The 244,475-nt window shown below is 43.8% G+C and overlaps 5 protein-coding genes across 10 annotated transcripts in view; 4 read left to right on the top strand and 1 right to left on the bottom strand.

Moving 5' to 3' along the window:
• The first annotated feature begins 4,121 nt into the window (after positions 1 to 4,121).
• Positions 4,122 to 11,048, top strand: LOC132591266 (uncharacterized). The gene is made up of 5 exons (XM_060269090.1): positions 4,122 to 4,202; positions 6,339 to 6,407; positions 6,938 to 7,006; positions 7,727 to 7,795; positions 10,433 to 11,048. The coding sequence occupies exons 1-5, from the start codon at positions 4,122 to 4,124 to the stop codon at positions 10,856 to 10,858; spliced, it is 714 nt and encodes a 237-aa protein (XP_060125073.1). The 3' UTR covers positions 10,859 to 11,048.
• Positions 11,049 to 18,264: 7,216 nt separating this feature from the next.
• On the top strand, positions 18,265 to 36,102 carry LOC118075409 (S-adenosylmethionine synthase-like). Of its 2 annotated transcripts, none has more exons than XM_035097368.2 (9): positions 18,265 to 18,468; positions 19,762 to 19,839; positions 21,192 to 21,314; positions 27,627 to 27,739; positions 28,146 to 28,289; positions 29,823 to 30,041; positions 32,221 to 32,403; positions 33,482 to 33,615; positions 35,825 to 36,102. In XM_035097368.2, exons 1-9 carry the CDS (start codon positions 18,396 to 18,398, stop codon positions 35,925 to 35,927), a joined length of 1,170 nt encoding a protein of 389 aa, XP_034953259.2. In that variant the 5' UTR covers positions 18,265 to 18,395; the 3' UTR covers positions 35,928 to 36,102. The 2 variants fall into 2 exon arrangements, with proteins under 2 accessions (XP_034953259.2, XP_034953260.2); XM_035097369.2 differs by lacking the exon at positions 18,265 to 18,468 and adding an exon at positions 18,722 to 19,310.
• A 3,629-nt stretch (positions 36,103 to 39,731) lies between these two features.
• GAK (cyclin G associated kinase) lies at positions 39,732 to 121,838 on the top strand. Of its 3 annotated transcripts, none has more exons than XM_035097131.2 (28): positions 39,732 to 40,004; positions 58,329 to 58,390; positions 62,188 to 62,247; positions 62,734 to 62,848; positions 65,813 to 65,955; positions 66,976 to 67,101; positions 69,159 to 69,248; positions 71,880 to 72,015; positions 73,330 to 73,442; positions 74,948 to 75,053; positions 75,461 to 75,584; positions 85,967 to 86,016; positions 86,119 to 86,267; positions 87,484 to 87,606; positions 88,183 to 88,316; positions 90,061 to 90,255; positions 90,962 to 91,079; positions 91,603 to 91,682; positions 93,419 to 93,612; positions 93,805 to 93,960; positions 95,103 to 95,594; positions 99,216 to 99,386; positions 107,513 to 107,650; positions 109,310 to 109,429; positions 110,177 to 110,416; positions 110,981 to 111,129; positions 112,564 to 112,740; positions 116,449 to 121,838. In XM_035097131.2, the coding sequence occupies exons 1-28, from the start codon at positions 39,863 to 39,865 to the stop codon at positions 116,548 to 116,550; spliced, it is 4,005 nt and encodes a 1,334-aa protein (XP_034953022.1). In that variant the 5' UTR covers positions 39,732 to 39,862; the 3' UTR covers positions 116,551 to 121,838. The 3 variants fall into 3 exon arrangements, with proteins under 3 accessions (XP_034953022.1, XP_060124660.1, XP_060124659.1); XM_060268677.1 differs by lacking the exon at positions 39,732 to 40,004 and adding an exon at positions 40,046 to 40,256 and having other exon boundaries at positions 62,188 to 62,280; positions 62,720 to 62,848; XM_060268676.1 differs by lacking the exon at positions 39,732 to 40,004 and adding an exon at positions 40,047 to 40,256.
• Positions 121,839 to 138,272: 16,434 nt separating this feature from the next.
• On the top strand, positions 138,273 to 197,951 carry PIGG (phosphatidylinositol glycan anchor biosynthesis class G). Of its 3 annotated transcripts, XM_035097127.2 has the most exons (13): positions 138,274 to 138,543; positions 139,894 to 140,099; positions 144,257 to 144,466; positions 146,140 to 146,328; positions 147,605 to 147,749; positions 148,785 to 148,997; positions 149,551 to 149,768; positions 151,144 to 151,422; positions 157,601 to 158,055; positions 161,205 to 161,396; positions 167,973 to 168,282; positions 177,041 to 177,204; positions 189,591 to 197,951. In XM_035097127.2, exons 1-13 carry the CDS (start codon positions 138,390 to 138,392, stop codon positions 189,814 to 189,816), a joined length of 2,961 nt encoding a protein of 986 aa, XP_034953018.2. In that variant the 5' UTR covers positions 138,274 to 138,389; the 3' UTR covers positions 189,817 to 197,951. The 3 variants fall into 3 exon arrangements, with proteins under 3 accessions (XP_060124658.1, XP_034953018.2, XP_034953019.2); XM_060268675.1 differs by lacking the exon at positions 161,205 to 161,396 and having other exon boundaries at positions 138,273 to 138,543; XM_035097128.2 differs by lacking the exons at positions 151,144 to 151,422; positions 157,601 to 158,055; positions 161,205 to 161,396; ... (1 more) ...; positions 177,041 to 177,204; positions 189,591 to 197,951 and having other exon boundaries at positions 138,275 to 138,543; positions 148,785 to 149,001; positions 149,551 to 149,713.
• A 41,911-nt stretch (positions 197,952 to 239,862) lies between these two features.
• The window catches only part of TMEM271 (transmembrane protein 271), a 5,169-nt gene continuing 556 nt past the window's right edge, over positions 239,863 to 244,475 (bottom strand). The window contains exon 1 of the mRNA XM_035141231.2: positions 239,863 to 244,475. This exon is cut by the window's right edge and continues 556 nt beyond it. Coding sequence (XP_034997122.1) covers positions 243,910 to 244,475 — 566 coding nt within the window. The 3' untranslated portion in view covers positions 239,863 to 243,909.

Raw genomic sequence — 244,475 nt, 5'->3', positions numbered from 1 at the left:
TTTACAATTGAAAGCACTCAATTTTACATCCTTAAGATATCTATGACTTCCTTTCTTCTCTTTCCATGCTTCACTTTACATCAGATATCCCTGCATATTTTACTAAAACCATACCATTCGGCATTCCATAAAACAACAGTATAAAAATATGTAACAGCAAATAAAAATGGAAGAGATTCAAGCCCAAAAGAACTAGGTCCAATCTAAAGGGTCAAGGAAAGGGAAAGTCTTTACAAGCTGTCCAAAGAAACTGATGTTATTCCATAGCATAGGGGGAACAGCAGAAAATGCCCATTTTTTGGTGATTGCCTTATGATGCTCTGTAGAGTGAAGGGCCATTACTGTAGTAGAATTTCCCCAGATGATGTGAGTGTTAACATGTTCTGAAATACATTCAGAATATGAGTTGTGTTACTCAGCAGCATTCCAGGCATAGCAGTGCAGGACCTGTTTACTCTGTCTAGTCTGTTATTTCATTATCTGATTGGCATTTGCTAACATAGCTGATACTGCAATGGCAATGTAGTTTGAAATTTCAGTTCCAGCCTAACATACATCATATAATGGACTATTATCTTCCAACAGAGCTTGCAGGCACAGTTATATTTTAAGGGCACAGCCAGCCATGAAGTTCTCTTGTGGCAAGCTTCTGCTGGGCAGTGGGGATGAATGGGCACCTGTACAAAGAAGGAAATCATATGCTCATTCACACATCAGCTGATGCTTTGATTTCCCTACCTGAGGACAAAAGGCTACATAGCTCGTAGGTTATGGGACTGACCCTGAAACTGACCCCAGAAACCCTTAACAAACTGCCGTGTTCAGAATTGATTGAGGGAAATAACATGTTTCGAATGTCCTGTAAAGGTATAGTGTGGGAGTCACCTAATGAGTTCTTTCAGCAGAAACGCTGCATATGGAGATTTGCTTGTGAAATTGAGTGTCCTCCCTTCTCTTCCCCGCTGCCCCCTGCCTGTGTGTTCCCCCAAAATGGCTCTGGGAGGGTCAGGAGAACCCCCGTAAAAGCATGCTGGGATGGAGTCTCAGAGAGGAGGAGGGACTGTTCCATCTGGCAAGTTGAACCACTTGCACTGAGAGAACATTCAATAATAACACAACAGTGAATTGCTCACAATCTCAAGAAGCACTTTTCAGACAAAAAATGTGCAATAGCTCTAGACCGTGTCAATTACAGGCAACTGCCCATTTGCATGGGGGTTGTGTTCCGGGTCTTCACGCGTGTTGCTGGACCGCACGTAAGCCCACCTTGTTCCGCTCCACCCCCTCCCCTCCTCTGCCCTGCCCTGCCCTGCCCCAGTCTCGTTCCACCCACTTTTCGAGCCACTTCCAGGTCTACAGATATGAATGTCTGATGGTCACACCTCAATTGGATGCACGTAAAATAGTCGCTGCATGTATGACTTTTTCATTTTTTTTCTCAAAAATTATTTCCTGTAGCACAAATGAATGAACTTTTGCTTCTTAATGACTAAAATGAGGTATATTCCATTGAAATATTTAAAAAGGTTACGCACAAACCATTTTTAATTTTTTTGTATGCCGTTTTACCATTTCATAAAATTGTACCGGTATTAACAATTCTATATATATATATATATATATATATATATATATATATATATATATATATCGTATCAAATTTGGACACAACACCACATTCCACAATGGGGAGTGTTCTTAGCAACATAGGGTAAACAAATGTCACACCTGCGCAAGGTAAAAGCCCCTTTTTGGGACCTCAAAGCTCAGCCAGCAGACCCTGCCAGGCATGCTGGGAAAAGAACCTACAGGAGAGGTAGCAAAACATCGTCCTCTAGCGGCGACTATACTGTTACTGCAGCTTTAAAAAGCTTCCTTGTGTGTTTGATGACCCTATATAATGTTGTATATATGTGACTCTAAAGCTTGGGTTCAATTTTATATCTGCTTATAGTGACTTCAAAAATGGTCAAAAAACTGATAAATTTTTAAAAATCATTTTGTGCGTGAGGTTTTTTTTAAATCAAATCTCTTTGAAAGTAAGATTTTATCTAATCTTTAATGAAAGCTCATCAAATCATTATACAGGGAAATGAGGTTGTAAAAAAGTCATCACCCTAGATTTAAAAACACACACCAGCACTCAGGCTCCATTGATTTGAGACTAAAATGTGTGAATGCAGTATCAAGTGTCTGGAGTGAGAAGCAACTGCTGTCCTTTTCAGCTGTGCCCAGATTGCAGCCTGTTTATTTTGTTCCATAGAATTCAATGGGGGCCACTGAGTGCCAAGCATGGGCGTAGCCAGAATTTTTGCTGGGGGGGGGCAGGCTTTTGTTAGGGAGGGCAGAACCTTAGTTAGTTAAGTAGTTTTGTTGATTGAGGGGGGCACCTGCCCCCCTGGCTAAGCCCATGGTCTAAAGCCAGCCCCTCTTCCCATAGCTTATCCCTCAGCCCTTTTTCACAGCGGTCACTCGAGAGTGCGATGGGTTAATAAATGCCAAGAAGTGATGAGGATGCCCTCCCCAATCCAACATCTTCAGCTGTAATCCTAAAAACACGAAGGGGTAAGGTCCATAGAATATACCAGGACTAATTTCTGAGTAAACACACCTGTTTGCGCAGGTTTATTCAAGTGTGGGTCAAGATGAAATGGCGAGGGAGTCACCTTAATACTGTAATGAGATGATGAAAGGAACAGTGTGAAACACACTTATTTATTTCCGGAATGTATGAATGTGGGAAGAGAATACTAATTCCTCACCAAAGCCCTGCAATCATTGCTTGCTGAAAATGAAGACATTTACACCCACTGTATTAATGCTGAAAGGGACTTTTTATGTGTCAATTATGACAGGTGCTGGAGGGAGGGAGTCACATGCCAGTGAGTGAGCCTGTCCCTGGCTATAGTACAGTACTGGTGTTAGCCCTCTCACTGGTCAAAGCTGAAGAAGTTAAAGGGGCAGAGGGATTAGGAAAGAGACCCGGCTGGGGAAGATGAAACAGGTTTGGACTGAAACCAGTTTAGGTTAGATTTTTTAAGAAAACAAAGGGATTTTACTCTACTGAAACATTACTGTTTACAACTTCAAAAAGAGGTACAGTACAAGTAATTTTCACCTGTGAGCTGATATATATGTATTAGGTATCTGTCTAAAAAGTGTTAGGAGAGGCAATAATTTTAAATGGGAATAGAAAGAAAATAGAAGATCAAAGAAGAATTAATCCTAATCAAAGAGGGACAGTCAATTGTGGACAAAAGATGGACTTTGAGAAAGTCCCCAAAAGAAAGATTAGCCAAGCAAAATCTAAACTGAAAACTCAGAAAAATACCAAGATGAAGATTTTAAGGATAATCACCAAAACAAACAAACAAACAAACAAACACCATGTGACAACTGGAGATGTCAAGAGAAAATGAAGGAACATGAAGGGGATAAATCAAGTTTTGCTTACTTTTCAAACTAACTAGTCTTTGGATGTAAAAAGGAGCACATGAAAGCACATAGATGGATATGAAGTTGGCTTAAAGCACAGTGAAAAATGGGTAGGGGAAATGGAAAGTTTTTTCTTTTAAAAGGCAACTAGAGAAGCCATCTGGTGTTAGGAAAAGTGTGAGGTTTTCATTGCTAAAACTAGAAAAGCCAAGATTGGGAAGACTTTAGCACAGGAAAGACTTGGAAGCAAGAAGTGTTGGTGGATCCAGGCTGATGAAGTGTAACTAGTAACACCAGGCATCCCCAAACTTCGGCCCTCCAGATGTTTTGGACTACAATTCCCATCTTCCCCGACCACTGGTCCTGTTAGCTAGGGATCATGGGAGTTGTAGGCCAAAACATCTGGAGGGCCGCAGTTTGGGGATGCCTGGGTAACACAATAACTAAAAGCCCTCTGCAATGTTCTTAGTAATACTTTGATAAGAAGTTTTTTTTTTTTACTGAAGCCAGGAATAGGAGAGATGAGAAGGGAGGGATTTTGGGAGCATTGCAGGCATACTTACTTTTTGTCTCTTGCTAGAAAGTCTGGAAAGTCCTTGTGTACACCACCTCCTTTAAGTTCTTTGTTTTTCATCTAGCCCTGAGAGTGGCATCTAGCATCTGTAAAACCCCCCCCCCCCCTTAGAATGAGTGTGCCAAGATTTTGGACGATAGCAAGTGCCACAGGTAGCAGCAGCAGCAGCAGCAGCAAAATGCACCTGTCACAGGTCAGAATATTTTACCTAATTTAAAGCTATGAAGGAATTGCAGAAGATGGGCACCAAAATATTGAGGGGTTTTTTTGTTTTGCTCCTTGAGATGTTTCTAAATCCAGAAGGTCCCAAACATGCCAGCATCTGAGGAAGATAAAAACCACAAGCAAACTGAAGGCGGCTTGCAGATTCCAGTGTGGAAAAGCAAAGAAGGCATTTTGAGGGTGAAGCCGCTGACGGCAATGATAAGAAAGAGGTGGCTCGTCCTTGGCTCCTGTGGAGGAGGAGATGCAGAGCAACTGCTTAGGGACGTAGCAACTCCAGGACCCTGCATGAAAGTGTCTTATTTCTCTTAGGAAAGTTCTTCCTGGTTGACCTTGGGCCATCCACTGTCTCTTAGCCTAACCTACCTCACAGGGAGTATATGAGGGGGACAATTGTACCACCTGTGCAAAAAAAAATATGTAAGATATGGGAAATGGACCTCAACAGGTAATGATGCAACAGGGCAGGCAAAACTATTAACTGTACATAATGTGGATGTGATTGCAATAACTCTCTTATTACAGTCTACAGTTTCACTGAGAAATTCATCTGCTGCAACCATGTTTTTGGATTTCTAAAATTGTTTTATTTTTGCTAAGCTAGGAACAGCTATTTAGTTCATAGCTCACACAGCACAAAGCATTGACTCTATAATATTAAAACTTGAATCATCTCCAGTACAGTACTTCAGTTTTCAATGTGATACTTTTAAAATACAGATTTAAAAACTAGATCTAACCAATTGCTTGTTTTGCCTTTAACCTCTCACTTGTTGCAGTTGAAGGAAGGTAACTATCAAATACTCTGGACTTTTCAGAGGCGGCAACACACACAAATGCTGAACAAGTGATGTTTAAATGCTATATCATAATGATAGTAACAAGACAGATGTATGCATTCTGACTTAATGGCACCTAGGTGAACATCTCTTGCTTTGCTGGAAAGAAAATTTATATTGTGTTCTGTCCGCAGCTCTTTCTGCTAAGGTTCTTTTTGGTTGTGATACAACCATCACACCACCTTCAGCTCATTGGACGAAAGGTAGGATATAAATGTAATTACACATAAAGTACAAACTAAAGTTTCTAAGGGGCCTGTATTGAGCAATCCTGTTCATTCAATCTTTTTTTTTTCAGGAGAGAACTTGAAAAATCAATGTGGTCACCAGCTGTGCTTCCAATCAGAGGAACTTCTGCCATCAGGATGCCACTGCAGAGGAGGCCATATTCTGTGTTACCACAATTCGGTTTACCTGCTGGTAGGACAAACTAGTGATTATAGATCGCAGGCTAGGGAGGAAATCTCTATTGTGTTCAGTCTACAACTCATTGTGCTAAGATTCTTTCAGGTTGCAGCGACAGAGTTGTCAGAAGAGGCCCTATTCCGTGTCACCACAATGAGGCTCACCTGCAGGTAGAATACTTCTTTTCTTCCAGCCCTTCTTTCCTTTTGTTCCAGCTCTTCTTTCCTTCAAGCTACTCAGAGTATCCCTTGCTTGGCTAGGGAGGAAATCCTTATTGTATTCCGTCTACAACTCATTGTGCTAAGACTGTTTCAGGTTGCGGTGACATTGTCAGAAGAGGCCCTATTCTGCGTCACCACAATGAGGCTCAGCTGCAGGTAGGAAAACACTTTTCTGTAGGATTGGTGGAAGGTGATTGGAGACAAACTAGTGATTCTAGATCTCTCCATTCTGCCCCTCTAGATTAATGGCTCATCCAGCTTCAAATAAAATGGCAGTCAAAATGGTATTCCACAATTGAAGGACATTTAGGTGAGTATCCCTTGGTTGACTAGGGAGGAAATCTCTATTGTGTTCTGTCTGCAACTCATTGTGCTAAGAATCTTTCAGGTTGCGGTGACAAGAGTTGTCAGAAGAGGCCCTATTCTGCGTCACCACAATGAGGCTCAGCTGCAGGTAGGAGAACACTTCTTTCCTTCAGGCTTCGCAGAGTTCAATGTACCTGAAGTGAGAGTCACCTGCATTTGGACTGTGCTGCTTTAGGTAAGTTCACATTCCACCACTCAGTCATCTTTTTTCAAGACAATGTTTTTTGTATTGGTCTCTCCTTTTTCCCATTTTCTTTTCTGCTAGTCTCTTCACAGGTCTCTCCAAAGATCCTGCAACACTCAAATGAAGCCAGCTCTTCCAGCAGAGTTACAGAAGTCATGGTGGTAAGAAAAGCTGTTTTGTTTTTTTTATAAAAACTCATTTTCTGTAGAATTGGTGGAAGGTGACTGGGGACAAACAAGTGACTCTAGATCTCTCTGTTCTGCCCCTCTAGATTAATGGCTCATCCAGCTTCAAATAAAATGGCAGTCAAAATGGTATTCCATGACTGAAGGACATTTAGGTGAGTATCCCTTGGTTGGCTAGGGAGGAAATCTCTATTGTGTTCTGTCTGCAACTCATTGTGCAAAGATTCTTTCAGGTTGCGGTGACAGAGTTGTCAGAAGAGGCCCTATTCCGTGTCACCACAATGAGGCTCAGCTACAGGTAGGAGAACACTTCTTCTTTTCTTCCAGCTATTCTTTCCTTCAGGCTTCGCAGAGTTCAGTGTACCTGAAGTGAGAGTCACCTGCATTTGGAGTGTGCTGCTTTAGGTAAGTTCACATTCCACCACTCAGTTGTCTTTTTTCAAGACAATGTTTTTTGTATTGGTCTCTCCTTTTTCCCATTTTCTTTTCTGCTGGTCTCTTCACAGGTCTCTCCAAAGATCCTGCAACACTCAATTGAAGCCAGCTCTTCCAGCAGAGTCACAGAAGTAATGGTGGTAAGGAGAGCTGTTTTGTTTTTTTAAGAAACTCACTTTTCTGTATAATTGGTGGAAGGTGACTGTAGACAAACTAGTGATTCTAGATCTCTCCGTTCTGCCCCTCTAGATTAATGGCTCATCCAGCTTCAAATAAAATGGCAGTCAAAATGGTATTCCACGATTGAAGGACATTTAGGTGAGTATCCCTTGGTTAGCTAGGGAGGAAATCTCTATTGTGTTCTGTCTGCAACTCATTGTGCTAAGACTCTTTCAAGTTGCTGTGACTGAGTTGTTGGAAGAGGCCCTATTCCGTGTCACCACAATGAGGCTCAGCTGCAGGTAGGTGAACACTTATTCTTTTCTTCCAGCTCCTCTTTCCTTCAGACTTCCCGAATATGCCTTGCTTGGGTAGGGAGGAAATCTCTATTGTGTTCCGTCTGCAACTCATTGTGCTAAGAATCTTTCAGGTAGCAGTGACAGAGTTGTCAGAAGAGGCCCTAGTCTGCGTCACCACAATGAGGCTCAGCTGCAGCTAGGAGAACACTTCTTCTTTTCTTCCAGCTATTCTTTCCTTCATTCTTCGCAGAGTTCACTGTACCTGAAGTGAGAGTCACCTGCATTTGGACTGTGCTGCTTTAGGTAAGTTCACATTCCACCACTCAGCGTTTTGCCCCAAGCCAATGTTTGTTGTATTGGCCACTTTTTTTCCCGTTTTCTTTTCTGCTGGTCTCTTCACAGGTCTCTCTAAAGAGCTCCCAACCCTCATATGAAGCCAACTCTTCCTGGAGAGTCCCAGAAGTCATGGCGGTAAGAAAACCTGGGTTTTTTAATTATTATTTAAAACTCATTATCTGTAGGATTGGTGGAAGGTGGCTGGGGGCAAACTAGTGACTCTAGATAGCAGACCAACAAAGGGAACTGCAAGACACAAAGTTGCCCTCAAATGGACAAACAAAAGGATGAACAATCTTCCTTCTTTCCACACCAATCTTAATGGCAGAGGTTTAAGTCTGAATCTCATCTCTCTGTTGTACCCCTCTAGATCAATGGATCATCCAGCTTCAAACAAAAATTGGTGGTCAAAATGGTATTCCACAATTGAAGGACATTTGGGTGAGTATCCCTTTCTTGGCTAGGGAGAAAATCTATTGTGTTCCGTCTGCAACTCAATGTGTTAAGACTCTTTCAGGATGCAGTGACTGAGTTGTCAGAAGAGGCCCTATTCTGCGTCACCACAATGAGGCTCATTGTAGGTAGGAGAACACGTCTTCTTTTGTTGCAGCTCTTCTTTCCTTCAGGCTTTGCAGAGTTCACTGTACCTGAAATGAGAGTCACCTGCATTTGGACTGTGCTGCTTTAGATAAGTTCACATTCCATCACTCTGTGGTCTTTCTTCAAGACAATATTTTTTTTATTGGTCACTTCTTTTCCCATTTTCTTTTCTGCTTTTCTCTTCACAGGTCTCTCCAAAGATCTCTTCTTAACATCTTAAGGTTTCCTCTTCCCTGAAAGAACATTCACAGAATGTTCTCTCAGGTTTTGCTTTTCCCCTTGTTGCATTGCTCAAAAAAAAAATCAAGAGACACTGGTGTTCGGCGCTCCTGGTTCCCAGGACGGGATTCAAATCCCTGCGGTGTCCCTGCTTACTTCCAGTGCAACTGCTATCTCTCTCTATTCCTCTCTATCTCTGTCTCTCTATCCCTCTCTATCCCACACTGCCCAAATAACGATTGGCTCCCTTTTTCTTAAGCCAAAGTATGGGAGGGTGGTGACTTCAGTGACTGAGCTTGATTCTTAATTCCACCATTGCACCAAAGGACCATTTCAAGCACCACCTTCCCTCCAATGTGCTGTTGCTGGGAAGATGCTCGCTTGATGTATCACTGGTTGTGTGTCTAGTTGGCTGGATCAGGTGGCTGCTTCCCCTCCTAGCGTTCCCAGTCATTGGTGTGATAAGTCTCTCTATGGATTTGGTCTGTCTGCATTCCGGACTCTACTGGAGGAGCAATTCTTCCTGCAAAAGTAACAGACAAGGTGACCTTATTTTTTTGGGGGGGGGGAATGCTGTGGAGCTTGCTATGTAGGGTGGTGTCTTTTGTTTTTTCGTTTTTTAACAATTCATGATCAATAGCTTACCAATCTTCTGTCAGTAAATGGCGAATCATGAAGCAAGGAGAATTGGGAGGAGACCTGGGCAAGGTGTGATGCAGGTGCAGATGCAACTTTGATTACAGGTGTTCTGGCAACTTTGAAAGTTCAGTGTCTATGTCCGCTTGCTTTCAAACTGGCAGGTACAACCAAACTATTGTGCAAGGAGGCCTCTGTTTGATGTGCTTTCTCATAACTGTGGGTCTGTTATTGGAGGTCACATGGCAGGCCTGTAAGTCAAAGAGATATTTTTGAAATAAAAAGTGTCAACAGAAATATTTCCAGTGTAACCCTACCTATGCATTTCTACTCAGGAGTAAACCCACCTGGGTTCAAAGGACTTATTCCTAGCTAAGTGTGTGTAGGATTGTAGTCGTTATGATGCACCAGACTTTTGGAGAAGTGGGTTGTTGCGCAAGACCTACTGATCAACTACAATTGTGCTGCTTGAATTTGCCAATAGGTGTTTGCTGCTATTTTTGGGTGGGATTCTATCTGGAAGCACCCTAAAAATCTATCAAATTCTACAGTAGGTTTAATAGTCACTCCTTCTCTGCAGCAAACTTTGGGAACTGTAGCTCCAGTGAAAGGAGTAGGAGTCCCCTAACAACTCTCGGCTCTCTTGGCAAGCTACAGTTCCCACAATTCTTTTGGGGGATGCCCTCACTGTTTAATAATAATACTAATTTTATTATTTATACCACACACATCTGGTATCATTGTGCTGTCCTCACTACCGTGCCTGGTGACCTAGGTAGTTCGACATACAGCTAAACCTTCTTGTCTTTGACGGAAAATAGACTTTTTTTTTACTTCAATCCTATTACTTTATTAACAGTCAAGAACGAGGTAAAACAAATCGAATAAGACAAATAATAAGTGTGAAGACAAGTATTAAATGGTAAAACAATACAATCTTGCAGGTGGAGAACATGTAACAGCACTCCCTCTGGTACCCTCACACCCACTGAACTCCTCCTCTCTAACCTCAGCCACCAACTGTCCCAACTGTCAGCAACTGTCGTTCTTGCAATATTCTTTTTGGCCAGTACCCAGTACAATAACAGCCCATGCAAACTAAATACATTTATGAACTTTGCCCGTGCCAAAGGCACGACAATCATAGTGTTTTAAATGCATGGTGCAGAGGAGGCCTGTGATTGTGGGGGCCAGAATGCACTTGATGATCCCATTGCCTGACTATGGTAGATATTATGCCTTGTTGAGAGCACAGATAATCCTCCTTTGTGGGAAGTATGGAGGTATTATAATTATTTGAGTTTTTAACTACTTCCCCTCTCTTTTACCAGCACAGACAATGAGGCCTATGAGGCACCGGCATTTGAGGAGGTGGTGACTACTGGCTACATATCGGGACCAACCATCTGGACCATCACATCCAGTCCAGGGACAATGCCAGTGGAGCCCCCTCCGTACAGCGTGGTCATTGAGCCTCCTGCCCACGGAGAGACTGTGGTCGAGGCGTTCAGTGTCTCGGTGGCACCAGGCCCACGGCGTGCCTCGGAGGCAGATCTGCAGTCCAGGTTCCGCCTCAGGTTGCTCAGGCCGCCGAAACTGCAGCGATTTGTCTCGGATACCCATGAACTCAAAGGTGTTGAAGAGCGGGCAGAACGCCCGGAGCCCCTCACCCCCCCTCCTGCCTATGAGAACGCAACGGTGGAGGAGATCTTTGAAGAAGAATTTGAGCCCTCCAGGCTATGAGAACGGGGCACCGTGGACACTTTTTCGTCAGACTTTTTTCAGTGGCTGTCCTGTTGCAATCCATAGGGTATGAGAAACATGGCCTGTGTGCAGGATGTTAGCTGCTGTACCTGCTTTTTAAGAACTCTCCTGAGAAATGTGCACATACAGGTCTGAATTTCTCATGGAAAATACAAATATACAGTATATAAAAAAACGAACTTGTGTTTTCTGACCTTTCCAGAATGTTCTTGGACTTACAGTGTAGGTTGCCTGGAAGCTGGCTTTGAAGAAAGCTGAACTTGTTGGTGTAATGATTGCTGCTCCTTTAAAAATAAATAAATAAATAACCACACCTGAAACCAAATAGGAAGTAGGCTCATTCTATCATATGTGGTGGACATGCCCTAAGATAAAAGGCTTCTGGGAAATGATTTATAACGAAATGAAAAGGATATACAAAAATACATTTTTGAAAAAACCAGAGGCCTTTTTACTTGGAATAGTGGGGGAAGAAATCCCCAAAAAAGATGTAAACTTGTTTATGTATGCCACCACAGCTGCGAGGATTTTAATTGCGAAATATTGGAAAAAAGAGGAACTGCCCTCTCTACAGGAATGGCAAATGAAAATGTTGGACTTTATGGAACTGGCAGAATTGACAGGAAGACTCCGAGATCAAGCAGATGAAAGAATAGAGGAAGACTGGAGAAAATTCAAATTATATTTAGGAAATTATTTTTAAGAGTTGAAAGTCTGAACATCTAGGGAAACACAGAAGTTAAGGCAATAGGGAGAAAAGTGGAGACTATAAAGCAGGAAAACTGAGTTATAAATAAAAAGATGGGATTAAGAAGAATTAAGAAAAATATAGGATGATGAAAATTAAAAGTAATGAAATAGAAACCGTTATGGATGAATCTAGAATGAAAATCAGATAGACAGGAGTTGGGGAAGCAAAAGGGACAATGAGTTAAAAAGATGAGGTAAGATGATGTTGTGTTTTTTATTTGTATTGTTGTGTGTTTGTTTTCTTTGTGGTTTATGTTTTGTTGAGCTAAAATTGTTATGTTTCTATGTTATAAAAATTCTTAATAAAAATTATTTTAAAAAAAAGAAACCAAATAAACTGAGATGGCAAATCTGGGATCAAAACTACAAACCACATCTTAATGATTTCCATAACCTGTTTAAAAGCTTTTGAATCTGAGAGTTAGGAAGCTGAGATTAATAAGGAATTCAGCTTCTGAAAATAGCACTTACTCAATCCATATTTCTTTACTGTATTGTGGAACAAACTGCATATTATGGTGCAGAACAGTGATTTTGTAAACATGTAAAATCATAAACATTGATTGTTTACAATTAAATAATGTTGCTGAGACATGCAATTGCTTCCTGCCCTTTTAAGAAACCTACTAGCTGATTATCAAGGAATGCTGTAATGAAAGAATTTATTAAATAATTTGATCACAGAAAATCTGTCTGTAAATCTATTGCAGCCAGGATACAAACTGATGGAATATATCCGTTGACCAAGTCTTTTCCTCAACATTGCAAACAGTATAACTTTAATAAAAATAAAAATAAAATAATAAATTGTCTGCTAGCACCTTATAGACCAACTAAGTTTGTTCTTGCAGACTACTAGACATTTATTTATTTTGACTGCGTCAGACCAACACGCCTACCTACCTGAGTCTAATATAATTTTAATAAACTTGAAAACAGGGCAATCTGTTTAACAACTGTGTTTATTGTCCAACCTATCGTGTATGCTACTGGGTGTCAAAAACAGATGACAAGCCAAGGGACAGGAGAGTATGGAAACCTGGAAATGGAATGGCCAATGGGTAAAGATGAGCGTGTTGCTGTATTTAGTCATCTGAAACTGGGTCCAGAATAGACGGACATAAGGCCGACCCAATCAGTCTTTTTTGCTGCTGCAACACACGGTTGATGCATATTAAGCTTGTGGTCAACTAAGACCCCTAGATCCTTTTCACATGTACTACTGGCAATCCAGGTGCCCCCATCTTATATTTGTGCAGCTGGTTCTTCCTGCCTAAACACAGAACCTTGCATTTGTCCCTATTGAAATTAATTTTCTTGGTTTCGGCCCAGTTCTCCAATCTGCAAAAGTCCCAAAGCAGTCACCTCGCACCTTAAGGCAGCTCTCACTTGTTGCTGACTTTAATAATAATAATAATAATAATAATAATAATAATAATAATTTAGACCCTGCCCTCCCCAGTCAAAACCAGGCTCAGGGCGGCTAACACCAATAAAATTTCAATAAGACATAAAAGAGGAAAAAAATTAATTAAACAAAAAAACCAACAACAATTAATTAATTAAATAAAAGGCACAGCACAGTTTTTGTCTGTCCTACTGGTATTTAGCTTTGTTCCTTCCCTGCAGTGTATTATGAGGGCCTGGAAAAAGAGGCAAAAAAATCCCTTCAGAATCATAGCTCTGCAGAGTTGGAAGGGGACCACGGGAGTCACCTAATCCAAGCCCCTGCAATGCAGGAAGCTTTTGCCCAAAGCGGGGCTCGAACCCACGACTCTGAGATTAACAGTTTTTCATGTTCTGTCAACTGAGCTGCCCCACTTGTAATGGGACGAAAGAACCAGCAACGAAGTGGGGAAAAACGCACCTGTCCAAACACCGAGGAGGCGGGTCTTATAGCGTCAGGCTTAAAAGAGTTTCTAAATGAGGTTTTTCTCTCTCTCTCCAGACGTCCGGTTCCCAATTAACAGAACTTAGCGTCCTCCATTATGCGGGACAGGAGGGCTAGAAGCACCTTTTGCCAGCCTAGTGAATAAACAGTGGAGTCCTTTCAAATCCTGTCGGTTAAATAACTGCCCATCGTGTCGCGAGGCTTTTAAATGCACAGCAGGTCGGTTGGGTGGGGGTGGGGTAGTCCTAGGAAAAGCCTTAGGCTCGCTTTCCCCTTACTCTCTGAAGTATCTGAAGAAGTGTGCATGCACACGAAAGCCCATACCAAAATAGAAACTTAGTTGGTCTTTAAGGTGCTACTGAAGGATTTTTTATATTTTACTTCGACCCAGACCAACACGGCTACCTACCTGTAACCCTTACTCTCCGTTTACATGTGTGAGTGGAGATTTGTCAGGTCCCTTCCAGCTCCACAATACAGTACAGTACTAAGAATCCATCGCCAGCATAATTTCAAAGCCTGAAAAGGAACTTCTCTTCATCTGCTCGTCCCTCACGAGCTTCTCCCCCTTTCCCCTCACGCAACGGTGCCCAGAGGCGAAAAGAAGACAGGGCTACGTCGTATGGATATCGATAATCCTTCCGCAAAATGAGCTTGGCTTCTGCCTTCCCCTTCGACAGAGTATGTGTCGACAGGCTTACACATATTATAAGAAAAGGACGGATATGGGTGCATGTGGTAGGATCCTTCTTCATGGTGACCACTTTTAAGGCTGGAGCCTTGTGATTGGCTAAGCGTAATACTTGCCAGCAGATGGTGATCTAGCCAAATAAATTCAAGATCTTCCTCCTCCTGCCCTTGACTTTGCGAGCCCTGACACTCTCATCCAGGCATCCCCAAACTGCGGCCCTCCAAATGTTTTGGCCTACAACTCCTATGATCCCTAGCTAACAGAGGACCAGGGGTCAGGGATGATGGGAATTGTAGTCCAAAACATCTGGAGGGCCGAAGTTTGGGGATGCCTGCTCATCCATAGCTCAGCATGATCATTTTTCAGTTTATTATGCCTACACAAGAGTAAGCCTTTTCCTTGCACACACAAAGCCATTTTGCTCTATCTGCCAGGTGCAGTTCCCACAGAATTTTAACATGACGTACAACAACACAAGGAGATCAATCTTCATTTTTTAATAATGTGTGTTATTTTTACTTAGTAAAATACGTGTTCGACTTTCCCATACGCTGCTCAAGACTTTGATGGCCATGTGTATTTATTTATTTCAGTTATTTAAATATTTGTCAACCACACTTTCATGGAAAAATAACAAGGTGGTCTGTTCTCGTGCACCCTGCCTTGATCATTGCCTTCAAAGAAATACACCGTGCACAAGGCGTTTAATGCAAATATATATTACACACATATAGGAATATGTTTGTTTGTTATTTATTTATATAAAATATATAAAATAGAGTTATATTGTAGCAACCCATAAAAGCAAAAAGCAAATGCACAGCAACCTGGAATGACTGTGACATTTTAAAGTGCTTAAATTACTTTGAAAAATATCCAAGGCATTGGTCTTTTCAGGAAATATAACCTTCCTACCGGTAGTTCGTTTTAGAATGGGACACAGGCTTTTTATTGGAAGAATCTTATGATCTGAAGTGCAGCTGTGTGGAAGTAAGTCACTCAAATCAGAAGTTTTTCTCTCTTTTTTGTTCGACCCTACTCAACTACAGAGCTTCTCAAGGCAGCACACATATGTGGTGATATTATTCCATTTGACCTCACAAGAACTCAGTGGACTAGGTTAGGCTGAAAGCATCTGGGCAGACTGAAGCTACTCACTGAGATCATGGCTGAACACAGATCTCCTTCTTTTAGCCTGTTTAGAATTGAATGTGATTTTGTTTTGACTAAGATACTGCAGCTTAGTGGGGTCGTTGTGGATCTGATGTCTTTTTATAGAATGCTGTTTGTACGGTATGTGGGTTAAAACATGAACAAATGTACTAGAAACTTTCTTTTAAAAATAACAATTTCCCCCCATGCCTAGGAAAGGCAAGAACACATTCAGAAGGCTGCCCTGGAGGGCACAGAGAGAATGGAAGACCAGGTAAAAATGATGCAAGCGGCGAGACTCTGTGTACATTTCAATATTGACACTTCATATCCCATCAATTTCAAGTGGAAGGATTAAAAGTATTCTTGCTCATTTCCCATTCAACCACATCTATCTGTAGAAGCTGCTACCGTGGGTTCCTCTGGGTATCAGGAATGTTTTCTATAAGAGAATGATTTCCATGAAGATGGAATAGAAATGCTGAGCAAACTGAATATATATATATATATATATATGCCAACTCCATGCCATTGTGGAGTGAAGCAGAGTGGTGTTTTATTCTCTTTGTACACAGGCCATCTAAACGAAGAGTGTTTTTTAAAAAACTGGTGGCTTCTTCAGTTTACTGTACTATCAACCTCCTGTCATAACAGAAGATCTTACTACAACATTAGTTTATCAGGCAAAAGAACTGGCAGTGCATGTGTTTTGGGCTACAGCTGGCTGGGAAAGGATTTATTATACTGCAGGGTTGGGAAACATCAAGCCCAGAGACCAAATGTGGTCCTGCAGGCATATTTGTCTAGTCTTTGGGACTCTCTCCAACCACCACCCCTCTCCTAAAATGCTTTTGCCTGGTTGGAACATTTCCTTGAATTCTGATGGCACCTTTCCGTTGCCTGCATGCAGGATCGAAGGGTATGTGTGAATGTGTACAGAAATGAGCTTGAACAAAGGTAACATTTACTGTCACTGTTCCACCCATTTTTGCCTCTGGCTGCACCCACCACCCATCCCCATTCTGGGGATATGGCCCCCAGAAAGTTGCCCAGAAGGGAATGTGGCCCTCAAGCTGAAAAAGGTTTCCCATCCCTGCATTATTGCATCCATCAAAACTTACAGGTGAAACTCGGAAAATTAGAATATCGTCGAAAAGTGCATTTATTTCAGTAATACAACTTAAAAGGTGAAACCAATATATGAGATAGATGCATGACATGCAAAGCAAGATATGTCAAGCCTTTATTTGTTGTAATTGTAATTATTTGTCATTAGGCGGGTCAATTATAAATGGAATGTAATTAATGAAATGTAATAGCAATGTTTATTTTTGTTTAACTATTTGTTTTTTTACTGTGGAATTTCCAAAAGAAAGCATTTTTTCAAAATTAAAATAAAAAATAATAATAATAAGTTGCATTACTGAAATAAAAGCACTTTTCGATGATATTCTAATTTTCCGAGTTTCACCTGTATTTACACTGTTGAATTCGTCTTAATGCTGCCAGCATTTTCAGCTGTACACTATTATTTCCCATATATTCAATAAACGTTTTCTCATCTTCTCTAAACGTATGTTCAGAATTCTTGTTCTCTTATTTTATATGTTAAGTCTGCAAGCTGTGCATATTCTGTCAACTTAAGTTGCTATTCTTCTTTGGTTGGGACATCACTTGTTTCCCAGTTTTGGGCTAACAAAACATGGGCCGCAGTAGTGGCATACATAAATAACCTTTAAAAATTGGTTTTTAAACAAATGCAAACAATATTCCTGTGTCATTTGCACACCACAGAAAATAGCATAATGAATCTGCAGTAATGGCTACAACCTAGGGGTAACGCCAAGGCTGCAGGTGCAATCCCCCTGGGCAGCCGCATATTTATTATCATTATTATTATTATTGATTTTATATACCACCCTATGCCTGGAGGTCTCAGGACGGTTCACAGAACAAAATCAAAACATAAAAACAAAAAATATATATAATCAAAATAAAAACAACAACCCAATAACCTCCGCCTCTCAAAAAAAAAAAACCCCATTCCTGCATTGCCAGGGGTTGACTACATGATCCTCAGGGTCCCTTCTAACAATACAATTCTATGCTTCTATATAATATACGGTTCCATAGTTCACGGTCAGTGTATAGGTTATTGGCTTGTGAATTGGTTTAAAGAAAAACAAAGAGGAAACAGGATAGAACAGAAAAAAACCCCTTCATTTTAACTCATTTTCCGATGGCTGCTCTGCCTCCCGTTCTGCTGCTTTGCCAGCATTACATGGCGATGCCGGTTTTGCAGGAACAGCATTTGCTTTCAGTTCCTTAGATATTGGCTGCATATGCATCAAATTTTTAAAGGCCCCAGGAACTGTAGTTTGTTAAGGGTGCTGGGAATTGTAGCTGTGTGAGGGGTAAACTACAGTTTCCAGGATTTGCGGTGTGTGTGTGGGGGGGGGGGGTACTGCTTCATATTCATGGTACGTGTGCAGCCATAGACAAACCTCAGAATGCTAAGAAGGGGAAAATCATATAAATATAAAAGGAAAATCCCCTTTGGCTCAGCTCCACTTCCTAGGCTGACATTGTCTAAAATGCATTGAAACCTATTGACCACTTTTCTCCCATTCAATGGAATTTCTGTGCTTGGGGGACATGGGATTTCTGGAAGGCATATGTCAGTATGGTGTAGCAATTTAATGTAGAAGGTGTGTAAGTATCATTTACAAGGGCTGGAAACTTACAGCCAAGGGGGCATATTAAAACATGGCAGGCGATATTGACCACAGTCTATTAGCTATGGACTATTAATTGGCTTGGAGCCAGATGGGCAAGGATCACAGAGTACTGATTACAAAGAGTTTATTAAAAGCCGTTATAACCCTTTGGACTTTGAGTTATTATGAGAAATGGTTATTAAGGCAGCAGTTCAGGTACAGAGTCACCCTTCCATGCATGCTAAGTGAAAACCAGCCCTTGCCGATTTCTTCCTAAGTTATTCTCTTGCTGAAAACAACTTTTTGTCAGGTAACATGTCACGTAACGTCGCCCTGAAAGAGAAGAGATTCCTCTTCACGTCTGAGTCTGTTGCCGAAGGACATTCAGGTGAGTGAATGTGGGTTTCCTGTCCAGCAGTTTGGTGAATGCAAAATATAATTTCTAATAGCCTCTTCTGAGGCCTCCAATTTCCGAAGGAATGGAAGAGAGTAAGCTTCCAACCATGAATATGGAAGAGAAGCCCCGACGCAACCGAGGCTGCCTCACTCCGCGGGGTTTGCCGCGTTGCATGCCTCCTGTGCGCGCATGCGCCGTGCATGTCGTGTCATGTGTCAAGATGCATGCGTCATGACACGCGACGCATGCGTCGTGACGGACACCCCGCCCCCTGGCGGGGTGCCTTCGCGTTTGCCGCCCCGGGCAGCCAGACAGCTAGCTACGCCGCTGGCTGGATGCATAATGGCCTAACAGTCAATTCAGCAAACCAGTGAATGCCTGAACTTCTCAGGAACACCAGAAGCTGCCCTATACAGTGGTACCTCGGAAGTTGAACAGAATCTGTTCCCGAAGTCCGTTCGACTTCCAAAATGTTCAGGAACCAAGGTGCGGCTTCCGATTGGCTGCAGGAAGCTCCTGTAGCCAATTGGAAGCCGCGTAAGCCACATCAGACGTTTGGGTTTCAAAGAATGTTCGCAAACTGGAACACTCACTTCCGGGTTTGCAGCGTTCGGGAGCCAAAACGTTAGAATCGCAAGGCGTTCGGGATCCAAGGTACGCCTGTACTGAGTCAGACAATTGGTCCATCTAGCTCAGTGTTGTCTACATTGACTGGCAGCAACTTCCCCACCCCACCCCCAGATTTCAGGCACAGGTCTGCCACAACCTACCTGGAGATGCTGGGGATTGAATCTGAAGCATTATGCATGCAAAGCAAGTGCTCTGCTACTGAGGTATGTTCGTTCTCAAATGTCATCCCAGTGGTTTCTTTATATAACTGCTTTCTAGTAAACCCCAGTGGATGTTTGATGTACTTGTGGGGGTATTGTGACCTCTGAAAAACTCAGAAAAAATATTTCTTTTAAAATAATAATAATAATACAATGGTGACTCAGCTATACAGCTGCAAATAAAAGGTTTTAAGTGTGTTTTAAATGTAGTATACAATGTGATACTAGATGGCGATGGTGAGCCTTATGGAAAATTCAATGTAGTTTTAAAAGCACTTTTTAATATATATTAACAAAGCATTTTCAGGACATTTTTTATATGTGCGTAGATTCCACCTGGATTGGCTTCCAGGCCAACTAGTGCAGCCTAGACAGCCGGTTCTTATACAGTTGACAACTAAATGAATGATAGAAACCTAGCTTATTTTTGTTTTCCCCCTTTCCACCCTTGTAGATAAACTGTGTGACCAGATCAGTGATGCTGTTCTTGATGCTCATATTAAGGTTGATCCAGATGCTAAGGTTGCTTGTGGTAAGTCTCATCCATGGCCTAGCAGAGCAAATTACAGAGGGTTTTTGTTTTGTGCAGTAAAAATGCAGGTGTTCGTTACTGAGGAAGAAATGGCCTTCCCCCAATGATAAGCTTTATTACTGGGAAAATAAATATTCCCTTTCCCCCTCCCAAGGTGATGCGTACACTGCAGCTGGGCAACTAATATTGGCATATATTGGCCACTTCCTGTGTCAGCACAACTCCTCTGTCCACTTCTGCACTATTTTGAACACCTGTAACATCTATTTTTCTGACTATTTTAGTAGATGAACAGCCAAAATGCTTATATTTATTTTTTAAACAATAAGGCAGGGGGAAGCAACTGAATATGGAGAAATCAGCAAGACTCCTCACTTCTGTACAGCAGACTACCACTATTATATGTGTGTCCATTTGTGCAACCTTCATTCTATGGACTATTAATTGGCTTGGAGCCAGATGGGCAAGGATCACAGAGGACTGATTACAAAGAGCTTATTAAGAGCCGTTTTAACCCTTTGGACTTTGAATTATTATGAGAAATGCTTATTAAGGCAGCAGTTCAGGTACATTTTCCTTCCATGCATGCTAAGTGAAAACCAGCCCTTGCCGATTTCTTCCTAAGTTATTCTGTTCCTGAAAACAACTTTTTGTCAGGTAACATGTCATGTAATGTTCCACCTTTGAAATCCCATTAATGTCCTGGGAAATCAGGATGCATGACAGCCCTATGAGATTAGAAGGGCAGCTGAAACTGTTTAATTTGAACCAATAAAAATTTGCAGAACCTACACCCTTCAAAATGCAAATGCCCCCCAAAATGGAAAGGTCTTTACTTGCAAGTCATCACCATTACAAAGGAGAATGTTCCATTTGGAGAAGGCCCTGCTCTGAGTGGAATACCGTGTTTCTCAAAAAATAAGACACTGTTTTATATTTATTTTTCCACAAAAAACAACAACACGGTGGCTTATTTTCAGGGGATGTCTTATTTTTTAATTACGTGTCCAGCCTAGCCTCTTCCTTGGCACCCTCCAGAACTGCGCCTGTCACGATGTCTTATTTTCGGGGTATGGCTTATATTGCGCAAATGCTTAGAAATCCTGCTACGGCTTATTTTATGGGTATGTCTTATTTTTTGAGAAACAGGGTATGTCCCTAATTTCAGGTATCCAGGGCAACGCCTTAACTAGATGCCTTAAAGATAGAAGCAGGGACATAAGTACACACTGTCTATATTGGGGAAAATAAATATTTGGTGTGTGTATATCTATATCTATATCTATCTATCTATCGATCGATCTATCTATCTATCATCTATCTACTAGCTTTCTTGAATTATGTTTCTGCAGAATGTGTGGCCAAAACTGGGATGATCTTGCTATGTGGTGAAATTACCTCAAAAGCTATCATTGATTACCAGCAAGTAGTGAGAGACACCCTCCAGAAGATTGGTTATGATGACTCTTCCAAAGGTGGGTTGTGGTACTTGAATAAGCCACTAGAGATAGACCAAATAGGGATTCTGTGCAAGAGGAAACAAGTAGGCGCTCATCAGAGCCTCTTGGTGACTATAATATTATTTTACCTAGAACCTTCTCGTTTAACAAGCTTCACTAACTGCTGTAAAAGGTGTTGTGACGTGGGGTTTGTGATTTCAGCTCTCTTGACATAACATGCTGGAGACAGTTCTCTAGTAACAGCTCTTTATTAAAGTGAACAAGACTGAAGACTGAGGAGAGGAAAGCTACATTTATAGGGACAGGGGACTAGCTAGGAAGGGATACATTTTGGAGGGAACAATATCAGGCAATCACAGTGCTGCCTTTTGGAGGAAACCAATAAGACAGAGGATCCAAATACAGCAGCTTAAATGAACCAATAGTAGCTGTACCCTCTGGAACCAAAAGGCAGTTACTTTATCCTAATGCAAATACAGACAATAATAATACAGATATAAAATCCTTTGACTCAATACACAACACCCCTCCCCCCCTAGTGAGCACAGCAGACGTAATCCCTCAGGTACTGTGGGGTCCTACAACTTCTACCTGATCTCCTGACAACAGGTGTTGCAGGTTCTGGATTGGGTGTTACCTGTGGTGGAGGGGCTGCTATAGGGGTTTCATCAGGAACAGATGGAGTCCCAGACATCTCAGGGTCCCCGACCTGTACCTCGTCATCATGAGGACTAGCAGACCCTGGTTCATTTGCTGAAGCCCCTGGTGACTGCACCTCTGGGCCATCTTCACTCTGGTCTCGCAGCTGTGCGTCATTAGCCAGTGATGAATTATCTGACTCCTCCCTGCTGAGCGCCCGGCGCCTCAGCTGATCTATATGTCTCTTCCAAACTTGCCCATTTTCCAAGGTCACATAATAGGACACAGGTCCACTAGCCCGGGTGATCACACCAGCCACCCACCGCGGACCTCGTGAATAGTTCCTCACCCAGACCAGATCTTCAGGGGCGAGATACCTTGTTGTGTCAGTCTCAGCCTGGGGGGTTGCTCTTGAATTACGGTTTGGCATTTTATCTGGGTGGACATAATCCAGCACCGTTACCAGTCTTCTACCTAAGAGCAGCTCGGCTGGCGACTTGCCCGTCGCAGTACACGGTGTCGCATGCTGCAAAAATAACATTCGCGCAATGCGAGCCGACCAGTTACCCTCCATTAAGCGCGCAATGGATTCTTTGGCTGTTCTTACCATGCGCTCAGCCTGCCCATTGGAGGATGGGTGAAAGGGCGCGGATGTGACCCCTCTTATAAAGTTATCAGCCAAGAATGCCCTGAATTCTTGGGATACAAAAGCTGCCCCATTATCTGATACAATGGTCTCAGGTAACCCGTGGGTAGCAAACAGCTGCCTCAACACCTTGATTACGGCAGCTGATGCCATGCTAGGGACCATCGCCACTTCTAACCATTTGGAATATGCATCAACGATAACCAAAAAGACCTTCCCTTGGAATGGCCCAGCAAAATCTATGTGCAGCCGGCTCCAGGGAGTCCTGGACTGCTCCCACCAGTGGACTGGTGCTCTGGCCACTTCTGGCCGCACCTCTTGGCATGCCTTGCATGTTCGTACCCATTGTTCTATGTTCTGGTCCATTCCAGGCCACCACACATAACATCGGGCTAGTGACTTCATTCTGACCATTCCCGGGTGTCCCATGTGAAGCGTCTCAAGAACCCTGTTTCTCAGTGGTGCTGGGATGATCACCCTATCTCCCCATAGGAGACAACCCTTATGCATGGACAATTCGTGCTGCCTTGTCGCATAAGGCCTGAATTTTTCTTCATGCGGACCACCTGGCCACCCCCTCCCCACCCAAGTGAGCACACGGGAGAGAACAGCATCTTTCCTAGTTTTCTCAGCTATATCCGTAGCTGTTACAGGAGCCCCCGGAAGTGTTTCTAGCATCATAATGTGCTCCGCCGGAGCAGGATCCTCATTGCTCCCGCCAGGAAGGGGCAATCGACTCAGCGCATCAGCATGGCACAACTGTTTCCCTGGCACATGGGTCAAGGTGTACTGGAACCCATTCAGGAATATTGACCAACGCAACATTCTGGGGGAGAGAATTTGTGGCGTTTGTTTGTTTGGGTTGAACAACCCTAACAGTGGTTTGTGGTCCATTTCAATGGAGAAATGGCGACCGTACAAATAATCATAGAACCTTTTGATTCCGGACACAATAGCCAGTGCCTCTTTATCAATTTGAGCATAGTTGCGCTCTGTGGGCGACAACGTACGGGAGTAGAAAGAGATGGGCTTTTCCGACCCATCCGGTTCCCTATGACTCAGCACAGCCCCCAGACCGTATTGAGAGGCATCACATGCCAGGACCAGCGGCTTTGACTCATCATAATGAGCAAGGACGCTCCTGCTACTCAGCATTCCTCGCAAGGAGTCAAAAGCCTTCTGCTGCTCCCGCCCCCATCGCCACACATTCTTTTTCTGCAATAGTCTATGTAATGGTTCAGCTACCGAAGCTTTCTGGGGTAAGAACGAATGATAAAAGTTAAGAAGTCCCAGGAATGACTGCAACTCCGTCTTGTTCTGTGGTCGTGGTGCCTCGATGATGGCCTTAATCTTAGCATCTGTGGGGTGGATGCCTGATGCATCAATTTTAAACCCCAAGAAATCCACAGTTGGCACCCCAAAACTGCATTTTTCTTTTTTCAGTTGCAACCCCACCTCCTTGAACTTGAGCAACACTGCACGGACACGCGCAACCAGTTCCTGTGGGTCTTTTCCAGCAATCAAAACGTCATCAAAAAATGGCAAGACCCCCGGCAGACCTCTTAACAGGCGTTCCATGAGCCCTTGAAAAATCCCTGGGGCCACACAAACTCCGAACTGTAATCTGTTGACTCTGAACGCCCCTTTATGTGTGACAATAGTCTGTGCTTCCGCTGATTGTGGGGTTACTGGCAGCTGTTGGTAAGCTTGTGCCAGGTCAATTTTGGCGAACACCTTGCCCCCAGCCAGTTTAGCCAACAGATGTGATACGACTGGAATGGGGTATGAGTTTCCCCTGAGTGCCTTATTGATAGTACATTTGTAATCTGCACATATCCTGACTTCCCCATTTGCTTTAAGGGGCGTGACGATTGGAGTCTCCCACTTAGCAGAGTCCACGGGTGAGAGAACTCCCTGCTTGACCAATTTATCCAGCTCTGCCTCGATCTTGGGTTGTAGTGCAAATGGCACTCGCCTTGGTTTGAGTCGGATTGGGGCCACCCCGGGGTCCAACTCGAAGTCAACTGGGGGCCCTTTGTAACAACCCAGTTTTCCATTAAAGAGACCAGCAAATTCCTTGCATAATGCCTCGCTCATCTCAGGGCAGGTTTGGATTGAATTAAGCCCTGAGATACTCAGTCCCAGGGCGGGGAACCAGTCAGTGCCCAGGAGACTGGGGCGACTGCCCTTCGCAATCACCAGTTTGAGTACAGCCTGTTTGTCCCGGAACTGTACTCTCACGGCACACATTCCCATAACATGGATGCGGCCTGCTGAGTACGACTGCAAGGTTGCCGGGAAGGGCTCCAGAGGGGGCAACTTACCCCTGAGGAAGAATGTCTTCGCGGTCTGGTCCGACACGATGGTGAATGCAGATCCGGAGTCCACCTCCATGTCGCACTGCTGACCCTCAATCTTCACCTTGACGTGTGCCTTGCCTTGCGCTGGAAACTGCACGGCCCTCCCGTTGATCTCTGTTACGTAGTGGCAGTCCTTTAGAAAACTAGTTGCTGTGGGCGGTCTGCGATGCTCCAGTCTAGGTGCTCCTGTTGCTCCCGACGCCGCCGATCTACAGACCCTGGCGATGTGACCCGTCTTTCCGCACGTCCGGCACATAGCATCCCTGAAACGACAACTCTTCCGCTCATGGTTTCCGCCACAACCTGGGCAACTGCCTCGGCGATCTTTGTGCACTGTGCAGGCCTGACGCACCAACTCGACCCCACGGACTGGGCTCTGGCTCGGAGTAGCCTCTAGCTCGTCCATGGCATGCGCAACTTCTATCTGTGGCTTAGTGGCCTTGCGACTGGCATCAAGCTCCTCTCTTTCATAATTCTCCGTGGCGGTGGCCTCCTTCAAGGCTGAAGCAAGGGTAACCTCTTCTTTAGCCACGATGCGTCTTCTGGCTTTCTTGCTGCTCAGACCACCAATAAACCGATCCAGGAGAGTCTCTTCCAGATTTTGGAAGCCGCAATGCTGAGCGAGCTTCCGGAGCTCAGCCAGAAATGTGGATACAGACTCCCCAGCACGCTGCTGCCTCTTATGGAACTCCATCCGCCGGGCCATCTTGGTCTCAGTAGGCGCCAAGTGGCTTGTTAGGCAGGCAAGAATATCTTTGAGAGATGTCTCACTCAGCTTCGCTGGAGCAAGTAATGCCTTGGCCAGCTTGAAGGTCTCGGGCCCACAGTAGCTCAGGAATGTGGCCCTTCTTTTGCTGGCATCGGTGATCCCTTGAGCCACTGCAAAGAACTCGAAGCGTTCGACGTAGTCTTCCCATGTGTGGGGCTCTGATGGCTGGAAGGGCTCCAATACCCTTGGACTCTCCATTGTCCTAGCGGGCAGGGTCGTCTTCTCAGCTGGCCAGTGAGTCTTGTTCTCAGCTGCAATCCGGACTCTGAGGCAGGGCTGTGTTTAACCGCTCCTCAGCATTCCGGATCCCATCCTCGTCGCCAGTTGTTGTGACGTGGGGTTTGTGATTTCAGCTCTCTTGACATAACATGCTGGAGACAGTTCTCTAGTAACAGCTCTTTATTAAAGTGAACAAGACTGAAGACTGAGGAGAGGAAAGCTACATTTATAGGGACAGGGGACTAGCTAGGAAGGGATACATTTTGGAGGGAACAATATCAGGCAATCACAGTGCTGCCTTTTGGAGGAAACCAATAAGACAGAGGATCCAAATACAGCAGCTTAAATGAACCAATAGTAGCTGTACCCTCTGGAACCAAAAGGCAGTTACTTTATCCTAATGCAAATACAGACAATAATAATACAGATATAAAATCCTTTGACTCAATACACAACAAAAGGTATTGTGTGAAATGAGAACTTTGAAGCAGCTCCAACATGTTATAAGGAGTATCATCTCTTTGGAACAGGCATGCATTGGCTTGTTCCTCAAACCTTTTTAAAAAAAATTGCATTCAGCGATGTGAAAATAGTGGATGCAGTCTAGAGGAAGGTATGCATGTCTGCCATTTAAGATAGCAATAAAAAGGTACTGTCTTGTCCAGCAGAAACTTTGGAGAAAACTGAGGACTGTTGAGATGCTTATGCTTTCTGATGTTTTAATGTGCTGTTGTAAGATAATAATAATAATAATAATAATAATAATAATAATAAATTTATTTATTTATACCCTGCCCATCTGGCTGGGTTTCCCCAGCCACTCTGGGCGGCTTCCAACAGAAAAATGAAATAAAATAATCTATTAAACATTATTAGTATTAGTAATAGTTGTTTGGAGTCCTGCTTTCGGTTTAGAAATAAAGGGCGCTTCCGGATGTCCTGTTTATTGAGCATTCAATTTGATTTTTTTGTACCTAGCTTGGATGACACTGGCTGTCTAATGAGCATTCATTCTGAATTGTTTCTGGGAAGATTCAACGATGCTGTGTCGAAACAAGTGTTAGCCCACAGCTTCCAGTACATTTGGTCATCATTTCCCTTTCCGTTTTTTTTTGCAAAAAGTAAAAAGATATTTTATGGTAGCAGGTTTGTTGCGCAAGACCTCACCATCAATTTAAATTACACAACCTGAATATATTGGAATGTGATTGAATCCCACTCAAAATTAGTGACAGCCTGTGCAGCACAATGTGTCTAAATGGTTAAAAGGAGTTTGATTGCAACAATTGCTCCTCCTATGACTCAGTGAGTTTTATTTATTTTCCCAGCAATTATGATGTTTAAGCTTAAACAGCAGCAGCACTTTCCAGATAGGTGAAAATGGTAAATGCATTGGCCGCCATCAAACACTGAGTTAAGGGTAATGAAATCCAGAAGTAAAAGATACAGAGATGCCGAATTAGAATTAAAATTGAGTTGAAAATCATGCAAAACTCCACCACAAAAGGAATTTAATGTTCAGTTCACCTGGAAATCATACAAACTACTTGCAGGTGTCATTCAGAGATTTTCAGAATTAATTCAGTGAGTAGTTAGTTTGAAGTAATTCATTCCAAGCACTGGTGGGAAGTGCCAACCAGGCCATTGCGTCCAAGCCAGTTGCCCGTTATTGCGGCTTGCTATTCACTTCACAGGGTTGGATTACAAGACTTGCACTGTGCTGGTAGCCCTGGAGCAGCAGTGCCAAGAGATCAAACAAGCCATCACCGAGGGAAAGACTGGGGATGATATTGGAGCTGGAGACCAGGTAAAATGCTTTTGTTTGGGTTCCCACCCTCTTCTATGAATCACTTCAGGCCCCTACAATTTCTGTCTGTGACCCCATCTGCATTATACATCATACTACTTTAAGAAGTCATGGCTTTCCCCAAAGAATCCTGGGAACTGTCTTTTGTTAAGGGTGCTGAAAGTTGTTAGGAGAACTCTCTATCCTCCTCACTGGCCTCAAATTTCCAGAGTTCCCTGGAAGGGGGATTGTTTCTTAAAGCATTCTGGGAATTGTAGCTGTCTCTTGGAAATTGTAGCTCAATTTTAGAGGGGGAAAAGCTGCCTCACTTCTACCTGCGCATGCATTGCTTTATTGCCAATCTGCAGTCGAAGCTGTAGAAGAAGCCAATATGCTTATGGTAACAGCCATGTGATCTCTAACGCAGGGCTTGATGTTTGGTTATGCCACCGATGAAACTGAGGAATGCATGCCCCTAACTATCCTGCTTGCGCACAAACTTAACATGAAGATTAAATCCCTGGAGAGAAATGGAGTTCTGCCCTGGCTTCGACCCGATGGGAAAACACAGGTTGGTATATACCGAGGACTATCAAATATGATGAGCAGAGCTGAAGTCTGAAATAAGTGAGGCGTGCTTATGTCCCATTGAAACTATCCATTCAATTGCTCATGTGAACATGGCCAAAGCTATGTTGAAGCTAGAATATTGTAAACCATCAACATATGGATACAGTTCATCCCTTGCCTGGTGTAGACAACTGGCAGAGCCAAGTGGTATAAAGCTTTTAAAAGCTGGGTTCTACAGCTTCACCCAACAAACTGTTAGTCTGTTTGAATCATACTCTAGGAACATAAATCAAGCCCTGGGATCAGGCCAGAGGCCCACCCAGTTCAGCGTCCTGTTCTCAAAGGGCCCAAGGCAACTTCCTGTGTCCCAGTCCAGCTAAATTCGCAGTGATCTGTGTGACTGCTGTTTTCTTTTCTGCCGGGTAGATTGCTGATCCGATATCCTATCCTGTAGATTGGGTTGAATAAACATTGCTTATACTTTAGCTTCCACAGTCCATCAGTCCTGACTATTACGGTAGTAAGCTAGCTGGTTAGGTAAAGGTAAAAGTAAAGGACCCCTGGATGGTTAAGTCCAGTCAAAGGCAACTATGGGGTTGCAGCGCTCATCTCGCTTTCAGGCCAAGGGAGCCAGCATTTGTCCACAGACAGCTTCCCGGGTCATGTGGCCAGCATGACTAAACCGCATCTGGCGCAACAGAACACTGTGACGGAAACCAGAGCACACAGAAACACTGTTTACCTTCCCGCCACAGTGGTACCTATTTATCTACTTGCACTGGCGTGCTTTTGAACTGCTAAGTTGGCTAGGACACGGGTGGTGCTGTGGTCTAAACCACTGAGCCTCTTGGGCTTGCCAACAAGAAGGTCGATGGTTCAAATCCCAGCAACAGGAGCTGGGACAGAGCAACAGGAGCTCACGCCATCACAGGGATTTGAACCGCTGACCTTCCAATCGGCAAGCCCAAGAGGCTCAGTGGTTTAGACCACAGCGCTACCTGCATCCCCTTTGCTATCTGGTTAGCAGCAGGTGGATGAATCTTTCTTGATATATCAGGGTAGCATTCTCTGCACAATATTCCAAGTAGTCGGTGGCTACTGACCCTGATGGCTGTGTTCTTCCTTCACTGCTGGAGGCAGTATTCTGAATACCAGTTTCTGGAAGAGTGTTCTTGGTGCTCAGATACTACTTGCAGGCTTCCCGCAAGAATTTGGTTAGCGATTGTAAGAACAGGATGCTGGACCAGATGGGTCATTGGCTTGATTCAGAAACTCTTATCATGTTCTTATTGTCTATACTGATTCATGTCTGCATTGCAGTAAAAGGAAAATTAAAGTGACTAATGGAAAGGTTCTATTGGGAGTTCGGTGGAACTTACTTTTTAGGATCAAGATGCAAGAAAATAATGTAACCTAAGATAGCTTATGGAAGATAAATGAAAAAGAAAACAGTTGCTCAGACTTGTTCAGCAGAGTTGTATAAAGTGGCGGAAGCAAGAAATATAACTGTTTAAACCTACGGCCAATCTTGCAGGTCACGATGGAATACCGAGATGTCGGCGGTGCACTGGAGCCAATCCGGGTGCACACCTTGGTCATTTCTGTACAACACGCTCCTGGCGTGCCATTGCAGCAAATACAGAAAGAGCTAATGGACAAAGTTGTGAAAGAAGTGGTTCCAGCAAAATATCTGGATGAGAACACAGTCTATCACCTCCTGCCGAGTAAGGCCTTTCTAGCTGGTGGTCCTAAGGTATTGTACCCCTAACTTCCAAACCTCTAGATATACAATAACAAGAGAAAGAAAATGCTAAGACTGAGGCATTGTGGGTAAGGGCTTATGCACACTTCTACTTGTCCTGTGCCTGGAAAGCATGAATCTGACTGGTTTTTCATTTGGTCTGCCTCTTTCTCTGGGGAAACCGATGTTCACCACTGAATCAGAACAAATGTCAATCTGCGGGGTGGGGTGGGGTGGGGTGATGGTGGGGACATTTGCCAAAGCCAGTAAATGAGATAGAAAACAACCCTGATGCAACAAACAAAGTACCGCAAGGGTACCAGGCTATTGTTTGATTTAAATCTTAAATTTCTACCCTTGTTTGTAGTTTCCTTTTAACCTGAGACTGCTTAAAAAAGACATTTGTGCTCCAAACAGTTTGTGCGCGTGTGATACATGTATGCTCTTCAGAAAACTCCTGATTGACCATTGTTCCTTGAACTATATAACACTTATAGGAATAGGTATATGTCACCATTAAAACAGGATACTGAATAATAATAATAATAATAATAATAATAATAATAATAATTATACCCCACCTATCTGGCTTGGCCAAATATTATATATTTGTAATATGTCAAGCTGGTATAATGGAACAGGCAGCAGCCATCTCTGATTCAAGTAGGTTTTTTTTTAAAAAAAATATTGTTACTATGGTTGAAGATGACCACCAGGCAGTAGCACTTTAAAAACATTACTTTGGGATTCTTACCAAATTTGCCCAACCCCCAAATTTCTTCCTAGATTTTGAGGTTCTGGATTATTGGAATGTTTTACTGGAGTGGCACAGTAATATCTGAACCTTTTATTTTTCTGGAATTCATGCTGTGTAAGTAGTGTGGGATGGACTCCAAACAGGAACGAATGAAGTCATTGCATTAAGCTGAATTCTAGACTGGTGCAGAAATGCAGTGTTAAAAACACTTAAATGTAGGAAAAGTGGTGTGTGTGTGTGACACACACACACACACTGTATATATATATATATATCTGCTTCCTTTGAGGACAAAAATGTTCTTCCTTGATAAATAGATTTAATTTGCCTTTGTGCAATGTGACAGCAGGGGGCAAAAATAATTAAAACAAATAAAACAAATGGCCCACCCCTCCCAGCATCCTGTTCTCACAGTGGGCAGCCAGGTGCCTGTGGGAAATCAACAACAAGCAGGACCTGAGCGCTAGAACTCTCTCCCCTCCTGTTGGTTCCAGGAACTGGTATTCAGAAATAGCTTCTGCTTTCCTGGAAGATGAAACAATGTTCTTCTCCCATGTCATATCTGTATATTGCATAGCTGCCAAGTTTTCCCTTTTCTCGCGAGGAAGCCTATTCAGCATAAGGGAAAATCCCTTTAAAAAAGGGATAACTTGGCAGCTATGGTATATTGTAGTTCCTAGGGCAAATAACAGCATTGGTGGTGGGATTTTTAGAGAGAGAAAGGACCATGAGAAGAAAACAGATCCACCCAGTACTGGGCTTTCAATGCATCGCTGGCATCTGCGTTTGCCACCATGTAAAAACCACACCATAATATGCTGGACTCTGACTCCCACCAGCCCCAGCCAGCATGGTCAGGGATGATGGGATTTGTAGCCCAGTAACATCTGGAGTCCAGATGGGATGATGGGATTTGTAGTCCAGTAACATCCTGCCAACCTAGCAGTTCGAAAGCACTAAGAGTGCAAGTAGATAAATAGGTACCGCGCCAAGCGGGAAAGTAAACGGCGTTTCTGTGTGCTGCTCTGTTTCGCCAGAAATGGATTAGTCATGCTGGCCACATGACCCGGAAGCTATACGCCTGCTCCCTCGGCCAATAATGCGAGATGAGCGCCGCAACCCCAGAGTCAGTCACAACTGGACCTAATGGTCAGGGGTCCCTTTACCTTTACCTAACATCTGGAGAGGCACAGGCTCCCCATCCCTGTTGTAGTGGAATCCTATACATGCCTCCTCAAAATAATGTCCTGTTGATTTATGTTTACATCCAGATAAGTGGAGATGGGATTGCAGTCCCGGTGCCAGCTTTTTTACACTGCAATGGCATGTTGAAGTGGTTATGATCTTGAGAGATGAATTTGACACTCTTATTGTTAGCAAAGTAAACATCCTGGTGTTTTTTTTAATTAAAAAATGTATTTCTTTTCTTTTTAGGCTGATGCTGGCCTGACTGGCAGAAAGATCATTGTGGATACCTATGGAGGCTGGGGAGCTCATGGAGGGGGTGCTTTTTCGGGGAAAGATCCCTCCAAAGTTGATCGTTCAGCAGCCTATGCTGCTCGTTGGGTGGCAAAGTCCTTGGTGAAAGCAGGCCTTTGCAGGAGAGTATTGGTGCAGGTAAGAGGGGGCCAGTGGAGCCTTGGATCAAATGTGGGGGAATTGCACAATAGAGATGAAAGCCAATATGTTTTGAAGAAAGCCTTTATGCTGAGTCTGCTTGATTAAAAACTGTTTGAGACAACTTTGCACCATAGGTAACCTTAGGTGGTGTACACACTGCTGTTTACTCTGCATCCAGTAAGCTCTCGCCAGTCGTTTGGGAAGCAGTACGGCCATTCATATCTATCCTTTTGTTTCTTACTAAGTGCTGCTTTTCTGATCTGTTGTTCCCAAACCCAAGTTTGATCTGAGCTGAGAAAAAGCATGACCTAATGGTTTTTTAAGCCAGCAATGTGTGCACAGCCTAAGTCTCATTAGGGGAGATAGTTAAAAACCGTCCTAGGCTGTCTTTATTGAGTAGCACCAAATATTTCCCTTGATAGAGTTTGCTTGAAACATTCTAAGAACTCTGTTTGCAACTTTCCCCCTTTGGATTTTCTATAGCTGTTACTGGTTCTCTATTTGCGAATCAAGGTTATCTTCCAGGCATAGCTGCCAAGTTTTCCCTTTTCTCACGAGGAAGCCTATTCAGCATAAGGGAATTTCCCTTTAAAAAAGGGATAACTTGGCAGCTATGCTTCCAGGCAGCATCCTTAGTCAAAGGGAGCCATTGCAATCTTACAAATGGTGCATTTATTGTGGAAATCTTTCCAACTGGGTGATAAACAACAGGGGTTAATCACAATCATAAAATGTATTAATTTTATGGGGGTGTGGGTACCTAAGTACATAACTGCTGTGCCTCATGTTGGTATTATGGATAGCACAGGTTATACCAGTGTTTCCTCAAATCCCCTAATTACCAAGGGGCCCCTTTTCTGAATGAAACTTGGAGAGACGCTTCACACTTGCATCCAAAGTGGTTTAAAAAGATTCAGTGTGGTGTGGTGGAGAGAAAGTGTTGGACTTAGACAAGGGCGACCCTGGTTCAGGTATCCACTGATAAAGTAACCAGGAACAGATCCCAAGCTGCAATGCTATCAGTTCATATGAACTCAAATACTCTTCAGCTACAGTGAACTTACATATCCTTCAGCTGTCTTATGCCATTGGACTGAGTCACCCCCTGGCCATCTCAGTGTTCCATTACGGTACTGCGGACAGATCAGAAGATGAGCTGCTTGATATCATTCAGAAGAACTTTGACCTTCGCCTTGGGCCAATCATAAGGTTTGTCCTTTTAAAAATGGATCTTTGGATGCCTACGGTAAAGTTTTTCCTTCAAATGAGAGAACAAGAATGTGTCCTTGCCTTAAGAGTGCACCCAGTGGATTTCTCACTTTGAAGATAGGTCAGGAGTCAAACCGTCACAAGAATTTGCTTGTGGACTCTTTAGATAGCATTTGTTAGTCCCGTGCTACACCTGGTGGGCTCAGCCCAACTGCACAGGTAGTTGCTTAGGAGAGAGGACTCCTAAGAGCTCTAAACTAATCAGGAAAACCTTCTAGAGAATTTAAGTTCCATTCTTATCTCAGATGGTTGGAATAAAATGATCTGAAATGATGGAGCATTTGTCCATTGATCTGAATGGAACGAAACTCCTTTCTATTTATTCTAGTCATATGTGAGGAAAAGGTAAAAGAGCCCGCCACCTGAAAAACCCTTAAGGAAGAAGGTTAAAAGTAAAACAAACAAACAAAACAAAACAAAACTACTTGACCCATTCAAGATGTGGAGTTGTCTGCCTTCATTCATCCCATCTCACCCCAATCAGGACTTCTGAAGCTTCAGCAATGAAACAGTTCAGACAGAGCTTGCATAGAAGCTGTGGGTTCTAACCATCCTTACCTCTCAGGCAGGCCCTGATCTGAGCAGGTGCTTCCACAATGTTCCCCTTACTTCTGAGTAGCCTCATGTGAATTGTGGTGGCTCTAAAGCTCCTGTCTGGCTCACCATCTCCTCTGCCCCTGGGGGAGAAGGGAAGGGGTGTTTAGGAGCCATTCCTTGGGCAGGGAACACACAATACATTCAGTGTTACTTGCAGTGCAGTCCAGAGATCTGTTGGAGTGTCCTGCTCTACTTACTCCTCCTCAGAGAAGACCTCTGCTTCAAGGTCTGGGTAGGCTGAACCTTTATCAGTGGGGTGAGAGCAACAAAATAAATTTTGGACTTAGGGCAGCAAAATACCTTAAGCCATCCCTGGAAAGTTGGCGGGGAAAGAAAATAAAAATAAATGGGGAAATACAAACACATTTGGGCTGACTCTTGGACCATTTTGTCCTATAGGTTTTTGGGGGGATTGTAGGGCTGAATGACTGGATCTTAATTTTTGTCAGCAACTTTTCTTCCTCTACTTATTTTAAGGGGGCTTTAGGGAGTGTTGTGTCCCCAAGGTTGTGTGTCTTTAATTTTTCCTCCCCTTTAGTGAGTGAATGTTTCTCACCAGCCACTTCATTACATATTTCTGTAAGAGCAGCTGAGGGCCTCTTTTGTTAACACTGCTGCATTTCAGGCACTGTAGATGGCTCTTAAATCTGCATTTGTTTCCTGTTGCTCAGTGTCTTCTAGTTTGTGATTTTATGTTCTGGGTGTGTGTATGTGCAGTGGTGCAATTAAGTAATTTTAGACTCTGGACTTGATAGTCTAGTCTCTCCCCTGTCCCCCAACTCATTTTAGATGATAATTTGTATTACTTCACTTATTTCAAAATGTGGTAAGCTTGCCTCTATGCCCCTCCTGCTCATTCTGCTGTGCCCCCAGTAATAATAATAATAATAATAATAATAATAATAGTAATAATAAAAACTTACACACCATACCTTCTAAAGCACATTTCCACACACACACACACACCCCAAATACTGGGAACGATAGTTTATTAAGGGTGCTGTTGCTCTGTGAAGGGACTACATTTCCCATGATTCATTTTTGCAGGGGGGGGTGCTTTGAAGGTGTTTTAAACATATGGTGTGTATGCACCTGAACTAGATGGAAGTTGTTTGTATCACTCTGAAGAGTTTATGCCCATAATTTTGGCTTTAAGGATTCTGAAATGTAATGGGGGTTACATTGTAATAACTTTATAATTGTGTCATTACAATTCTAAACACTCTTACTCGTGAGTAGGTGCCATTGAACTTGGGATGATTCTAGACCAGAGTTTGTTTTGGGATTGGTCCTCCTCATGCATGTCTTCCCCAGCCCATATCTGCTCACCCTCCCAAAATAATTCGGATGTACACTTTCTGTGGATAATTCCAAAAGTTACAAAAAGCCATTGCCACCTGCCCATTGGGGATATCTGAATGGCCTGCTTGCAATATTAAGCCCTCTACCTGGGAGCATCCTCAGAGAGCCTTACTAAAAAGTAAGCACACTTAGGATTTCTCTGCTACCGTAGTCTTGTGAGATAACAGAAATGTGTTTTCTTTGCCTACAGAGAACTGAACTTGAAGAGTCCCATTTATCAACAGACTGCATGTTACGGGCATTTTGGAAGAGAGGAATTTACATGGGAACAACCTAAAAAGCTGGTTTACTAGTTATGGGTTGCTTGCAGATTGCCATTTATTGTGGAATACAACAAATTACTCACAGTATCCACACAACATTGTTGGCATCAAAATGCAGTCTGTATTCATCCCCGCATTGAATCTGGGTTTACCCTTTTCAGAAAAACCTGAATAAGGTTTTTAAAAATGTTGCACATGACTCTCAAAAAGAGTTTGAAAGGTTTGAAAGAAAGCAATCAAATCTAAACTGTCTGGAGGAATAAAATGTGAAGTTACTGCAAATAAGACATTTTATAAGCTTTTAAATACAACTTCATTACTTTTCTGTGCCTCATTGATTTTGATTAGGGTAATGGTTTGAAAGTAGAACAGGTCCCAGGGTGCAGTATGAAAGAACAAGAGTTCACCACCTTACTGAAGCTAAGCAGGTCTGGGGGTGGTTTGTGTCTGGATGGGCAACTGTCTGGGAAGTACATGTACATTGCCATGGGTTCCATGATGGAAGAAAGGTAGAATGGGAATGTAAGAAAATAAAATTGTGTGTGTGTAGGTAGGTACAATGAGGCAAAGCAGTATGGGAGAGGGCAAGTTAAATCAGGAAAATTTTCATATACCCACTCTTTCACCACTAGTTCTCCAGGCAAATCAACAGGCTTATGAAGAATGGGCAAACACAGTCCCTGCATCCCCTCTTTTCTGCAGCTGTAACTAGCAGAAGTATTTTGTCCGGAAATTTTAAAAGATAAGCCAAATCGTTTTTCCAATTTAGCTAATGGGGATAGTTGTAGAACAGGACTAACACAAAGTAGTCCTCTCTTTGGCTTGGTTCAGGAATCACAGATCCCCTGTTTGTTTTACACCTGCCTTGGAACACAGAATCATAGAACTGTAGAGTTGGGAGGGACCACAAGAGTCATCTACTCCAACCCCCTGCAACGCAGGAATCTTTTGCCCAATGTGGGGCTCGAACCCATGACCCTGGCATTAAGAGTCTTGTATGCATTTATTTTCCCAAGATGGGTGAAGTTTTTGTTTTGTTTAATAACTATGGGTGGAATGGTTTTTGGCCTCTGATCATGTGCAAAATGATTTTCTTTTGCAAAAGGAATTATTCCCTGTTCAAAGGGGAATTTGGGCAAGTCTTATAACCTGTTTTCTTGCACTAGGAGCAGTGGAAGAACTCACCTAGGAAACTACCCTACAACAGGTTGAATTATTTGGCCATCAAACCCCATATTGCTTACCCTGATTGACAGCAGCTCTTTGGGGTCTCATCCAGTGTTGTTTACATTGCCTACTATGTGATCCTTTTAACAGCAGGGGCCAGGGACTGGGCCTGAGAGCTTTTTGCTTGCAAATCATATGCTCTACTAGTATTAGGTTATACTGTAATCCCTCCTCTCTCTTACCTGTAGTCTGCTGCAGTTAAAGATATTGCAGTGGCTGAAAGATTGCCTGAGGCAGGATGTTAAGTGGTAACTCTTTGGAAAGAAAGAAACTACATTGCACTCAAAATGTTTGATCAGGACCGCAGTCATGATATGGGAGCACAAAACATCGCTGAAGTGCACTGTTTGAGTTTATTGGTATTTTATATTAATTTGGAATCACAAGATAGCACTAGGTTAGCTGGCCTTTTGGAAGAATTAGAGCAATTAATAAAGGAGAATAGGTCTGGCAACGCTTGTTGGCATGATACCCAAATGGATACCCTTTGTTCAGGGGCAGTGAACCTCAGAATACCCCATACCCTATACAGGATGTTGTCATGACAGTTTTGTCCTGCTTGTGAACATGCAGGGATATCTAGCTGGCGGCTGGAACCAGAAAGATGAAATAGACGGGGCAATTCATCCGAACCAGCGAAGCTAATCTTAGGGCTGCTATCCTATGCATGCTTACTGGGGGGGGGGGGCTGTTAACCTATTGAAATCAATAGGACTTCCTTCTGCGAAAAGTAAGTATCGTAGTGAGCTGCAGGTAAGGAAACTTATTAGTTTTTAGTTTTTAGACGGGTTCCTTGGATATTAGAGAAGCCCTCTGAAGGGTATCTGCGATTGCATCATCAGAATTGCAGCAGCCCGTCATCGGTTGCAGCAACAGTTACAGGATACACTAAGCGTGGGCGCGGCGAATACCAGAGCAAGCCGGCAGCACAGACAGAAAGCTAATTCGAACTCTGGAAGGAGGCGGGGCGATGGGCGTGGCTAGGACGCAAGAAGTCGGCTTGCGTTCTGGCGGAAGAGGCGCTTTCATCATTTCGTGGCATAGGGACCATAGACTCGAAAATTAAGAATGACAATTCCTTCGTGTGTAGACGGGCCGACTTTTATTGAAATGCAACCCCGTAATATAACACCTGGCTTGCCAATAGTACATACGCAAGTGATTTAGCCTCTAGTGCTGGAGTCTTAGTTAATAGATCACAAGCTTTGCGTGAGTCCACAGTGTGATGCAGCAGCAGCAGCAGCAAAAAAAAAGAAGGAAAAAAAAGCTAATGCTGTTTTAGGCTGCATCAATAGAAGTAGTGTTCAGATCAAGGGAATAAACAGTCCTGCTCTATTTCACCTTAGACCACACCTGGATTACTGTGTCCAGTTCTGGGCACCACAATTTAAGAAGGATATTGACAAGATGGAACTTGGAACTTGTGCAGATGAGGGTGACCAAGATGATCAAGGGTCTGGAAACCAAGCCTTACCGAGAAATGGTTGAGGGAGTTGGGTATGTTTAGCCTGGATAAGAGGAGATTGAGAGGAAATATGATAGCCATCTTCAAATATCTAAAGGGCTGTCACATAGAAGAAACTTTTTTTATTATGCTCCAGAGCAGGCACCCCCAAACTGCGACCCTCCAGATGTTTTGGCCTACAACTCCCATGATCCCTAGCTAACAAGACCAGTTGTTGGGGAAGATGGAATTGTAGTCCAAAACATCTGGAGGGCCGAAGTTTGGGGATGCCTGCTCCAGAGCTTAGGACCTGAACCAAGGGCTTCAAGTAACAATAAAGGAGTCTCAAACATCAGGAAGAACTTCCTGACAGTAAGATCTGTTCAGCAGTGTGGCATATTCTCTTTCCTTGGACGTTTCAAAACAGAAGTTGGATCCCTGTCAGGGATGCTTTAATAGAGATTCCTGCATTGCATGAGATTAGACTAGATGACCCTCGGGGTCACAGCCAACTCTCCAATTCTATGATCATTGGGATTGCAGTGTTCCTCTCTGGTCAGTGTCAAACTGGGGGTCCCAAGTCAAACCAGTGGCATATCTGCTATTCTTTTCCACTATCAATTTCCAATGCAAAATTATATATAGGGCACAGGGCCGTCCCACCCAGGAGTCAAGGCGAGGCGACCGCCTCAGGCAGCAGGTTCCATAGTGCTGGCAGATCCCAATGGAGAGCTTATATCCCTGCCCGCCCCCTTCCTGTTGTAGATCTTCGCTCCCCTCCCCTTCTTCCCTTGCGGGGAGGGCAGGGCCTCATGTTGCGGGTCGCCTCAGCTGCCGAAAAGTCTTGGGCCGGCCCTGTGTGGGGCTTGCTTGGCACCTACGGCGCCCTGGCAAACGACGACGCGGCCCCCGTTGCCGGTGCTGCTTTCAACTCAGTGCCCGGAATCAGGTAGCGCGCCGACCCCTCTTCAATTTTCTCTCTCTACAACCTCTGCCCACGAGCGGAGGCGGGGAAATCGCTCCTCGAGCTGCGGGGCGGAGCTAGGAGGCGATGGTAGGCGGGGCGAGCGCGTTGCCCCCTCCTCCTCCTCCTCCGAGCGTCGTTGGCGGAAACGGGTTTCGGCGATGGGCTGAGGGAGAGGAGGGAGGAAGCGGGTGTGTGGGGGTGGTGGGGAGTACGGTGGCCGCGGAGGGTCAGAATTGGTGCTTGTGAAGCGGCAGGAGCGGGAGCGGCCGAAGGGACCGGCCTGGCGATCTGCTTCGTCCCCGGCTGCTGCGCCTGGCGGAGTTGGCCATGTCGCTGCTGCAGTCGGCGCTGGAGTTCCTGGCTGGGCCCGGCTCCTTGGGGGCCGCCAGCCGGGACCAGAACGACTTCGTGGGGCAGGTGGTGGAGATGGGCGAGATGAAGCTGCGGATCAAGAAGGTCATCGCCGAAGGTGGGCGGGCGAGGCGGTGCGGGGGAGCCCTTCGGGGGCTCAGGGAGGCGATCTTGGGGGCTGGGGGGCAGAGTGAAGCGCTGACCCCCCAGGTGCTTTCTCGGGATCCCCTTCCCCTCTTCAACAGCCTCTTCCTCTTCTCTCTCTTCCCCTCTCATTTTATTCATTGCAGTGAACGCCTTAGAAATTCCCAACCTAAGGCAGGAAATCGGTGAAAAACAAGCAAGCCCATAAAATCAATAGTTTTAAGAAGTAAGGCAACTACCACACCTGCTTTGTTACCTTTCTCTTCCTGTTTTTTCTTAGTAAATTAGTAATAATAACAATAATAATGATAATATCAGGCACTGCACAGCAGTGGAGAACAAAACAGGCCCTCCCAGCAGGCTGCGAATCGAAAGTTTGGCAGGAATGGAAAATAAAAGGGAAGGAGGGTCTTGCAGGTGCGGGAAGGTAGGGCTGGTAATCGCCACTCACAAAAGCTCCAACATTCAGTGGCCGAAACTCTTCCTAGCAGGGACATAAAATGGTGGGCACAGAGTCTCATCCGGCTAGGATCAGGGCCGAGTAAAGAAGGTAGCAATTTTCTATCAGTTGTTTGGTGTCAACATATAACAACTTAATTCCTTTACAACGTAATTATAACAGCTTAATTCCCTTCTGGAATTCGACTTCCCATTTCCATTATTAAGGAGCTGTTACTGTTTTACAGAGCTCAGTAAAGGTTTGCTAACTTTTTTTTTCTGGCCCGCTGTCTCAAGGAGCTGTTTAAGGAGATCTGTACCTGGTGAAGCTTTTGCTGTATGGAGCTAAGCACTGGGGGAAATTTGGCTATTTGTGTGCTTCATGTTGCTGTTGAAGACAGACTGAATCATACCAACCAGGATAGTTATGCGGTAGATCCCCCACCCCCGTTGAACGGTTGTGGGTAAAGTGAAGAGAGGGCCCTAGACAACAACAACAACAATTTTTTTTATTTGTACCTCGCCCATCCGGCTGGGTTTCCCCAGTCACTTTGGCCGGCTTCCAACAAAGATTAAAATACATTAAAATGTCACACATTAAAAACTTCCCTAAACAGGGCTGCTTTCAAATGTTTTCTAAATGTCAGGTAGTTGTTTATCTCTTTGACATCTGATGGGAGGGCATTCCACAGGGTGGGTGCCACTACCGAGAAGGCCCTCCCTCTGCCTGGTTCCCTGTAGCTTTGCTTCTTGCAGTGAGGGAACTGCCAGACGGCCCTCGCCGCTGGACCGCAGTGTCCGGGCTGAACGATGGGGGTGGAGACGCTCCTTCAGGTATACTGGGCCGAGGCCGTTTAGGGCTTTAAAGGTCAGCACCAACACTTTGAATTGTGCTCGGAAACGTATTGGAAGCCAATGTAGGTCTTTCAGGACCAGTGTTATATGGTCTCGGCGGCCGCTCCCCGTCACCAGTCTAGCTGCCGCATTCTGGATTAGTTGTAGTTTCCGGGTCACCTTCAAAAGTAGCCCCACGTAGAGTGCATTGCAGTAGTCCAAGCGGGAGATAACTAGAGCATGTACCACTCTGGTGAGACAGTCCGCCGGCAGGTAGGGTCTCAGCCTGCGTACCAGATGGAGCTGGTAGACAGCTGCCCTGGATACAGAACTGACCTGCATCTCCATGGACAGCTGTGAGTCCAAAATGACTCCCAGGCTGCGCACCTGGTCCTTCAGGGGCACAGTTACCCCATTCAGGACCAGGGAGATAGTGACTGGGTTTGGTTTAGCTTAGCTAACATAGAACATCACTGGTGCAATTTGGAGCTACCTTTATTTACAAGTCTCCATGTACAAGTGATGTCTTTGGGTTTGGAAGATACGACATTCAGAAGCTTTCGTGCAATATGCACACATGACAAGTGTCATGTCTACACGCCTGGAAGCTTCTGCATGCTGGGACTTCCAAACCCCAAAACATATAGCACACAAAGCATATGAGTAACTTTGACACGTATGTCAGATGCATGTGTTTCCCTACACCTATAGAGGGGCAAAAGCCGCCTCCTATGTTTGTGGTGACATAGAGAACATTATATCTGTGTCACCCCGTAGGTAGGATTGCTGTTTCTGTTTCAGCATTTGGTAGTAGCAACTGTGAACCTAGCTCTCTCTGAATCAGAGGTCTCCTGAATAATTAACTCAGTTTTGTGTTTGTCCCTGTGTAAATGTATATACAAGTTGGTTAGCTGTGGACTTCTTACCTGGAGGTAGTGGTTAGGTTGCAGAGTTGTCATAGTTTCCCGAAGTGCTTTTATTAATGTTGGGAAAAACTGGGTGTTTTGTTTCTTCCCACAAGCATGTTGGTTTTGATAGCGAATGCTGTGCAGCATGTTTGCATTGCAATTTCCTTCTGGATGACTGTGACATCATAAGTGACTCATGATACAACTCTTCTACCTGCCGTGCCATGTTCTGCCAGTTTTGAAGTTATAATTTTGCATTTTAAAGGCTTGGCTCTCGCTACTTAAATATGGCAGTGGTTACCCTCTACTAAAAAGTACGCAAGGAAGGTTGGCATCTTTCCCTGGTTCACGAATGCTTCTTTTTTTTTATTAAGTTTTCCAGAAACTCTCTGCTCTTTCTTCCCATTTGTGACACATCTGCCTCTTTCCTCCTGTCCTCTCCCGCTGCTTTTTTGCAAATAAAAAATAAAAAATGGCAAAGGTGATCCTCACCTCCATTATACCTGGAAGAGAACCTGTACTGTTACCTTTCTGCCAGCTTGAACAGAACAACCCGGCAAAGGATAATATGTGGTTGGAGCAAGCTTTAAATATCTGGGTAAACTCTATGGCGTAATCTGCGCTGCTGGTCAGGTTGCCTGCTTGTGCGTTTGGGCATAGATTTGTGAAGACAGCCCTGTAAAAGTGAACTGAGCCAAGTGTCTCGGACGGTTAAGCAGGAGAAATATCAGTTAACTATTAATGATGTTGAAGACGGCTGGTGCCACTTTGCAAGCATTATGGCGCAAACCATATATTGTGGCCTTCGCACAGCAGAAGCATTGCTCCTGGTCGAGTTGTAGGCATAGGCAACATGGGGTCTCTCTAGCTACATGTGACTAGATGCAGGTTCTCATTCTCATTTGTGTCAAAATATATCAAACCTGTTCAACAAGGATCCAGTGAGCATTCCAGTGCAGTCAGGGATATGCCTCCAGAAGTGCTTTTGAACACACATCTGCAGTGCCTGTAGAAGACGGTTCATTCATGTGACTATCTCTCACTCTGCTGGGGGTGATTTATGTTTCATAAGTTTGGCAGTTTGCAGTTTTGAAAGTCAGTTTTGCTTTTGTTGATAATAGGTATGTTTCCCGCTCCGAATTAGACTGGACTAAAGCAGAAGTGAACAAATAAAGAGTGGTGTCAGATTTCTAATCTGACATTGAAGTTCTTGATCTCTTGCCTTTGATTTTTAACTAGGACACTAAAAACTGAGATGCCCTTCTAATGTATATTTAAAGACATAACTGTATATGCCTTTATGATTCACAGAAAGGAAAGCGTGCCTTTATACTGCAGTCAGGCTAGTTCACATGATAGTCATATGTTAAGACATGCGCCTTTAGAATATTTTAGACTTTTTTTTGTAGGTATTTGTCCAGCTTTTGGGTCCCTTTTCCCTTTTCTTTTGCTTTTCTTGGAAAAGTTGCATAGCAATTCTATTAGAAGCTTTAGTCCTGTCCTGAGAAACCAGGCTTTACTACAGAAACAAACATAAATGGGAAATGTCAGTTTCATGATTCAGTGGCTTTTAGATTTCTGTTCCAGGGAACTCAGGGGTTATCTGGAAGTGTATGAGGGATTCATTGATGTGAAGATTCATAATGGTGAACAGTCTCTCCCTCCACTACTCATAGAATCATACGGTAGAATCATAGAATCATAGAGTTGGAAGAGACCACAAGGGCCATCCAGTCCAACCCCCTGCCAAGCAGGAAACATCATCAAAGCATTCCTGACACATGGCTGTCAAGCCTCTGCTAAAGACCTCCAAAGAAGGAGATTCCACTACACTCCTTGGCAGCAAATTCCACTGTCGAACAGCTCTTACTGTCAGGAAGTTCTTCCTAATGTTTAGGTGGAGTCTTCTTTCTTGTAGTTTGAATCCATTGCTCCGTGTCCACTTCTCTGGAACAGCAGAAAACAACCTTTCTCCCTCCTCTATATGGCATCCTTTAATATATTTGAACATGGCTGTCATATCACCCCTTAACCTTCTCTTCTCCAGGCTAAACATGCCCAGCTCCCTAAGCCATTCCTCATAAGGCATCGTTTCTAGGCCTTTGACCATTTTGGTTGCCCTCCTCTGGACACGTTCCAGCTTGTCAGTACCCTTCTTGAACTGTGGTGCCCAGAACTGGACACAGTCCTCCAGGTGAGGTCTGACCAGAGCAGAATACAGTGGTACTATTACTTCCCTTGATCTAGATGCTATACTCCTATTGATGCAGCCCAGAATTGCATTGGCTTTTTTAGCTGCTGCATCACACTGTTGACTCATGTCAAGACTCATGTCAAGACTCCTAGATCCTTTTCACATGTACTGCTGTCAAGCCAGGTGTCACCCATCCTGTATTTGTGCCTTTCATTTTTTTTTTTTTTGCCCAAGTGTAGTACTTTACATTTCTCCCTGTTAAAATTCATCTTGTTTGCTTTGGCCCAGTTGTCTAATCTGTTAAGGTCATTTTGAAGTGTGATCCTATCCTCTGGGGTATTAGCCACCCCTCCCAATTTGGTGTCATCTGCAAACTTGATCATGATGCCCTCAAGTCCATCATCCAAGTCGTTTATAAATACGTTGAATAAGACTGGGCCCAAGACAAGATCTTACAGTGCAAAGCCACAGGTGTGTGTTGGGTGTAGCTTGTGGATGCCCTTTCAATTCATGCAGGTTTTTTATTGAAGTTCCATATGCTTGGCTGATTGCCCCACCAGAGCTGTGTATATGCCCCTTGGAACAAGAACAGACAGATGGCACCCTGGGGATTACCTGTTTACTTGCTCCGATTTCCACCCAAATTATGATAAAATGTTCGTTTACTGTTTCATTCATAACTTCTTTTCAGATTGTAAGAGATAAAGACACAAAAACACAGACTCGGTTTCGCAAAAGGCATCAGTCACACAAGATCGCTGCACAAGTTAGTGCGATTCCCAGGGTGTTTAGAAAACTCTTTTTATAATGGAAGGAAATGCCTAAATTTCTTAATAAAAAACGGCTTGGAACAAAGTGTTGTGTTGTGGCACCCAAAGCAAATGCAAAAATGTTATTTCAGGATCACCTTGCATTAAGCAGTGTAGACGCTTTCCCTGTGATAAAGCATTTTTGGGGGAATGTGTTGGGAATCATGCCACTTTGCACAGTTCTCTTTGTATTTTGTACAGCAGGTAAAGTCTGCATTTAACAATAGCATCACTTTAGGGATTGTAGGCAATTATGCAGATATGTCTGAGCACGTGCAACAGGTTGGGTGGCAGGTAGATGAGTGAAAAATAGACAATGGAGTGAAATGGTACTATCATCCTATAATACAGCTTATTCATTGTAAAAGTGGGCAGTTACCACCCTTTCTATAAGTGAAAAAGAAGGGTGTTACTGTGGGGAGGAACCGGGTTAGCTGAGAGCTCACTGATTTTCTTTAATAAAGGATTGAATGCAAAATACGGTATGGCTGGTGCAGCACCACATTTCTTGCAGTGTTTCGGTCTGTCTTAGTTTTTTGACAGGCTGTTTGAATGATCTCCCACATAGAAACTGCTTGCATCTGATAAGCTAGCACACGAGGGAGAGAGGTTTATGGTAGCTCTATCTCTGATATAATAATTTATTGAATGTAGGAAGCTTCACCTGTGTATTTAGATTCCTCTACCCGCGGAATAAAGTGAAAACGCCCAGGATTCTATGATTTTGTTGTGTGTCAGGTGTAGAGCCGTGCTAAAGTTATCGAAATACTGGTGAGTCATGAGCATAAAGGTTGGGTGTGAGTGTCGGCTTGTCAGTGTCACTCTTCCAGATGTGACGTGACAAGATAAGAAGATTGAAAGACATTACTTCTCCTGGCAGAGCTGTTTCGCAGCCAGAGGAATAACCATGCTTGCCATTTGGAAAATGGCTTATTTAGAGAAGTAGCCGACACGATCCTCTTAACATTGCAGTTAGGAAATCTTTAAAAAGTAGAATGCAAAATAATGGAGTGGGTTTTTTTTTAAAAAAATCCCTCCACAAACTTCTGTAATTCATGCAAGAGCTAGCACTCCAACTGAGTTGTCTCTGCAAAATAAAAAAATTCCTTCAGTAGCACCTTAAAGATCAACTAAGTTTTTATTTTGGTATGAGTTTTCGTGTGCATGCAATTTTTTTTTTTGCTTCGACTCAGACCAACACAGCTACCTACCTGTAACTAGAACTATGAGTTGTTTCTGGTTTGATATGTTGTTGTTGCTGGTTGTTTGTTTGTTGTTGTTAATTGAATTTATATACCGCTCTATACCCAGGGGTCTCAGGGCAGTTCACAGAATAAAATCAAGACATAAAACCACAAAATACTTAATAAAAACAAAACAGCAGCCCAATAGCCCCACAAAAAAACAAAACACATTTTAAAAGGGCATAAGATGTAAATCGGATCAACCAAAAGGAACCTTTTTGCCTGGTGCCTAAAGATGTATAATGAAGGCGCCAGGCAAATTTCCCTGGGGATAACATATGTTAAAATATTCCTTGGAAATAGGGGCTTGCCCGTTTTATAAAAGGGTGACATTTTAAAAATCGGCGATGGAGAATATAAAAATGTCTCACCCCTGCTAACTTTATGGTGAGTTGCTGTGGTAGTTATCATTGGGTTCCATTTTGGAAACTTCAGTTAGGCACAGCGCATATGTCTCCAACTTTTGAGCTAGCCACAGGTTTTGTCTCTTTACTTCCCAGGCTGCTCTTATGTTTTCAGATTCCGCCTCTCCACTTTCTCCACGACAACCATGGCCAGATTCCCTCTTAGCCATGGTTCTCATTAACCAGGGTTTGCAAACCACCTTCAAACTGTGCTCACCATGGAATGCTGGTTAATGTTAGTTAACCATTGGTAAGGTTGAGGCAGATGTAACTATTTAACCACAATGAATACTGTCACAGAAAGGAGAGGAATCAGGAGCGAGAAGGGTGCTTGTGTTCATTTGTCTCTAGATACATCTGCATTGTGGACAGGGTGGTGTTTTAAAACATTCCCTCAGGCTATGTGGGTTCACTGATACCAATGTGTTGGGGTTCCTGAGAAGCGTCTGTGGTCTGCTATGTCTCTGACTGGCAATTTGTGTCAAGCTGTTTGACTAGCTATCTTACTGATGACTTCTGAAAAGTCATTGCCGCTTTCCATCTCCAGATCTTTTAGAGGATGCGGGTAGCGCTGTGGGTTTAACCACAGAGCCTAGGGCTTGCCGATCAGAAGGTTGGCGATTCGAATCCCCGCGACGGGGTGAGCTCCCGTTCTTCGGTCCCAGCTCCTGCCAACCTAGCAGTTTGAAAGCACGTCAAAGTGCTTTCAGTGGGAAGGTAAACGGCATTTCAGCGGGAAGGTAAACGGCATTTCAGCGGGAAGGTAAACGGCATTTCCGTGTGCTGCTCTGGTTCGCCAGAAGCGTCTTTGTCATACTGGCCACATGACCTGGAAGCTGTACGCCAGCTCCCTCGGCCAATAACATGAGATGAGCGCCGCAACCCCAGAGTCGGTCACAACTGGACCTAATGGTCAGGGGTCCCTTTATGAAATGTTGATTCTTTCATGTAGCTGTAATTGCCTTCCACTAAGTCTTGGAAAGCTCTGGACAAAAATTTAGAGGAGGAAATTGGTAGGAAAGGGCATTGAACTGAGTAGGAAGCAAAGGCTACAACAGAGGTTGGAGACCTGTGGCTTTTCAGATGTTCCTGAACTACAAATCTCAACTCCCACCATTCCTGACCATTGGCCATGTTGTCTGGGACTGATAGGAGTTTGTTGACACTATTATTATTATTATTATTATTATTATTATTATTATTATTATTATTATTATTATTCCATTCTTTGTTGACACTATTATTATTATTATTATTATTATTATTATTATTATTATTATTCCATTCTTCATCTGAAGATCATAGGACCAAAAGTTTTCCCTACTTTAACTTTAAACATATCTCTTCTTTGAGTCCTCCTTCAAGCATTTCCATCACAAATTCCCAAGATTCTTTGGAGAAAATATATTATTATTAAAGTGTTGTAACACTCCCCATATACACAGATGAGTTGTTAACCTGGTTATACTCTTAGAAACTTAGATCTGACTGCTGCTGTGAGAATCTAGTAATTTTTCAAAGTTCTAAGAACTTTTGTTGCACCTTATCTCAGAAATCCTGAAGCTTTACCAAGTACCTGGTGTTTACATTGCAAGTGGATATTTTTCCAATCTTAAAAGAGAAAAGGCAGGAAGTTGACTGGTAGAGAATTTTTTAAGGCGCTGTTCAGGAGGAGGGAATTGATTCTTGATATGCAAATGCCCTAGTGGGCCAGGCTGCAAAAGGATGTGACTCGGACAGTAAGGTGTGTCAGGAACACAGCAATTAGTGAAGTATGCCTAAATGATAGTGAATTTCATCCTTCCGGTGATGTATAAGATGTCAAGGAACTACAATGGGAGACACAGCAAAGTGGATTACAATAGCAAGCCAGTGTGCCATAGAAATCTAGACCTTAATATGCTCTCTGGAATCTTTGGTTTGTTAGCAAGTGCTGGAGAATCCTCCTTTTCTGCCTGTCAAAGTCCGTTGAAGCATCAAGTTTGCAGTGGTATGCAGCCAGATGCTTTTGGAAAGCTCACAAATGGGGCAATTGCTATCCACTGTTGCTTTTTTTAAACTGCCTCTAATGTCCAGAGCTACACATTTCTCATCCTATAGCCTCCAATTAACAGTCATGGTGGATATGTCTGTCAAAGGCTTGTCTTTGTGAATTTGTATAATTTTTTAAACTTTTTTTTTTTTTGAAAATTTAATTCTATGCTAATGGTAGTTAGCAAATATTGTGGCTATAATTTCCACAAGCTAGTTACGAGTTGTGTAAAATAGATTTTAGGATCAACAAATATTCACAACTTTCTTTTTTAAAAAATTCTAGCATTATATGAAGTAGAGAATTCAGATTGCGCTAACCATTTAGGAGCAGTTAAACTTGACAAAAAGCCCACAGTCTCTGCAGAATGTGTCTTTTTTTTATTTGTGTATGTCTGGGACTTTTTGAAATTTGTACACTATTATGGCTTCTTTTACGGTACCCTAGAATCTTTGAGCTGTGATGCCCTCTCTACAATAGAGAATCTTTACAATAGCAGTATGAATCTTTCTGTATCTGCATCCTAGCCCAATAGATACTTGGGAAAGGAATTGGAATAATTCATTGGGGAGGAAGTTGCTGGCACAATAATTTAAATAGCATAGACCCCACATTGCAGTGTTATTGGTGTTGGCTTGTTGCATTAAACCGAACTTGAATGCTTGCTTGAATAAGAAGTATTAGTTTAAACTGTTTTACCTAAGCCTCTTTATATCTCCACATTCTTCAGTTTTAAGCTTCTTGGCATACTAAAAAATTGTTGGAATCTGAAGTGCCTTTGAATAACAGTGAGGAATAATGTAGTTTCTACATTATGAATTTCTAACACTGTCCTCTGTTTACGTGAATGTTAGGGGGACCAGAAAATTTGTCTTGCGGTGACGGCATAAAATGCAGAGGAGAAGCCATTAAAACAATGCTGTTCAGCAAGTGGATTTAAGGATATGTATGAAGTAACCTCCGAGCTGTTCTGAGCCCTGTTCAAGTAGCTTCTTTTTTCCGTGAGAATAATTCGTATTGTTTTGGAAAAAATAAATAAATTCTCCCACCCACCCACTTCCCAAAATTCCTGGGAAGATACACAATAGTAGTTTTAAGTAGCTTCTGATCTAACTGATTCTTAGCTGCCTGCTTTCCTTTTTGCGTGGCAGGTAGTGAAATGGAAAATAAACAAAAACTATTAAACTGTTCAGCCATTCGCAAGGGTGGTTTTTATGGAGGGCGTATAAAAATACCAAGCGGCAAGACAGTCTTAAGCAGAGGAGTCAATTATAAAGCTCACTGCAGTCTTGTCAAATTGGCCGGCTTCAAGCTGTAGAGCTTTTGTATGGAATGAAACAGTAGTGATTCTGAACACAAGACAACTTTCAGTATCCTTTGGCACGAATTGTTTAAGGGCTTTGTATGAGAAGAGGAAGGACACTTGCATGCGGTTAACATTCCCACTTAATGATTAGCAGCCTTGGAAGTTCCATGGTAGTAAATAATCCTGTGTTCATTCTCAGGATTTTGGCATTTTATTTTAAGGTGTTTCAAGGAGTGAAATTATAATTTCTCTGATACAAGGGGGGAAATGCCAACAGTGGGTGTTTAGATTTAGATGCTTAGAGAGGTTTTGTTCCCTGAGAAATAATTTATGCCCAGATCATAAACGTCTCTGGATTCTAGCTAGACACAAGGGGACACTTTTAAACTAGACAGAGCTTCTTTCTCACATCTGTTTTCAAGTCTTAAGATGGGTAACAGTTTCATCTCATTCATTTTTATAACACTTCTGAGAGAGAGAGAGAGAGAGAGAGAGAGAGAGCTTACATATGGAAATGGTGTTGAATTGATTATTGTGACTACATTTTCCTTGCTTCTGTAACCTTGCAACAATCTAGTTTTCTGTGTTTTTGGCTTGGTGCCTGGATGCTAAACCATAAATGCATACAAATGTACTCATTTTTTTCTAGGTTCTTGCCCCTGTCCATTGCATTAATAGCTATGTAAAGGTCTTAAGTTTATTCTCACTTCCAGTTTCCTGTGAATGCCAGGATCGCCCCTGCTTTTTAACTCCTTCCTGTTAACCAATGGGAGCAACAAATTAGGGGTTGCATCCAAACTGGAGAGCATGGTTTGTTTTACTCCAAACAAACCATGATTAGCTTGAGAACAAACCCTTAATTTAACACAGGGGTCGGCAACCCAAGGCCCATGGGCCACAAGCAGCCCATGTGGGATCACACTTCAAAATGACTTTAACAGATTAGAGAACTGGGCCAAAGCAAACAAGATGAATTTTAACAGGGAGAAATGTAAAGTACTACCCTTGGACAAAAATAAAAAATAAATAAAATGAAAGGCACAAATACAGGATGGGTGACACCTGGCTTGAGAGCAGTACATGTGAAAAGGATCTAGGAGTCTTGGTAGACCACAAACTTGACATGAGTCAACAGTGTGATGTAGCAGCTAAAAAAGCCCATGCAGTTCTGGGCTGCATCAATAGGAGTATAGCATCTAGATCAGGCACCCCCAAACTTCGGCCCTCCAGATGTTTTGGGCTACAATTCCCATAATCCCTGACCACTGGTCCTGTTAGCTAGGGATCATGGGAGTTGTAGGCCAAAACATCTGGAGGGCTGCAGTTTGGGGGTGCCTGATCTAGATCAAGGGAAGTAATAGTACCACTGTATTTTGCTCTGGTCAGACCTCACCTGGAGGACTGTGTCCAGTTCTGGGCACCACAGTTCAAGAAGGATACTGACAAGCTGGAACGTGTCCAGAGGAGGGCAACCAAAATGGTCAAAGGCCTGGAAACGATGCCTTATGAGGAATGGCTTAGGGAGCTGGGCATGTTTAGCCTGGAGAAGAGAAGGTTAAGGGGTGATATGATAGCCATGTTCAAATATATAAAAGGATGCCATATAGAGGAGGGAGAAAGATTGTTTTCTGCTGCTCCAGAGAAGCGGACACGGAGCAATGGATTCAAGCTACAAGAAAGAAGATTCCACCTAAACATTAGGAAGAACTTCCTTGACAGTAAGAGCTGTTCGGCAGTGGAATTTGCTGCCAAGGAGTGTGGTGGAGTCTCCTTCTTTGGAGGTCTTTAAGCAGAGGCTTGACAGGCATATGTCAAGAATACTTTGATGGTGTTTCCTGCTTGGCAGGGGGTTGGACTGGATGGCCCTTGTGGTCTCTTCCAACTCTATGATTCTATGATTCTATGCTAGTCCTGTATCAGACTGCAAGCTGCCTTAACTCCTTGAGCCAAAATTACAGTATGTGTGTATAAAACCTGAAAACCATCTCACTAGAACACCTCATATAAACTAAATCCAAAGGTAGTTTGGATTCTTTAGTTTTAAATCTAGAGTTGTTATATTAGCCTGATTAAGGCACAACATTGCTATAGACTTTCTGTCCTGGTTTGTTTACCGTATTTATTTGACGGCTTTAAAACCCCGGCTGTTCAGTACAATTCCCAGACTGGCTTTGTATGAGAGAGTGATACGGGCTCCTCCTCGGTTTTGGGTAGGTGTTAGAATGTCACAGAGCTACATTTTTTGAGGCTATTTGTGCCAGGTTTGTGCACTCTCTTAAATGCAAGTTTTGGCATCGTCTTTGTAAAGCTGTGGTTTAGCTGGTTTACGCCGAATGGCATGGTTTTATCAAGGCCAGAGGGCTGAAGCACTGTACAGTGGAACATCGGTTTATGAACACCTCGGTTTATGAATTTTCGGTTTACGAACGCTGCGGACCCATCTGGAACGGATTAATTCACTTTCCATTACTTTCAATGGGAAAGTTCGCTTCAGTTTATGAACGCTTCAGTTTATGAACAGACTTCCAGAACCAATTACACCCATGCTTCGGGTTAAGTACGCTTCAGGTTGAGTACTCCGCGGACCCGTCTGGAACGGATTAATCCATTTTCCATTACTTTCAATGGGAAAGTTCGCTTCAGTTTATGAACAGATTTCCGGAACCAATTGTGTTCATAAACCGAGGTACCACTGTATTGGTTGGTGATGTTTGTTCTTCTCCTGTCTGCTCAGGAAGCCCAGAAGCATTATGAAAATTACTAAGGCTGTATAAGCCCTATACCCTTCAAAGCACATTCTTTCCCTCAAAGAATTCTGGGAACTGTAGTTTACATCTCACAGAGTTAGAATTCCCAGCATCCCTTTAACTCCAGTGCCCAGAATTCTTTGAGGGCGAAATTGTGCTTTGAAGGTGTATTGTGGGCACAGCCTAAGGACAGGGGTGCCCAAACTTTTTTCAAAGAGGGCCAGATTTGATGAAGTGAACATGTGTGAGGGCCGACCAAAGTTGCTTAGCTTTTTTTAGGATTGAAGTTGTTGATTTCGGACGGTGGGTGTAAGATGCTCACATTAGTAGTCATAGGACCTTTGTTTTGTGATGCGTCCTCTGGAGGATGTTCTCTCTGGTTGAAACCTAGTTCCTCCTCATCTAGATATCTCATTTTAGTCCAAAAGCAACCTCTTGGCCAACCTTCCTTCAAATGTACAAAGGCGGTGATAGTGCTCAACTCGCAGGATTGTGGGGGGTAGGGCTGAGCAATACCTGGCTTTCAACATTGCATTATATCACCAGCTAAACATCGCAATGTTTGAAATAAGGATGGAACTATGTAGAGGCATTGGCTTGCTTCATGGTTTTCCCCACATTGTGATTTTTGCTTAGCCCCAGGGTGGGGGGAAAATCAGTAATTAAAAAAAAATCCAAAAAAAATTCGGATTATTATTTATTTAAATCAGATTTTTTAAAATTAAAATCAGATTTTTTATTTATTTAAATTGGATTAGTAAAATAAAATGCTTTTGGAGGAGAAAATCTTCCTACAGATCTATTTAAGTTACATTAGAGTCCAAAGGATTTGTTTTATGTTTTTCATGTGTGCTGAAGTTTCTTTAAAAATTTTTTTAACCACATCAGTTAACAAACATGGATACATATGCTATAATGTTTTTGTTTTTGTGAAATAAATTGTTTAAATTGTTGTTAAGGAAATGATTATTTTTTCCCCTTCCAATATGGTAAAGCAGAAAAGTTGTCCGAATATAAACAGTTAACTTATTAAAACCTCTCAATGATTTCATAATCATCTGTCTATGTATTTCTAATAGCATAATCAAATCAGCAATTTTTGATATAACTGTAAAAACTACTCTGAAAATTTATTATTCCAGAAATGAAACCTTCATCTGGTTGAAAATGTTAAGATTATACCAGCAAGAATGAGTCTTTCTGTAAAAAAATGATTTAAATCAAGTCATACTGCCTAGTGATTTAAATCAATTTGATAAACCCACCCTGCTTAGCCCACAAACACAGATCATGATTCGCGATATATTGCCAGGTCAGAAATTATGAAACTGAGATCACGATATGGATTTCAAACTGGTTTTGCGTGGTGGGCAGGGAAAGCCTGTTTAACTTTTGTGCCAACCTCTGAACTATTGTTTCTAGAAGGTTGAAGCAGGGCATGTTTTAGCTAAAATGGTGTTGGTGGGGAGTTGAAGTCAGGTGGACCTTGTAAGATTTCAGTCAGTAATAACCCCCCGCACATTTTCACTAATAATTCAAGCCTTCTTTGACAATTAATTCAACATAGTTCTTCTATTCCATTTATGGGAATTTAATGCTTAGCAAAACCCCACTCCCCCTTATATATACACACACAGAGTATGGCGGTTATATTTCTTAAGGCAGTGGAAGTATCAAGAGAACAGATCTTTCTTCCTTCTTCCAGCCTTAAGTTATTTATTGTTGTGATGTGGCAGGTTTTTGATTTATTTCCAGGCCCGGACTTCCTGTGCTCCTGAGGCATTAGGGACTTCATGCCGTGAATTTTTTTGTAGGGTTTTTGCCCATGATCTGTTGAAACACCAGCCAAACTGCGAGCAAGCTTTAACAAACAGAGGACATAGATCGTGAGAGGACATATATTCTACATAATATCTGGGTTTCGTCCTAGCCAGGGCTGGTATCACCATGAAGCACACATTTCTACAAAATGAATAAATAAACATTGAGGGACCCTGAGACAGAAACTAGAGAAAAGCAAAATAAATAATATCTAAATATCTAACCTGACATTTAGAAAATACCTAAAGGCAGCCCTGTTTAGGGAAGTTTTTAGTCTGTGATATTTTAATGTATTTTGATGTGTATTGGAAGCCGCCCAGAGTGGCGGAGGAGACCCGGCCAGATGGGCGGGGTATAAATAATAAATTATTATTATTATTATTATTAAATTATTATTATTACTAAAAATCTTAAGTTATAGAAGATAAAAGAATCTTAAAAGAATGTGTTAAGCCAGGCATAGCCAAACGTGGTCCTCCAGCTGTTTTGGGACTACAATTCCAATCATCCCGGACCACTGGTCCTGTTAGCTAGGGATGATGGGAGTTGTAGTCCCAAAACAGCTGGAGGGCCAAGTTTGGCCATGCCTGTGTTAAGCAAATGTTAAGACAACAGTAAACTAAAAAAAATTGGCCACCACAGTTTAGGTTGACTGCAGCATCTTCAGTAATTGCCTAAAAACAATTAACAAAATCTATTCTAGTTGAAGACTGTGCCATCTGTGAGAGTTTGAAGCTTCCTTTATTTGTGTTTGGGGTTGGTGCACAATAAACCAGCCTAAAACACATCAGGATTCCAGGAAGAGACAGCTGGAGATGCAAATGAAGCAGGGATAAGATGCAATTTTGCAAATAAACTTTTGACTGTGACTTAGTTGAACCTATGACTCAGCCAGGGAGTGTTTCCTGTTAACAGGGAACGTATTTTTGTTCAGAGCTCGTGTTGTGCAATCACCCACTCAACAGTCTGAGAGTACAAATCATGTGCTTATGATAGCAAATTACAAGACCTGGGCCCAGTTAATCATGTTCTTGAATCCTTTCTCAAATCATAGCCTCCTAGGTCAGTGAGTGATGTGCTTTTAAAGGGCAGGTTGTCAGCATTCAGTTGTAAAATAGTCCCACTTAAGGTTTTTGTCAAGCGTGCCACAAATCAAGCTCTAGCTAGAAGAGAAGCTTGGCTCTCTAGTGTGTGCTGCAGTATGCATTCCCAGGGACCGTTTAGTATTGCCCAGTGGCATAGCGTGGGTTTCCAGCGTCCGGGGTCATGCGGAGTGGGGTGGGAGGGAAACGGACAGAGTACACATACACATTCAGTTGCCTAACGGCGTCTGCGTCACCCAGGAGATCCCAGCCGTAGAGATAAGAAATGAAGAGCCGTTCCGTTGTCTGGAGAGGTCACTTCCTGGTTCACATGGAGAAGCCGTTGTCAGTGGAACCCAGTGATGGAAGCACACAGCTGTATTGCGGCAGCACTGGGTGTTGAAATTTTGCACCCCTAAGAATATTGTGCTTCTCCACTGGTATTGCCTGCATTGCAAGAGGGAGATGCAGGCAGGAGGACTTTCTGGTTACCATCTAGGAGTGTCTTGCACACTTGCTGAATGTGGCAGCTTAGCCGCTGGCTGATTACTGTATTCATGCTTCAAAGCAGGGGCAAAGAATCATGGCTCAGCAGTAACTTGTGTGTTCTTCTTCTTCTTCTTCTTCTTCTTCTTCTTCTTCTTCTTCTTCTTCTTCTTCTTCTTCTTCTTCTTGTTGTTGTTGTTGTTGTTGTTGTTGTTGTTGTTGTTGTTGTTAGAAATGTTCCAAGACTATAACATATAGTGTAAAAGAAGAGCAGAGCAATACAAGTACCGTCGTATCTTGGAAGTCAAACAGAATCCGTTCTGGAAGTCAGTTCGACTTCCAGAACGTTTGGAAACCAAAGCGCGGCTTCTGATTGTCTGCAGGAAGCTCCTGCAGCCAATCGGAAGCCCCATCGGCTTCCAAAAGAAACCATTTGAAAACCGCAACACTCACTTCCAGGTTTCAATCGTTCGGGAGCCGAAATGTTCGGCAGCTAAGCCGTTTGAGATCCAAAGTACGACTGTATATTACAGTGGACGCTCGGGTTGCGAACCTGATCCGTGTGGGAGGCGCATTCGCAACCCACAGTGTTTGCAACCTGTGTTTGTGCATCCGCGGGTCGTGATTTGATGCTTCTGTGCATGCGCAAAGCATGATTTAGTGTTTTTGCGCATGCGCGCGCACCGAAACCCGGAAGTAACCCGTTCTGGTACTTCCGGGTTCAGCGTGTCCATAACCCGAAAAGACGCAACCTGAAGTGGCTGTAACCCGAGATATGACTGTATATCTAATCTGTAAGCGAATTTGGATCGCATACTTAAACATCAGCCTTAATAAACCACAATTAATATCTCTCTTGGTACAGTTATGAGCCTAAATGAATTCATATTAATTCTGATTTGCCTACTTTCTTGGTCTATAAACTCTGAGATACATACTCACTCTCGTTATATCTATCTATCTATCTATCTATCTCCACAGCTTCTATCTTTATTTTTTGAAATATATGACATTTCTTCAGCTCTTTATAATCTTTTGATTCAGGAGGTATCCTGCAGTGTTAATACAAGAAATGCAGCGTTTAGGCTGTTCTTCCTTTCTGACATCCAGTGTGGTGCTGGGGTCGGCAACCTTTTTCAGCCGTGGGCCGGCCCACCGTCCCTCAGATCATGTGGTGGGCCGGATATATTTTGAAAAATAAAATTGAACAAATTCCTATGCCCCACAAATAACCCAGAGATGCATTTTAAATAGAAGGACACATTCTACATATGTAAAAATACGCTGATTCCCGGACCGTCCGTGGGCCGGATTTAGGAGGTGTTTGGGCCGGATCCGGCCCCCGGGCCGTAGGTTGCCTACCCCTGGGTTAGAGTGTTGTACTAGCAAAGGCATCCCCAAACTTCTGCCCTCCAGATGTTTTGGACTACAATTCCCATCATCCCTGACCACTGGTCCTGTTAGCTAGGGATCGTGGGAGTTGTAGGCCGAAGCATGTGGAGGGCCGCAGTTTGGGGATGCCTGGACTAGCACCTTGGGAGACCAGAGTTCAAATCCCCAGTTGCCTATGAAGCTAACTGCCTCTCAGCCTAGCCTACCTTGTAGGGTTGTTGTGGGGATTAAATGAGGAGGGGGGAAGCGAACCATATACGCTTCCTTGAGCTCCTTAAAGAAAAAGATGGAATGTAAATGCAAAAAACAACAAATGAATAGAAAAGAATTTGTACTCCTGCTGAATCTGTACTCTCCTGCTGGTTCCTCTTTAATTCAATTCCTAGGTATGAACAATGCAAGCTTTAATGCTGGTGTGTTTGTTTGTTTGTATTGCTTGTCTTGAATTAAAGGTGTTGTCTTGCACGTGTTCCAGCCCCTTCTGGCACAATGTACCCTGCTTCCTCACCTGGGTGATCACTCCGTGTTTGTGTTAGATTGCCTTAATTTACTAGAAACATTTAAATTTCACCACCATCTCTCGATTTTTCTCTCTCCTTAGGTGGCTTTGCTTTTGTATATGAAGCTCAGGATGTTGGAAGTGGCAAAGATTATGCTTTAAAGGTAAATATCCTCAGTTTCTTGGGACTCAACGCATGTCTTTACATTGTTGACATGGTTAACAGTAAGGCAGCAAACGTGAAAATATCCGTAGCTTATAATGAATCCATTCGGAAGCCATGTACAGTGGTATCTTGGTTCTCAAACTTAATCCGTTCCGGAAGTCCGTTCCAAAACCAAAGTGTTTCGAAACCAAGGCAGGCTTTCCCATAGAAAGTAATGCAATAGGGATTAATCCGTTCCAGACTATTAAAAATAACCCCTAAAACAGCAATTTGACATCAGTTTTACTGTCTAATGAGACCATTGATCCATAAAATGAGAGCAATAAACAATGTACTGCAGTCACACAATCAATCAATCAGTAGCTGAAGTGGGTTCCATACAGTCACAAAAACAAAACAAAAAGAGCCGCAAAAACACAAAATAAATAGCAAAAACACAGACCTCAGCGAAACACTCAAAACGGAAGCGTGGCACTCAAATTGGAAACGTAACACTCAAATTGGAAGGATAACACTCAAAACGGAGCATGTTCGGCTTCCGAAAAGAGTTCGCAAACTGGAACACTTCCGGGTTTGCAGTGTTTGGGTTCCAAGTTGTTTGACTTCCAAGGCCTTTGAGAACCAAGGTACCACGGTATGTCCTAGTTGAAAGGAAGCATCTCTCTGTATGTGTGGTTTTTTTTAATTCTAAGGGCATGTGGTCTAAACCACTGAGCCTCTTGGGCTTGCCGATCAGAAGGCCGGCAGTTCGAATCCCCGCGACAGGGTGAGCTCCCCTTCGGTCGGTCCCAGCTCCTGCCAACCTAGCAGTTCAAAAGCACGCCAAAAAGTGCAAGTAGATAAATAGGTACTGCTCCAGTGGGAAGGTAAACGGCATTTCGGTGCGCTGCTCTGGTTTCAGTGTTCCGTTGCACCAGAAACGGCTTAGTCATGCTGGCCACATGAAACGGAAAAATTATCTGTGGAGAAATGCCGGCTCCCTCGGCCTGTAAAGCAAGATAGGTGCCGCAACCTTTACCTTTTAAGGACATGTATGGAGACAATGTTTATGGTGATGATTTGTACAATTAGTAAAGTAGGAGGCTAACAGTAAAGGTAAAGGTAAAGGGACCCCTAACCATTAGGTCTAGTCACAGACGACTCTGAGGTTGCGACGCTAATCTTGCTTTATTGGCCGAGGGAGCTGGCGTTTGTCCGCAGATAGCTTCCTGGTCATGTGGCCATTATGACAAAGCCACTTCTGGCGAACCAGAGTAGCGCACGGAAACGCCGTTTACCTTCCCGTCAGAGCGGTACCTATTTATCTATTTGCACTTGACGTGCTTTCGAACTGCTAGGTTGGCAGGATCAGGGACCAAGCAACGGGAGCTCACCCCATCGCGGGGATTCAAACCGCCAACCTTCTGATCGGCAAGCCCTAGTCTATGTGGTTTAGACCACAGCGCCACCCTCATCCCTTAGGAGGCTAACAGTAGGTGGTACCAAAGCCAGTGATGGGCAGGACCAATTAATTCTAGTTTGTTCCTCATCCTTCTCCTTGTTAAGTTACACAAGGGCAACACTGAGACTAAGGAAGAGGAAGAAGACAGTCATTGCCACCGGCTGGACTGTTCATAACTATTAAGGCAGACAGTGGGGGCTAGCTGAAGTTTGGGGGCAGTGCATCATTCGCCCTAAGTGGCTGACCTTTGCTGCGATTTAGTAGTTCATATACTTTCTTGCTGCACCTGAGAAGTAAACTATTGCTATTCCAAATGCCGGCATTCCTGCTTCACGGTGTGTCTGTAGGGCACCTTCCTTTCTAGTGCATTGCTGCTGTAGAGAATCATTGGGGTCTTGCCAGTCGAGGTTTGAATGGTTTTGCAAACTCATCTGAAACAATAGCAGGAGGCTAATGGTGCCCCCTTTTTCCCCCCAATTGGCTTTTGTTTCAGAACAACCTAGAATAGCTTTCAGTGTTAAACCTTTGTTTCAGGCGTTTTGCTTATTGCTTTTTAAATTGCAAGCCCTTAAACTTGCACCAGATGCTTCCAGAGCGTTGAACAATGAAATACTTGAGGTGTGCATTTGGATAGTTCTGGGGTATAGTGCCATCGATGCTATGCAGACACTTAAACAATAAATAAGCCATGAAACCTTAGCTTGCACCCTCCCCGGGACTAAAGTTGTCATTAGTGAATGAGTCAGAGCAACTTACGAGTTAGCTATTACTGGTTAACAGTAAGGCGTGTTCCTTCTGCCTGGGATACTTCTGCCCAAGAGTAGACTTGTTGAAAACATAATACAGTATTTGTCACATTTCTTAAAACATGCAAGCCTTTCTTCCTCTAAGGCGGGCATCCCCAAACTTCGGCCCTCCAGATGTTTTGGACTACAATTCCCATCATCCCTGACCACTGGTCCTGTTAGCTAGGGATCATGGGAGTTGTAGGCCAAAACATCTGGAGGGCCGCAGTTTGGGGATGCCTGCTCTAGAAGGATCTCTAAGACCTTCTCATCATGGTGCTGCACCAGAGGGAGAGAAATGGGTGTAAATGTGTGAAGCCTCCAGCCCACGTGTGCTCATGTGTATGCACAGCACTGGGTGCTTAAGCTTCGCCTTCTGAAACAGTGTGCATATAGAGGTTACTTGCATGTGTTCAACAGTTGGTCGTTAACCCTAACAATCTGCAACTTTCCAAGTGAATATTAAGATTCCCGGCAATTTGCACTAGGCACTAAGCTTGCACATGGTTTTAGGGCACAAGCAAAACCACATGCATGTGGAATTGCGGACGTCTGAAAGGTGTTTCCATGCAAAATGACATTCCTCAACCGGATGCCCTTGGTATATTGTTGGACCACAACTCCCATTGGCCATGCAGCTGGTGTCTGATGGGAGTCGTGATCCGACAAAATCCCCCCAAAATGTTGGAACTATTAGAATCATAGAATCATAGAGTTGGAAGAGACCACAAGGGCCATCCAGTCCAACCCCCTGCCAAGTAGGAAACACCATTTGTCATATGCCTGTCAAGCCTCTGCTTAAAGACCTCCAAAGAAGGAGACTCCACCACACTCCTTGGTAACAAATTCCACTGCCGAACAGCTCTCACTGTCAGGAAGTTCTTCCTAATGTTTAGGTGGAATCTTCTTTCTTGTAGTTTGAATCCAGTGCTCCGTGTCCACTTCTCTGGAGCAGCAGAAAACAACCTTTCTCCCTCCTCTATATGGCATCCTTTAATATATTTGAACATGGCTATCATATCACCCCTTAACCTTGCAGGTGACTTCATAATGGTAACATAATTTGAACTCTTTAAGCCAGGCACCCCCAAACTTCGGCCCTCCAGATGTTTTGGACTACAATTCCCATCTTCTCCGACCACTGGTCCTGTTAGCTAGGGATCATGGGAGTTGTAGGCCAAAACATCTGGAGGGCCGCAGTATGGGGATGCCTGCTTTAAGTGATGGGTCTCTGGTGCTGTCTTGCCTTTTGTCACCAGTGCTTCACAGTGGATGTTGAAGATGGCAAGGCAGGCTGTCCCTGATATTCACGTGCGGGCTGTGAAATGTCTCATATAAAGAACATATGCTGTCATAAAAATGACTGATACTATTTTATTGGAAAGATAATGCCATGTCTCTCTATGATCAATGGATAGAAGATATGGCAACTCTAGCAACACATGAACAGATCGCTTTTCGACGCAAATTGTGTATGGATAAATGCAACAATATTTGGAATCCATTCATAAAAAGCATAATGCCTTGTTAACAATTTTACATTTCTATAACATTTTTATTTCCTGACAGAGATTATTATCAAATGAAGAAGAAAAGAACAAAGCCATCATTCAAGAAGTTTGTTTTATGGTATCCTTTTAGAGACAACCTGAAACGCTTTGGGTAAAGCAATCCTTAATTATACAGTTATGCATATCCGTCTTTGGTTGTCACAGGTTGTCTAAGGGATCATATCAGTGGTAGTTCAGAAATTCCATAGTTTGGTACAAAAGACCCTTCTTTCTGTTTGTGGCACCAGGATTTTTTTCTGACACATTAAGTGAAGGCACGCAGATTAAAATTTTGGCTTGTCTTAATTTTTCCAATTCACATAGGCACTATAAAAATAAATGTGCTGTGTGACCTCTTCTTATTTCTTAAAACATTATTGGAAATGTTTCTGTAGCGGTAGAGTTGCCCGCACGCTCCCTGCCTCCAGAGAAAGCTGGGAATTACAATGGATTTGGGACTGTAATCTCTCAAGGAAACGAGCTGTTCCTTATTGTATAACCTGGCTGCAAAAGATGTGTTCCAAATCTAGCAATCTTTGAAACTTTAACAGATGAAATCCTCCAGAAAAAGCTATCTGGTCACCCGAACGTTGTCCAGTTCTGTTCTGCTGCATCGATTGGAAAAGAGGAATCTGATACTGGGCAAGGGGAGTTTCTTCTGCTAACCGAGCTTTGCAGAGGTAAAATGATGACTTATATGGGCTCTTTATTGTTTGGTGGACTAATGTAGCAGTTCAGCCAAGCCGGTCCTTCCTTCAGAGATGACTGTGGCGAGGCTGGTCGAAACAGCCTTCCAGCTTTGTAGATAAGCTGACCAAGTTTACTTAGTCAGCAAAAACTTCTAGTGGCCAGCTGGGGTCTTGGCAGAGGAGGAACAAGAGACCTCTGGTACAGTGGTACCTCTACTTACGAATTTAATGCGTTCCGATCGCACATTCGTAAGTCAAAAAAAATTGTAAGTCGAATGCCATAGGAATGCATTGGGAGAAAAAATTAAGTAAGTAGAAAAAATCCTATCTAAACCACATCCAAGATGGCGGATGGAGCTCCATTCATAAGTAGAGTTATTCGTAAGTAGAGGTACCACTGTACTACATTTCTATACCAGACACATTTTTATGCCTCCTGGCAGCCTACTTTGGTTTTGATGCTGGATGCTGAGAAGGGATGGAGTACTCCATTCCTTCATGGAACTCCTGGCTATGGCTACTGGGCTCATGCCCAGTAAGATAAGGCTGTTTTCTTTTTCAACTATATTTTACCAAGTTTCAACATTTTTAGCATACACAATCAAAAATACAATTTTGTCTTTTCTCTTGATTTCGGCGACTTCCCACCTTGCTTTCCATGGAGTTGTTGCTTCTCCCCTTCTGCTGCACCCTATCTTCTATCTATTAAATCAGATTAAGGCTGTTTTCTTGTCACAAAGGGGTTGCCACTTATAGCCAGTGTCACAGATCTTGTCCACCAGGTAGGGCGGAGACGCTACGCTAGCTTCCTGGAAGCTGGACCTTCCCGTTGTTGCTTCCTGGGAGGGAGAGGGGCAGGACAGTTGGTGCGGTGCAGATGCACGGGCAGAGCCAATCCAGCACTCTTTCTGGTGCGTTCACACTGCACTGACGTCTGGGCCGCATCACCTCTTGGTAAAGCAACTGTGATGCACCTGCCTGGAAGCTAGCACAGCGGCTCTTCCCAACCCGGCAAGCTACTTTGCAAGTCACTCTCGCATCTATGGATATGTTGTTCTATGCTGGGGGTTCTTAGAGTACAGCCTCAGCCCCCCCAGCTCTGCATTTGCCCTGCACCTGATGTCAGGTCGTCTTTTTTAACAACCATGTGTTGCATGTGTTTGTCTAAAGCCAACTTGTGAGCTCCCCCTCATTTACAGGTGCTCCTTCCGAGCCAGGCACCCACACAACCAGGAGTCCGGATTATGCAGAGCCCCTATACCAGTGTTTCCTAATGTTGGGTCTCCAGCTGCTCACTGCCCTATATACAAAGTGAAGCTTGCTCATTGGCCGCCTTATACAGACGCTAGCACGCAATACAATGTGGTTTGGATGTGGGTGGCTCTGTGGTCTAAACCATTGAGCCTCTTGGGCTTGCTGAGCAGAAGGTCAGCGGTTCAAATCCCCGCGATGGAGTAAGCTCCCGTTGCCCTGTCCCAGCTCCTGCCAACCTAGCCAGGCCCGGCTCTAGGTGTAGTCCCGGTGGCGCGGGGCCGGCGGGGGGGGTGCTGTGCGGCAAAGCCGAGCTGTGCGCTGCGAGGGAAGGTAAACTGTGTTTCCGTGAGCTCTGGCACTCGTCACAGTATCCCGTTGTGCCAGAAGTGGTTTAGTCCTGCTGACCACATGACCTGGAAAGCTGTCTGTGGACAAACGCCGGCTCCCTCGGCCTAAAAGCGGGATGATCGCCGCAACGCCATAGTCGCCTTTGACTGGTCCTTTACCCTTTACCTTTACAAGATGGTTGTCTCCCCCCCTTTTTTTAAAAATAAAAAAGGAATATCCAATGTTCGGTTGTGTGCCTTACACATAAGCAATCCATGCATCGGTCTCCCCTGATCCCTCCCTCATAACCTTCTCGTTTATCGGAAACCACATTGGGAAAGGCATTTTAAATTGACGTAGAAATGACTGGCTCTTCTTTCCTCCCACACAGTTGTTCTTTTTTCTTTCTCTCTCCCCCCCCCCCCCCACTGGAGACGGATATTAATTAGGACTGTGAGCTTTAATCACAGCTTTAATTGCCGGTTAAAATTTGCTCTCTAATTAATTGGTGTGACCGAGACTGAAGGGCACCCTGCCGTGCAGATCACACAGACACGATGGCTCCTTTGTCCTTGTGCCAAGTTGGAAGAGAAGAAACACTTGGAAGAGTTTTTTTTTAATGGCTTTCCCCTTTGGTCTGTATCCAGAGCTAGTAGATGTTTTGCTTTTGAAGTTAGTCGGCCTTTTCTTCTTGCAGTGAGAACTGCAGGCAGCTGAGACTGACAGGGCTCAGTATTTGCTTTTGCTCCCTGCTTCACCCTCCCTCCTGCTGCCCTTGGATCTTGGCCATGATTTGAGAATTGAGGGCTGGGGAATTAACATTTCACATGCGCTGGAGTTCCTTGTTTTCTATGTGCAGGAGCTACTGCTTAGGAACAGGACAGGAAGATTTGCTTAGCAATGTAATATTGTGTAGGAGGGCATGAGAGGTTTGCTGTTTGTGGGCTAATAACAGGGCAAGATGGCCGCCCATCTCATCCTGGTTTGAGGTGGGAGACTTCTGAGGGTGGAGACTTGGACCCCCCCATTTCGTGGTGTGTTCACTCCCAAGAAGGGAAGAACTAAGGAAGGAAATTGATTGGCAAGTAGGGTGGGCTCTACCCTTTCTGGTCTGGGGTGGGGGCCAAGGATTGGGCCAAATTCTCACTCCAGTATAGAAGAAGCCATGTTGTTTGCTTCCTTGCTTGGTTGGTTTGTTGTGTGGCGCCACACCTGCATGATTAAAGTGTTGTTATCCCACTTTAAACAGCCATGGCTTCCCTAAATTGGTAGCGTACAACTCCCCTGGGAATTGTAGTTTGTTAAAGGGCGCTGAGAGTTGTTAGGGGGTCCTCGTATTCCCCTCACAGAGTTTTATGCATTTTTTGTCCACAGGGCAAGTGGTGGAATTTTTGAAGAAAGCTGAATCCAAAGGGCCCCTCTCGTGCGATACGGTGTTGAAGATCTTTTATCAGACCTGCCGTGCAGTGCAACACATGCATAAGCAGAAACCTCCTATTATTCATAGAGATTTAAAGGTACAAAATCCGAAAAAAAGCTGAACGGCTCATTTATGCAAAGGAGGAGTTTTGTTATGAATCTGGAGCAGCAGCCAGTAGCTAGTTATTTAATCTTTTCATAAAAATTTATATACTGCTTGAGGGTAGAAAACGAATGAATCTAAAAGCAGTTTATAATATTTAGACTGAGTGTGTTTTGAGTTTGTCATTTAGTAAATGGAAAAGCATTGTATCGGTTAATAATAATAATAATAATAATAATAATAATAATAATAATAATACTATTATTTATACTCCACGCCCCTGGGTGGGTTTCCCCAGCCACTCTTGGGGGCTTACAGCATATAAAAACATAATAAAACCTCAAACATTAAAAACCTCCCGATAAAGGGTTGTCTTCAGATGTTTTCTAAAAGTCAGAGAGTTGTCCATTTCCTTAGCATCTGATGGGAGGGCGTTCCACAGGGAGGGTGCCACTACCGAGAAGGCCCTCTGCCTGGTTGGCAAAAACTGCTACTAAAATATATTGGCTGAGAATAAAGAGGTAGGAGGATGTTAAGGATTGGTCGTACATGTATGCAGCCCACACAGAAGCTAGGTGCAAGCTTAGCAGTGGGCAGATACGGAAGTCCATACCAAATAGTGCTCAGAATGCTTTTATAACAGTCACTACATTTTAGATCTCTTGGGGCCGGTTCATACAGCCAGCCATATGGAAACATTCTTGTAGTGCAATCCCTAATTAAAAGTACTCTGCAACGTATTGATAGCTACATGCTGTTTATCGCATCTTTCGCTGTACTTTATTCCATTAGGCTAATCTAAGAAGCAGCGTTCGCTGTTCTCAAGAGGGAAGGCCTCTTCTAAAATAAACACACGTATTAGGGAAGTGTGATTAGTGCAGAATTGATAAATCTTGTGTGCTTTGAGGCCGTGAACTTGGAGGATATATGTGTGAAAAGCTGCCTTTTTTAAAATAAATGTAAGCATGTCTGCTGAATGTGCACCCTTAAACTCCTCACTTGATTGTCCGTACAGATAGAAAATATGCTGATGAGTAACCAAGGAACAATTAAATTGTGTGACTTTGGCAGTGCAACAACCATAGCACATTACCCTGACTACAACTGGTCCGCACAGAAAAGAGCAGCAGTTGAAGAGGAGGTGAGAAACCTGATACTCTGATTTATTTTCAACCTTTTTGTAACTCTAGGCGTTCTGGGATCCCTTAAATACATTAGACCAAATTCTGTCGCAGTGGAAATGTGGTGGTGGTGGTGAGGTATTCTTTTCCTGGTCCTACACAAGACATTCTTAAACTACTGCTGTAACAAAATAGTAGCCTTCAGCTGTGTATAGCTGCAAGCCTGTACACATTTAACCTGGGTCAAGCCACAGAGCCTAGGGCTTGCCTAGGGCTTGCCGATCAGAAGTTCGGCGGTTCGAATCCCCACGATGGGGTGAGCTCCCGTTACTCGGTCCCTGCTCCTGCCAACCTAGCAGTTCGAAAGCACGTCAAAGTGCAAGTAGATAAATAGGTACTGCTACAGCGGGAAGGTAAATGGCATTTCCGTGTGCTGCTCTGGTTCGCCAGAAGCGGCTTTGTCATGCTGGCCACATGACCTGGAAGCTGTACGCCGGTTCCCTTGGCCAATAACGCGAGATGAGCGCCGCAACCCCAGAGTCGGTCACGACTGGACCTAATGGTCAGGGGTCCCTTTACCTTTACCCCACTGTACTCGGTCGGACTTACCTCTGAATAGTCATGCATTAGATTGTGCTGTCTGCTAAGAATCACCACATAAAGTGTCCTTTTCTCTCTGAACCACAGCACAAATACTACATCTCTTGGGTACTTCGGTCTTCTCTGTTGGTTAAAGAGCTGAATGTATTTTGTGCAAATAACGTAAAAGTCACATCCAAAAGTTCTGCATTCGGTTTCCAAAATGAATTGTGAGCTGCCTGTGTCGCCCTGTTTTGTGTTACATTACTTCTGGGAGCTGCTTTTCAGAGAACCTGGAACGCTTTTGGCAAGGGCTGGTACAATAGCAACAGGAACCTGAATTTAGGGAGCAGCAGTCTTAGAAGAAAACCAAGGAGCCATGATCTAGGGTGCTGCAGTGCCCTCTCCTAGTCACCAGGGGCCACTATATTTTGCTGCTTTTAAGGCAGTGCTGCATGAAGGAGTTTGCAGTGGTCAGTCGACTGGCCCTGTGGGAACAGGAGGATTGCAAATTTACTGGTCATAGCGTCATCAGGTTGTAAACCATGAGTGGTGGTGGGGAACTCTCAAAAGGGTGGCCCATTTGCTACAGGCATCTGAAATCATTCCCGGAATACCATTATGCTGCTTACAGATTTTTAAAATATTGAGTGGCATATAAATGCTTTTAATAAATGAATAAATAACCAAGAAACCAATTAAAGAAGATCCGCCTTCTTTGAGAGTTCCCTGCAGCATCCCATGGCTTATAAGAGGAGGATATTGCTATATACATAGATATCCAGTCTAACAGATTAAGTTGGCAGGAGATGGGACAGAGCAATGGGAGCTCACCCTGTTGTGGGAATTTGAACCATCAACCTTCTGATTGGCAAGCTCAAGAGGCTCAGTGGTTTAGACCACAGCACCACCCATGTCCTAGCCAACCTAGCAGTTCGAAAGCACGCCAGTGCAAGTAGATAAATAGGTACCGCTGTGGTGGGAAGGTAAACGGTGTTTCAGTGCACTCTAGTTTCCGTTACGGTGTTCCGTTGCGCCAGAAGCGGTTTAGTCATGCTGGCCACATGACCTGGAGAGCTGTCTGTGGACAAACGCCAGCTCCCTCGGCCTGAAAGCCAGATGAGCGTCGCAACCCCATAGTCACCTTTGACTGGACTTAACCATCCAGGGATCCCTTACTTTTACACCTAACAGACTACTAACAGACTACTGTACTGAACTTAGAAACAAGAATTGACCTTCACATTGATTTCCTGAGTGTTAATCTTGATTTGCATGCCACAAAGGCAAAAAATCATTTTGTTTCTTTTTATTGGTTGATGCTGCAGGAGTTACAGAAACCTAAATTTGGAATACAGGTTGTTTTGATGAAAACCAAAGCATTTTGTGCTTGGGGTGTTCTAGGTTCCTTTTAAATTTTATTTTGTGTCTGACCCTCTGCTAAGTGCATAGAAGAAGAAAAATGCTGAGGCGGTCTTTTTATTTTGTGTGCCTACAGATCACTAGGAACACAACACCAATGTATAGGACTCCTGAAATAATAGATCTATATTCAAACTTTCCAATTGATGAAAAACAGGATATTTGGGTAAGCATTTTCTTTATACATAGATTAGACCTTGTGTGATACCTTGTTTCTGAATATTTTCTGGATTTGTATTTGTTTAGGGAATTTCTACCCCTCCATTTCACCCCAAGGTGATTCACAGTAAACCAATAAAACATACACAATAACACCACTGCAATAAAGACATTAAAACTTCAAAAATGTGGCAGCGACTTAACACATATAATAAATAAAATAAAATAACTTTTGCTCCTGATACTCTTTCCTTTGGTTAAATATTATCAGTTATAAAGCACCTAACATTTCACTAAGCACCATACAGATTTAAAAACAAGGCAGTCCTTGCCCACAGGTTTTCAATCTAATAAAGCACATAGCACACAAGGAAAAGGGATAGAGAAGGAAGAGGAAAACAGGCAAGCTTACATAGTTCTTAAAATGTGACCACCTTAAACAAACAATTCAGGAAAAGGAGGAGCCAAAGGCATCTAGAATTTCTCAGGTGAGCCAATGGAGTATGTGCCGTTATCTCTTTCTCTGTTGCCTAGTGTCGTAGTCGTGAAAACCTCTCACTCCTTTATTAGGAATGGGTGAGTTCACTGTTTAACACTTTCACCAGATCAGACCCAATAGGTTAAAGCCCTTGGAATCAATGGACCTAGGTTAGCCCTGTCCATTTAATTTCTTCGGTTGGACTGCCCTGACATTGGAAGCAACCTGAAGTGCTTTAAGCTACCAAACACTGTACATTGAATTAAAAATAGACAAGCCTGTGCCAAATCGTCTGGAAATTTACAAGGACAACACAACACAAGGAACTGGAAGAAAACAGACAGATAAGCAAGCATGCAGATTTCAAGAACATTGGGAATGTTAAAGCCAAACAAGGGATAGGAGGCTTGCATTTTTATGTAAGTGGTTGGTGGGAGTGGGGGCAGCCAGTTCTAAGGAAGTACAGCTAAAATAAAAGAGGTATTTGGAAGTCATTGCTGGCTATACTCTCAGTTTTTCTAATTGAAGCTGGGAAGGAAGAGGGAGAGGCGGGAGAGAGAATAATTCTCTTGTTGACGGATTTGATAGAATGTACTGATAGGAATGCCTTAAGCACAATGCAGTGAACAGCAGACAATGTTCCAGTCTGACTGGTGAATACATTGTGAATACATTGTAGGGACACAGGTGGCGCTGTGGTCTAAACCACTGAGCCTCTTGGGCTTGCCGATCAGAAGGTCGGCGGTTCGAATCCCCGCGACAGAGTGAGCTCCCATTGCTCTGTCCCAGCTGCTGCCAATGTAGCAGTTCGAAAGCACGCCAGTGCGAGTAGATAAATGGTAGGAAGGTAAATGGCGTTTCCATGCGCTGCTCTGGTGTCGGTGTTCCGTTGCGCCAGAAGCGGCTTAGTCATGCTGGCCACACCTGGAGAGCTGTCTGCGGACAAACGCCGGCTCCCTCGGCCTGAAAGCGAGATGAGCGCCGCAACCCCATAGTCACCTTTGACTGGACTTAACCGTCCAGGGGTCCTTTACCTTTACCTTTTACACTATGAACACGTGGGAGCATGAGCAGTACAGATCTTGTCCTGAGGCACTCGGGATCAGTTTGTGGGGAAGGACACTAGTTCAGTTTGTACAGCATCTGCCGTGAATGCAATAAATTCCCAGGTTCAGTACCTAGTGGCTCCCAAGTAGGGCTGGGGAAAGGTACTGTCTGAGAGCCTGGGGAGCCGCTGTCACTCAGTGTAGATGATACTGAGCTAGATGGACCAATGGTTTGACTCTGTATAGGGTGGTGAAAGCAGCATGAGAACTGATGGGCAGGCAGATTGTTCTGTATTGCTCTGCTGGGTGTCAAGCTTACCAAACTTCTGTACTTGATGAGAAATCGATTCAGTGCTTACATGCACATCTTGCTCAGTTTTGACATGATCGCCTGCGTTTCTTGTCCTCATCTCTGACAGAGCAGATTCATGGGTTGGAGAGCAGGATATGGGAACTGCTGCAGTGTTACGATTATTTATTAAATTTATTAGTTGCTTTTTTGCCGTGGCAGCTCAAAGCGACATTCAGTATTTTAAGCAAAAAAAACAAACACATACGCACATCATAACTGGTATATTTTTTTTAAAAAAGAATGAATTGCATTAAAACATCTCAGCCACACAAATAGGCCATAGATAGTGAAAGGCCTGATTGAAAAAAGGCATGTTTTTGCCTGGCGCCTAAAGATAAGTAAATGGCACCAGGTGTGCCTCCCCAAGAGAGCGTGAGCCACCATTGGAAAGGTCCGTTCTCATGTTGCCACCCTCTGTTGTGTTGTGGTTGAGATACAAACTTGGGGTGGCAGCCAAGGCTCATTGGTATCCTCTTTCATTGGCAGGGCTCAATCTGGGAAGCCAAGCCATGGTTTCATGTGGGATTTTAACCAGGATTAAGGCAACAAACTGTGGTTGGCACTCATTATGGCTGCATGCTTGCAGCAGATCATCCAATGCTGTAGTCTGCTCTGAAGTAATTGAATACTATAGGTTATTGGATGAAACGAAATAATAGCTCCCATAGCTGATTTGATTTAAGCTTGAACAACTTAACTATTTAGGAATTTGGGGAGGGTTTTCTTTTTTCTTTTGGTAACCTCTGCATTTTTTCGCTGCAGGCATTGGGTTGCATCCTCTATCTGTTGTGCTTCAGGCAACATCCATTTGAAGATGGAGCTAAGCTTCGAATAGTCAATGGAAAATATGCAATTCCACAGAATGACACAAGATACACAGTGTTTCACGATCTCATTCGTAAGTTTAAGACTGTAATGCTAAATGCACTTGGGGCAAATAAAAGGGGAATGAATTGATAGTTTTGTATGGATTTAAGGTTCTTTTTGTTTGTTTCCTTTGCAAAAATGCACCTTTATTTTTGTTTTTAAAAAACAGTTTCTGTTCATGTAATTAATGGGAAATGACAGTATATATGCAGGTTGAAGAGAAAACCCTTGAATATAAGAAATTAGAAGTGGCAGTGAAGTTAACCGTTGCATCTTTTTATTATTTGAGTGTACAGTGGTACCTCTGGTTAAGAACTTAATTCGTTCTGGAGGCCCGTTCTTAACCTGAAACTGTTAAGGTTAAGGGGGATGTGATAGCCATGTTCAAATATATTAAAAGATGCCATATAGAGGAGGGAGAAAGGTTGTTTTCTGCTGCTCCAGAGAAGCGGACATGGAGCAATGGATTCAAACTACAAGAAAGAAGATTCCACCTAAACATTAGGAAGAACTTCCTGACAGTGAGAGCTGTTCGGCAGTGGAATTTGTTACCAAGGAGTGTGGTGGAGTCTCCTTCTTTGGAGGTCTTTAAGCAGAGGCTTGACAGGCATGTGTCAGGAATGCTTTGATGGTGTTTCCTGCTTGGCAGGGGGTTGGACTGGATGGCCCTTGTGGTCTCTTCCAACTCTATGATTCTATGTTCCTAACCTGAGGTACCACTTTAGCTAATGGGGCCGCCGCGCTGCCGCCGCGTGATTTCTGTCCTCATCCTGAGATAAAGTTCTTAATCTGAGGTACTACGTCCAGGTTAGCAGAGTCTGTAACCTGAAGTGTCTGTAACCCAGGTATCACTGTAGTGTTGACTTTATTCCAGTGCACAGGTAGGGGATCTATGGCCCACCAGATGATGTGTACTACAACTTCCATCCGCTCAAGCCAGCATGGCCAGTGATCAGAGATGATGGGAGTTGGGAGTCCTAAACATTTGGAAAGCACCAGCTCAGGGAAGCCTTGTTCTAGCATATGTGGAAGGGATTCACCACTCCTGGGTGACTAAAAGCATTTTACAGCCCAGCATGTTCTGAGCTTTCCCCTTTTCTTAGAGAATTCTCGGCTATTCACAGTTCGAAGCCCTTGATCACTGAAACAATTAAAGCCACATCTTGTGGTATAACTGAAGTTAATGCAAATATTTGTTAGCCAGATATCTTTTACCCATGTTGAAAGTCTCTTTGGATGACTGGCAGGATAGAAATCTTAGGGCAGGGGAAATCAGAAATTTGCCTTTGAGATCTGCAGATTAAACCTCTGTTTTAATAATCTATTGTGTCTAAAATTTTATTAGAATGGAGTCTGAAAGTGAATCCGGAAGAGAGGCTGTCCATCACGGAGATTGTGAATCAATTGCAGGAGATCGCAGCTGCTAGAAATGTGAACCCCAAGTCCCCCATCACAGAGGTAACTGGAGCTATTGAGCAAAGCCTTATGGTTTGGGGTTCTCTGCACTGAAACTCCAAGTTGCCCATTGAAGATGCGCCAATGTTGGAACAAGGCAAATAGATTGGCGTGTTTCATACAATTCTCCCAAAAGCAATGTTGTCAAATAAATTCTGTTCTGTTTCCCATCCTCAGGACTCTGATCTCAGAAGTCAGGGAATAAGGGAAATGAGTAGCAGGTATAGAGGAACCCCAACCTGGTGCCCCTCAGCATTTTGGACTACAATTCCCATCATCCACGGCCATTGGCTATGGAGACTGAGGCTAATGGAGACTGTAGTACACAACAGTTGGTGGGCATGAGTTTGGGGGAGGCTGGTAGGGAGCATTCATTTCTGCTTCATTTCTAGTCACCTTGCCATTTGCACGTGAATAATCTTTTTTATTATTTCTGAACTGCTTGAAATGTAAGTGCTGATCAGACTTTGCAACATTCCCTTACCACAATCTACCAAACACATTTGGTGCTTCACATGCAATGTGATGTTTGCGTCCCTCTTGTAAAGTAGATCAGTACTACCTCTGTGTTGCAGAAGAAGCAATATGAGGTTGGGCCGATAGGAAATTGAGAGGGTGATAGTTTGCCTAAAGCTACCTAGCGAGATTGCTTTTGGAGGGCAGAGTTGAAACAAGGACTTTGCTGGTGTAGAGGCTAAGAGCTTGAGCTTCAGTCTTCAGCCTTTTTGGACCTGGGCTCTTCTCCTCTAACCTCTGTGCTGTGTTATGGGACCATACACACACACACACACACACACACACACACACACACACACACACACACACACACATACTGTATACAGTGGTCTCTCGAGGGACTTACAAAGTACTCGACTTACGAAATTTCAAGTTACGAATGAAAAAAAAATGGCCACACGCCTACGGTTTTTTTGACATCTGAAAGGAAAACCAGTTGCGGTTTTCTCGACTTACGAATTTTAGATGCGGTTTACTCGACTTATGAATTTTTCTGTTTCCAAATTTTTCTGTTTGCATTCCTATGGGAAACCGCTTTTTCCGACTTACAAACATTTTGACCTACGAATGTGCATTCGGAACGGATTAAATTCGTAAGTCGAGGGACCACTGTTTGTTGATTTCCCTCCAGCTTTGATGAGTTATCTTGGCAAGTATAGCTTGTCATGCAGGGCTGCGGGAAGTGGTATGTGCTGACATTTCCTCTTCCGGAGTAAAGGAGCATTATCCTCCTTTGTCCTTAATTGACCTCCATATAAAGATTTCTGGGTTTTCCCCCACCTCAATTAATTTTTCTGCCAACTTCATTAGATGAAAACCCCAAATGAATAAAATAGAGAATAGTGGCGGAACCCATTTTATGGCCAGGATACAATTGATTTCTGGATCCTGCCTGACAAAGGGCTTTAAGATGCCCTGTATTGTTTGTACCCTTTGTGTGTTTGAAAGAGATAGAAGTGCTAATTCTGGAAATTGCTGGTTTTTCTTTCCAGCTCCTTGAACAAAATGGAGGCTATGGAAATAATGCTCCGCCCAGGACATCTTCAGCTGTAGTAACACAGAAGCCAGCAGGACAGCTCAACAACATGTACAATGCAGGTATATTCCCGAATTATTTCCCCCCCCCCTATTTTATTTTTTTAATCAGAACTTCAAAATATGTGAGATCTCCCAGTACCATATCTGGTTGTACTTCTTGGCAATTGGTTTTCCGACCATTTGTTTTTAATAATGGGACTAAGCCTTTCTAAAGAAATGCAAAAAATATAGGATAGAGCAGGCACCCCCAAACTTTGGCCCTCCAGATGTTTTGGACTACAATTCCCATCATCCCTGACTACTGGTCCTGTTAGCTAGGGATCATGGGAGTTGTAGGCCAAAACATCTGGAGGGCCGCAGTTTGGGGATGCCTGGGATAGAGTATAAGTACATCACCAAATTGTTTGACACTGAAGCTAATGGACTGAAATTGTGCTCAGTTACTTTTCTGTGCCCTTGGCTCTTAGGTCTGACAGTAGCCGAATGTGACCAGACTTACAGCGGATTCTTTGATATTCTTAGGGGCGGGACGGAGAGGTTTCTCACAAATATCAAGGACACATCTTCGAAAGTTATTCAGTCTGTGGCCAAGTAAGTAGAACCGTAACTGTGCTGATAAAGGGAATGCAGATCCACAAACATAATTCACCTCTCCCTCACTGCATTGGGTATTTTATGTACTGTGTCTTTCCCGCCCCCACATGTGTTTTTTAAAAAGAGATGGCCTTCTCCAAAACTTGTGAAAAAGCAGAAAGGGGTGGGTTATGATAGGATCAGCTGGTGAATCTGTGCTTTGGGCACTATCCTGTTTCAAGATATTGTGGTTTATGTGGTTTTGGAACTTCCAAAATGTTCGGAAACCAAGGCGTGGCTTCCGATTGGCTGCAGGAAGCTCCTGCAGCCAATCAGAAGCCATGCCGGATGTTCAGGCTCCAAAGAACGTTCGCAAACCAGAACACTCACTTCCGGGTTTGTGGCGTTCGGGAGCCAAAAAGTTGGACTCACAAAGTGTTCGGGATCCAAGGTAAGGCTGTAAGAAGCATTATATGTGAGCATCACTAGAAAAAGCTGCTTTAAAATAATAATCCCTAACCTGGTTTATACTGTACTGCAAATGTTACATTATTGGAGAGGTTCGAGCTCTCACACTGAGAATGTTGTACTGACACAATCACACAAGTTCAGGACAGAACTAGATGCAATAGTGGGCATAAGGTCTTCTGCCCCACTCAGCAGCCAGGTTTGTGGCTTCACTCCTACCCTTCTGTTTCATGCAGTGCAATTTGGCAATGTGATATCCTGCAATTCCATGCCATCTGGTTTACAGACCACCTGCTAAAAGCAAGTGGCAAACGTGGGATCCTAGCCAGGATAGGTTAAGAAATATGTAATAACCCAGTAGCTGAATGTTTAGACGGAACGTTTGAAGCATAGCAGTTTCTGATTGGCTTGATTCCCCCACCTGTAAAAATAAACTTGTGAAAGGCACAGAAATCCCCATCTGCCGAGCCTGGCAAGCTCCAAATATTACTGGGTGTTCCAAATTAACTTGTTTATTTAGCTGTTCTTATATTGCCTTTCAGGGCCAAAAAGGGGTGCCTCACAATTAAAAATGTAACTATTTAAAGCCTAAAACAGGAACTGCAAAATGCAGCACATAAATAAAGTGCAGTAATTAGAATCAGTAAGTTCATTCATTTTAAAAGCAGATTGGAATAGTGAAGTCTTTAAAGACTCACGTTCACAGCCAGACACACAGCTAGATAGAATGTCCCAGGGACAGGGCTACCACTGAAAAGGCCTTGTCTCTTGTGACTGCCATACTTCAGTTTGTGGTGTAAAAGAAGGGAAAAGATGGTGCTTAACATATGTATGGTTTGTTTGTTTCTTTAAGTAAAACATGAGCATATTATAAATACAAAGAATAGTACAGCTCTAAACCCATAAGGATCAACAGTAAACCTGGGGGTGGGGGAAAGGTAGGAACCGGTTCCTACAAACTAAAATTGTGGAACAGATTGGCTACTTTTTGGGGGGTGTGGGGAGAGAGGGAACACACAAGCTTGGGGCTACCATAGGAAAATACTTGCTACTGGAAGCTGCCAGTCTAGCTTCGAGACAGCTGAGGCACTCAAGAGCCCCCCCCTCCCCGAATATAAGCCAGCCTAACCCATCCTCTGGTGCCGTCCTGGTGATGCCAGACTAAAGCTACCCTCAACCTCAGCCAGCATGGCCCATGTTCAGGGATGCTGAGAGTTGTGGTTCCCAATATCTGAAGAGCCTCGAGGTTAGTAGAAGGGATTCTCCAACACCCTGCTTCCCAGCACCCAGTGGAACTCTTTCAAGATGGGTGTGTCTATAATCGCAGTGCAGTTCTGCAGTGTGCTTGTGTTCTGGGTTCGCCAGCCTTTATTTACCTTTCCTATTCAGATAACCGGCAGCCACTGCAGCTGAAAGCATCAGCGGGCTTTGGGGGCACAGTTTCCTAGCTCAATGCAGAGGCTCATAGCCTAGCTCATAGCATAGGGGGGAATGTGGGGAGCACATTGCCCCAGGCACTGTTGTTGGAGGGGCGCATGAGCTGTTGCGTCCTTCTCATGCCACTCTCAGCCTCGCGACCTGCCAGCCCTGCACCGCTTTGGCGAGTCTCAGAAGGTCGACCGCATCGGCCGGCTGGGCTCCGCGCTGCACAGCTGGGTAGGTGGTGCAGCACAGCCCTGCTTAGCTCCAGTGGGTGGGTGGGGTCACTCCTGTGGCATGCCCCACCCCACCCCAGGCTCTACCGAAAAACGCTCCACCACGGCTGAATGGTTATTTGTAGCATGGCTTCCCCTTAGTACTGTGCCTACATGTACTTCTATGGGAGAAGGCAACTTGGGAGTGCTGGCAGAAAATGTTGATTTTGGGGGTAGGCCATTCCTCTTGCCCCTGGCACCCATCAGCCTAGCCTCTATGGACAGAGACTATGGAGAGGGAAAGCCCTTGTCATAAGGCACTTAGCTAATAAGTACCACATTTTTCTGTGTATAAGTTACAGGTAGGTAGCCGTGTTGGTCAGACGTAGTCGAAACAAAAAATAAAATAAATTCCTTCCAGTAGCACCCTAGAGACCAACTAAGTTTGTCATAGGTATGAGCTTTCGTGTGCATGCACACTTCTTCAGATACACTGAAACAGAAGTCACCAGACCCTTATGTATAGTCAAAAGGTGGGGAGGGGTATTACTCAGAAGGGTGGTGGGAATGGGTGAGTGGCTGATAGGAGTGGTAAACCTGTTGACGACTGTTAAATGCCAACAGTGCCCTTCAGCTCTCTATATTGGACAAACAGGCCAAACCCTACGCCAAAGGATAAATGGACATAAATCTGACATCAGGAATCACAAGACAGAGAAACCAGTAGGAGAACACTTCAATCTCCCAGGACATTCTATACAAGATCTCAAAGTACCGTGTTTCCCCTTTTTTAAAGACGTAGCCATAAGTAAGCCATGGCAGGATTTTTAAACATTTGCGAAATATAAGACATACCCCCAAAATAAGACATACCTCCATGCCATGTGGAGCGAGACCGCTGAGCGCCCCAGCCAGCCAGCGGGACTCATAACGCCGGCTGCAGCAGCAGGAGGCCTACCGGCTCGGTGCCAGGAGCCAGCTGCTGCTGCAGCGGCGAGCGTGCAGAGCGCCCGAGCCAGCGGTCTTGCCTCCGCCTGGCCCGGCCAAGGAGACCTGCCTCCCCGGTGCCCAGATCTGGCGGCTGCAGCATGGAGCACGCTGAGCGCTCCACAGCACCGAGCATGTCGAGCGCCCTGCCGGGCAGAGCACCTCAGCCGGGTGGAGCACCTGAGCCAGCGGCCTCTGCTTGGCCTGGCCGAGGAGACCTGCCTCCCCGCCGCCCAGAACCGGCGGCTGCAGTGGCAAGCGCTTAGAGCGCCCTGCCGGGACGGGCGGAGTGCCTGAGCCAGCGGCCTCCGGATCGGCAGAAATCAGGGGACTGGGTGGGAGGGCGACTGGGGTGTGCCTTTTGGATTCTTGCATTTTCTTTCTTGTTTTCTTCCCTTTTTGTAATGTACAGAAATGCAAACTATATCTTATCATCATCATCATTATTATTACAATTTCCCCCCTCCATTTCGTTTCTGTGTGTGCGTGTAATTGTGGAACCCTCCCGGCCAATTGAGAAATGCACAGACGTCTTTCTTTAGTTCTTTACAACCATTGAACTCTGTTGTCTGTTTAAATTTCACATTTAAAAGGGAATATAACTGGGTAGTTTCCTTTTCCTTTTAAAAAGTTATCTGCAGCAAAGCAGAAATGGGCACAAGAAACAGGAGGTATGGACCTTTTTGGGTTTGCTTTTCTCAGGGTTCAATCCAACCCCACCTTTCCTCCCCATCGTCACGTTGCTCTTAGGCGTTTTGCTCAAAGCGTAGCGGATGGGGAGGGGTAACGAGAAGATGTTAATCCAAGCCAGGCTTTCAGGTGCTGCTGGACTCCAACTCCCAATAGCCAGCATGGCCAATGGTTGGGGATGATGGGACCTGCAGCCCCACAGCATCCGGAGGGCTAGGGGGTTGCTCTGGAACTTCTCTCCCTCCCTCCTTTTCCGTCTCTTTCCCCTCTCATCAGACACTCATGTGCTGCATCTGCATTGGGGTAACCTGATAGTAGAATTTGGGCTAGATGACAGGTAATAAAAAAATAAGACACCCCACCGAAAATAAGACAACCTGTGTTTTTTTTTGAGAAAAAAAAGTTATAAGACGGTGTCTTAAAAAAGGGGAAACACGGTAGTTGTCTTATTACAGAAAAATTTCAGAAACAGACTGGAAAGAGAAGTTGCTGAATTGCAACTCATTACCAAGCTTAAAACCATGGAGAGACCTGGCCTGAATAAGGACATTGGATTCTTATCTCATTATACATAATAAAGTTTTCTGTGTATAAGACGTCCCCATGTATAAGATGCCCCCTTGGGGACTCCAAATTAAGAAAAGACCCCCTCACCACTACCGTGTATAAGACGAGCCCCAATTTTAAACCTAATTTTTGGGTTAAAAAACCCCTAGTCTTATACAGGGGAAAATAAGAGAGGCTTGAGGCTTATTACTGAGGAGTGATTATGACCTCAAGGTTAAGCTAACCAATGGTAAGCCATCTTTCATTCACCTTTTTCATGATGCAGTTTTTGTTGGTTACCCAAGGGCAGAGGCCTCATAGGCCCAAGGGTAGATCAGCCAGCCCTCCTCCCATCTTTCTGCTCTCTCCCAAGTGTGGTGCTTGAATGCTAGCCGCCGTCTTCTGCCAGAGAGAAACCCCTCTGGGATGGACTGGAACCGTCTCTTTCAAGCAGGGCCTTTCCTGGGCAAGGTGAAAAAGCTGACCCTTCAGTAAAGATCTTTTGAGGGCCCAGGTGTGGATGGACTTGACCATGGGGAATTGGTTAGTGACGGTAGGGAGAACTGTATAGCAACCGAGTCAAAAAAAACCCCAAACCGAAAGCAAAACCCCACTACAGAATTTGTGCTTAGTTCTTAATGAGCCAAGCCATATTGCTGGCATCCTCCGTGCTGAAATCATTAATGTGCAATAAATCAAAGTCTCTTGTATGTACATGTTATGAATGTAAATAGTAAAAAAAACCCTACATTTTCCCACTGCAAACTGGTGAGCTATTGTGGTAAAACCAAAGCAAAGGGTTTGGCATGAATTCTGTGTTCTCGCTGTTAGCTGATGCCATATTTAACTTATAGATAGATACCTGCTTGCTCCCCAAAAGAAATAATTTGCATGAGCAGTGTAAAGGTTTATTTATGCTATTATATTGGCTTTCTTAACACACACCCCTTCACCACAAGGCTCCTGGGCAGATTACAACAACATAGCACATTGCAGCTCATACCTTTTTGCACAAAATATATATTTCATCTCTACTGAGGCCTAGATCCGAAGAACTATGCATGAGCTCCACACTTCGGAAGGGGTCTTGTAGCTGGTGTTTGCTTCTTGCTCTTTCGTTGTAACATGGCGCTGAAAGGAGTTTTGAATAGCAGACTTGCTCCCACCCTCACTCCAGTCTTGCTCTAACGAGCAGGCAGAATGCTTTCCGAGGGAAAACAGAAATGAATAGAAATCCCAATGCCTTTTGGGTTTGCTAACAATAATTTTTGGATCCCATCTTAAGTAATCTGGGGGCCCCGTGGATGATGAAAGGTCTTATGTCTTGAGGTTTGTAATTCTGAAACTGCAGTTTCCATAATGTTAGCATGAGGTGATTTCCAAACTGTGAGATTGCCACTTGCACCGTAACCATATGCATGTTTACTTGGAAGCAAACAGGTTTGAGACTGATGGTGTGCCAAGTAAACATGATACTGGGGGTAGGTAGGTGGGGAGATCCATTGTCTCTGTGCAACTGGCACATATCGCTGAAGTGCAACATGACTAACAGTGGGGTATTAGGAACATTCATGCAAATTGCTTTTGGGCTAAATGAAATGCCATTCCCTTGACTCCTGATGAGGTTTCTATGTTCTATGTCAATGTTGCACTTGCTTAACGTTCTTTTCAGTTCTGATATGAATTGGTTGGATGTATACTATCACTTGAAGCTCAAACCTTAAATTGCTTCTTATTTTCTTTATACAGTGGTGCCTCGCTTAACGAATGCCCTGCTTAACGAAATTTCCGCTTAATGAAAGGTTTTTTCTAGTGAAGGTTGCCTCGCTAGACGAATTCGTTTTACGAAAAATTCGTCTAGCGAATCGCGGTTTCCCATAGGAATACATTGAAATTCAATTAATGCGTTCCTATGGGGGGGAAATTCAAAAATTTTTTTCAATGCATTCCTATGGGATTCGCTAGACGAATTTTTCGTTATAAGAAAAGACCCGTGGAATGAATTAAATTTGTCTAGCGAGGCACCACTGTATATCTTGCCATTAAATGCTTTTCAAAGCAATGCAAACAAATAAAACTGCAATGGCTGGCGCTCTTATTTATTTTTAGATTCCTAGCATTAATGGTTTTCATTACCTATAGTAGTGTTTTCCTAATGTGACTTAAGGCATTCGTTAAGGAGGGGAAGCAAGTTTTGTTTTTCAGAGGGTTATGAGATGGTTGTTTTGGAGAGGGCTTTCTCTCATTCTCTTTTTATTTTGCATCTTGATTTTGCGTGTGATGCTTATTTCCTTGCCCATTTTTTCCCCTCCCTTCAACTTTCATCAATCCATGCCCACGTTCTTAGCAGTCCAAGGTAAATATGCCTCAGTTGTCTGTGTTCTCTGTGTTGCATGCTAACAGGATTGTTCTGGTCTTAACCTGCTAACGTTAACTATGTCATACAGAGAAGTTTCTGAACTCTCAAGTTATACATAAGAGATGGCACGCTAATCGTGTTCAATGCACTGAACACGATTGATAGACCTACAGCAATATGAATAAAGGGATTGTCCTGTAGATGCCGAATTTCATTCTACTTAAGTATCTTTTGATAGTCTTAATACATGTATAACTTCAGAGCTTCTGTTTTTGTTTTAAACAAATCTGCCAAATCTCTACATCTTTTTTTCCTCTTGATGCTCTAGGAGGCTTAGTTTGGTCAGAATTGAGTATGCACTTCCAGAGTTAACGCTGGATGTATTACTTCTGGTAAATGAGTCACCATAAGCACTAGAGAGCTGTGAAATTTTGCGTCCCGGGCTTTTTAGACTCGTCTATGGGTGGCACTGTGGGTTAAACCACAGAGCCTAGGGCTTGCCAATCAGAAGGTTGGCGGTTTGAATCCCTGCGACGGGGTGAGCTCCCATTGCTCGGTCCCAGCTCCTGCCAACCTAGCAGTTCGAAAGCACGTCAAAGTGCAAGTAGATAAATAGGTACCGCTACAGCGGGAAGGTAAACGGCGTTTCCGTGTGCTGCTCTTGTTCGCCAGAAGCAGCTTAGTCATGCTTGCCACATGACCCGGAAGCTGTATGCCGGCTCCCTCAGCCAGTAAAGCAAGATGAGCGCCACAACCCCAGAGTTGTCCATGACTGGACTTAACTGTCAGGGGTCCCTTTACCTTTTACCCATCTGAAACCAAAGGGGCACATTGGTTGCCAGATGTGAAATGCATAGGCATTATTTTCAGCTGTCGTGCCCCACTACAGAACCAGTTTAGTAGGGGATGCTCTGGGGGAAGGAGGAAAGTCCCATTGCGCTAGCAGACGTCTTTCCGCAACTGCAGCAACTTAGCTGAATCCTGCCCTACATCTCTTATTCCAGTTCAGTGCCGGATTTACGTATAAGCTAAACAAGCTATAGCTTGGGGCCCCACTCTCTTGGGAGGGCCCCCAAAAAAATTAAAGGAAAAAAAACCTGGATGTACATTCCAAAATATAAGATAAAAAACAAATAAAACAAAACAAAACCTACATACAGCAACAGTGTTTGGTATTGTGTAGGCTCCTATGATGTAAGTAATGGGCCGTGTATATAGCATATATTCAACAGAAAAAAACAGTGACAATATGTCAAAGGAGAGCTAGACATATAAAGGGCCCCATTACCTTCAGTAGCTTAGGGCCTCATCAAACCTAAATCTGGCCCTGGTCCAGATAGTAACTAAGGAATGATTGGGAGACAAGTTTTAGCTGGTTTTAATATGCAAGGCAGGTAGCACATTGAAGAAATAGAAGCAACATGTTGCATGGCGGGGCACACAGGGTGGTGGAACTAAAGAGAATAAAACGAAGCGTTTCATATGCACTTGGACCCCAAGGGTGAATGCTTAAAAGAAAGTCGGTGACCTTTTCTAAAAGCACCTGTGTGATTGACTGACAAGTATAGTCAAACCTCTGTTGTCAAACATAATCCGTTCCGGAAGACCGTTTGACTTCTGAAACGTTCAGCAACCGATTGGTTGCAAGAGCTTCTTTCACTCAAGCGGAAGCCACATTGGACATTAGGGTTCTGAGAAACGTTAGAAAACCAGAGCATTTACTTCCGGGTTTTTGGCATTCGGGAGCCGAAACGTACAAAATAACGGAGGCATTTGGGAACTGAGGTTTGACTGTACCTAGCTGGCAACACATAAACCTATTCTAGTTTAGGAATATTCTTTCATGTTGAGTGGAGACACACACATCTCATAAAAAGTAGTGAAATAGAAGACTGGACTGACCAGCTGACCTAAACATTCAGCAAAATGGACTCCATCCAGGGACTGCATCACACTGGACTGTAAATGAAGGGGTGGAAAATAATTGTGCTTTTTAAAGTGCTCTCTCTGTGTGCACACATATGTGCAAACACAACTTTCTATACACCGTGGAAAGGACTAGACTACAACTGCCATCCCCAATGTGCAAATTTTCTACTTGGTGGGAGTTTTCCTAACATAAACATAGATATTTAAAAAATGAAACTCTTTCCCCCAAGCCCCTACCCTCCAGTAATCTTCAATGGCTTTTGTTAGAAGAAGGAAACTTGTGCCTTACTGGAATGTGTGGGGGAAGTTTGTGTATCTTAAGGTTATCTTTTTGGAGGGTGAGTATGGGTTGTGCTTGCTCTGTAATATTTTGCCTCCACAACATTTCTTTAACAGTGCCAATCCTCTATTTCAAATTATAAACACACTTATCTCTGCTAGAACATACCTGTGGTGCTGACCTAGGTTAACCTGCTTCTGTTCAATTCTTCTCATTTCTGTTCACTTGTTTGCTTGCAACTGATATACCTTTATGCTGGTTTATTGATAGTATTTTGTGTATTTGCACTTAAAGTGCTAATCCATCTCTCTTAATTCAGTTCTCTTTTAAGCTAGGCTCTTTCTGTGCGCTCATGAATTAGGAACGTCTCTGTTTTTTGTTTAACCATAGAGCAGGGCAAGGGAATCTGGTGCCCTCCAGATGTTGTTGGACTCCAAATCCCAGCAGCCTCAGCCAGACAGGCCAGTGGTGAGGAAGGATTGGAGTTGTAGTCCAATATTTTGAGGGCCACAGATTCTAAAGCTCTGCTTTAGAGACATTCCTAAACCTTTTCCCCTCTGTGTAAAACCACAGACTAAACTATTTACTAGTGGCCAAGTGAAGCATAAACCGGGTTAGGTGAGTCAGCGTTGTGGGAACCTAGAAAAGCCCCAGAAATCATATTTTGTTTGAACCCTCTCCAAAAGCGGTAGAAGATGAGAGAAGTCATTGAAATTGTATTGCTTTGTATAGTCCTGATTTTATTTTATTTTAATAAGGAGTGTACACACTCCTACTCTAACCCCATCAGCTCATTGCCAGATCCTCAAGGTGCTACTCAGCAGATCTGAGAGGTGGGAAGCAGCTTGTCAATTTCATATTGGTGGCGAATCTTGGCCTCAGTGTTGGGACACCTGTAGCTGTTGGTCAAGGAAGCTTCTACAGCCCCTGTGGCTTGAAGTTAGTGCTGCAGTAGCCATGAGAATAATGGGATATTAATCTCACAAACCTCAGTCTTCCCCATCCGAGTGCCCTCCAGGCTTGGGGACTACAACTTCCATCATTTTTGACTTGGCCGTGTTGACTGGTAGCTGAATTGACCCATACATCTTGAGGGTATGAAGTTGGGGAAAGCTGATGTAGATCACTGAGAATAGTCTTATCTCTCTCCCCCTGCCCGCCATAAGAATTTTCTTTGTTGCTTTAAGTATTCAAAACATTCAGTTTCAGGGTGTCACATATTCTGCCCTGGAGACAGAGAGCTTCATGAATGGGACGGTGCCATCTGCTTGCTAACTTACACTGCTGTGCTAGATTCTTTAGATACCTTCTATAATTCGGAAATTTGAGACAGATGTAGGACAGACTCTCCAAAGGTGGGTGGGAGGTGTTGGTATTCCAGCTTGAAGGGAAGCTGGCATAGAGAAGCTAGCAAGGTACTTCCCATCCTGAAAACTCTGTCTCCATTTTCGAACTAGCCTAGAAGTTCTGTAATGTTAACTTGAGTATTCCTCTCTTTATATTTCAGTTATGCCAAGGGGGATCTGGATTTATCATACATCACTTCCAGAATTGCTGGTATGATAAGATCATCCTTTATCAAATTGCATATTCTAGCTGCTTTTATGAAAACAAAGGCCTGAGCCTCTGCTATCGTTTCCCCCCCCCCTTCCTCCCCAGTGATGTCCTTTCCAGCAGAAGGTGTGGAGTCTGCAATAAAAAATAACATAGAAGACGTGCGCTTGTTCTTAGACTCGAAACATCCCGGACGCTATGCTGTCTACAATCTGTCTCCGAGAACGTACAGACCCTCCAGATTTCACAATAGGGTTTGTAAGCCAGTGGTGCTTTGCCACTGTTCCTGTTGCCATTGCAATGTCTTCTTCTTTTCCAGTAGAAACTTGTAACCTGGTGCTTCCTTGACATGTGGGAAGCTGTGAGACTTGCTAGGATGTAGGGAGAGGAGTGATATGTCATTTATTTTTCTTCTCCTCTACCTGCTTGGCTTCCCTGTACAAATGAGAGAATTTTTTTTGGAATGGTTTGGACTGTTTCCAGAATGCTTTTTAAATGTTTTTGGTATTGATGTGTTTAGTGCCTTGGGCCCCTTCAGAAGGAAGGGCAGGATATAATAATAATAATAATAATAATAATAATAATAATAATAATAATAATAATAATATTTCCGGCCTTTGGCCATGTTGGCTGGAGGCTGGCTCAGACTGATGTAAGTTCTAGTCCAAAACATCTGGAAGCCACCAGGTTAGCGCAATTGTGTGTTTATATTTCACTTCTTTGGGGTTGATTGGTCGCTTCTGGATTTAGATGGGAAAACCTAGGTAGAAAGCGCTGCTGTGATAGTTCCTCAGTGGCCTTAGGCAAGTCACAAATCCCTCACCCTTCTTGCAGCATTGTAGTAAAATGAAACATTCTGCTTATATCCTGAGCTGCTTGGCTGAAATAAGTGATAAAACATGTGAGAGAGACGTATTTTATCACACCCTGCTTTCTTATAACAGGGATGTTAACTCCTTTCAGAAAATTGGGAAAGGGCCATGTGCAGGTTCTGGTTTCCAAAAAAGTGTGGAAATTGGTTTAGAGCAGCAGTATAAACAGATGCCGTGAGACCAAGATGAGACCCCTCCCTTTTTTTAAAGCCTATACCTATATCAGTGCTGCACTTTAATCTAAATTGTGTTATGTTGCTAAATCATGAGGATGGTTGGAAATGCGCAGAAATTCAGCAAGGTTAGCCTAGCATTTTTCTTAACATCACGAAACAGATGGCAGGTCGTCACTTGCCTGCTAAGCTGCTGAGCTTCCTTTTATGAAATTTGCAAAATATAAACGAGGGTTCAGAGTCTGAAATAGCACGTCTTGGCTTTGGTCACCTTGTCTGTTTCTGGGGATCTTTTTTTTTTTAGGGGGGAGGGAAGTTGAACAAATTTCATTTGTTATATAGCAGACTTGAAAGCTACACACAAGTTTCTGATTAAAATGAGTTAAATTCATGCACACCCCCACCCTGTACTGTCTCTGAAACAGGTGTCCGAATGTGGCTGGCCAGCAAGGCGTTCGCCAAATCTTCAAAACCTTTATAGCATTTGCAAGAACATGCATTTGTGGCTGAAGCAAGACCCAAAGAACGTTTGCATAGTGCACTGCCTTGTAAGTAGCAATAGGTCTTGAAATGCTCCTCTAGCTCCAACAATACAAGAAACTTGGAAAGAAATGTTGACTCTCTCCAAACCCTCCACGAATGGATAGGTTGAGTGGGTTGGGCGGGGGGGGGGGGAGCAAATAGAATGGTTTTAAAAACTAAGCATTGTAGATTGCAAAGAGAAGAGAGATACCATAACTTAGAATCAACATTTGAAAGGTGATAGGATAGGATTGGAGGAGGAACCACTGAGCAGCTGATCCACTTAGAATTTCAACTCCCTCCCACCCCCGTTAAAAGTATACAGAAAAGGGGGAATTTGAAGTAATATGGAAGTTGGGACTTAACCAAAACTGTATCAAAATGTCCAAGGAGTATCTGTTCTCTGTTCCTGTCGCTGGAACAAAGATATCTTTCTTCCTCCCTCTGAGCTTGTGCCTAATTGCTCGTGAATTCGGTAGTGGACTTGTGACATTCCTTTGATTGAAAACATTATCCAAGAGCTGGTATATAATAAATGACATTTTCCCATCAATAGCTACTGTTCCTACCCTTGTATTTTTCTTTTCTTTTCCTTTTGGTAGGATGGAAGAGCAGCGTCAGCTGTTGTTGTGTGTTCTTTCTTATGTTTCTGCCGTCTGTTCACTACGGCTGAAGCTGCTGTTTATATGTTTAGCATGAAGCGCTGCCCGCCAGGCATTTGGCCATCCCATAAGAGGTGAGCAATTGTTCAGTTGTTCAATGAAGCTGTTCTTTCCTCTCTCTCTCTCTCTCTTGCAGAAGCCTTGATATATGTTATGAAGATTGAGATAGATGGAAGATTTAAAAAATCTCATGCAGACATTACACACTACTGTACATTGCTTTTTTTGAATTGCATCAAGGGGCTACCTCTCCCGCCTCCGGCTAAGCCTAAACATGTTGGGGGCCTTATATACAGATGTGAATGGCAGCTGGGGCTCTGTGAGGATCAGAGTCCAGCTAGCATGGCCCTCATTTCCCCTTTCATTGATAGGATTTGAATATCTGTTTGGTGCTTACTTGAAAGCACTTCACAGACTAGCTATATGGTCTGGTGTGGTTTATTCATTCTTTATTGAGCAGGAAACAAGTGACATCTGCCACTCACAGGTTTGGCTGGAATAATGGCTGTTTGCCCTAAGCAAGTAGCAAACTTTGCAGAAGTTGCAGAATATTGCCCTTTTCTGTAAAGATCCATAATCATTTATGTGAGCTTTAACTATGCCCTATTAGGTATGCATTCAGTAAGATACACTTGTAAATAGCCGCTTGTTTGACTAACCGTGACATGTAAAATCTCAGCAAATCATTTTATTTGTTTGCTGCTTTCCCAAAGTTAAAACCATGCTCAAGGCAGCTTAAAAGGTAAAGCGACCCCTGATGATTAGATCCAGTCGCGGATGACTCTGGGGTTGCGGCGCTCATCTCGCTTTACTGGCCAAGGGAGCTGGCGTACAGCTTTCGAACTGCTACCGTGTTTCTCCGAAAATAAGCCATACCCCGAAAATAAATCATAGTGATAGGCAGTTTAACCTTGGAGGTTAAACTGTACCATACTTAATAAAAAAATAAGACATCCCCTGAAAATAAGCCACCGTGTTTTGTTTTGTTTTAAAGGAAAAATAAATATAAGACGGTGTCTTATTTTTGGAGAAACACAGTAGGTTGGCAGGAGCAGGGACTGAGCAACGGGAGCTCACCCCGTCGCGGGGATTTGAACCGCCGACCTTCTGATCGGCAAGCCCTCGGCCAAGCATCCCCAAACTGCGGCCCTCCAGATGTTTTGGGCTACAACTCCCATGATCCCTAGCTAACAGGACCAGTGGCCAGGGATGATGGGAATTGTAGGCCAAAACATCTGGAGGGCCGAAGTTTGGGGATGCCTGCCTTAGGCTCTGTGGTTTAACTCACAGCGCCACAATATATTAAAAAATTACATAACTGCAAACGTAACAGAATCAGTCATAAACAAAACGTTGAAAAGCACACAGACAAAGTGAACGATTTCCACATAAATCGTAAGAGTAAAAATATAAAGATACACAAAATTAAAATCAGCAACAGTACCTCAGCCCAAGAGTTTGTTCAGCTTCTTCAGTTTTTGTGGCTGGAGTTAGCCAAGGCCCCACCCTTCCAGGCCAGGTGGGAAAAGGCCTGCAAGGCAGAGAACTGGTCTTCTAGGACTCATTTCCCTGGACAGGGAAGTGTTAACAATGGAAGAGAACTGCCCATTTATTCTTTTCGGATAATCTGTGGGCCTCAAATGTTGGCATGTAACACATGTGGCTAGAGGGAGCGGGGAAATATTCCTATGGACTAGAAACTTTTTGTGGACTTACAAGGCTGTGAACGACCAGCCAGGGTGTGCAGCGTTGAGTTCACAGTTTCACTGACTCGAAGCATTACGTTGTTTGACTTCTGCTGCGTCCTTGTTTCCACAGGTATATAGAGTACATGTGCGACATGATGGCTGAAGAGCCCATCATCCCTCACAGCAAGCTAATCCTCATCAAGTCTATTGTCATGACTCCAGTCCCTCAGTTCAACAAGCAGCGCAATGGCTGCAGGCCTTTCTGTGAAGTTTATGTCGGGGACGAAAGAGTAGCCACTACCTCACAAGAATATGATAAAATGAAGTAAGTGGGTAGCGAGGCCTGAGTTTCTCAGGGATCCGTGTTAATGTCATCTACAGCCCAGGCAGAAACTTCCCACTTAGCTTTTTCATCCTTAGCTTTCTTGTGTAGCAACTTGTGAGTAGCCCAGCTTCCTTTAAAACACTCCTGTGAGAAGGAATAGGAGCCCCGTGTGCGTAGTTTGATGCAGGTTGGGCATGGCCTCGCTGCCGCAACCCACCACCTCACACCCTCTGGGCTCCTTGGGGGTTGAAGAAATCAAATTGTAACCAGTTACAGTGGTACTTTGGTTCTCGAATGTAATCCATTCCATAAGACCATTCGACTTCCAAAACGTTCGAAAACAGAGGTGCAAAGAGCAGTCTGCAAATTGCATTGAGAAAATTGAAAAACACGCAGCGGAAGCCATTCGACTTCTGAGGCGCATTTGAAAATGAAAGCATTTACTCCTGGCTTTTCGGCGTTCAGGTTTCAAAACGTTTGTCAATGGAGACGTTCGAGAACCGAGCCTGGCACCCTCCAGATATTGCTGGACTACAGTTTCCATCATCCTTGACCTCAGGCCATGGTGGCAGGGGATGATCGAAGTTGGAGACCGACAACATCTGAGGGAGCGGGTCTGTGCATTCCCCCACCTGGGCCGTAATGTTTCTAAATTGCTCTGCTGCATATTGACGTGCGATGCCTGGTTCTTCTCCCTCTCGCTTAGGGATTTTAAGATGGAAGATGGCAAAGCTTTGATCCCGTTAGGCATAACAGTCCAAGGAGATGTTCTCATTGTTATCTATCATGCCAGGTCCACGTTGGGTGGCAGACTCCAAGCCAAGGTAAGCTGAAAAGATAGAACTATATTTTGTTTTGTTTTGTTTTGTTTTGTTTTGTATGGAACTCCACTGGGGTTCTTGAGGGATATTTTTACTTGCCGTAGCAATACATTTCGGGCAATACATTTGCCCACAGGGCTGGACAAGACTGATTATAGTTGCCCTACATCTGTAGAAGCAGAAGAGGAGACAACGCTTCACGTGCTTTTAATAAATTATAGAAGTAACAAAGTGATTTCCCTGACCAAAGTCACTAATAACATCTCTGATGCAGTGCACGATATTGCCTGGCATTAATTCCTTCGTTTCACATTATTTCTCTTATATCTTATTTGTTTAATTAATTTTAGATATTTAGATACCACTCAATGCTCAGAATTTGTATGTGGTGTTCATAAAACGTGGTGTTGGTTTTTTGTTTTTTTTTAAAACCAAACATACAGAGAATGAGAATAACTTAAAATTCATCACAAAGATAGAAATCATGTCCTGTCCTTTTCTTTCTTTGTTTGTATTGCTTTGCAAGATGGCATCAATGAAGATGTTCCAGATCCAGTTTCATACAGGATTTGTCCCACGGAATGCCACTACTGTGAAATTTGCGAAGTACGTTGATAACCTGTTTGGTGATAACTTTCCCCAGCATAATGGCAAAAAGTACTCCCATTTTAACTGCAGAAGTAGTTTTGCAGTTGTGTGTGTGTGTGTTTAAACTGTAGCTTTCTCTTTAACACACTTCCTTAGCTGTGTACAGTAGTACCTCAGGTTAAGAACTTAATTCGTTCCGGAGGTCCGTTCTTAACCTGAGGTACCACTTTAGCTAATGGGGCCTCCCACTGCTGCTGTGTGCAATTTCTGTTCTCATCCGGAGGTAAAGTTCTTAACCTGAGGTACTACTTCCGGATTAGTGGAGTCTGTAACCCGAAGTGTTTGTAACCCGAGGTACCACTGTACTTTGTCTCTGAGCTATCACAGCATTGTAACGTGAACTGGAATTAAGGGTTCAGCCTCAGGCTGAAGATTGCATGGCTCAGCCCCTTTCCATCCTGCGTGCAGAGTCTCCCCACCAGAGCTGTTTGTTGCTTCTGACAACACCAAACATGGGTTAAGCGGGTAAACCTGTGGGCACTCTGCATTTGGGGCTCTAAAAATTATTCCTGAGCTGCTCCAAGTTGGCATTGACCCACGTTGATGATTGTCAATCATAATAACCAAACACATGGGTGGGTAAGGCGAGTTTGTATCAGTCTATATGACCTAAGAAATTGGATCTTTGATCAGGACAACCAAGATAGAGCATCCATTATGGCTGCCTGTTATTCTATTTGGTACCCCCAAATCAAGATCAACCACTCAAGGCCCCATTACCTTGAGACACTGACTTCCCCGCAGCTGCGTAGGGCGTTTGTTGGACTAAGGTTCCAACAGGTACCCTCAGCATATTTAGAGCGGAGATACTTGGGAATTCCCCCTGTGGAACGCAGGTGCATTTATGGATGCAATCAGGTTGAGGATGTCAGGTATAACCTTCTGCTTTGTCCCTTATATTCAATGCCCGGAGAATTTTTTTTATCATCTGTTCTTGACTGTCTCTCAGGCCAGTCCCTCCAGGAGGTGACAGTTGAGTTCCTAGCCGATAAAGACCTCCAGATGACAAATCTGGTAGCCAAGTTAGTTCTGGCAGATAAGAAGCTCCATTCTAGATATGTTTAAAAAAAGGTAAAGGACCCCTGACAGTTAAGTCCAGTCGCGAACGACTCTGGGGTTGCAGCGCTTATCTCACTTTACTGGCTGAAGGAGCTGACGTTTGTCCGCAGACAGTTTTTCCAGGTCATGTGGCCAGCATGACTAAGCTGCTTCTGAAACCAGAGCAGTACACGGAAACACCGTTTACCTTTCTGCTGAAGCAGTACCTATTTATTTACTTGCACATTGACTTTTTTTGAACTGCTAGGTTGACAGGAGCTGGGACCGAGCAACAGGAGCTCACCCCGTCACGGGGATTTGAACCACTAACCTTCTGATCGACAAGCCTTAGGCTCAGTGGTTTAGACTACAGCACCACCCGAGTCCCCTAGATATGTTAATGCTTCCTAATTTTAAAACCTCATGCTGTAAATTTTTATGTTTTTAGCTTTTTTAGGTCATGTTGTGTGATTTCAGCTTTGTTCTTATCATCTGCTGTACATTGTAAAGACCTTTGGCTATATACAATTGATGGATGGATGGATGGTTGATTGAATTTGTATCCCACTGGCTTCACTGTGGCTTGCACAGAATACCTTCCCTGTGCATTGTGGTCTAATTCGTTGCCATCGTCAACTTGTGTAAAATTGTTGCAGGTACGATCTGGATGCATGTGACATTCAAGAGAAATATCCGGACTTATTCCAAGTGAATCTGGAAGTTGAAGTAGAGCCTCGGGACAGGCCCAGCACTGAGCGAGCCCCCTGGGATAACTTGAACACCAAGGGTCTAAATCCCAAGATCCTTTTCTCCAGCCGAGAAGAGCAGCAAGAAATATTAACAAAATTTGGTAATGAGAAAAATGTGTCCAGTTTTGTGTTTTAGTGTTTTCAAAGGCTTCCGTTTCATATTGTGGGGGGAGTTATCTCCTGTCCCCACCCCACCCCGTTGCTTTGTTTTTACCACGAGCTCTCATTTCTTCCTTCTCCCTAACAGGTGGCAGGTTCCTAAATTTCTCGCATTTGAACTTTTTGCCTGTTAGGTAAGCCCGAGCTACCTAGACAACCGGGGTCAACTGCCCAGTATGAAGCAGAAGCCTCCAAGTCAGAATCATCTCCAGAAGGTGATCCCATGGAGTCGGACTCCCCACCGAGCGGCAGTGCGGAGGCAGATTTCTTCCACACACTGGACTGGCAAGGTAGGGCAAACCAATGGCTTCATAGCACTTCTCTGGTTGCTTGACACCAGCCTTGCTCTAGCCCTGCTTGCTACAGTAGTCATCTTGACATCAGTGTGTTCATCCTCTGTGTACTCAAGTCCTACAAAAGTAAAATAAAAATTCTGGGCTGAGAAAAGCTGGAGTCTGCAATGCTGTCTCTGACTAGGCACCAAGTAAGAGGTTGTCCCCAAGGACCCTATGTTGATAGAGGGGTCTCAGGGTGGTGGTGTTGTCCACCTCTATTCCTTTCTCATTTCTGGCCAGAGCTCAATTCCTTCCCCCCCTCCCCCCCAGCGGAAGGATCCTTCTGTGTGAAATTGTCCAAATCCCACAAAAAAAGCCCTGCTCCTTCAGAATTGCAGCATTCAGGCAGCCCAATTTGTGGGCAGCTGAGTCTTCAATCATTTCTCTGCAAAGGATCTGGAACGATAGTGCTTAAAATCCCTCCATCCCACCGTGAAGTTTGAGTGTTCATAGGAGGCCTGTTTGGGGGGGGGAGAGTTTCAAAGGAATATTCCCCAGCACATAAAAGTCAGGATTTCTCTTAAGTTTCCTTCACTAGAGAGTAGCAATTTCGCTTCCTGGGGTTCCTGTGGGTTTCGGTGGATACGGGCTTCCAGAGCTGCTGTCTTGCCATTAGGCCCGTGTCCTGAATGTGCTCCTGTGCCATAAATGCCAGTGATTAGAGGCCCTGTGCGATAGCCGGCCTCCTCTCCCTATCATGGTTGCCAATGCAGAAGCAAAAGGAGAGCTATGGAGCGACTGAGGTCCACAGCACTAGGTCTTGGCAGCAGGCTGATTTGAGGAATGGGGGTTGGGACCTTGGCTGCCCATGCCTTTGGCCCTTGGCTCAATTTTACATGGTCCTTGGCTTTGTGGCACTTTTATGGCAAGGAAGGGGAAAGGGCGGTTGCCTTACCAGATTTTGACTCTTGCTCCTCCCACCACCAGCATGTAGCCTTGGTTGGGTTCCCAAAGGAGCATGTCCATTGATGGAGCAAAGGTTTCCCATCCCTGTCTTGCTCCACTAATCCAATAAAAGTTGTTGCAGACTGGTGGAATAGCACCATGACAGTAAACCTGTTGCAAGAAGGTGTCATGTCCTTCTCTTCACCCAACAGAAGGCAAAAGTTCCGAAGCGGCGCCTGAGGGACCCTTTCCCAAAGAGAGACCTCGGTTGATGGAGGAAAGGGATGACAGCGAACCTTCCGACGAGGAATTTGCTGCCTTTCCCAGTGAGGCCAGATCAGTTGAGGAAACGGTGAAACACATCCTGGAAAAAGAGGATGGTGAGCCGCTATTTGAAGCTGATTTTGACACTCCCCCCGGTCAGCCGGAAGAGACTCCCACAGAAGACAGCGTTGACTTGCTTGGGCTGGGTTCAGAAGCTCCCCCCGAGCTGCTGCAGCCTCCTTCGGAGATGAAGAGCTCCTCCAGCAACGCAGACTTGCTGAGCGAACTGTTTGTTGGCGGTGCCCCAGAGAGTTCGGAAGACTCTGCCGCGGACCTTCTAGGAGGAGGAGCAGAATTCTTCTTTGGTGGCCAAGCACAGCCCTCTACGCATCCCCACCAGAGCAGTGCCCCCTCGACGGGAGCCACCTCTTCTTCTGCAGGTACGTAACTGGGGCTTTCCTTTCATTGGAATTCTGAGGAGCAGTTGGGTCCACTGCCATCCTAGAAGTGTACACAATTAGTCCACAGGCACGGACTGTTGAGAACTGTAGTGCACTTCTACTTTAATTTTTAGATAGTTTTCCAGATGGCTCTGGCACGTTTCCGGCTGGCACTCTTGTCAAAGCCCTGGCTGAGCTCTGGAACATTTGAATGGCTCGGGCTTCCACCAACTCCGGCCAGCGACCCAGCTGCGCCTCTGCCTCATCAGGGATAGCTTAGCTTGTGTCGCCTATGCTCTGGTTATCTCTAGGTTGGATTACTACAATGCATTCATTATACGTGGGGTTGCCTCTGAAGACGGTTTGGAAACTTCAGGTGGTGCAAAATTCTGTGGCCGGGTTGCTCTATGGGGGCAAGACAGTTTGGGCATATTACACTGATCTTGGCCCGACTGCAGTGGCTGCCAGTTAGTTTCCAGGCACAATTCAAAGTGCTGGTTTTGACCTGTAAAGCCTTAAACAGCTCAGAACTGCAAACCACTTCTCTCCATATGAACCTGCCTGGACCCTGAGATCATCCTCTGAGGCCCTTCTTCATGTGTCTCCTCTGCAAGGAGGTCCAGAGGGTGGCAGCCTGAGAATGGGCCTTTTCTGTGGTGGCTCCCCGTTTGTGAAATGCTTTCCTAGGGGAGATTCTCCTGGCACCTTCATTATCTATTTTTAGGTGCCAGACAAAAACATTCCTCTTCAACCAGGCCTTTGGCTGACTAAAATCTTATACAGTGGTGCCTCGCTTAACGAATGCCCTGCTTAACGAAATTTTCGCTTAACGAAAAGGATTTTTCGAGCGGAGCTTGCCTTGCTAGACGAATGCGTTTTACGAAAAATTCGTCTAGCGAATCGCGGTTTCCCATAGAAATGCATTGAAATTCAATTAATGCGTTCCTATGGGCAAAAAAAAAAAATCCAATGCATTCCTATGGGAATCGCTAGACGAATTTTTCGCTATAAGAAAAGACCCGTGGAACGAATTAATTTCGTCTAGCGAGGCACCACTGTACCCCTTTTCAATATATTTGTGGGAGGGGGGGGGAAGAGGATTATTGGTTGGTTTGTGGGGTTTTTTTGTTCTTGTTTTTATCATGTCCTTTGTGGTTTTTTATATTGTATTTTTATGTTGTCAACTGCCCTGAGATCTATGGATAAAGGGCAGTATACACCTTTAATTAATAAAGATAATAATCTTGCAGATGCCATGATCTGTCTCCAAAGGAGAAGGGCGAATTACAGGATCGAGGCAATCTCACGTGCCAATAAACCACATTGCAGTCTGCTTCAGCTGTTGCCTTCTTCACAGAGTAATGGGCATTGGGGAGGGTGCTTGTGAGCCTCAAAAGTTACTCCCGTAGGAAACATAGAAAGAGCCTTCTGGATCAGGCCAGTCAGAGCCCGCCTGCCCATGAGGCAGAGTGAGGCGGTCATCTCAAGCAGTACCCCAAAGGATGCTGGTCTCCCTGGCCTTATGGAGTTTGGCCCCCACAATGGGGAGCAGCAGAATGTTTTGCTCAGGTGCCAAAAAACCCCAGGAAGCCCCTGAGGCAAGTGGTCAAGTCTCATCCAGCATCCTCTTCTCAAAGTGGCCAACCAGGTGCCTCTGGGAAGCCCACAAAGGAAGACTTGAGAGCAAAAGCAATTTCCAGCGACTAGTATTTAGAAGCAGATTGCATCAGACAGCAGAGCATACCAATTGTGGGGGGGCATTAGCCCCACTGATAGTCTTTTCCTCTCATTTCTTCAATGAAGATTAAAAAGTTACAAATCAGAACTTTGCAGCAGAATGTCTCTTAGCTTAGCTAGTGTAAAATGAGTACAAAATCAGCATATACACTTTTGGCTAGCCAGTCTCTCCTAGCAGTTAAATAATTTGTTTGGGACTGGCCACACTTCCAGAGGCTCCCAAAACTCACCAGTGAGCTGTGACTTGCAGTTTGGCTGTTGGTCATCTAATAAGTCAGTCCGCTTTCTGGATTCTGAATGATTCCTTGTAACAAGAAGCATCCACTTGGATTAAATGCCTTGGATTAAATGGACCTCCTAGTTTAGAATGGTTTATCTTCATGCGGAATTTAATATGTGGTGTATTCTGTTCCAGAGGCCATTTACTTTTTAAAAAAGTTTAAGCACATTTGGTGGGGCATGAAATTCTTAATCTCAGAGTCATGGGTTCGAGCCCCATGTTGGGCAAAAAGATTCCTGCTTTGCAGGTGGGTGGACTAGACGACCCTCATGGTCCCTTCCAGCTCTGTGTTTCTGTGATCATCATAAACGTTAATTATTGGGTCTTCCGATGGCTGGAAATGCAGTTTCAACATTGAAATATTTCCTTAACACTGGGGCATGGGGGCAGTTTGTGGAAGGCAAGAGCAGCATGGTTGTGTCATATGACCACTCCCAGAGGAGGAGGGGGAAAAGGCTTTGGGGAGAAGTGTCTTGTTCCATCGCTTGTCAATATACATCTTGACATCGCAGGAGAGAGCAACAGTGCCGTGATTGTTTCGAGTGCTTCCAGATAGGAGATTGCACGTGGAGCCTCAGCTGGCTCTGAGAATTTATTTGCTCATTATTGAATTCCTGTTAAAGCGTGATGAAAACTAGCGGTGCCCGGGGTGGTAGCTTTAACAACCAACCTTCTTGCAACGGAAATAAAGAGCCGGTGGGATGGGCAGGTGTTCCCTAAAACGGGCAGATTCCTTTTCCGTGGTTGCATTCAAAATGGGACTCAGTTCAGCTTTAGCTTTGACGGGTGGGTGTGTCAGAACCGGCCGGACTCTAAAAGCATCTTGGCCTGTGAATACAGCCCTGTGGCAAGGTAAGAGTGTCAGCCCGGCTCCCTGCTGGCCATTGCTTGCCACTCCCTGCTAACTATAAATACTGTCCTCTGAGCAGCTCCAATTAGCTGCTGCTTGACAGTGCTCAGTGAAAGACCTTCCGGCTGGAGGCTGCCTTCTTGGCATCCTTCCGTTTATTTATTTCACAGCCTTTGCAGTCACTGCTCTAAATTTTTTTTAAAAAAAAAATTAAAAGGAAAGGGAAAAAAAGATCAGCAATGCCTTCCATTGTGCAGACTGGTACAGTATGGCTTTTTAAATATTCCTATTAGGGGTAGCAAGTCCACTTGGGTAACTGTTTCTGCTAGGGGAATCTGCCAGCTTGAAAAACTTTCCACTAACTTCAGTTTGCAACTTGATTTGCTTGGGTGGAATTGTTACTGGGCTTACGTGGTTGACTTGACGTCGTAGGGTTTTCCAGGTTTTGTTTTTTCTTTATAGGGAGAAGGGGTGGGGGGGGACTTTACAGGCGAATGTCTCAGCAGATCGTCGTTCTTCCTGTTGGTGATTGGCAGAAATCCTTGTGTTGTGCAATAGCGTCTAAACCCCAGTGACATGGGTGGGTGGCAGAGGGCAGAGTTGTGCTAGTGTGCTTGGAAGCAAGATACCCTAAAAAGTTTGGTGTGCCATGTTCTCATTTTGCCCATCCTCACGAGAGAATCACTTCTTCTTTTTTCATCGGATGTCTTGAAGCATCTCAAGTTACACCAATAATGCTGTGTTTTGTCTCTAGCTGACCCGTTTGACCCATTCACAGTGCCCTCGGGTTCCGACAATCCGACTCTTACTGGTCCCGATCTATTTGGTGACTTCCTTAGTCCGAATGAGCCAACCGCACCTGGTACATTTCCTTCCACACACAGCGCACCACCACCTTCCTCTAGCACAGACTTCCTTAATTTAGGTAAGTGCATGTTTGATGTGCCTTCCTCACTCCCCCTCTTCCCCCGACAGTCACATAGCCTGTTGAGTGACATGCTCCACTCAGATTAGTCAAGGTGGATTAATGTCTAACGGATCAACTTGGTGGTGTTGCTATTTTAACAAGCTTTGTGTCGCAGGTGTATGTTTATCTTTCCCTCTGTAACATAGCTAAAGTTTTGCTAATTTACCTTTTTACAAGCTCCTTTTCGGTGAAGATAATTGAAATTGGGTTCCCAGCACATTGTATTTCAAAATTATTAAACTTTGTAAGTATTCCCCCTTCCACTGTTCTCCAGACAATATTCTGGGAGTTAACAGTGTATGTTGCCAATATAAACTGTCACACAACAGTGAAATTATGGAGAAATTTATACCATGCTTTGGGTTAACATTAAGGCATGAAATTGGTCACTAGCTACAGTTTATTTCAGCTTCTAGAATGATAGAACAAATCAGCTTGTTGACTTTCAAAACTTTCTGTGTGCTGGCATCCTTAACCACTTGTGTCTTGTAACAACATTTTGTACCGCCTGGCACTTATAGATTGCATATCCTTTTAACTAGGAGATATTAATTTCAGTACTATCTTCTGTATGGTGTAGGAAGTCTGATATCACTTTTTCCAGTTAAAAAAAAGCAAGCTAGACAAAGATTTAACTGATAATGGTTGGGTCCCGACTAACAGCACAGCCCCAACCATATCTACTCAGAAGTAAGGCCTATTGAATTCAGCAAGATTTACTCCGAGGAATTGGGATTACAGCCTAAATTAGTTGACTTCAATGGAACTTAAGTTCAAGCTTATTTACCGTAGATTTGAAATCAAATACTTGAGAACTAGTGGTGGTAACTATTAATTGTTTGGCAAAAGAAGTTCCTTTAGGCTGGAAAAGGTAAGGGAGGTGGAGATGCATAAATGCAGAGTTTTAGATCTCTGAAATCATAAAGGCAAACATAAATAACTATGCCATAATATTAAAAAGCAAATTGTCTGCAGATTTGTACCTGTGCATTTTGAATTCCTCTGACAGTCTTCTTTTCATTCTGATTGAAAAAGAAACAAACCTGAAGAATTGAATGCAGACACCTGTGGCAATTATGGCATAGGCACTTGGCTTTAATCAAATCAGTAAGAATGCTATGAATTCAGTGTGCTGTACACAGATCCGATCAAATGCCCACTGCACACAGGAGGACTCTCATTTTCTTCTGTGCTAAGAAAATGCATTTCTCCCCGGCTCATTTAAGGAGAGTGGAGAAAACTGCAAGTTTGCAATTGCTTTTTACTATACGTGTGTGTGTTTCCACCATAGGCACAGGGAAATGAGAGATCAAGTCGCAGCTATTTCCTCCCTTTTCCTTACTGATTTCTTAGAATCCTGTTGGGTGCGAAAATGATGTGGGATAGTGTCTCTATGTTGGAGCACAACATTAATGCCGCTCAACACAAAAAAAGCTCTTGCTGAAGGCTTGCATGTGTGGGTATTAACAGGATGTGTAAAATAACCCTGATCTCCTACTTGTAACAACTCTGAACTCTTAGAAGAAGTACGCACACATTTGTTGTTTAGGCTTCTCTCCTGATTAAACCTAAAAATAGCTGCTTGTGGAATCAGGAAGAGATCTCTCTGCTGACTTAATGGCACACAAATAGCACCCGCTTTGTGCCTTAGATAAAGATGCACAGTCTTTCTAAAATTATCAGCTGTGGGTCACTGAATGAGATTTGCGGGCACGTTGGGCAGTGACCTCTGTGGTTGTCATGAGCATCGTTGGGATCGTGCTTAGACACAGGAAGAGGAAGAAATTGGGGAGGGGGAGGGGTGGGAAACCTGGCTTGGAGGAGGAGAGGGTCTCCTCCTTCCTCCTTCTGCCACTTTGGAAGCAGGAGCAGGGGTGCCAGCTCTACTCCCCCCGACCTCCTTGTGGAGACTTGAGGCTGGGGAGCTTTGATCAACCGAATGAGGAAGCTGGAGGCCGCTTTGGTCGAGGGCAGTGCCGGATTTACGTATAAGCTAAACAAGCTATAGCTTAGAGCCCCACTCTCTTGGGGGGGGGGCAAAAAATTTTAAGGGAAAAAAACTGGACGTACATTTCCAAAATATAAGATTAAAAAACCTACATACAGCAACAGTGTTTTGTGTTGTGTAGGCTCCCATTTGTTATGCGCAAATGGCTTTAGATACCTATTAGGTCCATAACTTACCATATAGCATATATTCAACACACACACACACACAAATCAGCGACCATTTGTTGTTGACAAAGGACAGCTGGACATATAAAGGGCCCCATTACCTTCAGTAGCTTAGGGCCTCATCAAAGCTAAATCCAGCCCTGATCCAGGGTGTAGCCTTGTTGCGTAAAACCAAATGTCACCTTTGCAGAGGGGAGTAGACCCACTCGTTGCAAAGGAGTGCACACTTGCGTGATAAACTTTAGAGGGGGCGCACGCCTTTACAACTTTGAAAGCTTGGAGCGGGGACTTGTTGGGACATAGGTTGCTTCTGTCTGGTTCTGAGCTCAACAACAACAGCAAAGACAACAACAAATTATTATTTGTACCCTGCCCATCTGACTGGGTTGCCCTCCACTCTGGGCAGCTTCCAACATATATAAAAACATAGTAAAACATTAAACATTAAAAAGCTTCCTTATACAGGGCTGCCTTCAGGTGTCTTACCAGCGAGAAGGCCTCAAGGCCCTGAGCTAGATGGGCAAGTTGTTCAATTTGACGTAAGCCGGGTTTCTGTTTCATGGGCCATTCTGACAGAACCAAGGCAATGCATGAATTAAGCAAACTTACAAAGCAATCACTGAAGCGGTCATCTATTCATACCTCAGTGTACCATCCCAGCACAAGTTATTTGCTTGGCTGATTGTGAAACCAAGGTTTTCAGAAGTGAATTTACATTGTCAAGTTGCTCTTATGATCCTGTTTCAAGACTTACATGTTTTCCATTACCAGCTTCTGAAAAGAACACTGTGGTTTTCTGTGAAATGGTTCTGGCGACTGTTTGTTTGGTGTTATTGTATTATGATTCACTAGTACTGTTGCCCTTTTTAATCACAAAAGATGTGATTGATAGGAGTTGCAATGTGAAGTGTGGACATTATAATGGAAATTCTCATTGACTGGGCAATGCATGAAATCCCTAAATTGAATTAGCATTTCTTTGATATCATTTGGAGACTTATACAGATTGCCTAATCTACAAGATTCTCTGCATATGCTGTCAAGTGCATGCACATTCTCCGTTGTGTTGGCCTACATGCATACTGAATGGGTCATGTACAGAATTCTGCTTATCCACATTTCCCATTCATATCTTATTAACTCATATATCTACAGTTGCCTTATGTTGAGACAGACCCTTATTCCATCTACCTCAATACAGTGGTACCTTGGTTTAAGTACACAATTAGTTCCGGAAGTCTGTACTTAACCTGAAGCGTACTTAACCTGAAGTGAACTTTCCCATTGAAAGTAATGAAAAGTGAATTAATCCTTTCCAGATGGGTCCGCAGAGTACTCAACCTGAAGCATACTTAACCCGAAGTATGAGTGTAATTGGTTCTGGAAGTCCGTACTTAATCTGAAGCGTACTTAACCTGAACTATGAGTGTAATTGGTTCTGGAAGTCCGTACTTAACCTGAAGCGTACTTAACCTGAAGCAAACTTTCCCATTGAAAGTAATGGAAAGTAGATTAACCCGTTCTAGACAGGTCCGCGGTAGTACTTAAACTGAAAATACTCAAACCGAAGCGTACTTAAACTGTATTGTCTTTTCCAAAGTTGGAACAGTTCCAAGCTTCTCAGTGTTGCGTTCTCTAGAAAGACTGGCCACCAAATTTGTGGTCCTGCATAAGAGGTCCTAAGGTGGTGAGTGCAAGGAGACAAATCTTAAATGGAATCATCTTGCCTTTTCTAGATGGCAGTGGCTGGATTGCGAAGTGATAGTATGTGTATCAGTCTTAGACAGGCTTAAATCTTATGTCATGCTGAACCTGTGTCTTCCTCCTCAGGACGTCCTGGTTGTCATCTTTAATTAGAGAATTAAAAGATCTTCTGAGCACAGTTGCCTTAAGGCTTTGCTGGAGATCTGTTAGTATAGCAGCAACGGAGATTTCTGTTATTGGGGCTTATAGCATAAATGTAATGCTTAGTGCAGGCATCCCCAAACTTCAGCCCTCCAGATGTTTTGGACTACAATTCCCATCATCCCTGACCACTGGTCCTGTTAGCTAGGGATCATGGGAATTGTAGGCCAAAACATCTGGAGGGCCGCAGTTTGGGGATGCCTGGCTTAGTGTTATCATCTGAACTAGCCAGATGTTTAACTGAGAATAAATCACAGTCCGCCCATCATTTGAAAAATAAGATCTTACTCAAAATGGCCACTAGACATTCCATTTTGGTGACTCCAACCTTGGTTTAAGGAGCCATTTGGCCCTTAGCTTATATACAGTGGTACCTCGACTTACGAATGCCTCGACTTCCAAAGTCCGCTAACCTGGAAGCATTTTCGCCGTGCGCGTGTTCTGCGCATGTGCAGAAGTGGTGTGTGCGGCATGCGCAAAGCGCAAAAACGCGCTTTGCGCATGCGCAAAATGGACGCTTTGACTTCCAAAGAGCGCTGCGGAACGGATCGCCTTCGTAAGTCGAGGTACCACTGTACCAGAGTTTCTATAACTGCCTCTGCTATAAAGCAGGTTAAAACTGCTTGAAAGCCTTCTGCTTGAGATGCCTCCCTCCTTGGCTTCAGACAGCTCTAACTTTTAATGGCTAAGTGCTACTCTTGTGATCACTTTAGGACTCAATGTAATCTTTAGTCGCCAGCAGAGAAGGGACCGCAGCATATTGATGGAGCATCTGCCTTGCATGCTGAAGTTTCTAGGTTCAATCTCTGGTGTCTCCAGTTCCTGCCTGAAACTAAAGCCACCGCCAGTCAGTGTAGACAGTACTGAGCTTCATGGATCAAAGCTCTTGACTACCGTAGGTGGTTGTCTAGGTGTATGGTAAGCACAGTCTCCTGTAGTGGCATGGAGATAAGCTCCTTGCTTATCAGAGCTGTGACACTTTAGCCTGTGCCTTGGTTGTCCAGAGAGAACTTTTAGCTGGACACACAGAGCAACAAGGCCCCTGGGACACCTGCTTAGCTACACTAATGTCCTGTGTTAATAGCTTTCTTGGAATGATAGAGATGAGCAGGGAAGGGGAAGTTTGTTAGTTACGGGATCTAGATCTATAGCCCTGTAGGCTATGGTTTAGTGCTTCTGTATCAGATGACTGTCCGGTAAATAATTTTAGAACGGAGCCACAATCAACGTACAGATTTGGCTCATACTATTTTGAGTGCAGTTTTAGACCCAGCTGCAGCTGCAATTTAATTATTTGAAAAGTGCAACGGATTATTTTGATTAGGTGATCACAGCTGGTAGCTGAAATTTGGATAAATATTTCACATTGCAAAGCAAATCTTCTGTTGAGACTTTTTTTAAATTAAAAAAGTAAGCCTATGTGAACATTAACGGCTAGTCTATTTGCAACTGGGTGCCAGCTACAATAGCTTATAGTTCTGTTTCCATACTATCAGATTTCGAAGAAGAATCGATATCTTGGTTGTGTGTAATCTCCTTGAGCTATATGACATAATGTTTGTGCTAGGATGGCTGGTTTACAGTCCGTGTTGCATTTCAGAGTGCAATGTAAGACCCTTTTGAGCTGGATCAGCTCAAACCTTCATCTAGACCAGAGTTCTAGATGACCAACCTCTGGTCTCCAGCTGTTTTTGGACTACAAGTCCCACCATCCCTAGCTAGCAGGACCAGTAGCCAGGGATAATGGGAACTGTAGTCCAAAAACAGCAGGAGACCCAAATTTGGGAAACCCTGGTCTAGGAAAACCAAATTTCTTCCAGGTAGGGAGGGCATGATTATTCAGTGGCATATTGCTTCTCTGCAGACAAGGTCTCTTTGGGTTCTATGGCCAATTAGCTGTTCACAGACAAATTGATGAAGGAGAAGTTTGTTTTCCGTCATCTAAGCTAGCGGTGGGGTTCTTCACCTTGAGGTGCTGAATTCCATGTTATGTTACACATGAGAAGAAGAGCTGTATTTTGTCTGCTCTGAAGCTGTTGCCAGTCCATTTGGGTGACCCCAAGTTATTGTTTATAATGTCATAAAAAGAGCTCTGCTGGAACAGAATGAAACAAAAGCTGGCATGAAAAATACAATGTGGGTTTGAGCTGCTTTATTAAGCATGTTGTCCCACCATCATTTCATGTTTGAAAAGGGGACATTGCTCCCTGGCAGGAAAGGGAATACTCCCTAGGACCTTGAGAAATTCTCAAGGAAAGCCTATTACTTTTTGGTGTGACGTTTTCAAGACAATTTCCTTTTCCACCCAAGGGGGAGCAAATGACCCATTTTACTAGGCTGCCACTTCCTGCTACAGCTCAGAAATGCCTTAGCTGACTTGAAGGGGTGCTGTCCACTTTCACTTTAGCTTTGTGAATCTAGGGCTGTTTTGTGGCACTGGGTTAAGTTATCTCTATGACCTTACACTAGTTTGGGTCTCTCAGTCTCAATTATCAAGATAGTAACATCGAAAACTTTTCATCCTGCTTCAGGCTGACAGAGCTTGCAAGAAATGCCTGGCAAGTTCTTATATATTTGACATAGTTGGCCACGTTCAAAAGAGTAGTCGGCATTGAGCCTGGAAGATAGGCTGTGTGGGGTTTCGTATGAGGGAAACCGGAAATTCATGTTCCAACTTGGTCATGAAATTCACAGTGTGACCTTTGGAAAATCATGTCTCTTAGCTTACACCTTCCTTCATGTATCCCTTGAACTTCTTCAAGGAAAGGCAGGACACAGACACCATAATAAGAATATTACCATATACTGGTTTTTTTATGGTTAGTGGAAAGACCCGCCACTTTTAGACCATAGTTTACTAGCAGCCTCGGGCCCAGCAGCATTGCTTGAGAATTCTAAGAAATCCATAACTTTTTTGGAAGTTTTGAAAGGTTCAGCTCAGCATCTTGATTCAAAGTGCCCTACTGTTGTATCCAAACACACGGGGCGACTTTCCGAAATAAACAGTAGATGAACCAGGCTTGTTTTAAGAGTAATGAAAGTTTAGGGTTTGGGTGATGCAACAAGCTGTGGTTTGATCCGAAAAAGAAACAGAAGCTTCCAACCACACGGCCATGCCAAACCAGAGGAAAAGGCGTGTGTGTACTTTGGAGAAGGTCAGGCTCAGCCTTACAACACTAAACCATAGATGGGAAATCTGTTGCCTTGCAGGTGTTGTTTTACTCCTGCAACATCAGCAGCAGTCAGGTATGAGGGGAGTTGTAGTTCAGCAGCATCTAGACTACAGGTTCTCCATCGCTGCACTAAACTATGGTGTACTATTGTGAATGAAAGCACCACAGAACCTTCTAGAGTTCCCTAAACGGCCTTGGCCCAGTATACCTGAAGGAGCGTCTTCACCCCCATCGTTCTGCCTGGACACTGAGGTCCAGCTCTCGGGGCCTTCTGGTGGTTCCCTCAATGCGAGAAGGAAAGCTACAGGGAACCAGGCAGAGGGCCTTCTCGGTAGTGGCGCCCGCCCTGTGGAATGCCCTCCCATCAGATGTCAAAGAGATAAACAACTACCTGACATTTAGAAAACATCTGAAAGCAGCCCTGTTTAGGGAAGTTTTTAATGGGTGACATTTAAATGTATTTTAATCTTTGTTGGAAGCCGCCCAGAGTGGCTGGGGAAACCCAGCCAGATGGGCAGGGTACAAATAAATTATTATTATTATTATTATTATTATTATTATTATTATTATTATTATTACTATTACTATTACTATTTCTCAATATGGGGGTTCATGTTTCTCAGTATGTGTGGAAACAGATTTAGAGTGATTGTTTATTTACCACTTGGTGTGTGTGTGTGTAACAAACTAATTGATTTCTAAGAGATAACCTTTTTTTAAAAAAAAAATCCAGTATAATTGCTGCATTTGAATCATATTCCTTGCTAAGATTATGCAGCGTTACCTGCTTGCTTTTACCTTATCCATGAATTTTGATTTGCATCCCTCTAGGGAATTTGGCACCAGACCCACCTAAAATGGCTTCCTCCGCAAGCCAGCCTGACCTCCTAGGTGGCTGGGATTCCTGGGCAGATGCCCCGGCAATTAGCACTGCGGCGCCCGCACCACCAAAGAAGTCCACTTTGGAAGGTATCGTGCAAGGGAGTCGCTTACTTTTATTTGGCAGCTGACGGTATACGCAGAGCTACCAAACCATTGTGTGTATGTGAAACACTTGGTCACGTAATAGTCTTGGATTTTTATCAAATAACATAGGAAGCTGCCTTATACCAAGCCCATGACATAGAGTAGCAGCGGCTGTCAGATAGGAGTCTCTCCCAGCTCAGCCTGGAGATGCCGGGGATTGAACCTGAGTGAGGCCTTCTGCATGCAAGGCAGTTTATTATTATTATTATTATTATTATTACTCTTATTTATTCAATTTATATCCCCCCCTTTATCAAAAGTTCCCAGGGCAGTGTACAACGTTAAAAACACATTGCAGAACATCAATGTAATATAAGCATAATAAAAAGCATACTGACAGATAGCCTAATAACTGTGTCGAAACCAAATATTAAAAAAAATTCCTTCCAGTAGCACCTTAGAGACCAACTAAGTTTGTCATAGGTATGAGCTTTCGTGTGCATGCACACTTCTTTAGGATAGTAGTTTACCACTCCTATCAGCCACTCACCCATTCCCACCACCCTTCTGAGTAATACCCCTCCCCACCTTTTGACTATACATAAGGGTCTGGTGACTTCTGTTTCAGTGTATCTGAAGAAGTGTGCATGCACACGAAAGCTCATACCAATGACAAACTTAGTTGGTCTCTAAGGTGCTGCTGGAAGGAATTATTTATTTATTTTTTTGTTTCGACTACGGCAGACCAACACGGCTACCTACCTGTAACTAATAACTGTGGTTAGCAATGCAGCTGTCCCTGCCATATTCTTTCTAAAGCAGGCATCCCCAAACTTCGGCCCGCCAGATGTTTTGGACTACAATTCCCATCATCCCTGACCACTGGTCTTGTTAGCTAGGGATCATGGGAGTTGTAGGCCAAAACATCTGGAGGGCCGCAGTTTGGGGATGCCTGTTCTAAAGCATTAACTGAATGTTGACAGCATACACAAGGCACAGCCTAGCATGCTTTTTTAGCAGTCATGTTCACCTGGAACAATATAAACTGATATTGTTTTAGGTGAGTGCGTGGTTCGATGTAAAAAGCACACAGATAAAAATTAACACCAAAATGTAAACATCCTTAATTCAATACGGATTAGAGCAGGAAAGATAAAAATTCCCAAGTGCCGCTCATCGTTAAACAAAAAGCCATATATACATGTGAAACTTGGAAAATTAGAATATCATCGAAAAGTGCATTTATTTCAGTAATGCAACTTAAAAGGTGAAACCAATATATGAGATAGATGCATGACATGCAAAGCAAGATATGTCAAGCCTTTATTTGTTGTAATTGTAATTATTTGTCGTTAGGTGGGTCAGTTATAAATTTGTTTTATTACTGTAGAATTTCCAAAAGAAAGCATTTGTATAAATAAATAAATAAATAAATTGCATTAAATAAATGCAGTTTTTGATGATATTCTAATTTTCCGAGTTTTGTGTGTGTACACATATATACATATACAGATCATAGCATGCGAAAGTGTCAATCGTAAGGAATGAACAGAAGCATATTTCATCCATTGATTGAAGAATGCTGAATAGTGTGGCATAGCAGTATTTGCAGCCACCCATGTGATATTTTGTAGAGCGTAATAATTGTGTCTTATTACATAGGCCCAGCTTTTACGACAGGAGGACCCACAAATGCCACTTCAGGCCTTTCATTCAGTCAAGCAAAATCACAGAACTTTGACCCTTTTGCTGACCTTGCTAACCTGAGAACCGGCCTCCCAGGTAAGTGTTTAAGTGCATTTAGGGTGGATAATGTAGGGTAGTTAAAATGCTGGAGCGGGTCTGTATAAGAAAAATGTGGTCATTTCGATACAAGAGTCCTTGCTTACTTTGTTTGGTGTTTGCTTTTTGTTCAGCTTACTGGGGCACCTCTGCAGGAAACCCCTCTGTGCTGTGGGGCTTTCCCTCTCATCACTCCTCAAACCAGCCATGCAGAGAACGTGTTCAGATCTGAGTGTTAGCTGTCATGTTTGGTGCTTGTAGGCTTTTTGTACAAGGCCACCAAAGGCTTTTAAACTTGTGAAGGAAGACGTGCCGTAGTCTTCTACATTTTGGGTTCTGCACAAAAAGCCAGATTTACAGAAAGGGTGAATCTGAGAGATCTAGGCAGAAAGTTGAAACCAAGCAGCATCATGCCATAAGATTTGCATCCTGGAGTCTGAATTTGGTTGCTTGTCAAGTTATGACCATCTTTGGGAAGTAATGCTGAGGAGCGGGGGATGCATTCAGGAACCACTACATGACTCGCTACAAGCCAAGGTTGCGGAACTTGTGGCCTTCCAAATATTGTTGGGCTTCAGTTCCCACAGTCAATGCTGAGGGATGATGGGAGTTGTAGTCCAACGTTGCGAGGACTACAGGCTCCCCATCCTTGCCACAGAAGATGCTGGCATGCTTGTTTTCATAGGTTTAAACCAAATGGAATGTCTTTTTAAATTAAAAAACAAAACCCTGATCCTTGCTTTCCAGGGGCTTCTAGCGGCGGATTCTCAACCGGTAGTTTTGCTCCAAAGTCCACTCCCTCTCAGAAAGCAGGGAACCAATGGCAGGCAAGCAAAACACAATCTGCTAGCACATCGTGGCAACCCCAGGCACAGCCAAAGGCGCCAGAACAAGCTAAGCCGAGTGCGCAGCCGAAAGCCAACTACAGTGTGAATTTCAGTGTCATTGGAGGACGAGAGGAGAGAGGCATCAGGGCACCTGGCTTTGGTATGTTCCTCTACCTGATGATTATTATTATTTGCATATATTGCCAGATGAGCGGGGTATAAATAAAAATTTTATTATTATTATTATTATTATTATTATTATTATTATTATTATACTGTATTACGGTAGTTGCTTGGCATACAAGAGTCTCCAAACGACATAACAAAATCTGAAACCCTAAAGAGTGGCATGAATCAGAAAAAAGAACAGCGCATTACAACAGAAGCCATACAATAGCCTAGGTAGCAAACCCAAATTAAACAGCAGCAAAAATATACCAGCAAAAAAAAAAGTACAGCAAAATCATCATAATCCATGATATACCTTGGAGAAAAGATTTTTTTTTTATCTAGTCGTTGCATTGGTCTGTAAAGCCCCTTTGCAGAAGATTACATTTGCTTCTGATGTGCGATCCCATGCCACTCCTCCCCAGGTGATAGGGTTTGGATGAAATGTAAGCATGATGCATGTGGCTTCTTGTACATATGTATGATTTAAGGCTTTTCACTTCTGTGTCACTTACTAGTGAACTAGGAGCTTCATCTTCTTTATCTCATTTGCTAGGACAAAAACCCAAAGTTTCAGAAAGCCATTTTGAGGATCTTTTGTCGAATCAAGGGTTTGCAGCTAAAACCGACAGAAAAGGACCAAAGACAATTGCTGAGATGAGAAAGCAAGAAATGTCTAAAGATATGGACCCTCTGAAACTAAAGGTTGGCTGATGTTAAACCAAATAGTTCTCATCCTGCAACGTCTGGTGTTTGGAAAAGCAGCGGCGTGCCATCTAAGTGGGGGAAGTGGAAGCATAAAAGTGGAGGAGGGCGGTCACTGGATGATGCATGGCTGTTGGTTGAGAGGGGAAAGTGGGGGGCCAGGCCCTCTCAGAAGCCCCTAGCCCATGATAATAATAATAAAAATGAGGATCTGTGAAAACAAAATAAGGCACCAAACAAAAGTGGGGTTGTTTATATAATTAGCTGACCAGAGAGGTCATGGTCTAACCTTGTGCCATCAGAACTGGCAGACTTTTTATTAATATTTGTGAAAATTTTAAACACTGCAACAAAATTCATTAACATGTAATAAAAAAAGTGTGCCTTTTGCCAAGTCATGCATTTGACTTGCCTAATTTTGCAGCTGTAAGCCGAGTGTGCGTGTCACGTTTCGGTCTGGTGCGCATAAAAACGAGTTTCAAAGTTTATCAAACGCCAAGTGGCTAAAACCTGAGGCCTCTTTTGAGCTTGGGGTGCAAGCCAAATGAGCCTCCTAGATTTGGCCCTAAGTGGGGCTGTAGCTCAGTGGCAGAGCACATGCTTGGCTTTCAGAAGGTCCTTGGCATCCCCTGTTAAAAGGAGCTCTTAAAAAGGTAATTAAAAGACCTTAAGGTGTGAAAGACATATCATATCACTCGGCTTCAGAAGTTCACAGTTTTCTACAGCTTGGGTTTGAGTTTGAGGCAACAAGCAAGATAATACAGAGGGGGAATGTACAAGACCTCCTGTGCTTTAGGGAGTAGCAGGACTGATAGAAGATGCATGCATGCATACATGTGTACAGTACATACATACTGTACACACATAATTTCACCCCCCCCCCTACACACACATCCAGAACTGCTGCTAGAGAGGGCTTCTTCATTTGAGGGTTTTCTTTTAGGGGGAGGGACAGAAAGTTCTGCGGCTGCATTCCTTTGCATGAATAGACCTCTCTCTTCTGTTGGAAGTGAACAGGTGGAGGAGTTTGGGATTGCCTGCTTGAGCCAAAAACCTAGACTTCTTTTTCATTTCACTTTGAATTTGTGCACTGCCTTTCTATTTTACAATACACAAGGCAGTTTACAAGCTGAAGAAACAACAACGATCACACACCTTATAACAATCTTGATGCAATACAGAAATGTCATACTAAAAACATAACTTTAAACAATTTATATCAAATAAAGTAGTATTCACTAATCCATTAGAATATCGTAGTACACAATAAAAATAAATATCATCAAATAATACTTAAACTGAAATTCACTCTTAACAGTTACAATACAAAATTTCTAAACTAGAATCAATCAAAATAACAGCAAGTCAACTGTGCATAAAATAACACAATACTTGCGTTTGAACTTCTCTCTCTCTCTCTCTCTCTCTCTCTAGATTCTAGATTGGATTGATGGAAAAGAGAGGAATATAAGAGCTTTATTATCTACTCTTCACACTGTGCTTTGGGAAGGAGAGACCAAATGGAAGCAGGTCGGCATGGCTGACTTGGTTACCCCAGATCAAGTCAAGAAGTACTATAGGAAGGCAGTGCTTGTCGTTCATCCAGATAAGGTACGTGCTTCTGGCAGATTTCACAAACTGCTAGTGCCAAATTACTGCTGTATTCCTAAGGGTAGATTCAAGGTGCTGAGCTCTCCCTGCTTAAGCTGGGTAGCTCAGTTGGCTAAAGCGTGGTGCTGATAATGCCAAGGTCACAGGTTCGATCCCCATAAGGGACAGCTGCATATTCCTCCAGTGCAGGGGGTTGGACGAGATGATCCTCAGGGTCCCTTCCAACTCTGATTCTGTGATCCACCCGGTAGGTACTTCTGAAGGACAGCTCAACCAGAGCCTGTAGGAGGCATTGCAGAGGTCCAAATTAATGCACAATGGAACATACAGCACAACAAACGTGTCAGGACTTGAGCCAGCCATGGGTCTTAAAACTGATGACCAGAGGGATGCTAAATGTGTTGCTACTGCCATCTCTTAGCCAGAGCAGGGAACTGCGGGGAGATGGGCCATAACAGCAAGGAAGGCTCTAAGCCTGAGTAAGTTAGGTGCTTCCCTCCAAATCCTATAAAGGTATCCGGGTTACTTGCTTTCCGCTTGTGGAATGTTACCCTTATTGAGCCTCATCTGGCATCATAATTGTTGTTGTTGTTGTTGTTGTTGTTGTTGTTGTTGTTGTTGTTTAGTCGTTTAGTCGTGTCCGACTCTTCATGACCCCATGCACCATAATTACAGGCATGAATAGACCTCTCTCTTCTAATTACAGGCACCATAATTACTTGCCTGTAGATGCCAGACAAAAACATTTCTTTTCTGCCAGGCAGGTGACTGCCTTCAGTGGGTGGGATGTTTTGATCCTGCTTTTTTAAAAATATGAATGATTCTTAGGTTTTTCTGTGTTTTGATTTATACCAGTTTTAACATGTATTGTTTTAAGTCATTTTGAGGGACTTGGTGCTTATAAGTTTAATAAATAGCAGCAACAATAGCTTCCTTAAATGCAGTGATCTAATAATGAGCATCTAACGAGTGGATTCTTTGCAGAAATTGCTTTTACCTTCTATTTTATTTTTTATTTTGCATTGTCCATATCCATTTCCTGTTCTCTGTAAACTGCACAGAGATTTCATTTACCTCTCTGCAGTTTTCGAAAAGCGGTATATAACATTTTAAAAAATAAATAAACTCAGAAATAGGAATTGGCCTCCGTGTGTGTAGCTTGTAACACCCGTGAGGCAGCCTTTGCACAGTGTCCATTACAGCTGGGCACAATTCCTGAATCCGCTCTGTGGCAGCACACCCGGCAGCTTACAGAAGCTTTGTAGATAAGCCCCTAACTTGGTTCCCCAGCTGTTGTTGGACTACAAATCGCATTATCCTTAGCTAGCAGGACCAGTGATCCCGAGGATGTTGGGAGTTGCACAACAGCTGGGATGTCACGGAATTCCGCTCAGTATTGAACCAGAGCAGATTCCAATGTATTGTTAGCAGAGTAAAAACGTAATCATGTTGCAGGATTCCCCCAAAAATAGACCAGAGACAACTGTATTTCATCCAGCAAAGCTTTACTGGTACTGAAGGCAAATGAGCATAATGGTCACAAATCCAATACAGTCAGGATTGGCACAGTTCATAAGAAATCCAGTTGCAGCAGACTTAACTTACAATAACGTACAGTGGTACCTCGCAAGACGAATGCCTCACGCAACGAAAAACTCGCAAGATGAAAGCGTTTTGCGATGTGTTTGGTGACTCGCAAGACAAAGTTTTCTATGGCCGTGCTTCGCAGGATGTTTTTTTTTTTTGCCGCGGCAAATTTCATCGCAAGGCAAAGCGACTCGTGGAACAAATTAATTTCGTCTTGCGAGGCACCACTGTATAAGACTAAACCTTAACACTAAGCATGCTATGTACAGAACACCACACCAGAAGGAAAAGAGATGGAAAGAGAAACTAAAACCCAGGCTCCTTCTGGCCTTACTTTTATAATCAGTGTGACCTTGTCAGAAGAGATAAGAGAACCAGTTTAAGCCAGCTGTTCTCAGCTTCTCTGAAGGAATAACCCAAACATCGTGAACCATCTGCTTGTTTCTTTCACACAGAGAAGCTTCCAGAACCCTCTTGGATTAAGTAGAATAGGAAAGAACTCTACACATCAGATCAATACTTTCTACACTAAGAAATGCAAACTGACACGGGTAGCCAAGTTTGAGAAACACTGCCCTAAACATTACCAGCCTGCAAATAAATAAATATAAGCCTGCAAGGGGGCTTGCAGCAGCAGCTAGCTACATTCCTGTGCTGGATTTAAGGATTGGAGAGCTCTGTTCCTCCTCCACCAGCCTGCTCACTCACTCCTGCCTTGGAACCGCACGGCATTTCTGGTTGCCTATGGCAACAGTGCAAGTGCTTAAACGTGAGGCTGGCATATTGTCCCCACAGCATCTCTACCTCATAGTAAGCGACAGCTTGAGCTGCTTAGATAAGGTGTGTTACTGTTTCCCTCTGTAATGTTGTTGTTGTTTATTGTTATTATTTATTGAGTTTTTATACCGCCCTATACCCAGAGGTCTCAGGGCGGTTCGCAGAAAATTTCACAACATATATAATGAGAATAAAAACAACAACCCAATAACGATCCCCCCCCCCAAAAAAGGAGCCACATTTTGAAAGGGCGTAGGATGTCAAAGAGATCAACCAAAGGCCTGGTTTAAAAGGAATGTTTTTGCCTGGCGCGGAAAGGTGCATAATGAAGGCGCTAGGCGAACTTCGCTGGGGAAAGCATTGCACAGGCAGGGGGCCACTGCAGAGAAGGCCCCTTCTCGTGTTGCCACTCTCCGGACCTCTTGAGGAGGGAGGCACATGGAGGAGGGCCTCAGAAGATGATCTTAGGGCAGGCACCCCCAAACTGCGGCCCTCCAGATGTTTTGGCCTACAACTCCCATGATCCCTAGCTAACAGGACCAGTGGTCAGGGATGTTGGGAATTGTAGTCCAAAACATCTGGAGGGCCGAAGTTTGGGGGTGCCTGTCTTTGGGTCTAGGTAGGTTCATATGGGAAGAGGCGGTCCTTGGGGTATTGCAGTCCTGAGCCCGTTTAAGGCTTTATAGGTCAAAACCAACACTTCGAATTGGGCCCGGAAACTAATTGGTAGCCAGTGCAGTTGGACCAGGATTGGTGTAATATGCTCAAACTGTCTTGCTCCGATGAGCAACCTGGCCACTGAATTCTGCACCAGCTGAAGTTTCTGAACTGTCTTCAGAGGCAGCCCTTTTCCGGTGGGGGTGGGGGGAGGTCTGCTTTCCTTTAATGGAGCTGTTACAGGCAACTGTCACTTGACTCGACTCTCGAGAATGTTCAGTTGGAGGTGGAAGGATTACGTGGAGACTTCCTGTTGGGATAGCTCATTCTTGGGATCGCGGGTTCGAGCCCCATGTTGGGCAACAGATTCCTGCATTGCAGGGGGTTCGACTAGATGACCCCCGCGGTCCCTTTCTTACTCTACAATGTCATGACTCTATGATTCTAAGCCTAGCCAATGATGCAGAAGAGGCAGGCAAGGTGTTTTGATATCTTCCATGATTCCAAGATTTCTGACCAGACACTCCCAAGTCAGGGAAGGGGCGGACTGTTTGTACATTTGTATCATGGCTGCAGAATTGCTGTGTTGGCAGCACACCTGCACTCGGAGGATTCTTGCTTGGTTCACGTTTGGAGTGAAAACACCCACGTTTCCTGTAACTCCTGCTCTGTTTTGCTTCCTTACAGGCCACGGGGCAACCTTACGAACAATACGCCAAAATGATCTTCATGGAACTGAGCGACGCGTGGTCAGAATTTGAAAACCAAGGATCAAAATCACTTTTCTAAGATGCTCCCTTTTTGAAAGCGGGGGTGGATTTCAAAATGTATTTGCAGCAAAAACCGAATCTTCTGAGTGCTGTTATAGTGTCACCTCCTTAGGTTGAGGAGGGGAGGGGGGGCAGGGAACGTTTTCCCGGTTCTTGCACACTTTGAATCTATACACTCTCACAAACGGGGTGTGTCTTGTAGGACACAGTGCACAAATGGCACTTTGGGGCCATCGACACTCGGAAGGTGGTGCCCTGAGAGTGGAAAGTTCCAAGCCATCTGAGAGAGGGTTTGAACACACATGTAATTTTAATGATGGCGGCTAGCGTGGGCAAGATTTTCTATGGGAAGCATCATCCATTTCAAATCCCTTTTGTGTGTGTGTGTGTGTTTTGTGTTCCCTTTGTTTGAGGAAACACCCAGCCTCAATTTGCATTTCTATTCCCCCCCTCTATGTAGTCTTTATGATTTGTCTTGGTTGTTTTTTTGTTTTCGTTTTCCTCTTTTTAAATTTACATGTTTGCCTTATTCAAAGTGCTTTAGTTTACCTTATCAGCTGTGAGTTTGCTCAGCATCTCTTTTTCTGGTTTCTGTGCGAGGTGTACATTTTTCTTTGGTATTTCATGTAATCATTCCGGTAATCATTCTGTAAATAATTAAAACATTTTTTTTTCTGACAACACCTGCGTTCCTTACACTGCATCAACAGTAGCTTAGCCAAAACAGTCCCATTTGGTGGGGAAGAAAAGACATGAATGACTCTTTGATGTGTTTGTGGTCGCCCCCCCATTTTTTTTTATATATATGTAAAGATGGAGGCAGAGTTTGGCTTTAATTTAAGGATTGCATGGTCTTGTCCTATTTATTATGATCTCCTTTGAGGCAAGACTTTAAATATTTATTCCAAAATGTTTGTTTGAAATTATATATATTTGCATTGTCTCCTACTCTCCTCGATGGTATATGTGCCTTCTGTTGGCATAATTGAATTGTTAAGTTGGCAGGTTGACACATATGCTGAGACTTGAATTGTGAGCCCAGTGGTTTACTTTTTTTTGCTTTTGATAGGCTGAAAAGGATATGTGTTGCATCACATAGCTGCATTTGGAAAGGTGTGTGTGCACTTTTTGCCAACCAGGGACAACTTCCCCCCACGTGTCTGAAAGCCTGTTGATTCTGGAAGTTCATGCGTGTGGATCAAACAACAGGATGATGATCTATGTACTGTCTTGAAGCCTTGACATATCCCTGAATATACCAGCTAGTTCTATGGTAAAGGAAAATACACTGTTTGCCCGGTGATTGGTCTCACCTAAAAAACGAAGAATTGAGCACAATATTCTCTGCTGAGCATCAAGACCAGCTCTGTATTCAATCAGCGATATGTTGTCTAGGTTGTGGTGGCATCTTTTCAATATACAGTGTAGCTTTCAGGTGGATTCCACTTTTAAATCCGTCTGCAAGCCAATCAAGGTTTATTCATTCTGGTTCTGCCACAGAGGAGAATTCCTGGCATTGTTAGGGAGCAGTGCTTTTTTCTGGCAAGCAGCTTTCTGATCAAAGTTGGTACAAAGTTAGACCTCTCCTATCCTTCCACCCACGCTGCAGCAAACAGAGACCTGCCAAATTACTTGCTAATTCTATAGTATTCTCAGTCAGTGCTGCTCTATTCTGTAGAGAGTGGACTTAGAGGAGGCAGGGAAGAAATGTACTTTGGGATACAACCAGAGCGATCAAACTCGGTCATGCAACGTGGCTGTCAGCCTGGGGAAGATGTCCAAGCCCAAAGAGATAATACTGAAGTGAAGAATGTGTATCAGTTACAACTTTTTGAAAAGAATTTCCTTTCCCCCCCCTCATGTGTGAAACTGCAGGTATTTTTTCTCTCTCGTACTTTATAAGGCCCTGGAAAGGCTGATCAAGTGTGTGGCCATTTCTTGGCTATCTCCAAAATAGCATGCATAAGCTAAACTACTCTTTATTGACTCATAGTTCACACATACACACTTAGGTAGGCCATATTGAAACAAGCAGGCGCTTCAGCCTGTAACTGGTAGTCATAGGTGTGAAAAATAAATGGGATTGCACTTCACTTGGGGGCAGTGAGACATCTGCTTTGTGTGCACAAGTGACATCGGGCTCTGGATTGCTGAATAGGCTCTGAGCTTAGCTATGGGCCTGTCTGTTACGTGTAGCTGAACCAACATGGGAGTTGTGGAAGACAGGCTATGTTAAGCTGCTGGGACAGAGGGAGAGAATAGCCCTAGTAGAAGATTCCATGCAACTTCAGTTTTGTGGCCCTTCGTTGTTTAAGCACCCCTCAACAGAGTTTCTGTCCTTAACCTTGATCAAACCAAAATTTTATCTTGGGAGGCGTTTGAAGCCACACTTCCTAGATTCAGTCAGCAGGGTTGCTAACACAGCTTTTGGATATAAACCTGGATCTTGAGCCACGCAATTTCTGAAGGAACCAAGCGGCAGAATTGGTCACACGGCGGAGAGATCATTAAGAACGGGGCAGAAATGTTGTACATTGATGGCAGCCCAGCCCTTTATGTTAGCAGTGGCGGCAGCAACAAGGAGAAAGCATCGCATACCTATCCAATTTGGCAGAACAAATTCAGAGGGCACTGCAGTGCATGTCACACACTGCTTTTCCCAGTTAGATAGATGCCCTGCTATTCCTGCTTTCGCGAGAGAATTCTGCTTTGGGTGATTGGGCTGCAGAACAGCATTTCAGCTGCCGTATTTGGATGTCCAAACCCCAATCTCCCTGTCATCTCTGTTGTGGACGTGGGCATAAGTCTTGTGTGCAGTCAGCATCGCATAAGGATGTGCTTTTTAACGTGTTCCTTGCGTCTGGTGCTTTGTGATCAATCCACCTCAGTAGTCTCTAAGCGGCTACATTCACTCGAAGAGGCTGATTCCTTCAATAATAACTCCAGTTATGGACACAGACTTCAAGCCTGTCGTATGGGACCAGTGTCTATTTTTTTATTATTGCCTTTTGTTTGTCTCTCTCAGAATGATGATGGGAGAAGGGGTGGGTTTGTGCATGTGTGAACGAGACATTTCAACAAACACAGGTCTGTCGTTGAAAAGGCAGCCCTGTGCCAGGTCCCACCCCTGTAATCGGGAGCAAAATGATTTCCTCTTTCTTTCTGTGTGTTTCCTCACCAGCCAGTGGTGTGGGACAGAGAAGTGCACAGTGTGATGTCAAAATATTGGCAAGGTTCTAGCAACACAATATTAGGAACTTGATGCTTCCGGTTTCGATGGCCAGCCTGTCTTCAAAGAGTGACTTCCATGTTAATCCTTCCCATCTTGGTTCCTGCCAAAGAAAAACCAATTGCGGTGACACCTGTGTGAACCATCTCAAAAGTAAAGGCAGAACTTCCGGGATATTTTTAGGATGATCTCAACAACAGTGAGGACTACAGATTTCTCTCCACACTATGCCCCTGCTCCAGTCTCAGGCCTCAACTCAGAACTCTGCGGAACGTTTTAGAAACAGTTGATATTCTCTTCTCCCACCTCTCCCCGCCCCAGTGCTTTTATTGTGGCTCTCACTTGTGGGGTGTATCAGGGTTCTGTTCTCTCCCCCATGCTTTTTAACATCTACATGCGGCTCCTGGGAGAGATCATCAGGGGGTTTGGGCTGGGTGTCCACCAGTATGCGGATGATGCCCAGCTCTACCTCTCTTTCAAATCAGAACCAGTGAAGGCGGTGAAGGTCCTGTGTGAGTGCCTGGAGGCGGTTGGAGGAGGGATGGCGGCTAACAGATTGAGGTTGAATCCTGACAAGACAGAAGTACTGTTCGTGGGGGACAGGAGGCGGGCAGGTGTGGAGGATTCCCTGGTCCTGAATGGGGTAACTGTGCCCCTGAAGGACCAGGTGGGCAGCCTGGGAGTCATTTTGGACTCACAGCTGTCCATGGAGGTGCAGGTCAATTCTGCGTCCAGGGCAGCTGTCTATCAGCTCCATCTGGTATGCAGGCTGAGACCCTACCTGCCCGCGGACTGTCTCACTAGAGTGGTGCATGCTCTAGTTATCTCTTGCTTGGACTACTGCAATGCGCTCTATGTGGGGCTACCTTTGAAGGTGACCCGGAAACTACAACTAGCTAGACTGGTGACTAGGAGCGGCTGCCGAGACCACATAACACCAGTCTTGAAAGATCTACACTGGCTCCCAGGACGTTTCCGAGCACAATTCAAAGTGTTGGTACTGACCTTTAAAGCCCTAAACGGCCTCAGTCCAGTATACCTGAAGGAGTGTCTCCACCCCATTGTTCTGCCTGGACACTGAGGTCCAGCACCGAGGGCCTTCTGGCGGTTCCCTCGTTGCGAGAAGCCAAGTTACAGGGAACCAGGCAGAGGGCCTTATTGGTAGTGGCGCCTGCCCTGTGGAACACCCTCCCATCAGATGTCAAAGAGAAAAACAGCTACCAGATTTTTAGATGACATCTGAAGGCAGCCCTGTTTAGGGAGGCTTTTAATGTTTAATAAATTATTGTATTTTATTTTTCTGTTGGAAGCCGCCCAGAGTAGCTGGGGAAACCCAGCCAGATGGTTGGGGTATAAATAATAAATTATTATTATTATTATTATTATAATTATTATTATTATTATAGAATGGGTGTGTTTGTAAGAGTTCCACAGAAGTTCAGAGTTTCGTGGCTGCGTGAAAGGTGGATAGATCATGCCATTTGGTGAGGGAGAACACATTTCTCGTTTAAAGGAAAATCCATTGTTTCAAATGCTGCAGCCCGAGTGTATCATTTTATTTTGATAAAGTGGTTGGGCTGCTAGACCAGATTTGAAGAGTTGTTTTGCACCTTTGGTGGTGGGTGGAAATTTATAGTGCCATCTGCATTGAGCACTCGGGTAAGAAGTACTTTAAATGAGATGAATATTGCTCCGTCCGTGTTAATGGTTCTTTTACAGAGCAATGTGAGATGAAAGGCAGGTCCTTGCCCAGATGTCTGCAGTCTGAATTTCAGTAGTAAGAGAGGCATTAGGAGAATGGCGAAAGGGAAGGGTAATAAGTGGGAGTACAGTCTTTAATTTTGAAAGAAGGCACACCTGTTTTGAAGACTATTTGGCTCTGGTATATTATTGTAACACGGTATCAAAATAAAAGTTGCTTTGAAACAATGGGCAAGGAGTGAAATTTTCAGTTTAAGTTTTAAGCAGTTTTATACTTCTCTGACTATTTTATTTTAAGGCCGCCTATATTGTGGTTTTGGTAAAATACAAATCTATTTAAATGTTACCAACTGGTGTAAAGGATGTTTATTTTATTTTTTTAAAAAAACAACAGTGTTACGAGGGATGGAAGAAAGGTGGATATTTTATAAGGGAGTTAGAAGTGGAGGTGTGCATCTGTGCTTAAAATATCCCCAGTGACAACAGACTGCCTTCGGATGTTTGGCGTGCCTACAGGGTCTTCCCTGGAGCCAGAAGCAGTTCTGAACTTCTAGGCTATGTTAATGCCTCTTTGAATTAGGAGCCAATTGTCGCAACTCCTCCCTGTTGTCTAAAGGAAAGTTCATTTCTAATATGGCTACTGAGGACCCTTGATGCAGCCGTTGAGACTCTCACTCGCTCCTATGATTTCTGTGGGATGTACGTGCTGTGGGTACTGTATGTGTTTGGAGGTCACAGCTTAGCACAAGACATTGCCATGACACCAAGACTCTTGGTCCATCTAGTCCAGTGTTGTCTACTCTGTCTGGTAGCACCTCCCCTGGGACTGTCTCATCACCTGCTCCCTGACTCTTTCTTAGCTGGACTGAACATTGAACCTTCCGCATGCCAAACCTGTGGTTTACCGCTGAGCTACGGTTTCCCTGCCCACTGGCTGAATCGCAGACACTGCGGCCTAGCAAGTCAGCTCCAGCTGTACAAGAATAGCTTTTCTCACCATGGACTCGCGGAGATCAGTGGGGCTCTGGGCAATCTGTGAAATGGGCGGATTGGGGGGGGGTGAGAAACCACACTTGCTCTACAAGTCATGGGAGGAACATAGAAGTGTAGCGTTCGAAGGCAACCCATGGATCATCTAGTCCAGGTACAGTATAGGCAAACTCCAGCCCTCCAGATGTTTGGGACTACAATACCCATCATCCCTAGCTAACAAGACCAGTGGTCAGGGATGATGGGAATTGTAGTCCCAAACATCTGGAGGGCCGGAGTTTCTCTATGTCTCATCTAGTCGGACCCCCTGCAATGCAGGAATATGCAGCTGTCCCATACAGGGATTGAACCTGCAACCTTGGCGTTATCTGTGCCTTGCTCTAACCAGCTGAGCTATCCAGGCTCTCCATGCCAAGTGTTTCAAACAGTTCAGTGAAGACTGCTTTATGCTTTTCTCTCCCAGCGGCAGTGTGGCATCAAAAGGAATCGCTCAGACCACAAAGCCCCAAAATGGTATTTCAGAATGTAATGTTAATGCCTGATATCTCTAGCTTTTTGTCTGATTTCAGAGCTGCTCCCCCCCTTTTATCCATTTCTTCCCAAGGTTCTTTTGAATTAAGAAAGGGGAAGGGGGAGAGAAAGCTGCCCAACATATTGATCAGTGGTCCAATCCTGCAAAACACTTCCAGTTTTGCTTTCCCCATGGTATTATCCACTTTTCACCACATGGGGGTGTTTCATAGGAACAAGTACTGTAACCACAGACGTATAAATTGAGTTAGATGCAGTGCTAACGCATACCTGATTTTTTTAAAAATATATCTTGGCTTTCTTTTCTTTAGCAAGCAGGCAGTCTTGCTTATATGTAGCTGGCATGAATACATACAGGTGAACCGAGGTTGGGCCAAGCTAGGAACCTGCCTGGAATGGGTTTGTCCAACCAAGAGTCCTTAAAGACTCCTTGTATTTATATATGACTTGACCAATCCAGAGCCCCTCCCCTGCTGCCTGCCATTCACAGAGGGTGGTGTTGCACTTATCTATTCTCCCTGCCTGAAGAAGGCTGTAGACTGAGCATTGGTTCCCCATTAGCTAAGTACTGCAGACCCCTTCCCCCCCCCCCAAAGGCCAAGCCAGGGAATCCCTACTTTTGAAAACATTGATAGCTCTATGCTATTTTTTGTTATGTGAATGGTGCCACGTTGACTATCGGGTTGATGGACCACCAATTAGGAACCACTGCTGTAGAACATACAAACATGTAGATCTGGGTTAACTCCAGTTAGGGCCACCCACAGGCTGAAGGTCCTGCTACAAGCCCTGGCATTATTGACACAGTTAGACACCCTGTAATTCCTTTTTTTTTCTTTTTAGCTACCCCGCTAAGCAATCCGAAGCAAAAGATGACTGAATCACTTTTTCTCGGGTTGATTTTTGCATTGCTTTTATGGCTTTGAAGTGAATTCTTTGGAATATCCGGAGTGGCCACCTGCCACTTAGGATTGCTTCGTTGACCAGTGCAGTAGGTGCAAAATATTAAGCAATGGGTATAAAATGCTTTTTAAGATCAACTATATTAAGGCAATAAAAAAGGGATCTATTACATTTGTATGGGAAGGTGTATGGGGGTGCTTGATTTCCGCATACTTGATTTCTCGTTTTTGGCTCTTATTTCCAAATGGCTCTTGTGTTTCAGAATCAAACTTCAAATTATTAATGCAACTGTTTTTATGAAGGATGCATGTATTTAAACTTTTTTTAAAAAAAAAATCAAAACAGGAGCATTGCGGACACTTTTGGCAATCTTATCTTTTGGTGAATGTACTGTACATTGTTTCATGAAACTGAGGAACAATGAATGAGGATTTTATTTACTCCATGACATGCCACCATTTCATGTCCTTGTCTTATAGGTAGTCTGTCTGTTTTGGGTTTTTTTGGGGGGGGGTGGTGGAGGGTTGGGGTTGGTAAGTGGATGGGCAAAGGGAAACCTAAATCTTATTTTTTCCCCTCTTCATGGGAATTGTTATGTGCTGAGTAATTTTGGTAACAGTCAAATGAAAAAAAATGTATAAATGTGTGTGTATATAAAATGAGCATTGTCTGAGGTTGCACCTTGTAAACAATTGCAGATAATCTGTTCGAATGTTTGGCACATAATGTGCTCAATCAAAGTACTTTACTTTGAAATTATCATGATTCAATCATTAAAAAACAAAACAAAAGCAGAACATCGCTTTCCTTATTCATCCTTATAAAAAGGAGGAGGTTGTTAATTGGGTGTGTACAGTTTGGTAACGTGTGGTGTATGGATTGTGGTGGGTGAACACACTGCCCTGTTTTGCATTGCTTTAAACTGTGTACATAAACCGATACATGAAACATAACTGTGTTGAACTGACTCAAGGCTGCCGCAAGACCTCTTGCCATCTGAGGCAAAGGACGCAATCAGCCATCTTGTTGGCTACTGTGATAACAGGATGCTGGACCAGATGGGCCTTGGCCTGATCCAGCAGAGTGCTTCTTATGTTCTTATAGCATCCCATTCCGCATTTATTGTATTGAAGCCAACCAGAGTAGCAGCAGAAACCTTTTCTTCAGCACTATCTTGTTGATGTCAGTGCAGTCCAAGAACTGTGCAAACCTAAATTTCCAGTATGCATTGGAGTCTTTCCTAAAAGTCTGGAGGTGACCCACATGGTGTGAGCCGCCCTGAGCCCGGGTTTTGACTGGGGAGGGTGGGGTATAAAAATTTATTATTATTATTATTCCAGCTTGCATTGTGTGTGTTGACAGCCCATTGCAACTGGTTGGGCAGAAGGCAGGGAGGTCAACAGCAGGTGGCGCCAGAGCCAATGAATTCTAGGTTTGTTCCCATCGTCCTCCCTGCTGCATTCCGCAAGGGGCAACACTGAGACTGAGGGTAACTGACATGTATTTCCACTCCCTGGGCTGGTTGTAAACAGGAGGGGAGGCAGGGTTGGACCGGCTGAGACAGTTGGGATAGTGCCTCGCCCTAGAATGGATCAGCCTCCATTGCTTGAGTCCCTTCTCCCACCCATTGCTCTCTTGCTCAGCTGGCAATCTAACCACAACTTCTTATAAGCTTAAATGCTCCTTTCTTTTCCCTCCATTCCCCTACCACTAAATACACATGAAAAGAAAACTGCAGATTCTTGTTTTGAAGGACCTCCATCCTCATAAGGATTCAGTTCGCATGCATGGGCTCTGTAGTAGTTTCTCGTTTCCCTCGACTCATGAGCGTCCGGCTTTTGCCAGTGACGATGCTTCCCTCACCTCTCCCATCTCCACAGCCACACAGGAAAGTATGCCATTATCACATTCATTTGGATCTACATCATCAGTGCGGCATCTAGTATTGCCCCCTTTTCCATCTAGAATAACAACATTCAAGCCCAGTCCTTCCACTTGTGCCAGCCTCCCCTTCCTAGTTCTTTGGCGGTGCCTCGATGTGATTCCAATACCCATTGTGATTTCGAATCTTAATGGCCATTAGTTGAATCCCGTCAATTTCACTATGACTGTCTATAACACTAAGTGATGTTGGCGTCCTTTCTGACAGCTGCTAATGGAATACTTGACCTCTCGTCCCTTGTTGATGGCTGCTGCTTCTATCGGTGAATCTCCGCTTCTTCTTCTTTAATGATTGCAGGCAGGAGGGAGAAATCCTTGGGAATGCACTTGTGATTCTTTGCTGCAAAACTTGACGTTAAGGACAGAGGGGGAAAAGGGGATATAAGCAGCCGCATGTAAATATAAAAATTCCTGCTGAATCAGACCAACCGTGTAATTCAGTCGTCTGGTCCAGTCAGCGGCCATTTTCAGAGGCGCACTTAGAGGTTGGCAAAACTGTTTTCCGCCAGGGGCCCAGGCCCAGGCGGAGGGGCACAACAGATTCCTACCGAGTATATGATGCATATGTGTGTGGCAATGTGCCACCATTGACACAGAGAGATCAAATGTGGGAGAAGTTTGCTATCCTTGCACCATGAGCCAAAGGTATGTGATCCCCCCCCCACACACACTCTGCACAATTTTGAGTACTTGGGCCATGTAAAACGTCATTTCCAATGTGGCTATTGCGGTGAAGCGATTTTTTTTCCTTGAGGGGGGTGCCAATGCAACTCATTCCCAAGGGGACAAGGGACCCTAGGTACGGCCTCTGGTTATTTTATATAACCAGTATACCTGAAGGAGCGTCTCCACCTCCATAGTTTTGCCCGGACACTGAGGTCCAGCTCCGAGGGCCTTCTGGCGGTTCCCTCGTTGCAAGAAGCCAAGTTGCAGGGAACCAGGCAGAGGGCCTTCTCGGTGGTGGCGCCCGCCCTGTGGAACGCCCTCCCATCAGATGTCAAAGAGAAAAACAACTACCAGACTTTTAGAAGACATCTGAAGGCAGCCCTGTTTAGGGAGGCTTTTAATGTTTAATAGATTACTGTGTTTTATTTTTCTGTTGGAAGCCGCCCAGAGTGACTGTGGAAACCCAGCCAGATGGGTGGGGCATAAATAATATATTATTATTATTATTATTATTATTATTATTATTATTATTATTAAATAACTGATGAATAAAGTTAGCCCAAGGGGCTGTCCATGCCTCTGGGCCACAAATTCCCCACCACTGATAAGACAAAACCAACCATGAAAAATATCACTAGGCCTCCCCTTCTCACCTTTGGTGGCATTTGGTGGTATGGGACCTGATTCGAGAGAAGGGGGAGTGTCACGGTTAATTCCTTCATGTCCAGCCTCTCCTGTTGCATCCGACAGATCTTAACATTCATTAAAATGTTGTGTACGGTAAACATAATTAGCCTCGCTTTAGAAACTCATTCTGCTGGTGTCAAGTGTAATGTAGTGCTCTGGTTGATAGACCAGAGCACTACATTACACTTTACACCAGCAGAATGAGTTTCAGCCCGGTGCAAATACTATTACGGTACTGGGAGTTCTCAAGGGTGCCCAAGTTCTCAGCAGGTCAAAGAGCATGTAACTACCAGAGATTAATGGCCTCTGGGCATATTGCAACAACAATAGAGCTCTGAGAGAAAATTGCAGTATTGGAGCGCTTTAATATAATGTTGCGGGGGTGTGTGTGTGTGAAGAGGCATCCATCTGACAATAGGGGAAGACGGTGATGCGACCAGGCGGTGAGGGATATTGCTGTTTATTTATTGCTGCAACGCTACAGTGCTCAAACCTTGGGCTGCACGCTGGTGTGGCCATGAGAAAACAGACAGAGAAATTAAGATAGTAGTTCAAGGGGCCTATAAGCCTAGAATGTGCATTAGGGTGATGGCTTTTTTACAACCTCATTTCCCTGTATCATAATTTGATGAGCTTTCATTAAAGATTAGATAAAATCTTACTTTCAAAGAGTTTTGATTAAAAAAAACCCTCACGCACAAAATGATTTAAAAAATTTTATGTATCAGTTTTTTGACCATTTTTGAAGTCACTGTAAGCAGATATAAAATTGAACCCAAGCTTTAGAGTCACATATATACAACATTATATAGGGTCATCAAACACACAAGGAAGCTTTTTTTAGCTGCAGTAACAGTATAGACGCCGCTAGAGGACGATGTTTTGCTACCTCTCCTGTAGGTTCTTTTCCCAGCATGCCCGGCAGGGTCTGCTGGCTGAGTTTTGAGGTCCCAAAAAGGGGCTTTTACCTTGCGCAGGTGTGACATTTGTATACCCTATGTTGCTAAGAACACTCCCCATTGTGGAATGTGGTGTTGTGTCCAAATTTGATACGAAATATATATAGAATTGTTAATACAATTTTATGAAATGGTAAAACGGCATACAAAAAAATTAAAAACCATTTGTGTGTGACCTTTTTAGATATTTCAATGGAATATACCTAATTTTAGTCATTAATAGGCAAAAGTTCATCCATTTGTGCTACAGGAAAGAATTTTTGAGGGGGGGGGGAATGAAAAAGGTCATTTAATCATTTAATCGCATCTACTGTGTGGTGCTCCAGAGAAAATAAATGCTGTAAAATTCCTCTCGGTGGTTTATAATGAGGGAGACTGATACACCTCATCGGAAAAGGCCTTCCACAAATGGGGAACTGACTTCAGGTGGGAAAGGCCTGTCAGAGTAGACAGTGCTACACTGGGTAGACCCAGGGATGGAGAAACTTCAGGGGCCAACTTGGACACATGGGGAAATTGCTTTGCAAAAAAACGAGTACGTGAGGCAAAATTGTAAACAAGAACATGTATACAGTGGTACCTCGACTTACGAATTTAATCCGTTCCGAACGGACCTTCGTAAGTCAAAAAAATCGTAAGTCGAAGCCAATGGGGAATTTTTTTAAAAAAATTCATAAGTAAAAAAAAATCCTATCAAAAAATTCGTAAGTCGGAAAAATCCTATCTAAACCACATCCAAAATGGCGGACGGAACTCCGTTCGTAACTCAAAACATTTGTAGGGCGAGTCATTCGTAAGTCGATGTACCACTGTACCAAGAGAATTCACACTAAAAGGCTAGTGGGTTTTCATTGGGACTTAAAAAAATAATGATGCAGAAACTGGTGCAGGAATCTGGGGAACTGAACTTAAGACTGGAAATATTAGAAATCAGAAGGGATAGATTTGCAAGAGGGCAAAAGTAGACAGGGGCCTACAGATAGGTCTCTGAACTCTCAAGCATTTAACAACTCTCTCACCCCTGAAACAATATTTGGGGGAAACAGGAGTATATTTTTGTGAGGGAAAGACTCGGACTTCACATTTAATTCTGGTAATGAAAACAGACCCTGGGCTGACTGTGTGCTTGGAGATAACGTTTTATATTTCTTTAAAGGTTGCAGCCTCATCCCCAGTTTCCTGGAAGTAAGCCATGTTGACTTCAGTAAGACTCGTTTTTCAACTGACTTCTTCTATACTGGATTGTGCTGCCATTCTAAAATGTGCTGTAATTCTAAGTGTGTGCTTGCCCCACTGATCTGCTATGCAGATACTTTGCTTCAGCTATTGGATCTTGTACATCTGGGGTGGCAATGTAGATCCCATACCCCTTAAAGTCTCCCCACTTCTGCTTTGTATGGTTGCTTTCCTCATAATCGAATCCACCTTTCAAAAAAGAGAGAGGTGTGTCGTATCAGTTTTTAGGGAGAGCGACTTTGGTGTCAAGACCAGTTCCGTTAATGTACTTTCCCCAGGAGTGCACGCTGCCTCCGTCCTTTTCATAAACAGCTTCCACTCCCTGGAGCCGCGGAGGATAATTTTGCTGACAGCCTTGTCAAGATATGCAGGGTGTGTGGCTTGATAATGCTGCTAGCTGCTATCGCTCAAAGGGCTTCTTTTGTTTCAGAAATTGGTAATTGTAGCTTATCTGCGTTACCATCTGTGGACAAACTAAAGCTGGGGGCGGTGGCGGTGGGGGGGGCACTTGTTCTGCGTTACATGTCCTGATAATGCTGGAATTTGCTGTCAAACAGCTCACAAAATAATGGGTTTCCAAGCGTGTCCGCTATTTCAATAGAAACTGGAAATGGCAAAATGATTGTGTGTGTGTGTGTGTGTGTGTGTGTGTGTGTGTGTGTCATCTTTTGGAATATGATGCATCTTTATTGAGACAGCTGGGCAGATATTTTTATCCGACGACTGAAATAATCACATATTCAATGTTGGAAGGGCAGCGTTTTGAAATCCGAAAGCACAACTGGGAGGCGGGTATTTCTGCAGCACAGATTTATGTTGTTTTAATAGTTTCTCTCCAGGGGTCCCTGAGAATTGCAGTTCTAGAAGGGTTAGCAAAGGTCTTTCAACAGAGAATTCTCACTGTGGTACAATTCCCAGGATGCCGTGGCATTTATTTATAGAAAACTGATATAAATTTATACCTAGCACTATCTACAAGCCCCTCCTGGCTGTCAATTAATGAAAGTTGATGAGTGAGGTGCCATATGCTAGATTAGTAGATGGTTGCAATGAAGGTCAGATTTAAATAAATTTGCATGTTGCCAAACCTTCAACTTTGGTGCCTTTTGTAACTTAACAGGAAAGACCATATCCTACTGTTTTCTTTTTAACACTTGCTCTGGTAGTCCAGCAGAACCAAAGAATAAACAAGTTTGTCCTTTACTCCGTGATATCAGTTGTGATATAGCTACTTGTGTTGTCTTATCTATGCTGTATATTACTTTTTGTGATTAAACAGTTGTGTGTCTGCCACCGCCGGCCCTGTAGTCTGGCAACATCTGAAGGGCACCATTGTCCCTTACCATTTGCTATTTGGACCACTGGACAACACATCAGTGGCTGTCGCTGGCCTAAGCACATGCTTCTCTACCACATTTTCTTCTTTTGCACCAGCTTTTAGCATAAATGGCAAGATAGGAAGAATAAGGCGACAGGCAATTTAATGCTAAGCACATGAACCTGGGAGTACAGCTGTAAGTCCCTGAGGAGCCATGCGCAGGACTGCAGCATGTATGAAAACAAGTTCCCATTTAGAGAAAGCGTCCCAGGCCTCATTGCCAAATGAAGAACCCAAACTTGGGTTTCTGCTTCTGCCAAATTAATAGATAGTGATACCATACCCTCCAACATTTCTTCAATGAAAACAGGGACATCCTAAGGAAAAGCGAGACATTCCAGGCTCATGACAGTGAGTTACATCTAAACCTCTTGGGAACTAATTTAACTCTTGCTAGTTCCCATGGGACCAAATATGACTCTCTTTCTTTGCAGTAGGGCTAATTTGTTTGGAGAGGTGGGAGCATGGGCGTAGGCAGGGGGGGCAGGAGGGGGCAATTGCCCCCCCTAGAAGCAGGGCCGCTGGCCAGCCTGCCCCGCTGCCCGCCCGGTGCCGTCTCCCTTCTCCCTGGCTGGCTGTGGGGCGGGCGGAGGAAAAGCCAGGCAACCGCTGGGGCTTTCCCTCCACCTGCCCCAACGATTGCAGAGGGGGAGGAGGGGATCGGAGCAGCCCGATTTTGGGCTGATCCTGGCTCCCCCTGGCCCCTGCCGATCGCGGAGGGGGAGGAGGGAGTCGGAGCAGCCCGATTTCGGGCTGATCCTGGCTCCCCCTGGCCCCTGCCGATCGCGGAGGGGGAAATCGGGCTGCTCCGATCCCCTCCTCCCCCTCCGTGAGGGGGCAGGAGGAGGGAAAGCTGGCAAGGGAGAAGGGAGCTTTCCTTGCCCCGCTGTGGCCCCTCCCCCCGCCCCTTGCCCCCCCTGATTTTCATCCTGGCTACGCCCCTGGGTGGGAGCAGGACCTCTGTACACAGCAAACAGCAATGGCTGCATCAGGAGCTCCTTTGAAACGAGGCTGATTTAAGCCTCATTTGTGAAAATGTTTGTAGTGGTTGCTTCTATGAAAAGCAAAGGCTTTGAGGAGCCAGTAGTTTGTTTGGGGCAGGTATAGGCAAAACTCGGCCCTCCAGATGTTTTAGGACTACAACTACCATTATCCCTGGCTAACAGGACCAGTGGTCAGGAATGATGGGAGTTGTAGCCCCAAAACATCTGGAGGGCCGAGTTTACCTATGCCTGGTTTGGGACATTTGAAGAACTGGACCTAGTTTTCCAGAAATCTGAATGAAATGCCAGATTCCTCCTTGATGGTTTTCTTTGGCAACTGGTCCCTTCTACGGTAGTTTCATGGCCCCAGATTAATCATCATCTCACTTCTCTGTGCTTCCTGCAGAGACAACATTTCATGTCCCTCGGCTAGCTATGTTATGTAGTACCAAGGAACCTGACTACTACTGACATTAATAATCTATTGATGTTTGCAAGTACTTCAGATACCATTTCAAGGTAAGCTCTGTGCTATTCCTGCGCTCTGTGTTCTCCAGGAGACCATGTGCTCCCAGGTAATTGCTGCGTCCCCATTCCAGGAGGAGAGTTATTGTTATACCAAGTGCTCCAGGTGTGTCACAAATGGTGGCATTTGAAAATGGCAAAGTGACAGCATCCTGCGCCTTGAAATGTTGATAGGCAAAGCGCTCTGACTTGCTTTGGCTGTACTTGGCCTGAAAAGCACTACCGAAAAAGCTATTCAAAAACTCAATAAAAGAGAGAGAATTAGATGAATGGCAGATTCTTCCTTGCGACCAGCTAAACGATTGTTTCATTCTTGTTGCTTTGTGACAACGCTTTGCTCAATCTATAAAGTTTTTATGTCTCGCTCTGAGAATGCACAAGGGGCCAAAGCGCCTCAGTGGAGGAGGCAGAGAAATGTATGTGGCAAATGGCATCTCTCATATTTGCTGAAGGGTTTCCTCTGCTTTTTCAGCTGTGTGTACAAGAGAGAGAGGGAGAGGGAGAGAGAAAGAGTAATAGTGTGATTTAGTGGTTTGAGTGTGGCTATTGACTGATGGATTGATGGGTATGTTTGCAAGGGGTATGTTTGATAACTCCAGGTGTTAAGGCCAGATTATGCACTAGAATGAGGTTGGTAAAAACCCAGCTTTTCTTCTGCTGTGCATCATAACGCTATTTGGAGAAATGTATCTGACTATTCCTCTGCACAAGCTAGACCCCAGATCTGGACCTTATAAGTAATGTGATTGGTAGGGAACATTTATTTTCCTTCCTTCCTTCCACCCCTCCCTCCCCCCTCCCTTCTTTTTTACATGCAAAAGACCCCAGAGTCCATCGCCTGTCTCTCCATTTACAAGGATCAGGCAGTAAGTAATATGAAAGGCTATCTCCTTGAGCTGCTGCTTCTCAGTCGACTGGCCTAGATGGACAAATAGTCTGATGTGGTATAGAACAGTTTCCTGTGTTTCCACTTCTTATCGGATCCCCTCATCCCCTCCAACATTTCTCCGATGAAAATAGGGACATCCTATTCCATAATAATGATAATGGTGTTATTATTTATACCCTGCCCATCTGACTGGGTTGTCCCAGCCACTCTGGGCGGCTTCCAACATATATAAAAAACATAATAAAACATTAAGCATTAAACAACTTCCCTATACAGGGCTGCCTTCAGACATCTTCTTGTATGTTTACTTATCTCCTTGGCTTGGGGTGTGTGTGTGTCACATAATTCCATACTCTCCAACGTTTGTCAGATGAAAATAGGGACGTCCTAAGGAAAGGCGGGACATTCTGGGATCAAATCAGAAACTGGGATGGCTTCTGTAAATCTGGGACTGTCCCTGGAAAATAGGTCTGTCCTCTTTATGTGGTCCATTGGAAGAGCTTTGATCTCTGTGATGCTCAAGGGAAGGGGGGGATGAGGGAGAGGTGATGATAAACATATTTTACCTCCACCTTTCCCTTGTGCCCTATATGTATTGGGAGTGGTGTCACAATACAAGCAAAGACATCTATGTGGTGTTAAGAGGAATAGGAGTGTGAGGGGTGTCTGAGAAGGGAGCCACTTGGTTGAACACTGGCATTATCCATGCACTCTGTAGGGATCTTGTTGCTGGGCTACCACTGGAATTTTTTGTTATACAGTAATGTGCTGCACAGTGTAACTTGTGAAAAATCCTTAATGCTATTTTTTTTTTGAGTTTATTAATATTTTTGTGGCCGGTCATAGAGGTTGTTCAGTCCGTAATGAGAGTGACTTGAACAGAAAGCTTCCCCCCCCCCCATACCTGTTGGAAGCAATGACCAACTTTCTTTTTTTAAAAGCTTCACAGTTTGGTGCATATCCCAAGCTCCAACTTCAAAGAGAACTGATTTCCTCATAGTCACCTCTTCAGTCACAGCTGAATTTAAAAGAAAGGCAGTGGGGGAAGCAAAAAGCTTTGCAGTGCCAGCAGCCAAGAGTTTTAACAGAGGCCCCCTTTTTTTTGAAAGGTAACTAAAGAGAGATTTTGTAGAAATTAAAACAAACTTTGAAGCCAAGGAAAGCTAAAAAGGATTGTCAGGCTTGTCACTTTGTAAATTAGCCGAAGAAAAGTGTCATGGGGAGAACCAAAAGTTCTGATGAGCCTTTGGTGCTGAAAAGGGGGGCAGGGGAAGGGAACTATTATATTGATCTCTTTTAACATGGGAGAAAATGTGAATTTTTTCCTCTTTTTTTTTTGTCCAAAGCTGCACTGAAAGTCACTGAAGGACAAAACCCGCAGACAGTCAGTCCCGGATTTACGTATAAGCTAAACAAGCTATAGCTTAGGGCCCCACTCTCTTGGGGCGCCCCAAAAAAATTAAAGGGAAAAAACCTGGATGTACATTTCCAAAATATAAGATAAAAATAAAATAAAACAAAACCTACATACAGCAACAGTGTTTTGTGTTGTGTAGGCTCCTATGATGTAAGTCATGGGCCCCGCTTGCCAGCCTGCTCCCTAAAATATCACTGGTTTGCTCAATTCTGTATATAGGGCGCCTACATTCTGCATGTACAAATGGCTTAGATACCTATTAGGTCCATAAATGAACATACATCATAGATATAGATAAAGGTAAAGGGACCCCTGACCATTAGGTCCAGTCGTGACCGACTCTGGGGTTGTGTGCTCATCTCGCATTATTGGCCGAGGGAGCCGGCGTACAGCTTCCAGGTCATGTGGCCAGCATGACAAAGCTACTTCTGGCGAACCAGAGCAGCACATGGAAACGCCGTTTACCTTCCCGCTGTAGCGGTTCCTATTTATCTACTTGCATTTTGATGTGCTTTCGAACTGCTAGGTTGGCAGGAGCTGGGACCAAGCAACGGGAGCTCACCCCGTGGTGGGGATTCGAACCACCGACCTTCTGATCAGCAAGCCCTAGGCTCAGTGGTTTAACCACAGCACCACCTGGGTCCCATACATCATATATTCAACAACAAAAAACAGTGACAATTTGTTGTTGACAAAGGACAGCTGGACATATAAAGGGCCCCATTACCTTCAGTAGCTTAGGGCCTCATCAAACCTAAATCCGGCCCTGCAGACAGTTACTGTTTCTTGAAATTAAAACGATGAGAAGCATGGATGGTGCCAACCACTGAGCGTTGTTTACATGTAATCGAAGCCCTGGCCAACCTCTGGAACATCCAAATGGTTCAGGCTATTGACACGATCGCCCCTGAGCGCCCTCTCCCACTTTGTGGAGCCCATTTGGCCCCCTGGTATACTCCAGAGCTTAGGGCAAGGAAACAAGCTGGGAGACGGCTTGAACGTAAGTGGAGGAAAGAGCTGAATGAATGCAACCAAACACTGGTAAGGGCTCATTACTGAGCCTACCTAGTGGCAGTAAAGAAGGCATACTTTGCTGCCTCCATGGCATCCTTAATATGTCATCCGGCAGAGCTTTTTCTGACTGGCCCAAAGGAGGTGGTAGAACTAACGGTAGCTTGCTGTGATGTGACTTGTTTGCAAAGCATTTTGAGGATAAAATCACTTGCATCCACCTAGACCTTGGCTCTGCTGTTATAGCAGATGAATCTCATGGTGTGTCCAGAGCACAGTCTAGTCTTGTAGTGTTGGATGAGTTTTGGGGATGTGGACAAGGTGCTCGGATCGGTCAGGACAACCACTTGTGCTCTAGCCCCTTGCCTCTCTTGGGTGATAAAACCAGCAGGGAGGGAACAGCTGGCTGGGCCAGGGAAGTGGTCAATGCCTCTTTACAAGAGGGGGTGGTCCCTGCCTGTTTGAAGGAGGTAGTGGTAAAACCACTCCTTAAGAAACCTTCCCTGAATTCGGAAAATCTAACCAATTCCGGCCAGTTGTTAATCTCCCTTTCTTGAGCAAGGTCCTGGAGTGAGTGGTTGCAGACCAGATCCAGGTGCTTTTGGAAGAAACTGTATCTGGATCCATTTCAATCGGTGTTTAGGCCTGGTTTTGGCAAAGAAACTGCTTTGGTTACTCTGTACGATGACCTGTGTTGAGAGAGAGACAAGTCCCTGTTAATTCTTCTCGACCTCTCAGTGGCTTTCAATACCATCGACCATGGTATCCTTCTGGAGCGATTGTCCGAACTAGGAGTGGGTGGCACCACTTTGTGGTGGTTCCAGTCCTACTTGGATGGTCGTTCCTAGAGGGTATTGCTTGGGGAATGCTTTTCAGCCCCATGGAACCTTCAATGTGAGGTTCCGCAGGGCTCAATCCTATCCCCTACATTGTTTAACATCTACATGAAACCGCTGGATGGGGTTATCCAGAGGTTTTGGAGTACATTGTCAGCAGTATGCTGATGGCACTCAGCTCTATTTTTCCTTTACATTTGCAGGTGAGGCAGTATAAGTGCTGGACCAGTGTCTTGCCTCGGTAATGGACTGGATAAGAGCCAACAAACTGAAACTCAATCCAGATAAGACTGAGGCACTGCTAGTGGGTGGTTCCCTAGACCGGATGGGTTGGAGATCGCCTGCTCTTGATAGGGTTACACTTTCTCTGAAGGAGCAGGTTCGCTACTAGATCCTTTGCTGTTGCTCAAGGCTCAGGTCGCCTCAGTGGCCTGGAGTGCCTTCCATCAGCTTCGGTTGGTGGCCCAGCTACACCCCTGTCTGGACAGGGATAGCCTAACTACTATTGTCTATGCTCTGGCAGCCTCAAGGTTAGATTGCTGCAGTGCATTATATGTAGGGCTGCCTTTGAAGATGGTTCGGAAACTTCAGCTGGTGCAGAATTCAGCGGCCTGATTGCTCACTGGAGCAGGACGGTTTGAGCATATTACACCTATCTGGTCCAACTGCACCTGCTACCAATTAGTTTCCAATTCAAAGTGCTGGTTTTGACCTATAAAGCCTTAAATGGCTCAGGACTGCAATATCTCAAGGACCACCTCTTTCCATATGAACCTACCTGGATCCTGAGAGCATCTTCTGAGGCCCTCCTTCATGTGCCTTCTCCTCGAGAGGGCCGGAGGGGAGCAACACGAGAATGGGCCTTCACTGCAGTGGCTCTCTGTTTGTGGAATGCTCTCCCCAGGCAAGTTCGCCTGGCGCCTTAATTATACACCTTTAGGCACCAGGCAAAAATGTTCTTTTTTTAACCATGCCTTTGGTTGATTTTATTGACATCCTATGCCCTTTTAAAATGTGGTTTTTTTTGGGGGGGGGGGTAGACTATTCGGCTGCTGACTCATTTTCTGTCAGTCTTGTCATGTTTTGTTTTATACAAGAATGCTAGCAATGGGCCATTGAAAGCACAAGCTCCATCTATCTCCAATCAAGTTAATGCATAAGAAAAACATGATTTTCTCTGATTCCTTGTGTTTGTTTTCTGTTTGGTCTGACTTCCTGGTCTTAAACTGCTGAGAATTGCATTTCTCCTTACTTACACTTCCTGGGAGTCAGAGCAGAATCTGTGGACCATTCTGGATGACTTATTTAATAACAAAGTTAGTTATTTATTGTTACGGTTCTCAACCAGCATATTTAATAACAAATATACTGTTATCTGTTCCCCTCCTCAGTCTCTCAAGTGTTAAGAAGTTTCAGGGGTCCTATAATACCGTATACAGCACAAGAGGGAGCAAAGTCAGGCTGTTTACAAATCTGCTTGTGTATTCATTTAGTTTAAACCAATAAAGCTATTGATGCTGTTATTTGCGTATTTAATTTCATCTATTCAATTACGCATATTGTGTAGGTTAACTAATACGAATTGTATTGCAAACACTTTAATTTGCGGTGCCGAAATTTAATTCCGTGTGTGGCCCCTCGCGGCCCACTTTGCCTGAGAGGTTGGCCCGCACTGGATTATATGTGGTAAAACGCACTTTAACGCACGTCAAAGCTCCGTCGCAGTGGCTTTCTGGGAAATGTAGTCTGCCCCACCCGCTCTCGGGATTGGCTCTTGCCTCAACGCCTTTCTTATAGGAGGCTTCTTGCATAGAGGCCAGGCCAGCCATTGGTCAGCCGGCAGCCAATAGCTGCCGAGAGTTCCCTCCGGGCTTCCCCGATTGTTGTGGCCTGTCGGAAGCGGCGGAGGTGTGCGCAGGCGCGCCTCGAGAACTCACCTGTCTTCCGGCTCTACCTGTCCGCGCTGGAGCCGGAGGATGCGGCTGCGCTCGGGGGTCTTCGCCTCCGCCTGCCTGCTAGTGCAGGCGCTGGGCGTCGGGCTCTTCCTCAGGGGCTTCTTCCCGGTGCCGGTGAGGTCGCTGCCTAGGAGCGGGGCGCTTGCCGGGCCGCCGGCGGAGCCGCCTCCCACAGGTAAACGCATTGCCCCCTTGCGGTGTGGGGGGCGGGAAAGGTGTGGGGAGCGTCTCTTCCAGGCCTTTGGGGAGGGGGGTTGCACGCTTGAAAACAACGAGGGTCGGCCTCTTTCTCATCGCCCAAGCCATGAGTTCATCCCTCCACACCCCTTTCCATGGGAAAGAGCCGTGGGCGGGGTAGCTGCCCCACCCCTAAATCAAGTAAATAAATGAAAATAGCTTACAAATAGAAATAAGTAAAAAGATTTCGAAAGGTTTTCCTGAGCGCTTGTGGTCAAAAGAAAGGGATTTAAAACAACTGTTGTCCAATCAAATCCAAGTCCTTATTATGGTTACGGGCTGGTATAAGATTAAAGCACCTCCATACATAAATGTAACATGCAAGATAGGCAATAGCGTAACTGCCGAAGTAAAAAGGTAAAGTTAAAGGACCCCTGGACAGTTAAGTCCGGTCAAAGGCGACTATGGAGTTGTGGTGCTCATCTTGCTTTCAGGCTGAGGGTCATCTGGCCAGCATGACTAAACCGCTTCTGGTGTAACGGGACACTGTGACGGAAACTAGAGCGCATGGAAATGCTATTTACTTTCCCACCACAGCGGTACCTATTTATCTTCTTGCACTGGCGTGATTTCGAACTGCTAGGTTGGCAGGAGCTGGGACAGAGCAACGGAAGCTCACTTCGTCGTGGGGATTCAAACCACCAACCTTCCAATTGACAAGCCCTAGAGGCTCAGTGGTTTAGACCATAGCTCCCACTCGTGTTTTGGCAAACATGTAAATCAAGCCTTCAGTTTTAGACCTGCTGTGTTCAACTGTTGTTGAGACATTTCATTCTGAATCTGCTAGACAGAGCCAGAGAGAAGGTGATGACAGGTGTGTTAGCATACCTGAAAACACATACAGTCATACAATAAACAATAATCCTATGACTGCAGGACAGGGAATGAATCTCAACAAGATGAGTGTCCTGCCCCCTTCCCAACATAAACCCTGTCTACACCCATGGAAAGAGGCTCTGCCTTGCATGCAGAATGTCCCAGGAGCAATCTCCAAGGAGCCCTGGGATTAAGCCTTTTCTGAAACCCAGGAGTGCCACTTCCAGTCAGTGTAGGCAGTACTGAGTTGGATGCACCCAGTGGTCTGACCCACTATAAGGCAGTTTCCTTTGTTTTCCCACAACCACCACCCATCACGTGGCCCAGGAGAGAGGGAAGGCAAGTGAGTAGGGAGTGAGCTGGCAAGTTGCCCACTTTCTGCAGCAAGGCAGACAACTGGGGATAGTATTTACAATGAAAACCAACCCTTGACTTGACTTGGTGACTCATACATGCCTTAAATATATTTTAGGATTCTCTTCCAACTGGACGAAGGTGCCATCCCCTGTCTTTAAAAAAACTGTCATAGTACTGATTGATGCCTTGCGAGATGACTTTGTGTTTGGCTCGAAAGGCAAAAGGTTCATGCCCTACACAACCCAGTTGGTGGAAAGGGGAACATCTCATAGTTTTGTAGCGGAAGCCAACGCACCTACAGTCACCATGCCTCGAATTAAGGTAAGTTCTGATATTTGGACGTGTGCTTCAGAACAATGTTAGAGATTAAGCCGGGTGTCAGGCGTGTTTTGCAACCAGTGCGGGTCTGATTGCGGCCATGTGTAGATCTCTGGATGCCATGTTGACGACTGACATCTCCATCTGGCGGGCGTCTCCAGCTTTCTAAAGCAGGTAAGCAGAAGAGCTTATTTATTACATTTATATCCCACCTTTTTCTCCAAGGAGTACCTGGTTTACCACCTCCTCAATTCACCCCTACAACAACCCTGTGAGGTAGGTTCAAGAGGCTGTGACTGACCCAAGGTCACCCAGTGAGCTTCATGGCTTTGTGGGGATTTGAACCCTGATCTCACTGGTCCCAGTCTGACACTCCAACCACTGCACCACCCTGGCTTCCTAGAGTACTTCTGCTATGGGACAGCTTTATAAGTTAAGCAAGTAAATAAGTATGGGGAAAGCAGAATGTCACTTAGAGAAGGATCTGAAATCTTTCTTTGAAGCTTGAATTTCTTTTAATCTGGGTTGTTTCATTTAATGTTTTAATGTGGTATAAAGTCATTTAAGATTTTTTTTCTTTAAAATATAAAGCTGTATAGAAATGAAATTAATAATAATAAAAATATTAATACATTTCATTAAAAATGGCTCCTAGATATTCCATTGTTGCAACCGTAACCTGGGTTTATGGTGCCATTTGGTGATTAGCTCACATATATGAGTTTCTAATACTGTTTCAGAACTGCTTGTACTTTTTTGAGAGGACTTCCAGGTTAGCAAGCACTGTAGGTGTAGGACAGAATTTCAAGCGTCGGGTATTTTTGTGCAGGACAGAGTCTTGCTAGCTGTTTCTTCCCCTTAGAACATAATAATAATAATAATAATAATAATAATAATAATAATAATAATAATTTATTATTTATACCCCGCCCATCTGGCTGGGTTTCCCCAGCCACTCTGGGCGGCTTACAACAGAGACATTAAAATACACTAATTTCTCAAACATTAAAAGCCTCCCTAAACAGGGCTGCCTTCAGATGTCTTCTAAAAATCTGGTAGCTGTTTCCCTTTTTGACATCTGATGGGAGGGCGTTCCACAGGGCAGGCGCCACCATCCACTGCTTAAGAGGCACCCTGCTTTTGAACAGAGCAGAGGCTTGACTCTTCAATAGCAGCAACTATTGAGAGGAAAACTAGCAAAACTTTGCATGTGTTTGTGGTCCTCATACATTTATGTTCCCCCTTTTGATCCTGGCCATTGGCTTTGTTGTTATACTGAAGGGCAGACCATGAAAAATCTCCTGTTGTCACATTGAGGGTGGATGGTTTATAAGAGTTTTTGAAAAAATGTTTCTTGAGCGGAACCAGTAATGACTTCTGCTAAGTGTTCATGAGATCAGGGTATAATTTTATTTATATTCTTTGCCCCAGGGAAATTTGCTTAGCAACTCCTTTGTTTTCTGAGATTATATCTACATTTCCCCAAAGACTTGCAAACATACACATGTTCACGACTATGAGGACTTGAAACTTACATTTTTTTTTAAAAAAAGGGAAATAGATTATTTAATCTGAATTATGTGATATATTTTGTGGCTTTTTTGGACTGCTGTATGTAGTTACAGCCCAACAAAGGACCTACAAACAAATTGGGATCGGGACATCCAAATTCCACAAAACAGAAGAGTATAAACAAGTTATATAAAACACATTTATATCACAAATATGAACAAATGAAGACTGACATAACCTTTAAATACTCTGTTTAAGAATTAATGTGTGTGCCAGTACATTTTAGGAAGCAACATATTACTACTAGCTGTTGCAGAAATTTTTTTTATTAAAAAAACATGGATGCAGTGCAGGAAAGGTGCTAAATTGTGTTTCTACGCTGCAATTGGTTGCACGTAAGAGCTCCGTGAGCTTGCTTAGGCTAATCAACAAAAGCTGCTGACATTAAGGATGGAAATATGCTTTGATGGGTTGCAAGCAACCAACACGTCCCATTAGCCCAAGGATTTCTGCTTGCATGGTGGGATGCCACCCCATCCTCCTCTCCTAATCTGTTCTGGAGTGTTGGGGGAACTCCTAGAACAGATGTAGGGGGTGCATAATTTAGTGCTGTCTTAGATACAATCTAGTACTTTAAAGAATTGATCTGGTCCTATGCATTAAGAATATTTCTGCTGGGAGTTAATGGTGTGCTGTTTTGCTTTAAAGGCTCAGATCTCCAATATCTACATGTGTCATGGGGCATCAATAACTAATATGTTTATTGCTGTATCTTAAATGAGAGTAAGGAGGCAAGGGCTCCTTTATCAGGTGTTGGCTGGAGATGTGAAAGCCCATGTGGACCCCCCCAGTCCCCCCCCAGTTCCCCCCCTCCTCATTTTTTTACAGACCTTCACATCTCTAGTGTTTGCATCCAAAAAGATCAGAAGCTGTGATTTGGAAGTCTAACGCTTTGGAAGTCAAACAGACTTCCGGAATGGATTCTGTTCGACTTCCAAGGTACAACTACAGTATACTATTTTGTGCATCAGGATAATAATTCCTCAGTACTAATATTAAATGAGTTTCTAATTAAATACTCTGACAACATAAAGAACCGTGTTGTTAGAACTTAATGAGCCGTTGCAATTAATTCATCTTGTGCCCTTAAAACTTACTGCGAAGTTTCCCAAAAAAGACATTGCAATCTCTGTCCCAAAATAGATGCCTGTGAGGATTGATTGTCTGCTTCGGAAAGTGGCCGTCATCACAATTTGTCTCAAGTATCGGTTTCTTTTAATTTTGGTGAATGGATTCTGTAAATGATGCACAACAGCTACAGTGCAGTTGATCAACTTTTTAATTTTGTGTGTTGTGAAACGGCACTCGGTGCTTGTCGTGTCTTTTCCTTGTTTTGTTTTTGCTGTACAGCTGGAATCTTTCCAAGTTCAACATTGGGGATGGGCAGAAGTCTGAGGAGAGGGGAGGGATTTGCGGGCAGGGGAGCTGGATGATGATCCGGTGGAAGGGGGCAGTGATATGTGGGGTTTTGTGGAACCCGTGAGGCAGGTGCCAAGGAGAGCCAAGGGGAAGAGACTGGGCACCCAGAGACAAGGGGAAAGGAGGTGGGAGGAGAGATTCAGGGAGTCTCACAGAGGCAGAAGGGGCTGTGCCAGTCCCAGGGAAAGTCTTGCCTTTGGTCCTCCCTTCCACTGTCTCAACGCATAAGGAGGGTCATAAAGTGACGGGAGCAACTAGAGCGGAGTTGTAGGGCGCCAGCCCCCATTGCATCAGACAAGGGGTTTAAAGTTAGTTGAAAGGGCTGTGGTCCTAGAGCTGCTCCATCTGTCCGAGTTGGAGTGCAGGGCAGTAGAATTAGATTGCCTAGGCAGCTAGTTAGCAGGGGTGGTGTGTGTTACCATTGCACCTTAGGAGATGATGCAACCGAGTTCTTTGCCAATAAAGAAATTAACTTCCAAAAGCATGTCTTCGTTGGGCTGGGTTTGCTCTGGACATTCTTGATCTCCTATCTAAACTTTCAGTGTTGGATCCTGGGAAATGGGAACATTTTTCTCCTTGTTGACGGATAGAAAGGAGAAAGGAGTGGCTGGCCAGCAGATGGCAGACAGACGAGCAGAGAATAACAGACAGCAACTTCACCCAGTCCTCCTCTCACACTTCAGCCCCACAGGGGGCCCATGTGTTCTCCCCCTTCTATTCTGTTGGGTAGAAGACTACTGCCAAGAATGACTTCCATTGAAAATAATCTCAGCTTTGCATTGTGTGTGAACTGGGAATCCTGGCTTACAACTGAATGATGAACCTGTTGTTTCTGGGTTTGCACATAATGCCAAGCTAAGATTCCCATCACCCTTGAACCTCGGCCATGCTGACTATGGGGTGATGGGAGGGAGGAATCCTGCAACAATTGGAGGGTACCACATTGGCTACATATCTAACCGAGACTTGCTTGGCAGTTGTGTAGATGTGTTCTCTGGGTTTTTAAAATTTATTTAAAAAGTATCTCAGAATTGGTTCATCAAGCTGTTACAGATGATTGTAACAACATTTTTTTACTGTCCATGCACCTTTGTCCTAAGGCAGTCTCGTCCTCTTCTCAAACCCTATCAAGATGTTTCCCTCTCTGCTTTTGGGGCATCTGTTTGCAGGCACTGACAACGGGGAGCATCCCGGGTTTCATCGATGTCATCATGAATCTCAATTCTCCAGCATTGCTGGAAGACAACTTGATACAGCAGGCCAAAGCAGCTGGGAAAAGGATAATCTTCTATGGTGATGATACTTGGGTTCGACTATTTCCAAAGCAGTTTGTAGAATATGATGGAACAACATCTTTTTTTGTCTCGGACTATACAGAGGTATGAAAATGCTCCAGTACAGTGATGTAAAAAATTGCATTGTTAGGTTAGTGTGCAAATAATTACTGTGTGAAAATTTGATTTATTTTTTGCCTATATGTTAAAGATCCAGCTCATAGTAAAAAGGCTGGATTGATCTGTGAAAATTCTAAAGCATGTTTTAGTTGCCACATTTCTAAAATGGGTATGTTTTTCATGTCTGTGTTGTTGTTTTTTGGTGGGGTTTTTTTGCAATTGGGGGCAGTCAAATAATTGACAGGCTCTGCCTCCCCATTGTGACGAACTACTAAAAGCTCCATATGTAGTTGTCACAAAATTGCAGGCCAGCATTCCTTTCTTTAGCTCAGGAATGGAGAGCTTGTAGCCCTCCAGAAGATGCCAGACTCCAACTCCCATTATTGCTGAGCATTGACTGTGCTGACTGCAGCTGATGGGGGTTGGAGTCTAACATCATCTTGAGGACCACTGATTCCTCAGCCCTGCCCTAGCCTGCACAAACCCTTGAAAGCTTTGGAATTGCCATTTGCAGCAAGTACAACTGGTCCAAAAGGACGCGGGTGACACTGTGGTCTAAACCGCTGAGCCTCTTGGGCTTGCCGATCAAAAGGTCAGCGGTTTGAATCCCCGCGACGGGGTGAGCTCCCGTTGCTCGGTCCCAGCTCCTGCCAACCTAGCAGTTTGAAAGCATGCCAGTGCAAGTAGATAAATAGGTACCGCTCTGGCGGGAAGGTAAATGAAGCGGCTTAGTCATGCTGGCCACATGACCCGGAAAAACTGTCTGCGGACAAACGCTGGCTCCCTTGGCCTCTAAAGCGAGATGAGCACCGCAACCCCAGAGTCGTCTGTGACTGGACTTAACTGTCAGGGGTCCTTTACTTCTACCCTTTTTTTTTACAACTGGTCCATTTGGAACGGTTCTCTAGAACTTCAGGCAGGGCTCTTTCCGGTCCCTTTTTATTTTGTATTTACTATGTTTTATATGCTGCCTTTTCTACCAAAGAACTCAATATTATTTATTTATTTTAAAACAATGGATACATGAGATACAAGAAAGCTAGGGAGAAGAGGAAAATAACTTACTTGAATATTGCCCTTTTCATACGGTTATGTTAATGACCAGACAGAGAAATCTCTGCAAGGTTCTAGGAGAGAAGAAACAAATTCAGTTAGGTCTACATGGTTACTTAATTCTTATTAACTGGCCATCTGCCTAAAGATCCTTCTATACCAGTGTTTCCCAAACTTGGGTTTCCAGATTTTTTTTTGGACTACGATTCCCATCATCCCTGATTATTGGTCTTGCTAGCTAGGGATGATGGGAGTTGTAGTCCAAAAACATCAGGAGACCCCAGTTTGGGAAACACTGTTCTATAGTGTTTCTTGGACTCCAAGACTCCAGAGGAGAGGGGCATCATGTTTGAACGCTCCCCAGTTGAAAACAACTCATTGTATGTAGAAAATGAGCGTGTCTGTGAGAGACATTCAGCCTTGCCTTCTCCCTTTAGCTTGCAATTTCCGCTCTTGTGTAGGAAATAATAGGAATCATTGCAGTGTGATAGAGTCCAGGAACAGCTTTCCCCCTTGGATTCTGCCGACTGTATAAATTGCAAGCTTGAAAAATTAAAATGGTGGAGGAGTTCCAACCTGCCTTTGTTTTTCCTTTCCCTCTTAAGGTTGATGATAATGTTACCAGACACTTGGATAATGTGATGAAAAGAGAAGACTGGGACCTGCTCATCCTTCACTACTTGGGGCTGGACCATATTGGTCATCTGAGTGGACCACACAGTCCTTTAATAGGGCCAAAGCTTTCTGAAATGGATAACATCATCAAGAAGATTCATACTTCTCTCCTCTCCAAGGTGACATGCATATATAGTGATATAAATTTAATCACGAGAGTAGGAGCAGCATAATGAAGCCTTAGGTTTCTATCCAATGTCATTTATACACTTATCAGCCTGTCCTAATGCATGCTTACTTGCAAGAAAGTCCCACAAAATGTAGCGAGGCTTTTTCTCAGGCAAATGTACATAGGTTTACAGCCTTCGTGGTGCTGTTGCCTTTGATGTTTGGGGCAAGTTAACCTGACACCCTTGAAAATCTTGGCCAGTGTGTTAAGGACACGAGTAATCACCACAATTAAAAATGTCATCAATGCATGTGGCACAATTTCAGGCGTTCTGCAAAGGCTATTTTCAGGGGTTCATGGCTATTGCAGGCATTATGCAAAGGCAAATGCATGTTTGCCACCCACCTGACAACTCAACACGAAGCTGCGTCCGATGGCAGCTCTCTCGGCAAGGGCACCTGCATGTAATACACACGACTGCGGTACTCAGATTGCACATTTTTTCAGTGAAATGTGTTGAGTGACCTTAAAGCTCCATAAGGAAAAAGGACCAACTGCCATCTTTTCCCACGGTGTGTGTAAAAAGGAAAAAAGAAGTTTGGTGCTTAGTTACTTGAAAAAGTGATGCCGGGGCTCAAATCTGAGAATGCCACTTCATCTGGAAATTATTCCATCCTCCCTCAATCCCCAATGTGTTGGGGGACTCTCTCTACTTCCGAAGCCATTAAGGAAATGCCCTCTGAAACTGCTCTAGTGTTTGAGGGGGAAATAGGTGCCTGTTTGGAGGTGGGGGGAGCCTTGGCACTCGTAAAGTCCTGTCTGTGCTGTGTGGCACAAACTACATGTGCCATGGTGCTTCTCTCTGCCTTTTTCTTTTGGATGACCAGTACAGTCATACCTTGGTTGACGGAACGCCTTGCGACTTGGAACCTTTCGGCTCCCAAACGCCGCAAGCCCGGAAGTGTTTCGGTTTGCGAACGTTCTTTGGAACCCGAACGTCTGACAAGGCTTCCGTAGCTTCCGATTGGTTGCAGGACCTTCCTGCAGCCAATTGGAAGCCGTGCCGTGGTTTCCGAACATTTTGGAAGTCGAATGGACTTCTGGGGCGGATTCCATTTGACTTCCGAGGTACCACTGTAGTGGCCAGCTTGTAGTGGCCCTCTGTTTGTGAAATGCTCTCCCCAGGGACGTTCGCTTGGCACCTTCATTATATATTTTTGGGCACCAGGCAAAAATGTTCCTCTTCAACTGGCCGCTAAGCCCTCGGCAATTTCCTTCCTTTGCAGGAGGAGGGAGAGGTGGCTTCACCCCACCTGCTTGTTGTGTGTGGCGACCATGGGATGTCCGAAACAGGGAGCCACGGGGGATCCTCGGAGGGCGAAGTGCGGACGCCCCTGCTTTTCGTCAGCTCTGCTTTCGACAGGGCCGGGGGTAAGGGCTGGATTCCTCTTGCCAGTGCTGTTATTTCAGTAAAGAGATCCAGCTGCTTTTATTAAAAAGTGCCGCAGAGGAGTAGCTACTCCCTTGTGAAATGCTTGTGAAATGACGCAGCTTTACCGGTAGAAAGGTGTGCTTAATGTGTCCTGGTAGACAGTCTTATTTCAGAAAAAGAGTTAAAAATGTCTAAGGTCTGTGGTAGCCCTAGCATTAATAACGTCAGGACAGCTGCACAAATTGTTATAGCTAGGAAGTGGAAGGGGGAAAGGTGACTATAAAATGGAAGAATGGTACAAAGAGCTGTGGGATATAGCTATTAATGATAAATTAACATGTGCCATTAAGGTAAGACGAGGAATATGCAGGAGAAATGATTTTGAGGAGATATGGAAGGTATTTGTGGGATTGGTACTGTTAAAATGGAAAGGGGTCAAACCATCACAAAGAGGTGTTGAAATTTTGGGAGGTTGGATAGGTACAATGGAATGGCCTCAGTGCTGGGGTGCACATTTTTTTTCTTATTTATTTATGGACATTACTTTGTCAAAATAATAAAAAAATGTCAGGAATCACCCTTCCCCACTGTGGGTTTTCCCTCTTCTTTTTTTTCTGGACTACCACTCAGCCTTAGGTATCACAATGGAACTTCTGGGTGTGGTGATTAAAATATTTGCAGGGCACCAGGTTAGAGGAGGGTGTCATATTATTATATGTTGTTGTTGTTGTTGTTAGCTATGAACGGCTCCAGTGCTTTACTCCGTTAGGAAGGTAATAATGGGGGGAATCTTGATCTGTTTTGGTTAGAACGTGGCGCTGATAATGCCAAGGTTGCAGGTTCAACCCCCTTATGGGCCGGCTTCATATTCCTGCATTGCAGGGGGTTGGACGAGAAGATCCTCAGGGTCCCTTCCAACTCTACAATTCTGTGATCAGAAGGAACATGATTGTGTAGCAAATACCTCTTTGCATTTATCATATTTTTGGGAAGACAAGCCCAGGAAGTTTTAGCTGGCGTCTTTCTCCTCTCAGGTCTCCTGAAACCTCCAGAGCTTGTTCAGCAGACTGACTTAGCCGTCACGCTGGCCATTGGCCTTGGCTTGCCCATCTCAAGGAACAGCGTCGGGCAGCTTTTGTTGCCTGTTGTGCAGCAGAAGACGGTGAGAGAACAGCTGCGGTACTTGCATTTAAATGGATTCCAGCTTAGCAGACTCCTCCAGGAGAACATGGCTACCTATGAAAAAGGCAAGTAAGTTAATGTCTGCGCCTTTTATGATAGCCGCCGAAACATTCTTAACCCACAGGAAACCCACTTTGAAGAAATAACAGTATTCTGATTGTCAGGGGACTGAAATAGATTTTTGTAGCATGACAGGAGAGAGACAGGATCAAAAGCAACTCTTTTGGTTCCCTCCTCCTAAGGCAGAACCTGCTGATGGTCAGTTTCTGCTCTAGTGCGGACATCAGGCTGAGGCATTTCGTAATTTTCACATTTAAATCCTGCTGCGGAGGGAAATGGCAGCTCTTCTCCCTTCTTTATTTTAATTTAATTTAATTTAAACTGTATAAAACAAATGAATTGTTAGCTTTAACTGTGGTTTAAAGTGGACACGTGCTCATAAATACTTGGGTTTCTTTGCAAACTGTGTTTCGGATTCTGTTTTTAAAAGTGAGTTTGCAACTCAGTGGTTGCGAGGGAACCATCGCAGACCTTTATGACTCGATGCAAGTAAGAAGAATCCTTTCCTCAGATCCCTCAAATAACTTTCCGGTCTGCGTTAATGTCTCTTATGACTAGATCCTGGATTCCAGCAGTTTAAGATGGTGGAAAAATCCCACGGAAGTTGGCTCAAGCTCTATTTGGAAGGGAATACCTCGGAAGTCCTCAGAAACCTTGGCAAAAAAGTTCTCAGGCAGTATTTAGAGGCCATCAGGGTCCTGAGCTCTTCATTAAGCAAGCAAGTGGCACAATACGACACATATTCAATGATAGTGGGGACCGTCATTATTCTGGAGGTACGGTTGAGTATACTGAAGCCGTCAAAATTTTCAGTTCAGTCAATAAGTCACTACACTATCTCTTTTTAAAGTACTTAGAAAGTACTTTGTTCAAATTTAGGTGGCAACATATCGGCCAGGAGAAGAGGATCTTTCTTCAGAAGTTGCTGACATGGCCTTGCACCTTACATGTGTTGTCTCTGGGTTTTATATAGGCAGTATAAAAAGACTGTTTTTCTGACAGTAGCGAAAGCTTCTCTATCTAGATCCATGCTGCCTATGTTTTCATCAAAAACCTTGTACATACAAGATGCCCATGCTGGATTGCAGACTTTCTCTGCAGTTTCCAGTTTGTATGCTACGTGGCATTGGGAAGGGGCTGCTATTTGAGAGACCCAAGCCTGAAACTCTTATGAGCGTGGGAAAATATTTTGTGTGGGTTTCCCCCCCTGTCGGATCCTGGCCTGCGGCTCAAGCGCTATAGCGATGAGTAAAAGAGCAAGTCTTGCCTTTGCTCCCAAAATGCTCACGAGCAGTAGATGCAGAGAAACGCTGTCTTGCTTGGCATGCTGGGTAGTTTGAGATGTCAGCCAGTCTGGTCTGTCCCTTGTGCCACTCATAATGTGAAATAATGCAGGACCCTAACTAAATATCACAAAGAGCCAAGGGGCACGAGAGTGTTGGGCTAAGAGCTTGGAGACCAGAGTTCAAATCCCCACTCAGCCATGGCCACTGGGTGACCTTGAGCCAGTCAACATCTCTCAGCCTAGCCCAGCTCACAGGGTTGTTGAACATAGCTGTCAACCCTCCCGTTTTTGGCAGGAAACCCCCGGATTTAAATCCGTTTCCCGCCACGACCCCAGATTGTTAAATACCCAGTAAATTTACCGGATTTCCAAGGAAGCAGCTCCTCCCCCTCCCTGCTGGCCAGGGAGGCTCCACTCTGCCCCCCCCCTGCGAGCGAGCAGCCAGCTGCTGCCCGGTAAAACGCCTTGCTCGGCAGCTGGCTGCTCGCTCACTTGCCGAGTGCTGCTGAAAATCGCCTCTGCGCATGCCTGAAAGCGATTTTCTTTCGGTGCCCAGACATGGGCAGAGCCGGCACCGAAAGTCGCTTCTGCGCATGTCCAGACACGCGCAGAAACGACTTCCGGTGCCGCACCGCTGGGTGAGTCTGCTGATCCCTTATTTTTCAATGCGGAAGTTGACAGCTATGTTGTTGAAAGGGCAAAATGGAGGTGTGCAGTGGGGAGGACCAGGTACACCCCCTTGAGGCCATTGGAGGAAAGGCAGGATGGAAACATAATGGTAAAAACAACAACCAATAAACTGCTCCTTCCACTGGTTTTGAGTTCTAGATTCTCATGGGATGTTCTTGCTTGTTTTATCCTTCTAGGTGCTGGTGCTGCTTCTATTGAGTACCGCAAAAGCTCTAAGCAGCAGGGCGGAACTGGAAGTGCCCCTCTCCCTATTGTGTTCTCTGCTGTTCTACCTGACATGCCTGATGCTCTGTACGGTTCATGTCGTCGTGTGCACTTCGGCAGAGAGCTCGTGCTATTTCTGCAGCATCTCATGGCTAACAGCCACTGGAGTGATTGTGCTGATTTCCGGGCTTCTCTGCGTCGTTCTCTCTGCCCTGGAAAATGTGTTTGTGAACCCCAAACTAATGACAAAGGTAATAGATACAGGGATGTAATTTAAGCTGCCAGGGAATGTGGATCTGTAATTGTCTTCTGCCTTGTTGCTTTGGAAAACCAGTACACCTTTCACATGGTACCTTAAACCTAGTGTTTCCCAAACACGGGTCTCCAGCTGTTTTCGGACTACAGTTCTCATCACCCCTGACCACTGGTCTTGCAAGCGAGGGGTGATGGGAGTTGTAGTCCAAAAACAGCTGGAGACCCAAGGTTGGGGAACACTGCTTTAAACCTTTGCAAGGAAAAGCATACATCATGCACCAGCATGCTGCACATTTATATTCAGCACCACCACTTCTGCCTGCCGGTAGCCCCTGATAGGCAGACAAGCCCACAGTGTCCTCCTTAAGGAGGCTGACCTGGCACCTACGTCACAATCTTTTCCATGCTAAGCAAAAGCGTTGCTTTTTGTCCCAGGAATTTTAGCTTGTAGAAAGCATGCTAACAATTGCATTGGTGTTGTTACTGTATTCGTACTGCTATACAGTTAGTTGCATACTGCCCTGGAATTCTAAATAGGATGGTCTCTCCCCCCAGACTGGAATTGGACATTAAGTGACTCCCAATTCTTTGCTTTTCCATTGCCTGTTTAATTTTTTTTTTAACCCACCTACTTCTCAACATGCAAGGGTGGTGAGGTCTTGCAGTCCAAGGCTGTTACACATGATTTTAGCATGGCAAATTGCAGACATCGATTTGCCACAGTGGTGATATTGCTGTCTTAAAGGTAAGCTGCTGTCAGTTATAATGACTAAATTACCAGTGCCTAAGAGCAGAGTTCAGGGAGATTAGTGGTGGTGGAGCTGCTGGCTCGGCTCTTCTGCAGAGCTTCAACGGGCATCTTTTAGTCTTTGAAAATCGCTGCATGAAAGCTGCTTCTCCCAGTAATCCATGTTATCCGATTTTTCTACTGGAGCGGTAATGAAAACCCTAGTTTTGAAGTCGCGTCTACAGATTTCAGTAAAACTGCTTTTTAACAAGCAGCTTCTTGCAAAAGAGTTGTGGGAATAGTTTTGTATAAAAGTGGCATGAAATTGTGATGGGAAAAACTAGCGCAGAAAAAGGGGGAGAGGGCGAAGGAAATTAAGCCCCTCCCTTTTACTTGAAAAGAGGAAGAGAGAGATAAATTAAACAGGCCGATAACATTGCAAGAAGTGTATAACGTAATAGAGAAGCTTAGACCCGGGAAATCCCCAGGAACAGACGGCCTTACTAACCAGCATTATAAAATATTCAAAGAACAATTAGGAGGTATTTATGTGAAATTGATAAATGAGATATTAGAAAAAGAAATATTCCCCCAAAGCTGGCAAGAGGCCTACATAACGCTCATCCCCAAAGGCGATAAACAAAACGACCAAGTAGAAAACTTTAGACCCATATCCCTTTTGAACGTAGACTACAAAATTTTCGCAGGGGTCCTGGCAAATAGGATTAAAGATATATTAAATAGAATAATCGGTAAGAATCAACAAGGATTTCTGCCCCAAAGGAAAATGAATAATAATGTGAGGATATTATTGGACCTGATAGAATATTTAGATTGGAATCCTGGGCAGAGTAGCTTTTATTTTCCTGGATGCTGAGAAAGCCTTCGACAACGTTAATTGGAAATATATGATGAAGGCTTTAGAAAATATCGAAGTCGAAGGGAACTTTCTAAAAGGTATCCGGGCGATATATGGGAAGCAAAAAGGCAAATTGATAATAAACGGGGAAGTAATAGAAGACATTGAAATAACAAGGGGCACGCGACAAGGATGCCCACTTTCACCCCTTTTATTCATATTATCAATTGAGTTTATGTTAAAAGGAATTGAAGAGGATGGAGGAATTAAAGGGGTGAAAGTAGGAAAAATTAATTGCAAATCTATGGCCTTTGCCGATGATGTTATCATCGTGCTAGAGGATCCCACAGAAAATATCAAGAATCTAGAAGAGAACTTACGGAAATATGGAGAAATATCTGGCTTTAAGATAAATGCAAGGAAAACAAAGATAATTACAAAAAATATGAGGAAAAAAGAAGAGGAAGAATTAGGAAAGAAAGTGGGATGGGAAATTGTGAAAAAAGTAAAATACCTGGGAATAGAAATAACAGCCAATAATTTGAATTTATTTGAGAATAATTATAGAAAGAAATGGAGAGAAATCAAACAAGATTTAGAGAGGTGGAGTAATTTAAAACTAACCCTCTCCGCGAGGATAGCAGCGATTAAAATGTCAGTATTACCTAGGGTGATTTTTTTATTCCAAATGATTCCAATTATAGAGAAAAGAGAGATATTCGATAACTGGAGGAAGGATCTGAGTAGATTCATATGGGGAGGAAAAAAGGCAAGAATTCAATTTAGATTGCTAACCGACATCAAAGAAAGAGGAGGCTGGGGAGTACCAGATTTTAAGCTGTACCATGCTGCGGCTGGTATATGCTGGATTAAAGAATGGATGAGATTAGAAAATAAAGAATTATTAAATGTAGAAGGATTTAGAAATAATCAAGGGTGGCATGCTTATTTGATGGAAGAGAAAGAAGGAGGTCATAGAGAGTTTAGAGATCATGTCATTAAAAAGCCACTATTGAAGATATGGAGGGAAAATAGAGACATCCTAGACTTCAAAATTCCGTGGTGGGTTTCCCCCACAGAGATGACAACATTATTTAGTAAAAATACAGAAAGAAAGTGGGCAACCTACCAGGAATTATTAATAAAAGAGAATGGATAATTAAAATTAAAAACATATCAGCAAATGAAGGAGCACTGCACAAGCTGGCTACATTATTGTCAAATACAGAGCCTATTCCAAAAACATAGAAAAATTGGGTTTAAAGAGGGGAAATCTAAATTGCAAGAAATTTTGATAGAAAATAATGAAAAACCATTGGCAAAATTATACAACTATTTGCTAGAATGGGAGGTGAAAGATGAAATAGTTAAAACAACCATGATTAAATGGGCTCAAGACATTGGGAGACCCATTTATAGCAACCAATGGGAGAAACTATGGAAAGAGGGATGGAGATTCACGGCCTGTGCAGGAATAAAAGAAAATATGTTAAAATTAATGTATAGATGGCATCTTACTCCAGAGAAAATTGCGAAAATCTATAAAACAAGCTCGAACAAATGCTGGAAGTGCCATGAAAAAATAGGAAACTATTATCATTGTTGGTGGCAGTGCAAGAAAATTAGGGAATTCTGGAATATGGTATATGAAAAGTTTAAAAAGATACTTGAACCCCCTTCTTTGACCAGCTTATCTACGTGGGCAGAAATGTGCAAGCTATGGGGAACCTTAGCTTGGAATTGGTGAGGATGATAGAATTGGTGAGGACTGAAATCAGTACATACAGCTGTGAGTTTATGAGCAAACCTTTTAAAGCTACTTTGGTTCCAGTGTGTCGCTGTATGAGAGATTGAAAAGAAAGCATTAAAGATTAGCCTTTCGGCTAACAGCGAGTGGTAACTTCCCTTGACTTGTAGGTTAACCTTGTGCATTCCTTCAGAATCTTAACATTGAGGTTTTGATAATATGGAAATTGAGTAGGAAAAAGGGCACACAAGCATCTAAACGTACATTGACTTGGTTGATTTGGCTCTGACTGACCATTGTAATCCATGTGCTGGTAACCTCAAGACTGGATTACTGCAATGCGCTCCATGTGGAGCTGCCCTGGGGGCCTAGCTTGGAAGCTCCAGTTGGTGGCGAATCTGTTGGCCAGATTGCTGATGGGGGGGGGGGCACATGGCCAACGACATGTGACACCACAGTTAAAACATCTGCACTCCAGAGTCATGTTCAAGGTCCTAGTATTCATTTACAAAGCTCTGAACAACTTAGGTCCGGGGTAGGAACTGTCTGAAACCGTACCTTCCAGCTCAGCTGCCTAGTTCATCTGTAGGAGTGTTGTTCGTCATCTCCTGAGTTGGCAAGGTTTATCTGACAGCAAAAGGAAACTGAGTCTTTAGTTTCATTGGCCCTGCCTGCCCTGTGCAATGCTCTGCCAATAGAAATTCAGCAGGCTTCTTCCGTGTTGATATTTATACATCTGTTGAAAACTTTTTCTATACTGCTTCTGCATAGAAAACTATACTGCTTATGCAGGCAATTAATAAAATATCCTATCTGTAATAGTTGGGTGATTTAAAATTTGTATATAGTTTGTATTGTGAATATGTACGTTAGTTGTAAACTGCTTTGATTTTGAGCCCCGCATTGCAGGGGGTTGGACTTGATGACCATCACGGTCCCTTCCAACTCTACAATTCTATGATTTTTATATACTGTATATAAATAAAACAAACTGACTCGCCACAAGTGGGAAGCATTTACCCCCTCCCAAGCTGAGGGATTCAAGGTGGTGGTCTCCAGTAAAAATAATTATGCTTCATGTTTAATTATGAGCTTCAAGTTTTAAAAAGGAGGGCTCCAAAGAGGTTAAGTGGTATGCCCAAGGAGCAGCCTTCACCAACCTGGTGCCCTCAGATGTTTTGAACTACAACCCTCACCAGTCGCAGCCAGCAAAGCCATGCTAACTTGGGTTTGATGGCGAGTTATGGTCCGAAACATCTGCTTGATGAAGGCTGCTATAGACAAAGTCTGAGCATAGCTGGCAAATATTCTTTGATATACCTGTAGTTAAAGAGTTATTATTCCTGATACCTTCTGGCAGTCAAAACTGATTACATTGAATGCATAGACTAGAGCAGTAATGAATAAGCAAGTCAGTCTTTCTATTTCCCACTAGCTGGCCCTGCATGCGTTGCTGTGCGTTAGTCTGTCAAATGGAGGGTAATAGCCCCCCTTCAGATCCCCCTGAGTCTCAGAGTCCCCCTGTTTTACAGGATCTCGTGGCGGAAGCGGGGTTTGTGGGTGTGGGCTAGACTCCATGGGGAGGGAGGAGGAGGTGGAGGAGGAGCTGTGGGAATAACGCCACTTGAGGGCGCTGTTTTAGTTTGTGGAAAAGCAGGTTTTTACCTGCGCAGGTATGAGATGTGAGCAATCCGAGGTTGTGCAAACACTCGGGTAGTGGCATGGACCGTTGTGTCCAAATTCCAGGACAATCGGTCAAGCGGTTTCGGAGAAAAGTGGAGCCCACAGTTTCACCTTTTTTACATTTTTATATATATAGATGTATACATCAAAATCCTTTCAAGCACTACCTAGGCAGTGAAATCTGAGAAGCTTAACATTCAGCATTGAAGTCTATGACTTTGGTCAACTGAACGGCTGGATATTTTTTATAGACTTCTCTCTGCATGTCTTACTAGTGTTCAGATGCTATCCCTTTATTTTATTTGACTGCGCTTTTCCAGAGTCGTTTCGTTTTTTGCAGAGCTAAGCCAGTGTTTCTCAAACTTGGGACTACAACTCCCATCATCCCTAGCTAGTCAGGAAGGATAGGAGTTGTAGTCCAACAACCACTGGGGACCCAACTTTGAGAAACACTGAGCTAAGTGAACTTCAGTTTGCTAAAAAATGGTGCACTCAAGGATTTCTGAAGAGCTATTCTTAAATTGGGTTACTCTGCAGCAATTAACATATAAAATAGCCATTTCCGAGGTAGCCTTGCCTGGCGGCTTCTTAGGAAATAAACCCATAGCTTTAGTATGAGCAACGTAATAACCAGCGGATCAATATTATCTTTGCTGCAGCTGTAAAGCTAAATGAACAACTGTAGATAGTTGGTTTTTTTCCCTTTGCATTGCAACACGCTGGAAAATGGGTAGATTTAAAGAGACAAGGGAAACGGCTCCCTACTTACCGCCTTTAGAATTTTCTGATTGCGAAAAGATTTTCTATTTTTAGCTCCACATCGAGGCACTTCATACTCAGTCGTGTGGCTGGAGACAATGTGGACTTTACATGTTAATGCCAGTTATTCAGTGAGAATCCCCGCACACTCCTTGAAAGAGAACACTCAGCCGTTTCAATGGCACAATTAACTGAATGTTGACAGCAACTCTGAATTACACTGAAATTAACCTTGTTTCGGGCTAGGAATATAGGAGAATTACATAAAACGTAACAAAAATACCGTTGTCGTTGAAGAAGCAAATGTGTGCAATTTTATATGCCGGCGGGCTCTAATGATACGTTGGATTCTTCCCAAATTATCTCGCCAACATATTTTTCTCCCTCCCCTCTTCACAGAATCCAGCTGCCGCTACTTCCAGCTGGTCTGAATTTGACGTGCTCATCCTGGCAGGCACCATTGGCCATGTGTCAAGTCTGGGCGCTAGCAGCTTCATTGAAGAGGAGCACCAAACTTGGTACTTCCTCGTCAGTACCCTCTGCCTTGCCCTCTGCCAGGAGACCTGCAGGCACTGTTTCCTGGCTAAAGACTGCGATCTTCAGCTTCCCTCTTCATCCAAAGCAGACCCTGAAAATGTCAAAGGAGCCCACCACCACAGGGATGATGCTGGGTTCCTGCAGGATGCCCCGAAAACGGGCAAGGCTGCCAACTCTGAGAGCACAAGGGGCTCCGAGAAGTGGATGGTATTGGCCACTCCCTGGGTTGTTCTCATTTGCTGCCGTTTGCTTCGCTCGCTAAATCAGACTGGGGTTCAGTGGGCTCACAAGCCAGATTTTGGCCACTGGTTGACAAGGTGCGTATTTGAATTGCTCTGTATTTGTTTTGGGCAAGATGGATGATGAATTAAGGCTTGTACATTGCAATTCACCTGCAGGGAGGTGTAGAGTGATTGGGGAAACCCCACCAGATAGGCAGGGTATTTTTTTTTAAAAAATATTATGTAGGGAAGCATAACAAAAGGTCTTTCTTTTGGGCCACAGGCTACTGATACTTTATGGATCTTGCGGCTTTATTAGCTAGGATTCGAAATATTTGTTTATTTATTTATTTAACATCACATCAAAAAGAACATAGAATAAAATTCCAAATCTTACTAATCGAAACACATATTCATAAATATAGATAAGAAAGAAGAAAGAAAAAAGTAAAGAAGAAAAATAGTGATAAAGAAAAAGAAAAGATAGTCTTTGAAATAGTTTGTGTTTCATGCCATGCCTTGGAAGGTTTCTTCATGTTTTATGTTTTATTGGTCACCCCCAAAACAGTGGAATGTAGGTCAGCCATCTACCCTGCTTCATTCAAAGGCTCTGAAAAGGTTACAGTGAATTTTGCAGTGGAATATTCTTCCTCTGTGCACTTTCCCTCTTCCGGGATGGAAGATGGCAACCCCATTGTTTTCTGGGCTGCTGAGAATGCGGAGGGAGAAAGAACACTGGAGGAAGATGGCAATGTACCATTTGGAATATGGCTGGAGGTTCCCTTACCTCTGAAGCCACAGAGCAACAGACTTTGGCTCTGGAGCACGGTTACTTCATCCCCCCACTCTACAGACCACTTTGGAAATTGCTGACCACTCAAAATGCCTTTGTTCTACAAATCAAGGCACAGCTTCACCACCAGCGTCACAATCAGAACAAGCGCCATCTTATGAAAATCCTGGCGCCCAGGCCAGGGTGGTGCCAGCCCGCTCATGGTCAAAGCAGCTTCTATGCCAGTCTCTAGAATGAATGAGTGGATGAAGTTAAGGGCCTAGCAACAGCTAGTCCAACAACAGCCGAGGACTCCAAATTTGAGAAACGCTGGGCCAGGCTAGTCTTCCCCATGACTTTTCTTTCTATCTCCAGTTAGCCAATGGGGGGCTGAGCCTGAATACTGTAGTGCACTAAATGAGTTCACGACAGGCCAGATTTGAACTGGCGGCTTTCTGGTTCACTGCTTAATCATGATGCTGCTCTAGCTCTACTTGGTAGTTAGATTCATAGACTTGTAGAGTTCAAAGCAGCCCAAAGGATCATCTAGGCCAGTGTTTCCCAAACTTGGAACTCCAGCTGTTTTTGAACTACAATTCCCACCATCCCTGACCATGGGTCCTACTAGCTAGGGATGATGGGAGTTGTAGTCCAAAAACCTCTGGCAATCCCAGTATGGGAAACCCTGATCTAGTTCAGCCCCCTGCAATGCAGTAGTATCTATTTGATACTTTGCAAAAGACTGGAACAATCTTCCTTTGCATCTGCTTGGCTTTCTTTTTAAAAAGAAAGTTTCCTTTTCCATCTAGGAAACAGTTACCTGATCTTGGGTGGAAAAATGATGCTTTCTGAGATAACTTGCCAATCCTTAACTACAGACTTCTTTCCAACAGACACGCTTGGCCTGTGAAATAAGAGTTTTAAAGGAAGCCTAAAAGTGGGGGCTTTAAGTGCCAGCTGGCGTTGTGTAGCAGCCCACCCTAAATCTGCAGTGAAGCTGCCTTATACCGAGTCAGACCATTGGTTTATCTAGCTCAGTATTGTTTACAGAACCTCACTTTGACTCTCCAGGTTTTCGGGCAAGGTCTATCCCAGCCCTACCTAGAGACACCAAGGATTGGGACCTTCTGAATGTCAGGGAGATGTTCTGTCACTGAGCTGACGACACTTCCTTGTTATATTCATGTGCAAAAATAAGGTGGGGGGGGGGAGGGAGGAAGGTGCCAGGCATCCAGAATGAATGCCATGGCATAAATAGCTCTGTGATGCTCCATGCTAAAAATACAGTGAAAACTCTGCTCCAAGGCAATCCAAATTCTGTGATGCTGGGAAAAAAAGCTGAATTATGTCGCTTGTATAAATTAGGCAAGTTTGTGAGATTTCTCTAGTTTTGCATAACACTGTGCTTGATACTATTTTAATTTATTTATTTTTGCATTGGATATTCTGCTTGCGCTAACTGTGATGAGGGGCAAGGAGCTGGAACTCGTGACTTCTGAAATTTCACCAGGTGTTGGCACTGCACTTTGAAGAATATATTTGCAACCCTAATGGCTAGAAAGCTGCTCTCTTGCTGGAGCAGGGATAGGAGGAAAAAGCAAAGCCCTTTTACAAATGGTGCTTGGAACATTTGACTACCCCAAGCAAAATTCCAGTTTTCTCAGGGTAGTAAAATTGTCCCCAAGCAGATCCATGTGTGTGATATCTGAAGAAATGTATTAAGGGTGCAATCCTGAACCCACTTACCTGTGAGTAAACCCTATTGAATTTAGTAGGGCTTACTTCTGAGTAGACATGGTTAGGTTTGTGCTGTTAAGTCTTCCTTGGATTACCTTTTGTTGGGAAAAACCCCCAATGGGGCAATAAATCCCAATAATTTACACTGCTGGGGCAAATATATCTAGTTAAAATTAGCAATATCTGTACCTATCTGTATCTAAGGTTTAGGATAGGGAGAATTCCTCTGATGTACCGTGTTTCTCATATTATAAGACATGTCTTATATTTATTTTTTCCTCAAAAAAAAACACTATGGATAATTTCAAGGGATGTCTTATTTTTTTCCTCCTCCTCCTGCTGCGGCCGGCATTGCTGCTGCGCCTATCACTATGTCTTATTTTCGGGGTATGGCTTATATTCCTTGAATGCTTAAAAATCCTGCTATGGCTTATTTTATGGGTATGTCTTAAAATATGAGAAACAGGGTAATCAAGAGGCAAGTCCGATTTTTAATAATAAAAAAAGTCTGGAACAATGTGACAAAATGAAGTAATATGCAATTTACACAAAAGCATATATATCAGGGTTTGAGATTTGCTGTTTTTGGGGTTGAAACTAGTCAGCTCACTTTAGCCTCCTTCCCAATAAACAACTTTAATACAGGTCCAACCAACCAGCAGTTTCAAAAAATGAATTTGCAGTAGCTGAATCTGTTAAAATGGATCTAATTGAAATTATTCTTGTGTTTTTGCAGTTCTGAACATAAAGCTGAACTTTCTCTCGTGGCATCTGTATCTCTAGCTATGATTTTTATTCTTGTGCAGCGGAGATGTTCTCTGGTTTCAAAAATAGCAATGGCACTTGGACTCTTGGGAGTGTACAGTTACCGGGCAGCCATTGGAAATGTGGAATTTCCATGGCAACGAGACAGCAAAGATATTTCAAAGTAAGTTCATTAGCAGCTATGTAAATGTACTTAACACTGCGAGGTCTAAAAGGAAATGTTATACAGTACGAGCGAACGGTGTGTTGGTTTGGGCACGAGCCTTAAGAGCTCCTGCAGGTTGCTAGGGACCATTGCAAACTGGGAAGCTTCTGTAAGACTCCATTCTGCCTTGGTCGGACCACACCTGGAATACTGTGTCCGGTTCTGGGCACTGCAATTTAAGAAGGAAATTGACAAGCTGGAATGTGTGCAGAGGAGGGCGACCAAGATGATCAAGGGTCTGGAAACCAAGCCTTATGAGCAGTAGTTGAGGAACTTGGGTATGTTTAGCCTGGAAAAGAGGAGACTGAGAGGAGATAGATCCATCTTCAAATATCTCAAGGGCTGTCACATGGAAGATGGAGCTAGCTTGTTTTCTCCTGCTCTGGAGGGTAGGACTCGAACCAATGGCTTCATGTTACAAGGAAGGAGTAAACATCAGGTCTCTTCCAACTCTGCAATTCTGTGATTCTACAATGCACTGTGGTGATGAGGAGGCACCTAGACAGCTTGGAGATGCATGGCTGGCTCATTGCAGGCAACCAGCTGAGTGTTAAACGACAACACTAGGGATAGTTGGGGATCAATTTGACAGCAAGGTTCCGCAAATCTCTCCGTTTCCTAGTTGCAGCCACCTGCTCTTCCGCAAATGACTTTGGGGGCTTCTAAGCCGGAAGCATAATCCGCCGAACTTTCAAAGCGGCAGGTCCCGTGTGTGACTCTTCCTCCCTTAAAGCTGATGGCTTAAAATCACCATTACAGTGTGAAGAGCAGTTTAGAGGCATGTGATCTAAAGTACACATGTAATCTAAAGATTCTGAAGTACAACAGCTCTTTTTTTAAAATGCATCTTTAACTGGGTTGATATATTAGAATCATTTTGTACTGTTGTCATTTAAAATTGTCTTGTGTGTGTGTGTATATATAAATATGTATGCCTCCTTGACTGGACTACACCTCAAAGGTTGGCCTATAAATAAGTTTATTAAAAATACAGCAAGAAACTTCTGCTCCTGAACGTCAATGAAAGCACTCATTTTAATAGCTAGAAATCTCGAGAGTGTTTGTAGCTACATGTACGAACTAGAACACTGAGGTGCATTTCTGTAACTTTTAAGGAGAGGTGGTTGAATTGATGTTTTCCCTGCAATTAATTGGTGGTATCTTGATTTATGAAGCGAGTAAGATTTTTTAAAAGCTACTTAGACTTGTGGTTTGTGGAGGTCCTTGTTTCTGATGATACGGCCAAATGTAGGCTTTTCCGTTTGACTTCCAAAACGTTCAAAAACCAAAGCGTGGCTTCTGATTGGCTGCAGGAAGCTCCTGCAGCCAACCAGAAGCCACGGAAGTCCCGTTGGACATTTGGGTTCCAAAAGAACATTCACAAACCGAAACAATCACTTCCGGGTTTGCGGCATTCGGGAGCCAAAACGTCCGAGTTCCATGGTGTTCGGGATCCAAGGTACTGCAAAAGTTTAACTATCTAAATATGCAGCAAGTCATCAACATTATGACTGTGTGAGACCATTTTTCTAAATAGTACACTTTCTTTTGTTAATAACAAAATTTCTACTTCTGCTTTCAACATTGATTTTCCCCAACTTATTATCATTATGATTATTTATTAAATTGGTATACAGCCCCTTCATCCATAGATCTCAGGGCGTTCAACATATCAGATGACACTTAAGATACGTGTACTTAAGGTGCCATAGGGCAAAGCACATTGCAGCTTTCTCTAGTATTTGATCATATATTAGTAATTTTGCTTCTACAGAACAGATGCATACTTTTTGAGGCTGCAATTCTTTGTGTGCTTATCATGGGAAAACTTCACTAAACAGAATAGGTTTTACTTCCTAGCAAGCGTGCGTAGGACTGCTTTGTGAATTTCATAAACATAGCAAATGGTATACTTTATAAATAAATAATGCATTTTATACCGATAAAGCCATAAAATAAAGGTAGGGTTTATGAGAAAGTTAAATATTGGATATATTTCAGTTCCCCTCCCAAACTTGTTTTGGCATGGAAGGATGGAGAAGAGAGAGAGAGAGACCAATAGGTCCTTTTTTAAAAATAATAATGACTTCAACATTTTCAGAAAGTCTCTGTTATGTAAGATTTGCAGCATATTGATATAATAGGCATTCAAAGCTGATAATAGAAAGTGGAACTCATTTAGCTGTTTAACTTAGGATTGTTTCCAATATTAGTCATACTCTGAGTAAATTAATAAAAATAGGCCAATTAATTCCAGTTGGTCTACTCTGAATAGGACTTAGTTGGATGCAACCCTTCATTTAAATGACACATTTGTTTATATGGATTGATTTACTAGTGGCATAGTTTAGTTTAACTTTCCGGTGGATGTTCCTTAGGGTCAGATGTTTTTCTTTCTTGAAACAGAACAGAAATGTTATAACTGCTTCAATTGAAATGAGAGGGTATTTTAAAAAAATGCAATTAGAGTGGTGAATAACTTCTTTTTAAAATGCCTACCAAAAACCTGCTTCTGACAGCTTAAGTGCAATTAGCATTTTAATTCCAATTAGCATAGACTGAAATATGTATTTTGTAAAAAACAAACAAAAAACCTCTTATCACAGTATTGTACAGTTGGAAACGGACCCTTTTGTAATTTGCTTAAATTGCCCCGGTCTTTGGTAATACAGTGGTTTTCAAGATAACTTGCGATAATGCCTGAAAAAAATTATGCTATCAACTGGAGATGAAGGTGCCTTAAAGATAATGGAGTTTGATAACTGAGCAAGGTTTGTTTTGTTTATTTGTTTATTTATTTAGATTCCCTACCCACCCTTCACCACCAAGGTCCCATAAAAGTACAATACTAAAATCCATTAAAACCAACCAACCAACCAAAGAGCCTTCCTTTTTAATATGGAGGAGGGAAATATTTAGGGGGAAAATAAGACCAAAAACACTTCCTCCCCCCCCCTTTTTTAAACTGGGAGCGCTTTCCAGTTTTTTGTTTACATTCCCATGTTATTACAATATTACATGTTATTACAATCAGTGCCAGATTTATGTACAGTAATACCTCGGGTTACGAACGCGATCCGTTCCGGAACGCAGTTCGTAACCCGAACTGTTCGCAAACCGAGGTGGTCGTAACCCGAGGTACGACTGTATAAGCTAAGCAAGCTATAGCTTAGGGCCCCACTCTCTTGCCCCCCCCCAAAAAAAATTTAAAGACAAAACAAACCTGGATGTACATTTCCAAAATATAAGATAAAAAAACAAATACTGTAAAGTAAAACCTACATACAGTTAGAGCTTAATAATTATTTCATTATTATAAGTATACTTATAATTACTTCTTTATACTTTATAAGTATATTTATATACTTTATAAGTATATTTATAAGTATACTTATAAATACTTCTTAATTGTATTTCACTTTTAATATACTTATTCTTGTATTTCAGTTCAACAATTACTTTGATAAAAAACATATTTTGTTATGTGCAAATGGCTTTAGATTAGGGTTGCCAGACTCAATAGTGGACAGGACTTCTGTGCCTTTAATTGCTCTGCTCTCTTTTGAGTCTGGAAACCTTAAAGAGAAACCAGCAGACCCTTTGCTTGGAAATTAAACAAAGGGTTTGCTGGTTTCTCTTTAAGGTTTCCAGACTCAAAAGAGAGCAGGGCAATTAAAGGCACAGAAGTCATGTCCACTATTGAGTCTGGCAACCCTACTTTAGATACCTATTAGGTCCATAAATTACTCTATAGCATATATTCAACACAAAAAACAGTGACAATTTGTTGTTGACAAAGGACAGCTGGACATATAAAGGCCCCCATTACCTTCAATAGCTTAGGGCCTCATCAAACCTAAATCTGGCCCTGATTACAATACCGGTATTCAAAGGTATGGCAATTTATCGCACAGCCCTAGTGGCAGACGAGATGCTTTGAATGCTAGCATTACTTCTACGTCCTTTCAGTGTGCAGGTACAGGAAGGTGTGCAGGTGAGTTCTGGACATGCCACACTGAGGTGTACCAGTCCTCTTCAGTGCTCCTCATGAGTCCAGTAGGAGCCTAGGACATGCTGGCAGATATACAGGTTTCCTCAGCAGATAAGCCAAAGTTTTTCTTGGCAATCAAAAGTTTGAAAGCCCCTGGGTATAATGGGTTTGGCTGCAGCCATCGTTGAAACCTGAGTGTGATTTTAAGTCTAGTTGTTTAAAGCTCCGGCTTCTCTCCCCTTTTCTTGCTCAGATTCCCCAAAACCATTAGAAAGTACAATTCATCAGCTAATGGTGGTTTACGGAATAACAGGTCCTTTGTGCACCCTGGTTGTGTACAAAAATCCAATTCCTGCTGATGTTCAAAAGGCATGTGAATAGTGGAAATCAGCCCCATCAACACCTTCCCCCTTATTTTTAGCCCTCCCATCCCTCTTGAGGTATTTGAAGGAGTTCAGCAGGGGTCTGATTGCCTTCAAATTCAACATCCTCCTTCAAAGTGATTTCCAGAGAAAGAAAGGGAGATAAAGGCCCTGTGAGCTTGAGTCAGCTGTTCATTTCTTTGCCTGGGTGCCGGGCGCCACCTTGAATGAAAGACACCACTGAGAACATGGTCCTCGGATGCAGGAATTGTTATTCCATGCACTAGGTTTTGGTTTTAACTGCTAAATCTCATGTTTTCATATAGATTGATGCTAAGACTAGTATTTTTTTTTAACCTCTAATATTGTTTCTATGAATTGTTTGTCATTAGTGTTCCTAGGGGCGGGGGTCCAGTATCCCAAGATACTGCTATGAGGGGTGGGGGGTAGACCTACCTCCCCAAACCCCTGGATCCAGCAAGTGTTAAGATATAAGTCGGGCTAGCTTCCTGTTGAGGCGATTGCCTGGGCGATGGTCCATTAAGGGGATCAAAGGAATGGGGCTCTGTACATGATGCAGGTACTTTCCCCCAGTTTGCGGGTAGATGGAAAGACAAAGCCAGTGTTGAGAGCAAAGAGTTGGCAGTGATGTGAGCTTAGAACAGGCACCCTCAAACTGCAGCCCTCCAGATGTTTTGGCCTACAACTCCCATGATCCCTAGCTAACGGGACCAGTGGTCGGGGAAGATGGGAATTGTAGTCCAAAACATCTGGAGGGCCAAAGTTTGGGGGTGCCTGGCTTAGAAGCAAAGCAACAAACTGAGAACTGAGAGAGACACAGCTGTGGCTTGGGAGGAAGCAAGGTCCTCTAGGGTGTGAATGCTGTGAACCCCTCCATCATAGGCTCAGGTTGTATGTATGTGTAAATAAACAATATAACAGAAAGACGCCATAGTCTCCGCTGTGCCTCATTCCAAAGGACACACCCTGGGTAAGTGCCTGGAATCCTTGGAATCTCGCACTGCTTGCTTGGATAGTGGGGTGGCATGCAGCAATACTTTTTGCACTTTGAGTAGGAATGGTTAGGATCACACTATAAATTTCTAGTCCTTATCAATGGAGATGTGATGACAGGTTATGAAATAAATTAGAGGTGAAATGACCCCAAATCTCTTAAATACCCGCTCTTTCAAAGTTTTAACAGACTTTGGACTGAGCTGTTGAAACTTTGAAAAAGTGGGTGTTCAAAAGATTTGGGGTTTACTCAGAAATAGTTCCTGCTGAGTTCAGTGTCCATTGTTCTTTGGTAAATGTGCACAGGATTGCAGCATTAGGTTTTGTCGTGGGAGTAACACCCCCATAACGGGTATAAAGGCTCCAGATTTTCATAGCTGAATAAACATACAGGGTTATGGTTGAGAGCTGTAGTCCAGGAACTTCTGAGGGCAAATTTTACTCAGTATCCCATTAAGGTTCAAAATCAGCAGGGCGCCAGGCACATTTTGTGCCTAAAGATTCTCCATTTGCGAGCACCTCACAGAGTCTGGGTGCCATTTTTTCCACCTGGCTGACACTCAAGAATTACTGAAATTTATGTGCTTTGAAGCCTCAAAGAATATGTTAAGGATAGACAATATGTTAAGGAGTTTTAACAATAAAGTGTAGAGTGTTTCGAAAACTGAAGTATGGTACCAATATTTTTTTATTCTAAGCACCAAATTAAACACGTATTAACAATTTCTGTTAAAAGTGTGATGTTAACAATGTGTCACTTACGTGAATTGCATATTCATGCTTATCAAAATAATAATTATTTATTTATATAATTATATACAAATAAAAAGTGTTGCTGAACCCCCCCCCTTGTGGTGACTAGACATTCTGTTTCGGTGCCCCCAACCCAAGTCCCAGAAACCCATTTGGCTCCTAGCTTTTCTATCCCAGTTTCTAACGGGGGTGCAATCCACCAGGAAGATTTCCACACAGAGCTCTTTGATTTATTCCAGTCACTTCTTGATAACGTCTTGTTACATCGGTAATGGCACCCCAAACCCATTGCCTTGATTTGCTTACTTTGGACTCTTCATTCCTCCAGGAATAATTTATTCTAGTTTCAACAGAAGCAGATTTTTGGACCCATCAGATGCTGAATTTGTCCTATCTTTTCTCTCTCATTTTTAGGGGCATAATTGAAGCACGCTTCGTCTATGTCTTTGTTCTTGGCATCGTCTTCACAGGCACCAAAGACTTGCTCAAATCTCAGGTTCTCTCGACAGACGCTAAGACAAAGTTTATAGGATTGTGGGAAATCTACAGCGGGTTGGTCCTGCTGGCTGCGCTTTTGCTCAGGCCTCACAACTTGCCCGTCTTGGTCTTCTGTCTTCTCATCCAAGCCATGATGACAAAGTATGTCTGGAAGCCGCTGGAGTTTGATGCAGCTCAAGTTACCATCATGCATTACTGGTTTGGACAAGCGTTCTTCTTTTTCCAGGTAAGAAGAGCATATTGTCTTTAGAAGAAACGTACTTACTCGGTTGTAGCCTGTTTCTTGCTTCAGTTCAGATGCTTGCCTCTTAGGTGATAAACTCTTGACCAGGAACTAGGGCTACATTGAGAATGGAACTTGGACACAGGTTGGCAGGGCCCATTGCGGCAGCTGCTGTTATCTGCACACACACCATTTCCCTTGTGGGAGTGGTTCAAAGAGTTAAAGAGGCCAGATTTATCCATGGTGCCTCCAGTTGATTATTTCTGTCCAAAAGTGATCTGGGGCCAGATACTTCAGGTAGTACTTTCCTCTTATCTGCAGGATTCTTAGGCCTCAGTACATCTCTGTTTTATGTGGTGGTGGACCTTAATAAATTTGCTTGAGGGAGACCAGAATCATCAGGTTCTTTTCCATGCAAGTAGAAACCCACGTGGTTGTCCTTTTTGGACTTCCAGAGAGCATTTAAAACCTTCCTCTTCATGTCCCCCCCCTTTTGATATTTTAGCAAGCTGATGCATGGTTTGTATTTATATTTTGTTTACCACTTAACACTCGTCATAATTAATTTTTTGTTTTTCATTTGCTGGACCGAAAGGCAGTCTATGGAAATGAATTACGGGGTGTTTTGTGTAGCATTATGGCAGCCTTGGGTTTCTAGGCAAGCTCTGTTTTCATTCAAAGCATTTAAAAAGACCTCTCGCTTCTAAAGAGACTTAAAGCCACTTACCAAGAAATTTCAGCAATGGCAACAATGTTCAGATCTTACCAGCTTTAATTCAATTCATGAAAATTCAAATTGAGTCCTTTTCAAAGGTTAATTGTAGTTCTGCTTAAATGCAACCTTCATATGTAGGGAAGAGAAGTGGCATGCAGAATTTCTGTAGTGGCGATTGTACCTTTGTACTACAAAAATGTTTGCCTGTGGAGACGGGCAATTAAGTTTTGAAGCATTGAAAATCCCAAAATACAGATGACCCTCCTTTATAGTGGAGAACATACCGTACTAATGAAGAGTATGTGGTGTTAGGGGAGGGGTAGTTCCTCTGGTGGAGGACACATTCTGCTCCTTCTGGGATAGTTCTTCCACCTTTGATCCCAACCCTGCACTCACTTTTCACCTGCAGCTGTCAGAAACTGTCAGCATATGACAGTGGCCACACACTGGGAAATGGCTTTGACCGGCTGGTTAAACCAGGTGAGGGTAGCTGATGGGTCTCAAACATTTGATGATTTAGGCATGCAAAGACAGGCCCGGCAGATTGAACAGATTAGAGCAATGGTGTGGGTCTAATGGTCAAGAAAGCGGTTTCTACACTTGTAAGGGGCAGATAGGGCTTGTCAAGTTGGAAGGGTAGCCCATCTAGGAGAAGGGAAACTGACCCCCAACCTCTGTTGCCTTGTGTCTATACACATTCATGAGATCAGCTTCGGGAGTAAACCCTGAGGAAAAATCTGTACCCCCTACCTTGCGGGACATATTCAGGAGAAGAAAAGGCAATGGAGTAAACGCTACACAAATCCAGAGGGTAGTCCCTAAGGCAGTTGGATGGTGTCTCGTATGCCTCCTTCCAGCAACTCCTGCAGTCAAGTTGGTACCAGATGTATCGCTCTGCTTTCCTTTGGATCACATCAGCAAGGTCGAGAAGGGGGTCTTATTGTCCTGGCAACCCAGGACTTCCATACACACTGCCCAGCCTCGCACAGCGGGAGATCACTTTGGTGCTTCTAACACAGCAAAACCAACAGTTTTTGGAGGCAGCAGTTGTTACGAGGTACCGGTCTCTGTAGCCACAGCAGGCGCTGTGATTCTCCAGTAGTTTGACTTCACCCCCGGAGGCACACTCCATTGTCTTCTTGAGACAGATGGATGCCAACAAAAGCATGAGGAAACTCTCTCTGGTGAATTCCTTGCATGCAAATTCACCACTCAAGTTTTTTAAAAAGGAAATAGGGATTTGCATCCCCTCCACCTGTCCATCAAGGCACTCAGAAAAAGCTTCTAATAAAATACATGTTCAAGCCCATTCAGGATTAGCGGTTCTGACAATGGAAAGACACCACCCCCCCACACACACCCAATACTTGTTCTTTAAAACCTGTCCTGTTTCCTACTGACACACTGCTAGGCATACATTCTCTTTTGGCTTTGCTTCACTATTAATAGAAATGCATGCCCTGCACCCAGAAAAGTCATTAAACCACCCCACCCCCCGGCCTCCCTGTTAAAAGAAGCTTGAGCGATTAACAGGCAGTCGGTCTTCATAAAATAGTTCATGTGATCAACCCTGTAACTGAAATTGGAAACGCTTTTAGAAGCCTCAGGAATACTATTTTCGGAATACCCTTAAATTAAACTCTGTGTTGCCATTTTCTCTTAGCTCTGTTCTTGTGTAGAACTGCTGACAATTAAGCAGTGCTGGTGAGATCCATATGGTTTCTTTGCAGACTTTCTGTTGCATTAGAGGCTACAGTATATTGGTAGAGTCTTGATTCATACTTTGGTTTAATTGAATCATGCACCCCTCCTGCTACAGATTGGCTAATGATCCCGAAGTTCTGGGGCAGCAAGTACGAATAGCTTTTATAGATCCCATTAAAACCTAATGAAAAGTACTGCTTATATACTTCCCTCCATCTCCCTGTGCTTATTTAACACAAGCTTCCTCAGAATTATTCTAGAGAGGAAAGCCTTAAGCTTCTGAAATATTTGGAGGCCTTGTGTTTACAGTGATGGGATGTATGTGTGTGTGTGGAGTTTATAGGGTAGACAGGAGTGTCTGAGAATGTCTGCACACCAGACTGCTTGGATGGGATCATAGCGGTGTTAACAGGCTACTGTTAGTTCTTAGGATTGTTTACAGCAGGACCCAAACCAATGGATTCAAGTTACAAGAATGGAGATTCTGGCTAAACATCAGGAAGAACATTCTGAGCGTAAGAGCTGTTCGACAGTGGAATTCCCTCAGGACTCTCTTTCCTTGGAGGTTCTTAAGTGTAGGTTGGTTGCCCATCTGTCATGGATGCTTTAGTTGAGATTCCTGCATTGCATTCTACGATTCCCATCAAGACCCATCAAGGAAGCAGATGTAATGTCTCAGAATATCACAAGGTGCTTCCTCTGCGGACCTCATGGACTTGTGCGTAGCTTGCCTCTGCATTTTCCTTGGGCTGCGAGGGCCTTCTGGCGGTTCCCTCACTGTGAGAAGTGAAGCGACAGGGAACTACTTCTCAGTAGTGGCGCCCGCCCTGTGGCATGCCCTCCCATCAGATGTCAAGGAAATAAACAACTGTCTGACCTTTAAAGCCCTAAATGGCCTCGGTCCAGTATACCTGAAGGAGCGTCTCCACCTCCATCATTCTGCCCGGACACTGAGGTCCAGCACCGAGGGCCTTCTGGCGGTTTCCTCATTGCAAGAAGCCAAGTTGCAGGGAACTAGGCAGAGGGCCTTCTCGGTGGTGGCGTCTGCCCTGTGGAACGCCCTCCCAACAGATGTCAAAAAGGAAAACAACTACCAGACTTTTAGAAGACATCTGAAGGCAGCTCTGTTCAGGGAGGCTTTTAATGTTTAATGATTATTGTGTTTTATTCTTCTGTTGGAAGCCGCCCAGAGTGGCTGGGGAGACCCGGCCGGATGGGCGGGGTATAAATAATAAATTATTATTATATTATTGTTATAGAAGACATCTGAAGGCAGCCCTGTTTAGGGAAATTTTTAATGTTTGATGCTTTTTTGCTTTTTATTATTATTAATATTTTGATGGGAGCCACCCAGAGTGGCTGGGGAAACCCAGCCAGATGGGCAGGTATAAATAGTAAATTATTATTATTATTGGGGCATGCCATAGTCCTAAAGTGGGTAAATCTGAGGAGAAATCTGATTTAAGAGATTAAAGCTTTTCCTGGCTGCAGAGAACCTTCCAACATACACTTTTTTGCCAGGGGATCGTCTGGTATCGGCCTGGAGAGAATGTTCCGGTGTGTTTCAGGGCATTCTTTCGGGTCCTACATTACTACAATCTGCTGGGCCTCCTCAGAGCCCCAGATGAACCGAGAGTGTGCTACAATGTGCGTAACGTTTCCCCGTAGCTGCACATTGCAAGGGAAGATTAATAATAGCTGTTGGCAACCGGTGTTTCAGGAAAGATTGCCCAGCGCTATTAATCTTCTTTGAGGAACCCTGATGAGCGTCTGAGGAATTCCGAGTTAAACATAAGGACATAAGATGACCCTGTTGTTCAGGCCAAAGGCCCATCTAGTCCAACATCCTGTTCTCACAGAGGCCAGCCAGATGTCCCTGGGATTCCCGCAAGGAGACCCTGAGCCCAACAGCACTTAGCAACTGATATTCCAGGCATTTGGCCCTCCAGCCAGGCCCGGCTTGTCGTAGACCCCCGGTGGCGCAGTGCACCATGGCGCGGGGCTGGTAAGCTGGGCGCCGGCCTGGGAAGGAGGGCGCCGCGCGGCAAAGCTGCGCGGAAACCAATTGCGCCCTGCGAGGGCAGGGCGGGCGGCGGAGCGATCTCCGCCCCTCAGCACCAGGGCGCGCGATCTGCTCAAGACGGCCCTGCCTCCAGCAGAGTTAACTCTGAATTCCCTGAAACATAATTTGAAAGATACTTCGCCTCCAGTCCCTCGGTTCTGGTTCTTGTGCCTGAGGCTGCACTTATTGCACTGTCATTTAAATTGTTTTGCATGGTGTTCTGGTTGTAAGAACTCCCATAAGAAAATTGGAGCCTGTTTCATTGCTTGATTTGAAGCTTTACCACCAAGCTTGGAAACGCATGCCTCAGAAATAGATAGCAGTTCTTTACCTTAACTTTTTTTCCCCAGGGCTGTGAGATGGTTTTGTATTCCTTCATCTCTTTTGTTTTGCTCTCCAGGCAAGGAGATACAGGAGGTTTTGCCCTAGGTTGAAGAACTCTTTAACTGCCACTCCGGGTTCAACCCTTTCGTAGATGCTTAGCACTGATAGTCCGTTGAAGTGTTTATCTCTGTTTTCCCAGCTTGCCAGGCCACCATTTTATCTTGGGGCAGAACAAGTGATATCCATCACTTCTGGGGTGTGTGAATCGGGACAGTGGCTTGTAGGGATATGCAAATAATATTCCCTTCTACGATTTGAACGAATCCCCCTTCCATTCCTTTTTCCCCACTTGTGTCTTTTAAAATTCTTTGCTACTGGGGCAAGTCCAAGGGCAAGGACTGTCTTAGAACTGATTTTTGTAAGCTGTAATGAGAGTCATTTCCAGTTAAAAGGCATGGTATAAAAGTTGTAGGGGCGCGCGTAGGGTGAACTATTTATTCAGAGAAGTTTTTTTTTAAGTGTACAGAGAAGTTTTTTTTTAAAGTTTTTTTTAAAGTTATATTGCCACCACAGGAAGCAGCATTTGGATTTGCTGCCTTGAGTACCAAAAACACGCCATCTCTGGCTCTGCCTTTTGAAAACTAACCAATGCCTGTGTTGGCACTGTTGATAATAGGAAACTGACTCGTAGCTTGTTGGACTGTATGCCCACATAGCCCATTATTGTCTACTCTGACTGGCAGCAGCTTTCCAGGATTCTCAGGTAGAGGCCCTTCCCGTCACCTGTGACCAGAGTGTTTTAACTGGAGGTACCAGGGATTGAGCCCGCGACCTTCCAGTTCCAAAACACGTGCTCTTGGCCACTGAGCTGTGATCCACCCCACTCCCTAGTACATCTGCAAACGTACATGCTTTTTTGTGTGATTATGTGCCAGAACAAACCTCTTGCTTGTGCCACATCCACCGTGTGTAGAGGAGGCATGGGCCTGAAGATGCCTCATGCATGCTGTGGAACATCATCATCATCAATGAATAAATAATTTATCATTTCTACCCTGCCCCTCTGGGCGCCTCCCAACAGAACATTAAAAACAGAATAAAACTTCAAACATTTAAAACTTCCCTAACAGGGCTGCCTTCAGGTGTCTTCTAAAAGTTAGATAGTTGTTTATTTCCTTGACATCTGATGGGAGGGCGTTCCACAGGACGGGTGCCACTACTGAGAAGGCCCTCTGCCTGGTTCCCTGTAGCTTCACTTCTCGCAGTGAGGGAACCGCCAGAAGGCCCTCGGAGCTGGACCTCAGTGTCCGGGCAGAACGATGGGGGTGGAGACCCTCCTTCAGGTATACTGGGCCCGAGGCCATTTAGGGCTTTAAACTTTGAATTGTGCTGGTACTGGTTGGCACATACCCAGTGTGTGCATGCTTGTGCCTGTAAGGCAAAAGGGTGGATTAATGCTGAGACAAGGCTCAAAGGGTTGGTATGCAGGCCTCATCTCGGGCTCTAATTGTGACTGATATTGGCATGAGTGTGTGCCAGGGCTGGGCAATATATCATCCAAAACTGGTTTGAAGTCCATATCGTGATATCGGTCTCGTAATTTTTGACCTGGCAATATATTGAGAATCATGATGTGTGTGTGTGTGTGTGTGTGTGTGTGTGTGTTTGTGTGCTATGCAAAAATCATAATGTGGGGGGAACCCGTGAAGCCAGCCAATGCCTCTTCATAGCTCTATCCTTATTTCAGACATTGTGATATATCGGTTTGATGCGATGTTTAGCTGGTGATATGTCATGAAGTTGAAAACCAGATATCGCCCATCCCTAGTGTTAGCACAAGCTAGGAAGCCAGAGATTTGTCCTCGTTCCTCACCAAATCTACTGGGTGCTTTGTGGGCTTCCTCTCAAAGTAACACGAAAGTAGATGTTGAGTTTTGTTATTGTACAAACCTAGTTGCGTTTTGCTTTTAGCCCGTTCCTGTCTACCTCTTGATATAGAACCTAGTCCCCATTAAAAATTACTGTTCTGTTCATTTTGTTTCTAATGCATGTTCAAAAATTTATAACGAACAAAAGAGAACATTTGTCTGGCCACTTAGGCCTCCCGTTGCAGTAGATAGATATTGTGTGGCTGCTTCCTCCGCACAATGCCTCCATTCTGACGGTTTGTCCTCTCCCGAATACAAATTTGCATACGCCTCTGAGCACCGGGCAATGGCTTTGTGAAGCTGGCATCCTCTTGGGGATAGAATTCGTGTAGCACAGCGTAAATATTTAAAATGTAATATCTGCACAGTACACTTTACCTCAAGGTATGCCAGGCTCTAAACTGCAGAATCAAATAAGGAACGAAGAACAGATTCGCTTCGAGCCGGGGGAATATATAAAATCTTTATATAAAGAAAAACTAAAAATAAGTAAGCCACTTGTTTGTGATTTATACAGAAGTGGTTCGAATGCCTCTTTTAAAAACTGGAGGAATCTCATATTGTCCTTTACATCCCTGAGTTGACGGCAACAACAATGGCTTATCCCAGGGCTTTTTTCCAGCTGGAACTCTCAGGTGGGCGCCATTGCCATTCTAGGAGAACAAGGGAGGTGTTCATGGTTGCTTCTGCTACCTCTTTTTCTAGAAAAATAGCACTGGATTATCCACACGGTACATATTTTAAGCCGCACAAGGGCTGAAAGGCCAGCACATGGTCTCCCGCCATTGACTGACACTCCCGGAAAACTGATGGGATCCATGAACTTTTTAATCCCATAGTCCCCAATATGAAGAGCAACAGTTAGTCGGTTCCCTGTGTGAGCTAGGATGCTAGCAAAGAGGAATGACGAGCATGATGGAGGACTGTAGAAGGCTTTGATGTGACAGTGGCAGAGATCAGTTCCAAATCCTCCCCTCTCCAAGCTGCTATTTACCCGACGTGGCAAAGTATTCAGGTACTCGTGATCATACATTTATGGTCTCTTCCTCCCACCCCCGGTAAATAGTAAATGTGAGGGGGGATTTCGATTGGGGGAAACTGGAAGAAAGGGTTAAAACCTCACCTTTTGCAGCACTGTGTCCATAATCACATTGTCTTCGTCACACACACCTTCCACACACATTTCCTGATACAAATGGTTGCTGCACACACCTGAGGCCTGAGGCTTAAAGGGACCTTTGCTTATGTCTGTTTAAGAAATTGAGTGAGGGGCATAATAGTGGACAGCTTCCTGAGGCTGGGGTTGATTGAGCCTCCAGGTCTCTGTTACTACTATTGCTGTTGTTTAGTCGTGTCCAACTCTTCGTGACCCCATGGACCAGAGCACGCCAGGCACTCCTGTCTTCCACTGCCTCCCGCAGTTTGGTCAGACTCATGTTGGTGGCTTAAAGAACACTGTCCAACCATCTCGTCCTCTGTCGTCCCCTTCTCCTTGTGCCCTCAATCTTTCCCAACATCAGGGTCTTTTCCAGAGAGTCTTCTCTTCTCATGAGGTGGCCAAAGTATTGGAGCCTCAGCTTCAGGATCTGTCCTTCCAGTGAGCACTCAGGGATGGTTTCCTTCAGAATGGATAGGTTTGATCTTCTTGCAGTCCATGGGACTCTCAAGGGTCTCCTCCAGCACCATAATTCAAAAGCATCAATTATTCGGTCTTATTTTTTAAGGAAATTTACATTAACAAAATGTGGGGGGGGGGGGGAAGAGAGAGAGAGATCTGTCATATTGCTTCTTGCTGGTTGGATGGAGATGTACATGCAGAAACCTCTGACTTCTCTGTGGCTGAATCGCAGCCTCTGGAAGGTTGCCCACTTTGGGCTAAAAGTATCCCCTGCCCCTGGTCTGGGGGAAAGTTGTAAAGACAGAGTTCTGAAAGGCCTCCTCCCCCTTAGGACCTCGAGATGTATCTTGGATAGCTTTCAAATTTTCACTGTGTGGATTTAGCTGCTCAGTATTTTCCTTTTCTTCCAGGGCAACTCAAACAGCATTGCCTCTGTGGATGTTTCGGCTGGCTTTGTCGGGCTTGATAACTACGTGGAAATCCCGGCCATCTTCCTAACTGGATTTGCGACATATTCTGGACCTTTGTTGTGGGCCATTCACTTGCTGTGCTATTTGAGCTCTGAAGTGAGCAGGTAATCTGTTGTTGTTGTTGTTGTTGTTGTTGTTTTTTGCACTGACCGCAGCTTTATAAATACTGCTAAATGTTTAATTTCTTTCTGGCTGTGTGCTGAATGTCAAGGTCCATGCTCCAGCGAACTTTGCAAGCCTAAGGGGCGAGCCAGAGATGTTATTGGCAAATGTGTGTTCTCAAACTTGCGTGGGCTGATATAATGGAACGTTTAAGAGGGCAGGACTGGCAGGCAAGCAAGCAGGAGGCTCTTTTTTATTCTGCCCACTGATTCAGCAATTGGGTTTTTAGAGTCTGGCTGGAGAAAAGAACTGAAAAACTACTGGTGGGTGGGGAGAGAATTCCTGGGCAGGGGGGATAAACATACCTGCCTGCAGATTCTGCTTTGCAATTGTCCACATTTCCCCCCCCCCCCATATTAGCATTTCAAAAAGGCTTTCTCTGTCTCAAGAGACAATGGAGTATTGGGGGGGGGGGTTTGAAGTCAAACTGCTGCGCTGGCAGCACCAAAGTGACCTCCCTGGGATGCAGTTTTAGGCTGTGTGTATGGTGTTGCTGGGCTACCCAGGCGACAAGACCCTCTCCTCGGCCTTGTTGATGTGGTCCAAAGGAAAGCAGAGCAATACGTTTGGCACCAGCTTAGCTGCAGGAGTTGCCAGAAGGAGGCGTACAAGACACCATCCAACTGTCTTAGGGACTCCACTCTGGTTTTGTGAAGGGTTTACTCCCTTAGCCTTTTCTTCTCCTGAAGAAGGCAGCGGAGGTTTAGTGTCAGAAGTCTGATCCTAAGGGTTGGAAAATGTGTGCTTTCTTCTTCTGCTTTGGCCCAAAATGGGATATGGCTATGTGTCCAAGAGCATTGGAGAGCCTTGGTTACAAAGATCCAAAATGACAGCCTCCACACCTGTTGGCTTTTCCTGATTCAGAGTAGGAATGATGGGGAGCAGGGAGCGGGATGCCATTACCTGAAGGAGCGTCTCCACCCCCATCATTCTGCCCGGACACTGAGGTCCAGCACCGAGGGCCTTCTGGCGGTTCCCTCGTTGCGAGAAGCCAAGTTGCAGGGAACTAGGCAGAGGGCCTTCTCGGTGGTGGCGCCTGCCCTGTGGAATGCCCTCCCAACAGATGTCAAAGAGGAAAACAACTACCAGACTTTTAGAAGACATCTGAAGGCAGCCCTGTTCAGGGAGGCTTTTAATGCTTAATAGATTACTGTGTTTTATTTTTCTGTTGGAAGCCGACCAGAGTGGCTGGGGAAACCCAGCCAGAAGGGTGGAGTATAAATAATAAATTATTATTATTATTATTATTATTATTATTATTATTATTATTATTATTGCCTAAGGGCACTCAAGGTACCTTCAAGCAGCACCACCCAGTTGGCCTCTGTCCTCTCCTACCCTTCCTGCTTTGGGGGTGGTGACTAGGGTTTTTGGCCTGGCCAACAAGGCCATCCAAAAATTGTAGACCCCCCTCCACCCATATAGAGTGAATGTATATATTCACAATAAAAAGGGCTTGCGGCTGAATGTGTACCAGCTTTTTAATATTGAGCACTGGCTTTGAAACGTTCTCATTATATGTAAGCTAATTTGAATCCGTTGGCGGGACTTCCTGGTAAAAGCTCTGGAGAATTGCTAACTCAGGAGACCTTGTCGCCTTTCTCCTTTTTAAAATCACCTGCAATTCCTGTGCAATGTTTGTTTTCTTGCCAAAGGATGTGGGTAGCTACACGTGCAACAATTGCAAGTTGGTTGCCCTACTAGAAAACAAGGTTGCCCTTCTGGAAGAGAAGGTGCAGCAGCTTCAGGGGCGTGTATCTACGCTCCAGAGAATTAAGGAGCTGGAGCTTTTCTTGGATGCAGCAGAGCACACTGTCTGCACCAAGGAGGAGACAGGGGATCTCCCTGAGGAGGAGGTCAGTTCCCCAACACAGCAGCCAGATGTATGGAGGAACGTGACTCATAGAAGTAGAAGGCCCAGGGATCGCTCTGAGTGCTTAGAATTACACAACCGTTTTGAAGTGCTCATGGAAGACGAGGAACAGACTCCACCTGAGGATCTCTCCCTCATCACAGTTGATGAGGAATATGAAGACGAGCAGCAAAGTCAGTCCTCCGGGAATATGCAGGTAACCTTGGAAGGGACAGCACATGGAAGAATCCCAACCAAGCCTATGAAGAGGCGTGTAGTGGTGATAGGGGATTCCCTACTGAGGGGTACAGAAGCAGTGATCTGTGGGCCTGACAAGATGTCTCGAGAGGTGTGCTGTCTACCTGGGGCCAAGATCAAAGATGTAACAGAACGGCTGCAAGGAATCATAAAACCCACCGACAAATACCCCTTCCTTTTGGTGCATGTGGGAACCAATGACACTGCAAGCCATAGCTTACAGAAGATCAAAAATGATTATGAGGCTCTGGGCAGGAAGTTGAAGCAATTAGATGCACAAATTGTCATCTCTTCTGTCCTCCCAGTTGAACGACATGGCCCAGGGAGAGAGGGGAAAATAGGGGAAGTGAACAACTGGCTTCGCAAATGGTGCAAACAGGAACGGTTTGGATTCCTAGATCATGGTCTGCAGTTTCTTGAAGATGGACTTCTGGCAAGTGATGGACTGCACCTCACAAAAGTTGGGAGGAATGTTTTTGCCACAAAACTCAAAAACCTCATCAGGAGGGCTTTAAACTGACTTATGTGGGGGAGGGAGACAGTGGTCCTGAAGGTAGGAGTCTATCAAATGCTGAAGATGATCATCCAAATGTCAAGGACCAAATGGAGCAAGCAGCATGCAGACCTAGTGGTGGGACGAAAATATCCTTAAATAAGAGACATGGGGGAATGATCAACGGTCTTCAATGTCTGTATACTAATGCACAGAGCATGGGAAATAAACAAGATGAACTTGAGCTCTTGGTACAGCAAACTAAATATGACATAATAGGCATCACTGAAACCTGGTGGGATGAGTCTCATGACTGGAATGTAGTAATAGAGGGATACAATCTATTTAAGAGAAATAGACCAAACAGGAAAGGAGGAGGAGTAGCTTTATATGTTAGGGATATGTATACCTGTGAAGAGATCCAGGATTTAAAACTTCAAAGCCAAATTGAGAGTATCTGGGTCAAAATTAAGGGAGAGAAAAACAACAGTGATCTCATTGTGGGAGTTTACTATAGATCCCCAAGCCAAACTGAGGACACAGATGATGCCTTCCTGGAACAGATGGCCAAGCATTCCAAAGGAAGTGAGATAGTAGTAATGGGGGATTTCAACTATCCTGATATTTGTTGGATGTCAAACTCAGCCAAGAGCATAAGGTCGAACAGATTCCTCACTGGCCTTGCAGACAACTTCATTGTCCAGAAAGTGGGAGAAGCAACAAGAGGATCAGCCATTTTAGATCTGGTCCTAACCAATAGTGATGACTTGGTTAGTGGGGTAGAAGTGGCAGGATCATTAGGTGGGAGTGACCATGCTCTTCTGGAGTTTATTATCCAGCGGAAAGGAGCAACCAAGCATACTAAGGTCCAAATTCTAGACTTTAAGAAAGCCAACTTCAGAAAACTTAGGGAAACGCTGGGTGAAATCCCATGGACAGTAATACTAAAAGGGAAGGGAGTTCATGATGGTTGGGAGTTTGTTAAAAGGGAGATATTAAAAGCACAACTTCAGGCAATACCAATGAGACGGAAACATGGAAGGTGCCTAAAGAAGCCAGGCTGGCTATCTAAAGAACTTTTGACTGAGTTAAGATTTAAAAGGGATATGTACAAAAAATGGAAAAGGGGGGAAATCTCCAGAGAGGAATTCAAACATATAGCCAGCACGTGTAGAGACAAAGTCAGAAAAGCTAAAGCACAGAATGAACTCAGGCTCGCTAGAGAGGTTAAAAGCAACAAAAAGGGCTTTTATGGGTATGTCCGTAGCAAAAGGAAAAACAAGGAAACAGTGGGGTCACTCAGAGGAGAAGATGGTGAAATGCAAACAGGGGACAGAGAAAGGGCAGAACTCCTCAATGCCTTCTTTGCCTCAGTCTTCTCCAAGAAAGAAAACAACGCCCAACCTGAAGAATATGGAGCAGATGATTCAGCAGGGGAAACACAGCCCAGAATAAGTAAGGAGGTAGTACAAGAATACTTGGCTAGTTTAGATGTATTCAAGTCTCCAGGGCCAGATGAACTACATCCAAGAGTATTAAAAGAACTGGCAGAGGTGATTTCAGAACCACTGGCAATAATCTTTGAAAATTCCTGGAGAACAGGCGAAGTTCCAGCAGACTGGAGGAGGGCAAATGTTGTCCCTATTTTCAAAAAGGGGAAAACAGAGGACCCAAACAATTACCGCCCAGTCAGCCTGACATCAATACCAGGAAAGATTCTAGAGCAGATCATTAAGCAAACAGTCTGTGAGCACCTAGAAAGAAACTCTGTGATCACTAAAAGTCAGCATGGGTTCCTGAAAAATAAGTCATGTCAGACTAATCTGATCTCATTTTTTGACAGAATTACAAGCCTGGTAGATGAAGGGAACGCTGTGGATGTAGCCTATCTTGATTTCAGCAAGGCCTTTGACAAGGTGCCCCATGATATTCTTGTAAAGAAGCTGGTAAAATGTGGGCTAGACAATGCTACCATTCAGTGGATTTGTAACTGGCTTACTGACCGAACCCAAAGGGTGCTCATCAATGGCTCCTCCTCATCCTGGAGAGTAGTGACTAGTGGGGTGCCACAGGGTTCTGTCTTGGGCCCAGTCTTGTTCAACATCTTTATCAATGACTTGGATGATGGGCTTGAGGGCATCCTGAGCAAGTTTGCAGATGACACCAAATTGGGAGGGGTGGCTAACACCCCAGAGGACAGGATCACACTTCAGAATGACCTTAACAGATTAGACAACTGGGCCAAAGCAAACAAGATGAATTTTAACAAGGAGAAATGTAAAGTACTACACTTGGGCAAAAAAAATGAAAGGCACAAATACAGGATGGGAGACACCTGGCTTGAGAGCAGTACATGTGAAAAGGATCTAGGAGTCTTGGTAGACCACAAACTTGACATGAGTCAGCAGTGTGATGCAGCAGCTAAAAAAGCCAATGCAATTCTGGGCTGCATCAATAGGAGTATAGCATCTAGATCAAGGGAAGTAATAGTACCACTGTATTCTGCTCTGGTCAGACCTCACCTGGAGTACTGTGTCCAGTTCTGGGCACCACAGTTCAAGAAGGATACTGATAAGCTGGAACGTGTCCAGAAGAGGGCAACCAAAATGGTCAAAGGCCTGGAAATGATGCCTTATGAGGAACGGCTTAGGGAGCTGGGTATGTTTAGCCTGGAGAAGAGAAGGTTAAGGGGTGATATGATAACCATGTTCAAATATATAAAAGGATGTCATATAGAGGAGGGAGAAAGGTTGTTTTCTGCTGCTCCAGAGAAGCGGACACGGAGCAATGGATTCAAACTTCAAGAAAGAAGATTCCACCTAAACATTAGGAAGAACTTCCTGACAGTAAGAGCTGTTCGGCAGTGGAATTTGCTGCCAAGGAGTGTGGTGGAGTCTCCTTCTTTGGAGGTCTTTAAGCAGAGGCTTGACAGCCATCTGTCAGGAATGCTTTGATGGTGTTTCCTGCTTGGCAGGGGGTTGGACTGGATGGCCCTTGTGGTCTCTTCCAACTCTATGATTCTATGATTCTATGAAATATGGTAGTTCATATTTATATATATATATATATATATATATATATATATATATATATATATATATATATATTAATACAGTAAATAAAATCACCTTCCTCTCCTATAAGGATCGTCAAAGCTGCTTATGATACAAGTATCAAATAAAAAGACTATTAAACTCCAAAATAAAAACCAGAATACCATAGACACAGCAGCATACATGCTTAAAATGACAGCATAAAAATTGCCATGTCAAACTTGCCACTACCCTGTAGCCAGCTGCAAATGCCTGGTGGGGTGTTTATAGTTTATTATTATTATTATTATATTTTATTATTTTCTATTATTTTAAAAATTAGTTGCCAAAAAGAAATAAGTGCTTTGAGTTACATATTGGAAAAAGAAAAATGACTCAACTAAACAAATGTTTAGTTAATAACTATTCATAATCTATTTTACAGCAACTTAAAACATTAATTTAAGATGACTTAACAATTAAGAGAAACATATTTACAGTATTTTTAATTTATTTGAACTATGTTAAAATCATTTAATATCGGCTCCAGAAGTAATGTTTGGACAAGCCCTAGTGGGATGAAAGTGTTTGTTTTAAGTATATAATCTCCATTTTTAAAAACAACGCAAACAGTTCCTATTAAAATTGAGGAGGAGGAAAAGCAACTGAAAAATTTGGCAAAAAGATTAATTGCATTACATCAGAATGACAAATTTTCCTGGCTGGACTGCTTGATTAAAGAGCTGCAAATATTGTTCATGTTCTTAAAATAGATTCTTAGTTGAATTGGTTGTGTTCTCTTTACTTTCCTAAAGCCTTACTAGATGGGTGAATTTCGCCCATATGCAGTGTAGTTCAGATCCTTTAAAAGGAAAATACCCCTGTTGAGGTATTGCCACTGACTAGCTAATTCAATCCTTGCAGCAACAGTCACATTAACACCAGTTTTTTAAAAGCGTGTTTTCATTCCAAAACCTTTAAATAGCTAAGTAGAAAAATACCCAGGGGCAGGAGAGGTAAATGAACAACAACCACATGGCAAAGCAAAGAAGTAGACCGAGAGTCCTAAAAGGATTCTGTTAAGATGCAAGTCATAATAATGTGAAAATATGTGAATGGCCAGAGACGGGTTTAATGCTGTATATAGTATTTAAAACATGTTGGCTTCTGCCTTCCTTGGCAATTTGTTCCATTGGGATTTCATGTGGATACTCAGAGCTCAAGCGGGGGCCTTAATTCTTACACCCATATACTTTAGACCAGGCACCCCCAAACTCAGCCCTCCAGATGTCTTGGGACTACAATTCCCATCATCCCTGACCACTGGTTCTGTTAGCTAGGGATGATGGGAGTTGTAGTCCCAAAATATCTGGAGGGTTGAGTTTGCCTATGCCTGTGCTAGGCTTTCCTCTCTAGGGAGGCCATTTTGAAGGTAGGGAGCCACCACCAAAAAGGCTGTTCTTCCAATCACCACCTCCATCACATTTCAGATGGCAGGGGTGCCCAGGGAGAGGCCTTGGATGACTCATCCATCTCATGGATGGATGGACTCTCAAACCCTGCACCTAATCCTAGAGAGAACTAATAAGAAAAACCTCTCTGGGTAGAGGAACTACACTTCATCCAGTCAGGAATTGAGTTTCCATTCATTGACCCTCATCCGGTCCATTAGTACTCCCAGATTACCTGATCAGCACTTCATCTGCATCACTGAACTCAGCTGGAAAAGACGGCTTTTTGTCACCATATTGATGACACCCAACTCCAGACCCTCAGACCTCATTTGTAGGCTTCAAGGGGCCGTTTCCCCAATGTTGATGGGCATTGCCATTTAAATGGTGTGTGTGTGCCACGTCATGTGATCGATTATGTGGGGCTGGGCTTACCTCGAACCCCTCTTCCCATATTTTATTCAAGTTTGCACTCCCGGCTTCATGCAAATGTTGAATGAGGAGCCCTGTAAGGCGTGCATCCCAATCCCACCTTCTGGAACTGGTTCTCCAGGTTGGAGCAGAACCATCCAAAGATGGTGCCTGAGATCGTACCCAAAGGCTACCATGGTTCATAGTATCAAATGCCAGAATGAACAGGGTGGAACTCCCTGTGTCTTTCCCAGCAGAGGTTCAGCCTGACCAAGGCAGTGATCCTCCTACCATAACAACCTGCCATTATTTCCACATTGCAGATTCCACGGGTGGGCAGGAGAACTGAGGTCTTCCTGATTCCACAGTCCAGCTACTTAGGCTCTCTGCCTCACTAGCACACAAGCTGGGAAAATCCCGACTAGCCAGAGGTTATATTAAGAGAACAGGACCTGCCTTTGAATTGCTGCCAGGTTGCTGTGATTGTCGCTTCAAAGTCGAGATTGGCTTATCAGTCTCACTTCTGCCCAATATAAAAACCAGCGTTTAGGCCTATGACAACCATTGGATGCTCAATCCGATGGCTAGTGTGCTCAGAGGCACATCATTTCGTTTACCAAGTGCTTTGGTATTGCGTCTCTACAGACTTAGCAAGCTACCTACTGTGCATCAGAGAGATTGCCTGTGTGCCTGTAGTTCTGTTTTGCATTACAAAACCTACAGCACATCCACCCCCCCTACAACCCTTTATTAAACATAATAAGCTTCTTTTTTGTGCAGTACACAATTCTAGCGCCGGCTGCAAAGCCTGCATAAATATGTTCTCCCAGGATACAGAGGCTGTGTTGTCAGAATCCCTTAGCAGCCGCCACAGAATCACAAGTGTTATTCATGGTATGGTTAATGCTCCTCACGCAGACAGGAACCTGGAGAGCTTTTAGCTGACCTTGGTTCATCAATAGGCTAACATTGGAGAGGGAAGAAACTCCTGATGAAGCACAATGTTCAAGAGGATTCACTTCAGTTATCAAATTTCATTGTGTTCTGCACCCTCCCTCTTCTCTCTCTCTCTCTCCCCCCCCCCCCCCGCCAAAGTGTAGGGATCTAGCTGGAATTTGCAAGGAGATTGTCCTTCCATTGTTATGAGCACTGATCAATATAAATATGTTGAACTGTAGAGTTGGAAGGGACCCAAAAGTTCATTTGGTCCAACCCCCTGCAATGCAGGAATACGGGGATCGATCCTGCAAACGTTATCAGCACCACACCCTAACCAACTGAGCCTTGGCTGAACTGTGGCAAATGTTTCCAATAAACAACGGCGGCACCTGCCTCCTTAAATAAACCCAGCCCATAGGTATCAAACGTTGAATAAACACAGGTCTGGTTTGAGGAGTGGAGAGTACCTGAACAAATGGATTTATTGCCCCTGTGTTGACCATACATTCATAGGCACACCTTGCTTATCTTAACTAGTTCCTAGTGCATGTGACGTTCAGGTGCCTCGGTGCTATTTGACGTGCACCTTAATGATAGCAGATGGACCTCTCAGCTTGATAATTGGTGATGAGCGCTAGAGGTGTGTATAGAATCAAAGATTTGATGTCGCTGGCCCTTCAGAGCTATCATCTTGAGTGCCTTGATGCTGGCGGGTGGGGGTGGGGCATTGTCATGTTGAGTAAATGGAAATAATTGCGCCTGTATTGTGTCAAGCTTTGAAGATCAAATTGGCACAAGAGCAGTGGCTAGCAGAGCCAAATAGTGGAAGCTGAAGGATAGGTTTTCTGCCAGCTAGGTGGCTCTGTCCTGGAGTCTTTTGTCTTCATTAATGAAGTGGGATTGGCCTGTCACCTTTTGACAATTTAAATCAGGCTTTTCCTCCCATCAGATGCAGTGGACTATGGGGTCTTTTGCCAAAAACATAAAATCTGCTCTTTGCACTCTTACTATTTGGCCTCGAGTATCAACCTGCAACTCTTGCCCAGTAACTTCATATGAAATCTTCTTGACAGTCCATGTGAAACAGCGACCTGCTGTTTTCTGGTTTCACAGCTTGAGAAAAGGAAGACGGCTGGAGGATGCCCTCAACTAGGGAAGAGTAATTGGGTTTGCAGTACCAGTTATGAATTCTTTTTATTATTAAATTATGTGTTAAAAGAATAAACAATACTTTGACCTGTCAGATGCCCGGTGTTAACTTTAAGGCGGGCTGTATGTAAAGCAACTTAAAAACTAGTGTTAAATCTAGAAAGAGACTTGAGGCAGGACAAAATCAAATGTTAAAAGTTAAGGCTATTGTATGGAGGTGATGGATGCTGGGGGCGGCGTGTTTGCAATAGTATTAATGCTGCAACTTGTTGCAAGGCTACCAGAATGGCTTGACTTTGGCCTTGCCATCTGCTGTGAGCTGCTAAAGCAGTTGTGGGAGAGCCAGAGGGAGAAAAATCTGAGCAGGGAGAGCTTAGATTCCTAAGAGGGCTGTGTTTGTGTATTCACGGTGTCCTGTTCATCATCTCTCTCCAGCTTACATTGTGATTTTGCCACAGTTGTGTTCCTGATTCCTGTTCCTCAGCCAAAATTGTATCACTCCAGCCTCTTGAGGCATAAAGAGATGTGTGGGGTATTTAGGGGTGGGGAGAGAGAAGCAGAAAAGTCAGTTGCCCTACTTTCAGGTGCTATGACTTTCCCCCTCCACAATTAAAAGCCAACTTGGTCAAGTTCCTTGGAAAATTTCTCAAGTTTGGATGAGAGTCACATGATACCTACTGTGTGCACTCCCATGAAGCAACTTCTACAGGAGTCCCCCCCCATAAGGCTGTTCAGGGGGCATGACATCATGGCTCCCAGTACGTTTCTGAGCACAATTCAAAGTGCTGGTGCTGACCTTTAAAACCCTAAATGGCTTCAGCCCTGTAAACCTGAAGGAGGCAGAGGGCCTTCTCGGCAGTGGCGCCCTCCATGTGGAATGTCCTCCCATCAGATGTCAAACACATAAACAACTACACAACTTTTAGAAGACATCTGGAGGCAGCCCTGTATTGGGAAGTTTGATGTTTTATTATGTTTTTACATGTCCAGAAAGCCACCCAGGGTGTCAGCCAGATGGGTGGGGTATAAATAATGAAATAAAAAGAATAAGAATAACTTTTGTTATTGTTATTGTTGTTTCTGTGAACCGCCCTGAGACCTCTGGGTATAGAGCAGTATATAAACTCAATTAATAATAATAATAATCTTGACCAGGGAGACTAATTTTCTCCCAGCTGAAGAACCTGACAGGCAGCTTCTCACCTCATAGCTTAAAATAGTATTGGGGTGACAATGAGGACCTTCAGTTGAGCCATATCTGCAGTATTGTGCAGTACACAGGCCACAGCATGCAATGGATCATGTTTCTTGTACATACACAGGCAATAGAATTGTCTCCTGGCGGGCCCCTGCTTCTCTGCCGTGAAACACCTGTGCAGTGTGCAGGGAATTCTGGGACATATACAGAGTTCACACTGGGCCCCATCAGGCCTGTTGCAAATTACCCAGCTCTCTGTGGGAACTGATAGTATACCCGAGTCAACACATACCGGTAGCACTTTCCGATGGCCCCATGTTGCCAGGGAATGCCAGTCGTGCTGGGCAAGCTGTCGTTCCAAGAAGCTTGCACGCCATTACTGATTGCCTCTGCGAGGAACCGTTGGCATGCTTTCAAGGAAACCACAGTTCCCTGGAACACACTGGCGGAACTGCTGCTCCAAAGCGTTATTACTGCTTGGCGGCAACAGCTCCCATTGGACATGTTTCATTTTGGTCCCTTCCCAATTACCCATTCAGCGAGAGCTGTCTTCATGTATGAGCAGTCCCATCATTTCTCTTTATTCCCTGACTGTCATGATGGCAAAGCCTTCTCTTTATGACAGGGCTTACAAAAGGTCATGTGTAATAGCTCTACAAAGTTAATGGGCAATAAATCTACAGCCTTGGGAGCCACCAGTATGGCTCCCCAGCCCTTCTTCTTCAGTTCTTTGTGATTGCCATGTGGTGTCTGCCAAACCATCTCTTGAACTGTTAAGTCGATATCTGGATTTCTGCCTGGCACTGGAACTTACTTAGCAGTGGCAAGATGTCCCCTCCGAACCATCGCTTTTCTTATACAATCAAAAAGGGTGGGTGGGTGGGTGTCCCCAGTTGTAGGTAACAGAAAGACGAAGTCCCAGGAACACAATTTAGCAAAAAATGAAAGTAATATTTATGTAAACATGTGCACTGCAGTAAAAGAATACAATGATCTACGAATAGTACAAGCCAAAGCCATCGGCATTCCTTTTAGTTTTGCTAAGTTGGGTTGCTGTGACCCCTCCCCCTTTTATAAAATGCCTTTATTGTTGTTGGCATCTGTCTCGGGAGAAGGAGTGCACCATTGGGGGTGGAGAGTTACAGCATTTGCTGTGGCATCTAGAACAGGCACCTCCAAACTTCGGCCCTCCAGATGTTTTGGACTACAATTCCCATCTTCCCCGACCACTGGTCCTGTTAGCTAGGGATCATGTTGTAGGCCAAAATATCTGGAGGGCCGCAGTATGGGGATGCCGGATCTAGAAGAACCATATATTCATTGAAACTCACGCCTCCACTCTGCATAACTCCACCTGAGTTGGTTTTGGCTCTCTGCAGATCAGGCTGCAGTGCTGGAAGCTGGTTGTCCTGCGTTTCCTAAATCCACTTCCATCTCTCATTTATTACAGAGGCTTTCCTATGCCAACCCACAGAGATGCAAAGTAAATTATTGGATAGGGCATTGACACAGGCTGTGATCATGTTTTTTAATTATTATTTAAAGGAATCCTTCAGCCATGGGGCACGGCTGCTTCTGTTACGCGCTGCTGCGTTCCATCCCGGTTGCCGTGTACATCATCTTGGTCACGGGCCTGCGGTACCACCTCTTCATCTGGAGCGTTTTCTCGCCAAAGCTTCTCTACGAGGGGGTGCATGTCTTCATCACGGCAGCCGTGTGCACCTTCTTCACAGCCATGGATCACAACCACTTGCGTAAAGTCCAAGACTGAAAGCAACCATTAAGGCAGAGTCTTGCATAATTTCAAGCGACGGACTGAATTTCTACTATGGAATGTGGATTCTTGCCATTAGATTGATATTTAAAAGTTAACTGGGTATCTATTTTTGGCAAACATGTTTATACATGCATACATATCTACACACACACACACACACACACACACACACACACACACACATTGCATTGCAGATTCTGGCTTGAAGTGCTGATCCAAGCGTAACAGGCCGTGTGGTGGGGAACGGTATCTAAATTTCAGTTGGACTATAAATGGATTGTTAGATCGCATCCCTTCCGTGCCAGTTTTCATTGCCTGCCTTAACTACAGTTAAGCATCACATTGGCATAGATGTTGATTGCAATGGAAACTAGCCAGGCTCTGTTCTCTATCTTACAAAACCAGAGTTTGAAGCTGGTTAACAGGCACTGGTCAAGTGGGCATTTGGCTTGACTTAACTATGATTAATGAAGGGACGCAGGTGGCGCTGTGGGTTAAACCACAGAGCCTAGGGCTTGCTGATCAGAAGGTCGGCGGTTCGAATCCCTGCGACGGGGTGAGCTCCCGTTGCTCGGTCCCAGCTCCTGCCAACCTAGCAGTTCGAAAGCACATCAAAGTGCAAGTAGATAAATAGGAACCGCTACAGCGGGAAGGTAAACGGCGTTTCCGTGTGCTGCTCTGGTTTGCCAGAAGCGGCTTTGTCATGCTGGTCACATGACCTGGAAGCTGTACGCCGGCTCTCTCGGCCAATAAAGCGAGATGAGCGCTGTAACCCCAGATTCGGTCACAACTGGACCTACCGGTAATGGTCAGGGGTCCCTTTACCTTTAACTATGATTAATACCCATTGCTAACTATTAAATGGTGGTTATAGTAATCAGTGGCAATTGGTGCTGGAAGTGGTCACAGGCTGCCCCCGATTTCTTAAATGCACCACAATTGTCCATGTTGTGTATGCACTATCTGGGTTTGAACATCTGAACAGGATAATCTCTTGAGAAGTTCTTACTGGTCTTCATTCCTTCATATTGGAGTTTAGATGAAAATCTACCAGTCTTTAACAGATTGCTGGGGCTAGGGTTGTCTCTATCACTGGGACTGTATGTTGAAATTTTTTTCCACTCCTGCACTGCATTTCTCATTTGTTAATCATAACTTGAATAAGTAAAGTTTTTATCTCCTTATCAAATTCCATGGAGTGCTGGCTGATGAACCTCACTCAAAGGTTAAAACTGTGAAGAAGATTCTCTCCAAAACAATTACTTGTATTTTTGTTGTTGTTCCTTTGATATATTCTGAACATTATGGCTCACAATGTGACAGGATGCTGTGAACTGGAGATTAGACACACACATACATTTATACCATAGCTGCCAAGTTATCCCTTTTTTTAAGGGATTTTCCATTATGCTGAATAGGCTTCCTCGCGAGAAAAGGGAAAACTTGGCAGCTATGATTTATACACACATGCATCACAGTTATATGAATGTAGCTCTCATAGTTTCCTGTAGTTTTCTGCAGTCAAAGACTATGAAGGCGCTCTGGCAGGCTTAAAAATGCTGGCATATCTGTAAATATGTGTGTGAAATTCTTTATAAGCATTACTGGAATGGGTTTTTTAATAGGGAAAAGCAACTAATTCCATTATTTTTGATAGCTGAATTGTAGCATGGAAATGTTGCAAGTTATATATGCAATTATATAAATAAGCTATCGGCGAATGTCAGTGTACTTGCAGCTGACAGCAAGCTTTGCTTAAGAAATGCAAAATCTATGTTTAAAAAAAGAAGAGTTATACTTATTTATGATAACTTTAACTCTCCTGGGTGAGACCTTATTTTTTGGTATTAGCGTGTGTTCAGAGGCTACCTTTCTGAGAATACAGCCCTTGTGGGGTGAGTGGGAGCTGGTTGTGGGTGCTTACTCACATGGTGTTAGGAGGCGGGTATGCTGCATTTATCCACCTGTACTTACCCTGTGACTCATTCTCAGATCATGGAGGCAGGAAAAAGCCCATACAGCCTGGCCCAAACTTCATATTCTCTGTTTATAGTGTCAGGCCAAAGCTCATTCACATTCTCAGGTTAAGCACTCAAGTATTATCCAAGCAAGCCCCATATTATTCAAGCTTCTCACGTTTGGTGAAATGGTCATAGAATCATAGAGTTGGAAGAGACCACAAGGGCCATCCAGTCCAACCCCCTGCCGAGCAGGAAACACCGTCAAAGCATTATTGACATATGCCTGTCAAGCCTCTGCTTAAAGACCTCCAAAGAAGGAGACTCCACCACACTCCTTGGTAGCAAATTCCACTGCCGAACAGCTCTTACTGTCAGGAAGTTCTTCCTAATGTTTAGGTGGAATCTTCTTTCTTGTAGTTTGAATCCATTGCTCCGTGTCCGCTTCTCTGGAGCAGCAGAAAACAACCTTTCTCCCTCCTCTATATGACATCCTTTTATATATTTGAGCATGGCTATCATATCACCCCTTAACCTTCTCTTCTCCAGGCTAAACATACCCAATTCCCTAAGCCGTTCCTCATAAGGCATCGTTTCCAGGCCTTTGTCCATTTTGGTTGCCCTCCTCTGGACACGTTCCAGCTTGTCAGTATCCTTCTTGAACTGTGGTGCCCAGAACTGGACACAGTACTGGACACAGTACTCCAGGTGAGGTCTGACCAGAACTGGACACAGTACTGCAGGTGAGGTCTGGTGTCAGATCTAAACGTCTAACCGGGGTATACTCTCCTCCCGTGGCGTGGAAGGACAGAATGCTTTGTGCTGTGACCAACGGTGATTTACAAGGTGTTTTCATTCCTTCGTACAGAGATGCAAGTAAGGACCGCAGAAGCACCAACAATGGGATTTAAGTAGCATCTCTGCATTTGCAGCTGTTGATCTCTTATTGTTTTAAGCTGCACGGTTCTGAAAGCATTTGATATTCACATGTTATTGCAAACTCTTGGAATAGCAAGCAGGGGCAGAGCAAATAATGCTGCTGCTCTGGCAAACAGCAACGTTAATATTTTTTCCTACTTTAAAAAAAAGAAATTTTCTCACTATACTTCGAGGCAGTGTTTTCCAAGTGGAACTGCCTGCCTCCAGAGCAGGTCCTCTCTCCCCGCATCTCAGTGTGAGTCACTGTTTCGGTTCAGCCCCAGTTGGAAGGAGGCGAAACTGGAAGTGGTGCAATGAGCAGACTCCTCTGAGGACAGGGAATTTTGCTCTGTATAGGGAGGGAGGCAATTGTCAGAGGTCCCTCTGCTGGAAGCAGGGGGTGGGTGCTCACACCTGGAGCTTACCTGCATGCTGTGACATAGTAGGTAAGTACACAGGGCTTACAGGAGTTTTTGATTGGTTTCTTTAAAATTTTAATACTTCTATTTCTAGTGCAACAAGCTAATGTGCCCCAATGCACAATTTGGTGAATTACTGCTCCAGGGTAAATGAACAATTGAATCTTTTTCCAATAAGAAAAAATAGCTTATAAGAAACATTCAAATCATGCCACATCATGTAAATCCAGTTTGAGTTTATCTGAGCAACCACTCTGGCCTGTATATATGCTAATATCTAAAATAGGATGGCAGTTTTTCAGGCTGTGTTTTTCATAGGTTAGATAAGAATCTTGTTTTAGTTTCAATAACAAGGAGTCTCTCTGGGCCAAACTAGATGAGATGCAGGAGATTTGAATCCGGTGGTTTTCAGCTGATTGCCACAACTTTGGACCGTCAACTAGACTGGGCCTGGGGAAGAGGATTTAATTCCCAGTGTGCTTCCCTTTGCTTTGCTGGGGTGGCCTTTGTATAGGTAGCTGTATCCTTTTCTTCACAGGGCAAATGACAACTTACGCATGTGCTTTTGATGAGGAAAATGACTTGGTTTGATGGATTTCTGTATTTTAGTGTTTTGTTGGAAGCCGCCCAGAGTGGCTGGGGGAACCCGGCCAGATGGGCGGGGTATAAATAATAAATTATTATTATTATTATTATTATTATTATTATTATTATTATTATTGGAAGGATTGACTTTGCCTTCTCCCGTATTGGAACCCGTTCCAATTCTAGGACTCTGATCTTCCCCCATCACCCCCAGTTTGGCTATGACCCTGCTTTAAAATGCAACTTGAATGCAGTGTAAACATGTTTTTCAACCTTCCCTCACAACCTCTCATCAAACGGGAGGCCATGACTGCCTATCTCACACACTGACTCAATTGAGATATTACACTGAGATATTACACTATACAACATGCCAGGTGGAAACCTCCAAACTGATACTGCAAGCCAGGATTACATCATGATTTGTAAAGGGGGGCGGGGGGGGAGGAGGAATCACACCAGTTTCCCAGTAAGGTGTTATAGCAAGCCAGTAACTCTTGTACTAAGATGGGCATGTGAAGAAGGGAGGAACCACACAGGGACATTGTGCATTCCCCAATCCAGGAATGTGATAATTGAACCAAACAATTGAACAGCTTTTCTGCCTAAAAGGGCAAAAAATATCTGACTTCTTAGGTCAGGCATAGGCAACCTTGGCTCTCCAGATGTTTTGGAACTACAACTCCCATGATCCCTGACCACTGGCCCTGTTAGCTAGGGATCATGGGAGTTGTAGTTCCAAAACATCTGGAGAGGCAAGGTTGCCTATGCCTGCCTTAGGTCAAGCATTATAAGAGTGGCACAAGACATTATTATTAGAATCATAGAACCACGGAGTTCTAGGCTAGTCAACCCCATGTAATACAGGAATTTCAGCTGAGGCATACATGACAGATGGCCACCCAACCTCTGCTTGAAAACCTCCAAGGAAGGAGACTCCACAACCTCCTGAGGAAGACTTCCACTGTTGAACAGCTCTTACTGTCAGAAAGTTTTTCCATATATTTAATCGGAATCTCCTTTCTTGTAACTTGAAGCCATTGGTTCGAATCCTACCTTCCTGAGCAGGAGGAAAACTTGTTCCCTCTTCCATGTGACAGCCCTTAAGATACCGGTATTTGTAAATGGCTATCATCTCTCCTCTCAGTCTCCTCTCCTCCAGGGTAAACATACCCAGATTAGTACATTTCCTTTTCATCTCCATAGAGGACTCTTGCCTAGTAATGACCAGTCGTTGCTTCTGAAAGTTTTGAGCGCTTCAAGTAAATGATCTTGTGCCATGTCTTTGGACGTAGGAACCTTTCATTTCATAGTGGCTGCTATGTCCATTTGCCAGGAAAGATTAGGACTCCAAAAATGGATTAAGAGAAATTAGTGAAGACATCTTATTATTTCGCTTAGGGCCTCATTGCACAGTGGATTTTAATTTGTATGCATTAAGTACAGTATGTCAAAAATATAAAGGTGCAAATTCAACAAACTTATTCACAAAAGCACATCTCAGTCCAGTAGACATGGCAGGGAGCTGGAATTGGAATTTCACTTAAGTACCAACATATACTAATTTTAATGATTTTTGCTTTAGCAGCATCTGTGAAGTTGATGCTTTACACAGCAACATAGACAGGCTCGTCTCTTTCCTAAACTATTTTGTGTACAGATTTGCGTATGGCCCTGCTTTAGATCTTAAAATGCATGAACTGTACTTCTCATGCAAGTCTACTTTGCTGCTGCATATTGTGTGATGTCTGTTAGGCTGTAGTGGACAGCACAGCACTAAGTGACCTTTTCATGACAACTCCCAAAGAAAGTTATATTTCTTTTGTTCTCCAGATAGGTCATGCGTGGATGTAATGTTCAACCATCCTTTGTGCTAAACATGGTTTGTTGTCTTAATTCTGAGCGAGACCCTCAATATACAGTAAAATGGTAGCTTGGCTTGTCAAGTTAAGGTCTGTCCCCAAGGACAGCCGCTTGCCACGTTGCAAGCGGAGAAGCTGGAGGGGCAGAGAAACTGCCTTAACCATTGTTGGTTTGGTGTAGATCCTATTCTTTACCTATGGTTTGCATGCCCACATGAAACCATGGTTTATGGCCAGTATTAACCATCGTTAAGGAAAACAAACCATGGTATAAACTACAGTATGTGCAGCGCGTTAGTTTTTTTCCATTAGAATTAATCTCTCTCTCCAGCTAACATATCTGTTGGATGGGCTTTGCTTTATGATGAATGTCAGAAAAGAAGTGTTGCTGTTTTAAATAACTTCTGTGCTCATGAGACCTGCTGCTGTTCAAAGGCAGCTTGCTCCCCAAGAGGTTTGTAACACATCTGTCAGGATTTTGGCCCAACAAGGAAATTCTTTTGGGGAGCAGGAAACAGCAAATTTGAATTTACTGCAAAAAGCCAGATAGGCATGCTTACTATATACAATTTTCTCTACTGCAGGATTTCTACTAGTTTGGAGACACAACTGCTTCTCTGACACACACACACACACACACACCAGCCACTTGACATTCAGGCGGGTAGCCAGTTCTTCAGGTCATAACCCAGGATCCCATGTAAATCTTTAAGCTCAAGATTGTTTTAAGAATTGACCTTTATTCGGTGTCCATTTGCTTAATTAGGTAATGCATTGTAGCTCAAATTCCCTGCTGTTTTGAAAAGATACATTTTAATGGGAAAGTTTGCTTCCCTGCAGTATGATACGAGGCCCATTGAATTGGCCAGTTTGCGCAATCAGACTCATGTAGCAAATGTTGTTTTGTTTCCTCAGGAACATCAGGTTGCAACTGTTTGCATCTGTGTGTTGAGAGAAAAGTGCTTATTTGTATGCATTCTCCCCCAAGGAGAAATATATATATATTTATAGCTTTTCCTAGGCATGGTACTTAAACTGAACCCTTATTCTCTGGCAATCTACGTAGTTCTCTGTGTAGCTAATCCCTCCCACCCCTCTTTTTTGGGAGGAGCAGTTCAAACTAGCCCTAAATCATATATTTCCTGTTATAAAGCTTTCTGGAAATAGACATGGAAACCATAAGGTTGAAAACAAATACTTTTTAAAGAAAGAGTTGGGGCTGATGCAGTGCATCTTGGGGACTTGCTGCAAGTTTATTACAGTGGTACCTCGGGTTAAGAACTTAATTCGTTCCGGAGGCCCGTTCTTAACCTGAAACTGTTCTTAACCTGAGGTACCACTTTAGCTAATGGGGCCTCCCGCTGCTGCAGCACCGCCACTGTGCGATTTCTGTTCTCATCCTGAGGTAAAATTCTTAACCTGAGGTACTACTTTGGGTTAGCGTTTGTACCCCGAAGCGTTTGTAACCCGAGGTACCACTGTAGTTACTTGAAGTCCACCATGAAATCAAAATTAACTTTGGCATAGGTAGGAAGGAAGGAAGGAAGGAAGGAAGGGGTCTGATTTTGGGTGGTAGGGGGTTAATGGTAATGGAGAAAAGCCTAAATCCCCAAGCTTTGAAGGAGTGAATTGAGTGTGTGTTTAGATGATTCCAGGCTGAAATGCCAGAATACTGTTACTTCTAGTTCTTTGATAACAAACTGAATCAGCATTTAATAGTTTTAAAGCATTCTTGTTCCTTAAGACACCGGCTTTGTACAAATTGAAACGTGGGTTAATCTTTGCGTTGACTTGCAGCCCAAGCCTATGAATGTTTGCTCAGAAGTCCCCCTGTGTTCAGTAGAGCTCACTCCCGGGTCATTGTGCATGGAATTTCAACCTCCGAATTGGGAGGGTGTGGGTCATTCTAGAATCATAGAGTTGGAAGAGACCACGAGGGCCATCCAGTCCAACCCCTTGCCAAGAAGGAAACACCATCAAAGCATTCTTGACATATGCCTGTCTAGCCTCTGCTTAAAGACCTCCAAAAAAGGAGACTCCACCACACTCCTTGGTAGCAAATTCCACTGCCGAACAGCTCTTACTGTTCTTTCAGTCAGGAAGCCGAAAGGACAAGGAATACTGCTAGGCCTGAAAGGATAGCTTTCAGGACTGAAGTGGGCAATGATGAGTGTCTAGGCAGAGGAAATAAATATTCTAAGTCCAGGGCAGAAATTGAAGGCACTTGCAAGAGTCACTACAATGAGAATTTCAGTGTTGGCAGTGTTCCCTTGTTTTCAGCTTCTGTTGACTTCTGATTAGCCCATGTTTTAATTCCCTGTTTGTGTGTGTTCTGTACACGAGTTATTTCTCCTGTTCTGAATAAAGTTTGTTTGTTTTTCTTTTGACTAATTTGGCTCTTGATTGTGCTGTTTTTAAGCATGTTGTCATCTTGAGCACAGCTCGGCTGGTTTTTGGAATCCATCTTGGTATGCTTCCCTCCTTGAAGTTTCTACGCCAATACTGTACATATATTTGCAGCTCCATTTCCCTTTAACCCTCACAAAAATGCACCTTTGTTCCATGTCAGAAGCACAGGGGGAAAGAAAGGCCGTATTCCCACAGACCAAATATACAATAACATATACAGTGGTACCTCGGTTTAAGTACACAATTGGTTCCGGAAGTCTGTACTTAACCTGAAGTGTACTTAACCTGAAGCGAACTTTCCCACTAAAAGTAATGGAAAGTGGATTAATCCGTTCCAGACGGGTCCGCGGAGTACTTAAACTGAAAGTACTCAAACCGAAGCGTATTTAAACCGAGGTATGACTGTATATTCAAATCCTTATTTAATGGCTGGAAGGGAATGAATGGACTAGATCTCATCAGGCAAACAGCCTTCTAAGTGGAGGCACATGAAGTAAATGCAGACGGCAAAGGAGCAGAAATCCACAGCCGGTTCATCGAAGAAAAAAACCACGAGACAAAGATTCAAGGGAATAATGTGAAAGTGAAGAAGATTCAAGGGAATCATGGAATAGCTAGAAGCTTTTAATAGACCTATACTCCATGGATTTGTCTTTTTTTTTTTTTTTAAAAAAAGGAAGCACAAGAAATCTACCCCAAAACAAATAACTGGAAGGCAACAAAATTAATACTAAACTGTGTAACAAATATTGACACAGCATAATTGGACTACAGTGGTGATGTGGACCTACAACTAGCCTGTACAAATGACAGATGGAAAATGCTGAAGTGAGCCAAATTATACATGCAGGACGTGATTAGAAATATCAACACCCGCTGCCCAGCATGGATATAAAATTGCTCATGAACCATCAGTGCTGATGACATCTCTTAATGTTCTGACTAAAACCCTGTTGGGAGACTGGTGCATCACTCCCAAAATGGATTTACCCTTACTTGTAAGAATGATGTAGCAGACATATTTATTCAAAATTGTGCTGATAGCAGACCTGCATTGCTGTCTCACGACTTCTAAGAGCAACCCACTGAATATACAGACGTCCCCCCCCCCCAACTTAAGCAGAGGTTACGTTCCGGGCCTTTATGCACATAAGTGAAAATAATCATGTAAGTGGGGTGTACCCTCTAAAAGGCCTGCCCCCTCCCCCCGCTCTCCAGCTCTCTCTCTCCTGCTTTCTCTCCACTCAAATCTCTCTTCAACTAGAGTTGAACCTCTGGGACCGAATGGAGGTTGGAGAATATGTGGAAACGTTGTTGTTGTTGGGGAGGCTGAGCAGCCTAAACCAGGCATGTCCAAAGTTCGTTCTGGGGGCTTAATCCTGGCCGCCGGTCGGTTTAATCTAGCCCCTGTGTCTTAAAACCCCCCACCCAACAACTTCAATCCTAAAAAAGCTCAACAACTTTGGGGTAAAATCATAAAAAAGCGCAACACTTTCAATCCTAAAAAAAAGTTAACAACTTTGGTTGGCCCTCACGGCCCTTGACTTTATCAAATCTGCCCCTCTTTGAAAAAGGTTTGGACACCACTGGCCCTAAACAAAGCCCTGCTGTGCCTCCGGACTCTTTGGGGCTTCCTCGGCCCTCACTGAAGTCTTCGGGCTCCAGAGAGGGTAGCACCTTAGAGACCAACTAAGTTTGTCATTGGTATGAGCTTTCATGTGCATGCACACTTCTTCAGGTGAGTGCCTGGAGGCAGTTGGAGGATGGATGGCGGCTAATGGATTGAAGTTGAATCCTGACAAGACAGAAGTACTGTTTTTGGAGGACAGGAGGCGGGCAGGTGTGGAGGACTCCCTGGTCTTGAATGGGGTAACTGCCCCTGAAGGACCAGGAGCGCAGCCTGGGAGTCATTTTGGACTCACAGCTGTCCATGGAGGCACAGGTTAATTCTGTGTCCAGGGCGGCTGTCTACCAGCTCCATCTGGTACGCAGGCTGAGATCCTACTTGCCCGTGGACTGTCTCGCCAGAGTGGTGCATGCTCTGGTTATCTCCCGCTTGGACTACTGCAATGCGCTCTACGTGGGGCTACCTTTGAAGGTGACCCGGAAACTGCAATTAATCCAGAATGCGGCAGCTAGACTAGTGACGGGGAGTGGCCGCCGGGACCACATAACACCGGTCCTGAGAGATCTACACTGGCTCCCAGTACGTTTCCGAGCACAATTCAAAGTGTTGGTACATGCCCTGTGGCATGCCCTCCCATCAGATGTCAAGGAAATAAACAACTGTCTGACCTTTAAAGCCCTAAATACCCTCGGTCCTGTATACCTGAAGGAGCGTCTCCACCCCCACCATTCAGCCCGGACACTGAGATCTAGCACTGAGGGCCTTCTGGCGGTTCCCTTAGGGCAAGAAGTGAGGTTACAGGGAACCAGACAGAGGGCCTTCTCGGTAGTGGCACCCGCCCTGTGGAACGCCCTCCCAGCAGATGTCAAGGCAATAAGTAACTATTCTACTTTCAGAAGACAACTGAAGGCAGCCCTGTTTAGGGAAGTTTTTAATGTTTGGTGCTGTACTGTTTTTAATATTCGGTTGGAAACCGCCCAGAGTAGCTGGGGAAACCCAGCCAGATGGGTGGAGTACAAATAAATAAATAAATAAATAAATAAATAAATAAATAAATAAATATTATTCAGATACGGTTTGACTCTATTTATTTTATTTCCCGGTGCTGAGCATATATGCAGTCACACATGAGTCAAATGTGCATTAAGTGGCGGAGGACGGGACGGGACGCCTGTATAAAATATACATTCTGTCCTTTGTGAATGTTGGTGATTTGTAGACTAATTGGTTATAGCTGGACTCGGGGGAATTACAGGGGTGCATCCATCTAAGTCCTCCTCAGAGTAGCCACTGTTGGAATTAATGAACCTAAGTTAGTCATGCCCATTAATTTCAATGACTCAACTCTGAGTAGGACTAACAAAAGTTACAACTCTATAGATCCTCCCCACTTGAACCTTGTTCTGTGTGTTAGTTGCAAGAAGGTGTGTTTCATTCAAAAGGCAACCCATCAGTTTATCTTTGATCCATGCTAAAGCCTCTCTACCAGCGGAATTTTGCAGTTTCGCAATATATAAACTACTGTATTAAGGTCCAGTACATCGCAATTGATTTACAAATGGATGTTTTCCTGCCGCTGACTTTTCTATGAATAAAACCGTCCAAAATAAATCAATGGACCAGCCTCCCATGGGGATTTATTCAGAATATGAAGCGATCTCTGCATTAACGAACTTTCCAGCAACTTTACATTCATGCTGGGCTGAAGACACTGGTATTTCTGGTAATATGCTGGATGTTTATTCAGCATTTAGATGTTCAGCATCCTTTCTGCCTTTTGTACCCATTACTTTCCTGACAGATTACTCTTTACATCTATGTGTTCTAATTGCACTCTGTTCATGCAATTCTAGGATTTTGTTCCCTACCATATATTTTGGGGTGCATTTCTTGTGCTACTAGTTTTGGTATCTAGCTGACCTCATTCTGCCTTCCTTTTCAGTGCCTGTCCTTCACTGCATCTTGCATCTCTTAATTCCACAATTTTTTTTAATGCTTTGTGAGCAGTGCTATTTTTCTACAAGGAGGTGCTAGAACTCACCATGGACGCCTTCCTTGTTCTCTTACGGCACCCACCTGAGAGCTGCCGGAACTGAGGTCTGGTGTGTTCCAGCTTTTAAAAGCCCTGATTGCGAGAAGTATTACTTCCTGTGCCTGCTCTCAGCTGTGTTTTAAGGAAGGAATGCTGGGCAGCTGGAGTCTTGAGTGGGAAACACTTCTATGCCATCATGCTACTCTTGCCGACACAAGAGACCAATAAAAGGAAAATTATTCCATAGGTCCAACCTTGCCCTGAACATATGTCTCTCTCAACTACTTTACACCTGCAGTTTCACAACTCCTTGTCATGGATGCTGCTACTAGATCTAGGATGGAGCCTTGCACTTGGGTACATTTATTGACGGGCAATGTATACCAGGGCAAACGTATCTTGAAGTTGATATAGAAGAAGAAGAAGAGTTTGGATTTGATATCTTGCTTTATCACTTCCCTTAAGGAGTCTCAAAGCGGCTAACATTCTCCTTTCCCTTCCTCCCCCACAACAAACACTCTGTGAGGTGAGTGGGGCTGAGAGACTTCAGAGAAGTGTGACTAGCCCAAGGTCACCCAGCAGCTGCATGTGGAGGAGCAGAGACGCGAACCCGGTTCCCCAGATTAGGAGTCTACCGCTCTTAACCACTACACCACACTTAGCCGATAGATAAAAGATGCCTGAATACAGTTATTCTTAACAGCTGATTCATACTGGCAAGCACACCATTTGATCCCTTGCTACCTGGCAAGTTGAAGCTGTATGTTTGAACAATGCTTGGCGGGGCAGGGGGATTGAGATGACATATGATATGAAACACTCTATCCATGACGTCATCATTGACACATGCCAGTGCCATGTGAACTGATCCAGACCCTGAGATATCATCTGAGGCCCTTCTTCGTGCGCTTCCCCAGCAAGAGGTCTGGAAGGTGGAAACACAGGAACAGGCCTTTTCTGAGGTGGCTCCCCATTTGTGCAATGCTCTCCCCAGGGAGACTTGCCTGGCGCCGTCGTTACATATCTTTAGGTGCCAGGCAAAAACATCCCTCTTCCCCTGGGCCTTTGGCTGGTTAACATTCTGTTGTTGTTGTTTAGTCGTTTAGTCGTGTCCGACTCTTCGTGACCCCATGGACCATAGCACGCCAGGCACTCCTGTCTTCCACTGCCTCCCGCAGTTTGGTCAAACTCATGTTCGTAGCTTCGAGAACACTGTCCAACCATCTTGTCCTCTGTCGTCCCCTTCTCCTAGTGCCCTCAATCTTTCCCAACATCAGGGTCTTTTCCAAGGATTCTTCTCTTCTCATGAGGTGGCCAAAGTATTGGAGCCTCAGCTTCACGATCTGTCCTTCCAGGGAGCACTCAGGGCTGATTTCCTTAAGAATGGATAGGTTTGATCTTCTAGCAGTCCATGGGACTCTCAAGAGTCTCCTCCAGCACCATAATTCAAAAGCATCAATTCTTCGGCGATCAGCCTTCTTTATGGTCCAGCTCTCACTTCCATACATCACTACTGGGAAAACCATAGCTTTAACTATACGGACCTTTGTCGGCAAGGTGATGTCTCTGCTTTTTAAGATGCTGTCTAGGTTTGTCATTGCTTTTCTCCCAAGAAGCAGGCGTCTTTTAATTTCGTGACTGCTGTCACCATCTGCAGTGATCAAGGAGCCCAAGAAAGTAAAATCTCTCACTGCCTCCATTTCTTCCCCTTCTATTTGCCAGGAGGTGATGGGACCGGTGGCCATGATCTTGGTTTTTTTGATGTTGAGCTTCAGACCATATTTTGCGCTCTCCTCTTTCACCCTCATTAAAAGGTTCTTTAATTCCTCCTCGCTTTCTGCCATCAAGTTAACATTCTATGACCCTTTAAATGTGTCTCCGGGACAGGGCTATTGGCTGTTTTTGCTTTTGCTTTATTATGTCTTCATTTTGCATTTTTATGTTGCGAACCACCCTGTGGTATTTAGATGAAGAACACAATGCAAGAGAAATTAAGAAGTCAAAACCTGAGTTTTGCTTCCTGGCAGCAATGGTATATGGACACAGGTTGGCAAAGGAAGATATGGCTCTGTGCTTGCAGCCATCAGAACATAAAAGCTTGTTTTTAAGTAGATAGATGAACCTGGGATTCATTGCACAGTGAACTCTTCATCTCAATATTTACTTTGGGCCTTTCCCCGCCCCTTTACAGTACTTTTGTGTGGGAATGTTTACTAGACACAGGCCAGTATTGTGTGTTCCTGTTTGTGAACCACAGAGCTATATGGCGCAGACATGCCTGCCCTGCCTTCCTAATCTCATGCAGACCTCAGGACCCCCATGATAATTTTAGCTCTGCTAATAACAGCTCAGTCACACCTTGCTGATGGCGATTGTTAGAACGAGGTTGAATCATTAGGGTCTCTTGAGCTTCTCTGAAAAGGCATGTTTTACAATCTTAATGAATGCCATGAACTGATATGGAAATTGCCAAATTGCTCTTAATGAAACCACCTCTAACTTCATACTGCAATGTAATTGCTTTTAATTGCTAATTTTCTTCTGTGCAGTTGTGCAATCAGGAAGCCTTTGTGTGTGTGTGTGTGTGTGTGTGTGTGTGTGTGTGTGCTTTTGTGTTTCTAGCCTCCTTTGCCCGCTGTAAAAGGGGGAGAGAAATTAGACACACTTGTTTTGAAGTGTTTGCAGTGCAAGGACCTGGGCTTTAACCCACATTTCATTTCTTCTGCTGGAGAATTGAGTGTTGTGGGCTTGTTAGGGTGTGCTCGATTACTTCTCATTGCCTGCAGGGGGACGTGTTAGAGATAGAGCAGTGTTCAGCCTTTGCCTGCTATAAAACTGAGCCAAAGTCAGACTTCAGATCAATGTCCTATAAATATTATTTTTTAAAGGCTTGTTCTGCTGTTGATCTATCTCCCTCCATATCCTGCTTCCAGAATTTAATTTAGAATGTCTGAGGTAGGTTAGGCTGAGAGTGAGTGACTGGCCCAAGGTCACCTAGTGCAATGTTTCCCAACCGTGTGCCTCCAGATGTTTTGGGACTACAACTCCCATTATTCCTAACCACTGGTCTTGCTAGCTAGGGATGATGGGAGTTGTAGTCCCAAAACATCTGGAGGCACACGGTTGGGAAACACTGAAGTGAGTTTCATGGCCAAGTGGGGATTTGAACCCTGGTCTCCTAGGTCCTATTCCAACACTCTAACCACCACGCTAAACCATACTGCCTCTCCAGGAGGCTTTTCTTGTGGTTTTATGAATCAGCTGCTATATGACATAGGAGACCTTGCTCTGGGAAGTGGCAGAAAAATGACAGACTTTCTCTTCTTAGTCTTCCGTATGGTTCTACTGCCGCAGCGCTGAGCTGAGGCTCTGCAGGTCCTAGATTGGCGCTTGGGTGCAATGGTTGGCTGGATGAGGTTCAAGAAGCTGACCTCAAAATCTGCTAAGATGGGAAACCAAGAAGCAGAATTGTGGTTTCCAGCAACAGGCACTCAGAAGCTTCACTGCTTCCAACTGTGGAGGCACAGCATATAGTCATCATGGTCGGTAGCCTCCAATATTCCTCTCCTCCATCCTTGCCTATCCTTCTCTGCCTGAATTCAAGCCCTGCTTCAGATAGTTTACACCAGGCTTCCTCAACCTCGGCCTACAACTCCCATGATCCCTAGCTAGCAGGACCAGTGGTCAGGGATGGTGGGAATTGTAGTCTCAAAACATCTGGAGGGCTGAGGTTGAGGAAGCCTGGTCTGTTTCTGACTCTCTGAAGCATTTTATTTATTGGAAACGTTACAAATGTTCAGTTTACAAAACTCCCAGGGGGCCTCCGGAAAATCATTAAAATGCTATCAAATACAATATGACTCTTATTAAATTAGAAAAACCAAATCTCATATCAGATATTTAAAAGTTCTACAAACAATTAAGGATTTTGATAGGATATAACAATAACACACATAAAGTATGAAAAATCAATAGAAAGTTAAGGTTTAAATAAATTAAAATTAAGGAAATAAGAAAAATAGTATTGAAGGAACAATAAGGGAAAAACTCAGAAACGGTTGAGAAGTTGACGGGGAAGGTAAAAGGAGGGAGGGCATAGGGTGGGGAAGGGGAGGGGAAGGGGTGGGGGTGGGAAGGGATGAATTGATAAATAAGACACCTGTAACACAATGTTATGGATGTATTTTCTTTTATTGATATTTTTATTGACATTATTTGATTGTTGTATAGTGGAATGAAATAAATAAAGTTATTTTATTTAAAAAAAATTAGCAAAAGCAATAACAGCACAGCAGAGTGATTAGAACCAGCAGGATTGGTAAAAAAAATAAAAAATCAAATCAAATTTTAACCATCAATTTAAACCAGCTTTGATGACATGCTGGCGATGTCTTTACCCAGCACCCAAAAGACATCAGATTTGGTAACCTGTGAGCATCCCTGGAGAAAACATTCCACATGCAAGGTGCCACAACTGAGATGGCCCTCTTGCCAGTGACTACCAGCCTAACTTCAGAAGATGTTGAAGAAGAATCATAAAGGTTTGGGGAGGCTCATATGGAGAGGGAGCCAGTCCTCCAGTGTCCCAAGCCATTTACAGCGTGAAATGTAATGTCCATCCCTTTGAATGGTGATCACTGGAAATGCAGCGGTGTAGCAATTAACCCACCTTGTCTCTTTTCTCACTATGCTACGGAGCGTTTATCAGTAGGTTTAACTGAAGCCCTCTGCCCTTTTGCTGAAACAAATTCCATTTTGATTTATGTGCCTTCAGGCAAGGAATTCTGATAGACGTAGTTTTCTGCTAGCCCATCAAAAAGGAAAAGAAAAGCGGGAGCTACCACATTACATACCCTCCAACATTTCCCCAATGAAAATAGGGACACCCCATTCCATAATGATAATTTTACTATTTATACCCCATGCACCTTACGGGCTTGCCCCAGCCACTCAGGGCAGCTTCCAACATACATAAAAACACAATTAAACATTAAAAAAAATAGAAAAAAATTCCTATAAAGGAATGCCTTCCGGCGGCTCAGGGATCGGATAACTCCATACCCTTCAACATTTCTCCAATGAAAATTCTAAGGAAAAGTGGGACATTTCGGGATCAAATCAGAAACTGGGACAGCTTCTCTAAATCAGGGACATCCTGGAAAATAGGGACACTTGGAGGGCCTGGCATTAGGGCATGTTGAATTTTTCAACTTTCAACTTCCAAAACTGAGGGGTGCTAAAAAGTAGTGACATAACGTGGGAATTCAATAGATATTTTGGTTAAATTAATATAATTTGTTTTGCCTGATAAATAAAATGTGTGTAAAATTGCAGAGAAAACTTTAAAAATGATTGTCAGGTACTTGCAGTTATATATTAATATTACTTTTTATTATTATAATTATTTAGCATTACCTGACATTTTCAGAAGGTAAAATTAGAATTCTTTGGTTTTCCCCAAAGCAGTTGATGTGCTTCTTCATCAAAGGTAGACTTTTTAAGCAAAACTCCCAATCACAAAAATAATAGCTGGTTTCAATTCCTCACACCCAAAAGCTAACAACAACAACAACATATTTATGCCCCACCCATCTGGCTGGGTTTCCCCAGCTGTTCTGGGCAGCTCCCAACTGAATATTAAAAACACAATACAGCATTAAACATTAAAAACTTCCCTAAACAGGGCTGCCTTCAGATGTCTTCTAAAAGTCAGATAGCTGTTTATTTCCTTGACACCTGATGGGAGGGCATTCCACAGGGCGGGAGCCACTACCAAGAAGGCCCTCTGCCTGGTTCCCTGTAACCTCCCTTCTCACAAGGACTCCTCAGTGAAGAAGTTTGCACAAATTAAGCCTCACCCCTTGAAATGACACCCCCTACAACCACATGCTCAGAAATTGACATGTTTGCACTTTTGGCAGCAGAAAAACCTATGCTAAGTGGGGGAGAACTTTAATGGGTGGTTTTTTAGTTGCTAAACCAGCCGCCTTCAGCAGACTGTTCCATCCACCCCACTGGCATCCCTTTTCATGAAGGCCACATCAGTTGCTGCCAGGAATGAGTTCTGCAAAGCCATCAAGGGCAGCCCTGGCAACAACGCATTGTAGTGGTCTAAGCAGGTGGTTATCAAAGCATAGGTAAGTGAGCCTGTTTTTCAAGTCTCAGTATTGCACGCCACCTTTTTTGGGAATGACTATAACTTCACCAGCTTCTCTCCATATTGCTTCAAGCAGGGATGAGTGGGAAACTTCAGTAGAGTGAGTCATGTCGACAGGGACTGTAAACACAGCCAAGTACATAAAATCCACATCAAAACAAGTTTCTGGTGTCTGAGGCACTATAAACCCTAGTCAGGCATCACCCAGTAATATTGCTGGAGAAAAGGAATAATCAGTAGCACTGCGCAGGAAAGGGCTGTCTCGATTCCCGTTGAGTTGTAAGGGACAAAGTAAATGGGCTGTAATTTGTAGCACAGTTGAGCACTTCCTTTCCCCCAAACTCTGGTCCAGGGATGTGGTTGCAGGTTTAGTACCCTCATTCCAATGAGACCTCACTATAGCTTCTCCCATAAAAATAAATGTGGGACTAGGCTGCCTATAGCTGCACTCAGAATTCATCATGTCCTGACAAGATTATCTTAATTTGTGCTGCTCATAGGTGAGAAGCATCCAGAGAAGATTCCATTTAAGGAGGGAGCTAGTTCCCGTGTCACCATAGGATGAACTAAGCCTGCTTTGAGCTTTCTGTTTCCCCTTTTGAAACATGTAGTGGGAAGACATGTAAGGGAATAAACCTTTGGGCTTGTCAAGATTTCAGAACTAGCCCCCCACTCATCTAAATTAAGATTTATTCAATTGAAGATGGAGTTATTACAGAAGGAGGAGCAGGTAACATAAAAAAGAGAGAGACCAATTTCACTCTTGAAGTAAGACTGTGCACACATTATACATTTAAAGCGCATGCCAAACACATTCTCATAGAATTCTGGGCGCCGTAGTTTGTTAAGGATTAATGGGAATCAAGAGCACCCAGAATTCTTTGAATGTGTTTTGAATGTGTTTTAAAGGTATAGCATGTGCACAGCCTAACATAAAGTAGACAATTTTAAAGAAAAATTCTAAATTTGCTTGTGGGGAGCCAGGATCACCTACAATGACAAGTCTTTCATTGGAAATACTTCCCAGCTTGAGCCCTGTAGAATCTAGGGAGGGGGTTATTGGGGAAGATGGATCCCCCAATCGGACTTGGCCTTGTAGGACCAGGCAAACCTTTGGGGCAGAGTTTAGATACCAGGGCCTGATGTGTCCATGTGTATGGAGAGGAGCTCCTTGAGAGTTGGCTACTAGCATCTTTCTTTTTTTCTTAATAATTTTTATTAGCTTCTCTCTTTAAAAACATAGATACACAACATATATACATACATTTGATTTTCATAACATTTTGCAAAATGGAAATATATAAGAAAAGAAAAAGAAAAAGAAAAATTAAAGTAAAGGAAGAAAAAAATAAAAAGAAAGAGAAAAAATACTATTAAAAAATGTACTCCGACAATCTGTATACAGAAAAGAGCATCAGTAAAAACAACAACATCGACATCTTCTTTGTAATGACTTCCAATTATTCTCTCTGTAATCTATATATTAACCTTATTTTATCACACAATTCTGAATTTCTGTTTACATTTTTGTCCCCTTCGATTCAAATTAGGTTCAGCTTTAGTCTGCTATTAGGATTTTGGGTGCACCATTACTCTTTATATACTCTAGCATCTACTAGCATCTTTCAACAATCCAAGAATCACAGAATTTTAGAGTTGGAAGGGACTGCAAAGGTCAGTCCAAACACCGCCCCCCCCCCCCGCAGTGCAGGAATCTTTTGCCCAACATGGAGCTCAAACCCATGACCCCGAGATTAAGAATCTTATGCTTTACCAACTGAGTTAGCAGCCAGGGTGGCGGATGTAAAAGAGGGAGATTGGGAAATGGTTTCCGGTCTATTCCTGGTAGAGCCATTGAGTGACACTGCAAATCCTGTAGCCTCCATTTAGTATTGACCCTGTTTGGGATGGCAGGAGGGAGCCTGGGACTTCCTGCAATACACAGCTTCTCCTGCCGTGCATCCTCACGACGAACACTTGTTCGGTAAGAAATAGAGCTGTTCTCATTGAAAGCAGCAGCTGCTTTCAGATGCTGGTGCATTTTCTCCTCCTTCTGTGGGACCGGTCATTGGGTAACAGAATGATAAAAATGGCAAGTTAGTTCAGATAGTTTGCCGATGAAAAGGAGGTTTCGTGGATGCAGTGAATCAACTAACTGCTGCGAATACGATGTGGGAAGATTTTTTACCGTATTGGAACAAGATGAGAATAAAGAGGGGGCATGAATAGGGAGCTGAATGAAGCAGGGAAGGGAATGAGATCACAGTGCAAGAGGTACTGATTGAAAGGGAGCTTCTTTCTCACTGCAGCCCTTGTGATTCTGTTCAAGCTGCCAATTGCTTCCTCTGAGTCAGCGCTTAGTCACTCCTCGTTAGGGAGCCCTTGCTGGGATTGAGCTTTCTTTAGCTGCTTTCCTCACAAGCCCACTGCTCTGTTGCCCTGCCCTTGCTGCTAGGTTGGAGACACCTGGAGGAAAAACAACAGCACCATCCAGCTCATGCTTTTGTTCTGTTTTGTACAACCCAGGTAGACTAAGCTGGTTTGGAAAATGGGCTAAATGCTTATGGCATTCTGCACACCTGGAACTTTTAAGGGCTCTGCAAGAACCCAGAGCTTGGTGAGACTGACACAGTATGATGCATTGATTTTTTATCTTGCTGCAATTCCAGGATTCGCATATGGTAACAACAGTTGCTTCCTTGTGGTGTAATCTCATGCTGCTAGGGGTGCAGTGGTTGGAAGTGGCCATATTGGCAAGGCTAAGGATGCGTCTCCTTCCTTCATGAGCACCAATATGTTTCTAGAACAATGTGGGATAACGCCACAGGGAAGTGGCTCCCACATTAATGTGGATGCAATCAATACAGCCCCACCACAAGCTCCAAAACAGCCAACCAATTTTATTTCTCACACTTATATCCTGCCATTTCCATCAAGAAGCTCCAAGCACCACTTCCCCACATTTTATCTTCACAACAGCCTTGTTAGGTTGAGAGATGGTGACAAGTCGAAGGTCACTCAGGGAGATTACTGGCTCAGGATTTGAACCCTGGTCTTCCAGGTCCTGGTCTGTCTGTCATTCGAGCCATTCTGCCACATCAAAACCATGTGTGGTGCCTGAGACCGACCCTTGGTTCTTGAGGGAGGAAAAGGGGGCAGTTGGGGGTACTGTGTTTCAGTCATTCCACTCTTTCCTTAGTTATCCTTTCCATGTGAACAGGAGGGATGGAGTCACCTCGATGGACCCTGAGCCTAATCAGACAGACTATGAAACGTCTCAGACCAAACTGGGCTGTTTTACAAAGCACCGAATCAGAGTCCAAACCAAATTTTGCCGTTGGTACACTCTGAATACATTCTGCATGCCAAATATCTGACTAATTCTAAACCTGCTAACCCAAGCTAGTGAAATATTGAAAGTGACTATTAAATTGAAAAACTCTTGTCGTATCAGATATTCCAGTTGCCATAAGGATATGTGAACATTTCCTTTGATTGTTGATAACATCTGTATTCTGGATGTTTACTATACATTCTGATCGAATAAAATCAATTGATTCATGTGCCAAAGTAACCAAATCATTTGGCATCAAATTATAGTATGTTTTTACATATTTCCTGGCATCCTTGAAAGTGGTGCTTCGGAGCTAAGCTGAAGTTCATGTGTGAAGTGTGGAATTGTGGTGTGAACATGCACCTCATTTAATTCTGCTTTCACCGTGAGAAAAGGAGCAAACACAGATGGAATGCCGGGCACCCAAGGTGGCTAGTTTAAAAACAAAGGCTTCGCTTTCTTGGCAAAAGAAGGAAAGATTTGCAATGTGATCTCAATCAACCTGGCACATTGTAAGATTTTCAATCAAAAGTATTGACATGAAAATACCTTATAGAAACTGCCAATTAAAGAGAAGCAGTTTTCCATTTACATCAGGCACCCCCAAACTCGGCCCTCCAGACGTTTTGAGACTACAACTCCCATCATCCCTAGCTAACAGGACCAGTGGTCAGGGATGATGGGAATAATAGTTCCAAAACATCTGGAGGGCCGAGTTTGGGGATGCCTGATTTACATGAACTTTGACTAATTTGATTCCTTAACCTGTGTACAAAAAACCCTTGTCTTACAAGAAATAATTAACTATTTTAGAAAATAAGGGGAGTTGTAACAAAAATGATATTGTGCCAACACCAAAGAGAATACAATTGTTAAGTTTTTCTTTAGCTAAAGATGCTTGATTACACAGGACATTACTGTAATGGCTAGAAGATACTTGCTCAATACCTTCTGTCAGCTTTATAGACTACTGAAGCATCCATCCTGTTTTCTGTGGGCAGGTGGCAGAGAAGTCTATTTTAAAGCAATTCTCGAAAAGGTCAAGCAAGTTCCCACCATAGACTACATGTTTAAGCTTCCTGTGTATATACCACACATTTATTGGGGAAACAATGTTTGCTTTATATATACAAAGGAACAGTAGAGGCTGTATATTCAAAGATGAATGGATGAGGTATGTGAATTAGTCACAGATTGTGTGCTGTTTCATTTGATAAAAGGTAACGGGTGGTAATCTTATTTGAAAATATTCATTATTTAAACAGCATGGTTATAATTGGAACTAAAAGAGTTATCTCTGGATACTGGAAATATACATTTCTTCCTAGTTCTAAGTAAAGGGGTTTTTTTTATTAAAAAAACAGAACAAAAAACAACAACATGGTGTTGTCATAAACTGCCAGGGCAATGGGAAAGTGGAAGAGGATCCCAGGCATGGGTTGTAGCCAGGACTGGGGCACACCAGGGCAAGCTGGCAATGAGGAAGGAGAGGTTGGTATAGGAAATACTCACAGGGTGACTGAGGATGACGAGAGGATGGGGGTCAGTGCACAGGAAGGAGAGCAGCAGGACCCATCGCCAGAGCCAGAGGGGCCCCTGTCCCCACAAATATGGCGGGCTCTGAGGCCTAGGGAGCAGAGCGGGGCATGCTCCAGGAGGCTGAGGCAGGGCCCACAGCCCAACTCACTGCCTGGCCAGGTGGGGCTCACTAGCTCTGGGAGGGGGGGTGTGATTCTTCAGCTGGAAGAGGCTTGGAGCAGGTGAGGGCCACCTGCCTCATCAAGCCCACCTGCTGCAATCAGCATGCAAAAGGGCAGCTGTGTCCGCTCAACTCCCCATGTTGATCTCAGCTTGGATTCTCCAGGATCTCTGTGGAACTGCGTTTGGACCTGTGGTTTGCCCCTCGGCTGGAGACTTGATGTTCTGACTTGCCGCCAGGTAGGCCAGTGGGTTCAGTATAGATATGTGTTTTCTTGCGTACTAGTACATTGCTGTTGCTGTTTGTTGGTGTTTGTTTGAAGGAACAGAGTAGCTATAAAACAGCACATGGGTCTTGGAGTTGGGGGAGCTCTTCCTTCCCTCATGTTCCAGAACCCAGGGAAACTGGGGTGCTGTGACATGTTATTGTTGATTAAAGTGAGGAACAGGGAGCTTTGTGGGCAGCAGACTATAAGGTATCATTTGTTAGCTGGGGCTGTGAGTGGTTGACCGAAATATTTAATTTTGCAATACTGTATTCCCCCCTTTCTCTTTTAATAATTCAGATTGAGATCTATGAGAATCGCGGGGAATATTTTGCTGTGCAATCCCTCCCCTTCTGGAAGTTTCCATGTGCCTCACCCCCCCCCAAACTATCCAGCATTAGTTGTTGTGTTGACGTGCCCCATTTTCCGCTCATGAGCAGAGTTTGTTGTGCCCTTTTCAGCTCCTTCCAATTGCCTCTTTTGTGCACTGGTTGCCTAGTAATAGACCATTTCATGTTTCCTGACTTTGCTTACTGCAGAAAACAATGAACAAGTCAAAAAGACCCTTATTGAACAGTGCTTTACATAGCCAAATAACTTTTTCTACCTTGTAATGCACTGAGTGAATGGTAATAACCATCTACACCACTCGGATTCCTTCTCAGCACTGAACTGTCCCACAATTAAACCCCTTCTGTTTCAAATGTTATAATAAGGTGCCAGCTTTTTTAAGGTTTGGAAACAGATATACTGGTTGTGGGGCGCACAAACCTTCAGCATTACAAAAAGTACTTTTCATCCTGCAAGAACCAGTTGTTTGCTGCTGTTCTGCAATGGACCCAAAATTGTTAGAGGCAATAGATTGTGCACACCCAGTTTGGTAAATGCTCTTGGATGCCAGTGAGAGAAAGGCAAATAAAAAAAGCTGTAAAATACAAAGTTGACCAACTAATAAGTGGAAGTCTGCACGATGTGGTCACGGCGGCCACTCCCAGTCACCTGTCTAGCTGCCGTGTTCTGGTTAAAACAAAAGTTTAAAAAATCCTTCCAGTAGTACCTTAGAGACTAACTAAGTTTATCATTGGTATGAGCTTTTGTGTGCATGCACACTTCTTCAGATACACTGAAATAGAAGTCACCAGACCCTTATATATAGTGAGAGGGTGGGGGAGGGGTATTACTCAGAAGGGTGGTGAAAATGGGTGATTGACTGATAGGTGTGGTAAACCTGTTGATGACTGTTAACGACTGCAATTGGTCTTACAGGAAAAAGCAAGGGGTGAGATGGCTAAAAACAGCTTTATCATGTATAATGAGATAAGAATCCAATGTCTCTATTCAGACCAGGTTTCTCCATGGTTTTAAGTTTGGTAATAAGTTGCAATCCAGCAACTTCTCTTTCCAGTCTATTTCTGAAATTCTTTTGTAATAAGACAGCTACTTTGAGATCTTGTATAGAATGTCCTGGGAGACTGAAGTGTTCTCCTACTGGTTTCTCTGTCTCGTGATCCCTGATGTCAGATTTATGTCCATTTATCCTTTGGCGTAGGGTTTGGCCTGTTTGTCCAAAATAGAGAGCTGAAGGGCACTGTTGGCATTTGATGGCATACACAATGTTAGAAGATGAGCAATTAAATAGTCCTGAGATGGTATGTTTGATGTTGTTGGGGCCAGTAATGGTGTTTTCCGGGTGTATGTGGCAGCAAAGTTGGCATCTGGGTTTATTGCAGGCTCTGGTACCAGTGTCCATGTTAAGTCTGGTTGTTGCATTATTGTGGGTGAGGAGTTGTTTAAGATTGGGTGGCTGTCCGTAGGCAATAACTGTAGGCGTTCTGGTTAGTTGCAGTTTCTGAGTCACCTTCGAAGGTAGCCCCACGTAGAGCGCATTGCAGTAGTCCAAGCAGGAGATAACAAGGAATGCATGCCTGACAGGTGTGATCCCACTACCCCTCATGGATCATTTAATATATGTATGTGTGTGTGTGTTTGCAGGGACAGTCCTCATTTAGCCTGGAGAAGAGAAGGTTAAGGGGTGATATGATTGCCATGTTCAACTATATTAAAGGATGCCATATAGAGGAGGGAGAAAGGTTGTTTTCTGCTGCTCCAGAGAAGTGGACACGGAGCAATGGATCCAAGCTACAAGAAAGAAGATTCCACCTAAACATTAGGAAGAACTTCCTGACAGTAAGAGCTGTTCGACAGTGGAATTTGCTGCCAGGGAGTGTGGTGGAGTCTCCTCCTTTGGAGGTCTTTAAGCGGAGGCTTGACAGCCATCTGTCAGGAGTGCTTTGATGGTGTTTCCTGCTTGGCAGGGGGTTGGACTGGATGGCCCTTGTGGTCTCTCCCAACTCTATGATTCTAAGAAAACAGACAAATGTGTCAGGTGGCAGATGCTGGAGGGCTGATTCCCTTTCTTTGAGGAATCGCCTAATCTAGTCAGCTACCTCAGGTGCAATAGAGGATGGCACCCTGTCACCATTGTTGAAGTAAGATCGAACGGCCAGCCCAAGTAGCTTATATACATGGTATTGGTGTCCTTTTGTCCCTTGCGTGAGGCAGCAAAATGTCTTGGGTCAGCCATGGGTTGTGCATCTGAATAACCCTCCCGAAGATCTGACATGAATGCTAGTTCATGCACCTATTTAATTGTTTATAATAAGAGTCAAGATTGTAGAACCTATGAACTGGCTGGAAATAGAGGTAATCTCGAGATCTAATTATGTGTCCCTGGATTTAATATTGTTTCCAATGCTCATTTATGTGCAGTAGCTGCTCTTTCTAAGAATTGTTGCCTTTTCTGCCCTAAATATTTTAGCTGTCTCTCAATACTATGTTATATGACAGTCACTATTTTTACATCTGCTTCCAAACCATCCTTTTGTCTCTAGTCAACTGCCTACTACATAACTTATTTATAGCCAACCATATCAAACATTGATGGGTTTTTATGCTTCCTTTCAAGCATATTTTGAAAGCCTGCCTACCAGACCATGCTTACTATCACCGAGAGATCCTTGTAAAATTACATTTGGGGGTCTACGTGCTGCTGCAAAATGACTCATCATTGTGTTGTACTGAGAGGGGGAACAGAAGGAGGAGAAAACATTAAAAGACATCTTTTTATGCTGGGAATGGGGGGTAGGGATTTTGCTGTAAATCCTGGAATCCAGCATTGTTGAACATATTGTTGTGTACTATTTGCGAATCAATGAAACTGTTTAGTAACAAGAAAAACTCTGTAAAACTAACAGCAAAAACTCTGTGGAAGTATAAAATCACCCCAGAGGAGCCCTTGTAAATCTTACCTGGAGCAGTGTGAGAAATACAGCAGAATGAATTTTCCAAACCATCACAAACCCTCTTTTATCCTGTACCCTTGAGTGTTAATTAGCTGCCAAACATTTGCCGAAGCTTCTTGCTTTTATCAATATTTTTAAAGATCCTTTAAGGAACATGGCAAGTTGCCTGTAAATTGAAATAGAAAAGGTTTAATCCTTCAGGTTTATCTCAAAAGTAATCATGCCTTTTTGTGGACTCCAATCACATACATTTCCCCCCAGTTATAACATTTAATGGGTATCTTGTTCTTCACTGGGAATTCCATACTGAACTCTTGTAACACACACACACACACACACACACACACACACACACACACACACACCACAAAAATTGTTTCCTGCACAGAAATAAGAATTTAAGCCAAGAAGGAGTTTTCATTTTCTGCTGGATTTGAGAAGATAGTACCCTGAACATAGCATCTTCTAGACTATTCTGCAACTGGCACAAACATATTACTTAATGGCTGGAGAGACTTGATATCAGTCAAAATGGGATGCCAAGAAAATTGGTGAAGTTCTCAACTGACATACATTGTTCCAAGCATCCTTTGACTCTGTAGAATTACCTTATCCAGAAGCTTTTGGTATAGTAAGCCAGCTGGATGTAACTTTGCTGAATGGCCTAGGTGGCTGAGAGCTACTAGCTATTGCACATTCCTCACCTGCTTGGGTGGAGGCCAGCAAAAAAAGAACAAAGCTTGGAATTTTGCAGCATACGTAGGAAAGAGCTTTGGGGAAGGGCAGGAGGACTCCAAAAGAGGCTGTTCTTCTCTTGAAGCAACTTGTGCTGTTTCATAGACTGTGAGCTTCCTTGTACCCACTCCATGCTAAACTTCTCCTTTTGTAAGCACACAGGTATTACAAAAATGCCCTCTTGTACATCAGTGTTGCCGTTTTGGCTACACCGTTCCCAGCAATGGGAATAGAGGACATTAGTGGGATCTGCAACAAAATGTTGCAGTGTGGAGTGCACCTGTTCAGGATTCTAGCTAGCCAGCCATGCCTTCTTGTAGGAAACTCCATTCCATTCCCTTTCCCCTGTTGGTGCAGGGAACTAATTTGAGCCCTATGGCACCTGGCATATAGGAAGTGGCCCTCATTCAGACCTTTCCAAACTGTGTCGCGTGACATGTTAGTGTGTCGGCTGCAGTGTGTAGTTGTCCTGTGAATGTTCCCCACGCTCCTCATGGAGCTGGAAAGGGTTAATTTAACCTCTGGTTTGCTAGTAAAACTGAATTACTGTGTCGTGAAGTGACACATGTCCAAAACGTATTGCCAACTTTAAAAGTTTGGAAAGCCCTGCCGTAAATGTTTGATTCCACTATCATGAGATACTCCCGGAATGAGTTATAGTGAGATACTCCTTGATGCCTATATACAGAAGGCCAACTGAATCCAGCCTGGCTTAGAAGTTCCTCGAGGTAAACTGGACTCTGAAAAACGCAGGCAATTTGTGTGCTTGAGTCCTGTAGTCCCTGAGCTATTAAATGCTACATTTCTGTGGTTCCTGAGTCAGGCTTCTGTGCTGAAATGTATTTAAGGTACAATAGAAAGCGTTCATTTTCAGTACATTTCTCTCTAACACCCCCTCACCACCGCTTGTCCTTGCAGATTTGAGGAACTTAATATCATCTATGTTCTTTCCCAGCTTTTTATGCTTTACCTGTTGCCCCCTGTATTCTCCATGGATTCTGTTTGTACACACACAAACCTTTGGAAGCATGGGCTTGAGCATCCAGCCAGGAGCTTGTCTCCGCAGTGCCAGCTTTATACTGTATTGATTCCATAGGAACCATGCCAAAAAAAGAGGCACTCTGCCTTTGCAGTCAGTTCTCATCCCGGGGAGAGGGAGCACGTTGCTGTTTCTGAACTGAAAGGAGCCAGAATCCTCCAAGACCATGTGGTGATCTTAAATCAATATACACCTGCAGTCCTTTCCATTTGAGCGTTTTGTTCTTTTGGAAATAGGCTTTCACCCCATTCCTCCTCGCACTCCCATTAAATTTCTACCTGAGGATGAGGGTTTTTTTTGTTTTGCCTTGCATTCAATTGCGACCGTTTTCCCGGCAGGAGTTCAAGAACTGCTTTTGTGGAACAGAAACCATTGACGTTCTGCAATAGCCATGCTGAGGCTGAGGTTTTCACATTGCGGCCAAGCAGGAGAATCAAACGGAGGACTTCCTCGAGGAGCTTGGCCTGCCTGCACATGTAGATGCAGAATGGAGTATGTGTTGCTTCAGATTGCAGATGGGGGAATTGTATATTTTGAATGCCTCCCCCCATGCTTAAAAGCTCTACGTAAATAGAAAACCGACACAGCTGGTGAAGGGCTAAGATACGATGCTTCTTCCTACGGTGGAAGAAGTGCTATCCATGTAGGGAGATTTTTGTTCTTTTTATTTAAAGAGAAATGTTCAGAAACAGAGTTTCCCTCCTTCCAGGTGCAAACGTGGTGTAATCCATCCTAACACCCCATTCTCTTGCATGTTGTGGGAGGAGGAAGCATTGTAGCTTTTGGGACATACTAGCAATTAACATGAGCCAATGGGAAGCCTCGCTCGCCAGGGCACCATTCATACCGGTATTAACTGAGTATGTGTCGTAGAAAAGGGAAGTAGGCAGGAAGGCAGGCTGGTCTTGGAGTTGTGAGTTGCTAATTCAGTGTGTATATAGCAGGGGTACCGAAACTAAGGCCTGGGGGCCGGATGCGGCCCAATCGCCTTCTAAATCCGGCCCGTGGATGGTCCGGGAATCAGCATGTTTTTACATGAGTAGAATGCGTCCTTTTATTTAAAATGCATCTCTGGGTTATTTGTGGGGCATAGGAATTCGTTCATATTTTTTTTCAAAATATAGTCCGGCCCCCCCACAAGGTCCGAGGAACAGTGGACTGGCCCCCTGCTGAAAAAGTTTGCTGACCCCTGGTATACAGCTTCCCAAACCGGATGTGGGAACACGCTGGATATAGAGTAGCGGGAATGTTTACACATAGCCGTTGTTCATTCACCCACAAATCCACTATCCTCCCCATGTTTTCTTTTAGTAGCCTAACTCACACCCCACAAGTGTCCTGGTTAAACTGTTACATCCTGTTTGTTTCACGCAAGAGCGCGGCAGCCATTTTGTGTCCCACGGTCTCGCATGATTTTGTGCTGCAATCTCAGCTGAAAAAATGTTTTTTTTTTTTTGGGGGGGGGAATGATATCGTGTGGTGCTCACAGATCTCTGTTGTTGTTGTTGTTCAGTCGTTTAGTTGTGTCCGACTCTTCGTGACCCCATGGACCATAGTACGCCAGGCACTCCTGTCTTGCACTGCCTCCCGCAGTTTGGTCAAACTCATGTTCGTAGCTTCGAGAACACTGTCCAACCATCTCGTCCTCTGTCGTCCCCTTCTCCTAGTGCCCTCAATCTTTCCCAACATCAGGGTCTTTTCCAAGGATTCTTCTCTTCTCATGAGGTGGCCAAAGTATTGGAGCCTCAGCTTCACGATCTGTCTTTCCAGTGAGCCACAGATCTCTAGAAGATCCCAATCTATCGTCTTCCCACTCCTACCCTTGAACATGCCTCAGAATCAGCGCCGGATTTACGGATAAGCTAAACAAGTGATAGCTTAGGGCCCCACTCTCCTGCCCCCCCCCCAAATTTTTTAAAGGAAAAAAACAAACTGGATGTACATTTCCAAAATATAAGTTAAAAAACAAATAGAATAAAACCTACATACAGCAACAGCGGGAATTTGTTGTTGACAAAGGACAGCTGGACATTTAAAGGGCCCCATTACGTTCAGTAGCTTAGGACCTAATCAAACCTAAATCTGGCCCTGCTCAGAATCCTCTGGAATATTCTGAGGTCCTGTTTTTTGACAGATGAGTCAACTCAATATGGAAAGGAGTCCCTGGACGTATAGTTTCTAAACTAATCTCCTGATGCCCTTGGCTGCTGGAGCACTTGCTTTTGGGTTTAGGTCCTTGAGTGTGCACCAGAAAAATAAACAAACAAATCCTAACCCTAACAAACAAATCCTAAACTTCCTGTCTGTTGTGCTGGCTAGGGGTAATGGGATTTGTAGTCCAAAACATTTGGGGGAACACCAGCTTGGCCAGAGCTCTCAAAATACAAATAAGAAAAAAAGGGAAAGAGAGAAAAAAAAGGAAAGGAAAGAAGTGATATGAACAAGCATTGAGCATAAATCACACAATATTCCTGGTATTGATCTCCAACTTTCCCGTAATCCATTTCCCACACTATATCCATTAAGAGAATTTATGACAAGCATATTTCTTATGAAAGATGAATGAAAGTGATAATGATGAGCACAATTCTGGCTTTACTGCAATAAAGCTAAGCATAAGAGGTGTAACACTTGCTTTCAAGGACGGTGAATTTAGACAATCTGTTTATTTTTTTTCATATGAAGATACTTTTGGGAACGATGGGGATAAAAAAAAGAATATACAATGAAAATGATGTCTGGACTCGGCTTTGAACAAAACAGAAACTTTTTTAAAAGTAGCAACTTAATATATGTTGCGCTTCCTAATTAGAAGCCTTGGAGAACCCCCCCCCCCCGCCCACCGCTTCTGATGGCAGCAAATTGGTGTATTTAAATGTTTATGAGCCTTAATTGCTAGTATTGATTTGGTGAGGAAGGAAATCAAGGCACAATTACGAAATAAGTTCAGAAGAGAGCATTTAGCTGCAGATAACTTGAGAAGGAAGGTTCAGACATGGTGGCAAGGTTTAACTAGCAGAGGACACATCCAGGTTATTCTGTATTTGCTTTGAAAGTCTGCAGCGCCATGAAAGAGTCCTTGGTTTGTGCCAATTTCCTCCCTTCCTGGGTAAAGGGAGCCTACAGAGGATGCTTTGCCAGTAGCCTCCAAAATCCTGGGGCCAGTGTTATGAAATACTATGAAAATCTGTTCCATTCTGTGGGTTCAAGGAAGCAGAAAAGTAGATGGGGGAATGCTGTACTTGAGTAGTTCAGCCAAGTTCTCACTGAGGTGGTACCTTGGTCTAGGCACAGGAAAACTTGGCCCTCCAGCTGTTTTGAGACTACAATTCCCATCATCCCTGACCACTGGTCCTGTTAGCTAGGGATGATGGGAGTTGTAGTCCCAAAACATCTGGAGGGCCGAGTTTGCCTATGCCTGCCTTAGTCTGTAGTTGGGAGCTCATAAGAGTTGAATGCTCTTCCACGCAAAGCAAAAACAAACACAAATCTCTCCCCCCACCCCACCCTTAGGAAATTTGTTAGAGAAAAAGATTATCCTAACTTAGCCTTCTCCCTAGCATGCTTGTTTTCTGTCTTAGGGGTTTTGTTTTGTGCTTGTACAGTATTGTTCTAGAAATCGGGATTTATTTTTACAGCTCAAAAACTCCCACTGCAGGTGCTTAGGGTTTCCCAAGGTCCAGCCTCAGTCAGAAAAATAAAAGGAGAAGCAAGGCAGGCTGCTAAGCCCGATCTTTCTTGAGCTCTTGCAACGAAGTCCCCCTCTCCTTCAACAAAAAGAAGAGGAGCCCTGAGCAAAGTGGGGAGCAACTTTTAAAACTTCAGAAAGGGTGCAGCTTGTCAGAAAGCTTGCTCACCCGAAAACGTCACAAAATGTCATCAAATGAGGGGTTGTCCAGTGGGGGAGGGAGTCTTACCCTTCTATTGACAGGCAACCAGTTCAACCCATTGAGGAGTTTCCAAGTTTCCTGCTACAGAGGTAGCTGCCAGGGTCAGATAAAGTATGGGCAAATCATGGCTCCTCCGTTCCCCTTTTCAACTCACTACAGTGTTTTGGCACGAGCATCATTCATAAAACGTGTTATTCATTAAAAAAAGAAGTCTTGTTTTCAGAGATTAGGGTTACAAATGGATTCTCTCTGGGTGGTGTGTATGTGGCATGTGTATTCGATTTGCAGTGGGTACAATTGATTTTTTCCTGTCAGCTTTGCTAGTTCTGCAAAGTCCATCATCTTCATCTGCCACTCTTCTTTCATTGGTACGTCGTCTTGTTTCCATTTCTGGGCTAAAAGAATTCTTGCTGCGGTTGTTGCATACATAAAAAGTCTTTTATTTCCCCATGGTATCTCTTCACCCACTATACTCGATAGAAAGGCTTCTGGTTTTTTTAACAAAAGTAGTTTAAAACATTTTCCTTAACTCGTTATATATCATTTCCCAGAAAGCCTTTACCTCTTTACAAGTCTACCACATGTGGTAGAAGATACCTTCCCTTTCTTTACATTTCCAACACCCGTTGGTTCTATCAAGTGAGATCTGAGCTCTTGCCAGCTTAGGGAGCTGGGTATGTTTAGCCTGGAGAAGAGAAGATTAAGGGGTGATATGATGGCCATGTTCAAATATATGAAAGGATGTCATATGGAGGAGGGAGAAAGGTTGTTTTCTGCTGCTCCAGAGAAGCGGACACGGAGCAATGGATTCAAACTCCAAGAAAGAAGATTCCACCTAAACATTGGGAAGAAAAGAACTTCCTGACAGTAAGAGTTGTTCGGCAGTGGAATTTGCTACCAAGGAGTGTGGTGGAGTCTCCTTCTTTGGAGGTCTTTAAGCAGAGGCTTGACAGGCATATGTCAAGAATGCTTTGATGGTGTTTCCTGCTCGGCAGGGGGTTGGACTGGATGGCCCTTGTGGTCTCTTCCAACTCTATGATGCCAATGCCAGCAACAGGGTGAGTGGTGCAGAGTGGCTGCGGAGGGGGCAGCACTTTCTGTTTTGCTTTACATGGATGTGTCAGCCCAGCGGATGCCTGTTGAAACAGAAAAGTATTCAGCAGAGTACTGCAATGGTGCCTGCACAATGTCAATAGGAATGTCATTGTATAATGTACATGTGCTGCCGCACTAAAGGAATGCTTCCTTACAAATGTGGAACAGACATTGCATGGCCCTTGCAGAAGGGCCAGTTGTGCAGATCTTGGTGACTTAAGACGGCCCATATATGGTAAGGCAACTTCTTAAACTATGCTGCTCCCAAGCCATTAAGTGCTTCATATACACCAGGCACCCCCAAACTGCGGCCCTCCAGATGTTTTGGCCTACAATTCCCATGATCCCTAGCTAACAAGACCAGTGGCCGGGGAAGATGGGAATTGTAGTCCAAAACATCTGGGGGGGGCGAAATTTTGGGGTGCCTGATATACACTGAGCTTAGCCCAGTAGTGAAATCGCAGCCAATGCAGAACTATGAATACAGGTGTAATATACTGATAAACTCTCAATCCTATCAGCAATTGGGCTGCAGCATTCTGCACTAATTGCACGTGCAACGGAAGCCTTGTGTAGCCCAGTCTGGAAGCCACCCGTGCCTGAACCACTGAGATCTAGTCTTCATACATTCATACAATTTAAATGATTAAATTGCTCAGTCCAGCCAAATTTTAATTCCTTCATACTTATTTATTTAAGTAGGTGCTTAGCTCTCCTGTTGAAAATCAATAAATAGGATTTAAAAGTGCTTAGAACTGCATGGATCATACCCTTTCTTTCCCACCAGAACATGAAATGCTCAAAATGCAAATACCTCCTAAAATAATGAATATCTTGCAAGCTTGGAAATAAATATACACACTAGCATGCTTGTGCACGCAATCCTTATGCAATCCAAGGTGTATGTATACAAAATCAGTTTTAGATACGCTGTGTAGCATTAAAAAAAATAAAAATGCTTTGCATGTTGTTGGGAACGAGTATTGAAGAATAGATTAGGGTAGTCCATTGGGTGGAATTAATTCAATCTGACCCTTTCAGGTTTATTTAAATGTTCTGGTATTTAATTGTAGATGTTTTTAGTAGTCTGCTCTATCGTGAGGCACTGTAACATCTGCATTGCAAATAAATAAGTATGGGAGGAAACAGTCTCCTGTGTGAAATAAGCAAATATGTGCAGCAGTCTTAAACAACTCAGCCCTTGAATGCATAAGACCAGCTTAAGAAGATTCGTTTGCTGACAAATTGCTTTCTTATTTTGTTTCTGCCGTTTGAGCCTAGTGGGCTTGTGTTTTGGTCGAAAACATGATTTCCCTTCTTCTGTTTTCCTGACGAGGGAAGGAATTCTTGCATCAGATATGAACAAAGAAATGGAAATATGTATTGCACTGCTTTCTTTTCCCCCTTGGTTCACATTTCCCTTTCCAGAGTATTTTGAAAATAGAGCTGTAGACAGTGCTGGTAGTGAGCTTGGATTCTGCATTCTTAGAGACGGCTGGTCTGTTTAAAGGGCCATTTGCACGTTTTTGCAGAGCCTTTGGCAAGGCCAGGTTTGTCAGCCACCAGGAGCATATGGCATTGGCCTGGCAAGTACAGCGCTATGACACTTACCCTATAAATTAAAGATGTATGCTTTAAAACATCTTAGCTATACAACCAAATCAAGGTGTAATGTGAGAAATGCCCTTTTCCGTTAAGTATAATGGTCTAACACAGGCATCCCCAAACTTCGGCCCTCCAGATGTTTTGGACTACAATTCCCATCTTCCCCGACCACTGGTCCTGTTAGCTAGGGATAATGGGAGTTGTAGGCCAAAACATCTGGAGGGCCGCAGTTTGGGGATGCCTGGTCTAACTGACACAGAAATGAAAAATAGCTAAGGGTATATTGCAAAAAGGTTTGACATGGGGCTATATCGAAAGCCAAGGAGAGCACTTTGAGCTTTTGCTAAGTTAATGTTTAACTGGTAGTTGTTCTCTGGTAGCTAACATGTGAATGTTGTAACCTTAGATTATGTGAGAAGTACTGGGTTGCAAATCTCCATTTTGAAGGAAGTTGCCTTTGAGTCTTTTCTCCCAAACTCAGTGGAGTGAAGCTGTAAAATGAAGCTCCCCTGAAGGGAGAGCAAACTAGATGCTGAGCCTATGCTGGACAGCACAAGACATTGTATGGATATTTTGGGTGTATCATTGGATGTATTCTGTTTTATTTTAAAGACTTCTGCCAGTAAAAGTTTGAATAATATTTTTATGGGTCTGGAAAATGATTTATTCCAAAAGGAGCCAGTTTTTATGCTTCCAGTCACTTCAAGCTGCACAGTATTAATATCTGCAACATCCTTTACCTCTGTTATTTGCTCCAAAATAAAATAAAGCTATGCATGTGACATTATTTTAAAGCGACCCTCCAGGTGGCGCTGTGGGTTAAACCACTGAGCCTAGGGCTTGCTGATCAGAAGGTCAGCGGTTCGAATCCCTGTGACGGGGTGAGCTCCTGTTGCTTGGTCCCAGTTCCTGCCAACCTAGCAGTTCGAAAGCACGTCAAAATGCAAGTAGATAAATAGGAACCGCTACAGCGGGAAGGTAAACGGCATTTCCGTGTGCTGCTCTGGTTTGCCAGAAGCGTCTTTGTCATGCTGGCCACATGACCTGGAAGCTGTACGCCGGATCCCTCGGCCAATAATGCGAGATGAGCGCGCAGCCCCAGAGTCGGTCACAACTGGACCTAATGGTCAGGGGTCCCTTTACCTTTAATTTTACTACCCATCATAGTAAATTGAATTTGGGGCATAGTGAAGCATTTACAATATTTCTAAAGGTGCATCTTTTTGTATACATGTCAATTGGCCATCGAGAATTATGTTTTGTATCAACTCTTATACCTGTATTTCCCAAAAATGCTAAGAAGCATGATTTTCTGAATTAAAACAAATGGCACACTTTGCTCTTATATGGCCTAACAATAAAACTTTTAGCATACCAGAGAATTGCTTGCTCTGAGAGGAGCCCAAGTCCGGTTTCTGCACGAGTCACTTTTCTGAGTGACACTCCTAGTTGAAAGGAACCAGTCCAGAACAGTGACCTGTACAAAGATGCAACAGGACTCCCCACCCCCCCCCTGAGCCACAGTCTCTTTTTGTTAGGTGGCTGAATACTCCATTCACACCTAATGCAGAGTTGAGGAAAAATTACCCACCCCATTTTAAAGAATCACAAATTGTGTTTATTTATAATATTATTTCTATACTGCTCTCTCATGAAAGATCTGGGCTGCATGCAACAACATTTGGAAGCAATACAAAGCAATTGCAGACCCTCCAAGTCAGGCACCCCCAAACCCGGCCCTCCAGATGTTTTGGTACTGCAACTCCCATCATCCCTAGCTACCAGGATCAGTGGTCAGGGATGATGGGAATTGTAGTCCCGAATCGTCTGGAGGGCCGAGTTTGGGGGTGCCTGCTCCAAGTGTCCCTATTTTGCAGGGACAGTCCCTGATTTACAGAAGCTGTCCCAGTTTGATTTAATCCCAGAAAGCCCTGCCACGCCCCCAGGACATGTGCCACGACCCCGGGACATGCACCAGCCCCACCCCCGCCTGCTCTCCGCCCCCCCCCCCCCGGTGCCGGAGCATGAATCTCCCCCACTGCTGGCATTCTCAGGTAGAGCTGGGAAGGACTCCTGGTGGAATCTCTGGAAAGCTACTGTGAGTCTATGGAAGACAACACTGAGCTAGATGGACCAATTCTCTGCCTCACTAGAAGGCAGCTTCCCACGACCCCTGATGTCAAAAGTAAGGAGGCCAGCTGAATCCCAGCCAGAATAGTGTCCCACAGCCTGGGACCAGCAACACTAAATGTCTTGATTTCTAGTTAAGGTCGGTCAGGCCTCTGTAACATGGGGGACAACTAACAGTGCTCCTCTAAATGACCTCAGTTATTTATTATGGCATTAGCTTTATTATGGAATAAAAATTTCACGGACTACAACCCGCTTACTTCATCAGATGGATGAAATGTTATCCAGAGTTGCAGGTACATAAACACGGAGGAATTTCATAGTCGAGGCTGCAATGCCAAACCTTTGAATTACAATTCTTCAAAATGCTCGGTGCTATCACTTGTGAAATGAAAGGGGGCACAATGGATTTCAATCATGGGTCAATTGGCTTACCATTGGTAGGGTATAAAGACAAGTGTTTTTCATGAATGTTCACCATTAATGAGGTAATTATGACCTTTTCTGCAATTCATTTCTATCTGACCTCACTGTTTACAGTCTGTGTCACACCCTCCAACATTTATCTAATGAAAATAGGGGTGTCCTAAGGAAAAGCGGGACATTCCGGGATCAAATCTGAAACTGGGACTTCTGTAAATCTGGGACTGTCCCTGGAAAATAGGGGCACTTGGAGGATCTGTGGCCACCATGAATGAGGTAATTATGACCATTGTCATAGCCTAGAGCCATATATAAGTCATAGCACAACAGTAAGGAAAGTTATCTTCTGAAGGGGGTCTTTCTTAAATGGTGGCAGAACTTGAGAAATGGGTCTGCTCACTGTGATCTTTGACCTTTAAGAGCCAGGGGAGTATGTACACAGTGATGGTGTAGAGAGGAAGAAGCTTAGGTGGCTGGGTACTCTCACCTAGGCCTCTGTGTGACTTGGGCCAGGCAGAATGGGGACAGCTCAAAGTGGATGAATCCAACTCCGCAGGGCTTGACGTTTTTCCGTCTCGTTCTGGGGGAGGTGACTGGCTTCATCTCATTCCATTTGCTTCTAAATTGATCTTGCTTCCTCTGTGGCAAGGGGGTCACTCGGAGAAAATGGAAAAATGCTGACCTGTCTGCCTCCTGGGGACTAACTTTCTAAAATGCCTGGTGCTTTCTTGATGGAAAAGTTCTGGTTTACAGACAAAACAACAACAACAACAAAAAAACCCCAAACCAAATCAAAACCCCACTAGTGAAGCACTGCAGCCTTTTGTTGAGAAGTTAATTGCTGGCACCAGACACCCTCCTTTATTGAAGGACTCCTTCAGATGGACAGACCAAGGCTCTGGCCTTCAGCCCAACTGGCAGGTCTGAGGTCCAATTTTACCTCCATGCAAGAATTTATACGTCTCTTTCTGCACCTGTGGTTTTCATGGATTGTCATTGCATATTTCTTAGCACTGTTAGCTCACTTTGATTTTGCATCCAAAATGGGTTGATAGGAAGAGGGCTAAGATGAAAACCCTCACTGTTCTTCATTATTGTATTTGTTAGAGGTGAAAGTCAAGCTACCTATCCCATTTCAGGAACCTTTTGTGTAGAGGTCGCTTTAAATATATTTAAGAAGTGTGGTCCTCATTCTGAATTGACCTGGTTTGGTCTCAGTGACATCTGCACAGTGCCTGTGTAGCTACCATGTTTCTCCGAAAATAAGACACCGTCTTATATTTATTTCTCCTAAACCCCCCCCCACAATGGCTTATTTTCAGGGGATGTCTTATTTTTTATTACGCGTCCAGCCTCGCCTCTTCCTTGGGGCTCTCCAGAAGCCTATCACTCTCCATAGCCTATCACTATGTCTTATTTTCGGGGTATGGCTTATATTGCGCAAATGCTTAGAAATCCTGCTATGGCTTATTTTATGGGTATGTCTTATTTTAGGAGAAACAGGGTAGCTGGGATCTGCCGTGTAACTGATTCGGGAAACATTCCTGCTTCTTTGAACTGGTTGTTTTCCCTGCAGCGATTTCATGTTTGGCCCATAAGAAAAACGTCGAGCCTATGGATTCTCCAGAGATTTTCACCCAGGCCAGATGGGAAACAAAGCAGCTGTTGGGTGACATATGCTAACTTCTAGTGACTCTAGACAAAAGTGAGCTTGATCTGCAACAGATAAACCTATGCAATCCAGGAGCCAGGCAGTGAGAGACCCCATTTGGCAGATCTGCTATCCCAATCTCTCAAAGTGGGATCAGGAACAGAGGCCATCTCCCCTTGACAGTTATGTTGCCCATTTGCCTGTTGTAACCCCGGGATAAGAAGCTTCTAAGACCCACAGAGGCATGAAAGTCACTGGGAAATTGCCACAACTATTTTCATGTTATCTTTTCAATTGTGGCTAAGAACATAGGAAGAACGTGCTGGATCAGGCCAGTGGCCCATCTATGGAATGCTCTCCCCAGTGAGGTCCACCTGGTACCTTCGTTGACATATTTTCAGCATCAGGTAAAGACTTGCCTTTCCCCCCAGGTCGACTGTGACAATGTTGTTTTACTGGTAGTGTTGATACCAAAGTTTCCTGCTGCGGTCAAGGAGTGTGGTGTGGATGTGAGTGTGTGTATGGCTTAATGTTTTATAATGTATTTAAGTTTTTAAAGAGAAGCTGCTAGAAGACTTGGTAACAGCAAATTAAATGATGATGACAATGATGATGATGCAGCCACTCATTTGAAGACAATCAAACTCATCGTGTTATTTTAAGACAAGTAGCATCCAAGCGTGTTGTTAATTGAGAAAGTTGCCGTGTGATGTCAAAGGAAAAAGAACGAGTAAACAGGGAGCTCAAGGAAAGAAGTGATGGTGGTGATGGTGGGAGGATTGGACTACCCTAGGTTATTAGATGGCTAAAAAACCCTCTGTGGCCACGGCATTCTTAAATTTCTAATTACTGGGAGCTACAATTCAGTGGGAGGAGTCAAGCCATTCTAATTGTTCTGTGGGCTTGGAGAGAGGTGGCCCAAACTGCTCTGCCATCAAATAACATTGGGCTGACTAGGGAGGAGGGATAGGCACCGTAACTTCCGATCCAATCCCTTTGCAGCTCTAAAGCCGTTTGTGGCTTTAGAGTGTTAGTAGCACAAATTTTAATCTTGCTCTTTTGCTAGAAGGAAGGATACAGCTCAGTGGTGCTGATTCCTAGTTGGCTGGGAACTAGATTCTTTTAGTCCTGTACTTAATATTATGTTGTGGAAGGCTTAGGTATGTTTTAAGCTCGAGGGGATGAACACTTGCTTCAAATATGGGTTGTGATGCTTCCTTCCACAGGGCAGTAAAACTGCTCCACAGGGGTCCCCAAACTAAGGCCAGGGGGCCGGAGGCGGCCCAATCGCCTTCTAAATCCGGCCTGCGGACGGTCCGGGAATCAGCATGTTTTTACATGAGTAGAATGTGTCCTTTTATTTAAAATGCATCTCTGGGTTATTTGTGGGGCATAGGAATTCGTTCATATTTTTTTTCAAAATATAGTCCGGCCCCCCACAAGGTCTGAGGGACAGTGGACTGGCCCCCTGTTGAAAAAGTTTCCTGACTCCTGTGCTAGGATGAGGCATTGGTGTCCGCCTGTTTGCTGTTGTGACTCTTACTCTTATCCGAAGGAATAATGATTCCTAATTGTGTGCCGTACCATCTATCAGGAAATAAAAGTGCCGTACCATCTATCAGGAAATAAAAGTGCAATAAAAGTGTTTGACTTTGCATCCTTTTTGGAGTAATTTTTGTGAGCAGAACCATGGTAGAGATATTTTATTGGAAGAGGGTGGGAAACAGGGTTTTTGTTTTATGGTGAAAGAAGATTCTCAGCATGGTTCAAAGTTCTATTGACAAACAGATTTAAGATTAAGTGACAAAAAAGCAGCACTTGGTTATGGTGATTTTTTTTTTTATAAATTCCACATAAGGATTTAGCTCCTCCTGAACCATAATCACATGTGATCTGAAACACAGGAACAAAGGGGCAAGGAACTGTAGTGTCTTCCCTAAAGTGGTGCCGATGCTACGACATTTGAAGCGTAATTTGAATAGAAATGAAAAATGTCTAATGGTGACAAAAATGAGAACTTTCAAAGACCAGTTATTTTACTCTGTGATGGTTAGGGGACTTCAGAGGGTAGCGCTACACAGTGACTTGCAGGGAATGCCAAGCCTACACAGTGACTTGCAGGGAATGCCAAGCCATGGTTTAGTTTAAAGGCATGGGCCTGGGGATGACTGGAGAGATAATTTTTCACACTCCTACCTTGGTTCTCCTGCTGCTATGAGCTAAGCCATGGTTTGCCTTAGCCCACAGGCAGATTTGCAAACCATGGAAATTGTTGCAGACACCACACATACTAATAACATTTGCCATTCTTCCATTCTTCCATTGCTACAGCATGGGGGAGGTTTCTGACATTTTTAAATAGTTCGATCGGCTGTTTAGGCAATATTGAAATGTATGGTGTACTTGGGTATGAGCACAGCACGGAGTGGACGTTAGTGAATGAAGAAAGAGATGTGTTTTCACCAGGTAGATCAGTTGAGTTGCAACTATACCCCATGCATCCCATGTGTATGTGTGTGGGCAGTCACTGGGGGACAAACATATTTCCACTTCTATTAGCAAGGAGGCAAGAATCAGCTTAACATAGGATGGCAACTACTTTGGGATCCATCTTCCGCAGTTTCAGGATTCATGCCATGGGCTTAACCACTGTGGATATAAAACAGTCTGTCCCTGTTGGAAGAACAAATTACATTGCATACATCTGCGTTCATGCACATTTCAATGACAATGGTAAAATTATGGTATGTAGTCCACTCATGAAACCATGGGAATACAAATATATATATATATCGTGTTCTTCCACATCAGATTTTACAACTGTTAAGTCTGCATTAGGGTTGTTTACTTCGTTTGTTTTGCCAATTTCAAGTATTTGATATCCATCCATTACTCAAATGGCCATTTTGGAAAACAGCCACCATTGCCAAACAACGATGAATTTGAATTGATCCTATAGTCTGCTTTGATCTGCTTTTAAAAAACACATGCATTTGGGCCCAATTTCTGGCTTTTACTATGACATGAGCAAGTCTTGGTCATGTTGCGCTGATCAGATTCTTCTCCACCATGATTTTATAACAGACCTCAGTACTGCTCTGATTTTTGTCATTATCTGATGTATCTAAATAGACAATGTGAAGAATATTAGGCATGCATAATAAGCATACCTGCCAAGTTCCTGCCTGAAAAATAAGGGATCAGACCAGAAGTAGCAGACCAGAAGTAGCGCTGCCGCCATTTTGGAACTGGGCGGAGCATGCTCAGAAGCGACTTTTGATGCTGCTCTGCCCTGTTCTAAAATGGCCACCGCACCAGAAGTCACGCTGCAGCCATTTTGGAACTGGGCAGAGCAGCATCAAAAGTTGCTTCTGAGCATGCTCCGCCCAGTTCCAAAATGGCCACCGCACCAGAATAAACCGGGAAAAAACAAAAAAACCACAATTTTTTCGGCTGGGAACAGCTGGAAAAACAGTTTCCCGGGGAATACGGGAGACTTGGCAGCTATGATAATAAGTAACCTTCCAGAATATGGCAGCCATTAACAAAATACATGAAAGCATCACTAGTAAAAGTTCAGGTTTCATAGCCCACAAAAGAGAGGCTGTATGAACTTTTATTAAGTCTATGAAGCCACAAGCTTGAATTACCTGCGTCACTTTTTCAGTCCTTAGTCTCAACATCTCTTGCTTTGCAAGAGACCTACTGATGTGAATAGATCTGTGATCAGAACTAGAGATAAACAGTTTCCCCCTCAAAAATTGAATTTCAGAACTCAAGATTCGAAGTGGCACAGGATGACCTAAAGACCACATATTTCACATATCCAATACCTCTTAATCCAGATGTGTTATCAATTCCCATTCATCATACTTTGATACAGAATAAGGGCAGCATTAAGGGTCACATTAGACAAGATGGTGACAGCCATGTTTTTAATTTATGTGTCTTGTTTGTGGAGTGATTGTTTTTCGTGCTGAAGGGGGCATGTGAATGAAGGGAGCTGAACAGTCACCCGCCTCATCTTCCCACACTTTTGTCATTCCTGGCCTGCCTACAATACCAGAAGGGGCCCATCCTCCTCCATTTCAGCCCCAAGCCCTGCACCAATGCATTATGGGAAATGGGATGCCTCCTCACATCTCTCAAGCTCAGTCTTGTTCACACAGTCAAGGAACACGCTCACACCAAGAATCCTACCCTACGGCGATTCCTCCACATGTAGTGCTCTGCTTCGACATGGAAGGATTTTGCAAAGGATTATGGAGATTTGCCAGTTGGTGTCTTAAAAACCAGCTAAAGATTAATATAGGTCAGGCACCCCCAAACTTCGGCCCTCCAGATGTTTTGGACTACAATCCCTATCTTCCCCAACCACTGGTCCTGTTAGCTAGGGATCATGGGAGTTGTAGGCCAAAACATCTGGAGGGCCGCAGTTTGGGGATGCCTGATATAGGTAATATTGTTTGCTGCCTCTTTAGCTGTTTGTTTTAAGAAATCTAGCTCCAGAAGCCGAACTACACATTATATGCAGATATATATATAACAATGCCCTGATGAGGTTTTTTACAAAATGAAAAATTGCCTTGGGAGGATGTGGTTTTTCACTGAACAATTAAGTGTTTTTGTAGGATAATGCTATGCTTTAAAATCTTTTATTGTTCCTAAAATATTGGCTTTTTAATGTACGTATTAGCACCACTCCATGCTGTCTAATTTTGATTGGATCTTTTCACTGCCTGTCAGCGGTTACTCCCAATTAGAAGATGGCACTATGTTAGAGGAGTCATATTCACATTCATTCGTTCAGTCTCCCTCCCCGCCCCCCACCAACCCCATACACACTCAAAGACTGACTATTCTAAGGGCAAAACTAGATATGGCACAAGTTATACAACTAGCAGTTGTGCAAATGGCTTTTTGAAAGTATATTACAGGTGTCAGGGATTGGGGCTGAACAGGACCGTGGCCTGTAGGGACAGGAAGTTTTAAACACTCCCCCCCCCCAGTCCCAATCCACCCAGCCCCTTGCACCTGCTGGTTTGCATCCAGGCTGGGACTCCTGGGAGGGGTAGCGGTGGCAAAAGTGGCAAAGTCCTCTACCCCATGCCAGGGTCCCAAACAATATCAGGCCCCTAAATACCTGCAGTGAACTTTCAAAAAGTCATTCAAGCAATTGCTAATTGTATGAATGGTATTCACATCTAGTTTGGCTCTGGGCTCTTCCAGGCACCTATTTGTTGAGTATTCATCTCCATTTGCTTGCACAAAGTGACAATTATATCCAGTCTTTATTGAGCATTTGTTTCCATTTGTTTATGGGGCAGGTATGTGACTAATGAGGGACACGGGTGGCGCTGTGGTCTAAGCCACAGAGCCTAGGGCTTGCCGATCAGAAGGTCGGTGGTTCAAACCCCTGCGACGGGGTAAGCTCCCATTGTTTGATCCCAGCTTCTGCCCACCTAGCAGTTTGAAAGCATGTCAAGTGCAAGTAGATAAATAGGTACCGCTGCGGCGGGAAGGTAAACAGTGTTTCCGTGTGCTGCTCTGGTTCGCCAGAAGCAGCTTAGTCATGCTGGCCACATGTCCTGGAAGCTGTCTGCAGACAAATGCCGGCTCCCTCGGCCTATAGAGCGAGATGAGTGCCGCAACCCCAGAGTCGTCTGCGGCTGGACATAATGGTCAGGGGTACCTTTACCTTTACATGACTAATGAGCATTTGTCCCGGAGTCATCCCAATTTGCCTGCGGGGTGTTTATACATCTTCCTGTTAATCATTCGTCCTTCCCACACTTCAAAATACTTTCCCCCTCCACTTTCCAAACTTCAAAAAGGCCTAATTCTTTTTCAAAAGTGGTGTAGTCGCACTATGGCAACTAGGTAAAGGTAAAGGGGCCCCTGACCATCAGGTCCAGTCGTGTCCGACTCTGGGGTTGTGGCGCTCATCTCGCTCTTTAGGCCGAGGGAGCCAGCGTTTGTCCGCAGACAGCTTCCGGGTCATGTGGCCAGCATGACAAAGCTGCTTCTGGCGAACCAGAGCAGCGCACGGAAACGCCGTTTACCTTCCCGCCGGAGCAGTCCCTATTTATCTACTTGCACTTTAATGTGCTTTCGAACTGCTAGGTGGGCAGGAACTGGGCCCGAGCAACAGGAGCTCACCTCATTGCAGGGATTCGAACTGCCGACCTTCTGATCAGCAAGCCCTAGACTCTGTGGTTTAACCCACAGCGCCACCAGGGTCCAGTCGCACTATGGCAACTAGTCAACTTTAATTGTGCGACTCTCAACTTGCGGTATGTGCTTGAATATGCGACAGTCTGGAGACACCCAGATACTCTTTGCTTGACATACACACACACACATGTAATCTAAAATAACTAAAGAAAGCACACTTTTCTTCTTTAGAATTCAAATGTATGTCACTGTGAGTAAAACTCATACAATTATATAGCCAAGATTTCTCTTAATTACACGAAAGCCCTAATAATTAGAGTTAGATTATGTGGTTAGTGAAGCCTTCAATATGGTAAGACTTAAAAATCTCACCAAGCTGTCTAAAAACTATGAAGGCTCAATATCTTCGCAGGTTTTTAAAGGTCTGTTCACACAACTGGCGAAGGCATGGAGATTCCAGGTAGCTCTTTTATCATCCGATGAGCTCCATGCTACTATACTGATGCCATAAGAAAACATGGTTGTGTGAATCAGTCCTAGATTAACAGTACAATCCCATGCCTCCCTGCTCAGAAGTCCCCTTGTTTTCTATCGGACTTATTCCCAGGATCAGTGCGCATAGGATTGCAGCCCAAAACTGCAGTCTTTAGCACATTGATTTGGAGCAAGGATCCATTAACATCCATAGGATTTACGTGCACAGACATGCTTAGGCTTGATATTTTTTGGGGTGTTTGCCCCCATCTCATAAGAATATTTCATTCCATCTCTACCTCATGCACGCCAGAAGAATTGGACATCATCCTACCCTGTTTTCAGTCTGATCACAGCAAGCTTTTCCCACATACCCTCTAACATTATTGCTTAATGAATAGTGGTGATTGTCAAAAGCTGCCAGAAATGACTAACTGAAGCCTTAGTGATATTTTGCAATCTTCTTTCTTTGTACTCATAAATTTCTCATTGAGAAATTATTAAATACACCTACTACACCACAAACATTAATCACCTGGAACATTTGTGTGCCTTAAAATGAAATAATAATAAAAAAGGTTCGTTCATCTAATTTGCCTGCCTAATTTTTATTTCTAAAATTGTATGCGTGCTTAGTCTTAGTGGACCACAAGCTCCCCACCCCGCTTTTTTTCCAACACCAATGTGGCCATTCACTGCAACATATGTCTGTGATGTACTTCTTGCATTTGTTGAAGTGGAAATAAACTCACTCTGCAATAAGCTTGCTACGATTTAAGGTGCCACAATTCTTTGTGTTCCTTTATTTTTTGGAATCATGTTAGTTATGCTAGAAAAACCAGTGGCCTCATACTGATGAATGCAATTAATAGTCCCAGATGGCCACGCATGTGTCTCCCAACAGATGCATTCATTAAATCAATGGCACTCAGATGTACATCAGCAACAACGGCAATCTCCCTTGCTGAACTGGAACTCATACATTTCCCATTAATGATTACATATATATGCGATTCAACTCTCTCGGTTTCCCCCCAATAAACTGGGTGGCGTGTTCCCAATGATTTTGGCAGGACTGGACTATTTTCCCTTCACTTTTCTCCTGTCATTAAAACAAGCTCCTTCAGTATGTGTAATGCCTCAAACATAAGGGAGATGGGTGAGAGTCCTGGATCCAATGATTTCTTTTAAAAAAAGGGGGGGAATTTCAGTTAAACTTTAATTTAACAAGTTTAATACTCGAGTGTAACACACAGCTCTCGTGACTTCCCATTCCCCACCCCTGAGCACTGATCTCTTTGGAACAACTGGAGTTTTAAGACAATTCCAAACCCCAAAACAGCCACCTGAGGCATCTATACAAATAAAATTGAACACCCTTTGCTTATATATGGCCTTTTATTTTAATCTAAGTTTGTTCCTAAGTTTTTTCACAGTACAGTTGATCAGAAAACCGGCTTTATTTCCCTATTTAAAGAAGGACAGGTGCAAACCTATTTTTAAATAAGTCCCGACCATGAGAGAGATATGCATGTGCTTAACTTCCATGTGCAAATCGATGGGACTTAAGCGCTGAGATTTCAGGTGGATTGTGATGTGTGGTGCCTTTTTCTGCGCTGAAAGATGCTTACCGCAGAAATTTCCATGTTTGGTGTTCCACTTTAATGTGCTTAATGTAGCAGACACATTGGAGGTGTGTGTGTGTGTGGGGGGGGGGGGCTATATTGCCATCTTGCCCAGAAATACTTGCTTGGCTCTGTTGGAAAAAGAGTGTTGGACCCGGATGGTCCAATCTAGCATAAGAAGTCCTTTCAATACCAGGCGCCCGTTCCATCTAAAGAGAAGGACATTTAACCCCAATGAATTTAATGGAAACGTTTCCAAGCACAATTAAAAGTGCTGGTGCTGACCTTTAAAGCCCTAAACTTCTTTTGCCCTGTATACCTGAAGGAGCATACCCACCCCCATTGTTCAGCCCAGACACTGAGATCCAGCTCTGAGGCCTTCTGGCAGTGAGGTTACATGGAACCAGGCAGAGAGCCTTCTCGGTATCAGATGTCAAGGAGATAAACAACTGATTCTTAGAAGACATCTGAATGCAGCCCTGTATTGGGAAGTTGTTAATGTTTGATGTTTTACTGTGGTTTTATAAATTTTTGGAAGCTGCCAAGATTGGCTGGGGCAACCAAGTCAGATAGGCAGAATATTATTATTATTATTATTATTATTATTATTATTATTATTATTATTATTATTATTTCTATACAGTATGGCCATTAAGAAGACCAAAACGTATAATCACAACAGCCCAGCCAAACTGAGGTATGAGTCAATCCCATTCAAAATGGAACTCAAGTTAGAACTGAGAAAAGTCCCATCACATCCCTTTCGATAGGGTTTGGTTGTTGTGACTAATGTTTGCTGAATCATGCCCACTGTACTATTCCCACAAAAAGATGGAATTCAGCACAGAAGCTTCCTGGCTTACTTCTGTGAAATAGGACAATGCCCTTTACCCATAACGGCAAATTTCCATGCACACACAAGACATAAAGGTCTGTGATGCTTTCAATTACATCTGTTCTTTTGGCTTGGGGAGAGAAATTTATGTATACATGTTGGGCTATATCCAAGTAACTTGGTATAGACCAGGCATCCCCAAACTTTGGCCCTCCAGATGTTTTGGACTACAATTCCCATCTTCCCCGACCACTGGTCCTGTTAGGTAGGGATCATGGGAGTTGTAGGCCAAAACATCTGGAGCGCCGCAGTTTGGGGATGCCTGGTATAGACCCATTTGAAATGAATGCAACTTAGTCATAGTCACTACTTTCTATGGGTCTATTCTGAGCAGGACTAACACTGGATGCAATTTGTTATTTTAAAGGTGGGGTCGGGAGAGTGATAGCATGTACAGACTATTCATGTAACTGGTAGCCGCCTCTGCCCTGGTTTTAAACTCAGAAGCATAGACCTAGCACAGTCAACCAGGGAATTATCTCATGGGACTCCCATTAAAATGAATGGGAGTTGTTCAAGAGCACAGTACTGTTGAAGACGGCAGATCCCCTTCAGATCAACAATGGATTTCACAATAGAGGATTACGCCTTTGGTTTGTTTATTTTTTACTCTGTGGGTGGTGTGATCCTAAATAACTTAAAATAAAAGCGCTCTGTGAAATCATGATGTCCCAAATGATAGGGTTGGACTTTATGATACATTCTAGTGTAGAGTTTCTCCAACTTTGTTTACGGTGAGCCCTCTTAAATCCGGAAGCATGCTGCCTACGATTTCCCAAAGATTATTATTTTATTTTTATTTTTTAAAAAACCCTACAAAAACAAGCCTGTATAACTGTATTCATGCTGAATACAGTGCAACAACTCCAACAAAATATATATCCGTAAGCTTCAGTGATTTAGGCTGCAGTTTGCAAAAACTAGCCTGATGGGTCCTTAGGGTTCATTATGCCTATGGATTTGGCTTTGAGGTTTAGACTTAGCTCTCACACAAGGTGGTAAAATCCCTGCCCAGACTGCACCACTTCAGCTTGCTAATGCTGGAATATATGACTAAATTATCCTACTTGCAAACAAACAAAACCGCAGCACATAAAAACTGGTTAGCGAGAAAACCTTGATCAGCCCGTAGGTAGATGCTTTGCAGCTACAATTAGTCATGTGAGCCAGTATCTACATTCTGAAGTAGCATAGACCAGATACACGCTTAACTTCTCATGCACAGCTTGAGATAATGAGGCCTCTCGTTTAAGGTTTTCTTTTCTTTCTTTCTTTTTTAAAGGATTCCAGACAGAGCATCTCAATCGGCTTATACCAGTATGCTCTGGCTCAGTGAAATGGTTTGAGGGCTCTTGTTTAGAAGCCAGTTCCAAAACTTATGGAAGCCACTATAACTGCATTCATGCTGAAATCACGCTAACTGAACCATATAGGACTACAGGGCCAGCTTAAATATGACCGCTTTCTTAGAGTGTATTGCGTTTCCATGTAGGAAAGAACACGTAAAGCGCAGGTAGATTGGGACAAACAGTCTGCATGCTCGCCCCCCCAAACCCCCCTATATATGTGCTGTCCTTGTATTCAAAGCATTCCCATGGTCTAAACAGCTCATCACAAAGCAAACTGTTCCTGGACTAGTTACAGGTAGGTAGCCGTGTTGGTCTGTGTCGAAGCAAAATAGAAAAAAATTCCTTCAGTAGCACCTTAAAGAGGGATGCCCTCTTTAATGTGGGGGTGGGTGGGAATGGGTGATGGGCTGATGGGAGTGGTAAACCTGTAGATGGCTGTTAACGACTGCTGATGGCTGCAATTAGTCCTGGGGGGGAAAAGCAAGGGCATCAGCCCATCAACCATTCCCACCCACCCCCACCACCACTTCTGTTTCAAGTGTATCTGAAGAAGTGTGCATGCACACGAAAGCTCATACCAAAATAAAAACTTAGTTGGTCTTTAAGGTGCTACTGAAGGAATTTTTTTTCCATTTTGTTCCTGGACTGTACTACTACACGTTTCAGTTATGGGATCACACATTTGAACACTCCACAATAAGATAAAAAAATGGAAAGTAATAGAATGTTAGCATATCTCCAGAAATGGCTAGTCTAGGAGCCATTTTCACCCTAATGGAAGGACACACACACACACACACACACACACACACACACACACACACACGAGCAGCACTATTTTTGTAGAAAAAATGGTGCTGGCTTGTTCTTTTATAATGGCAATGGCACCCACCTAAGAGGTGCCAGAACTGAGTTCTGGTGAGTTCCGGCTGGGGACAAAAAAGCCCTGTACTTATGCGATCCTTGCCTATAACTAGCGGTCTGCCGAGTCCAGGAAGTTTTAACCACATTATTAGCTATTTGTCTGGACCTGGTCTCGTTCTACTGAAAGATGCCAATATGAATAGCGCATTGACCACACTCTTTACTTTTATGTAGGAAGAAGTATGCAATGTGAGCTTTTTAAAAAGAAATGTGGTTGTTTTTATTTAGATACTTCAATAGGGATTCCAAAACTTAATTTAGGCACCAGTTTATTTTACAAAATTCCTGGCCATATATATACACATCCAAAATGCGGCCTGACTGCACTGTAGTTAAGGGGACACCATTTGCTAGGAACTTCTCTTCCAAATATCCCTGTGATAAAGATGGGAGGAGTACAAGGGTACAGCCATCCTGTTCTACAACTCCTATTCATTAAAATAAAAAAGGCTGTGTTGGAGATGTTTCATGTGGACTGGGCCCAAAAGACAGAACCGAGGATCTACGGAGATAGAATCTATACCAGTCTAGAGCAGGCACCCCCAAACTGCGGCCCTCCAGATGTTTTGGCCTACAACTCCCATGATCCCTAGCTAATAGGACCAGTGGTTGGGGAAGATGGGAATTGTAGTCCAAAACATCTGGAGGGCCGAAGTTTGTGGGTGCCTGGTCTGGAGAGTAAAGAAATGAAGGAAGAAGTGCAGTACTTCAAACTAAGTCTTATGCACTAGATAAGCATTGTGCTTGCTCTCAGCAAAGGAGAGCGTTTTACATAATTTATAATAATAATAACAGTAGCTCTAACCATTGAAAAAAATGTGAAGCTACAGTACTTTGTGAACCAGGTTAGTTGCTTTTGATTCAATTACCTAGGGTGCAGGTTTTGCTTAGTTTTTAAAGGTCTATAGCTTTAAATGTTGTAAGGCGCTTTTTTTTTGCATTTTAGATTGTACAAAGTGTGCAAGTCGAAACAACTTCAGATAACAAAGTAGTGCAGAGAGGCTTTCACCACTGTTGGACTTTCAATCTAAGGCTGCAGATTTTGACTTTGTTCAGATCCTTAATCAAAAAATAATCTTCTGTACATCGCAAAAATAGGACAAAAAAACTGTTTTCCTTTAACACTGTCTCTGTTGATAACGCTCACATCCCACAGCAATCTCCTAAAAATGAATTATTATTAATATTTATATAGTGCCATCAGTGTACACGGCACTTTACAAAGTAATATAGGCAGCAGACATGTCCCTGCTACAAGGAGCTTAATGAAGGGGTGGAATTTTAAATGGAATTCTGTCTTAATACATAGTAGCAAGAAGAACAGGTGAACAATATGAGCTGAAGTGTCTCTCTTTCATCCTTTTGAACAGCTCTAAATTAAGCCTTCCTTTTTTATGCCAGTGCTCCAAAAAATAAAATAAAATTAATTGCCTTCCATGTGCTACCTGATTCATTGACATTCTCTAGCAGACTGAGGGCTAAACCACCCACGATGCCCGAGATTTGTGACCAGATCTCACAATGCATCTTTCTTTCATTTCAAAACAGGTGCAATGGGCTCTGAATTTGATAACTGCAGCGATGCTGCTAGTAGTGTGTGTGTGTGTGTGTGTTTATGTTTCCCCTCTTGCCAGTTTCCCAATTTAAATTCCCCTGGAATATGCTATTAGCCTCACAGAGGGAAATTCCAGTATTCTAGAAGGGCTACGTGAGCCAATTCTAGGGGTAGGACATTTAGATCAGAGAAATGATAAAGATGAAAATATTAAATGCTTTCCTCTTCCAAACAAAGCTGGAGCCCCTTGCACCTGTTTAAAAGTAAAATGAACGTCATGAGAGTCGATCACGGGTCTCCTATGTCACCTGTGGCTTTGCCTCCAAAAGAGCATTTTTGGTGAAACTATTAAAATATCTAGACAAGAGTTTAGTCACTATAATCGGAACCTTTTTAATGCAGTATTATTATTTTCAATGCTCATCTGTTTAATTCTGTCAGCTTTAAATGATGTAGAATATGTTGTTTTTATTTTAAACCATACTTCAAAGGAGTTTGGGTAACTCTGCTGAAAATTGTGACCATCAGTTAAGGCTGCTCAAAGCATATATAGATATATGTATATATTATGTATTTATATTTAAATAAAAACTTATTATTCAAGCTTCTCAGATTAATTAATTGGTAACACTAAAAATGAAACTACTTACAAGAATAACTGGCTGCATGTGTACAAAATAGGATTAGACTGTTTCAAAACAAAATAAAAAATAAATATAAGCCCCGCTTTGCATTAAAAACACAGAACCTGTTTACAAAAAGGAATGTATGAGACAATCCTGGACTTTCCTTCTATTCAATATAGCATTTCTATTGTAGTAAAGGAACTGATATGTTAATTCTACGTTGCAATGACTTTACCAAACATTTTCACTATAGACTTTTTGAAAGCTTTTACAGTAAGAAATTATCAACAAAAAGCAGGCACATTAGTGTACAAAAATGTTGCTGTTGATCCCCCCCCCCCTTTGAAAGTGCAGGTTTACAAGACCAACAATGGTTTTAACTCTCACTGAATTTTAAACTTAAAAAGATAAAATCTCCCAGGAATACTGTAAACATAAGAGGCTTGGATCGAAACTGCTCTCGGTCTCTCTTCAGGGTTAGAAATATATTTGCTTGAGAGGGAAAGATTCATCCTTACATTTTTTTTGTGTGGGTGTTTTTCTTGTTCTGGCTGGCTTTCTAACGACACAATTTTGTAACTCTTAAAGCTGAGGCTATCGTGAAGATTCATTTGAAGGGGGGGGCAGGTGTGTGGGTAAAACAAAGCAAAACAAATCCGAGCCAAATATGACTGTGTAAACCAACCCTGAAATGTTCACCATTCAATCAATATCGAAGAAGAGATGGATGAAAAGATTCCACCAGACTAGAGGGGGCAAAGGGGTAAAATTAAAAGGTACTAAAAGCATCATCCCCCAAGTAGGCCCAGCCATCTTTAAGAAACCCAAGAGAAAAATGCACTTTTCTGAAACCTCTAGGATGTAGCTATAGATTTTAGTGATAGAACCAAAAGGAGCAGGAAAAGAGAAATCTCGACAAGGACATATTGGAGAAACCTCCAACAGGTTGCAAAACACTGGCAACTTTCTGAAACTCTGTTCAAGACTTCTCCATCAAAGAAGCGATGAAGAGAAAGTGTGCCTGATCTTCAGAAAAACGAAGCCAAAGTGGTCTGGACCAATGTTTCAACTTGCCACCAGATCCGCCCCAACAGCGTGCACCAGCCTTGTCTCATGCTAGGACTCTTACGGGCACCTGCTGCCTCTTTAGACGGAGGGTTCTCGGAGGAGTCCACACTACTACTACCTGTGGCTTTGGCCTCACCTTGTGCTACTACTGGTCCTGCCAATAAAGTGTTCGTGCTCTGCCCCAATTCGCCTCCTGCCCCTTTCAGTCCAGCAGGCTGATTGTCCGCGCGGCAGGTTTCCAAAGGGCGCCGGCCGGTGGTGCCTAGATGCGGTTGGCACAGGGCTCCCGGGGGTAGATTTCCTCGTAGGCCGGAGGCTGCTCGTTGGGCAACGGGTAGCAATATGGGTAGGACACCTGGAGGTCGGGGTCCATGGGCGAGTAGCCGGGCAGCTCGATGGAAGGGTGGCCTCCGCAGTGCACCTCCACGCCGGCCTCGTCGAACACGTGGAAGACACCGACGTTGATGTACGACACGGCCTGGAAGGCGCAATCGCCCCCGGGGGACACATCGGGGTCCTCGCTGGAGAAGATGGAGCCTTGGCTGGGGCGCTGCGGACGCCGTCCACCGCCACCACCGCCCCCGGGACCCCTGCGCCTTCGCCGCCGCCCGCCCGCCCCGTGGTGGTCGTGCCGTCGGCGTCGGCGCCGTCGCAGCCCCCGCTGCTGGGCCGCTTTGTAGTTCTTGACCAGCACCAGGTTGAGCAGCCCCAGCAGGCACTCGAGGGCGTTGAAGATGGTGGAGATGACCAAGCCCCGCTGGTAGTCGCGCAGCTTCTGGCAGCGCAGCGCCGCCGCCGAGCCGTCGGGGCCGCCCGCAGGCCTGGCCC

This window comes from Zootoca vivipara, chromosome 16, assembly GCF_963506605.1.
Source record: "Zootoca vivipara chromosome 16, rZooViv1.1, whole genome shotgun sequence".
Lineage (NCBI taxonomy): Eukaryota > Metazoa > Chordata > Lepidosauria > Squamata > Lacertidae > Zootoca > Zootoca vivipara.
This window is presented reverse-complemented; position numbering and strand designations above follow the sequence as displayed.

What these genes read in the sequence shown, in the direction of transcription:
- LOC132591266 (XM_060269090.1), top strand. Translation starts at nt 4,122, where the DNA reads ATGAGTGTGCCAAGATTTTGGACGATAGCAAGTGCCACAGGTAGCAGC. An exon ending in GAGTCACAGAAGTAATGGTG is followed by an intron (nt 7,007 to 7,726) that starts GTAAGGAGAGCT and finishes GTCTCTTCACAG; the next exon opens with GTCTCTCTAAAGAGCTCCCA. An exon ending in GAGTCCCAGAAGTCATGGCG is followed by an intron (nt 7,796 to 10,432) that starts GTAAGAAAACCT and finishes TAACTACTTCCC; the next exon opens with CTCTCTTTTACCAGCACAGA.
- LOC118075409 (XM_035097368.2), top strand. Translation starts at nt 18,396, where the DNA reads ATGTCACGTAACGTCGCCCTGAAAGAGAAGAGATTCCTCTTCACGTCT. An exon ending in TTATGATGACTCTTCCAAAG is followed by an intron (nt 21,315 to 27,626) that starts GTGGGTTGTGGT and finishes TTCACTTCACAG; the next exon opens with GGTTGGATTACAAGACTTGC. An exon ending in TTCTAGCTGGTGGTCCTAAG is followed by an intron (nt 30,042 to 32,220) that starts GTATTGTACCCC and finishes TTTTCTTTTTAG; the next exon opens with GCTGATGCTGGCCTGACTGG.
- GAK (XM_035097131.2), top strand. Translation starts at nt 39,863, where the DNA reads ATGTCGCTGCTGCAGTCGGCGCTGGAGTTCCTGGCTGGGCCCGGCTCC. An exon ending in AGTGTTTCACGATCTCATTC is followed by an intron (nt 72,016 to 73,329) that starts GTAAGTTTAAGA and finishes AAATTTTATTAG; the next exon opens with AATGGAGTCTGAAAGTGAAT. An exon ending in CAACAACATGTACAATGCAG is followed by an intron (nt 75,054 to 75,460) that starts GTATATTCCCGA and finishes CTTGGCTCTTAG; the next exon opens with GTCTGACAGTAGCCGAATGT.
- PIGG (XM_035097127.2), top strand. Translation starts at nt 138,390, where the DNA reads ATGCGGCTGCGCTCGGGGGTCTTCGCCTCCGCCTGCCTGCTAGTGCAG. An exon ending in TCACCATGCCTCGAATTAAG is followed by an intron (nt 140,100 to 144,256) that starts GTAAGTTCTGAT and finishes ATCTGTTTGCAG; the next exon opens with GCACTGACAACGGGGAGCAT. An exon ending in ATACTTCTCTCCTCTCCAAG is followed by an intron (nt 146,329 to 147,604) that starts GTGACATGCATA and finishes CTTCCTTTGCAG; the next exon opens with GAGGAGGGAGAGGTGGCTTC.